The sequence below is a fragment of the Paroedura picta genome, chromosome 1, assembly GCF_049243985.1.
Source record: "Paroedura picta isolate Pp20150507F chromosome 1, Ppicta_v3.0, whole genome shotgun sequence".
Classification (NCBI taxonomy): domain Eukaryota; kingdom Metazoa; phylum Chordata; class Lepidosauria; order Squamata; family Gekkonidae; genus Paroedura; species Paroedura picta.
This window is the reverse complement of record NC_135369.1, coordinates 11,462,887-11,744,652: the sequence shown is the minus strand read 5'-3', so window position 1 is coordinate 11,744,652 and position 281,766 is coordinate 11,462,887. Positions and strand designations below refer to the sequence as shown.

At 51.3% G+C, this 281,766-nt stretch overlaps 5 protein-coding genes and 1 long non-coding RNA gene across 26 annotated transcripts; 3 read left to right on the top strand and 3 right to left on the bottom strand.

Annotated features, from left to right (window-relative positions):
• Positions 1–1,059: 1,059 nt before the first annotated feature.
• Positions 1,060–70,186, bottom strand: UBAP2L (ubiquitin associated protein 2 like). 7 transcript variants are annotated; one of them, XM_077321586.1, is made up of 29 exons: positions 70,054–70,186; positions 62,140–62,269; positions 57,966–58,043; positions 57,338–57,448; positions 55,792–55,960; positions 54,035–54,130; positions 52,955–53,000; positions 52,373–52,485; positions 49,696–49,770; positions 42,783–42,835; positions 42,595–42,680; positions 38,972–39,143; positions 36,513–36,726; positions 32,469–32,746; positions 29,040–29,212; positions 26,886–27,075; positions 25,151–25,205; positions 24,605–24,782; positions 23,103–23,175; positions 20,206–20,395; positions 18,145–18,233; positions 16,587–16,640; positions 15,004–15,085; positions 12,673–12,890; positions 12,468–12,573; positions 10,382–10,449; positions 6,027–6,209; positions 5,591–5,626; positions 1,060–1,780 (listed from the first exon to the last, which is right to left on the bottom strand). In XM_077321586.1, exons 2-29 carry the CDS (start codon positions 62,227–62,229, stop codon positions 1,685–1,687), a joined length of 3,372 nt encoding a protein of 1,123 aa, XP_077177701.1. In that variant the 5' UTR covers positions 62,230–62,269; positions 70,054–70,186; the 3' UTR covers positions 1,060–1,684. The 7 variants fall into 7 exon arrangements, with proteins under 7 accessions (XP_077177701.1, XP_077177716.1, XP_077177709.1 ...); XM_077321601.1 differs by having other exon boundaries at positions 49,711–49,770; XM_077321594.1 differs by lacking the exon at positions 70,054–70,186 and adding an exon at positions 69,716–69,867.
• Positions 70,187–71,487: 1,301 nt separating this feature from the next.
• On the top strand, positions 71,488–85,712 carry LTAP1 (lipid transport auxiliary protein 1). 2 transcript variants are annotated; one of them, XM_077321664.1, is made up of 7 exons: positions 71,488–71,658; positions 76,809–76,910; positions 79,088–79,205; positions 79,329–79,382; positions 81,761–81,899; positions 83,240–83,298; positions 84,683–85,712. In XM_077321664.1, exons 1-7 carry the CDS (start codon positions 71,590–71,592, stop codon positions 84,739–84,741), a joined length of 600 nt encoding a protein of 199 aa, XP_077177779.1. In that variant the 5' UTR covers positions 71,488–71,589; the 3' UTR covers positions 84,742–85,712. The 2 variants fall into 2 exon arrangements, with proteins under 2 accessions (XP_077177779.1, XP_077177767.1); XM_077321652.1 differs by having other exon boundaries at positions 71,491–71,658; positions 81,761–81,927.
• Positions 85,713–111,562: 25,850 nt separating this feature from the next.
• TPM3 (tropomyosin 3) lies at positions 111,563–201,183 on the top strand. 14 transcript variants are annotated; one of them, XM_077321499.1, is made up of 10 exons: positions 111,563–111,739; positions 122,787–122,912; positions 166,187–166,320; positions 170,418–170,535; positions 171,598–171,668; positions 174,924–174,999; positions 179,900–179,962; positions 180,298–180,367; positions 184,388–184,466; positions 199,665–201,183. In XM_077321499.1, exons 1-10 carry the CDS (start codon positions 111,626–111,628, stop codon positions 199,666–199,668), a joined length of 855 nt encoding a protein of 284 aa, XP_077177614.1. In that variant the 5' UTR covers positions 111,563–111,625; the 3' UTR covers positions 199,669–201,183. The 14 variants fall into 14 exon arrangements, with proteins under 14 accessions (XP_077177614.1, XP_077177575.1, XP_077177569.1 ...); XM_077321460.1 differs by lacking the exons at positions 174,924–174,999; positions 199,665–201,183 and adding exons at positions 177,398–177,473; positions 197,551–198,393; XM_077321454.1 differs by lacking the exon at positions 199,665–201,183 and adding an exon at positions 197,551–198,393.
• LOC143829943 (uncharacterized) lies at positions 118,849–122,990 on the bottom strand. Its single transcript, XR_013228293.1, has 3 exons — positions 122,765–122,990; positions 120,250–120,386; positions 118,849–118,950 (listed from the first exon to the last, which is right to left on the bottom strand). It is a non-coding gene; the product is annotated as an uncharacterized LOC143829943 (long non-coding RNA).
• A 2,744-nt stretch (positions 201,184–203,927) lies between the features above and the next one.
• NUP210L (nucleoporin 210 like) lies at positions 203,928–277,565 on the top strand. Its single transcript, XM_077321444.1, has 40 exons — positions 203,928–204,193; positions 205,403–205,539; positions 207,505–207,636; positions 210,617–210,710; positions 212,379–212,529; positions 212,912–213,044; positions 218,140–218,298; positions 218,449–218,517; positions 219,681–219,787; positions 221,688–221,828; positions 222,038–222,175; positions 224,234–224,389; positions 226,550–226,748; positions 228,448–228,593; positions 228,689–228,910; positions 229,546–229,719; positions 233,115–233,307; positions 234,658–234,746; positions 236,157–236,261; positions 239,648–239,749; positions 241,259–241,387; positions 242,878–243,005; positions 245,188–245,320; positions 245,919–245,981; positions 247,679–247,858; positions 248,817–248,897; positions 250,392–250,523; positions 251,460–251,618; positions 253,112–253,203; positions 256,280–256,454; positions 259,936–260,111; positions 261,196–261,416; positions 263,968–264,104; positions 265,891–266,017; positions 267,380–267,529; positions 268,630–268,880; positions 273,686–273,890; positions 275,288–275,392; positions 276,654–276,728; positions 277,438–277,565. The coding sequence occupies exons 1-40, from the start codon at positions 204,015–204,017 to the stop codon at positions 277,524–277,526; spliced, it is 5,634 nt and encodes a 1,877-aa protein (XP_077177559.1). The 5' UTR covers positions 203,928–204,014; the 3' UTR covers positions 277,527–277,565.
• Positions 277,566–278,245: 680 nt separating this feature from the next.
• Positions 278,246–281,442, bottom strand: RPS27 (ribosomal protein S27). Its single transcript, XM_077321430.1, has 4 exons — positions 281,278–281,442; positions 280,355–280,463; positions 279,741–279,851; positions 278,246–278,484 (listed from the first exon to the last, which is right to left on the bottom strand). The coding sequence occupies exons 1-4, from the start codon at positions 281,281–281,283 to the stop codon at positions 278,456–278,458; spliced, it is 255 nt and encodes an 84-aa protein (XP_077177545.1). The 5' UTR covers positions 281,284–281,442; the 3' UTR covers positions 278,246–278,455.
• Between the last annotated feature and the right edge of the window lie 324 nt (positions 281,443–281,766).

Below are 281,766 nucleotides of genomic sequence, written 5' to 3'. Positions count from 1 at the left end.
CTGGGCCATGCACAGCCCTTCCTCTACAAAGCTACTCTAGTCCAAGAGCAGTTCTGGAGGGAGGGGAATGGGACGAGAAAAGGGAGTTAAGTGGGCTGGGGAAGAAGCCGGACAGTTTACAGAACCAAGCCGCAGTTTCAAGAGCAGGGTTTCATGATGGCCCTGGAAGGGCCATCCAAATGGGTGGGGGTTGATTTATATATGTATATTTTAAAATTGTTATGTATCGGGCTATATGAGCATATATGGTCATGTCAACTCCCCCCCTCCAATGGCCAGTGATGAGCCTGGAGGGGAGGGGGATGGGCGTGTCCACAGCTCAGCTTCCCAACCATATTCTGCATCCTTGCGACACTTCCGGGGTTTCTCAAAGCCTGAAGGATGTTTCAAGGATTTCACGATTAAAATGTCGAAAAAGGCTCGAACATGCATTTGCAGTATGAAGGCGGCTGTAAAAATTCCAGCTAACTTAATGGAAGGGGGGGGGGGAGGAAAACAATTGCAGCCTGTAATTTTTATCGTTGCCTGCTATAACAGTGAAGTACAACAGAAATATATATTTGGATCTTGCATTCTGGGTCATTTTTACTTTTGCGCCGTTTGAAATTTCACAAACAAATATAAGTAATGAGTTTCAAGACCCTTGCCACCACCCCGCTCCTTTGAGACTGCCACCAATTTCCCCCTCCTGCTGCAAGTCCCACCCCCTTTTGATCCCAAGGCTTCACCCGCCAGCAGAAGCAGGATTTTGGGGGGAGAAGAACGGACTGCGGCAGGAAAGCGGGTGAGTTTCCTTTTAAGGGCCCAGCAGCACACTTGGAGAGCAACCAACTCGAGCCAGGAAGATTATTTTAAGGATATTTGCGGATACTCCACCTGCATTTACAACATCTTCAAAGCTGGGGTGCACCTGTCCCCCGACATGTGCAAGGACATTCGGCTCCCCACCCTCGCTTTCCAACGGAGAACAAACACGGGGGGGGCCGGCCCGCGCACGGCCTTCCCTCCCTCCACGCTGGACCGCCGTAGCCGGATGAAAGACGCGAGGCCCGGAGAACGGATTGGGGTTTTCGTTTTTATATACAAGACACATTTATCCATTAAATTTAGAACACAGTACAAAAAAAACACCTCAACTAATTAATCTTACAATGCGGTTCATATCAATTACTGCTCTTACTCCTAATAATAAAGGGGGGCATTGTAGGCGGAGGGGAGAGCCCCAGGTGTTGACTCCTTTTGGATCCGCCGGGTGGTATTTATTCTTTTTTTTTTGGTAGGGGGGGGAGTGGGGAGAGGAGCAAAGGGTGTAGAAAAACAAACCAAAAAAAAAAAAAAAAAAAAGGCCCCTACGGCTGGACAGCTCGTAATCTGAATGAATGCAGAGAGAGAAAGAGAGAGAAAAAGAGAAAAAAAGGAAAAAAAAGATACAAATTCTATATTACATACAATTGAGGGAGGAGGGAGGGGAGAGGGAGGGTGGCTGGGGCGGGGGGAGAACGCCGGGCCCAGCCGCGCAGGCTGGGCTCGCGGGGGCTTGTGAGAGCCGAGCCGAGGGTCAGGCCACTCCTCCCCCGGGGATCCTTCCTTCTTGGTTAGGTTGCTGTCCGTCGATCGTTCGCTTCTGTCTGTTCGTCCGTCCGTCTGTCTCTTGGTTGAAGTGCGGAGCCGGCCCGGGCCCCCTTCAGTTGGCGCCCCAGTTGTAGCTGTTGTAGGCGGACTTGTTGGCCTGCGATTTCTGCGGGATGGAACTTCCCTGGCTGCGCTGGCCAGTGGCGCTCTGAGGGGGAGGGAAGGAAAGGGAGAGGAGGAGACAGAAAAGGAGAGGGGGGGGTTGTTACTCAGGCCCTGCTAAAGAGGAGACAGCCCTACTGGCCGAGGATCTAGGACAGGGGGGGCAAAACTGTGGCTCTCTAAATGTCCAGGGACTACAATTCCCATGCCAGCAGGGGCTCATGGGAACGGTAGTCCGTAGACATCTGGAGAGCTACAGTTTGGTCGCCCCTGATCTCGGAAATTCTAGGCTGCTCTCTGGGGGTGCAATCAGGTCCCTAAGCCTCAAAAGGACCTCAGGGGAATTTCTCTTCCAAACTGGATGGCGTTCTAGAGCAGGGGTAGTCAAACCTGTGGTCCTCCAGATGTTCATGGACTACAATTCCCATGAGCCCCTGCCAGCGTTTGCTGGCAGGGGCTTATGGGAATTGCAGTCCATGAGCATCTGGAGGACCACAGGTTGACTACCCCTGTTCTAGAGCATTGCTTTCTACAGGGCAAATCTGCTAACAGCGCAGGAGTCTCCAGTACCAGGAGAAACAATTTTCGAGATCCAACCCGTTATCTTAAGCTGCCAGTTTCAGTTTGGGAGACTGGCCTTGAGAGATTTTGCTGCAGAGCAACAAGATTACTTGCAATGAGTAACTTTACACAAACACAACTTTTAATTCAAATGATTTACTATCACTGGAGTTCTGAACAGGCGAACAGTAGCTCGTGAAAGCTCCTCCCCTTGGCAAAACAGGGTTGGGCCTTTGAAGGAGCTACTCGACTGTTCTCTACTTCAGGTATCTGAAGAAGTGAGCCATGACTCCCAAGAAGAAGAAGAGTTGGTTCTTATATGCCGCTTTTTCCTACCCGAAGGAGGCTCAAAGCGGCTTCCAGTCGCCTTCCCTTTCCTCTCCCCACAACAGACACCCTGTGAGGGAGGGGAGGCTGAGAGAGCCCTGATATCACTGCCCGGTCAGAACAGTTTTATCAGTGCCGTGGCGAGCCCAAGGTCACCCATCTGTATGTGGGAGAGTGCAGAATCGAACCTGGCATGCCAGATTAGAAGTCCACACTCCTAACCACTACACCAAACTGGCTCCTCCCCTGTCTCCAATATTGCTAGACTTGGAAGGCGCTGCTGGACTCTGGCTCTTTTCTGCTGCTGCAGAACAGGTAAACACAGCTGACCATCTTGATCTAGCTGAAGAACTGAGCTGTGACTCCCAAAAGCTCCTCCCCTGCCACCCATTCGGTTAGTCTTGAAGGTGCGTCTGGACTCAAGACGCTTTTCTGCAGCTATGAACAGACTCACACAGCTGCCCACCTTAATCTATGACCGGGAGACCGTGACCTATCAGCAAATTCCTGCCACGATCTCCCCCACCTGACTCTCTAAGTCAGGGGTAGTCAAACTGCAGCCCTCCAGATGCCCATGGACTACAATTCCCATGAGCCCCCGCCAGTGAACACTGGCAGGGGCTCATGGGAATTGTAGCCCATGGATATCTGGAGGGCTGCAGTTTGACTAACTCTGCTTAAATGACGATTCTTGGGATTGTGGGAGGTGCGCGGACAAAGCCCCTGGCCTCGGGCGGACAAAGGCGTTTGTCCAAGCAGATTCTGAACCCCGGACATCATCGTCCAGGTGGGCGGTTGCCGGAAATGAACTGCTGTGCAGAGAAGGTGGTGGTAAGGAGCTGTATCGGCAGGGTGTCCTGATGACAGATCAATGGATCTAAGCCGGAGGTAGTCAAACAGCGGCCCTCCAGGTGTCCATGGACTACAATTCCCATGAGCCCCTGCCAGCATTCGCTGGCAGGGGCTCATGGGAATTGTAGTCCATGGACATCTGGAGGGCCGCAGTTTGACTACCCCTGATCTAAGCCCTAGCAATCCTACCAGCCCGAAAGGGGAACATGAGCTTCAGAACGTTCTGCAGAGCTCCGCCAAGTCTAGGTTTTCAAATTAGATTACTGTTGACTGGCTAGTGGTCCATCCTGGTGTGTTGGTGTAAAGCAGTCCTGACGGTGGAAAGCACTAGACTCATGGGTTTGGGAGACAGAGGTAGTTTGCCATGGCCTGCCTTGGTGCAGTGACCCCGGTCTCCCACCTCAGTCCTAATCAGGGCCAGTTCTGCTTAGCTTACAAGACAGGGCCTCAGACCCACTCAGCTCAGACCCAGGCAGTCCTAACTCTGCATCTACCATATTCTTCTATTGCCAAGGACCTTCCTCTCTTGCTAACTGCTGCCCTAGAGTAGGGGTAGTCAAACTGCAGCCGTCCAGATGTCCATGGACTACAATTCCCATGAGCCCCTGCCAGCATTTGCTGGCAGGGGTTCATGGGAATTGTAGTCCATGGACATCTGGACCGCCGCAGTTTGACTACCCCTGCCCTAGAGGCACGGCCCCAAGACCTCAACAATCCCAGGACCACAAGAGGCAGAGAATTCATACGGCAGAGGCACATCTGTGCCACAATGTTGGTTTCAAATCACTGCAAAACCAAAAAGGGAACAGAAACCCAACCTGGACTCAAAGTCAGGAACTCAAAAGTTGAGTTGCAAAACAATGTTACAACAAGATTTAGAAATAAATTACAAATATTTATTAAAGTGCAACAATAATATATTAAAAACAAAGTAAAAACCATACCGAACAGTACATGAAGAACAGACCAAACATGTTTCAACCCACAGGGGTCTTCCTCAGTGGTCAATATATACTGTATATATATATATATATTTAGACAAGGCTCTCTTGCCTAAAAACAAATTCTAAAGTTTTGCTGGGTGGGCGAGAGAAATCTGTTTGGTGTAGCCCCAACCAATGTTTTCTGACACACGTGAAATGCACTCTTGACACAGAATAAGACTCTAGCTGAGAGTGGTGGACCTAGACAATATATATCTTAGAAGAAGAAGAAGAGTTGGTTCTTATATGCCGCTTTTCCCTACCTGAAAGAGGCTCAAAGCGGCTTACAGTCGCCTTCCCATTCCTCTTAGAAGGTGGGCTCCAAAAAGAAACACTTTAGAAACATATACAGATATATACATTTATATATTGACCACGGAGGAAGACCCCTGTGGGTCAAAACGCATATGGTCTGTTCTTCATGTGCAGTTAAGATATGTATAGTTTATACTTTGTTTTTAATATATTATTGATGCACTAATAATTTTAAATAATTTTAAATAATTCTTGTAATAATTTTTAAAATATTGACATTGCTTTGCAGCTCAGCTTTTGAGTTCCTGGTTTCAATTCATTGTTAACGCTTAACTGTATTATGTACACTGCTCTGAGCCATTTGGGGCGGGCACTACAGAAATGTAAGAAGCAACAACGATAGAATCATAGAGTTGGAAGGGGCCACACTCTGGATATCAGTCCAGCTGCTGCTTAGAGAATCAGAACCATAGAGGTGGAAGGGGCCAGACAGGCCATCTAGTCCAACTTCCCATTCAAGGCCGGAACACCCTGAAGCATCCAGGATATCAGTCCAGCTGCTGCTTATAGAATTGTAGAATCACAGAGTTGGAAGGGGCCAGACAGACCGTCTAATCCAACCCCCTGCTCAACGCAGGATCACCCTGAAGCATCCAGGAGAAATCTGCCCAGCTGATGCTTAAAGGCTGTAAGCGAGGGGGAGCTCCCCAACTCCTCAGACAGCTACTCGGGCTGAGAATTCTACGCACAGTTTAAAGCCACTGCTACCAGCCCTATCCTCTTCCTTCCCACCCGCATCTCTGTCTGGGCCCGGGGCCGACCGCTATCGGGTGCCAGGCTGGGCGAAAGGCAGGAGATCGTCTGAGAGGTTTCTTTACCTGGTCTTCTTGCTGGCGTTGGAAGTACAGAATCGGCTGCACAATTTTAGGAAGGTGGAGGCAGGCCGAGGATATGGAAGATACAAGGACACATTATGACAAAGCTCCCTGGGCCGGAGCGTGCGAGGGTGGGCGTCGGGACGCGACCTACCAAGGACGCTGGAAGAGAAAGTCTATCCAGGCGGACTTGGTCTGACCAAGCGGCAAGGGGGGGGGGGGAAAGGTTGGGGGGGGGAGAGAGGAGGAACATAGGACCACCTCAACAATTAACCCTGAGGTCTTCCTCTCACGTGCCAAGCCTGGTGTGGTGATCTCCGCACTACGGGATACAAGCCCATGTTTGGAAGGGGAGGAGGCAGGGAGGGAGGGAGGAGAGGGGAACCTGGAGACCGCCGGCTTCTGCCAATGAGAGGGAGGGACGGGGGTGCCTGCTTACCTGCCCGTCCTGCTGCAGGTGGTGGTGCAAGATCTGAGAATGCGGCTGCTGATGCGGCGTCAGGATGTGCATGAACGGGGCCGGTGGGTACGCCGCGGCCGTGGCGGGGTTGCCCAGCGCAGACGGCAGGTTGAAGGAGGCCGCTGGGGTTCCGGTGTGAAATCCCTGCTTCTCAAAGGATTGCTGCAGGGGGGAGACAGAGAGGAATTCAAAGCCCTTGAGCCGATCCTCCTCCTTTGCGGAACGTGATGAAGCCAACGCCCTATATCCCCCGCAGGGCTTAATGCTCTACAGAGGCTAACCTATAGGTCGTTCTCAGCCCCAAGGAAGCCCGCCTGGCCTCGACCAGGGCCAGGGCCTTCTCGGTCCTGGCCCCAACCTGGTGGAATGCGCTCCCGGAAGAGCTGAGGGCCCTGCGGGAATTGCCAGCATTCCGCAGGGCCTGTAAGACGGAGCTCTTCCGCCAGGCTTATAACTGAGGCCGGGCGGAAAGAAGATCAGCCCCCCCCTCTCACAAACTGGCGGTAGAGAGTGTCACCCCCCCTCCCGTAGTTGAGGATGCAGAGACTAAATGAGTAAGATTAAGCCATCTTTGTTGCCACTGTGACCAATTGGTTACCAGCTATTGAAAATTTACTGGAACTTATTGTTATTTTATGGTTTTAGGGGATGGGGTTATGTAAGCCGCCTCGAGCCTTCGGGGGGAGGCGGGGTATAAATACAACAACAACAACAACAACAACAACAACAACAATAATGTGGACTTGCTGAAGCTGGCAGCGGGCCAGAAACTGCACCAGGAGAGCAGCCCTGCAGAGGCTCTTTATACTCCACTTTTCACTGCCTGAAGGAGTTTCAAAGCAGCTGACAATGGCCTTCCCTTCCTCTGCCCACAACAGACTCCCTGTGAAGGAGCTGAGGTTGAGAGAGCTCTGCTAGGACAGCCCTGTAAGAACAGCACTATCAGGGCTGTGACAAGCGAGGAATCAAACCCAGCTTGCCAGATCAGAAGCTGCCTCTTTTAGCCACGGCACAACGCTGGTGAAGAATTGAAGAAGTCTGGGATGGATGCACCACACCCAGGTCTCAGGTTAAATGTCCTTTTGAGTCCATGGGCTCTCCAAAGTAGCCACCACAGACCCCCCCTCCCCCCTATTCTGGAATAAGCAGACTTCAGTCACACACATAATTTTTCTTAAAACCTAGAATCCTCCTTGGCCCACTGGCGTGCTTTAACTGTACAAAGCAAGCGATCAGACTCAGGAGCCCTTAACAGAAGGACAAGATCTGGGTTTCCGTATCCTGCGTTTACAACCTGAAGAAATTTCTAAGCAGCTTCAAACCACCTGCCCTTCCTCTTCCCTGCGAGGCTGGTGAGGCAGAGAGTGCTCTGAGAGAACTGTGACTGGCCCAAGGTCACCCAGCTGGCTGCCTGGAGAGGAGTGGGGGAACCAAACCAGGTTCTCCAGAATAGAAGTCGCCCCTCTTAACCACAACGCCAGGGGTGGCCAAAACTGGGGCTGTCAAAGAGGTGGGCAGTGACTTGCAAAAGCTTCAGCAGACCACGAAAGCGTCTTGGGTTGGAGTCTGCAAATTTGGGTTAAGGATCTGAGAGGAGCTTTGCTGTCCTCATGCAAAACCCAGCCAAAAGTCTGAGCAACCAGCTGGCATGAGGCAGCCATCCAAACAGAAGCTGGCCAATAAGTTATCAAGAGAGTGGTCCTTCTCTTGCCTAGCCACCAAATCTAGCCGATCGTCAGTTAGCTAACACTACAGCATATGAGCCAAATGGCTACAAGAGGGCCAGGAACACTGACTGGAAAATCACAGAGCCAGAAAAACACTTCAAAGGAAAACTACAACATGAAAATACTGGATGGGAACTCATCCATAACTTGAGGTCAACCTGGCTTAAAGGCAGATCTTTTTCTCAGTGTTTCGAATCTCCAGTAGCTCGACAGGACCCTCTTTTTAATGGGCTGTTCTGAATGTTTTAACGGACTGAGAGGCAACAGATTCAGGATGGCCAAGAAGAAATACTTCTTAAGCAAGGAGTAACTGGACTTCTCTACCAGAGGATGTAGTGAGGGCCACGGACATAGATAGCTTTATGGAAGATAGGTCTGTCAGTTGCTACTGGCTATGGTAACTGAGGGGAACCTCCACGTTCAGAGGCAGTGAACCTCTGGATCCTAGTGCTCGGAGGCAAGATTGAGGGATGGCGTCGGGCTCTATGCCTTGTTGCTGATCCTCTTGGGCAACTGGTTGATGCCACTGTGTGAGACAGGACGCTGGACGAGATGAACCACTGGTTTGATCCAACAGGACTCTTCTTATGGTTAGGTTAATTGTACTATTATCAGCTAACTTCCCCTTAATTCTTTACTTATCTGTTTGAACCTCGCTCGCCGTACAGTATATAACTGCTAGCTTGGTGTAGTGGTTAAGAGGGGCAGCTTCTAATCTGGCGAGCCGGGTTTGATTCCCCGCTCCTTCACGTGCAGCCAGCTGGAGGATCCGGGGCTCTTTACAGCACTTATAGAGCTGTTCTCACAGTCCTGTCAGGGCTCTCTCAGCCCCACCTCCCTCACAGGGCGTCCATTATGGGGAGAGGAAGGGAAGGCGAATGTAAGCCGCTTTGAGATTCCTTCAGGTAGAGAAAAGAGGCATCTAAGAATCAACTCTTCTTCTTCTTCAGTAATCTCAGGGCTCTCTCAGCCTCACCTCCCTCACAGAGTGTCCGTTATGGGGAGAGGAAGGGAAGGCAATAGCAAGCCACTGAGACTCCTTCAGGCAGTGAAAAGTGGGGCATAAAAATCAACTAGTCTTCTTCCTGTTTATATCTAGCCCCACCCCCCCATATTAATCTGAAGAAAACAGCTGTGGTTTATAGAAGCTCATATGGAAACAGATGTTATTCGCTTTAGTTTCTAAGGGGCTACTGGACTTCTTATTTCATAAACATGGTGATTTTTCCAGATCAGATTTGTGAGTCATTATGGTGGTCTAAAAATTCTCCTGTTCTCTCCTTGGGATCCTTTGGACCAAAAGAGGTGGATCAAAGATTGTGGAAGTCTCATTTTATTATTTTGGTGGCAGAGTTCTCCCTCCCCTCTTAAGATTTGATATCAACTTCTTATCTTCCCCGCTGAACCTAAGAGACACAGAATGCTACAGAACCTTTCAAGAGTGAAGAAGGAATTCTCATCTCAGGTCAAGTAAATATCCAGAGAAATATACAAGGCCATATGATGCTGCCTTATGTTGAATCTGACCCTCAGTCCATCAGTCTTGTCTACTCTGACCGGCAGCTGCTCACCAGGGTCTCAGGCGAAGGTCTTTCCCATCGCCTACTGCCTGGTCCTTTTAGCTGGAGATGTCAGGGATTGACATCTGCATGCGAAGCAGACATTCTACCACTGAGTCACTCTCCTTGAAACATGTAAAAATTCCTGCAGATTCTAAACTTGCAACAACTCTGAAGGGTAGGACTGCCTGTACTGCAGGGGTAGTCAACCTGTGGTCCTCCAGATGTTCATGAACTACAATTCCCAGGAGCCCCTGCCAGCATTCGCTGGCAGGGGCTCCTGGGAATTGTAGTTCATGAACATCTGGAGGACCACAGGTTGACTACCCCTGCTGTACTGCAGACAGGCAGAGGAGCAGAGGCTGGGGGGGGGGGGGAACTGGCATAGACAAGGCCACCTAGCAGTTCTGCGGCGGAGATCAAGTTAAGACCTGAGAATTTTCAACTTGTAGGTCACAATGTTCACCCTCATGCTATGGCCAGGAAGAGCAACAAAACTCCAACATGTGGCCAAGATGCTTGTAGGAGAAAGGATGATGTCTGATTCAGGATGGACAAAAGGAAATGCTTCCTCACACAGTGAATGGTTAAAATGGCTGGCCCCTGTGTGAGGCAGGAGGCTGGACTGGAGGGACCCTCCCTGGTCTGACCCAGCAAGGCTCTCCTGTGTCCTTATGAGGGGTAGGCCTCGGCCTCCCTGCCCTGTGGCTGGCCCTGCAGAGGGACTGGCTGGCCCCTGGGTGAGGCAGGAGGCTGGACTGGAGGGAACATCCCTGGTCTAACCAGCAGGGCTCTCCTGTGTCCTTATGAGGGGAAGGCCTCGGCCTCCCTGCCCTGTTGCTGGCCCTGCAGAGGGACTGGCTGGCCACTGAGTGAGACGGGATACTGGAGTAGGCGGACCACTGGTCTAATCCAGCACAGATCTCATTATGTTCTTATGAGGGGAAGGCCTGACGCCAATAGCCTTTCTTTGCGCCTCATCTCCAGTTGCAAATGAGGCAGGTGCACAGCCTTTATATGGTGTAACAGCCATTGCCCCAAGACTCACCTGTGTTTTGGAGTAGACCGAGCCAGAGATGTCCGGCACGCCTGTATTACTGGATGTTACTGACACGCCTGAAGAAAAAAAACACACCCAGAGATAGAAAGTGGATCAGCAAAACCACACAGAGGCATGCCTGGCTCCCTTCACTTGCCAAACTCCTGCTTGCCATTACAGAAGGACACCCGCTCTCCGGCCCTGGCATCCGCACTCGGTTATGGGGTCTGAACTCTCAATACAAGTCAGTCCAGGGATTCTGGTGTTTTTTTTGGGGGGGGGCATCATCTGGGCAAGGAAGTGGGGTCCCTGTGGGTAGGCAGGTAGTTGTGAATTTCTTGCATAGTGCAGGGGGTTGGACTAGATGACCCTGGAGGTCCCTTCCCACGCTATGATTCTAACCAGAATTGGGGTCTTTTTGGCCTTGGCTTCTAGCCAGGTGGAAAGAGCTGTCAGCTGAGATCTGGTCCCCTGATGGAGCTGTCAAAGTTATGTGGGGCCCGTAAAACTGCACTCTTTCACCAGGCCTAAGTGGGCCTCCCCCCCTTCTAATTCTTCTGGGGGCATCTATGTTTTATTATGCTGTGAGCCACCACAAGCCAGCTTGTCTGGGAGTGGCGGGATAAAAATCTAATAATAATAATAAAAATAAAAATACATTGGTGGGCAGGAGTGGTGGGTGGGGGGGATTCAGTGCTTTCCTGTATTGGATCTTCTTGTTTCTAATGTGTTTTATTGCCTGTTATATAAACCACCCTGAGCCCACGTGCAGGGAAGGGCAGCATGAAAGTCAAATTATGAATAAGAAATAAATAAATGTACGAGGAGGAAGAACACAAACCGAGCTGAGAACAGCTCAAAGGGGTCCAGAAAATGTTTTCCCCCCAGCCTGAGGGTAGCAGGTGGGTTTCCTCCTGCTTTGAGAGACCTGCTCTTGCTTGTTGCTGGTGCAGCAAACATGACAAAGGGTCATCCAGCTCCGGTGCCCTCTAAGAGGGATAGACACCCTCCCCCCCCCCATTCTGCTGTTCTCAGTGCCTCTGAATCTGTTTAGCAACACTCATTTATTGTATTTATTCTAGTGATTTATACACAGCCCCTCTCGGACTTGCTGTCTTGGGGTGGTGGACAGCAACAATTACCATATAATGAAACAGTTGGCAGTAAAATCAACCACAGACTACAAAATCACTTTTAATACCGTTAGCACCAGTAATTGACACTGAGATTGACAGTAAAACTGATCACTGATGATGTTAACTAGGCAGAGCGAGTAGGAGGGAGGGAGGCCCAGTATTTAGATGGCAGAACTTCCTAGATGGCCTCAACCGTAGAACCGGCGGAAGATGCCGGGAATATGGGGAGCAAGTTTTAAAATTCGGCCATCTTGTATCTGCATGTATCTATATATTTTATATTGTTTTACAGTTTTTTGGGAGAATTTTTGCTGATATTGTTTGCGAACCGCCGTGAGCAAGTTTCTGGAAGCTGCGGTATAGAAACACAACAATAATAATAATTTTAAAAAGCAGGGTTGAGTGAAACCCTGGGGGGGTCCGTTACAGCTCTGGAAGGGCTTGCCGAATGAGTGGGAATTCATTTTTAGATATTTTTTTAAGTTCAATATTTATCGTGGGAGGACCATATATGATCATGTTGACATCACCCACTAATGGCCAATGATGGGCCCGGAGGGGGCAGAAAGGGGAGGGGCCCCAGGTGGGCGTGTCCACAGCTCTGCTTCCCAACCATACTCTGCACGATCGCGCCACTCCCAGGGTGAAGAATGTTTCGGGGGTTTCTCAACGGTAAAGAAAACTGAGAAAGGCTGCTTTAAGGTCTTGCTGAACTCATGTTCTCTTCCAACTGCTTAGTCCACCAGATTCAGTATTGCTTACTCAGACCGGTAGTTGCTCTCCAGCTCCCACACAGAAGCCTTTCAACATCACCTACTGGGTGATCCTTAGCAAGAGGTGCTGGAGAACAAACCTCGGACCTTCTGCATGCCAAGAAGACGATCTGCCACTGAGCCATGGCCCTTCCCTGACACCAACCCGACGTGTCATTCCCGCCCCTCCGCCAAATTCCCACTCACCGGTGCTGTAACCGTGGGAGCCGTAGCCACTGGGCTGCTGAAATGGAGTGGCCGAGGCGTTCACGCTGACATTCACGCTATGCTGTTTAGAAGAGGTAGGCGCAACCTGGGGAAAGCAGAGGGCTGGCGTGTCAACAGCATGGGGGCCGGCGGCAAGGCCTGGCTCCACCCCCACCCTGCAGCTCCACAGCAGGCCCCCACTCACGGGGAACACGGCAGGCCCATACTGGAAGGTGCTGGGCAGCCCCGGGACTCCGGTGTAGTACGGCAGGCTGGTGTAGCTGTAGCCGGGGGGCAAGGCCGGGTTCAGGAAGGTCTGCTGGGTGGTGTGGTGCGTCTGCGTCTGGTTCTGCTGGGGCTGCGCCAGGGTCGTCGCCGGTGCGGGGGAAGAGGCGTCGCCTCGGCCGAACTTCGTGAGGTCACCTGCACAGCAGAGAAAGTGGGGGCTGCGGTCAGAAGTGGTCAAGCGCACCAACTTGGGCCTCCGGAAGGACTGGCTGCCTCCAGGCGCATAGTAAGCCAAACATATAACTCTGGGACACGCTTTTTCCACCGGGTTTTTTTTTTTTTTTTTGACAGGCCTGGAAGGGTTTCCTGAAAGTGAGTTAATTAATTTTATATGGTTTTTTTTTCAAATTAGCAGTGATATCAGGGCTCTTTCAGTCTCACCTCCCTCACAGGGTGTCTGTTGTGGGGAGAGGAAAGGGAAGGAGAATGTAAGCCGCTTTGAGTCTCTTTTGAGCAGAGAAAAGCGGCATATAAGAACCAACTCTTCTTCTTCTTCAGTAATGTCAGGGCTCTCTCAGCCTCACCCACCTCACAGGGTGTCTGTTGTGGGGAGAGGAAAGGGAAGGTGAATGGAAGCTGCTTTGAGACTCCTTCGGGTAGAGAAAAGCGGCATAGAAGAACCAACTCTTCTTCTCCTAGGTAAGTCCCCACCCACCTGTAGTTAATTCTGCAATAGCTGAAGCCAGTCTCTCATTCACGCAGGGTGTTCTCAATTTAAAATGAACGGTAGAGGGCAAAATCAGTTCTATAGAAGGACATGCGCACCCAAAAATGTATGGTACAATTTTGATGTGTCCCGAATTGAGCCGGGCCGCGGCTCCTTCTTCCCTCCCCCCGCCCCCGAAGCGAGAAGCTCGCCAGGCCGGAGGGGCCAGGAGGGGGAGCCGCGGCCGCCAACATGGCGGCAGCACAAACGCACATGCGCGGACTGTTGCAAACAGTCGCGGCAGTCTCCGCCCACTACGCCGCAGCGGTCCGCAGCAAGCGGAAGATTGCGGACCGCTGGATCCGGGTATATCCAAATAACTGACTTGGTTCAGGTTCTCCGTTGCACCTTGACCAACGGCTGACAGAGTCCTCTGGAGAGACATTTAAAGGCTGCGCCAAATGGCTGTTCCTCTGAGGATTTTCCGCAGTCCCAGATAAGTTTGCCAGGGAGACATTTAAAGACACCCATTCCCCCAAATATGTGATCCTCAGAATCAGCTGTTTGCCGGGGTCCTTCTCAATCAACCAAATCAAGCCTGGATTGATTCAGACTTCTATGATTCAGACCATTTAAACACAGAGGGATTGCGATTTGGTTCAGATAAGCCTGGGGAAAAACTGAATCAGGATTGATTGAAGCTTTTTTTCTGGACATCTACAATCCAAATTGAACATCCCTGTAAAGTCGGAAGGGGCCATAATGCCATTTCAGGACACCGTCCTGCACCACGGGAGGATAATGATTCCAGTAAAGAAGGGAAAAATATTCATTCTCCGTCTCACACAGACTCTGGGATCTGAGGAACAGCAATGGCGCCATCCGTTGTGGGTTGCATCTGGTGGAGTGGTTTCTGTGGGTTCTCAGTGGAACAGGCTTCCTCGGGAGTTGGTGGGTTCTCCATCTTTGGAGATTTCTAAACAGAGGCTGGAGAGCCATCTGACGGAGAGGCTGATTCTGTGGAGGCTCAAGGGGGTGGCAGGTGACAGTGGATGAGCGATTGGGATGTGAGTGTCCTGCATAGTGCAGGGGGTTGGACTAGATGACCCAGGAGATCCCTTGCAACTCTATTAGTCTATGAGTGTTGGAAATGCTTATAACTTTGAATTTGCAAGTTGCTTTCTAACATGCAATCTGAAGGCTACAATAAGCTCTAGCAGTTCTGTGTATTTCAGGGTGGGTTTTTAACTTTTAAGATAATCCATGTTGTATGATTGGAACCATAACTGTATAAATTCAGCAATGTGCCTTTTGTCTGACACAATGCAGTTTCTCCTGAAGAAGTCTTTTTACGGGGTGGGGTGAAAAAAGCTGGGAATTTTTTGGATAGTTTTTAAAACACTTGAGTAGGAAGGTTTAATACGACAGTGACCTACCTGCCTATCATTGCTACCTATCATTCTCTGATGCAAAAGAGGGAGAGAGGGAGAAAAGACAAGAGAGAGATGGAGAGAGAGAGAAAATGGAAAGAGAGGGAGGGAGAAAGGAGAGATGAGCAGATTAATTCCACCTCTTCAACTAAGGCAATGCCATCTCTCCTACCAGAGTAAGGGTTGCTACTCAGGCTGGCGTCCCTTCCAGTCAATGGGGTGGTCGGCGTGGGGAACGGGATGCTGTAGTAGTCCTGCCAGAGAAGGGAGAAGAAAAGAAGTGATCCTCATCCAGCTATGCAAATAAGGAAAGGTGGGGGAGAACCAAACATCGATTGTGGGATGCATTTATTTTGACAGCTGACGGCTGCGCAGATTTGGGTCAAGAAAGCCAGGTACTGAACAATGAATGACAGCGCGAGCGTCTATAGTCTGGATCGCATCATACAGTGGCGCTATTATGGCCAAACAAACCAGCTGTACTTGAACAATAAAATAAATTTTAAAAAAGACTTAGAGTCCAGTGGCACCTTAGAGACCAAACAGATTTTTTTTGGGGGGGGAGAGGGGGGTATACACTTTCAAAAATCAAAACTCTCTTCGTCAGATAACAAAAGGACCTCTTGACTCTCCCTGTAAATCGTGTTGGTCTCTAAGTTCCTGGACAGGAATCGAGCAGTTCTATCATCACACAGGGTTATTTCAAGTAGGCAGAGGTGTTGGTCTCCAGTAAAACAGCTACAGAGGAGTCCAATGGCACTAATCAAATTTTTACAGTATATACCAGGGGTGGCTAAACTGTGGCTCTCCATGGACTACAACTGTCCACGGACTACAACTGGCTCATGGCAGTTTACAATCAAACCACAATACAAATATAACTTTAAGCAGCATACGCCCATCTATTCCCTCCCAACCTACCACTCCACACCACCCACCAACCTCAGGAGAGGCATCTCCTGCCCTAGATAGTTGGGCATCTGGAGGGCCCTCTACAGAGTGACATTCCCTAGCCTGCCCTCAACCAAACGCCTGGTGGAAGAGCTCTGTGTTGCAGGCCCTGCGGAACTTTGGTAGCTACATCAGGGCCCTCTGCTCTTCCGGGAGCTCATTCCACCAGGTTGGGGCCGAGACTGAAAAAGCCCTGGCCCTGGTTGAGGCCAGGAGTACCTTCCGTGGGCCAGAGACCACCAGCACCCTGGAATATACCTTGTTACTCTCTAAGATGCTACTGGACTCAGTCTAGCTCTTCTACTGTAAACCAACCCAGCTATCCTCTGAAACAACAGGGCAAAAAGCGACATGGCTTTATTGTAAAGCTGGCTTCCTTTCATTAGCTACTGGCCAAGAAAAGATCGTTCCTTTGTAAAAGTATCATGATAAGTCACTGTGTTGGTACACTCAGTTAAACTTCCCCCTTTTCTTTAAATACTTCCACACATCATCATCATGATATTATTATTATTTCAATATATTACCCACCTCTCCCAAATGGCTCATGGTGGGTTACAACAGTCTGGATAAAATCCCCAATAAAACTCCCATTAAAACCCCAGGCATAAAAGCCACATAAATGCAATAATCACAAAACAAAAGGAGAGAAAAACAATTCAAAAACACTATCCATTCCCCCAATATCACATTGCCATATTAACAGGCATTTGCAAACTGCGTCACAGCAAGGATAGGTCCGCTTCGGCACCCAAGACGAGAAAGCACGCACGACCCGGAAAAGGAGGGATCGTGTTGACTCACCAACGGAAATCTCGTCTGAAGCATCTGCAGGTCGTCGTAGCCGTAAACTTGGGGCTGTGGGAGAAGAACAACGCCGAGTTAAAGGGACGCCAAGTCCTTTCCCTCTTCAGAAGGGGTAGGAGCTACTTGCCAGAAGCCAGTGCTTCTAGGGGCCAGGAGGTGGTAACAAAAACAGATCAGGTGCTGTTGAATGTGGTTCATGTGGAACCATAAAAACCCAACTTGGTAACTGTTAGGACCTGCAAAGGTTGCATGTTATATTACTTTTACTATTGTGCGCAATTTTTAAAAACTACTATACGAGTTAAAAACATATATATCCAGCCCACAGGCTATTGCAAACCAGTATGCTATGCACTACGCTAGGGGTAGTCAAACTGCGGCCCTCCAGATGTCCATGGACTACAATTCCCATGAGCCTCTACTAGCAAATGCTGGCAGGGGCTCATGGGAATTGTAGTCCACGGACATTTGGAGGGCCGCAGTTTGACTACCCCTGCACTATGCAAGCCACCAGACCGACGCATCCCTTCTTCAAAGGGCTGGTTTTCACACACCCCAGTTTTCAACACATATGAAATATGTCCAGCAGCCAATAAAAGCTCCAAAGTAAGAGGCATAAAGTATCAGAGTCAGTTAATGAAAAAGATGTCGAGTTTTCACTCATTAGCTCTCTTTCCAAAGGCTGCCCCAAATCTTCAACAGTGTGTTTCCTTATTAGTGCATGCATTGCAATGAGTACAGGAGCACCTTGGAGACTAACAAAATTTGTGGCAGGGGAGGTGCTTTTGTGAGTCACGGTCTCGCTTCTTCCCGCTGCACCACTGTTTCTTTTTCGGCTCCCTGCTTAGAGAGCGACAAATGCCTGAAGTGGTCGATCGTCTCTCTGCGCTCGTGTGAATCAGAACTGCGTTCCCCTTCTTGGCCTGAAATCTGGCAGGATGCCTTGGGCCACCAGACAGCCCATGGAAGCGTCATCCCAAATTGGGTGAGGAACGGAGAAAAAAAAAAAAAAAAGAACTGGATTTCGGCAATGGGAGCTGCGGAACAGAACAAAAAGGGCCTGAAATGTCAAGCTTCCTGCCCCTTTCCCCCTGTGACGGGGTCTTTGAGAAGCAAGGGATCGAGCTGAACCAGGTCAGGCAGCAGATGTCATGGCGAGGGGAGCTATATATAAATTAAATGAAAAGAATAAGCCAATGAATAAAAGGGCTGTCTAGTCACAGCCCACTTATGGTGACCCCCTGTGGGGTTTTCAAGGCGAGAGATGAACGGTGGTGGTTTGCCTTGGCCTTCCTCATCGGCCTCCCATCCAAGCAGTAGCCAGGACCAACTGCACCGAGCAGCAAGGTGGGGGGGGGGGGGCACTCTCAAGGCTTCTGTCCAAGTCGGATGTTGCAGTCACAAGCAGGTTGAGGGGGGGCTGCTTCGACCGCATCTGGTGCCGACTCCAAATCGCTGTCTCATGCTCTGTCCCTCCCGCCACGACACTGTCGGGAGCCGGGCGGGATCTACTGGCATGAGTTCTTCCCTGCAGCCAGCGACAAGCGGTACTCACTGGATATGCGTGCAACAGGCCCGGAGCCATGATGTAGGGGTTCGGCAGCAACGGCGGAACTCCAGGAGGCAAGTTAGGGGGAGCTTTGCCTAGGGAGAGACAGGACAAAGTTACAGTGGGGGGTCTCGCATTGTACCCCACTCCCCAGCAGTGTAAACTCCAGAGCAGAGGGTCTCCAATGTGGTGCCCATGGGAGCAATGGCGCCTGCCAGCCTCTTTCTTGTTGCCTGACAGGTGCTTTCTGATATGGAACACATCTACTGCCATGTTCCTTGCAACGGAAATGATAACGGACGTGACGTCCACTGTCCTGCCTGTCCAGTACATGGCGACTGTGCCAACTCCGCCTCGGTCAGGAAAGTGAAGATGGCCTCACAACACGGGCGGCGGGACACCACTGCTGCCACCTGGCTCCCACATTTACTCCCACCCTCAGGAGAGTGGGGACCGCCTCGCAAGATGGATGGCGGCGCGGCAAGCGGTTCCCAGCGTCCAGCCAGCCCCACTCCCCGTCACGCCAATTATTAGTATTGATTTATTTGGATTTTTATACCACCCATTCTTTACGGTTCTGAGTGGTTTACATGGAACATTGTTATAGTGTTCCGTGTAAATTTATGCAATCTATAACATTATACAAAATTATACAATGTGGAATGTGTTCCACGTAAAGAGCGAGAATCCTTGTCGCTAGAATTTTTTTTAATGAAATGGGTCAGGCAGATTCTGCCCGGCAAAGCTTCCAGTGAACTGTGAAGATGGTTAAGAGTTTTGCTTTGGCAGCAGCCGCCAATCGCAGCCCAAGCACCTCCCCCCGTGTGACTCAAGGTGACCTGCGTCAGACTGCTCTGCTTCCCAATCTTATGGACTATATTAGAGATTATTTTTTCTAGATTTTAAATTGATTTTAAAATTCTGTGCAATTTAAATGTGTTGCAACCAGCCCCGATTCAGTCGACACAGGAACTAATAGAAACCTAATTGATAACAATAACAACTAGATGGCCTCTATAGACCCTTCCAATTCTATGATTCTTTCCCCACAATACACACCCTATGATGCAGGTGGGACTGAGAGAGCCCTGCAAGAACAGCACTAAAAGAACTGTGAGTAGCTCAAGTTCACCCAGCCATGGCTCCATGCAGAGGACTGAGAATCAAACCCCATTCTCCAGATTAGAGTCCGCTGCTCTTTAACCACCACCCAGCTCTGCCTCTCAAAAAGCCACGTGCCAACTGTATAGGAGTTAAAAAAAACCTTTTCCATTTCCTTCTGCATCACTGGCATGTTGCCCCCCTTCCTCTTAGCAACTGAGGCAGACCTTGAATTTAAGAACAGGGACGTCAACCTCACAAGCCACCAGAAGGAGCAAGGATTTAGAAGAAAAAGGAGGAGGAGTTGGTTCTTATATACCGCTTTTCTCTACCCGAAGGAGGCTTAAAGCGGCTTACAATCACCTTCCCTTTCCTCTCCCCACAACAGACACCCTGTGAGGGAGGGGAGGCTGAGAGAGCCCTGAGATTACTGAAGAAGAAGAATTGGTTCTTATATGCCGCTTTTCCCTACCCGAAGGAGGCTCAAAGCGGCTTTCAGTCGCCTTCCCTTTCCTCTCCCCACAACAGACACCCTGTGAGGGAGGGGAGGCTGAGAGAGCCCTGAGATTACTGAAGAAGAAGAAGAGTTGGTTCTTATATGCTGCTTTTCTCTACCCGAAGGAGTCTCAAAGCGGCTTACAGTCACCTTCCCTTTCCTCTCCCCACCACAGACACCCTGTGAGGGAGGTGAGGCTGAGAGAGCCCTGACATCACTGCTCCGTCAGAACAGTTTTATCAGTGCCGTGGGGGACCCCAAGGTCACCCAGCTGGCTGCACGTAGGGGAGTGGGAAATCAAACCCGGAGTGCAAGATTAGAGGTCCGCACTCCTAACCACTACACCAAGCTACACAAGAAACAACAGGATCAGAATGGCAACTCTCATGAGGCCCAGAGCCCCGTGCTCGAGAGGTCCAGAACCCATCCCACGCAAGTGTTGCCGGCCCCGGCCGAGCGTGGGAACGCACCTGATGTCGTGGCCACCGAACTGCGGGTGGTGGCGGTCGCCGTGGAGTTGCTGCTGAGCCCCACGCTGCTGATGCTGCTCAGACTGGAGGGGGCGCTGACCACGGGCGGCGCGGCTGAGACGGTGCTGGAGGAGGTGGAGAAAGTGCTAGCGGAAGAATGGAGGCCGGCTTCGCTCTCTACGCTGGTGTGCTGCAAAGGGGAGAGGGGCGGAGGGAGAAAAGAGAGCATGAGGGGCGACTGGGAAGGATGGGCCACGAGAGCTCGCTGGAAGGACGGTGACACACGTGTCAGAGCGCTGCAGTTCAGCCAGCCACCAGGATGGCCTTGGCCGCATCTGGTTGCCGCTCTGCGCTTGCTCTCGCACACCCGCCGCCCTGTGTAGCTACGAGCCCAGCTAGGCAGGAAGCAGGAGGGTATGCGCGCCATGAACCTCAAGGGTGAGGAACAGGAACAGGGAGAGGGCGACTGCGGCAAAACAAACTGCACAGATCGAGGTGGGTCGACAGGTTAGTGTGGCCGTCACACGAGGAAAGAGCAAGCATCTAGCTCAGTGGTTCTCAATCTTTTTTTTTATTATTATTATTACTATTACTATTACTATTACTATTACTATTACTATTACTATTACTATTACTATTACTATTACTATTACTATTACTATTACTATTACTATTATTATTTAATTTTTAGACCGCCCTTCTCCAAATAGGTCTCAGGGCGGTTTACAACATAAATAAAAACACAATAAGAATCCCCATAAAAACCCCAATTAACATCAGCAAAAGTTACATATAACATATAGCGGCAGTGGTCACAATTCTGATCTTAGTCCAGCCTGGTGGAGAGAATAATATTCAGGAGAGGGTGGCACCAAGACAATAGATCTAACAATGATCTCGATTTTAGAGATTTCAATATTGGGGGTCAGGACCCCTTTGGAGGTCGAACGGCCCTTTCACAGGGGTCGCGGCACGGAAATCAGCTTGGCCGGGGGGAGGGGGGGTGCCATCCACACAACAGCCTTATGGGGTAGATCGAGATAGAGCGTTCGTCTGTCTGGAGCAGCGGAAAAGAGCTAGGTGGGCTTGGTGGGACAAGAGGCAGAACTGAATTGAGAAACCCCGGGAAAAAACCAATTTATATGCAATCATGAAAAATGGATCTTCACGCCATGGGTCGGTTTCGGTTTCATTTCTGTGAAAGGACGCTTGCATCATTTTACGATTGGGGGGAGGGGTCACCACAACAGGAGGAACTGTATTGAAGGGTCGCGGCATTAGGAAGGTTGAGAACCACTGATCTAGTCTAGTTAATATAATAAGTAAATTTAAAAAAAAATAGTTGCTCCTAAAAGACTAATACAACTGGTGACCGGGGAGGAACTTTCATGAGTCACTCCTCACTTTGTCAGGAGAGCAAGAGCCCAGGAGCACCTTAAAGAGCAATGACCCACAAAAGCTCGTCTTCTGCCACAGTTTTGTAACAGATCTCACCCTCTTCCTCTCTAACCCCCCACCCCAATCATCAATTTGTGGCTTCCCTGAAACGCAGCCTGCTTTTTGTGTGACGCAGGAAACCCACATCCCCGCAAGCAGACAGAGGGACTCCTCCTCTCCTGACCCAATTGTCCATGAGAATACCAAACTACAGCCCTCCCCCCACCTGCTCCCCACCTCCCATATTTCCCAGGGCACTTCTATCCAGCAAAGACAGAGCTACTCCCTCTTTATCACGTTGAGAGTTATATTAAGCCCGCTGTACCCAAAATACAGCAGGCGCTAGTGGGGTGGGCGAATGGATGGGCAGAAAGAAGGAGGAAAAGGAGAAAGAAAGGAAGTAAGACAGAGAGCAAGCAAGAGGGAGAGAAAGAGGCAGAGAGAGACAGATAGGAGAGAGAGAAATTGAAGAAGGGAGAGAGGGAGGAAAGGATAAGGGGCAGGGGTGGGAGGAAGGGGGGAAGGATCCGTAGGGGAAGGGGCGCAGAGAAGCGGCAGCGGAGGTGATTTGCGATGGGGGGCCAATAGTCAGTCCGGAGACAGGGGGCCGACTGTTGCCCCCCCCCATCCTGGACTGAGCCCTCCCCCAGACTCCTCAGCCTTTTATTTATACTGCTCCCGCAGAGCGGTGTAAAGATGTAAAGATACTTTTACAGAAAACGAGGCGTTTTGCATTTATTTATTTGTGTCCTTCTTCGCTCCACGTTTTGGACTCGAAGTGGGAGCAGCCGTCAAGATGGCGGGCAGATAGAAACGCCGGCCGCACCGTTCTGCAAGTAATATTTCACTATGCTTTCTCTTTGATCTCCTGCTGCTATCTGAAGCCACCTTCCTCTTGAAGGTCAGAGACTGTGTGTTATCTTAAGCTTATTTAGCTTGAAAGCAGATTCCTGAACTCATCCTGCTAGCTAAAAGAAGCTTTCATCTCTCCCCGATGGGCATTTACAAACCGCACCCCAGCTTCAAGCATTAAACGGGCCACCTCTGCTTAGAGAGGAATATTTGCCAACTCACAGTACTGTAAAACGACAAAACGATACATCTCGTGGTGTCTGATTAACTGATATTTTTCCTTCTCCATTTCCCCACAACACCAGCCCTGCAAGGTAGGTCAGGCCAAGCAAGAGCCAATGGAGGGACTCAAACCAGGGTGAGCCAGGCCCAGGGTCCTAGTCCTCCATTCCATCCGTCTGAAAGCAACTTCTCCCAGTGCGGAAACGGAAGGGATATTCCTTGAGCACAAGAGAAGGGCTGACTAGGAAGACGTAGCCCTTTTCGGAAGGATCCCTAGGAGAGCGACTCACGCAGACCATAAGGGAACACGGCCCTAGATGGCCAAGCAGCGGAACTCTGCTAACCCGCACCAAAACGCCAAACCCTCTGTGTCGTCCCCCACTCACCAAGAGGGTTGAAGTCGACGTGCGGCCGGAGGAAGTCGAGGAGGAGAGGCTGTTCTGCTGGGCGGGCAACGTGCTACGGAGAGGGAGAAGAGAGCGGGTCAAGGCAAGGCTGCCGTTTGGGATGTCATGCACAGCCCCCGATCTGGTCACGCCATGCACACGGCCCTTCCTTACGCAAAACAGCATCAAATTAATGCGTAGAGGCTTCACTTGCCCAGTCTGGATGGATTAACTGCCTGCTTGTCTCCCTCCTCTGTGATTCTTAACTTTTGTCCCATCTGCCTCCTGATGGGCTCGCTATTCAGAAGAAGAGTTGGTTTTTACACTCTGCTTTAAACTATCGGAAGGAGTCTCAAAGCGGCTTACAATCTCCTTCCCTCTCCCCACAACAGATACCCTGTAAAGTAGGTGGGGCCGAGAGACCCCCAAGAGAACTGCTCGGTTAAAACAACTCTATCAGAGCTGCGATGAGCCCAAGGTCACCCGGCTGTTTGCATGCAGAGGAGCTGGGAATCAAAGCCGGCTCACGAGATTAGAAGAAGAGTTGGTTCTTAGATGCCGCTTTTCTCTACCCAAAGGAGTCTCAATGCGACTTACACTCGCCTTCCCTTTCCTCTCCCCACAACAGACACCCTGTGAGGGAGGTGAGGCTGAGAGAGCCCTGAGATTACTGGAGAAGAGGAAGAGTTGGTTCTTATGTGCTGCTTTTCTCTACCTGAAGGAGTCTCAAAGTGGTTTACATTCGCCTTCCCTTTCCTCTCCCCACAACAGAGACCCGGTGAGGTGGGTGAGGCTAAGAGAGCCCTGATATCATTGCTCAGTCAGAACAGCTTTATCAGTGCCGTGGCGAGCCCAAGGTCACCCAGCTGGCTGCATGTGGGGGAGCGGGGAATCAAACCCGGCTCTCCAGATTAGAAGTCCGCACTCCTAACCACTACACCAAACTGGCTCTCTCCTTCATTTGCATCCCACTTTCCTCCCCAGTAAACGGTAATGACTGGGGAAGGCACTGGCAAACCACCCCGTATTGAGTCTGCCATGAAACCGCTAGAGGGCGTCACCCCAAGGGTCAGACATGACCCGGTGCTTGCACAGGAGATACCTTTGCTTCCTCCCCAGTGGGGACTCCCAAGAGGCTTACATCATTCTCATCTCCCTCCACTTTATCCTCACAACAACCACGAGAGGGAATTTAGGCAGAGTATGACTGGCCCGTGCTCAACCGGTAAGTGAAGTGAAGATTCGAACCCAGGGCCTCCCCCCAGATCCTCGTCCGTCACTCTGGGGCCACTACACCTGGTTGGCTCTCTATGGTTATAGACAGCTGGAATGCGCACATGAGGTTCTGCGTCACACGGGTTGGCTGCGGTATTTTTGTTTCCTGTTCCACAGAACACCTCCCCCCCCCGCCTGCCCGACAGCATCTGCCAGGCTCCACCCACTGTGGCTGAAAGAGGCGCCCTGTGGCTTTCTGGGAGCCCCCTGTCCGGCTCTGCCGCTACCTGCTGTGTTGCGTGGTGGCCGTGCTGGGGAGCTCCTCGGCATGGTTCAGGCTGCTGAGCACCGAGGAGTGCTGGGTGGCCGTGGTGAGCAGGGAGGCCGCGGAGACCGTGTCGTTGAGGGGGGCTGCGATGCTTGGGGCAGAGGGGGAGTCCGATTTCACGGTGGGGCCTGCGGGACCTGTGTGGAGACAGACGGACGGGGCGTGAAGGGGCGGGCGATAAGCTCTGGAGAAGGACCCGGACCTGGTGAGGCTCAGCAGCTAACGTGCAGGGCTGGCACAGCACGTCTGACAAACACTGACTCCTGGAGTCGTCACAACAGCCCTGCACGGTAGGCCACTGCCATCAACCCACAGCGAAAGAGGGCTGAGACTGAAATAACAGGCGCTTCCCCTAGGGGGCGTAATTTGCATTGCCGGCAACGGTCAAGCCTGGCGCCTTCCTGCCCAGCCCGTTGCTCTTGACGGGACGCGGCATCTGCTGCATCGCAGCTTGTAGAAATTCACGCCGGAATGCAACGCTCGCTACTGCCTGGGCAGTGCTTACCTTCAGCGGTCTGCGTGGTTTGCAACTGTGTGGGCGGCACAGAGCTGAAGCCGTTCTACGAGAGAGAGAGAGAGAAGGGGCGGAAGGCAGGGAGTCAGCTCCTGCAGAAACGCACTTTGCTTCAACCCAGCCGGCCACACTAAATAGCTGCTCAACCCATATCCCGCTCCCGGCAAAGATTCCGCTCCGCAGTAGTTAACTTTCAGCTTAGAGTTCATAGTTATGTGCTCTCAGGGGGACACTCAAGGACCATGACTGGATGCCCTACACAGGGAATAATGACTGATTTGGGGCATTACAACGTGAATTTCTAATGTTCTTATACTGAGCATCAAGAACCACTATCGCGTTCGTTTTACAAAATGTTTGTTCTCTTTCCCTGCCTCGGCAGCTGGCATATTAAAATCACATAAAACCTCCCATCAAAAGCAATAAAAAGGAACATCATTAAAGGAATTAAAACCAGAGCAAAAATAAATAGAAATAGCAAATAAAGGCAAAACAAAGAAATCTATAGGTAGTATCACATAGGTGTTTTTATATGCAATTGTCGTTTTTCTGTTGTCGTCTGCCCTGAGCCTTTGGGAAAGGGTAGGGGGGGGGGGGGGGAGAGAGAGAGAGAGAGAGAGAGAGAGAGAGAGAGAGAGAGAGAGAGAGAGAGAGAGAGAGAGAGAGAGAGAGAGGAGAGAGAGAGAGAGAGAGAGAGAGAGAGAGAGAGAGAGAGAGAGAGAGAGAGAGAGAGAGAGAGAGAGAGAGAGAGAGAGAGAACTGGTTTGTTGTTGTACCCCACTTTTTACCAGCTAAGGGAGTCTCAAAACAGCTTACAATCGCCCCACCCTTCCCCTTCCTGAAAGTTAGAGTGGTTCCTCAGTGGAACAGGCTTCCTCGGGAGGTGGTGGGTTCTCCATCCTTGGAGATTCTTAAACAGAGGCTGGAGAGCCATCTGATGGAGAGGCTGATTCTGTGAAGGCTCAAGGGGGTGGCAGGTGACAGTGGGTGAGCGAGAGGGTGGTGAGTGTCCTGCACAGTGCAGGGGGTTGGACTAGATCAAAGGTCTTCAACCCCCGGGCCGTGGCCCGGTACCGGGCCGCTAAGGCCATGGTACTGGGCCGCCAGCGGCCGCGCCTGCCTTCCCCCCCCCCCGCAGTGAGAGGGGGGGAAGAGGCAGGCGCGGCCGCTGGCACGCCAGCGACGCAAACGCGCATGCGCGGGGCCGCTGCACATGCGTGTTTGCGCCCCCTGCTGGCAAAAACGTGCACGTGCAGCTGTTCTGCGCATGCACATTAGCGCCACCTAGTGGCAGAAGCGCCCATGCGCGGCAACTGCGCGTTTACGTGCAGCTGCTGTGGCCGGGCCGCCGGCTCTCTTCCACCCTTGGAGGCGGTCCCCGACTACAAGAAGGTTGGGGACCGCTGGACTAGATGACCCAGGAGGTCCCTTCCCACTCTAGGATTCTAGGATTCTATGGAAACCGCCACTCTTACCTCCAACACCACTACAACATGAAACTACTACCGATGGTGGCAGTGTTCCAAAGCCCGACCAGCATCTCAAAAAGATATGCATTAATAAGTGGCCCTCTCAAGCCTCAATACAATTAAGTCAGATCTGCTTCTCTCTGGAAGGGGAAGAGATAACTGGCCAGGAGCGTACCTCTGAGCATGCGCCAAGTGCTTCTGCTCTTAACCAAGACAGGGGGAGAATCATCGTGAAGCCCTGCAGAGCAACTACCTACCTTGGCCTGGGTCAAGTCTTTCTGGGGTGAGGAGGAGATGGAGTTTGGGTATCGCCGGGTCTGGGTGGATCTCTGCTCGTACAGTGGTCCCTGAGCGCTGTTCTGGGAGGTATATGTTGCTGTAGGCATGGTGCTGCTCTGGTAACCAGACTCCTGGGTCTTGTTGGACGAAATCGTGGACAGAGACTCGCTGGAGGAGAAGAGAGACGCACACACGGCTGACGTTAAGGTGCCCGCTGCTGATCGTGGACGATCAGCAGAAGGGCTGCTAAGCAAGACGATGAGATCCTTGCTCTGATTGTGGAGTGGTTTCCATGATCGGAGCCTCCCTTTTGCTCCACTAAGTTTTACACCCTTTGTAAACCGTACCCAGGACGTCTGGAGCGAGAAAAACGGCTGTCTGAGCACCGCAGGAAGCGGGCAGGCCAGTGAATTTGGCATGACCAAATCTGTCAGCGGACCCAGGACTTGCTTTGGCATACGTTGTCCCCCCTTTACGGCTATGAGGGAGCCAGAAAAGGGTCTACTGGTATGCAGGTGAACCCAAGGTCCCCTCTCATTCCCCCACTACCACCACTGAGCTGAGCTGAGCAGTTTGCATCCTGAACAGAACAGAACCGCTGGGATCTTGAAATGAGCCAGTCATTAACACGTGAAATCCCCTACTGCAGGAAGTGGTGGACAGATTCAAGAAGGGATTGCATAAGTATATGAGAGCCAGTTTGGTGTAGTGGTTAGGAGTGCGGACTTCTAATTTGGCAAGCGGGGTTTGATTCTGCACTCGCCCACATGCAACGAGCTGGGTGACCTTGGGCTCGACACAGCACTGATAAAGCTGTTCTGAGTCTGAGTCTGAGCAGGAATATCAGGGCTCTCTCAGCCTCACTCACTTCACAGGGTGTCTATTGTGGGGAGAGGAAAGGGAAGGTGACTGTAAGACGCTTTGAGCCACCTTCGGGTAGAGAAAAGCAGCATATAAGAACCAACTCTTCTTCTTCTCCTATATAGAGCAGAGGTCCATCAGTGGCCCTGAGCCACAGGGTAGGCAGGGATGCTCTGTCTTCTTGGTGGTTGATGGGGAGGGGGGAGCACAGCGGGAGGGCTTCTGGAGTTCTGGCCTCATTTGTGGATCTCCTGACAGCACCTGGGTTTTGGCCCCTGTGTGACACGGGAGTGTTGGACCAAGTGGGTCACTGGCCTGATCCAACATGGCTTCTCTCACATATGTCTGGGGATCTGTATTCTTGGTGTTTGGGGGAGCAACAGTGGGATGGCTTCTAGAGTTCTGGCCCCGCTGGTGGATCTCCTGGTGGCACATGTGCTTTGGCCAATACATGACACTGAGTATTGGACTGGATGGGCCATTGGCCTGATCCAACATGGCTCTTCTTATGCTTTTATTAGGGGATTGGAGAAACACATAGGGCAAAGGTCCATGAGTAGCTACAAGACATAGAAGAGTTGCTTCTTATATGCCGCTTTTCTCTACCAGAAGGAGTCTCAAAGCGGCTTACCTTGCCTTTCCTCTCCCCACAACAGACACCCTGTGAGGGAGGGGAGGCTGAGAGAGCCCTGAGATTACCGAAGAAGAGCTGATACTTATATGTCACTTTTCTCTACCCAAAGGAGGCTCAAAGCGGTTTACAGTCACCTTCCCTTTCCTCTCCCCACAACAGACACCCTGTGGGGTGGGTGAGGCTGAGAGAGCCCTGATATTCCTGCTCGGTCAGAATAGCTTTATCAGTGCTGTGGCGAGCCCAAGGTCACCCAGCTGGCTGCATGTGCCAGGAGTGCAGAATCGAACCCGGCATGACAGATTAGAAGTCCGCACTCCTAACCACTACCCCAAGCTGGAGCCTGATGTCTGGAGCAGGGAAACTCCATATTCTTGGTGCTTGGGGGACAACAGCGGGAGGGCTTCTCGAGTTCTCGCCCCGCCGGTGGGCCTCCTGATAGCACCTGGGTTTGGATCACTGCGTAACACAGTGTTGGACTGGATGGGCCACTGGCCTGATCCAACATAGCTTCTCCCATGTTCTTAATTCCGCACGCCCATCCGCATCCTACAGCAGCTGCAGGCGGAGCTGCCTTGGTTCTTGTGTGAGAGAAACCTCGGCTTTGTCGTGGCGCAAGAGGGCACCCGCGGGGACTCACCTTGCCGTGCTTGTGTAGAGGCTGCTCGGAGGCTGGCTCGCGGAGGCACTCGTGGCCGGGGTGGGTTCGTACTCCGAGAGGACAGGCTCCGAACCAAACTGCAACGCCCCGAACTGCAAGTTGAGTCCTGAAATATCCGCGGAGCCGGGCATCTCCACCGCCAAAGCAGGAATCTGAGGAGGACAGGGAGGGCTGTTACGGGATGCAGGAGTGGACGGACCTCTGGCCTGGCACGGCGAGGCTCTTCTGACGCTCTTATGCAGGGGTAGTCAAACCTGTGGTCCTCCAGATGTCCATGGACTACAATCCCATGAGCCCCTGCCAGCGTTTGCTGGCAGGGGCTCATGGGAATTGTAGTCCATGGACATCTGGAGGACCACAGGTTGACTACCCCTGCTCTTATGTATGACAAGCGCATGGTGCTGCTCTGAGCCTGAGATTTCCTGCTTTGCAGTTCTCTTAGAAACCCACTGGGGCTCTCAGACCAAAGGGAAGCCTTCCGACAAGGCTACTACCTCTGCCACGCAGGCCACAGGAGGACCCAGCGATAGTTACTGCAAGGGCGAGAGAAAGACCAGCTCGGGGGAAGAAGGAGGGTATTTATATACCACCCCTCTCAGAATACTGTCTCGGGGAGGCTTACAGGGCTTAAAACGCAATAAATAAAAAACAATAAGTAATGCACAGTAGGAACAAGTTAAAAATTATACAGTTAACAAACTGCAGTTGGTCACTATTCATCCCCACACCGGCCCACCTGAGGTTGAAAATAAGGAGGAAACAAGGGGGGAAACAGTGGGGGCAGAAGGGAGGCCTGAGATTTCATGGGAATCAGTCAACCGGCCTCAAGAGCTCCCTCTTGCAGGCCTGATGGAACTCTGAGAGCTCCAACATGGCCCTGCTGCCTCCTGGGAGCTTGTTCTACCAGGCAGGAACCAGGACCAACAAGGTCCTGGCTCCGGTTGAGGTCAGACTTCCTTGGGGCCAGGGATCCTCAGCGGATTAGCATTGCTCATTCGAAGAGCTCTCTGCAGGAGCAGAGCTTGGGATCTCCGACCTAGGCAGTAGGGCCATCTAAATTGGAAGGTCAGGCTCTGCTCACCAGCTAAGTGGCTGCAAGAAATTTGCATTACAATTACCCTACCTAGGCAAGCAGGTAGGCCTCTTGAGCCTCTTGTGGCGCAGAGTGGTAAGGCAGCCGTCTGAAAGCTTTGCCCATGAGGCTGGGAGTTCAATCCCAGCAGCCGGCTCAAGGTTGACTCAGCCTTCCATCCTTCTGAGGTCGGTAAAATGAGTACCCAGATTGCTGGGGGGTAAAGGGTAATGACTGGGGAAGGCACTGGCAAACCACCCCGTATTGAGTCTGCCATGAAAACGCTGGAGGGCGTCACCCCAAGGGTCAGACATGACCTGGTGCTTGCACAGGGGATACCTTTACCTTTACCTTTAGGCAAGCAGAGGCTCGGCCCCACTGTAGGAGAAGAGCTCTCTGTGGGACATATATTCAGAGAGTTGGCCCCTCAGATTCTTAGCAGCCAGCTTAGGGCAGAGGGTTTCCAAGGCAAGGGACACAAAACAGAGGTGGTTTGCCATTCCCAGCCTCTGCAGAGTGGCTGCTGGCAGTCAAATACAAACAAGGGCCTGGCTTCGCTTCCAAGATCGGACTAGCCGATATAGACTAGATATTCCTGGACTGGTGTCACGTGAACAAAGGGCCCCTTTGCATAAGCCGGCTCTTTTTTCCGTCTCCAGAAAGCCATGCAGGTGTTTGAATGGTTACCTGGACACTAATGCTACAGTCGTCTCCTCTGCAGGTATGCAAACCGCCACTCCTCCCTTGCCTGGAGGAAACAGATTTCCCTTTGCGGCACCTGCAGAGCAACCTCAGCTGCGTGGGCAGCTTGCCCAGAGCGCTGGCAGCTAGCGGCTGAGCATTTGGCAAACCTTAGCCCTTCGGAAAACAGCTGGGTCTCTGAGGCATTCCTGGACTTGAATCTAGCTCTTCTTCTGCAGATGCACACAGCTGGCCCTTGAAATTCCGCTAAGCCCAGGGCCCCTGTCTGGAGCAGATGCATGCAAGCCAGAGGGGGCTGGTGCCAGGCTGCGATAACTACAGCCAGAGCGCAGAGGTTTTGCCCGGCTCTCTGTGCTTCCTGGGCACAGAGCAAACAGGGGCAGCTACCATGCATGGCCTCATATCTGAAACATCACCCCTAATGCCCAGCACACAGATCCTGGGAGGGGTGGGAGTGTGGAACTCAAGGAGCAACCTCTACACCAGGGGTAGTCAACCTGTGGTCCTCCAGATGTTCGTGGACTACAACTCCCATGAGCCCCTGCCAGTGTTTGCTGGCAGGGGCTCAAGGGAATTGTAGTCCATGAACATCTGGAGGACCACAGGTTGACTACCCCTGCTCTACACCATACCCAGTTCCTAAATTTCACTGCCACGAGGTGGCAGGAGGATTCCTCATGGTCAAGATGGCAGAGCGTGAGAGGGAGTGAGGAAAGCAATGAGCCAGCCCCTGGCTCTTGTGGCCTTTCCTTATACACCCAAGGTTATGCTGGTTGCGACCTCTGAGGCCAGGAAGGAATTTTCTTCCTGGTCCAACTGGCCCATTCATCTTGGAGGGTTTTTTTTTTTTTTGAGAAGTGGGGAGGTAGCTGTCAAATTCCTACACAGTGAGGGGGGTTGGAGTAGCTAGATAGAATCATAGAGTTGGAAGGGGCCATACAGGCCATCTAGCCCAACCCCCTGCTCAACGCAGGATCATAGAATCATAGAGTTGGAAGGGGCCATACAGGCCATCTAGTCCAACCCCCTGCTCAACACAGGATCATAGAATCATAGAGTTGGAAGGGCCCATACAGGCCATCTAGTCCAACCCCCTGCTCAACGCAGGATCATAGAATCATAGAGTTGGAAGGGGCCACACAGGCCATCTAGGGTTGGAGTAGCTAGATGACCTTTGAGGTCCCCTTCCAGCTTCATGTCTCTATGGCCTGCCTCTGGACGCCACTAGCCGGGGAAGGCAAACAACAGGGGAAAATTTGTTGCCAGCAAGCTCTGATGGAGAGTTTCCTGGACGAATCTGACTAGCTCAGGGGTGGCCGAACTATGACTCTCCAGATGTCCTGGACTACAACTCCCATGAGCCCCTGCTGGCATGGAATTGTAGTCCATGGACATCTGAAGAGCCACAATGTGTCCTTTTGGGGCGCAGAATACTGGACTAGTCAGGCTTTTGGCCTGACTCCACCGGTCTGTTTTCACTGTCCTGGAAGATATAACGCTAGTGAAAGGAGCAAAATAAAACTACAGAGGATCGATGCCCCGTCCCACTTTGGCACCCTCTGCGGCTAAGCCTCCCGTCTTCCCCCTGCCCAAGTATCTGCCGCGTCTCTTCAGCTCCTCAGTCCCCTCCCTACCTTTGATGTCAAGGACGCCTTCTTCTTCTGTTGCTTCAACTTCTGCTGGGCCGGTTGGGGGCTGGAGGACTGGTTGTCCGAGGAGCTCGGGGACATCTGAGGAACGGGGTTGGTCTTGCTAGCCAGGGGGGACGAGGAGGGCGGTGGGGCCGCGACGGAGGCCGTCACCACGGGCGCCTTGTCCTGCAGGAACACATCCATCATGGCCGAGGTGGGCGGGAAGGTCTGGCGCTTGGCAAACGGGCTGTGCACGGCGGAATCCGAGGGGTTCTTCAGATCTGTTGGGTCGGGAGGGAAAAGTCAGCTCCGCTTTACCTGGGGGTTTCCAGTATAGGGAACACACGTGCAATTTTTTAAAATTCAAATTGTGAATCTCTAGGCTGCCCTGTAAAACGGAGCTTTTCTGCCAGGTCTATGGTTGAGGCCGGGATAGTGCAGGAAGATCTATTGGGGTACCCCCTCCTTGATGTTAAACAACAAATGCCACTTCTGATCTTGTCTCTCCCTTCTCCTCGCCCTCGTAGATGGGTAAAGGGGGGGGGGGGTTGAGGGTTCCACCATGCTTTTGCTGTTATGTTTTTTCTGATGTTGTGATCGTCCAATTCTAACGGGGTTTTAATGGGGTTTTGGTTGGACTTTTGTAAACCACCATGAGCCTCTGGAAAATGGTGGTTAATAAATTAAACAACAACAGCAGCAGCAGCAGCAAAAACAACAAGAAAGGTTCAGGATGGCTCCAAACATTTAATTTGAGAGTGCTTCATCCTGATGGCCTTGTAGGTAATTTGATTGGGAGGGGGGTGGATTTCTGGCACCTCAAGTTGATTTCTGGCACCCCTCAAGATTTTCAAGGCAAGTGACGGCCAGAGGTGGTTTGCCGTTCCCTGCTTCTGCGTCACAACCCTGGTACCCCTCGGGGGTCCAAGTACTAGACAGGGGCAACAAGAGCTCACGAGATCGGACTGCCCAGGGCTACATAAGCCAGGGTTTGCTATAATACAGTGCAACATACTTCATGGTAGCCCCTTCTCCTGACTCCTGTTCAAAAAGCCGACAATTAACACCACCCACGGACCGACTGACTAGAGAACAGTGCAAGCAGTCTCCTAGCTCACCCAAGGAGAAACCTATTTATTTTATTCCTTTATACCCAGCCTTCTTCCCCAATGGGGACCCATAGTGGCTTACATCAGGGGTAGTCAAACTGCGGCCCTCCAGATGTCCATGGACTACAATTCCCATGAGCCCTGCCAGCGTTTGCATTGAAGTCCATGAACAACTGGAGGGCCACAGGTTGACTACCCCCGGCTTACATGATTCTCTTCTCCTGCATTTTATACTCACAGCATCCCTGTGAGGTAGGTTAAGCTGAGAGTGAGGGACTGGCCCAAGATCAATCAGGGAGCTTCCATGAACCTACCCAGTCTACATACAACAGAGAAGAGTTGGTCTTTATACAAAGGAGTCTCAAAGGGGCTTACAGTCGCCTTCCCTTCCTTTCCCCACAGCAGACACCCTGTGACATAGGTGGGGCTGAGAGTCTTGACAGGACTGCTCTACGAGAACAGCTCTAAGAGAACTGGCTGCATGTGGAGGAGGAGTGGGGAATCAAGCCCAGTTCTCCAGATTAGAATGTGCCGCTCTTTACCAATACACCATGATGGCACCAGTTGTTCTGGATCCAAAACCAGGGCAAGCGGTGCTCAATAACAGAGGGCCAGTGTGGACCCGGAACCTATGGTCTTAGAAGTGGGTGACCTGCACATGAGAAGTGCAGTCAAGTCTCTTTTGACTCACGACACCCTAGCCGCCTTGGTGTCGAGGTTAAGAGCGGCAACTTCTAATCTGGCAAGCCAGGTGTGGTTCCCGGCTCCTCCACATGCAGCTATTCAGGTGACCTTTGGCTCAGCCTCACCTTCCTCACACGGTATCTCTTGTGGGGTGAAGATAGGAAGGCGACTGTAAGCCCTTTTGAGACTCCTTCGGCACAGTGGAGTATAAAAACCAACTCTTCTTCGAAACTTTGCATTGACATCTGCTGCCAGCAAGCTCTGACACTGGTCTGGGAACAGTGCAAGTGGCCACCTAGCACATCCTGGAGGAACCTATTTATTTTATTCAAGTATAGCCTGCCTTTTGTATACAGGGGAGAGGAAAGGGAAGGCGACTTGTGGGGAGAGGAAAGGGAAAGGGAAGGGAGGAAAGGGAAGGCGACTGTAAGTCGCTTTGAGACTCCTTCAGGAAGACAAGTGGCATATAAGATCCAACTCTTCTTCTTCTTCAGTAATCTCAGGGCTCTCTCAGCCTCCCCTCCCTCACAGGGTGTCTGTTGTGGGGAGAGGAAAGGGAAGGCGACTGTAAGCCGCTTTGAGACTCCTTCGTGTAGAGATAAGCCGCATATAAGAACCAACTCTTCTTCTTCTTCTTCAGTAATCTCAGGGCTCTCTCAGCCTCACCTCCCTCACAGGGTGTCTGTTGTGGGGAGAGGAAAGGGAAGGCGAATGTAAGCCGCTTTAAGCCTCCTTCGGGTAGAGAAAAGCGGCATATAAGAACCAACTCCTCCTCCTTCTAAATCCTTGCTCCGTCTGGTGGCTTGTGAGGTTGACGTCCCTGTTCTTAAATTCAAGGGCTGCCTCAGTTGCTAAGAGGAAAGGAGGAAGCATGCCAGTGATGCAGAAGGAAATGGAAAAGGTTTTTCTTTAACTCCTGTGCATTTGGCGCGTGGCTTTTTGAGAGGCAGAGCTGGGTGGTGGTTAAAGGGCAGCGGACTCTAATCTGGAGAATGGGGTTTGATTCTCCAGTCCTCTGCATGGAGTCAGCTGGGTGAACTTGAGCTACACACAGTTCTTTTAGTGCTGTTCTTGCAGGGCCCTCTCAGCCCCACCTGCATCATAGGGTGTGTATTGTGGGGAAAGAATCATAGAATTTGAGACTCCTTCGGGAAGACAAAAGTGGCATATAAGATCCAACTCTTCTTCTTTAGTAAGATCAGGGCTCTCTCAGCCTCCCCTCCCTCACAGGGTGTCTGTCGTGGGGAGAGGAAAGGGAAGGCGATTGGAAGCCACTTTGAGCCTCCTTCAGGAAGACAAAAGTGGCATCTAAGAACCAACTCTTCTTCTTCCTCCCCAATGTGGTCTCAAAAAGAGCTGGTTTGTCACGAGAGTCCCAGATGGATTGCCAGCTATGAACCAGCTGGGCCCGCTCTGGGGGCAAACTCGACACTTGCTGTGGCATACACTGTCCCCCCTTTAGGGCTATGAGCGAGCCAGAAAGGGTCTACTGGCATGCAGCTAGGGTTGTGTGGTATTAAAGAGCGGCAGCATCTAACCTAGCGAGCCGGGTTCGATTCCCCGCTCCTCCACATGCAGCCAGCCGGGTGACCTCGGGCTAGTCACAGTTTTCTTGGAGCTGTTCTGGCTGAGCACTCCTGTCAGAGCTCTCTCCCTAATGGCTAGGGTGATGAGAGCCACCTTGGTGCAGTGGTTAAGAGCAGCAATTTCTAATCTGGCAAGCCAGGTGTGATTCTCAGCTGGGTAACCCTGCGCTAGTGACCGTCCTGATAAAGCTGTCTCAATCAACTGTTCTGTGAGAGCTCTCTCAGACCAACCGCCTTCACAGAGTGTCTGTTGTGGAGAGAGGACGGGAAGATGATTGTCAGCTCCTTTGAGACTCCTTCGGGGCAGTGAAAAGTAGGGCATAAAACCCAACTCTTCTTCTGCCTATGGAAGCCGGAAGGAGCAGCCAGCATCCCTTCTGCTGAAGAGGAACCAACAGCTCCTCACCTATTAAGAACATTCATGCCCGTCTCACAAAGGCATGCTAACTGGAAGAAATGAAGCCGTCGCTAGCCAATAAAATGCCTGGGTCCAATTCAGGCCTCTGGGGCAAAGGGAGAGAATCCCGGAGAACAGAGTCTTGATGCACAGATGCTGATACAGAGTCGGGATATCAGTGATGCTGCCAATATGAAAATCCCTCTGTGCCGTGACCCCACTAGGCGTGAAGCCTGCTGCATTCTGGCCACCCCTGAGCCGAGCCCCTTACCGTACTGCACGAGAGAGGAGGACTGGGTGGTGGCACCGATGTCCCAGGAGGCGGCTGCGGTGCTGCTCCCGGCGGGCTGGGGGTGCTGAGCTGCCAGCTGGGCCAGAGCCTGAGCCGTCTTGAACTGCTCGAGGAACTGCGAGCCCGTGGTGGGGGTGGCGGGGGTGCCTTTCGCCTCGCCGACGTCGCTGAACCCCTTCCCCAGCATGCTCACCTGAAACCGCACAAACGGGAGAGAGGGGGCTTCAGAAGGGCGCAGGAGCGGAAGCCCGGAGCACGCCCCATGGATGACTTGGCAGAGAGACATGGACTCTGCTAAAAGCCTCCGTCGGAAGCCTGCGACTCTCACAGAACCCTAGAGGTGGAAGGGACCTCCAGGGTCATCTAGTCCAACCCCCCTGCAGAATGCAGGAAATCCACAACTACCTGCCCAGCCACAGTGACCCCCACTCCATGCCCAGACGATGCTCCCCCCACCCCCCAAAAAACACCCAGAATCCCTGGCCAGTCTGGCCTGGTGGAAATTCGCCTCCCAATCCCAAAGTGGTGATTGGGATTTCCCTGGGCATGAAAGAAAGAGGCACAAGAGCCAAGCACAAAGACAGTCCCCTCCCCCCCCCCAAAAAAAAATCACAATCTGCCTAATCTTCTAGGCAGGAGACAAAGTGAGCAACACGTTTCCCCGCTTCCCCCAGAGACAGGAAGTTTGCAATTGAGACCTGCCTCTCTAGTGGGAATCACTCGTGCTAAGATGCCCAGCCGGCTCAGAGCAAGAAAATACAACAAACTGTCGAAGGTTTTCACGGCTGGAATCTGGTGGCTGTTGGGTGTTTTCCGGGTCGCGTGGCCTTCTTCTGGTAGTTTTTGTCCCTGACATTCCGCCGGTAACTGTATTTGGTATCTTAGAGGTAAGACACGGCAAGACGGCCATCTCCCCGTGCCAAAGTGGGTCAGTCTCTGAAAATGCCAGCTACAGTTCCTGGAGAAATGTCAGGGATTAAAAGTACCAGTCTGTTGCCACACAGCCTGGAAAACCCAGACCAGCCACAAGAACATATAGTTCCCTTTGGTGGATTAAGGCGGGTGGCTCGTTTTTCAGAATTTAATTGGATTTCTCCTCGGCTGCCCCAAAAGCAGAAAGGCAGGGTATGAATAGTCTATATGCACACGCAGCGTGTTACCCAAGAATCCCCATGACAAAAGGCAGAAGTGGAAACAGAGCAAGGAATCTCACTCCCCACCCGAATTTGAAAAAGGGCACAGATCTCCAACCGCAGCAGTAGCCAAACTGTGGCTCTCCAAAGGTCCATGAACTACAATTCCCATGACCTCTAGAGAGCCAGTTTGGCCATTCCTGTCCAACTATGGCATCTGTCTAATACTGGATGATTCCAGCAGCCCCTTTGGCAAAGAATGACAGCTTTTAAGTGCCCAGAATTGGATTCCAACCACCATTCCTTTTGCTCCACAAGTGAGTGGTGCCCCCGTGGATTAGTCAGACATGGCATCGTAATCGTAATTTATTATATTTCGTATTATAATTTATCTGTTCCATCTGTCCAACATAAAATATTTCTGGTAAGGTCTTGGAGGAGGAGTGTGTCTCATGGCTTAAGTGCTACTCATGGTGGCTGCCCCGCCCCTGAGTGCCTCCTCCTCCTCCAATCAGCTTGCCTGTCAGTCCAGCAGCCAGCCAATCGCTTTCCATCCCCCACCCCTGACCACCCCCTCCTCCTTCCACTTCCCTCCCATGCTTGGAGGCTACAGATCCCTGTTGAAGCCCCTGCCGGTAAGTTCCCTGCAGCTTTTCTAAGTCCTGGGGGGGGGGGGGGGCGCCCATCTGCAGAATTCTCCCACTCTACCCCCCCTCTCAATCTAGCACAAGCTGCATTCCTGAATGCAACAGGCTTGGCCCCTAGTTTATTATAATGCACTGTGAAAAGCAAGCCCACAGCTTAGAGCAGCCTCTCCCAACTTTTTGTCCGTGGAGGTACCACTGAAATGTTTTCCAGGCTTTACAGTGCCAGGAAGTGATGTCAGCTGGCCACACCTTCCTGCCACATCCCCTGAAACTCAGAGCATCCTCAGTCGGCAAAGGTTAAGATGCCCCACCCCTTCCCAGACTCTCCAGGCCCCTCACTGGCTACTTTGGGAGGGGGCAGGTCGACCTCCCCAAACATGGGTAGAATTTAAAAAAAGGGGGGGGGAGCGTGTTTCCCATTTCTCTTTCCTTTTCGCTTGGAGTTGGAAGTGGCAGGCATGGAGGGCGGCACTCCCCAGCTTCCATTCTGAACGCCTCCAAGCCACGGCACCATTGAGGGATCTCAGTGGCATCGTACGGTTACTGCGGTTGGGAAACCCTGGCTTACAGCAAAAGCCAGGCCCTACGCGGTCCTGGCCAGTCACGGCTTCAGCCTCCCCAGCCGAGTAACCCGGCGGAACAGGGCACGCTTCCTTACCATGCCGTGGTGAGAGAAGGTGTTCCCCGACGTAGGCTGGGAGATGGTGCTCTGCTTGGAGTTGCTGAACACCAGCGGCTGGCTGAGAGTCGGGGCCTGCGTGGCGTCCAGGCTGGGAGACTCGTTCTCCAGAGAAGAAGGGGTCTTCCCTAACAGCACTGCCAGGTCGATTCTAGGCGGAGGCAAGAAGAACCAGAGAGGTGAGCAAAGGCTGCAATAGTCGTCCGTCTTCCCCCATCCCCACCGCCGATAAGCTCGCTCTGCCTTCTACCTGGCCTCTGTGAGGAGGCCACTTTATTGTTATTGATTTTATTTTCCTGCTTGTACGCTGCCCTTCCCCCAGAGGGCTCAGGGGGGGCTCACGGTGATCATAAAATAATGCAAAATCAATAAAATAATCAGTCTTGAAAATTACTAACGTTAAAAGCAATCTCAACGCTTCAGACAAGCCGCCTCTTCCTTTTGAGAGAGAAAGGGGCATGTAGTGTTGGAGGCAGGTGTTAACTTGTAAGTTGAGGACTTTAAAAAGGGACTCCTGGCTGAACAAGCTCCGTCTTACAGGCTCTTCCGGAATCATTTAAGGTCCCGCAGGGCCTGGTCCTCGTTCAGCGGAGAGTTCCACCACGGCAGGGCCAAAAAAAGACGTGGCCGTGGTTGAGGCCAATTTGACCTCTTTGGAGCCTGACGGTGGCTGGCAACCAGGATTTGTCACGGAAGATTTTTCCCACTGCCCAGTCTGCTGTTTATCATGCTGTGATGCTGGCTGGTTTTTTCCCTTTTATAATAAACGAATAATAATAAAAGGCCTTTGGTAGGATCTTCCTGGCCCATATTGTGATTTTTATCAGATTCCAGGCTGCCTGCCTTTTCAAAACGCAGGCCATGCTTGAAGCGAGCATCAAAACACTCCAAACCGAGGCCTCTGGATGCGTCAGGCGTCTCATGTATGAAGCTGCCTTATGCTGAATCAGTCCCTGCGTCCACCAAGGTCAGTATGACCTACTCAAACTACCAGCGGCTCTCCAGAGTCTCAGCCGTATCACTTATTCCGGAGCTTTTCGACTGGAGATGCTGCAGAGGGTTGAACCTGGGACCTTCTGTATGCCAAGCACCATTCTGCCGCTGAACTACAGCTGGCCCCTTAATTAATTGACTGATTTCTTAACCGCCATCCCTGGACCAAGCCGGCTCCTGGCGGTTTATAATGAAATCCCCAGTAAAATGCAGATAAAACAGCAACAACCTCCTGGCAGCATGAAATCTTCCCACACCCCCTCCCAACTCACCGGTACAGCATGGGCCGATTTGGTCCTCCCTCTACCCTACCCCGCAGAGACAGCTCCGTGATGCCCAGATTGTGAGTGATGCGGCACAGAGATGAAGCTGCCTGACCCTGAACCGGACCCTTGGTCCATCAAGGTCTGTGTTATCTAACTCAGACCGGAAGCAGTTCTCCAGGGTCTAGGCAGAGGTCTTTCCCATCATCTCCTGCCTGGTCCTTTAACAGGAGGTACCAGGAATCGTAGAATCATAGAACCATAGAGTTGGAAGGGGCCATACAGGCCATCTAGTCCAACCCCCTGCTCAACGCAGGATCAGCCCAAAGCATCCTAAAGCAGCCAAGAAAAGTGTGTATCCAACCTTTGCTTGAAGACTGCCAGTGAGGGGGAGCTCACCACCTCCTTAGGCAGCCTATTCCACTGCTGAACTTGACTGTGAAGATTTTTTTCTGATATCTAGCCTATATCGTTGTACTTGAAGTTTAAACCCATTACTGCGTGTCCTCTCCTCTGCAGCCAGCAGAAACAGCATCCTGCCCTCCTCCAAGTGACAACCTTTCAAATACTTAAAGAGGGCTATCATGTCCCCTCTCAACCTCCTTTTCTCCAGGCTGAACATTCCCAAGTCCCTCAACCTATCTTCATAGGGCTTGGTCCCCATCTTCATAGGGCTTGGTCAAACCAGGGACCTTCTGCGTACCAAGCTCAGGCACAAGCAAGTAGTACACGCTGTGACATGACCCCAGAATCCACATACACAGTCATGTCTCAACAAGAGAGGCTGCAGAAAACGAAGGGGAAACAAACAAACCCAACCTGGGGAAAAAACTGGGAATGTTTATTTAATGGCAGAATGAGGAGGGGGTCTCCAGCTCTTGTTGGGGGGCGGGGCAAGGCAGTGCTAGCTACATTTCTGGGTACAAACAAGAAATGTGCTCCGCGACAAGAGAATTGAGCGCTTTTGACCTGCAGATCCCTTCTTGGTTGACATACCCTGGCTTAAACAGACAATGCCTAGTGAGTCTTCGAACTCCTCCACCTGCCCCCCCCCCCCAATCACAGACTGGAAACCACTACTCTCCCTTTTCCCTTGCTTTGTGAATACCTGCCAGGTGTGAGCCATTCATGGGCAGGTGCTCAAGTGCATCTTTCAGCGCTTATTGTGAGACTTGTGGGAGCCGCTTCCTAATAAAGGAGTCACAACAGCCAAAGGAAAATGCCTGCGTAAACCGATCCCAAGGTGCACCAGATGCAGAGTTACCCCGCAAGAGGTTTCCAGTCAAGAGAAGAGCAGAGGGGCTTTGCCATGGACTTCTTCAGTGGTCTCCCACTGAATTAACCGGGGATAAACCTGCTGTGCTCCCGAGACCTGACCAGCCTGGGTCATCCAGGGCAGGGTCCGAGGGAAATTGTCAGATTATCAATCCCGAGGAGGGGGAGGAGGAGAAGAGTTGGTTCTTTTATGCTGCTTTTCTCTACCCAAAGGAGTCTCAAAGCGGCTTACAGTCGGCCTTCCCTTTCCTCTCCCTACAACAGACACCCTGTGAGGTGGGGGAGGCTGAGGGAGCCCTAATATCACCTGATCTGACCCAGCAAACCTCCGCTGATGTTTCTAAGAGGGGAAGGCCTCGGCCTCCCTGCCCTGTTGCTGGCCCTGCAGAGGGACTGGCTGGCCCTTGTGTGAGGCAGGAGGCTGGACTGGAGGGACCCTCCCTGGTCTGACCCAGCAGGGCTTTCCTGTGTCCTTATGAGGGGAAGGCCTCGGCCTCCCTGCCCTGTTGCTGGCCCTGCAGAGGGACTGGCTGGCCCCTGGGTGAGGCAGGAGGCTGGACTGGAGGGACCCTCCCTGGTCTGACCCAGCAGGGCTCTTCTGTGTCCTTATGAGGGGAAGGCCTCGGCCTCCCTGCCCTGTTGCTGGCCCTGCAGAGGGACTGGCTGGCCCCTGGGTGAGGCAGGAGGCTGGACTGGAGGGACCCTCCCTGGTCTGACCCAGCAGGGCTCTCCTGATGTCCTTATGAGGGGAAGGCCTCGGCCTCCCTGCCCTGTTGCTGGCCCTGCAGAGGGACTGGCTGGCCCTTGTGTGAGGCAGGAGGCTGGACTGGATGTACCCTCCCTGGTCTGACCTAGCAGGGCACTTCTAATGTTCTAATTCTTATGAATCATGTCTGTTTGCATAAATCTAAAGCTATAAAGCATTCACATTCACTATAAAGCATTCACTGTTTGCATAAATCTAAAGCTATAAAGCATTCACATTCGTCTTGGCTATGATGCTCCCCCAAGAGATTGAGGGATTCTAACGCAAGACTCCTACACCACAGTTACAAGGGACTAAGGTACCACCTCTGTCCAGCCGTGATGGTCACGTTTTCCGCGGGCAGAGGCACTGAAGAAACGTTGGATGCAGTGAAGATCTTGGTTTCCGACAGCTGGAAGAGAGAGGGAGAGAGAGAGAGAGTCAGGGGGAGAGGCCGAGGAGGTGCACACATGGAGAAAGGAGGAAGCGGAGTAGGAGGGGAGGGTGTACCTACATCTTCATTCCAGTCCTCGGTCCCCCACTCCTCCGTCGCTGTCCTCCACGCACCTGCCGGAAAAAGCAAGTAGCTGCATATGAGCGAGTCCCGGGAGGCTTGTGGGAAAAGCGGGAGGTTGTCAAAGGAGCAGTTGCAAGCAGCTAAGCAGAGTTTGTGCCCCTCGCCCAGACAGACACAAGCTTAGAGGGGGGGAAACCGGCACACCACACAAGCTCCCCCCGCCCCGCCCCCCAGCCAACACCAAAGCAAAAAGGCTGGACCCTGGAATCACCTTGGAGGCGGAATTGGGTTTGCCCTCCTGGGCCCTGGCAAGAAGCTTGGGGCCCCGGAAGGGATTGCCGAGGCCGCTGGACTATTTTACGTCCTCGCTCTTGCTCTCGCCCTGTCAATCGGCTCTGCCACCTCCAGTTTGGTACCTGTCCTTGCAAAATGGCACCCCAATGGCTCCCTTGCTTGCTTGAAGTCTTTAGTGAGCCTGCTAGGCTTTAGTCTTTAGTGAGCCTGCAAGTGCTCTGCCCTTGTCATGGGGTACGTGGGACGTAAGAGGGGGAGTCGGTTTTCATACCCTGCTTTTCACTACCCGAAGGGAGTCCCAAAGCGACTTACGATCGTCTTTCCCTTCCTCTCCCCACGGCAAACACCCTGTGAGGTTGGTGAGGCCGAGCTCTAACAGAACTGTGACTAGCCCAAGGTCGCCCAGCCGGCTGCACGTGGAAGAGCCGGGAATCAAACCTGGCTCTCCGGATTAGCGGCCGCCGCTCTTAACAGCGGCACCATGCTGGCAAGAGCTGCCTGCTGCTTAACTTTGACTTTCAAGGCCTCCGCGACCAGGAGAACAGGGAACCTCTGTGTGGCAGAAGATGTTAAGAAGGTGAAACCGGAGGGCGGTCGCTTCCTCTCTCACTACATAAAGGTGCTTCTTTAAGAACAAAGTTTCAGAGCACCACTAAAAGCCCACGTCCCAACTTGGCGACCCTGCCTTGTTCCTCGGCTGAGCAAAGGAATTTCGGGGCATGGCAAGCTCATTTCAGGGTCCAGGGGGGAGGCGGAAAGGTAGAGGCAGGCAGAGAGGTCACGTCACATGACCATGGGCACAAAAACCACCTGCCGGTTCCTGCAAGTCATTTTTTAAGCCCACGTCTAGGGTCAAACCAACAGACGGGAAGGGGAGGAGACACACGCGGCCGGTGAGGGGTTAAGACTTCACCGGCTTTTACCAAGCAAGGAACATTGCTCCGCCTGTCACCTCGATACCCTGCCAGACTCAAAAGCCTTTCACTGGGGGGGTATCGGCAGCCCTGTTCCTCTCGCAAGACGTCCGCCCGCATCTCAGCAAGATGGGGAGGGAGAGAAGACTTTAAGAAGCAAGCAGATGCCGCCTGCTTCGACCCTCTGGGGCAGGAGTAGTCAAGCTGTGGGTCCTCCAGATGTCCATGGACTACCATTCCCATGAGCCCCTGCCAGCAAACGCTGGCAGGGGCTCATGGGAATGGTAGTCCATGGACATCTGGAGGACCCACAGCTTGACTACTCCTGCTCTGTGGCACAAGCCGGCCCCCATTCACATGCACATACAGATATTGGTGTCCGTGAAGCTTTGGGATCCTCTACGTATCAGGAAAAGGTTATGCTCGGGGGGTCTTGCAAAAGTTATTAAAAAGTTATGACACATTAAAGGTAAAGGTATCCCCTGTGCAAGCACCGAGTCATGTCTGACCCTTGGGGTGACACCTTCTAGCGTTTTCATGGCAGACTCAATACGGGGTGGTTTGCCAGTGCCTTCCCCAGTCATTACCGTTTACCCCCCAGCAAGCTGGGTACTCATTTCACCGACCTCGGAAGGATGGAAGGCTGAGTCAACCTTGAGCCGGCTGCTGGGATCGAACTCCCAGCCTCATGGGCAGAGCTTTCAGACTGCATGTCTGCTGGCTTACCACTCTGCGCCACAAGAGGCCCTATGACACTTTAGTCTACTTTAAAATTTAAGTTTCCTTCAGACCTGAAAAATACCTTGCTGCATGGCTTGCCCTCAGATCTACCAAAACAAGCAAGAGGACCTCCCCCCCCCCCATGCAACCACTGCTGCTAGTCTTCAAGTCGCATCGCGGTGGAAGCAACAAGCGTCTCCCAATGGCGACTCAGAGATTGGGAAGATTCGAGAACTTGCTGTCCCATTGGGGTCTCAATGTTTTTAGCACCGCGAAAACCTCACTGTCCTAATAAATCATCATTCGATCGTGAGCGTCCCTCGTCAAATGCTATGCAGGCTTCTTCTGTTTACTATACAATTTGTGCTTCCCCGTTTTTAAAGTTTTTCTCCTAAATCTCAGATGGAAAAATTAAGAGACGCGTGATAACGCAGCAGAGGGCGCCGCAGGTGGCACCCTCTTTAAAGGTAAAGGTATCCCCTGTGCAAGCACCGGGTCATGTCTGACCCTTGGGGTGACGCCCTCCAGCGTTTTCATGGCAGACTCAAGACGGGACGGTTTGCCAGTGCCTTCCCCAGTCATTACCATTAGCACCCTCTTTAGCACTGGGTATATTTGCAGTGTTCCTATCAACCAAGCTCCCTGATCCTTCAGTTGCAGATACAAGGTCAGAGGTTCCCGACCAGGACTCCCTGGGACCTCCCTATATCCCACCTTAATGCATTCAGCCACCAGCTATTCCCGGCACTGCCATGAAAGCAAGGAACTGGTCACTTTTGTTGACCCGGGGGTGGCATTCCCGTATGCTCACTGCATCTGGGAAAGGGGTGGAGCCTGGATGCCTACTCCTGCCTCAAACCACCTCCTTCCTCTCCCCCCCCCCCCGTCCTCCTCCAACATGGCAAGGAGGTGTGAGCAGCTGGCATCACTTCTGGGGCTCCCCAAAACCTGAAAAATATTTCAGGGCCTCCTCCATGGTCAAACGGTTGAAAAAGGCTGTAAAAGGGACTGAAATGAAGACCATCTGCACTCAAAGCAGGGCTTTCTATAGTCTTGAGCTATGGCTCCCTCTTCGAATACGCCAGGTGACATAACTTAGGCGCTAATCAAGACTTTTTGGTGCTGTTTCAGTCATGAAATAAGGGCCCATTGGCTAAGTACTGCGTGGTATCCCCCAACATTTTAGAAAATAAACATTCCTTTCTCCCAGTGTTTTCAGAAATGCTACACTTCCAAATTAGAAACCTTGATTTTGACATCAGTCTCCTCGGCTGTAACTCGGGACAACGGCCTTTTTCAAGAATGCAGACACAAAATGATCTGCCCATCGCCACTCACCGCTAGGGCTGCCTACTCCGGTGAGCACCGAATCCTGAGGCGGCCAGCGCTGCGGAGGGGAAGGGCAGTGCCAGCACCACCACCACCACCACCCCTCCCCTCTGTGCCATAAAGCTCACCACCTTGGGCTTAGGAGCTTACAGGAGTGCACCACCCTACTCACCACCCCAGTCTTCTAGGATGCCAGATTTCAGCAGATCTTAATTATACAGGCACCAAGTCACCACCATGAGGGAGGTGGGGCTGAGAGAGCCCTGACTCTATTGCTCTGTGAGAACGGCTGAAACAGGCTCACCAGGTTAGAAGTCCCCGCGCTTAACCGCTACACCAAGCTGGCGTCTTCTCTTAGAGCAGGCTTGTTTTCACGACAAATGAAAAAAAAATCAATCTGCCTAAATGTTTAGGGGCGACAACCAGCTCCTGGACAGGGTCCTCTGACACGTCACTCATGCACTGCTAGGTTGCGCAGTGCATCTGGGGCCCCACCAGCCTTAGACGAAACACCAGCCAAGAAGCCGCTTCCCCCCCCCCTTGCTCAGGGAGTTGCGCAGAGGGGCAGCTAGGAGCACTGAGCAGCAAGGTGTGTGTGTGTGTGTGGGGGGGGGCGCTCTCAAGGATTCTGTCCGAGTCGGATGTTGCAATCATAAGCAGGTTGGGGGGGCTGCTTCGACTGCATCTGGTGCCGACTCCGAATTGCTGTCCCATGCTCTGTCCCTCCCGCCACGACACTGCCGGGAGCCGGGCGGGATCTACTGGCATGAGTGAGGCTGAGAGGTGAGGTGGGTGAGGCTGAGAGAGCCCTGAGATTACTGAAGAATAAGAAGAGTTGGTTCTTAGATGCCGCTTTTCTCTACCTGAAGGAGTCTCAAAGCGGCTTACAATCGCCTTCCCTTTCCTCTCCCCACAACAGACACCCTGTGAGGGGGGTGAGGCTGAGAGAGCCCTGAGATTACTGAAGAATAAGAAGAGTTGGTTCTTAGATGCCGCTTTTCTCTACCCGAAGGAGTCTCAAAGCGGCTTACAATCGCCTTCCCTTTCCTCTCCCCACAACAGACACCCTGTGAGGTGAGTGAGGCTAAGAGAGCCCTGAGATTACTGAAGAAGAAGAGTTGGTTCTTATATGCCGCTTTTCTCTACCTGAAGGAGTCTCAAAGCGGTTTACATACGCCTTCCCTTTCCTCTCCCCACAACAGACACCCTGTGAGGTGAGTGAGGCTAAGAGAGCCCTGAGATTACTGAAGAAGAAGAGTTGGTTCTTATATGCCGCTTTTCTCTACCTGAAGGAGTCTCAAAGCGGCTTACAATCGCCTTCCCTTTCCTCTCCCCACAACAGACACCCTGTGAGGTGAGTGAGGCTAAGAGAGCCCTGAGATTACTGAAGAAGAAGAGTTGGTTCTTATATGCCGCTTTTCTCTACCTGAAGGAGTCTCAAAGCGGTTTACATACGCCTTCCCTTTCCTCTCCCCACAACAGACACCCTGTGAGGTGAGTGAGGCTAAGAGAGCCCTGAGATTACTGAAGAAGAAGAGTTGGTTCTTATATGCTGCTTTTCTCTACCAGAAGGAGTCTCAAAGTGGCTGAACATGACAAATGACAAATGACAAATTGAAACAAAACCTCTCTATCTGGATACCCCTCACTCTTGAAACCAAAACCCGAGGTACTTAATGTCTGATGGTGAATCAGTCGGTATGTCCATTCAACCAGCTGACTAACTAAAGGGAGGTTAAGAGTGGCCAACCTTCAGCCTCACATGGTCATCTTTGATCCTGGCATCCCTGTGGTGTCAGACGTTGGCTCCACTCACAGTGCTGAAGGGGGCAACTAGAGGTCTCAAAACGTCGGATTCTGGAAGGACCTTTAAGACCAACCAAGTCCAAGTCAAGGTAAAAGCTTTCTTTTTTTTGGCCAAACGGCGTGTATGTGCACACAAAATCTTATCCCCAGAATGAAGCTCTGTTGATCTTAAAGGGGCCCCGGGACGCCAACTTGGTTTTGCTGCTTCAGACCAACAAGGCCACCGACCTGAACTGATGACAAAGTAAGTCAAGAATGTGCTCTACCCAGCACCGCAGCCTGACAGGGCCAACGCCGTGGCATGGAGGGACGCCATCCCTGGCGCTGCCCCTCCCCTCTGAGCCACTGGCCGCCTTGGGCTACGGTCCTGGAACATGCCCTCCTGCTCAGAAGGTCAGCAGCAGCTTCTGGGAAGTCTTTCTCCAGAACTTTCTGCCACAGCCTCAGCACCCAGTAGCCTAAGAACATCTGGGATGCACCTATCGGGGTGCACCCCTGGGCTGAGTTTTTGAGCTGCAAGTGCAATTAAGGGAAACCAAGTGGCATTCTTTCATTTTTATTTTTTACAGCCTGCCTTTCTTCCCTGTATTGTTCTCCTCTCCTCCGTTTCAACCTCACCAACAGCCCTGTGGGGCGGGCGAGGCTGAGTGGGGATTTGAAGCCGGGTCTTAGCCCAAATCTCTAACCGCTACCCTCACGCTGACGTACGACTGGCCCTGCTTATTGCAGCTGCCTGGGGCCTGGATATAAAGAGGCAGGGCATCTACCGTGAGCCACTTGGAATCTCTGCCGTAAGGGAAGGGGTTTTATAAATATTTCAACAAAGGAATCTATGAACACCAGATGCTGGGTTGGATCCAAAATGCTCTGAGAGGCGCATGGAAAGGAATTTTCCTCCCCACCCCATGGGTGCATCTGACAGAGAGGTGGCCAAGACTGTGGCTCTCCAGATGTCCATGCACTACAATTATCATGAGCTGGAACTCATCCTCAGACACCTGGAGAGTCATAGTTTGACACCCCCCCCTCGGGGGGTTAAGAAATACCTGAAAAGACCGGTAGGAGTCCAAAAATGGGAGCCTACAGCAGGGGAGAGGATTCCACACACCCCTCTGGATCCAACCCACTGGGGACAAAAAGTGGGGCAAGGGGTCATTGCTCCTTGTGAACTCCTTAGAAACCATGGGACTGGCCACTACCAACAAGAGAAAGATGCCTCAAAGCCAGGCCAAGTTCTTCCATCTTATGCTTGAAAGTCAAAAAAGAAGAGTTGGTTCTTATATGCTGCTTTTTTCCACCCGAAGGAGAAAAGTTTACAGTGACCTTCCCTTTCCTCTCCCTACAACAGGAACCCTGTGGGGTGGGTGAGGCTGAGAGAGCCCTGAGATTCCTGCTCGGTCAGAACAGCTTTATCAGTGCTGTGGCAAGGCCAAGGTCACCCAGCTGGCTGCATGAGGAGGAGGAGCAGGGAATCAAACCCGGCTCGCCAGATGAAGCTGCTAACCACTATACCAAGCTGGCTCACCAAGAGGGATGGCAAACCGCAGGACAGCAAAACTATCCTTCTGCTTCTCCTTCAAAACCCAACCGACTCCACCCTTCCAGCTCTCTTCCCTTAAAAAGGCGGGGGGTCGGGGTGGAAGAAGGGGGAGGGACCACAGCATTAGTAAAAGCACAAGCAAGAACGCACGAATATTCATTAACAACGATGGAAAGAGATGGAAAAGGAAAGGAACAATGACATATCCACAGATATATTCCAAGTTCGTTTTTTTTTTTTTTTTTTTAAAGGGAAACAAAATTTTTAAAGGAGACACAAAGAAGAGATCCTGGGGCAGTTAGTGCACCTGGATTTCTCGTACCAGGAGCAGTGTCAAATTTTCGGGGATAATTTGACCCCTCACCCCTAATGTAATCAACTCCTGAAATGAAAACAGAAATAAGAAAAAGAAAAAAAAAAGGGGAAAAAAAGGCAACAGTGAAATTTCATACATGGAGAAACAAGGAGGTGCCATCGCCGCCCCCACCCCTACCCCTTCCCCATCACCCGCAGTACCTGTGGATATTGTTAAAATTAAACGGGGAGAAAATACATACTTAAAACATTGCTAAAACTAAATAATGAGAATGTGAAAATGAGGTGCACATTTCGTAAAGCTGCAAATGAGTAAACCAGTTCTGTGGGCGGAGGGGAAGGACATGAAACGGGGAGAAATATATGTTCCCTCCAACAGAGGTTCTAGCTGGCTCTGGGCCAAGGGATGGGGGGGGGGATCTACAGCTCAGAGATGCTCGGACAGTAACGCTTCCCTGTTCGTTTCAGATTTCCACATGCGGCACCCAAATTCCGCTCCGCGCTCAGAATGCCCTTTCCGATGGGCAGATCCAACTTCCACGAGGCACTTCCTGTTGTGGAACGCAAGCCGTAGTTTGCTACTGCAGATCCCGTGCAAACTCTGGCTTGCGTGCAAAAGGGAAGGAACTCGTGGGAGCGGAGCACTAGAGAGGAAGGAGGAAGCCTGGGAGCTTTTTTCCTGTTTCACCACAGCACCAAATCAAAGCTGGGTGTTCCACGAGAGCCGACCATCTCTACTGTGCCCCAAGGCACCTTTCTGCACCCCACCAACCACGTAAGTGGAAGTCATCCGTCAAAGCTTGCTTTTCTGCACAGATTGCATTTTTTTTCAGTTAAAGGAAGAGCAGAGGTGTACGTCTCTTTGGAGAAAAGTGCCTCCTTCCAGCAGTGTTAGGGAAATGCGCCCTGGAGTGAGGCTGGGGGATTCTTTCCTCACCGCGCCCCACAAGCTGTTGAGGGCTAAGGGGAAGAACCGTGATCACAAACTCTGGGGAAGAGTCATTAATGAACTAGATGATGGGTGGAAAGGGAAGAGGTGGCACCGTTGTGACCAAGGAACGGAGGCCAGGCTATGGCTTGCATGTTTCGTACAGGATACCTCAATTCTCGCCCCTTACAGGGAAGAGGCGGGGGTGCTCCGAAATCCTTGACTCATCCCAGAAAGGTATCGCTCCCAATCTGGGGCATAATTTTTTCCCTTGGCAATTAAACGTCAAAGGCTTTCGCAGACTGAGTCAACTGGCCGTTGGGGGTATTCCTGGCTGCGTGGCCGTTTGATAGTGTCTGATAGTGAGAACTACCAGTGAGTGTCGTGCATAGTGCAGCGGGTTGGACTAGGTGACCCAAGAGGTCCCTTCCAATTCTATGATTCGGTCCACAGCCACACCAGACCACGGCCACGCAGCCCGGAGTGCCCACAAGAGCCAGTTTCCCTTCTTGGGAGTCGAACTGGGGCTCAGTGCTTCCAATGGGCCATGGTCAACCCCTAGCTAAACGGCCTTGCCGTCTTGTGTGTCTTCAGCACACCTGATCTTAAGTAAAAGAGGATACGCTCCTGTACTCTCCTGTGAATGTCACCCGTAGTGCCCCTCTCCTGAATGAGGACTGCAGACGTCCTAAACGCCACTGCTTAATGTCTAGGATGCTGAAAAGATTATTCAGGCTTCTAAGGGAGAAAAGGAACTGCTAAACGGATACGGGAAGACAAAGAAACTCAGGCCAGTCGCCCACTTCTGGGCCCGGGGACTGCTCCTGAACCTTTCGCTGCAGCGTTTACAAATGCAATTATTTGTTTGTTTTTAAAGGCAACATCTAACCAGAAAGGACTAGCAGGCAGTTGACTTTTCCTCATTCCCACACATTGAAAAGAGTTCAGAACATCAATTCAGGGGGGGAAAGCAAGCCGAGGAAACAGGGCGCCGGCCTTTAAGTTTTCCAAAAACGTAACGCCAGGACGACAAAGTTGACCAAGCGTTGCTGCAGGAGGCAAAGCGCTAACCCCCGCAGCTGGCCCTCCAAGCCGCTCTGCCTCTAGCCATTCCTCCAGGATTTGTCTCCTGCAAGACAGTCGCCGGAATTGCATCCGGCAGTGCTGCTGGCGGCCTGGGCAAGGGCCACTCCCCCAAACGCAAACCAGGACCACCCAACCCCCAAGTGACTTTGAGGGCTACGGCTGCAATACTCGGCTGCCGTCCAATCCGTTCTCCTGGCCCCTAACTGGAAGACACAAAACCTTCCTAGTACGCTTTGGTCTCAGGCTGACCGAGGCTCAGTGGCGAGTTTGAACTAACAGCCGGGAAGCAAGGGAGATGGAACCCTTGGTTCCTGCCTCAAGGCATGTCTGGGTGAAACTGGATTCACAGAACAAGTGGGCGGACTTTCCAGCCTTGCCTGAGACCCGTCCCGCCAGGCTCCAGGCTCACGGTCCTTAATGTGGACTGGAGACCCAGCCCCTTCAAGCATTCTGGGCGTGGACACGGTTCATGAACATGAAGAGGCAGCCAGTCTGCATTAGGCTGGCATGGGCCGGAGTGGGAATGGAGGGACGGCTGCCGTACAAGGAACGGCAGACTACGGGTGCAAGGGAACCCCGCTGCCTTGGCAAAACTGGGGCCTTCTCTAAATTAGGGCCACCCGGGGGTGGTGGGGAGAGAATCCAAGTTACTTACTCGTCCCATCATCCGGCTCAAAGCTCCCAGTATTGTTCCATGTGTTGTTGTTACTATTCCCGTAGCCTTCTTCCGTGCTGGTGGGCTCTGCATAGTCGGCTGGGTTGAAAGTTCTGAAATATGGAGGAAGGTTAGACTGTCGCCACAGCAAGGGCTCGCTCGGCTGCCCCGCTACGTAGAATCACGGAGCTGGAAGTGACCACGGGGGCCATCTAGTCCCCGTTCAATGCAGGATTGGCCTAAAGCATCCTTGAAAAGTATCAGTCCAGCTGCTGCTTGAAGGCTGCCAGTGAGGAGGAGCTCACCACCTCCTTAGGCAGCCCATTCCACTGCTGAACTACTCTGACTGTGAATTCCCCCCCCCCTGATATCGCGCCAGTAGTGTTCTGTATGTAAACCCAATACTGCGAGTTCTCTTCTCTGCTGCCAGCAGGAATCACTCCCTGCCCTCTTCTAAGTGACAACCTTTCAAAGACATCAAGAGAGCCATCCTGACCCCTCTCAACCTCCTCCAGGCGGAACCTTCCCAAGACCCTCAACCTTTCCTCACAGGGCTTGGAACCATGTTTTGGGGAAACTTACCCCATGCCTTGAGCTGAGAACCTTCCTCCCCGTCTTCCGGATCCACCTGTAAAAAACCAACCAATACACGATGGCTTCCAGCAGCGAAACCTCTGTGTATAAAGAGGCGGTGTAAATGACAGCGAGTTCCTCTCGGCGTATCAGCAGCCGAGAGCTTTTCTGTCTCAAAGATGGCAGAACGACCTCTCACAAGAGATCAGCACATGCAGCTACAGAAGCATAGAATCCTGGAGTTGGAAGGGGCCATCTTAGAATCATAGAGTTGGAAGGGGCCACACAGGCCATCTAGTCCAACCCCCTGCTCAACGCAGGATTAGCCCAAAGCATCCTAAAGCATCCAAGAAAAGTGTGTATCCAACCTTTGCTTGAAGACTGCCAGTGAGGGGGAGCTCACCACCTCCTTAGGCAGCCTATTCCACTGCTGAACTACTCTGACTGTGAAAATTTTTTTCCTGATATCTAGCCTATATCGTTGTGCTTGAAGTTTAAACCCATTACTGTGTGTCCTCTCCTCTGCAGCCAACGGAAACAGCATCCTGCCCTCCTCCAAGTGACAACCTTTCAAATACTTAAAGAAGGCTATCATGTCCCCTTCTCAACCTCCTTTTCTCCAGGCTGAACATTCCCAAGTCCCTCAACCTATCTTCATAGGGCTTGGTCCCTTGGCACCAGATCATCTTCGTCGCTCTCCTCTGTATCTTGTCCAACCCCCGGCTCAAGGCAGGATCACCCTCAAGCATCCATGAATGTCATAGAATCATAGAGTTGGAAGGGACCATCCAGGCCATCTAGTCCAACCTCCTGCTCAAGGAAGGATCAGCCTACATTTAAGGTGTTGAAAAGTGTTTTTCTGTCCTTATTGTTGTTCCACTGACCTCTCAATGGTTATACTGGCCAGCCGGAGCTCTGATACTTGTTGCTGGGATTACTTGACTGTTTCACCAATAGCACAATTATGCGTCTGCTCCCGGCTTGGGGAACGCCACCTAAAGGCCTCCCAAGACAGCCAAGATGGCTAGTCTACTGCGTGGCTGGAAGGGTAGAGGGTGCCCTGTCTCTTTTCCGTTCGTTCTTGCTCACCTCTGCCTCGCCCACGCCCCCGTCGCCCTCTCTCTGTGCCTCTTCCAGAAGATCCACCAGTCTTGCTGCCGTCCAATCCGTTCTCCTGACCCCTAACTGGAAGACACAAAACCTTCCTAGTACGCTTCGGTCTCAGGCTGCCCGAGGCTCAGTGGTGAGTTTGAACAAACAGCCGGGAAGCAAGGGAGAGGATGGAACCCTTGGAGACACCTGGCACACTACAACCGGGCACACCATGCCCAGCCCCAAGAACATGAGCGTACCATGGAAAGAACGCGAGTGGCCGTGGAAAGAAGAGAGGGAAAGCCTCGCTAGCATCCAGCAACCCCAGGGGCCTTGATCTGAAGTGACTTGGCAAGATTCGAATGTACCGATCTGGCATGCTTAACTCTCTAAGGCAGGGGTAGTCAACCTGTGGTCCTCCAGATGTCCATGGACTACAATTCCAATGAGGGCCTGGCTCATGGGAATTGTAGTCCATGGACATCTGGAGGGCCACAGGTTGACTACCCCTGCTCTAAGGCTCCTAATACGAGCCAGCAATGCTGCCTTTTAAAAGACTATGCTAGAAGGGCCATAAATTGCAGGACAGACAGCACAAGATTGGGGGGGGGATCTTTGTGATAAGTAATTGAAGTGGCTACAAGCACTTGAGCAAAAGATGCCTAACTCTCTACTTGGGCTACTGTATTTAAACCTGCGGGGCTAGAAATATCCAGATGCTTCAGGCAAGTTGGTGCCTTGGAGAAAACCGTTTCTTTCCCTACCCCGCGGGACTGGCTCAAAAAAGTAAATATAGATTATAGATACTTGGTGTTGGTCCCTGGGGATTCAAACTTTTCCCCCAGACCTGCACACTGCATTGCCTTTTAGACTCTGTGCATGTGTAAGACCACCTGAAGATTTAGCACAGCCATTCTCCAGGTTTTTCTTTTTTTTTTTTTACTGTTGAGAACCCCATGAAGCATTTGCTATGTTATCTACGCTCCCTCCCCCCAATCCTGTACTAGATTTCTGGAGGGGATAGCGGGTTGAAAACTGCCATGGCTTTTAAAAAGCTTTTAGGAGTCTGGGTGTCGGGGATTGTTTTAATGGGGTTTTAAGGGGGCTTTTAATACGGACAGTTGTAAGCCGCCACGAGCCAATTTGGGCGTGGTGGGCAATAAGTCTAAATAAATAAACAATTAATAAATATTCTTCAGGCTTCAAGAAACCCCAGAAGTGGTGCGACCGTGCAGAATATAGTTGGGAAGCAGAGCTGTGGACACGCCCACTCGGGGCCCCTCCCCTTCCCACCCCCTCCAGGCCCATCACTGGCCGTTTTGGGAGGGGTGGGTGGGTTGATAGGACCATATACGGTCATATCATCTGATAAATGTTTAACCAATTTTAAAAAATGTACACAAAATTAATTTACTCCAAGCCATTAAGGCAGGGGTAGTCAAACTGCGGCCCTCCAGATGTCCATGGACTACAATTTCCAGGAACCCCCTGCCAGCGAATGCTGGCAGGGGGCTCCTGGGAATTGTAGTCCATGGACATCTGGAGGGCCGCAGTTTGACTACCCCTGCATTAGGGGAACCGTTCCAGGGCCATCAAGAAACCCCAGGGTTTCACGACCCCCGTGGTTGAGAAAGCCTGGTTTAGCAAGCCAGAAGGCTTCTGAGTCCTGCCGGTCAAGGACTTTTACCGCCGCCCGCCTCTCCTCTAATCGTCCCAGCCTGCTCAGTGGTGAAGGGCACAGTTGAGATCCGTACACTCTCTCCCGCGGCTTGCACCCCGGCCCCTTCTTGGCAATCCGCCGCGTCGTCGGCTGAAGTCTCTCTCCCTCTCTCGGTTCTCTTTGCCTTCTTCGCTGGGTTCCGTCTGCCCGCTGTCCTTTTGTCCTGAAACGCCTTTCTTCTTGCCAACCATTTCCCAGGAATGCTGATGGTGAGAAAGACCAACACTGTTCGCATGACCCTTGGTACGCATTCATTCGTTTTTATTATTCATTTATTACGGGATTTGTTTAACAACTCGCTCTGTGCAAGCCTACCCTTGTCCCTGCTCTGGAAAATTCGGCTGGTGCAGAACGCAGCAGCCAGGGTTCTCGCAGAAACACCCTGGAGGGCCCACATCTGGCTCACACTCGGCCCACACTCCAACAGCTGCACTGGCTACCAGTTGCATTCCAGATCACGCTTTTGGTAATCACCTTCAAAGCCACCATGAGCCTCCTGCCACCTTCCCTTCCCATGCCCTTACCTCCTTTCTCCCATGCCGATTTCCCCCCTACTCCTCTGGAGTCTATTATACTGCAGATTGAAGGGACATGGGGGTAGCAGAATTGGTGGCAAATGGCTAAATTTTTCAATTATCATGTTTCAAGCTGGTTTTGACCGTGATTGTATGTTGTGAGCTGCCCTGAGCACTCTCACAGGGAGAGGCGGCTCAGAAATCAAAGTATAAATAAATAAAATAAACCCCTTGTGAGGTTTTCAAGGCAAGAGATATCCAGAGTGGGCTTGCTGTAGCCTGCCTCTGCGTAGCCACTCCCGTGGCTTGATAGAAGAACATTTGCTTGGCATGCAAGAAGTTCCAGTCTTAGTCCCTGGCCTCTCCAGTTTAAAAAGGACCAGGGAGTAGACAATGTGAAAGGCCTTCTCCAGAGACTCTGGAGAGCCACTACCAGTCTGGGACAGTCTTTTCCAACCTTTTGACCATGCAGGAGCCCCAGAAATAATCTGTCAGGCTTTGAGGAGCCCAGGAAGTGATGTCCACTGGCCACGCCCCACAGAAATGACACCACCCCACGTTAACAGGCAGGCTCAAGGAGAACTGAATGGGGGAGAGACAGAAGGCGGCTTAAGCCGGAGGAGCCTTGCAGGCGCATGAACCGTGAGAGAATTCACTCAAGGGGAGGGGAGCAATGGGAGTAGCTGGTTCCATAGCTTGTGGCTGAGACCACTAAGGCAGGAGAGGAAAGGCTGTGGACACACACTCCATAGCTCCTGCAGACCCCTGGTTGGGAATGCCTGGTCTTGGGACTCATCACTGACTAGATGAATCGATAGCTGCCTTTAGCAAATCAGACTGTGTGTGTGAGAGAGAGATTGCTGCCACTCTTCTCCATGGACTGGACTGATGGAGGCACCAAGATAGAGCCAATCTCTTGGATTGCCGACATCCCAACAACAGAGAAACCACCTGTCCCCGTTCGGACACACCAACTCAGCCCAAGAAACAAACACCCCCCCATCCCCATCAGGGAAGTTTTGATAAGCTGCTTTTCTGAGCTGGGTGGCAGGCCGCCACGCTCACCGTGTCCGGATTCCCCTCCAATAGCACGTTGATGGCTCTGTTCACGTCCCCGTTACAGTCATGCAGGGCGATGACGCACTCATCCTGGTTCTTGCCTGTGATGTCAATTAGCTGCAGAGGAGGAGGAAGAATTGGTTTTTAATATACCGCTTTACTCTATCCGAAGGAGTCTCAAAGCAGCTGACAATCCCCTTTCCTCTCCCCACAACAGACACCCTGAGAGGGAGGGGAGGCTGAGAGAGCCCTGAGATTACTGAAGAATAAGAAGAGTTGGTTCTTATATGCTGCTTTTCTCTACCTGAAGGAGTCTCAAAGCGGCTTCCAGTCACCTTTCCTTTCTAAAGCACTGCTGAACTCAGACCTTGTTCTTCTACTGCCAACCAACTTGGCCGCCCACCTAAAACTCATCCCTATTTCTTAAATATAAGATGCAGTGGAAAGGCAACCACCTTAAGGCTCTCATGCCAATGACCAGGAACAGCAAATTTCTCACTACCAATAATCTTCCCGTGGAACCTTTCCCCTTATTTATTTTATTTTATTTATTATATTTCTATACCGCCCTCCCCAGAGGCCCTTGAGAACAAACCCCCTCCTCCAGAGGCCCATCGCCATCCCTGGAACTCACTTGTTTCACTTTCTCCTCAAAGTCAGCGTCGTTGTGGTCCGAGATCATCTGTGCAAGCCGGATCTGCTCTGCAGTGGCCTGGGGCAACATAGGACAAGACAGAACGGTTAAAGCCATCCTTTTGTTTCAAAAGAACTAGCGGCCCTGCGCCCCGCGTCCCACCCTCCAGCGCTGCTGCGAGCGCCTCAACGCCGACTCACCCGGACACAGAATTGCTCCGTTGCCCGCAAGGTGGCCCGCGCTGCCGGACCGCACTGCGCAGCCCGAGCAGCCCCAGCCCCAGTACGCCTCGCCAGCCCCGCTAGCGCCTGCTGCATTAAGCCTGCAACGGGTTTATTTACTAGTGACCACATATTAGGCTTTCTTAAACAGGGTTTCGTGAAACCTTCGGGTTTCTGGAATGGTTTCCTGAATAGTTGGGAGTTAATTTTTAGTATTTAAAATCTGTTAAACGTTTCTCTTGATGTGGCCATTTATGGCCCTTGCGCCCGTCTCCCAAAATGGCCAATAGTGGGCCTGGAGGAGGTGGGAATTGGAGGGACGCTGGGTGGGCATGTATTGGGTTTCCCAATGGTAAGAAGGTTGGGAAAGGCTGCCATATATGTATCACTCAATAAATGTTTAGCAAATTTTTAAAAAATATGTTAAAAACTAACTCCTACCCATTCGAGAAACCATTCGAGGGCCATCAAGAAACCCCAGGGTTTCACGAAACTCTGGTTGAGAAAGCCTGATTTACGCTCTACGTAGAGCTGCCCTTGAAGACCTTCCAGAAGCTACAGTCGGTACAGAATGCTGTGGTCAAGCCACTGACCACAGGGGCTCACAAGAACCAGGCCACTCCAGTTTGGGTCCATCTAAAACGGTTTCCAAGATGCTCAAATCAAAGAGCTGGTACTGACTTCTAAAGCTTGGGGCCAACGGACCTGAAGGATCTCTTTCACACATACAAATCTACTTATATGCCCCGGTCATCTTTGGAGGTGCTGCTTTGATTGCCCTGGCCCTCTGAGGCTAGACAGGTAGCAACCCCAGAGAGGAAGGGGTAGGAAAAGGAGGGGCCCCGGTTCAGTGTGTATACAAGCTCTGCTCCCCCACCATATTCTGCATGATTGTGCCACTTCTGGGATTTCTCAAAGTCTGAAGAGGGTTTCAGGAGTTTCTCAATGGTAAAGAAGTTGAGAAAGGCTATAAGCCGCCACCAGTCTCTGGAAAGGGGCGGGCTATAAATCCAAAAATAAAATAAAATAATAAATAAATAAACCCATTTACATTATTTTTAATGTTTTGAATGACTCGGGTATGTTACATCCACTGCCTGGAGGATCCTGACTGGATGGACAGGAGGCACAAATACGTTTTAAACAGAATAAACCAGACCGTGAAACCAAGCCATAATCTGTGCTAACCATGGCCTAGGTCCCAACCACGGTTTGGGCAGCTTGCCTCCCATTTTCTGTGCCCTAAAGCAGGGGTACCAGTGGTCCTCCAGATGGTTCATGGGGTTCATGGGAATTGTAGTCCATGAATTGCAGGGGTTCATGGGAATTGTAGTCCATGAACATCTGGAGGACCACAGATTGACTACCCCTGCCCTAAAGCATTGGTCCCCAATGGAAGCTTGCTAGCCCACCTCACAGGGTTGTGAGGACAAAATGGAGGGGAAGAGAACGATGTAAGCCACTTTGGGTGCCCATTGGGAAGAAACGCAGGACATCAAGTAAGTAAATAAATAAATGTATGGCCTTGATAGCTATTGAGGTTAGGATGCAGAAAAATAGCAGGTTCTCATACCTCACTTTTCTCTACCTTAAGGAGCCTCAGAGCGGTTTACAACTGCCTGTCTCTTCCTCTCGTGGGGCTGATTAGTCTATCTATAGGTCCCGCACTATGACATCTCATTGCCTGTTTCCATCATATGCCATTAATGGCATGTTACAGGTGGCGGCATGGGGACGGGGGGAAGGGGGGAGTTTGTTCTGTTTTTTGTCTGCCATCTCCTTTGTTTACTTATTTATGGGGTTGAGTACAACGTTTAATTGGGGGGTCAGAGGGTGTTTTAGGGTTTTTATTGTATTTACTAGATTTAAAGCCCATTTCACATGCAAATGAAATGGGCGCTAGATGGCCTGGGAGAAGGGGGCGCGGCCTACCCCCCACCCGTGGCTCTCTGGAGCCTTCCCCCAGCCGGCGGCGCAGCCCACCCCCCACCTGTGGCTCTCTCAAGCCTTCTTGAGGCCACTCCGGCAGCCGGGAGAAGGCGGCGCGGACCACCCCCCACCCGTGGCTTTCTGGAGCAGCCAGCCAGATTCCCTGGGCGGGTGAAGCAGCCAATGGGGAGCCGCGCGGTTGCTTGGGCCGGGATGGACACTCGGAGGAGCCAATCAGGAGCCGCTTCGCGGCTCCTGATTGTCCCCTCCGAGTTTTTATCCTGGACAGGGCCCGCCCTAACTCCTCCCACACAGCCCTTACTCCTTTATTCAGCTCACGGCGCTCTGCGCCACGGGGCTGTTTAAAGATGAGCCTCTTGTGGCGCAAAATGGTAATGCAGCAGACATGCAGTCTGAAAGCTCTGCCCATGAGGCTGGGAGTTTGATCCCAGCAGCCGGCTCAAGGTTGACTCAGCCTTCCATCCTTCCGAGGTCGGTAAAATGAGTACCCAGCTTGCTGGGGGGTAAACGGTAATGACTGGGGAAGGCACTGGCAAACCACCCCGTATTGAGTCTGCCAAGAAAACGCTAGAGGGCATCACCCCAAGGGTCAGACATGACCAGGTGCTTGCACAGGGGATACCTTTACCTTTACTTTATTCTGTAAAGGGTGTTGCTTTATTTGTGAGCCGCCCCAAGCCCGAGTTATCAAGAAGTTAAATAAACAAATAAACAAATAAACAAATAAATAAATAAATAAAACAGACACCCCATGAAGTAGGTGGGGCTGAGTGAGCTCTGAGAGAACTTCTGTGATAACAGTTCTAACAGGACTGTGACTAGCCCAGGGTCACTCAGCTGGCTGCGCATGGAAGAGCAGGGACTCAAATCCGGCTATTGGCTATTAGAAGCTATTAGAACCCTTACCCACTACACCAAGCTGGCTCTCAAAGCTATACTCTCTTGCCAGTCCCCAAAAGTAACTGGCTGGATACTGGACAGAGCAGCAGAGCTCTTCTCATGGCTCTTATGTTAAGAGCTGCAACCATGATGTGACTGGTGAAATTTGAGCCCTCTTAATTCCGCAACTGCAAAGCATCGGTCCTACAATCAAGGAAGAGCCGAGGCTAACGTTTTAACCTGCAACAGATGCAGAGCCTGGATTTGGAAAGAAGCGACTTTTAATCCTTCACTGGTGGTTCGTTCCAACGGAGCGGAACAAAGGAAGGTGGGGAGAGGCTCCAAGAATACGGAGACATGACAGAAGGGGGTTCAGAAGGGTCCCCCAGTTGGCTGCATGTGGAGGAGTGGGGAATCAAATCTGGCTTTCCAGATGAGAGCTCACCGCTCCTAACCACTATGCAACACTGCCTCTCTCTATATCATTGTGCTACAAGTACAACGATATAGGCTAGATATCAGGGAAAAAATTCTCATAGCCAGAGTAGTTCAGCAGTGGAATAGGCTGCCTAAGGAGGTGGTGAGCTCCCCCTCACTGGCAGTCTTCAAGCAAAGGTTGGATACACACTTTCCTTGGATGCTTTAGGATGCTTGGGGCTGATCCTGCGTTGAGCAGGGGGCTGGACTAGATGGCCTGCATGGCCCCTTCCAACTCTATGATTCTGTGATTCTATGGTGTCTGGGCAATAAATGGAGTTCCCCACTCCTCCAGCCTTCTCACAGGCTAAAAGAACTTTGGGAAACTGAGTTTTCTTTTTTAACAGAGAAACAGAGGACCGGGACATGGGATAAAGTAAGGACACTGAAATCTGCCTCTCCCACTCCCTCCCTAGAAAGCACTCTGGCCGGCCTCCAGAGCTGGCAAGTTTTGGTTGTGCGTTAGCAGAAAACACTCCAGGGTGCGGAGGACTTCCCCCACCTTCCCCCTTTGTCTCTCAGGAAGACGTTAGGGCCGGGCCTGGCTATTAGTCACGACTGAAGAGAGGAACTTTCGGAGCCAGGACTCCTCCCCCCCCCTGAGCCAGCGAGGTTTCCATGGACACCCCTCCCCGCTTTGGCCTCACCTGTGGCCGCTGCTTGTGCTGTGCCTGGTTCTGTGTCTGTGCCTGTTCCCAGCTCCCCCGGGCTCGGTTGCTGCCCACCGATGTCATCATTTACAGTATATACAAATAACAGTATTTACAAGGTAGAACGCTGCAGAAGGAAAAGAGAACAAATGGTTAGCGTTGGGGACAGAGGGTCGGTCCGGCATACTTAAACAGTACTCCGCAGCTCTTCAGCACCCAGGGGTGCATTCCATAATCGACTTCCCTCTCCGGATGAAGCCTAAGAGAATGCAGCTTTCGGGAGTAGGCCACAGGTAGGGATGCCGGCCCCCCGATGGGAGCCCCAGCATCACAGCTCACCCCCAGAAACAGAGATTAGCCCCCCCCAGAGAAAATGGATGCTCTGGAGGTGGACTCTACAGCAGGGGTAGTCAACCTGTGGTCCTCCAGATGTCCATGGACTACAGTTCCCATGAGCCCCTGCCAGCATTTGTACATCTGGAGGACCACAGGTTGACTGCCCCTGCTCTACAGCATTGTGCCCCACTGAGGTCCCTGTCTTCCCCCAAACTTCAGCCCCAAAGCGCCAGCAGTTCCTAACCTGGATCCGGCCAACCACCCACGCCATCCCCCTGCCAGTGACTGGAGTGGGTGGGTGGGGAGCCTAGCCACACATTCTCTCTACCCTGCAGAAATTTTCTCCATTCTCCTTCACCCTGGTGAATTCACAGACAACCTCTCCTAGCCTCCAGACTAAGAAAGATAAGAAAACAACTTTGGGCCTATACTTCTCTGCCATTCCCCCTGAAATAAAGGTGTCTGATGAACCGCTTCCCCAAAGAGAAAGCTTTCCCTTAATAGAAAATTACCAGGTTATGTTCCAACACAAAAGGAAGCTGAGAAGATAAAGAGCTTGGTTTTTATATCTGCTTTTCACTAAACAAAGGAGTCCTAAGGAGGCTTGCAAACACCCTTCCCTTCCTCCCACCCACCATAGGCCCCCTGTGAGATAGGTGGGGCTGAGAGAGCTCCAAATGAATTGTTCTGCAGAAGCCCTAAGAGAACTGTGACCGGACCAAGATCACCCAGCTGGCTGCCCGTGGAGGAGCGTGGAATCAAACCTGGATCTCTGCATTACAGGCCGCTGCTCTTAACCATGACACCACACTGGCTCTCAAAACTGGTCCTTGAGACTGGCGGCAAAACTTCTGTTCATTTCTTAGTTGTATCCTTCAGAATGGCCAGCGAACAATTCCCCTCAAAGATGGCTGCCACCAACTTGTTCTCTTTACAAGCAAGCTCACACAAGATCCAAGATCCAATCCACGATCTCTATGGCTCCCGCTCTCAACGTAACACCCAGAAATCCAGATCTGGTCTCGAGGTTCATAGACAGAAGCCAAGCTGGAACAGTATTCTACGCATCTGACAAAGCGTGCATGCACATGAATGCAGATAGCTTGAATAAAACTTCGTAGCTCTTAAAAGTTGCCCCCGGACTCCAACTTTGGCCTGCTGCTTCAGACCAACATGGCAACCGACCTAAATCTATTCTATGTAGAGTCATAGAAGATTATAGATTATACAGTTATAGATAGAAGATAGATTATAGATAGATTTATCCATTGTGCAAGGATGTCTGAACGGTAGCCACAAGCCAAGATGAAAAACATTGTGAGCACTGTTTAAGTACAAAGTCGGTGCCATCCGCCATACATACAAACCGGCAGATGAGTTGCCTTATCTGAAAGAACCGACCAGCCGGTGCTGCCTCTCCAACAGATGGAATCCCTGAAGCAAAACCCTTTGTGAGAGTCCTTGAAAGAGCAAGAAAATGCAAAACCTGGCAGGGGGTGGCGCAGGGATCTTCCAGAGGCCACATCCAGAAGTCTTGTGCATTATAACTGAAAGCAATCCAGACTAAATCCAGACATGACCACGAAATCCAGACATGACCATGAAAGCAGAACAAAAACCCAGGTATCTTGGTATTGACTTCTGATCCAATTGTCGTTGCAGCCGAAGCTCGCGAGTGAACTGAAAATCCCTCGGGGCAGAAGGGACACTGCGGGTTTCCAGGACTCTCCCCACAGCTCTTCTGTTATCTACTGCCAGGGATTCCTGGAATTCTCAGCAAGCAGGCATCCTCAAAAGGAGGAACTCTCCAATCCAGAACCACAGACCGCCTGAGAGGACCAGATTTTATCTTGGGAGGGGGGGAGGGGGGAGAGAGGGGCAGGGCCTGCAAAAGCAAACAATAGAGGCCTTCATTTTGCAATGGGGAGACTGCACCACCGATTCAAAGGAGGGACGCCAGAACCCCTATCACGACGACAAGAACAAGCGCTCTTATGTGGCCAATGAGAAAGCCAGTGGTTCAGAGCCTGTAATCTGGAGAACCGGGTTTGATTCCCCCCACTCCTCCGCATGCAGCCAGCTGGGTGTCCTTGGGCCAATCACAGGTCTCAGAGCTCTCTCAGTCTCACCGGGTGTCTGTTGTGGGGAGGACGGGAGGACGCGATCCACACAACAGCCTTGTGGGGTAGATCGAGATAGAGCATTCGTCTGTCTGGAGCAGCGGAAAAGAGCGAGATGGGCATGGCGGGACAAGATCAGAACTGAAGTCACTTTGAGTCACTTTGAGACTCCAGGTAGTAAAAAGGCAAGGTTCCAAAAAATAAAACAGCTTTGTCTTCTGTGGCCAGCAAAACTGCCTAGAATAGGTGGAGCTTGTTCCAGAAACTATCCTGCTCCCTCCTCTCAGAACTCCAACGATGCAGTGATGGACCCCAAATGCTGGGAGTTCTCCCATGTTCTTCTCTCAGGCCCTCAATGGAAGGAGGTGTGGATAACTGAGGAAGAGAAACTGCAAAGCCACAAAACAATCAGGTCTGAGAAGAAAAAAAAACCCTCATTATCAGCCAGGCTCAAACCCTCACTGTGCCACGTAGCTCAGTAGGAGCTAGCCACTTTCCCCAAACGTAATCTATCGGGGGAGAGAATCACGTTAACGATTCCCAGATCTTTGGAAATGGGATAAAAACAAAATGGATCGATCTACTGCAGCATCGTGCCTTGGAGCAGTAAATCTTACAAGCTACTGACAAGCAATTCATCGCCCCGGCAAAGGAGGAAAATTTCAGAAGTTGAAGATTTCTCCATTGTATTTATTTGCCATCACAAGTAGCCTCAGAGATTTCAAGCGTCTGCCCTGCAGGAAGGCTCAGTGGCCTCTTGTACCACCCACCAGTTTCAAAAACCGCAGGCCCACATTGTAGGTAAAAGGACGTCAAACCAGGAAGCTGGAAAGTAAAGGCATAGATGAACAGTGCTCCTATATTTTGGGATTTCTCCATTTAGAACTGTTTTTTTTTTTAATGAAAGCGTTTAGGACATTAGCATCAACCTACATCAAACATGGCAGGGAGGTGGTTTTCTGCTTGTTTCAAACCCAAGATTAAAAAGAAGTGTGCATGTGCACGAAACCTTATACCCCGAATTGTACTTGTTCGTCTTAAAAGATGCCAGTGGATTCAAACTGTGGTCAAAAAAGGACAAGGTTAGCTAGGGTACAGCATGCAGTTGTTGTGCATAAGGGTTCCTACACAATCCCTGGTGCCTGCAATTAGAAAGATTGTGGGTCACACATTTGGCAAAGCTCAAGTCATGTAGCAACTTAAAAACCAACAAGACCTTTGCAGCCTTCAATTGGTACCCCAGAGTTTGCTGAAGACTTTCCTCCAAAAGCTACTTGCCTGCCTAGGGCACTGACATGCTTTCACCTGTTCACACATACAACTGGAGCTTAAAAGCTGGCTCCTGTTTTCATGGTTTTGCAGAAAGAAATGGCCTGGGGATAAGTGTTTTGTTAAAACCTATCCAGAGAGGTGGCGTGAGGAAGGAGCTTCACCTCGCTTCCTGTATTAGGACGTCAGTGGTTTTCATCTCGTGGGCAGAATAAACTTCCTGATTACACATTAGGCCTCTCAGGCAAGGAGATCAATGTTTACAAGCTGTTTGTTGTTTCAAGCGGAGGCGAAATTCCCACTCTGTTCCCATTTCGTTCCAGAACCCAGTTCTGAAAATCCAGAAAGAGTTCCACCATACTTCCTGGCTCCTCCGGAGAACTCCCAACTGTAGCATCAGGAGGAAATATTAATCACTGCCTTTTGTGCCCATCCAAGTGCCAGCCTGACATTCCGAAAGCCCGAATTTGGCAACCAAAGTGCCAAATTTCAAGAGGGGTGTTGAAAAACTGGAGAGGGTTTGGCACACAAAACAGGAACAATGAAACGTGTCGCTCTGAGCAACCCTCCAGAGGAAAAAAGTGACTTAAGGAACTTTGCACTAGAGCAGTGGTTCTCAACCGGGGGGCCAGGACCCCTTTGGGGGTTGAACGACCCTTTCACGGGGGTCACAGCAGGGCAAGCAGCTTGGCCGGGGAAACGCGATCCTCACAACAGCCTTGTGGGGTAGATCAAGATAGAGCATTCGTCTGTCTGGAGCAGCGGAAAAGAGCGAGATGGGCATGGTGGGACAAGATCAGAACTGAACTGAGAGTCCCCTGGGGGGAAAAAAAACAATTTATATACAATCATGAATAATGGATCTTCACGCCATTGGTCAGTTTTGGTTTAATTTCTGTGAAAGAACACTTGCTTAATTTTATGGTTGGGGGTCATCGCAACATCAGGAACTGTATTAAAGGGCTGCGGCATTAGGAACGTTGAGAACCACTGCACTAGAGAGAAAAGGAGAAGAGGTGGAGGAGGGGAAAGGCCCATTTCAAAAACGTAGGAGGGCTCAGGTCAGGAACAAGAACTTGATACCTCCAGGTGTTTACGTTAAGCATTAGAGTGAACAGCTAATGCAAAGCACCTGTATTATCCCAACAGCCTCCGCAATAACCCTATAAGCTAGGCCAATATGACTACTCCCATAGCTTCGAAAAGAAAAGCTGCAATGCTTGCCCAAAGAGATTTTAACTAAGCAGAAATTCGAATCCAGGAGACTCCCAAGTTTTAGCCTGCACCCTGAGCCCAAAAAACAGACCTGTCATTTGAAAATGGATCAAGGTGGCCAAGAATCTCCTCCTTTAGAGGAGTCGATGGAAGACACGAAGCAGTTGAGACGGACCCTCCCTCCACACCCCTAGCCTCGAAGGAAGAAGATCTTAGACTCAGAAAGCAAAAGCTACAAAGAGGATGATTCTTCCTAGCTGCATAAATATTGACATGAGCTAAAAGATGCTGACAAGGGACTTGTAAGTGTTCTAGGGATTCCGCCAGGCGTGCTCCACAGCTGCAAATGAAAACAGCCCAGGTACACAAAGCAGGCAAACTGCTCTAGTACTTAATGAGGCTTTTTGTGCATAGAGCAGCGTCCAAGGCTGAAATTCTCTGCACATTTACACTATCAGTGGATTTGTCCCTCAAGTCAACATGCATAGGATCAGGTTGCAAGAAATAGCAATGCCAACAAGGAACTAGTTTTAGCAACGGCTGGATTATGCCATGCAATGGGAGTTCTCTGAACTGGTTCCAAAAAAGTTTTGAAGGGGGTAAAAAAGTTGAAAAGATGCAAAGTCTCATTCTGACTAATGATGGGAATCTTTTGGGGACAGTGTTGAACTTGGACATGGATGTCCAGGGATCCTCAAACACTTCACCGGGGGTTTTCTGTGAGGCTCTCTCGCTGGTCTCCTCCCCATCTATAAGACCAGCAACTGCCCATTTTGTGGATGGTCACAGCAAGGACTGAATCGCTCCAAGACTGCCCAACGCTCTGCAGCAGAAGTACAAAGTAGTTAAGAACAGCTCCTGAAAATTAAGAACCCTGGTTGAAAAACTCAACCACAGCACGGCAGAGGACCCCCGAGCAAAGAAAAGCTGAAGAAGCTGATTCTGTACACGACGCTGGCCCAAGTTTTCTTTCGCAAGGAGATGGCCTTCCCAGAATGGAATACTAAAAATATGAAAAGCAAGGAAGAGGAACAAAACAGTATAATTTTCTCACACCCACTCCATCGAAGCTGAATGTATCATAGCAATACTGACACAATGGACAGCAAAAGGCCTAAGGGGTACTTTGATTATAGGGGGCAAAAGAATAAACTATATTGGGGGGGGGGGAGTGGAGGAGAAAGAAAAGTTAAATCACAGTGAATGTCTAGCCACAGAAATCAGTTGCAAGCTCCTCCTATACAACCAGATACTATTACCAAAACTTGTTTCAGCTACAGAACTCCTGAAAGAATATAATGCTTGGCTTTTTATAATGTGAAGAAAACAGCATTACTTGGTTTTCCTTCAGAAATGCCACACCTTCTAAATTGAATTTTTGTCACGATCCAGGGAAATCCTGACTCTTTCAGTTGGCCACCAGGCACAAGTGAATCTGCATGATATGGCATCTAGCCCATGCCAACGAACATGCAGTATTTCTTCCTGTGAAAGACTTGGGCTCAAACCCGTGGAAAAAAATCTTTCAATTAAATCATGGGCGGCTCATGCTGTCTCCTAATTTTCCCTACCTCACAGGACTATCCCAGGAGAGCCACTGACTACCCTAAAGCACTGAGAGAAAGAAAAAGGGCTGAAACTTTTTAAAAGATGCAAAGCTCTCCTAAAAGTCCACCAAAATAAGACCGCGTTTTAGTCGAGAAGTGGTGTAGCCCTGGCCCAAGCCCCACCTCCACCGCATCCCTTCTGCCAAACCACTCTCTTAAAGCCTTTGCCCCAGAGGCAATACAGGGGGGTAAACACTGGCGCCTAACTTAAAGAGGGTCGCTGCAGAAGAAACAGTAAGAGCTCACCCACAGCTTCCAAAGGTGCAGATGCAGCATTCGGAGGGGGCCAAATTGTTGCTCACCAGATGTCCACGGACAACAATTACCATGAGCCCCTGCCAGCTGGCAGGGGCTCATGGTAATTGCAATCCATGGACATCTGGAGAGCCACAGTTCCTACCCCCCACCCACCTCCCGCACTATGCAAACCTTTGAGTGGTACTACTCGGGAGCAATCCTGAAGACCGCAAGGCTTACAGCAAGGAGGAGTCTGGAAGTTTTCCCTGCCTGTTTTTAAATGGGAGCTCAGGGGCTCTCCCCCCCCCCTTCCCACATGCAGTGGCTGGATGGCTTGGAAAATATTTGGGAGACGGGGGGGGGGGGGGAAGAGGGAGAAAGGAATCCGCCCCGCCTCTTTTGCCTCTCCTCTCCCCCTTCCAGAGAACCGTCGCGGGGGGCGGAGTGCAGAGAGGCGAAAAAGTCTTTGCGGGGGGGGGGGGAGGAAGGGAGAGAGACGAACAATGGGAGAGGAAAAGGCCAAGGAGGCGCCCCGCGGGAAGGCGCTGCAGGCCGGCCCGCGGCGGAGGAGGGCCGGGTGAGGAGCGTAGGGGAAATAGGGGGGGGGGGGCGCTCGGGGTTCCCCTCTCCCCCGCCGAGCCCAGGAAGCGGAAACAGCCAGCGGGGCCTCAAGGTTGGAGAAGGGGGCGGAGGAAGAGCCGGGAAATAAAGCGGCCTGCGCGAGGGAATAGGGAAATAAAAATAATCCGAGGAGAAGGGGGAAATTTTTTTAGAACCCTCCGGACTTGCCCGACTCAGGCGCCCTCTGGGCCGGCCGAGCGCGCTACGCGAGGCCCCGGCTTCGTTCCGGCCGACTAGGCCGCGCGGGCGCTCGCGACCGGAACTCGCGCCTCCTCCTCACGCCCCCCTCTTCCTCCCGAGGCCCAGCTTCTCCCTGAAATACCGGTCGGCCGAGGCGGCCCCCCCGCCGCTCGGAAGGGAAGGAGGGAGGGGGGAAATCTCCTCAGGAGAAAGGGGGGGATAGAAAGGGGGGAGGGGGGCTCTTGAGGGGGGGCAAGGAGCCGGAGGGGCGGGGCCGGCGCTTAAAGGGCCCGCGCGCTATTGCCGGGGCGGCCGCGCAACTTTACCTGAGTCTCCACCGCCGCCGCCGCCACCACACACACTGACAACTAAACCCAGCGCGGCCGCGACCGCCCCCTCCTGGGCACGTGACCGGGGTGGGGGGGAGGGGACGGGAGGGGGGAGGAGGCCGACGGGGGCTTCGGGGCGGCCGCGTCACGTGGAAGAGGCGAGGACACGCCCCCTGCCGCTTGGACCCGAGAGGGGGCGCCCGAGAGAGCAAAAGCTCGCCGCCCGGCCAGGGGACACGTGACTTACGCCGGCGTTCGAGGCTTTAGGGGTAGGGGGAAACGATCAAAGGGATGCTCATTTCCGGGTCTCGTTCGAAGTGGTGCGCGTGCGCGGGAAGAAGCTTAAGGGAAAGATTGCAGCTGCGTGGCTCTGGAGCAATTGCACCCGGGCGGCCCGATGGTCGCTCTCCAGATGTCCCTGGACTACAATTACCATGACTCCCTGCCGTCGTCGCAGGGCATCATAGTAATTGTAGTCCACGGGCACCCGGAGAGCGACCGTTTGTCCGCCCCTGCAGTAAAAGGAAATTTTAAGTGCGGCGGCAACTTTGAGATCCAACACCATTCAATTGCGGGCCTAAGACGGCTGGCCGTTTCCACCAGTTAGTCCCGTGACTTGTGCATCTCCCGGCGAATGGCTTCCAACATATGCATGAAGCTTGAGGTTATGCTCTTGCACTGCAATCGAGGAAGCGTGCATGCGCGGCACAGCTTGTATCCAAAACAAAGTTCCACTCCAGACAACCCGGAAGACTCAAAAAGTTACGTTCAAGGCGGGAGCTTCCACGAGCACAGCGCCCTAAATCAGGAACGCGCACCAGAAGCTCAAACCTTGGAGAAAATTTTCCTGGGCTTCAAGGTTCTATATTTATACAAGTCAATGGGTGCGTTTTATATATACAAATAAAAACATAAAATGCACAATTTATATTATTTTATGTCTATATGTTGTAATAATTTCAATTTATTATAGATAGAATCTATATATTATATATATAATTCAACCTATATATACAGGTAGAGCTAAATAAATATATTTAATATATAATATATAGAGCTAAATATATATATAATTTACCAGTCTTCTGAGCCTTCGGGGAAGGCGTTATACAAATCTAAGAAATAAACATATTCTGTCTATATCTGAGATAATGATCGACCCGTTTGGCCCGCGAGCCCTGTCCTGCCTTTCGAGCGATAACCCAGCAGACCCCAGGGAGGCAACACGACCAGCGCCACGGCCAACTCGGACTTGTTTTCGCGCCGGATTTCTAGCCAGACGCGCCGCCACGTTCGATCGGAAGCCGGAAGTTGGGCTGTACCCCGCTCCCCACAGACTCCTGCAATCACGTGGCCGCGGGCCTCCACTCTCATGATCACGTGACTTCCCCGTTCTTCTCCGTCTGCTTCCGGTCACCTGACCTCCCGCTTCCTTCCCCCCTCGCGCTCCGGCGTCACGTGCCGGGGGCGCAGTCCGGCTTCGGCGGCCGCCATGTTGTGTGGCCTTCTGGGCGGCTGGGCCGGGCGCCGGGGATGGCGGCGTCCGAAAGCAAGTGGCTCTCTGGGGTGAACGTGGTGCTGGTCATGGCCTACGGGAGCCTGGTGAGGACACGCGAGGGCGGAAGGGAGCCTGCCCCGGGGGGGGGGAGGGCGGGGCGTGCCGGGCCCCCTGTGTCTCCGCGCCCCCTTTGCCCAGCTGCGGGTGGGCGTGGGGCGGGAAGGGTGGGGGCGCTTCCAAAAAGGAGGTTGCTATGGAAACTGCGCCCACCCTCCTATTAATTGGGGCTCCCTCTCCACGGTGCTCCGGTGCGGATTCGTGTTCGTGCCCCCGGGTCCGCACGTGGATACCTGCATAGTTGCATTCACACGTGCGCGGGCTGGCCTTGGTCTCAGCATGCGGGTTGTCGCTCAGGCTGTCTTGGGGCAGACGCCTGCGATCTCGGTCCTAGCAGGCTCTTCTTGGAGGGTCCGTCTGATGCAGGGGTAGTCAAACTGCGGCCCTCCAGATGTCCATGGACTACAATTCCCAGAAGCCCCTGCCAGCAAATGCTGGCAGGGGCTTCTGGGAATTGTGGTCCATGGACATCTGGAGGGCCGCAGTTTGACTACCCCTGGATGGCTCGCACCGCCTTCAGTCTCGGGAAGAAAGAAGAAGAGCTGGTTCTTATATGCCGCTTTTCACTACCCAAAGGAGTCTCAAAGCGGCTGACAATGGCTTTCTCCTCCCCACAGCAGGCGTGCTGTGAGGTAGGTGGGGGTTAGGGAGCTCTGAGAGAACTGGGACTGGCCCAAGGTCACCTAGCTTGGTCGCATGTGGAGGAGGGGGAATCAAACCGGGTTTTCCAGATTAGAGGCACTCATCCAGTACGCCAGTGGTCCCCAACCTTTTTGGGGACCGGCAGGGCAACTGCCTGCTTGCGCATGCCGCGCAAGCGCGCCCGCGCATGGAGCATGTGCACATGCTCGGCCTGGCTGCGGCCCTGATTCTTTCTCCCCCCCCTCCCGCAGTAAGAAGCTTCCCGGGCTGCAAGCAGGAGAGGGAGCCGTGGGCCGGCGCCATGGCCGGGCCGTGGCCCACGGTTCGGGGACCACTGCACTAGGCCAAATTGGCTCTCAATCAGGTTGTACTACTGGGATGGCACCTGGTGAATTCCCAGTATCGGAGAATGACCCACTGGACTGAAAGCCAGCATGGCCTCATGGCTAAGAGTGGAGAGCTCTAAACTGGAGAACCAGGTTTGATTCCCCACTCCACCTACAATCTGCTAGGTGGCCCTAGGGGTAGAGGAACGGTAGACAAAAGCAGGGTATAAAAATCCAATCATCTTGGATCATCAGAGCTTAGTTCATAGTGAGCCTGCAGCAGATTTAAGGGTTCTGTATACCATATCATATGCTCTTAAGCACCTGATGCCTTAGGGCAAAGGTGGAGCGCATGGCTTTGCATGAATAACAGTTGCTTTTTATACCCCCCTTTTCATTACCCAAAGTGATTTCAGCCGCCTTCTCTCCCTCTCCCCTGTGAGCTAGGTGGGGCCAAGAGTGCTCTGACAGAACAGCTCTAACATCACTGGGACTAGCCCAAGGTCACCCAGCTGGCTGCATGTGGAGGAATGAGGAATCAAACCCGGCTCTCATCCACAACATCAAGCTGGCTGTCTGAAGCAATTCCCATGTTTGATTGACAGAAAGAATTTGGGAAAAATCTTTCTCCACCAGGGATTTGGAGAGCTGCTGGCAGTCAGACTGGCCAGCACAGTGGGAGATGGATTAGAAACAGAGTTGAAAGACACCCCAAAGGTCCTCTAGTCCAACCTGCTGTACAATGCAAGGAGTTAACTGCTACTCCCCCAGTGACCCGCGCTCTACACATGGAAAGAGGTGAAAAACCTCAAGCATCCCTGCGCAAAAATTCATGCTTGACATGGAAGTCAATGGGCTCGTCCCTACCTGCCCTCCCTTGTACCGAAGGCCTGAATTACTGCTTTGAATTGTGTATACAAAGCTGAGTTTGTTTGTTTGCTCTGTTGAATTCTTGTGGCTGAGAGAGCTTAGCATTGGTTGCTTAGGGAACACACTTTCATTTCAGCTAGAACTTTGCCGTGTTGGCGCGCTTTGGGGGTGACGTGACAGAGGTATACAACATTCAAAAAGGACGTGGACAAAATGGAGAAGGTGCAGAGGAGAGCAAGGAGGAGAATCTGGGGACCAAGCCCTGTGAGGAAAGGCACAGGGACTTGGGAAGGTTCAGCCTGGAGAAGAGGAGGTTGAGAGGGGACGGGATGGCTCTCTTGAAGTCTTTGAAAGGGTGTCCCTTGGAGGAGGGCAGGGAAAGGTTCCTGTTGGCAGCAGAGGACAGGACTCACAGTCATGTACAATGGTACCGCCGAAATATAAGGGGGGGTATCACAGTTGGAATAGTTCAGCAGTGGAATGGGCAGCCTCAGGAGAAGGTGAGCTCTCCCTCACTGGTGGTCTTCAAGCAGTGGCTGGACCAAGACTTATCCTGGATCCTTGAGGCTGATACTGCGCTGAGCAGGCAGTTGGACTCAATGGCCTGTACAGTCATTTCCAACTCTAGGATTCTATGAAAAGTATGCATGTCGTAAAGGCAGAAAATGAAGTACTTTTCTCTCACACAATACAAGAACTTTAAGCATTTGAAAGGTTGTCACTTGGAGGAGGGCAGGATGCTGTTTCTGTTGGCCGCAGAGGAGAGGACACGCAGTAATGGGTTTAAACTTCAAGTACAACGATATAGGCTAGATATCAGGAAAAGAATTTTCACAGTCAAGAGTACTTCAGCAGTGGAATAGGCTGCCTAAGGAGGTGGTGAGCTCCCCCTCACTGGCCGTCTTCAAGCAAAGGTTGGATACAAACTTTTCTTGGATGCTTTAGGATGCTTAGGGCTGATCCTGCGTTGAGCAGGGGGTTGGACTAGATGGCCTGGATGGCCCCTTCCAACTCTATGATTCTGTGAAGAACTCATGGGCAATGCACTGAAATGAATGAGCAGCAGGCTTACAGAACATACAGAAGGAAGTACCAGGGCAAATGAGCATCAGCATGCAGTAGCCGCTCTTGCCAGTCAGCACAATGGAAGCTTCAAACGGCTCTTTCCAGATGACCGTGCCATGGCAGAGCATGGCAGGGGGCGTGGTCCTGCCGGTAAATTGGTCCATTGACGGGTTTTGATAACGTGATCAGTAGCCCATGGAATGACTGCGTGAGGGGTGGGACTGTCATCCATGTTCCACTTGGCACCTGCTAGTAATCTGGCTGCAGCGTTCTATATCCCTTGGTGGTCCCAGGCTGACTTCAAGGGCAGGCCCTCGTGGATTGTATTACAGTAGTCCAGCCTTGAGGTTACCATGGCCGTGGTTCATATTGTGTTTACAGTGTTAATATTGTTCTGTGTTTCACCGCTGCTTCCTTCACGTCTTGTTAGCGTCCAGTTTGAACTGGCCGTATTTGCCAATGTATCCCATTCTCTCTCTGAAAGGGGCTACTTTTAGTTTTCGACATTCGGATGGGTAGCCATGCTGGTCTGAAGCAGCAGACCAAAGTTGGCATCCAGCAGCCCCTTTAAGACCAACCAAGTTTTCTTTGAGGTCTAAGGTTTCGTGTGCACCCATGCTCCCTTCAGATGCAATGAAATGGAAATTACCAGTCTGCACATATAGGTAGAGGGTGAGCAATCGTTAAGCATGCAGCATAATCATAGAGTTGGAAGGGACCTCCAGGGTCATCCAGTCCAACTCCCTGAAGAATGCAGGAAACTCAACAACTGCCTGCCCACCCACAGTTACCTCAGTTCCATGCCCAGAGGATGCACCCCCCCCCCAAAAGAAGAGAAAAAAAAAACCAGGATCTCTGGCCTGGATGAATTTGGCTCCCAACCCCGAAGTGACCATGGCATTTCCCTGGGCATGCAAGTAAGCGCCACAAGAGTCTAGCACGGACAATCTGCCTAGATTCTCAGAATCGGCCTTTCCGTGAGGTGGCTATCTAGCTGCTGCTTTAAAAGTTCCAAGAAAGGATTAAAAGGAACTGTGGAAGCTGGCAACTTTCTGATAATTTCTGGAAATAACTATATTTACAATTTGTTTAATATCTGTGTTTATATATCAAATGTAAAGATTCACACACACATAAAAAGAAAGAAAAACAAAGCAATACCATTGTTTTCTGTTATCTATGAGAGTCTTCTATGCTTAATTTGTGGAAAATTTGAGACTTTGAAAGGGGGAAAAAAACCTTCCAAGAAAGGAGAACCCACCATCTCATGAGGAAGCCTGTTCCACTGAGGAACCACTCTAACTGTCAGGAACTTCTTCCGGATGTTTAGCCAAAAATTCTTTTTAATTAATTTCATCTCACTAGATGAAGCTGTTTAACAGATTCTCTGGTGGAAGAAGAAGAGTTGTTTTTTATATGCCACGTTCCACTACCCGAAGGAATCTCAAAGCAGCTTACAATGGCCTTCCCTTCCTCTCCCCACAACCAACACCCTGCAAGGTTCATGAGGCTGAGAGAGTTCTGACAGGAATGCTCTGTGAGAACAGCACCATCAGAACTGTGATGAGCCTAAGAGCACCCAGCTGTCTGCATGCTGAGTGGGGAATCATACTGCTCCTAACCACTACACCGCACTGGCTCTCTGGGGACAGGAAAGATAACTCTCCACCGCCAATTGGCATACTTCAAAGAAGAAGATGCTGTAAGGGCACCTCCATGCTTGAAAGGAGATGGATGGAGCATAAGGTCTGAGTTACACTCCGCGTTCCACAATTAAGGATACATCTGCCCATCAATCTCCAATATCAACAGATTTATTTCCTCCCCTATGTTTTCCTCCAAACACAAATGGTAACCACCTACACTAAGCTTGTTGTTCCTGCTTGGTCCTTGATGTGTTAAACATCTTCATTGTGCTGTATGCTGATGTACTGCTCACTCTCCTCTAGATATGGGCTGGCAGCTCCCGTTTCATTGTATCTGAAGAAGGGCACCTGCAGGTGAAAGAATACCTTGAATCAGACTTTGTTGGTCTTAAAGCCGCCACTGGACTCTTAACTTTATTCCGCTCTTGGAAAGCGATTGCTATGGCCCCAGAATAGTATTGGCCTTTCGTGCCGCAGCATCACTTTGCAGGCTCGTGCTCTCAGCTACAGGCATAGACTTTGTGTTTTGGGGAGAGAAGGCTGTCTCAGCTTTTCCAGAAGTGAACCCTGCCTGGCTTCTCTTTTCAGGTCTTCGTGCTGCTCTTCATCTTCGTCAAGAGGCAGATCATGCGCTTCGCCATGAAGTCCCGCCGTGGCCCCCACGTTCCTGTTGGGCAGCATGCGTCTAAGGTTTGCTCACAAGCAAAATTTGGAGGATTGGTCTCCCCAGAAAAGACTTAAAGGATCAGAGCCTTGGTGGTGGGGGAGGGTTGTAAATGGGACAGCAACAGCGGGACTTGGGGAGAGCCAGTGGCTTGACTCAAACGTAACACAGAAACGTACTTTAAATTTTACATAATATCAGTACTGTGTGAAAGCGGGATTTTGCTGGCAGGTGGTAACTCAGATCCCCGTTTGTCTCCACAGAAACTGAATTTATGGCCATTGATCTGGTCGGGTGTTACTGTGTGTACGACAGTGCAGAAACAAGCCCCAGTTAAGCTGGGATGTGAGCATAGCGGGGAATGGCCATCTAGACAAACCGGTATTGATGAAGAGCAAGAGTCCTGTAGCACCTTAAGGACTACTAAAGTTTGTAGCCAGTGAGAGCTTTCATGAGTCCTGCTCATTTCTTCAGGTCCAGCCTCTAAAATCACTCCCCTCCCCATGATATAAGAGCCAACGGACTCACATTCTAGCCGTAGCTGAAGGAGTGTTTTTTTTGTTCTAAAAAGGAGAAAGACAAACAGAAAACAAATGGATTGTGTGTGTCAAATCATAACATTTAAAGATTAGAATATATATATGGAATATATCTGCTCCATTTAATCTTTCTGGTAAGGGCGAGGAGGAGGAGCTGGTCTCATGGCTTCAGTGCCACTCGGCACCACCCACTCAGGGCAGCTGTCCCGCCCCTGAGTGCCTCCTTCTCCAACCAGCTTGCCTGTCTGTCCAGCGGCCAGCCAATTGCCTTCTGTCCCCCACCCCTGATCACCCCCTCCTCCTTCCACTTTCCTTTGAGGCTCGGAGGCTGCAGATCCTTGCCGCGTAAGAGCTGCTCCTGCCGGTGAATTCCCTAACAGCTGCTTGCAGCCTTTCCAGGTCCTGGGGGGAGGGGGAGGCCATCCGCAGAGTTATTCCACACACACACACACACACACACACACACACACAGACACACACACACACCAATCTAGTGCCTGTTGTATTCCTTGATGCAGTGGTCCCCAACCCCTAGTTTGGGGACCGGTACCGGGCTGCGGCTCCTCCTCGTCCTCCTCCCCGGCTGCTGCCTCGGGGGCTGCCCTGCCACTCTGCCGCCAGCTCACCTTTGGTGCTCTCCAGCAGCCGCCATGGCTGGGGCTCCCCCTCGGCGTGGCACTGCACGGATGCTGCTGGCAACGCCACTCAGTGGATTGTGGGATGTCAGGGGCGCTGGTGGGAAAGGAGGTGGAGCAAGGGCTCAGGCGGTGGTGGCGACGTCCCTCGGCAAAAGACTACCCCCCCCCCCCCCGGGCCTCAGTAAAATTGTCAAGCGTTGACCAGTCCCCAGTGATAAAAAGTTTTGGGACCACTGCCTTAATGCATCGGGCTTGGCCATAGTGTTTGTGTGTGTGGGTATATATTATATATGAAAGAAAAAGATAAGATAAGCAGAAAAAAGTTCTCCCCATCTCCTAATTGAAATCTTAACATAAATTAAATTTTGATGGTGCTACTTGACTCTTCCTCCTGTGTCCTGTCACAGACAGACTAACATCGCTACGTGTCTTGCACTTGTCTGGCTGACCCTGGGCTAGGCTCAGTTCGCACAGAGCTGTTCTCACAGAGCTCTCTCAGCCCCATTTAACTCACAGGGTGTCCAGTGTGGGGAGAGGAAGGGGGGGAAGCCCAGGGTCATCAAGAAACCCGCATGCTTTCACAAAACCCACACACACACCCCCAAAGCTTGTTCTGAGCGCTAGCCCGCTTGATTCCCTGGGGAATTTTGTTGGCCTTTAAGCTGCCAGCAGACTCCAATGTAGGGGTACTCAACCCTGTCTCTCAGCAGTATGCGCACCAATACAATATGTTAAATAATAAGACACGAGCTGGGTTTTTTTATATACCCAAAGGAGTCCTAATGTGGCTTATAAACACCTTTCCCTTCCTCTCCCCACAACAGGCACCCTGTGAGGTTGATGGGGCCGAGAGAGCTCCAAGAGAACTGCTCTGCAAGGACAGCTCCGAGAGAACTATGTTTGGCCAGGGTCACCCAGCTGGCTGCATGTGGAGGAGGGGGAAGCAAACCCATCTTGCCAGATCAGAGGCATCAAGCAGGTCCTCCATTTCGTAATCCGTATATTCTCCTTCCTTCCCCCTCCCAGAGCTTGAAAGAAGAGACGGACATCCGGCTGTCCAGGGTCCAAGACATCAAATACGAACCCCAGCTTTTGGCCCAAGATGACGCCCGGCTCCATCAGCTGGAGACTCCCAAGAGTCCATGTACTTGTCTCTCTCATCCTTCAGCATGCTCGTGTTGTCGTTGGGGGGTGGGGTTCCCTCTGCCTCCCCCATTGCCCATGCAGGCTGCTGCACCTAGCCAAGCCTCTCTCTGTTTCCTTGCAGTTTGCTATTCCTACCTGTACAGGATGAAGGCCCTGGACGCTATCCAAGAGTCAGGTAAATTGGAAGGGGGTGGGGATTGTGTTGCTATGGGGCCATCTGCAGCGAATCAGAGTAGAAAATGCTAGAGGGCGTCACCCCAAGGGTCAGACATGACCCGGTGCTTGCACAAGGGATACCTTTACCTTTAAGAAGTGGTTATGAGCTGTCTCTCTCTGCCGTCCTGACAGAGAGAGAACAGCTGTTTTTTTACACTCCTTGTTTCATTCCCCAAAGGAGTCCCGAAGCAACTTACAAACACCTCTCCTTTCCTCTCCCCACAACAGAGATAGGTGGGGCTCAGTGAGCTCTGCAAGAACAGCTCCAAGAGAACTGCGACTAGCGCAAAGTCGCCCAGCTGGCTGCATGTGGAAGAGTGAGGAATCTAGCCCAGTTCTCCATATTAGAATCTGCCCCTCTTAATCACTACCAACACCATGGAGAAGAACTGCGTGTCAAGCAGGACAATTTTATTTATTGAATCTATTTGTATTCGTCTATTGCCTTCCCTTGCGGCTCAGGGCGGTTTACGGGAAACGTTAAATGAGCAACAGCACAGAATAAGTTTGGCAACTGGGTCGACAATCTCAACATCCAACAATTACAACATATTCTGTGCAGGCAGCCCTATGAACAGTCTTAACGTCATCCTCACTCCTGACATGACAGGACATGTTCAGATGACATTTCGCCCACAGTCCCATAGAGTAGCGGTCCCCAACCTTTCTCAGGTCAGGGACCGCCTCCAGGGTGAGGGGAGAGCCGACAGCCCGGGTGCTGCGAAAACGCGTATGCGCAGTTGCCGCACACACACGTTTTCGCCACCAGGTGGCGCTAATGCACACGCACGCAGTTGCCGCGCATGTAAGTTTTCACCACCAGGGGGCGCTAACGCGCATGCGCGGCAACTGCGTGTTTGCGTCACCGGCGGCTGCGCCTGCCTCTTCCATTCCTCCTCGCTGCGGGCGGGGGGAGGCAGGCGCGGCTGCCTGCAGCCCGGTACCGTGGCCTTTGCGGCCCGCCAGCGGGCTGCGGACCGGGGGTTGATGACCCCCGCCATAGAGCAGGCTTGTCTGGGTGATCTATTTTTATTCCAGTCCATATACCCCTAGAGCAGGGGTAGTCAAACTGCGGCCCTCCAGATGTCCATGGACTACAATTCCCATGCTGCGAATGCTGGCAGGGGCTCATGGGAATTGTAGTCCATGGACACCTGGAGGCCCGCAGTTTGACTACCCCTGCCCTAGAGAATGAATTTCAGTTGTTTTGAATAACCATGTTTGTTGCCTTGTGGTTTTTCGGTTTTCTCCTAGCAGCCTGCTAGGCCCAGGTTCCTCCTTTCTTGAACGGTAGACGCAAGATAAGGACTTAGTAATGCCACTTTACTGCAGATGTTGATGTTGCCAGCATGGCACAGATGCCAACCTGGCACCGGTCAGGAGACACTCCCTGCTTCTCTCCACTGGCTGCTAGCATGGTGTGGGGGCTACAGAGCAGCCAGCTGCGTATTTGCTTAAATCGGGAGTTCCTGCACAGGATTTCCACCAGTCAGAATGTGGCGCTTGTGGCCAGTTGTGCTCCATGCAGGAGGAGTAACAACAGGTTTTCTCAACCTTGGGTTTCTTGATGGCCCTGGAAGGCTTCCCCCAAATGGGTGAGAGTTAATTTTTCATAGATATTCTGAAATTTGTTAAATATTTATTGGATAATAGGACCATACATGCCCGTGTTGACTCAACCAACCCCTCCCAAAGTGACCAGTGGTGTGCCTGGAGGAGGTTTGGGTGGGTATGGACCCAGCTCTGCTTCCCAACCGTATTCTGCACGATCGTGCCACTACTTGAAGCCTGAAGAATGTTTCAGGGGCTTCTTCAAGTATTTAAAAGGCTGCCATATACAGGATGGAGCAGAGTTGTTCTCTCTTGCCCCAGCGGGACGGACCAGAACAAATGGGATGAAATTAATTCAAAAGAAATTCCATCTAAACCTCCGGAAGAAGTTCCTGACAGTCAGAGCGGTTCTTCAGTGGAACAGGCTTCCTCGGGAGGTGGTGGGTTCTCCATCTTTGGAGATTTTTCAGCAGAGGCTGGAGAGCCATCTGACAGAGAGGCTGATTCTGTGAGGGCTCAAGGGGGTGGCAGGTGACAGTGGAGGAGCGAGAGGGATGTGAGTGTCCTGCATAGTGCAGGGGGTTGGACTAGATGACCCAGGAGGACCCTTCCAACTCTGATTCTCAGCAGAAAAAAAGTTGAGAAAGGCCGAGTTAGAGTGTGCACATTGGCAAATCGTCTCAGTGCAGAAACCAGCCCCAGGGGAGACTCAGCCCTGCCTGCCGCTGTTCAGCCTGCAGGGGGCGCCATGTGCTCACCTCTCGCTTTCCTCCCTCCCAAACGCAGAGATCCCGTTCTCCTCGGAAGGAAGGCACCCCAGGTCTTCCACGGGGAGGACCTTCCGCAACTACCTGCTGGACCTGCGCAACTCCAGCACCCCCTTCAAAGGCGTCCGCAAGACTCTGATCGACACGCTCCTAGACGGGTACGAAAGCGCCCGCTACGGCACAGGGGTGAGTGCCTTCTAAGGGGTGGCGCAGGGAGGGCAAATTTGAAGCCCTGCATGGGTCGGCATGGCAAACGTCAGGCTAGCCTGAGTGCCCCTTGTTTGCATCGGAGCCCTTTAGCTCAGGGGTAGTCAACCTGTGGTCCTCCAGATGTTCATGGACTACAATTCCCATGAGTCCCTGCCAGCATGCTGGCAGGGCTCATGGGAATTGTAGTCCATGAACATCTGGAGGACCACAGGTTGACTACCCCTGTTGTAAAGGGCCGGGGGAGATGAAGTAAAGGGCTGGGGGGGGGAAGAAGGCGTCCTTCGTGGCCCACCTCCAATTAGTCGACGGATCATATGTGGTCCGCGGCCCACAGGTTGGGGCTCACTACCCTATGCCAACCCCCAAAACAGAGCGTTCCCTCCAAACCTTCTGGGCTGAGAGCCACGGGTGAGCCTCTACTCCAGATGTTTCTCCAGACTTCTTGAGGGGACAGAGACTCTTGCTGTAGAGCCAAAAGCACCATCTTCCTGTACTGGTTAGGAGTGCAGACTTCTAATCTGGCGAGTTGGGTTTGATTCCCCGCTCCCCACATGCAGCCATCTGGGTCACCTTGGGCTGAGAAAACCTCTCTGACCAGGCAGTGATATCTGGGCTCTCTCAGCCTAACCTCCCTCACAGGGTGTCTGTTGTGGGGAGAGGAAAGGGGAGGCGATTGGAAGCCGCTTTGAGACTCCTTCGGGTAGAGAAAAGCAGCATATAAGAACCAACTCTTCTTCTTCTTTAGTAATCTCAAGGCTCTCTCAGCCTCACCTCCCTCACAGGGTGTCTGTTGTGGGGAGAGGAAAGGGGAGGCGATTGGAAGCCGCTTTGAGACTCCTTTGGGTAGAGAAAAGCGGCATATAAGAACCAACTCTTCTTCTTCTTCAGTAATCTCAGGGCTCTCTCAGCCTCCCCTCCCTCACAGGGGGTCTGTTGTGGGGAGAGGAAAGGGAAGGCAACTGTAAGCCGCTTTGAGACTCCTTTGGGTAGAGAAAAGCGGCATATAAGAACCAGCTCTTCTTCTTCTTCTTCAGTAATCTCAGGGCTCTCTCAGCCTCACCCACCTCACAGGGTGTCTGTTGTGGGGAGAGGGAAGGGAAGGCGACTGTAAGCCGCTTTGCGACTCTGGATAGCGTAAAGCAGCATATAAGGACCAACTCTTCTTCCTCCTCCTCCATAAGACGAGGCCGTTTCCTTTGGTTTAACGCAGAGGTGGGGTGGGGTGCAGCAGGGAGACCGAGATGCGCTGCCAGGTATGCCTAACTCCCGCTTCACTTTTGCACTCCAGGTTTTCGGCCGGCCGGAGTATCTCAAGTACCAAGAAGCACTGCATGAGCTGGCAGCAATGTGAGTCGCAGGGGTGGCGACACAGAGGGTTGGTCAGCCAAGGAGAATAGAAAGGGGCCCCTTTCCCCCCTCCCCCCTCCCCAGCCTGTTCTAATATAGCAGGATGCCCAGGGAGTCCATGAAGACTGGTATGGAGGGCTAGCCCAAAATTTTTCCGTGATGGAGGCACAGGTCACAAAAGTGGCCCGGCTGGCATTTTTCCATCTGCGCCGAGCGAGGCTACTAGCGTCCTCCCTGTCCCCTGATCACTTGCCCACAGTGATCCAAACAATGGTCGCCTCCAGGCTTGACTTCTGTAACTCACTCTACATGGGGCCTGCCCTTGTCCTTGACCTGGAAATTGCGGCTGGTGCAGAATGCAGCTCTTTGGGGTCCTCACCGTCACACCTTGGAGGGCCCATATCCAGCCAGTGCTGAGGCAGCTGCACTGGTTGCCGGTTGCATTCCAGATCGGGTTCAAGGTTTTGGTGTTAACCTTCAAGGCCATCTGCAGTCTGGGCCCCACATACCTGAGCCTTGTGCTCTGCGGGTGCAAATCTGCTGGTTGTTCCCAGCCCACTAGAAGTACGTCTGGCCTCGACCAGGGCCAGGGCCTTTTCGGTCCTGGCCCCAGCCTGGTGGAACAAGCTCCCAGAAGAACCGTGGACCCCGAGGGAGCTTGTGCAGTTCCGCAAGATGGACCTCTTCCACCAAGCATTTGGTTGCAGCCAGGTGGCAATAAGATCGATTGCCCCTCCTCAGTTTGGACGGGAATCAGGCTGTCCTCCTATCGCAGTGGTCCCCAACCTGTGGGCTGCAGCCCGGTGCCGGGCTGCGAAGGCCATGGCGCCGGGCCGCGGTTCCCTCTCCCCGCCCCCCCCCCTGCAGTAAAAAACTTTCCAGGCTGCAAGCTTGCAGCCCGGGAAGCTTCTTACTGCGGGAGGGGGGGGAGAGGGAATCAGGGCCGTGCCCGCACATTGTGCATGCGCGGCCAGGCCGCGCATGCACACATGCGACATGTGCGGCCGAAATTGCGCATGCGCTGCACTTTCGCGCATTGCGCATGCGTGAAAGTGCCACGCATGTGCTATTTCGGCTGCGCGTGGCGCATGTGCGCACGCTGAGGTATCAGGCGGGGGAGTTCTCAAATAGACCACAGTGGGGGGGGGGAGGTTAGTTGGTCATAGGATTTCGAATTGTTTTAAAGTGGGAGTGCTTTATATTTTATTGTGGGGTTTTTACTGCTGTAACCCGCCACGAGCCACCTTGCTGAGAGTGGCGGGTAATAAATCTAATAATAATAGTCTGCCCCATGAGGCCACAATGGTTCTCTCCCACTGCCTGGCTGACCTTGCTTGCGCCCCCCGGTGGATTGACCTTCCCCCCTCTCTTTCTCCCGCCGCAGCATCAAGGCCCGTGGAGGCAGCAGCCAGCGGCAGCACCAGTCGGCCGCCAAGGACCTGACGCTCTCCCCCGACGTCTCCAGCCCCACCACCATCCAAGTCACCTACCTGCCCTCCAGCCAGAAGAGCAAACGGGCCAAGCATTTCCTGGAGCTCAAGAGCTTTAAGGACAACTACAACACGCTGGAGAGCACCCTGTGACCTGGGGGCGGAGCGGGGGCTGGCCTGCCCGCAGAGAGACTCAGAGGGGTTTTGCCCGCTTTGGCCGGGCGCCGTCGGGTCACCCACCCGGACCGAGAGGCGTCTTCGGCCACAGCGTCTTCGGCAGGTGCCACAGCAAAAGCAACTTTTCAAAGCAATGGCCTGACACTGAAGCATGTTGCTTCGGGGGGGGGGAGAGGGGGGGTCCTGAATTCTCCTCTCCCCCCCCCTCCCGTCACCCTTGTGGTTTTGTAAATATTGTCCTTTGATTGCCTCTTTAAGTTATTTATAAGGACTCCGTCTTGGCATGCCACACTCTTTCCCACCACCTTTAAAGGAGGAGCCCGGGGCGGCTGGGGGGACCACAGTGGTCTGTTCTTTTTAAAAACTTTGGCCGGTTTCCCCAGCCGCACCGTGGGGATAAACCTTCATTCTTCCTTCGGCACGCCTTCTCTCCTTCCTGCCCCGACCTCGGCCCCATTTTCCTTTTCCAAAAGCAGGGAGGCGAAGGCAGGCCAAGAACGCCACATTTTCAACAGCCTGTCACCGGGATCTCTGCCTTTTTATACATCGGGGTTCCTCAGCTCGGAACCGGGGCCAGACAGCCGGCCTTCCGCGGCAGGCTGACTCCACGTCTCACTCCTTCCCCTGCCAGCCCCCGCAGAGAGCTGCAATGGGCAGACGCAGCAGGTGGAACCCGCCAACTGAGACCAGCGGAGCAGGGGATGTTGGGTCTCCCCCAAGCAAGACTTTACCTTCCCTCCCCTCCTCAAGCACAGCGAAAAGCCTCCCTCCCCTCTCTGCTGTGTAATAAAAACAGACTTCTGTCCAGCCTCGCTCCTCCTTGCATCCGTCTTATTAGTCTGAAACCGTTGGAATCATCCTGGCGAGAGCTGAAGGGTTGTGGGGGGGGGGGCACATCCTTTTTATCTGGTCCCAGGACGGCGGGCCCCTACCTTGAACCAATGTGCACCAGCTGGTGGGCGTAGCCACAAAATAGCTGCCACAGAAGCGGGGCCGGCCAGAATTATTTATTTCTCGTGCGGTGTGCACGAGAGTTGGAGTGTACGCTACTCCCCTATCCTTTCCTCTTCACCTCTTTGATAATTGGGGGAGGGATGGGATTTTTAGCCGTCGTGTTAATAGATTGATGTTTTAATGGGAATTTTAATGGGGTTAGTTGTTGTGACCCGCCTCGAGCCTGTCGGGAGAGGTGGGAAATAAATCTAATAATAATAATAATAATATAATAATATAATAATAGTGCAGCCGGAAGACCCGAGGATTGTCTGGCAACCAAGCCAGGGACATTTAGAGGTGATTTAAAAAGGTAAAGATACCCCTGTGCTAGCACCGAGTCATGTCTGACCCTTGGGGTGACGCCCTCTAACGTTTTCATGGCAGACTCAATACGGGGTGGTTTGCCAGTGCCTTCCCCAGTCATTACCGTTTACCCCCCAGCAAGCTGGGTACTCATTTTACCAGCCTCGGAAGGATGGAAGGCTGAGTCAACCTTGAGCCGGCTGCTGGGATCGAACTCCCAGCCTCATGGGCAGAGCTTTCAGACGGCTGCCTTACCACTCTGCACCACAAGAGGCTCTTATAGAGGTGATTTATAGTTGCCTTTTCCCCCGAGATGCCGGGGATTGAACCTGGGGCCTTCTGCATCCCAAGCGGGAGCTCTGCCAGTCTGCCACAGAGCTGGAGCCCCTCGTTATAGTTCGTTCAAGGTTTGAGCTCGAAGCTGTAACGCTTCTGCGAGCCGTCCTGTTGAAGCCAGGCTGCTGTAGTTTTGGGCTCACTGCTCAAAAGTCCAGGAATATGAGTACGTTTTACACCGAGTCCAACCCTTGGGGAGGCCCCATTTTGACGTTGTGGTTTGTCGGTCGAGCTAACCCTGAGGCCAGAACCAGCTCACCCGGGGCTCCTGTCTGGCCCTTGAACAACTGGTTGTTATCTTTATCGAAGGGGAGAAGAAGAGTGGGCTGGTTGTTAATATCCTGTTTTTTAATTCCCCAAAGGAATTACAATTTGTACGTGGCTGGGCAGAAGGGATTGCGTCCATGATTGGCTCGCTCTTACATGCCCAGAGAAATGCCGATCACCACTTTGGGGTCGGGAGGCAAATTTCTTCCAGTCCAGACTGGCCAAGGATTCTGGATTTTTTTTTTTTTTTTTTGGAGGGGAGGACATCATCTGAGCATGGATTTGGAGTCACTGTGAGCTGTGAGTTTCATGCATTATGCAGGGGGTTGGACTAGATGACCCTGGAGGTTCTGCCCAACTCTAGGATTCTAGGATTCTAAGGAGTCCCAAAACAACTTACACCTTTCCCTTCCGCTCTCCACAACAGACACTCTGTGAGGTACATGGGGCTGAGAGAGCTCTATCTGGGCCCATTCGGCACACGTTGGATAATGCACTTTCAATGCACTTTAGAAGTAGATTATCCTGTTCTCCAGCTGCAAAAGCACACTGAAAATGCATTATCCTTTGTGTGCAGAATACGCTGAGGACCGCAACTAGCTCAAGGTCACCCAGCTGGCTGAATAATTGGATTTTTATTTTATTTGTAGGCTGACTCACACTAGCAACAATCTTGGGGCGGCTAATAGTAGTTAAGAGCTCATGCATAAAAAATATAAAAGTTTTACATGTCAACCAGTTAAAAGCAAGCAAGCTCCATCCCCAAAACCTGGGGAGAGATGGATCAAAATTTCATTCCAGGCTTAGATGCAGGGAGGCTTTCAGATGTCAAGCGTTATCCTTGGCTTTAACCTTGTGTCTGGCGGAAGAGGGCTGTTTTGCAGGCCCCAAGAACCCTTCCCAGCTTTAAAAGGGCCCAGATCTTCACTGGAAACTCATTCTACCAGGCTGGATCCAGGGCCAAAAAGGTCTGCTTGATTCCAGCCGCATTTCTCTGGGGCCAGGGATCACCCACGGGTGGGAGCTAATAGAGCAGAGCGCTCTTCATGGGGTGTGCTCGGAGAGGTGGTCCCTGAGATACACAGGTCCTGGAGCACGCAAGGCCTCGAGGACACCAACCCCTTAAACCTGACTTGGAACTTGGCCAGTGGCTGGCACAGCAGCCAGAGAACAGGTCGGACATGGGTTCTACATGGGGTCCTCATGACAAGGACCCAGGCAGCCGCATCCTGGAAACTACCTCTCTGCTACTCCCCTTGGCTCTCAGTCTTCAGCCAAGCCAGATGACCGAGGCTGCGCATCATGTCCTTAATGCGCTAATGAGTTAGCGGGCGGTAGAAGTAAGAAGGTGGGCGAAAGGGAGACACTTTCCAGATGGCAGTCTTCAAGCAAAGGTTGGATACACACTTTTCTTGGATGCTTTAGGATGCTTAGGGCTGATCCTGCGTTGAGCAGGGGGTTGGACTAGATGGCCCGTGTGGCCCCTTCCAACTCTGTGATTCTGTGAAATGCTGTAAGAATGGATTCAAATGAGTGTTGGTCTGATTTTATTGGGCTGTAAGAATGCTCATGTTTTGAGCGTGGGTGTATTTTGAGCAAAAGCAATCGTTAATTGGGTTTGTCCGTGTCCTTAATGACATGTCTCCTGTACTTGGCCTTACATTATATGGCATGTTATGCAGGCAGGAGATCCTAAGATCATCTGGCTTGCCTGGCAGGAGATGTTCAGGGGTGGTTTGCCCCTGGAGTCATGGCCCTGGTGCTCCCTTGAGGCTGCTCTTCCAAGCATTCGCTTCTGAGATCTGATGGGATCTGGCTTGCCTGGGCTGTGGCAAACAAGGTCCAGCCTAACAGAGTGGCGTTTATTTCAGATCTGATCCTCGTAACAAATGTGCTTTGTCACCTCTGCCCTAGACTATCATTATATCAACCATTGTGATTATAGAGGTGCCATTCATGTTTTAAGCCTCTTTTTGGCTCTTCAAACCTCACGGCCTGAAAATCTTGTTGGGTTCGAATCAAGCCGGCTCTCTTGTCCCCACAAATCAGTTCTGAGGACCTGGGGAGATTATCCTGTCTCATACGTAGGAGTATCTATTATTATCATTATTATTGATGTTGATCTTTATTAGATTTGTATGCCAACCTCCCAAGGCCGGCTCAGGCCAGTGAACAACATATACGATACAACAGATAAACAATAAAAATTATTTGTAGAAATTTCCATTTAACTCTAAAACCATTATTAAACACATCAAATTTAAGTTGTCTGCATCTCTCCCCAGAACTCCTTCGGCAGGTCTCAAGGGGTGTTCTGTTGAGCCCCACAACTCCGAGTTTGGAAATTCTTGGAGATTTGGAGATGTAGCTGGGGAGAGGGCAGAGTTTGGGATGACCTCTGTGATATAATACTATGGAGTCCACCCTCCAAAGCAGCCATTTCCCGCTGGAGAACTGTGCGCTGTCCTACAGAGGACAGTGGTCATTCCAGGAGATCTCCAGGCCCCACCTGGAGGTTGGCAACCCTACTTGGCCCTCAATCAACACTCCCATCTTCACTGTATCTTCCCTTCTGTGAAGCTGGACACAGAATCATGGAATCCTAGAGTTGGAAGGGACCTTCTGCGTCATCTAGTCCACCCCCCTGCACTATGCAGGACACTCCCAACCGTATCGCTCATCCACTGTCCCCCTCCACCCCCTTGAACCTTCCCAGGATCAGCCTCCCCCTCCAATGGCTATACAGCCTCACTTTAAAATCTCCAAAGATGGAGAACCCGAGGAAGCCTGTTCCACTGAGAAACCTGTCAGGAACGTTTGAATTAATTAATTCTTGTGATTTTCAGATTTTCAGAAAATTTTCAGATTTTCATGTGAGCCTGTTGTGTCTATCAGGAGCCAGTGTGCTTTCGTGGATAAGAACGACAGCCTCTGATCTGGAGAACCGGATTTGAACTCCCACTCCTCTAACGCATTCGGCCAGCTAGGTGACCTTGGGCCAGTCTCAGTTCTCTCAGAGCTCTCCTAGCCCCACCGACCTCCCGGGGTTTCTGTTGTGGAGGAGAGGCAGGGAAGGGTGTTAGTAAGTCACTTTGGGACACCTTTGGGTAGTGAAAAGCAGGGTATAAAACCCAGCTCCTCCTTTTACTGCTTCTAGACTCCACAAAATTATAATAGTGCTACTAATAGTGCTAAAATTATAATAGTGCTACTAATTCTTCTCCTTAATGCTCTTCAAGGCTTCTTCTGTTTTGTGTCTCTTGGCCGGCTGCCCTCCCTCTTCTATGATCCTTTTCCTCAAGTCAGCAACTGTTCCCCTAGATGTCTGGCTACATCGATGACACCATGACACCACCGCAGTGAAAAGTCGGCTCCTGCCCTCTGTCCCTCTGCAGGACAGCCCCTCCCCTTCCAGCTGGCCCACCCCCTGGTGCGCAAATCCCCCTGCCCCTAGTCCCCTGCTGCAGTGACCTTGGCGCCTGTCGCCTCCGGGGCCCATCACCTCCCCAGCGTGATCCAGTTATTGACCGGCTCCCTCCCTCATTAAGCAGCCTGTCACTGTGGCTCACGTCAACGCACCACGTGCCACGGGCAAGGAGCACTGTGGCACTGCGTTGGCCAGGAAGCCCGCCAGTCAGGCCCAGGGCACCCTCGTTGCTATTCAAAGCACGGGATCAGAATGAACCTGGCATAAGGACTATGAGGCACCCGCAAAATTATCATCTGATAAAAAGATTGTGTGTGTGGGGGGGGAACTTGCTGGTTTAAAGTTGCTCATCTAACATCCTGTGGCGGAGAGTTCCACAGGGAGGCTACTACCGTGGATAAGCCAGTGTTTTTTGTTGTGATTGGTAAGAGAAAGAAGTCATGGTGGGCTTTATACCCTGCTTTTCACTACTCAAGGGAGTCTCAAAGCAGCTTACACTCGCCTTACTTTTCCTCTCCCCACAACAGACACCCTGTGAGGAAGGTGAGGCTGAAAGAGCCCTGATATCGGTCAGAATAGAAGAAGAAGAGCTGGTTCTTATATGGTGCTTTTCTCTACCTGAAGGAGTCTCAAAGCGGCTTACATTCGCCTTCCCTTTCTTCTCCCCACAATAGACACCCTGTGAGGGAGGTGGGGCTGAGAGAGCTCTCTGAGAGGACAGCTCGGTCAGAACAGCACTACCAGGGCTATGACTAGCTCAAGGTCACCCAGCGGGCTGCATGTGGAGGAGCAGGGAATCAAGCCCTGCTGGCCAAATTAGAAGCTGCCGCTCTTAACCTTACGCCATGCTCACTCTCGTAAAGCACTCATGAAACCTCTTCCTAGAGAATCAAGGGTCTCCATTCTGCACTGACAAACCTCAAGGAGCTCCAATCTCAGACTTTGAATGTAGGACATATGAAAATAAGGACCCGGGAGAGTGTTCCCAAGTATGTACAGCAGGGGTAGTCAAACTGTGGCCCTCCAGATGTCCATGCATTCGCTGGCAGGGGCTTGTGGGAATTGTAGTCCATGGACATCTGGAGGGCCGCAGTTTGACTACCCCTGATGCACAGAGTGTATTTCCCAACGCATTGGGTACCCGTGGAGATACCTCCATAGTATGTAGGGTTCCCCTCAGTAGTAGATTCCTCAAGGCATTTTGAGGAACAAATTACTGGCGGATAATCTACCTCAATGGAAGCTGACTCTGAAAGGAAGACACCTCTGAAAAGTGATACACAAGATTTTGATTGTGTACATGTGTGTGTGTTAAGTGCTCTTAACATAACGATACATGAAACAGCTGGGGGTGGGCATGTCCACAGCTCTGCTTCCCAACCATGTCCTGCATGATTGGGCCGCTTCAGGGGTTCCTTGAAGACTGAAGAAAGTTTAAAGGGTCTTCTCAATGGTAAAAAAACGTTCAGAAACATTGGTCTAGGAACACCTTCCAAACAGAATTTGCGGCAACGTAGGAAGCTTCATGAAGTGAGCAGCGGCTCCTGGAAACTCCTCCCCTAAAATTGTTAGTCTTCCAGGTGCTGCTGGACTCTTTTTGACTGTTACCTGGCTGCCTATCTTGATCTATCTCCACAGGAAGCTCCTCACTTAGCCATATAGTGCGGGACTCCATCAGCTTTCAACCTTGTGATATAAGGACAGATGGACTAATACTTGCTGTATCTGAAGAAGTGAGCTGTGACTCATGATAGCTCCTCCTTTGACAACAATTTAGTTCCATGTTGAAGGTACTTCTGGAAAACTCTGGCTGTTTTCCACTGTGACTTGGCTATCCGTCTTTCTATTTATTTACTTTTTTCCCAACCTTTACCCTGCCCCTCTTGGCACAACAGCTCAGGGTGGCTTCCAACATCTTGATCGATCTCCATAGGGCGCATGATTTAGCTATATACAGTGGGAATGCATCAACCTTGTGATAAAAGGACACTCACGTTCTAGCTGTATCTCAAGAAGTGAGCCGTGTATCCTGAAAACTCCTCCCTGGACGCAGATTACGGACTCTGGCTCTTTTCTGCTTCTACGTGGCTACTCATCTTTACGTGAGGCCTCCAGGCCTTATTTAATTTTATATTTCGACTTATATGCCACCCAGCTTGGGGTGGCTTCCAAATTCTTGATCTGCCTCCATAGTAGGCACTTTATTTAGCTGTACAGAATAGGAATCCATCGACCTTGTGATATAAGGACGGACTCACATTCTCACTGTATCTGAAGAAGTGACCACAAATGTTGGCAGTCTTGAAGGAGCAGCGTGACTTTTGCTCTTTTCCACCACTGCATCCTTACATACAAGGCTCTTTCCCAGTTCCTTCATGGTGCCCTTCCCAGTCTCCATCTCCTGATTTCTCCCTTTTGGTTGAAAGTGGAGCATACATGTTGTTGTTGTTAGGTGCGAAGTCGTGTCTGACCCATCGCGACCCCATGGACAATGATCCTCCAGGCCTTCCTGTCCTCTACCATTCCCCGGAGTCCATTTAAGCTCCCACCGACTGCTTCAGTGACTCCATCCAGCCGCCTCATTCTCTGTCGTCCCCTTTTTCTTTTGCCCTCGATCGCTCCCAGCATTAGGCTCTTCTCCAGGGAGTCCTTCCTTCTCATGAGGTGGCCATATTGTTATGGGAATGTAAAATAGCTGTCCCTTAAATATAGTCCTTGTTACTCTCCATAATGCATTTTTATTAATGCTTTTAAAAAAATTACTTGTTATATTGCTATACCACCCTCCCTTATGGCTCAGGGTGGTTTACAATAAACGTTTAGTTTGTTGACATTCCCTGATGTTTCCAGGGGTTGATTCCAGGGGTTCACTAGGAAAACTTGTGCATTTCTTGGGGAGACCCAGAACTGGGTAGGAGGCCTCTCTTTTCTTCATGCTCAGGGAGGGGCGCTTGCCCCTCTGCTCTGTGACTGTTGCACATGCATGCGCCCAGCTGCTCCCTTCCCAAGGTCGCCCCAGTGCCCACCCAAGCGTGCCATCGCTGCGGGGAAATCTCCATCAGCAAATGGGCCGAGGGATCGATAGGCTCACGTAAACGAGCAGAATACAGGGGGAAGCAGGCCCATAAGTGTGCTAATAGGATGCATTAATGCTGAGGAACGCACAGTCTAAGGTTCAGTGTGGGACAAAGTGGCCTTCAGCCTGCAGTGGCACATCAGCATTTAGTCACGTACAGACATGAGCCAGCCTGGTGTCGTGGTTAAAAGCTGGGTTTGATTTCCCATTCCTCCACATCCAGCCAGCTGAGTGACCTTGGACTAGCTACAGTCCTGTTAGAACTGTTCTTACATATCAGTTCTCTCAGAACTCTCTCAGCCTCACCCACCTCGTGCTACCTTTCTCTACCTGAAGGATTCTCAAAAGCAGTTTACAATCTCCTTCCCCTGTGAAGGTGGTGAGGCTAAGAGGGCCCTGAGATTACTGCTCGGTCAGAACAGCTCTATCAGGACTGTGACAAGCTCAAGTTCACCCAGTTGGCTGCCTGTAGAAGAGCAGGGAATCAAATTGGGCTCACCAGATTAGAAGCCACCGCTCTAAAGCACTATACCAAGTTGACTATGTTGCTTTAGCAGCAGCTGCGATCACCACTGTACAAGCATCTCCATGGTGTGATTAAAGATAAGCCAAATGTGGCAACCATTTTGTGCCTGGCTCCGTCTTCTGTGGCAGCCATTTTGTGCTAGCATCCACTGCCTGAAGATCCCCTGGAATTGCAGCACATCTCCAAACTGAAGAGATCAGTTCCCCATTTGCTGGGGAATTCGCTGGCAGGGGCTTCTGGGAATTGTAGTCCATGGACATCTGGAGGGCCGCAGTTTGACTACCCCTGCCCTACAGTGATTCTAGGCCTCAGCTCCCAACCCTCGTCATGTGAAATTATTTTGCCACGTTGAGCAAAGGAGGAATTGAGCAGAAGTAGGAATGGAGCAGTGCAGCCCTCTCTTCATCACCTGTTGCAATGTGGCTTTTTTGTCCCCGAGATGGTCCTACCATGTCCCTGTTGTTTTTCTTACTTTAAATATAACTAAAGAACATTTTTGTTGTTGTTGTATATAGCATTTCTTGCTAGCTTAAGCTCATGCTGAGCTTTAGCTTTTCTAACACTCGCCCTACAAACAAACTGGAAACGGTACAATGGTGTACAAGATGGGAAGCATAGCTGGGTACCCACCCTGGCCCCCCTCCCCTTCCCACCCCCTCCAGGCCCATCATAGCCCATTTTGGGGGCAGGCGGGTCAACATGACTATATATAGTCATACCACGCAATAAATGTTTAACAATTTAAAAAATAAATCAATTCATTCATTGACTCCCACTTGTTGGGGAAACCTTTCCAGGGCCATCAAGGAACCTCAGGGTTTCACAAAACTCTGCCTGAGAAAGCCTGGTTTAGTAAGAGTCATCATCGGATAGTTTCCTTAAAGAAGGAGAGGAGAATCCAAGATCAGCACGGTGGCCAGTCCTGCCATAAAGTCTACCTGCCTAAACAGCTATTTCCTCTAGGTAAACTGATCTCTGCAGTCTGGAGACCTGTTGTAATTCTGGGAGATCTCCAAGAAGAAGAAGAAAGTTGAAGAGTTAGTTTTTATACCCCACTTTTCATGACCTGAAATGGCTTACAATCGCCTTCCCCTCTCCCCACAACAGGCACCCTATGAGGTAGGTGGGGCTGAGAGAGTTTGGAGAGAACTGCTCTGTGAGATCAGCTCTAACAAGACTGTGAGCAGCCCAAGGTCACCCAGCTGGCTGCATGTGGAGGAGGAGTGGTGAATCAAACCCGGCTCTCCAGATTAGCGACCGCCACTCTTAGCCAATATACCACGGGAAAAAGCATTCGCTGTTTATCCACACAGAAGAAGAGCTGCCTTTCTTATATCCCGCTTTTCACTACCCAATGGAATCTCCAAGCAGCTTACAAGTGCCTTCCCTTCCTGTCCCCACAACAGACACCCTGTGAGATAGTTGGAGCTGAGAGAGCCCTGCCAGAACTGCTCTGTGAGAACACCTCCAACATGACTGTGAGTGGTCCAACTTTACCCCGCTGGCTGCAAGCAGAGGAGCAGGGAATCGAACCTATCTCTCTAGATTAGAAGCCACGTCTCTTAACCACAACATCGCGCTAGCTCTCTAAATCCAGACTCCGCCTGGAGGTTGGCAACCCGATACAGCCAGCCACTCCTGGGTTCCTTAAACCCAGGGGTAACGCCAGGATCACGAGGGAGACCGTTAACATTTGAAGGTGCAAAAACAAAGGGCTTCCTTCTCAGAGTCTCCGGGGTGTGCCCTTGATCAGGGCAAAATCCCCAGGCCCCGGGGATGACCCCCTACCCACGCCTCCATCCAGTCCTCGCCCCTGATGGAGGAAGGCCACGGTTATGCAGGCCAGCGAGCACGGTATTGACAGGAAATCAGCTAGGCCTGGAGGGCTCGCAAGCCGCCTGCGAAGAAGGAGGATCGAACACTATTGATTAGGACAATTTGACTCCAAGGACATAAGGGGGAGGAAATTAATGGGAACGCGGCCACGTGTGTGGGGTCGAGGCCCCTCGACTAGGAGACTGGGCCCACCCCTCTGTGGGATCAGAAGGGGGGGCGGTATGGGGTTATAAAGTGAGCTTGAACCTCCATGGCCATCAGGATGCCAGGACGGCCGGGGCCAGCTTGATGTGCACACAGGTAAGGCCTTGGAGAGGTGCAGAGGATTTGGGCAGGAGAGACGGTTTCTCCCTAAATGGGATCCAAGAAACTAGAATCAAGGGTTGCTCCCTCCTTTTTTTCAGCCAAGACAGTCCCATAAAATGTTGAGAGTTGCCAGGATAACTTGGTGTCGCGCTTAATAACGGCAGCGTCAAATCTGGAGCCACTGCTCCTCCACATGCAGCCACCTGGGTGACCTTAGACTAGACCCAGTTCTCTCAGAACACTCTCAGCCCCAACACCCCACCCCACAGGGTGACTGTTGTGTGGAGAGGAAGGCAAAGCAATTGTAAACCCCTTTGAGATATAGGAAACCTGTTGGGTGACTTTGGGCCTATTTCAGTTCTCTCAGAGCTCTCTCTGCTTCACCTGCCTCACAGGGTGTCTGTTGTGGGGAGAGGAAGGGAAGGTGGTTGCAAGCCGCTTTGAGACTCCTTCGGGGAGTGTAACGTGGGGTACCAAAAAAAAGCTCTTCTTCTTTTCAATTAACCAAATAATCTTGTGGCATTCAGATGACTAGTTGCATTGATTGGTGGGGTCCGATATTTCATAGCCCGCGTGTGCCAATGTTGATGTAGTATATCATAGTTTCCCAAAGCTCATGATCACAGGGAATCTATGTTGGTAGGATACTTTTAACATTTATTATTTGAAATATAATCCCTCAAACCAGTGAGAGCCAGTTTGGTGTAGTGGATAGGAGTGTGGATTTCTAATCTGGCATGTCGGGTTCGATTCTGCGCTCCCTCACATGCAGCCAGCTGGGTGACCTTGGGCTCGCCACGGCACTGATAAAACTGTTCTGACCGAGCAGTGATATCTGGGCTCTCTCAGCCTCACCTCCCTCTCAGGGTGTCTGTTGTGGGGAGAGGAAAGGGAAGGTGACTGTAAGCCACTTTGAGACTCCTTCGGGTAGGGAAAAGCGGCATATAAGATCCAACTCTTCTTCTTCTTCAGTAATCTCAGGGCTCTCTCAGCCTCACCCACCTCACAGGGTGTCTGTTGTGGGGAGAAGAATGGGAAGGCGTTTTCAATAAATTCGATTTCTTTTCTAATGTTAAACATCCCAGCAGAGGAAGTTACTGGCCTATATTAGGAGTGCGGAGATTGTATTACTGCAGTTTAGTGGTTAGAGTGAGGGACAAGGATCCGGGTTCAGATATCACCACAGCTATGGAAGCTTGCCGGGCGACCTTGGACCACTCACACCCTCTCAGACTAACCTACCTCGCTGGGTTGTTGTGAGGATAAATGGGAAGAGAAGACAATGATGTCCGTTGTTCTGAGTCCCCACTGAGGAGAAAGGTGCAGCATGAATGAAGTCAATTTTTTAAAAAATGAATAAACGTCTCCCAGAATTACAGTTGAAGAAGAAGAGTTGGTTTTTATATCCCATTTTTTTCTGTCCAAAGGCGTCTCGAAGCAGCTGACAATCGCCTTTCCTTCTTCTCCCCACAACAGAGGTAGGTAGGGCTGAGAGAGCTCTGAGATAACTACTGAGTGAGAACAGCACTATCAGGACTGTGATGAGCCCAAGAGGGGAATCAAACTCAGCTCGCCAGATTGGAAGCTGCTGCTCTTCACCACCACGCCAAGCTAACGCCCCTGGAGATAATGGCTACTTTGGATGGTGAGCTCTCTGGCATTATACCCCACCCAAGTCTCTCCCTTCCCTAAACCCCACCCCAGATTGCCAGGAATTCCCCGGTCTGGAGTTGGCAGCCCTAAAGGCATTAAAAGGTCCAATCGAAGGGAAAAGAAGGAGTAATTTGGGATTGATGAGGATATAATAGAGTCCAGGCAATGGTTAGGCAACAACACTTGAAGGGGGGAAACACTCTGGACCTATTTGAAGGAAGAAGAAGAGTTGGTTCTTATATGCCGCTTTTCTCTACCCAAAGGAGTCTCAAAGCGGCTTACAGTCACCTTCCCTTTCCTCTCCCCACAACAGACACCCTGTGAGGGAGGTGAGGCTGAGAGAGCCCTGATAATACTGAAGAAGAAGAATAGTTGGTTCTTATATGCCGCTTTTCTCTACCCAAAGGAGTCTCAAAGCGGCTTACAGTCGCCTTCCCTTTCCTCTCCCCACAACAGACACCCTGTGAGGGAGGTGAGGCTGAGAGAGCCCTGATAATACTGAAGAAGAAGAATAGTTGGTTCTTATATGCCGCTTTTCTCTACCTGAAGGAGTCTCAAAGCGGCTTACAGTCGCCTTCCCTTTCCTCTCCCCACAACAGACACCCTGTGAGGGAGGAGAGGCTGAGAGAGCCCTGAGATTACTGAAGAAGAAGAAGAGCTGGTTCTTATATGCCACTTTTCCCTACCCGAAGGAGTCTCAAAGCGGTTTACAGTCGCCTTCCCTTTCCTCTCCCCCACAACAGACACCCTGTGAGGGAGGAGAGGCTGAGAGAGCCCTGAGATTCCTACTCAGTCAAAACAATTTGATCAATGCTGTGTTGAGCCCAAGGTCACCCAGCTGGCTGCATGTGGGAGAGCAGGGAATCAAACCTGGATCGTCAGATTAGAAGTCCGCACTCCTAACCACGACACCAAGCTGGGTTTGGGGGTTGGTTTGGTTTTTTTGTACGTGACAGGCATACATCAATTGGATACCCTGCCAAGACTCTCAGGTGTTTTAGTCTGAAGAAGGAACTGAGAATGATGCCATTTTGATTTGTAGTTCTTTTGCATACACCAAAGAGCAGGGACTAAAAATAACTGGCCTCCCCAACACTTTCCGGGTAGGAGCAAAATGTCAATGTATGTATATTTGGAGGAGATGGGGAGGTCCTTATAATTCCAATGCCATTCCCATGGGATTGTCTCAGTGCATATCAGCAAACCCAAAGACAGAAGCAGGCATTAAGCAGCAGCAGTTATCCTAGGCTAATTTGTCCACAGGAAGAAGGGAAATCTCAGGGTTCAGATTTCCCCTTCAGGAAAAGGAAGCTCCAGTTTTCCCAGCCGAGGTTCATCCCCCAAGTTTTGTGTTCACCTCCACTACCCAGAAGAGGTGAGATGATACAAGAGGGGTGACAATTCCCAACCGGTTCTGTTCGAAAGCCCTGACCTGGGCCGATTCTGCACACGATGGTTACTGCACTTCCAATGCGCCTTAGGAGCAGAATTTCCTGTTCTACACTGGAAAGTCCAGCTGCAAAAGCACATTGAAAGTACATTATCCTTCAGGTGCAGAAGGAGCCCTGGATAGCCCAAGATAGCTCGACCCTTTCAGGTTTTGGAAGCTTAGAAGGGTTGACCCTGATTAGTACTTGGATGGGAGAGCCAGTACCGAGGCAAGCAAGGGCAAACGACTTTGGTTTGACTCACGCCTTGGAAAAACCTGGAAGGGTCCCCATAGATTGACTGCAACTTGATGGCAAAAAATATTTTTTTCTACGTTTTTTACTACCCAAAGGAGTCTCAAAGCAGCTTACAATCGCCTCCCCTTCCTCTCCCCACAACAGACACTCTGTGAAGGAGGTGGGTCTGAGAGAGCTCTGAGAGAACTGGGACTGGCTCAAGATCACCCAACTGGCTGCATGCGGAGGAGAAGTGGGGAATCAAATCCAACTCTCCAGATTAGAGGCTGCTGCTCTTAACCACAACTCCAAGCTGGCTCTCAATGAATCATAGTATCATAGAATCATAGAATCATAGAGTTGGAAGGGGCCATAGAGGCCATCTAGTCCAACCCCCTGCTCTACGCAGGATCAGCCCTAAGCATCAATGGCTCTCATCAGTTTGCTTCCAACCTCTGCAATTGGTGATCCCTGGCCCCTAGGAAGCACGTTCGACCTTGACCACAGCCAGGGCTTTCTCTGTCCTCGCTCCCACCTGGTGGAATGAGCTCCCAGAGGACATCAGGGTCCTACCAGACCGAAAACAATTCTGTCTGTCTTTTCAGTCATCGGTCCACTCCGGTGTGACTAAGAACAAAGACGCCTGCAGCGAGCAAAGCTGACCAGGGATCCCAGTCATGCTCCCGATGTGTTTTGATGTCTTTGCCAGGGCAGATTAATCCGCGGTTAAATGGGCATGAAATTGCACCTCCTTTTAGCTTTTCATTAACTGCAGGGAGGTTAGCGGGCGGTTAGCGGGCGGTCCTTTCCCCCTTTTTTGGCTCAAGAAACGGTCGTCAAATTGGGGCTGTGCGTATAGGGACCGGCTTAATTCTCAGGAGCGTCGTTCTTTGGGACTAAGGGGCAGAGACTGAGCAAGCGGACAATACTTGCTCCTCACAGTGGATTTTGGGAGTCACCCCTGGTACGGTGGCCGACTCCACTTGGGAAATTCCTGGAGGTTGGGGTGTGGTGCCCAGGAAGACCTCGTGTTGGGGCAGGTAGAGAGCTCAGTGAGGATGTGATGTCATAGAATCTGCCCTCCGGGGGTCCACTTCCTCCTGGAGAGCAGTGTTCATTTGGAGAGAGCTCCGGGCCCTCCCTTGAGATTGGCATCCCGAGTCCCTAGGGAGTGGGCAGGAGGTTGGTACCCATCGCACCACCCAAAACAAGAGACAGGCAGTGGTTGGAGAAGAGGGGGTGTAAAGGAGTGTAGAAGGGGCCTTACAGAGTGGACTGGAGATGCCCACCTCTCTTGGTCCCATCAAAATGCACCAGGATTTCTTTACTTAACAAGAATATCAGAAGGTTCCTTACGGGAACTCCAAGTGGGAACTGGGGATTTCAGCTCATCTTCAGACTACAGAGATCCTAGAATCACAGAGTTGGAAAGGACCTCCTGGGTCATCTAGTCCAACCCCCTGCACTATGCAGGACACTCACATCCCTGTCGCTCACCCACTGCAACCTGCCACCCCCTTGAACCTTCACAGAACCAGCCTCTCCGTCAGATGACTATCTAGAATCATAGAATCATAGAGTTGGAAGGGACCTCCTGGGTCATCTAGTCCAACCCCCTGCACCATGCAGGACACTCACCACCCTCCCGCTCGTCCACTGTCACCTGCCACCCCCACTTTCTCCTGGAGAAAATGGCCTCCTTGAAAGGTGGGCTCTGTGGCATCGGACCCCACTGTGGCATCAGTCTCTATACTGACTAGGCTTCTTTCCCAGTCTGGATCTGGCAGGAAAAAAATCCCCCACAGGTGTCTGGGGAGGGGGACCAGCAACCCTGCCGCAGGATCAGGCGAAGGGAGACTTGTAGACCAGCATCCTGTTTCCCATTGGTTGACCAGATAGCTCTGGAAAGCCCACCAGTGGGACCAGAGACAGCCTCCTCCCTCATTCCTTTGTTCCCTGCAGCTGGTATGCGGAGATGCATCTTCCTATTTTCATCCCGCCTTCAACTTTTACATCCACGATATAATTCAATGTTTCTCAGCCTTCCCAATGCTGCGACCCCCTTCGGCGACCCAAAGGGGGTGACGGCATTAGGTGGTAGCCTTGGCAACCCCAAGGAAATGGGCTGATTGATCTCTAAAGGGGTCACAACTCCCAGGTTGAATACTGCTTATCTAATTGCAGAGAGGTGTGCCTAGCAGCCCATCCATAGAGGAGGCTGGTGGGAAAGAGTCAAAGCCAGAGCAAGAACTCATGCAGAGCTGCAGCAGGGAACCTCTTTTGACGGCTAGGCACTTCAGGTACCTGACAGCAGGGGTAGTCAAACTGCGGCCCTCCAGATGTCCATGGACTACAATTCCCAGGAGCCCCTGCCAGCGTTTGCTGGCAGGGGCTCATGGGAATTGTAGTCCATGGACATCTGGAGGGCTGCAGTTTGACTACCCCTGCCTGAGAGCTTAATGTGTGAAACTGATACCTTGCAGGATGCCTTCAAACCTGGTGCTCACTCCGTCTCTCTTTTTGCAGGCTTCCCACGACCACAGAGCGATTGTCCCAGCACAGCCCTTCCGGTCGGCCTCTGCTTCCCGTGGTTCTGTTTGATATGTTTGATATTAGGTTGTTCTATTGGGTATCCAACTAAATATCAAACATATTCTGACAGCGCCAGGGCTGTGTCAACGGCCACCATCCAGCTGGGGACCATCTTTGAACCAACGTTGAATGCATCCCACCACAGGAGGTGGAGCCAGCCACAAAATGGCCACCACAGGAGGTGGAGCCAGCCACAAAAATGGCTGCCCCAGGAGGTGGAGACAACAACAAAAAGGCCAACACAGGAGGTGGATCCAGCCACAGAATGGCCACCACCAGAGATGGAGTCAGCCACAAAATGGCCACTACAGGAGGTGGAGTCAGCCACAAAATGGCCACTACAGGAGGTGGAGTCAGCCACAAAATGGTCGCTATAGGAGGTGGAGCCAGCCACAAAACGGCCACCATAGGAGGTAGAGTCAGCCACAAAATGGTCGCCATAGAAGGTGGAGGAGCCACAAAACGCAGGCATACAAAATGCAGGGCAACAATCAAAATTAGGACAAGCAGGAAGGGTGATTTCCGAGGGCTGTGGACCAGAAAATAGGGACTGTCCTAGGGAAGGGATAGTTGGAGCTTATGGGTTAGATCCAAAAGATGCATTCCGCGAACTGTAGCACTTTACCTCAGTGCAAGGAGCCTTCCTCTAATGCAGCCTCTTGCACCCAAGGAAGCCTCCTTGCTTCCCAGGAAAACACCACTTAGTGGAACGGAGGGGACGGCCGTGGGTTGTGGCCACTGTGTGGCACAGAGTGTTGGACTGGATGGCCCCTGGCTGATCCACCAAGGTTTCTCTTAGGTTCTAATGAGCGATGGGATCTAGTCCTTTGGATTCATCTGCTCCACTGCTCCCTTTCAAACCAGATCCTGGGCCTGCTAGGACTTGAACTCTGAGCCCTGGGGCGCTCAGAACCTGTCTATAGCCCAGCTTGGATAACCTCCCAAATTCCCATCGTAAGGTTCCTACTTCATCTCGGAACCCTTGAAGCTGCCTTCTAGTCCGAAAGTCGGAATTGTCTGCTCTGATGGGGAGAGGCTTTCATGGTCTCTGGTACATCAAGCAGAAGAAGAAGAAGAGTTGGTTCTTATATGCTGCTTTTCCCTACCCGAAGGAGGCTCAAAGTGGCTTACAGTCGCCTTCCCATTCCTCTCCCCACAACAGACACCCTGTGGGGTGGGTGAGGCTGAGAGAGCCCTGATATCACTGCCCGGTCAGAACAGTTTTATCAGTGCCATGACGAACCCAAGGTCACCCAGCTGGCTGCATGTGGGGGAGCGCAGAATCGAACCTGGCATGCCAGATTAGAAATCCACACTCCTAACCACTACACCAAACTGGCTCTCCTTCTACTTGGGCCTTTTCCTTAACTGGAGACGCCAGATTGAACCAGGGACCTTCTGCATGCCAAGCAGAGGCTCTCCCGCTGAGTCACCCGCTCTCTCCAGGGTTTCAGGCGGAGGTCTTAAGCATCACCTCCTATCTGATCCTTTTGGGTGGACACGATGGGAATTGAACCAGGGACCTTCTGCATACAAAGCGTCTCTCTTTCCCCCTTGAGCCACAGGCCCTTTGACTTTAGTTTCCAGCCCATCATTCACCACAGGCTGGGCTCGGGCAGCATTGTCTAAGCAAAGGGGAACGCATTGGGCATGGGGGGGGGGGAGAATCAGGGCCTCACCACCTGTCCAGATTTGGGAACGGAATGCAGCCGGCCTTGGATGAATGCTCCTCTTCCCTGGCCACAGCGGGTGGGCGGAGGTGTGGAATTGTTCTGGAGCTATTTAAAGAAGCAGGCAGCGTGTCAGCAGGACAACGACCCTGGACGTCGCTTTGCAGCTTCGACAGTGGAGATAGAGACCTTAGCAGCCCAACCCTGCAGTCTTGGGCTCGATGGACACATCAGGACAAAGGTGGTACAGTCCTCCTCAGGTGTAAACTGTACCAGTTCAGACTGCAGTGTGGGGAATCATGTCAAATTCTCCCCTAGGTTGGGAAAAAAAAAAAAAAACCTTGCATGCAGAAAGTTAGAGAGGAGGCTATTATGGTCCTGTTCTCCCTGCTTTGCTAGTTTTCTACTTGCAGGGTTGTTGCTCTTTTCCAAAATTGTGCCCCCGATCTGTACACGCCTGCAGTCTGAAGCAGTTCAGCCCATCCTCAGGACTCAACCATCTGCCATATGGCAGCTACCCCGAAAAACTGGCCAGTCACCCTCTCTCAAACTGAACTACCTCACAAGGTTGTTGTAAGGATAAAATGGAAGTGAGGAGAGTAATGCAAGCTGCTTGGGGTCTCCACAGGGACGAAAGGCAGGGTGTTGCTTGTCTGTTTTGTGTTGTCCATGTATGAGTTTTTGTTGAATTATTGTATTTTAAATGTATTTTAATTGTTCAGTTTTTAAATTATGTTTATGTTGGCCACCTTGGGGACCCTGATCAGGTGGAAAGCAGCATGAAAATGTTTAAAATAAATATCTACTAGCCCCCCCAGACGCCTCCCAAAATACTAGTGCCAGGATAACTAGTTCCAGGAATCACTGAGGCATGAAATTGGGGTCCCTGTGGGTGGGCAGGTAGTTGTGAGTTCCTGCATTGTGCAGGGGGTTGGACTAGATGACCCTGGAGATCCCTTCCCACTCTATGACTCTGTGAGAACTGAAGGCAACTGAACACCGAGGTTGCTGAGGTTTGATACTGTTTTATAATGTGGCCACTTTTAAATGCTTAATCTTAATTTTTAAATTAATTGTTTGAATTGTTCCATGGATGTATGTTTTTAAATTATGTACACCGCCCTGAGCCGGCTCACCGGGAGGGCGGTATATAAATAAAAAAATAAACAAAATAATTAAACAAAAAAAACAATTGCCTGATCATAAAAGTAACAGGGAGTTTCCCAAAGCAGGGGCCACCGAGAAGAAGTCCAATGAACTCCATCTAGCAGGGGGGAAATGCTCCAAAGATTATCTCAGGATACACGCGTAGATCAATAACCTGTACAGATACACAGAGGAATGTGTTCTTGCAGAGTTGGCTAATTCCCTAAGAGGTGCTCTTTGGAGGTGTCCAAAGAGCACCTCTTAGGGAAAAAGCTCTGACTCATTGGGAGAACCTCTGCCCGGCATGCAGAAGGTCCCAGGTTCAATCCCCAGCATCTCCAGGTGAAAAGACTGTGTAGCTGGTATTATGTAAGACCTCTGCCTAAGATCAGCTGCCGGTCAGAACAAGCAATACAGCCCTTGATGGGCAAAGGGCTGACTCAGTGCCAGGCAGTTTCATATCTTTGAAGCCGTAACAGAGGACGCTGTTGCTTGTTTCAGAGAAGGACACACACTGGTCTGGTCTTCCTGAAGAACGAGGAAATGAGCGGGACCCCACCTTAAACAAAGGAATCCCTGCCTGGAAGCGCTGACAACGGTCACCAAAGAATAAAATGGGGTGCGATGCTCCTCCCCGCAGTATATGCTTTACCTTGGATCTTTCAGGTATCTCTAGAGGGCCTTCCCATTTGAAACAAAAGACTCAGGTGAGTCAGAGAGTACAAGTCCAGGCATGTTTTTGGTAACGACTGCACTTCCTGTTCTGCTGCCACCAGGTATGTAACCAGGACCTTGCAGGTTACAACAACCAGCCCTACAAGGTAGGCCTGCTCCAAATAACTTGTTGCTTGTATTCCAGCACCTCAGTTCAGTTTTGCTTCTCTGTACCTTAGAGTAGCGATCCCCAACCTGTGGGCCGCAGACCACATGTGATCCTTTGACTAATTGGAGGTTGGCCCCGAAGGACGCCTTCTTCCCCCCCCCCAGCCCTTTACTTCATCTCCCCTGGCCCTTTACAACAGGGGTAGTCAACCTGTGGTCCTCCAGATGTTCATGGACTACAATTCCCATGAGCCGCTGCCAGCAAATGCTGGCAGGGGCTCATGGGAATTGTAGTCCATGAACATCTGGAGGACCACAGGTTGACTACCCCTGCTTTACAACACACTTCGGGTGTCCTTGTCTCCCATCACTCCCAGATGGGACTATCTCGTGGCAGATAAACAAGCTCAGGGTTCCCATTGATTTGTCATTGTCATGAGTTAAAATTTCCATGAAAATAAAATGTTCCTTATGTTCATTGTTGTGGCGTGTCTGTATCTTATTTTGAAGGGATGTTTAAACATTACCATAGCGATCAGAGAGCGTTAGGGCAGTGGTTGAGAGTAGAGGAGTAAACTACCCCCCCCCCACCGGGCCTCAGTAAAAGGCACTGAGTGGTCCCCGGTGATAAAAAGTTGGGGACCACTGCCTTAGAGCTGTGCAGAGCCTCTTGTGGCGCAGAGTGGTAAGGCAGCAGATATGCAGTATGAAAGCTCTGCCCATGAGGCTGGGAGTTCGATCCCAGCAGCCGGCTCAAGGTTGACTCAGCCTTCCATCCTTCCGAGGTCGGTAAAATGAGTACCCAGCTTGCTGGGGGGTAAATGGTGATGACTGGGGAAGGCACTGGCAAACCACCCCATATTGAGTCTGCCATGAAAGCGCTAGAGGGCGTCACCCCAAGGGTGCTTGTACAGGGGATACCTTTACCTTTTACCTTAGAGCTGGGGTCAATAAGGAGCTGAAATGAACTCGCAGAGTCCTGGTTTGTGAACCCATGGGCTTAACAGATGATTTCCGGTTTTATTCCTGGGAATGGATCTGCAGCTAGGGCCCCAGTGTGCTGCTTTGCCCAGGAACCTACAATGCTGTTAAGATGGCCCTGCTCACAGGCTGAGTAAAGGCCTAGCAGTGTGCACCAGAATGCCTTGTTGCTAGCACCAAACTGCCGTAGTCAGCTTAGGCCAAGCAATTAAATTGCAATTAATGATCTAGGAGTGACTTCGAAGCCTTGTGCAAACACGCCAAAGGCTGGTCTCTCTCTCCTTTGCTGGCTTCAGCCCAAGCACGCCTTCCCTTTCTCCTGAGAGGCAGCAGGTGAAGAGCGGAGACTGGGCAGGAAGGATTTCGACATCAGCAACGGTCTTTGTGGAGAAATACTCTCCATCCCGGAATCTGTATCAACGTTTCAGTAACAGGGGCTGCGTCCAACACAGGTTCTGGAACTTTTTGCGCTGGTATAAAACAGCGGCAAAAGGAGAACTGTAGAGAACGATTGGTCCGTTCACAAAGCGTTGAGGCTTGAGGCCTCACCTCAAAAAGGACGTGGACAAAATGGGGAGGGTACAGAGGAGAGAGATGAGGATGATCCGGGGCCGGGGGATCAAGCACAGTGAGGAAAGGCTGAGGGACTTGGGAATGTCCAGCCTGGAGAAGAGGAGGCTGAGAGGGGACAGGTTGGCTCTCTTAAAGTATTTGAAAGGTTGTCACTTGGAAGAGGGCAGGGAAAGTTTCTTGTTGGCAACAGAGGAGAGGACACGCAGTAATTGGTTTAAACGTAATGGAGAGTGATATCAGCCGGGTATCAGGAGAATATTTCTCACAGTCAGAGTAGTTCGGCAGTGGAATGGGCTGCCTGGGGAGGTGGGGAGCTCCCCCTCACTGAAGGTCTTAAAGCAGCGGCTGGATTGAGACTTATCCTGGACGCTTGAGGCCGGGGGTAGTCAAACTGCGGCCCTCCAGATGTCCATGGACTACAATCCCCATGAGCCCCTGCCAGCACATGCTGGCAGGGGCTCATGGGAATTGTAGTCCATGGACATCTGGAGGGCCGCAGTTTGACTGCCCCTGCTTTAGGCTGATCCTGCACTGAGCAGGCAGTTGGACACAATGGCCTGTACGGTCATTTCCAACTCTATGGTTCTATACACAGGGCAGGGCAGCCAGGCCTGAGGGATAAGCCTCCGACGGGCCACGAGAGCAGCACCCCCGCCCCGACTCAATGAAGAAGAAAAGTTGGGTTTTATATGCCGCTTTGATCTGCCAGAAGGAGTCTCAAAGTGGCTTACAATGGCCTTCCCTTCCTCTCCCCACAACACTCACCGCGTGAGGTAGGTGAGGCTGAGAGAGCTCTGACAGAACTGCTCTGTGAAAACAGCTCTGTGACTAGCCCAAGGTCACTCAGCTGGCTGCATGTGGGGGAGTGGGGAATCAAACACAGCTCACCAGATTAAGAAACAGCCACTCTTAACCACGACACCCCGATGGCTTTCCACTGCAGCTGGTAGGAAGCTCTGTGAAGTGGCACAGGGGACTGCTAAGGTTGCCAGTTCTAAGTTGAGAGATACCTGGTGATTTTGGAAGGTGGAGCTTAAGGAGGGTGGGATTTGGGGAGAGGAGGGACTTCAATGGGGTATAATGTCAGTGTCCAAAGCGTCCATTTTTTCTCGAAGAAGAGCTGGTTTTTAATATTCTGCCTTTCTAGTCCCAAAGCGGCTTACGAACAGGTTTTCAGCACAACAGACACCCTGTGAGGTTGGGGCTGCCAAGTCTGGGTTGGAAAATACCTGGAGATTTGGGGCATGGAGGCAGAAGTGGGTGGGATTTTAGGGAGGGGGAGAACCTCAGTGTTGTATAATGCTATGGAGTCCCCCACTCCACATCCGCCATTTTCTCCAGGGTAACTGATCTCCTTAGTCTGGAGATGAGCTGTAATGCCACATCCCTATGTGATTTAGGTGGGGCTGAGACTCTAAGAGAACTGCTGTTAGAACAGTTCTAAGAAAACCGAAAGTGGTCCAGGGTCACCCAGCCGGCCGCATGTGGAGGGGGAGTAGGGAATCCAGCCTGGTTCTCCCGATTAGGGGCTATCGCTCTTTAGCCACGATGCCACGCTGGCTCTAGGTGAACTGATCTCTGTTAACTAGAGATCTGTTGTAATAGTGGGAGATCTCCAGTCACCGCCTGAAGGTTAGCAGCTTCATCCAACTGACCAAGCCACAGAGGAGACTGAGGGAAGCCAGAAAAAGGTAGTCAGTGGAGGGAAAACAGAGTTGCCAGCCCTGGCTTTGGAAATCTGGAATGAGAATGAGATCTAGGGAGGAGAAGGATCTTGCCTTGGCATGTTATAGTGCCCTGTGGTCCAAAGCAGCCATTTTCTCCAGGATAAGTCGAATCAATATTTTAAATAAATAAATATTTATGTAGTCCGGCACTCCGTTGCAATTTCGGGAGATCTCCAGCTCCCGCCTGGAGGGTGGCAACTGTAAGGATGGACAGACCCAGCTGGTGGGAAATCCGGCCCACGTTCTTCCTGGATCAGCCAATAGGAGGCTGCCCAAAGGTGACCAATCAGAGGGAAAGTGAAGAGGAACGAACCGGCTCAGCCCTGCCGTGATAGGCTGAGCCACTCGGAGGTGAGTGGATTGGGGAAGTTTTGTTTTGACACCATTCAGCCACTACTCTGGCCTTTGGAAAGAGAAGGGGGAGAGATAATTGTCTTAATTGTTCCCACTTGGCCTTTCACATTGAAAACATAAGCCCTGTGTCTGCTCTCAGGGTAAAGTCAACATATCTTGCTTTATTTCTCTAGTACGGTTATCAGCAGAGCCTCTTGTGGCACAGGGTGGTAAGGCAGCCAACATGTTGTCTGAAGCTCTGCCCATGAGGCTGGGAGTTCAATCCCAGCAGCCGGCTCAAGGTCGACTCAGCCTTCCATCCTTCCGAGGTCGGTAAAATGAGTACCCAGCTTGCTGGGGGGTAAAGGGTAATGACTGGGGAAGGCACTGGCAAACCACCCCGTATTGAGTCTGCCATGAAAACGCTGGAGAGCGTCACCCCAAGGGTCAGACATGACCCGGTGCTTGCACAGGGGATACCTTTACCTTTACCTTTACGGTTACCAGCTCCCGCTTGGGAAATGCATGCAGGTTTTGGGGTACAGTCTGGGGAGAGCTGAGACTTCCGTGGGGCATATAATGTCTTTGAGCGTCTTCCATTTTCTCCAGGGGGACATATCTCTTACTTCTGGAGATGGACTGCAATTCTGGGAGATCTCCAGGCCCCACCTTTCTTCTCTTTCAAATTCTCATTAAATTTCCCCCCCCCCATTTTTTATTTTTATTTTTTGAGAATTGTACCCACTCAGCTTCCTCTTGAAGTAGTTAGTCGAGTCCAGATAATGTATTTCAGCTGGCAGTCAGATGCTTCTGCCAGACCTAAAGGCACATGGAAGCCAGGGATGCGGTTTAGCTCCTTCCATCCAGAGCAGCCCGTTTGCTTGAAAAATGCCATCCGTATGGTGTTAGGGCCGGTTGTTTGGGCTCAAGGTTGTTTTATTGTCTCCCACACTCTTGGCTTCGGAAAGGTCATTGGAGGGGTGTGTGGATGTAGGAGATTGGGGGACCTCGTGTGACCTTCCTTGGCAGGTGCCAGGAATAGCATGAGCCTTTCCAGGGCTGCTGGGGTATTCCCACTGTGGGAACGCCATGAGAATCGAGCGGTGCACGCCCCCTGGAATCAGGCCCTACTGGTTGTTTTCCAGGGTCCTGGGACGACAGCAGAGAATCATAGAATCATAGAGTTGGAAGGGGCCATACAGGCCATCTAGTCCAACCCCCCTGCTCAACGCAGGATCAGCCCGAAGCATCCTAAAGCAGCCAAGAAAAGTGTGTATCCAACCTTTGCTTGAAGTCTGCCAGTGAGGGGGAGCTCACCACCTCCTTAGGCAGCCTATTCCACTGCTGAACTACTCTGATTGTGAAAAAATTTTTCCTGATATCTAGCCTATATCGTTGTACTTCTAGTTTAACCCCATTTCTGCACATCTTTTCCTCTGCAGCCAATGGGAACAACATCCTGCCCTCCTCCAAGTGACAACCTTTCAAATACTTAAAGAGGGCTATCATGTCCCCTCTCAACCTCCTTTTCTCCAGGCTGAACATTCCCAAGTCCCTCAGCCTATCTTCACAGGGCTTGGTCCCTCGGCCCCAGAACATGAGTCCATCTTATTCTTGGCAGTTCAGAGATGAGAGCAGAAATACGAGCAAAGGACCTGGATCGCTGTCTAGGGTCTGTTCAGTACGGTTGACTTAACCAAGTGCAAGTCCAGCCAGGCACCTTTATGACAAGCAAGCTCCTCCCCGGCCACCCGTTTGGTTGCTCTTGAAGGTGCTCGTGGACTCTGGCGCTTTTCTACGGCTGCAAACACACTAACTTGGCCACCCGTCGTGATCTATCTGAAGAAGGGAGCCGTGACTCCCGAAAGCTCCTCCCCTGCCTCAAATCTTGCTAGTCTTGAAGGACTCTTGCTCTTCTCTCCTGCAGCCAAACCGTGGAGTCCTCTGTTTTCCATCCTTTTGCATGGGACTGAGATCTATTTTGCGCACCGGTCCTCGTGGGAAAGACCGGCTGTGCATGTGTTAACAGAACCCCACGGCTTAATCCACCTGCCAGTCTGCGGAAAGATGGGAGGGGAGGCATCTCTTTGCAGGAACAAAGCAAACCCCCACCACCATCACCATGGCTTCCTCCCCCTGCCTGAGGGTTTCTATAAGTGGCTCCCAGCTGTCCCCCAGGGAGCCCAAATATGGCCATGGCCCTAGAGTCACTATGCAAGCATCCTCCACACCCGCAGTCCAGGGCTGAGACAATAGGCCTCTGAAGAGGGACATTTTGGGAGCAGAGGGAGGGGAGAAACGCCACTCCACTCCACTCCAGCCCACCCGCCCACCCCAAGTGGCCCAAGAAAGGCAAGGCCCCTGCGCCAGCTGGCAGGAAGGGGCACTATATAAAGGGCAGAGAGGGAGATGGGAGGTTGCTCCTTCTCTCCCGTGTCCCGCGCGGACGGTTCTCCTCGGCCCGGTCTCTTGCACCCGCCGCCACCATGGAGGCCATTAAGAAGAAGATGCAGATGCTCAAGCTGGACAAGGAGAACGCCCTAGACCGGGCGGAGCAGGCTGAGGCCGAACAGAAGCAAGCGGAGGAGAGGAGCAAGCAGGTAGGGGGCTGCTGGATTGGGGCCATTGGGTGGGGCTGGAATTGGACCCCCTTGGAGGGAGCTTGGTGGCAAGAGAGGTTCCCATGCAAAGGGTCTGTTTCCTTTGCAAGAGGGACCACAGCTCAGTGGCACGGCGCGCAGAAGGTCTTGGGTTCAGTCCCCCACATCTCCAGTTGTAAGGACCGGGCAGTAGCTGATGGGAGAGTCTTTGCTTGAGACCCTGGGGAGCAGCAGCTGGCCTCAGTTGGGGCCGTGGCTCAGTGGCAGAACTCCTGCTTGGCATGTAGGAGGTCCCCGGTTCAATCCCTGGCATCTCCAGCTGAAAGGGCCTGGCTGTAGGTGCAGAGGTGGTTTATCCATGTAGCATGTACTATAGACCCCGCAAAATGCCTCTCCCCCCACACCTGGATCAGGGCCATAACTTCTCTCCTCTCCCCTTTTCCCTCTTTAAGGATACCTCTTTGCACTGTGTGGGACACATCAGCCCTCAGTCTGGCTGTTCCTGCCAAAAATTATACTTTACTAGGGGCCCGCAAATCTTTAAATTGGCTCTGGTACTACGGGCTGCACAAATCCTTAAACTCCTCCAGCCTAGGAGATGGGGAAAACCTCTATCCAAGACACTGGAAAGCGGCAGCTAGTCTTAGAAGGGGCCGTAGCTTGGCGGAAAAGCCTCTGCTTGGCACGCAGAAGGTCCCCAGTTCAATCCCATCTGGCATCTCCAGGTAAAAGATCTGGTTGTGGGTGATGTGAAAGACCCCCACCTGAAAATCCCGGAGGGTTGCTACAGACTGAATAGACGCAATTCTCCAAAGGAGCTCAATGCTGCCTCTCTGTCTGGGGTAGAATGAGGTTGTTCCTCATGCAGAGATGCTGTGGTGTCACTCGGCCTCAGAGGAGAATGGCTGTTGGTTCCCTGCGTTAGTCCCCGATCTGGGCATGTCGGCTTCCAATGATCATAGCAACAGGTAACAATAATGACAAAAACAGGGATGGACAATAAATGCTTTCTAGTTCCACTAAGGGGTAGTCAAACTGCGGCCCTCCAGATGTCCATGGACTACAATTCCCATGAGCCCCTGCCAGCATTCGCTGGCAGGGGCTCATGGGAATTGTAGTCCATGGACATCTGGAGGGCCGCAATTTGACTACCCCTGCACTAACAGTTAATTCTTCCACACTCCATTTTGAGGACTGCAGCATGCCGTGAATGCTCAATTTGGTGAGGCACTTAACCATCCAGCATTGATTTCACACTCTTCGTGGCTGAAACCGGGACTGGGAAGTGGAGGCACAGAGAGCTACGGGGTGGGGTGGGCGGACGGGACTGAATCCAGGGCTGAATACCCTTTCTGTCTAGTGTTGCCAACCTCCAGGTGGTGGCTGGAGATTTCCTGGAATTACGGCTGATCTCCAGGTGACAGAAATCAGTTTCCCTGGAGAAAAAGGACAATTTCTAAGGCAGCGTCTCTGGCATTATGTACCACTGAAGCTGCTTCCCTCCTCAAACTCCGCCCTCCTCCTTAAACTCCACCCCCTATCCAGAGCTGGTTACTCCCCCCCCCCCCCCCCCGGGGACAGGATTCTTATTTATTCAGTCCAGAGATCTGGAAATGCAGAAGTAGCTTTTGTATCAGATTGTCTTGCAATGTTATAGAGAACAAAAATGCTTTATTTTGAAAACAAAAATGCTTTAAAATGCATGTGTTTATCCCTGGACCCCACTAGAAGTGACTTTTCCCCACTGTGTAGCTCCCCTTCCACTGTGTAAATGGTATAGAAAGCTTGGTTTCATTAGAGAATGCTAGAAATTGACTTTTTCAGAAAAAACATGCGCATGGGCGCACAGTTGGCATTCAGCACAGGCCCCACATTGAGATCGCCCTCCTGGTTTTCCAGCAGATCTTTTTGCCTTAATCCTAATAGACCCTGAGATATTTCCCCGATGGAAAGAGGAACAAGCTTAGAATTCTCACACCCGAGAACATGAGTCCCCACATCAGACAAGGTTGTTGCTGTGCGTGTTTCCCACCTGCTGTACAGTGCATGTGTTTACCCTTTTCAATATGGACATGCCTATGTGTCCTCAAGTTACGACTGATTTATGGCAACCCTAGCAAGGGGCTTTCAAGGCAAGCGAGAAGCAGAGGGGGTTGGCCATCAACTTCCTTCGCAGAGCCTTCCTTGGTGGTCCCTCATCCAAATGTTGACCCTGCTGAGCTTCCAACATACGATGACCCCAGCGAGGGCTTTCAAGGCAAGAGAGAAGCAGACCTGGTAGGCCATTGCCTTCCTCTGCAGAGCCTCCCTTGGTGGGCTCCCATCTAAGTGTCGGCCCTGCTTAGCTTCAAAGACATGAAGATCAGATTACACCAGTTTGAGAGCCAGTTTGGTGCAGTGGTTAAGAGTGTGGACTTCTAATCTGGCATGCTGGGTTCGATTCTGCGCACCCCCACATGCAACCAGCTGAGTGACCTTGGGCTCGCCACGGCACTGATAAAACTGTTCTGAGCAAGCAGGAAACTCAGGGCTCTCTCAGCCTCACCCACCCCACAGGGTGTCTGTTGTGAGGAGAGGAAAGGGAAGGCAAATGTCTGCCGTTTTGAGACTCCTTCGGGGAGAGAAACGCGGCCTATAAGAGCCAACTCTTCTTCTTCTTCTTCTTCTTCTTCTTCTTCTTCTTCTTCTTCTTCTTCTTCTCTTCTTCTTCTTCTTCTTCTTCTTCTTCTTCTTCTTCTTCTTCCATGCCATCTTCCCTCCCACACTCTATCCCAGGGGTGGCCAAACTGTGGCTCTCCAGATGTCCATGGACTACAGTTACCATGAGCAGGATAATGGTAGTCCATGGACATCCGAAGAGCTGCGGTTTTGCCACCCTTGCTTATTCAATAGCCCGAGTTCAAAGTCAAGAAGGTGTTTGCTCTTTGGGCAAAAGAGAAGATACCGTCAGGTACTTTCTGAAACTAGGCAGACGTTGCAGTACTTTCCCAAACAGTAAAGTTGGACTCTGTTTCTACTGCAAGTGTGTGGATTATTGTCCCTACACGGTTCTTTTTGTCTTCGCTGCGGTTCAGCATGTACTCCCCCCCACCTCGTTTGGCGATTGTTTTAGAAGCAGCAGTCCAAAACATAATTCTGCAGCTGCAGGGCCATGCACAAACATGTACCATGTGCAGGGGAGGATTCACCAGGGAGACAAGAAGTTTCCATCACAACCAGGGCCGCCTCCCCATGCTCAGAGATGTAACATTTTGAGATCCCAGGGAGGGAGTCCAGCAGCGAAGAATGGACCTCATAGGTCATCTAGTCCAACCCTCTGAACTATGCAGGACACTCACAACCCTCTCGCTCATCCACTGTCACCTGCCACCCCCTTGAGCCTTCACAGAATCAGCCTCTCTGTCAGATGTCTATCCAGCCTCTGTTTAAAAATCCCCAAAGAAGGAGAACCCACCCCCTCCCGAGGAAGCCTGTTCCTCTGAGAAACCGCTCTGACTGTCAGGAACTTCTTCCAGATGTTGAGACGGAGTTTAGAATCATAGAATCATAGAGTTGGAAGGGACCTCCTGGGTCATCTAGTCCAACCCCCTGCACTATGCAGGACACTCACAACCCAATTACTCACCCACTGTCACCTGCCACCCCCTTGAGCCTTCCCAGAATCAGCCTCTCCATCAGATGGCTCTCCAGCCTCTGTTTAAAAATCCCCAAAGACGGAGAACCCACCACCTCCCGAGGAAGCCTGTTCCACTGAGAAACTGCTCTGACTGTCAGGAACGTGAACCTTCACAGAATCAGCCTCTCCATCAGAGGGCAATGACAATACTTTAGCAACTCATGTTTCCAGGAATTTAAGAAGAGCAAGTTTCACATGGCAGAGATGAACTAGTTTAGCATCACATGAATCTGACAGCGTGGTGTGGTGGTTGAGTGGCGGCTTTTAATCTGGCGAGCCAGGTTTGATTCCCTGCTCCTCCGCATGCAGTCAGCTCGTTGACCATGAGCTACTCACAGCCCTGATAGTGCTGCTCTCACAGAGCAGTTCTCTCAGAGCTCTTTCAGACACAGCTGCCTCTCAGGGTGTCTGTTGTGGGGAGAGGAAGGGAAGGCAATTGTCAGCCTCTTGGAGACTCCTTCAGGCAGTGAAAAGTGGGGTATAAAAACCAACTCTTCTTCTTCTTCTTCCGAATGAGACCCTTGGTCCATCACGGTTCGTATTGTGAATTCAGACTGGCAGGTGTTCTTCAGTGTTTTCACATTGCTTATTGGGTGTTGTCAGTCACCCTGGGATTGAACCTGGGATCTCACATGTCTCAGTTCATTGATTTCCCCTTCCCAAGGAATTCTGGGAGTTACAGGGAGGTAGGGCAGCATTTCAGCAACATCACCAAACAGCAGTTCCCAAAACGCTTTGGTAAAAGCCATCTTAATAAAAACGACAGAACACTTTTATAAATTTTCGGCATGGCTAGGGCAAAGGAATGTTCCCTCCCACCATCGCCATGCTAAGGTAAGGCTGAGAGAGCTCTGACAGAACTGTGACAAGCCCAAGGTCACCCAGCTGGCTACATATGAAGGAAGACTGGGGGTTCAAACCCAGCTGTCTAGATTAGAGGCCACTGCTCTCAACCGCCACACCAAGCTGGTTCTTACACGTCTGAAGACATGTCCGTGCACATGAAAGGTTACACCTTGAATAAAACATTGTTGGTCTTAAAGGTGCCCCGGACTCAAACTTTGTCCTGTTGCTTCAGACCAACACGGCTGCCCACTTGCATCTAGCGCCTGAGCATAAGCAGAGTGCATTTTGTTCTTCACCGTCTCGAGGTCATACTGTATGCTACATCTATCTCAGCTGATTGAAGACGGTTCCAATTTTCTGGATTGTAAGCCGCTCTGAGACTCCTTTGGGTTGTCAAAAGCAGGGTACAAAACTCTTCTACAATTAGATGGGAGTTACAATACCACAGTCATGGATGAGTACAGAATGTAATGAAGATGTTTAAAGTAAAGGTAAAGGTATCCCCTGTGCAAGCACCGAGTCGTGTCTGACCCTTGGGGTGACGCCCTCTAGCGTTTCATGGCAGACTCAATATGGGGTGGTTTGCCAGTGCCTTCCCCAGTCATTACCGTTCTACCCCCAGCAAGCTGGGTCCTCATTTTACCGACCTCGGAAGGATGGAAGGCTGAGTCGGCCTTGAGCCGGCTGCTGGGATCAAACTCCCAGCCTCATGGGCAGAGCTTCAGACAGCATGTCAGCTGCCTTACCACCCTGTGCCACAAGAGGCTTTTACCGGATACAAAGAGGGTCTCACAAAAATAACAAGCTGAATTTATGAAAAATGATGACCTGATAAACTTATAATGATCTGTAGAAGTTAAGAGTGGCGGCCTCTAATCTGGAGAACCGGATTTGATTCCCCACTCCTCCACATGCAGCCAGCTGTGTAATGTTGGATCAGGCACAGTTCTCTCAGAGCTCTCTCAGCCTCACTTAACTCACAGGAAGTCTGTTGTGAGGAGAGGAAGGGAAAGGTGTTTGTAAGCCACTTTGAGACTCCTTCAGGTAGTGAAAAGTGGGATATTAAAAACCAGCTCCTCCTCTTTTTTTTCTTCCGTCCTTGTACTTGATAAACATCTTCATTTTGCTGTGTACTAATCCATGATCCACTCTTGACTTACATATATAGTCTTGTAAATCCCAGGTCACAGTCTGACAAAGGGTGCTGTGGAAACGAAAGCTTACAAATTGAATAGGCTAGATATCAGGAAAAAATATTTCACAGTCAGAGTAGTTCAGCAGTGGAATAGGCTGCCTAAGGAGGTGGTGAGCTCCCCCTCGCTGGCAGTCTTCAAGCAAAGGTTGGATACACACTTTTCTTGGATGCTTTAGGATGTTTTGGGCTGATCCTGTGTTGAGCAGGGGGTGGGACTAGATGGCCTGTATGGCCCCTTCCAACTCTATGATTCTATGATTCCATGATTCTATGAATAAAACTTTTTTGGGCTTAAAGGTGGCACTGAACTCAAGCTCTGTTTGGAGGCCTTCTCGATGATTCATTCGCAGCATCCAGCACTCGAACTCAGGACAGAAAGCCGATTCCGGGGCTCCTGATGGCAAACCCCGACTTAGATTCACCCGCCAAGCTCCCTTCTTTCCTGGGTGTGTGTTCGACAAGAGGTGGAGAGGGGTGGGCAGACAGCATCTGCATGCAGGCTGGGTCCCTTCTCCACTGGGTTCTGGTTTCACATTCCTTGAGCCTGACAAAGTGATGGCAAACAAAAGGGAGAAAGGCCAGCGTGGCCGTGCTCAGGATGACTCTGGGGTGACCAAACTGCTGACAATAGGACAGGAAGGGGCACTTGAGGCTCCACGTTCTGGATTTCCAGACAGGGCCGGTTTATTTCGAGCTGGGAATGCAAGAACTCAGGTCAACCCTCCCCAAACTGCACGAATGGACGGTCTGAAGCCTGTAGGAACCAAAGGAAATTTATGTCCCACTTTTTGCCCTAGGTTTTGCTCAAGTAGCTTACAAATTTTCAGAATTATATCAACTATTTGCCAGTGGTTAATCCCAAACAGGGGTCCATGGACTCCTAGGCATCTACAGGGATTCCAGAGGGGGATCCGCAGAATTTCCCTTCCTACCTAAATGGACTTGACCACAAACTAGGGAACTGGCTGCTTCACGCAGAGGGCTTGGTGGGTAGACTGTGGGTGTTAAAATCAAAGAGGGAGGGAGGGAGGGAGGGAGGGAGGGAGGGAGTCGGTTATGGCATGAGATGGGGGTCCAGGCTGTTTTCTCTTCTCCTGCCCTTTTACGAAGGGCAAAGCCACCATAGTAGTAGTAAAGGTGTGGGAGGAGAGTGAAAGAAGCGCGAAGGGTGTGTATGGTTATGCCACTTCTGGGGGCGTGGCAAGGTGGCATGGCTAGCTGACATCACTTCCGGGGGTCCTTGAATCCTGAAAATTTATTTCAGGGGCTCCTATATGATCCAAAATTTGAAAAAGGCCGTGATAGGCTTTACAAAGAATTGTATTTATTTACTTGTCCTTTTTGACCAATCAGGGAACTAAAACGAAAACAGCTCACTTTGTTCTTTCCTCCTCTTCATAACTGTGTGGGCTGGGTTCCTTATCCACCGGGTTCCAGTTTCACATTCCTTGAGTCTGACCATCAGCTTTCTGCCCTGAGTTCGAGTGCTGAATGCTGGGAATGAATCATTGTTAGGCGCTTTGAGTCTGCCAGGTAGATGGTAGCTTATAAATGTTTCAAATGTATATCCATAGCGACCCAGTGACATAGGCTAGGTTGAGATTTATATCCTCCCCAACAGGGACCCAAAGTGTCTTATAACCCTTCTCCCCTGCATTTCATCCTCATAACAACCCTGTAAAGTGGGCTAGAGTCAGGGTATGTGGCTGGCCCAAGGGCACCCAGCAAACTTCCATGGCAGAGTAGGGATTCGAACCTGGGTCTCCCAGGTCCTAGATTGACACCCAAGCCCAGCCTTTTTCAACCTCTTGACCATGGAGGAGCCCCTGAAATAAATGTTCAGTCTTCAAGGATCCCTGGAAGTGATGTCAACTGGCCACGCCTCCCTGCTATGCCCCCGGAAGTGACATATCACCACACATCAACACCCGTACCCTTTGCTTTTAGAGAGCCAGCTTGGTGTAGAGAGAGCCAGCTTGGTGTAGAGAGAGCCAGCTTGGTGTAGAGAGAGCCAGTTTGGTGTAGTGGTTAGGAGTGCAGACTTCTAATCTGGCGAGCTGGGTTTGATTCCCCGCTCCCCCACATGCAGCGGGCTGGGTGACCTTGGGTGTGCCCATCTGTAAACCGCTCCCACAGGAGCGGTCTAAATAAAGCAGTAAGCCCTAGATGGGAGGAGAAAGGGGCGGGGCGAGTTGGGATAAAAACTTAAAGGGGCCAATCGGGAGCCGCAAAGTGGCTCTCGGTTGGCCCCTCTGAGTGTCAGTCCGGGGCCAAGTGAGGGGGCCGGGTGAAAAGGCTTCACCACCAGGAAACAAACAGGGCCACTGCATCTTTGACGGCAAAGCCGGGCCCTGGGAAGGGGAAAGGCTTCAGTGTGGCGAAAGGAGCATGCCTGCCGCGTCAGAGACACAGCGGGCCTGCTGCTTTCACCGTGCCGAAGCCAGGGCATCAGGGGGGAGGGGGCAAGGGGAAATGCCGGTGCCTCGGGGGAAGACTTGGCCACCGGGGGGGGGGGGGGCAGCAGGGCTCCAAGGCTAGCACTCCTTGTATTAAAAAATACAATGGGCTTTAAATCTAGTACCACTGATAAAGCTGTTCTGACCGAGCAGTGAAATCAGGGCTCTAGCAGCCTCACCTCCCTCACAGGGTGTCTGTTGTGGGGAGAGGAAAAGTACATGTAGTTGGCATCACGCAAGAAGTGACCCAACAACACCTGGGTGACTGTCTGGCGTTTTGGCACTAATCCTATTGTAAACCTACCACATAATTTTTGCCAGAATACTAGAGCATCACCTGGACATCACTGGTGTCATCCCTTCCCATGCCATGCCAGCAAAGAGGCCTAAGCGTTCTCCTTTCTTCTGGTAAGCTTGTCCCAGCAGCCTGGGATAGGTCCTGGCAGCAAAGGGCTTGGTGCTTCCACTACAGGTCTGGAACACCATGGGACAAAAATACAGAAAGAAATTTGTGACAATTGGTCTCCTTTCCTCTTCCAACACAACTGATTTCTTGCCAGCAAATGACACGTTTTGGATTTCACCCCCATGAAAATAAGCAGTGGTCCCCAACCTTTTTATCACCGGGAACTCCCAGCCTCATGGGCACAGCTTTCAGACAGCATATCTGCTGCATTACCACTCTGCGCCACAAGAGGCTCTGCACAGCTCTAAGGCAGTGGTCCCCAACCTTTTTATCACCGGGGACCACTCAACACCGGGGACCACTCAACGCCTTTTACTGAGGCCCAGTGGGGGGGGGGGGGTAGTTTACTCCTCTACTCTCAACCACTGCCCTGACGCTCTCTGATCGCTATGGTCATGTTTAAACATCCCTTCAAAATAAGATACAGACACGCCACAACAATGAAGTGTGTTGTAAAGGGCCGGGGGGGGGGGATGAAGTAAAGGGTCGGGTGGGGGGAAGGCATCCTTCGGGGCCCACCTCCAATTAGTCGAAGGACCACATGTGGTCCGCAGCCCACAGGTTGGGGATCGCTAAAAATAAGGACAGAGTTTAGTAGAAAAGTCATGATAGTCTGCTGCAGGCCAAATAAAGATTCTTATGCCTGCTTCAAGACTGTTTATTATGCCATGTCAGCCAGAATCAGATGCAAGAAGTGTTCACAATCCATTGATGGAGATAACTATAACCCAACCTAAAAACAGAAGAAGATGGGGTTGTTGTTTCAACGTTTCCCAAGAAAAGGTGTGTGACTTTACAGTGCACACCACAAATGTAAATAAGATCCAGTCAATCCACTTAGACTGGGTGTGGGCCATCCCTAATAGCTGAGTTAATAAATTGGGATGAACAGGAAACAGCATACATATGAACTTGTAGGGAGGAACAATGTTTTTTTCTTGTGAAATAACCACTCTGGTCCCATTTGCTTTTCCCTCACTTTCATTGTGCATGTCCATCATGTTTTCTTTATTGTCTTCACTGATTATCCTCCATTTAGCACTCAGTTCCCTTTCTGGTTGCTATTTTGAGAGTGATTTTGTATCAATTTTCCCTTGTTTTGCTTCCAAGTCAAAAGTAATTAAAAAGTGTATAGATTCCCTCAGATTTCCACCACACACCTTTTTGACGCCTCACAAAGGTCATCCTTGTATCTTCATCACTGTGCAAGCTCTATTTCCCTTCATTTTTTTTTTTTTACAACTGGTATGAGTTGAGTGATATGAGACTATCGCTTGTCTCAGATTGCTGAATTGTAAAAAATTAAAAAGATGGAGGGGGGGAGTATAAAAACAGCTGCATGTGGTTTAGTTTCTGGCTGGAATTGATTTAAAAGTGGGGTCATAGAGGAGGCAACAGCAGTGTCCACAGTGCAAAAAGAAAAAAAAAAGATTTCAGTACTGCATGGAAACAAAAAAGGGGGGAATTGTCAGCATGGAATGAAATTGAGATAAAATGGGGGAGGGGAGGGAGAGAATGGGATTGTAAACCTATAGCTTTGAAAACACTGCTGAACGTACTTCAAAAGCATATAGATTCCCTTGGATTTCCTCCCCCCCACCCTTTTGACACCCCTATAAGGTTACTCCTTTACCAACACTGAGGTCATTCTGCCCTCCCAGCACCTCCTGCTGGCCTACCCGCTTCATCAATATAGAAGCTCGATTTCCCCCTTGTTTTTAAATTTTTATAATATTTTTCACAAGTGGCATGAGCCTAGTAACATGAAACTATTGCGAGTCTCGGGTCACTGAATTAAAAGAAAATAAAACAACAGGAGGGGAAGAGTTTAAAAGGAACGACATGAAGTTTAGTTCCCTGCTGATATTGTTTTAAAAGGGGGATCAGAGAGAAACAAAACAGCAGTGTCCCGAGTTCAAAAACTCCTTCCATCCTTCCTTTCTGTTCCCTTTCATTCAACAAAAACACAAAACCCAAACTACGAAGATTTCAAAGGAAGGAGTTCACTGGGCACTGCTGTGCAGCTGCGACTGAGCTATTGAATAAATGTTTTAAAAATTGGATACCTCCCCCACATGTTCTACCCTGATTTAGAAAAGTGTGTGTGTGTGTGGGGGGGGGGGTTGTTAATTCTAGCTGCAAATTAAATACGGTGGAGGGGAAAGAATGGTGTGTAAAGTGGGCATAGAATCCAAATTCAAGACTAAAGTCTTACTGCTCTGAAAATCTATGCTAAGATGTATGCTCAACAGCTTCTTGCTGGCACTTCCCCTTGAGATCTGTATGATAATAAAGGGGGATCTAAATGTTAAGAGGTGTCCAAGGAGTGTGTGGAGAGAAAGAGAACAGGTTTTCCATGCCGTGTCCAAGCAGTGACCCTTTTTACCTCTTCTTTCTTCATTCTATAGCTAGAAGATGAACTCGCTGCCATGCAGAAGAAGCTAAAGGGGACGGAGGATGAACTGGACAAATATTCCGAAGCTCTCAAAGACGCACAGGAGAAGCTGGAGTTGGCTGAGAAGAAGGCTGCAGATGTATGTATCACAGGTGTGGGTGGGGCTGACACCTCTTTCTGAGGCACACGTGATGATTCACTAATTCCTTTTTGAGGTGGGGGGGTATGTTGTGACAAACCTTCGATGGTCATCACCCCAAGAAGGCCAATCTGAAAGGGGCAGTGTATAAATAGATAAAATAAAAGCTGGTGGCAGTATTGTATAGTGCAGGGAGGTGAGTGCAACCACAAAATGGCTACCACAGGAGGTTAGGCCAAGATGGTTAGTCGGAGAGGGGCTGTATGTCAATCAAACTATAAATAAATTAAACAAAACTGGTGGTATCATTGCATAGTGGAAGGGTCCCTGATCTTTTTGACCCTGTAGACACCTTTGGAATCCGAAATAGGGGGGTGGGTGCAACCACAAAATGGCTGCCACTGGAGTTGAGGCTGGTCACAAAATGGCTGCCACTGGAGGTGGGCTGGTCACAAAATGGCTGCCACTGGAGGTGGGGCTGGTCACAAAATGGCTGCCACTGGAGGTGAGGCTGGTCACAAAATGGCTGCCACTGGAGGTGGGGCTGGTCACAGAATGGCTGCCACTGGAGATGGGGCTGGTCACAAAATGGCTGCCACTGGAGATGGGGCTGGTCACAAAACGGCTGCCACTGGAGGTGAGCCTGGTCACACAATGGGTGCCACTGGACAAACCCTTACTATGATGAATAGTACAGACTCCAGAATTTCGTGAGCCGAGAGCCAAGGTGATAACCGATATGCTGTAACCTGAAAATATTTGGAAGTCTCACAAGCACTGAAGAAGACAGGGAAAATGGGGAATTGAGTACTCCGGCAACCCGTTCTGATTGTGTTCAGATGAGAATCGACTATTAGAGGAATAATTTAATATTTGATTTGACTTTCCATACCTGTGGAATTCCATTTTGAATCATAGTTGATGTTTTAGCTGGATCCTTGTTCGCCCAGTGCAATCATTCCTGGGAAATGTTGTTTCCCTAGTCCCCTCCAACCCTGCTTTTCAATTCTTTGCTAGTAAATTAACGCAGGAAAAATAAATGCAGAGGGGAAAAAAACTTTTTTTTCAAGCCAATGTCCCAAAGTCATGGAGCAGGCAGGCCCTTCTGTACCCTGACCCCTGTGGCCAGAAAAACGGAAAGTGCCGAGAGCACCAGCCAAGGAAAAGGAAATGCTCTTGTTCTGAAAATAGCTGTATCTTTTCCAACAAACTTTGCGGTCAGGCTGGTGACTGAAGCCTCACCAAACTGCCACTAACTTTGATGCAACAAGGCTCACAGAGCCCCAGCTCCACCCAACTATTTTTAGAGGGGTTTTCCCCTTGAAAACTCTGCACTGCAAGTTCAACCTCGCACACAAACGCAGGCCGACTAACCCAGCCGGAACCGTGTTTAACACAGAACGCTCACGGATCCGGCTCTGCGTGCCAGTCACCTGTGGCACTCAGTTGCCAACTTCCAGGCGGGGCCCTGATTTCCTGGAATATCTCCAAACTCCAGAGATCCGTTCTCCTGAAGAGAATTGCAGCTTCCAAGGGTAGAGTCTACCGTCGTGTACCCTACAAAGATCCCAGGTTACCTTTCCCGGAAATGGTTTTCACTGAAGGTTTTTTTTTTTTTTTTGTGGGGGTGGGTGGGTGGGAGATAAAAATGACAACACTAAAGGGAAAAAAGGAAAGGAAAAAAGATAAATATAAGGCTATATAAAGAAAAGACTTCCAATTTTCTCTACAAATATAAGCAAAACTACCAACTGAACAAACTCTACAATTTTAAAAGGAAAAAAAAACCTCTTTCCCTCCCATTCTCTAAGGTCCATTCCGCACAAGTTTAATGTAGCAGAAGGGTTGCAGATTGTAAACGCTACAAATGTGCAGTTCCGCAAGACGTCGCACACAATCTGCAACAATCCTGCAACAGTTCAGCGAAAAGTGATTAGTTGTTGCGCTTCTAGGGAAATCGGGAAAAGTGGATTCACCCTCCGAAAAGCGCTACACTCTTGCAAGCAATTTCCCCCTCCCAATCACCCAAACCTCAAATCATCAATTCACACTGAAGTTCCTCTAGGGCAGCCATTTTTTTAACATTGAGAAACCCCTGAAACATCCGTTGGGCTTCGAGAAACCTCAGAAGTGGCACCATGATGCAGAATATAGTTGGGAAGTATAGCTGTGGACACGCCCCTCCTGGGCCTTTATCCTTCCCAATCACTGGCCATTTTGGGAGGGGTGGTGGTGGTTGACATGACCATATATGGTCATATCACCCAATACAAACCAATTTTTAATAAATGTAAAATGTAAAAATAAATAAATAACATCTTGTAGTCTGGAGATAAACTGCAATTCCAGGTAAGGATGCCAGTTCCCATTTGGGATGTGGGGATCCCCTGGAATTACAAATCACCTCCAGGCTAAAGTGGTCTGTTCCCCTGGAGGAAATGGCTGCTTGGGAGGGTGGACTCTGTAGTATTATCCTCCACTGAAGTCCCTCCCTGCCCCAAATCCCGCCCACTCCTGGCTCCACCCCCAAAATCTCCGGATATTTCTCAGCCCCGAGCTGACAGCCCAAATTCCAGGAGATTCCCCAGGCCTCACCTGGAGGCTGGCATCCCTGGGTCTGCCTGGAGCTTACAATTGCCCACCCTTCCTCTCCCCACAACAGACACCCTATAAGGGGGGGAGAGGGGGCTGAGAGAGCTCTGAGAGAACTGTGACCGCCCCAATGTTACCCAGCTGGCTGCATGCAGAGGAGGAAGGGGGAATCAAACCTGGTTCTCCAGATTAGAGTCCTCCGCTCTTAACCACAACACCAAGCTGGCTCTTTCGTGCGTACCTGCTATGTGTCTCACAGAACACCTGCTGCTACCGAAGGAAACTTTGAGTCACCCATGCCTCATACCTCAGCAAAGAAAGCACCTTGGGCCTGCTTAGAGACAGACACTCTGCAGTTCGGCCTAAGGGGACTCCAAATCAGAGCTGTCTCCTAAGGCCTGGGCCTCGGCGGGAAAGGGGTGCCGTGCTGCCGTTCCCCCCCATGTCTGCAATTCTTGCATTGATGACAGCGGTCTCTAGGAAAACAGAGGCATTGGGTTTCTCCTGGCGTGAGGACTGCCCAATCCATCAAATGGCAAAGGGCTGTCAGCACCCCATGCAGCTGCTGCCTGGCATTAGGAAGGGATTATCTGTACAGATTTATCGCCTGGAAATATTTGACGGACATCTGAGCGTTGGCCACCTCCAAAGAGCCCGCCCTTCAGGGCCGGCTTGATTGACGGGAGGGTGATGAGGGTGTTGGAGCACCGCCCCTGGGAGGATAGACCAAAAAGTCCAGGATTTATCAGTTTAGGAAATAAGACAACAGTGGGAACATGATTTAGAGGTTTATAGAATTACGCATGGAGTAGAGACAAAGGGAAATTTTTTCTCCCTTAGCCAAGATTCTAGAACTCAAGGGCATCCAGTGAAGCTCATGGGCAATCAAGAATCCACTGGACAACCAAGGGCCTGAGTTGGGCCAGTGCGGCTGTCCTCTGGAAGCAGGGATCAGCCGCACAACCAGGCAGATGCTGGCCTGGGCCTTAATCACCGTGCAGAAAAGGTCAATGTGAGTGCAGTAAGCTGAGGCAGCCCCTGTTTCATCCTCCTGGGTCAGCTCCCACCACACTGTACCAGAATAGCTAAAGTGCCCGCAGGCTCAGAAAGATTGGGGACCCCTGCTCTATGGCATTATACCCCAAAAGGTCCCTCCCCTTCTGAAATCCCACCCTCCATCCCCAATCTTCAGGTATTCCCCACTCCAGAGTTGGCGACCTTGTAAACACAGGTGAGTGGTTAATGGTGGAGTTGATGCCCGCTAGAATTTGGGTTTTTGGGATGCCACCTAGGGCTTTTGGGAGAATGGTCAGTATATTTTAACGTCAAACAGATGTAAAGGCATAAAAAAGGCGTAATCATGGAACGTGCTTCTAGTTTTTCTTCAGAAACTTTAGGCACCTGCAGCTAAGGAATCTCCCTGGGGGCACAGGGGCCACAACATATAAGGCCCTGCTTTGTAGGCCAGTGGGGCAGCACCAAAAAAAAAAAAAACCAAAGAGGACAGGGTGGTCTCTAAAGGAGATGTTACCCCTTGAGGGACAAAGGGATAGGACAATCAGTCCCTTTAAAGCAGGGGTAGTCAAACTGCGGCCCTCCAGATGTCCATGGACTACAATTCCCATGAGCCCCTGCCAGCATTCGCTGGCAGGGGCTCCTGGGAATTGTAGTCCATGAACATCTGGAGGGCCGCAGTTTGACTACCCCTGCTTTAGTGGGTCACTGCTTTCGAAAAACTTCCTTCTCACATCTTTTTCTACCCCACCTGTCAGTCTCTGTTCACCTAGCATGGCTACCCACTTGCTAGGTTAAGATTTCAGCTAGGTTTTTCAGCTAGGTTAAGATTTCCATGTATTCTTAAACTGGCCAGGAGAGGGGGTCAGAGAACACATTCCTTTCCCAGAAGACCAAATTCCTTCCCATCCTGTTAATACAACGGTTGGCTCAAGGACATAAGAAGAGCCCTGTCGGATTGGATCAACAGCTAGGGAGGTCAGACTCCAGGTGGGAGCTGGGGATCCCCTGGAGTTGCAGCTCCTCTCCAGACGACAGAGATCACTTGCTCTGGAGAACATGGATGCTTTGGAGCAGGGGTAGTCAACCTGTGGCTCTCCAGATGTCATGTTGTTGTTGTTAGGTGCGAAGTCGTGTCCGACCCATCGTGACCCCATGGACAATGATCCTCCAGGCCTTCCTGTCCTCTACCATTCCCCGGAGTCTATTTAAGTTTGCACCTACTGCTTCAGTGACTCCATCCAGCCACCTCATTCTCTGTCGTCCCCTTCTTTTTTTGCCCTCGATCGCTCCCAGCATTAGGCTCTTCTCCAGGGAGTCCTTCCTTCTCATGAGGTGGCCAAAGTATTTGAGTTTCATCTTCAGGATCTGGCCTTCTAAGGAGCAGTCAGGGCTGATCTCCTCTAGGACTGACCGGTTTGTTCGCCTTGCAGTCCAAGGGACTTGCAAGAGTCTTCTCTAGCACCAGAGTTCAAAAGCCTCAATTCTTTGATGCTCGGCCTTCCTTATGGTCCAACTTTCGCAGCCATACATTGCAACTGGGAAGACCATACCCTTGACTAAACGCACTCCAGATGTCATAGAATCATAGAATCATAGAGTTGGAAGGGGCCATACAGGCCATCTAGTCCAAAACCCCTGCTCAACACACGATCAGCCCAAAGCATCTTAAAGCAAATGCTGGCAGGCGCTCATGGGAATTGTAGTCCATGGACATCTGGAGGACCACAGGTTGACTACCCCTGCTTTGGAGGCTGCGCTCTAGGCCTGTTTCCGCAGTTGTGCAAAATACTGCTTTAGCCTTCCTGAAGTGCCACCGAATGACAAACCTTTTCAAACCCAGCTGTAGATTAGAGGCCGCTGCTTGTAACCTCTACACCAGGCTGGCTCTCAGGCCTCCCTTAGAAACTAAAAGTGACCGATTTGCTGAGTACTTCTGGCATCGTTCCTCGGGCGTTCCCCGTTAACCAAGACTCTGGCTCTGTGCAAAACGGTCTCTCTGCGGACCCAACGAGGAAGGGAGCCAGGCTAAAAAGGGGCTGTGAGGCTGTTCTATGAAGGCTTACCAACTTCCTCCTTGAGCTCTCTCACTTTTACAAACTGCCCTCCAAGCCACAAAGACCAGTTCCCCTGGAGGGAAAAAGAAAGGCTGCTCTCACAGAATCATAGAATCATAGAGTTGGAAGGGGCCACACAGGCCATCTAGTCCAACCCCCTGCTGTACTCAGGATTAGCCCTAAGCATCCTAAAGCATCCAAGAAAAGTGTGTATCCGACCTTTGCTTGAAGACTGCCAGTGAGGGGGAGCTCACCACCTCCTTAGGCAGCCTATTCCACTGCTGAACTACTCTGACTGTGAAAAACTTTTTCCTGATATCTAGCCTATATCGTTGTACTTGTAGTTTAAACCTATTACTGCGTGTCCTCTCCTCTGCAGCCAGCAGAAACAGCATCCTGCCCTCCTCCAAGTGACAACCTTTCAAATTCTTAAAGAGGGCTATCATGTCCCCTCTCAACCTCCTTTTCTCCAAGCTGAACATTCCCAAGTCCCTCAACCTATCTTCATAGGGCTTGTTCCCAGATCATCTTCGTCGCTCTCCTCTGTACCCTTTCAATTTTATCTACATCCTTCTTAGAATCATAGAATAGAATCATAGAATCATAGAGTTGGAAGGGGCCATACAGGCCATCTAGTCCAACCCCCTGCTCAACGCAGGATTAGCCCTAAGCATCCTAAAGCATCCAAGAAAAGTGTGTATCCAACCTTTGCTTGAAGACTGCCAGTGAGGGGGAGCTCACCACCTCCTTAGGCAGCCTATTCCACTGCTGAACTACTCTGACTGTGAAAAACTTTTTCCTGATATCTAGCCTATATCGTTGTACTTGAAATTTAAACCCATTACTGCGTGTCCTCTCCTCTGCAGCCAACAGAAACAGCATCCTGCCCTCCTCCAAGTGACAACCTTTCAAATACTTAAAGAGGGCTATCAGGTCCCCTCTCAACCTCCTTTTCTCCAGGCTGAACATTACCAAGTCCCTCAACCTATCTTCATAGGGCTTGGTCCCTTGGCCCCAGATCATCTTCGCTTGAAGACTGAAGGGGAGGTCACCACCTCCTTAGGCAGCCTATTCCACTGCTGAACTACTCTGACTGTGAAAAACTTTTTCCTGATATCTAGCCTATATCGTTGTACTTGAAGTTTAAACCCATTACTGCGTGTCCTCTCCTCTGCAGCCAGCAGAAACAGCATCCTGCCCTCCTCCAAATGACAACCTTTCAAATACTTAAAGAGGGCTATCAGGTCCCCTCTCAACCTCCTTTTCTCCAGGCTGAACATTACCAAGTCCCTCAACCTATCTTCATAGGGCTTGGTCCCTTGGCCCAAGGTGGACTCTCTAGTATTATAACCCTGCAAAGGTCCCTCGCCTCCCCAAACCCAGCTCTCGTAGGGATGCCAGTCCCCAGTGGAACCTTGGGATTCCCTGGAATTACAGCTGTTCTCAAGGCAGCAGAGACCAGTTCCCCTGGCATAGATGGCTGCTTTGCAGGGGAGAATCCAGAGCAGGGGTAGTCAAACTGCGGCAGCTACAGCAGGGGAGCCACTTTGGACGGCTAGGCACTTCAGGTACCTGAGAGCAGGGGTAGTCAAACTGCGGCCCTCCAGATGTCCATGGACTACAATTCCCATGAGCCCCTGCCAGCAAATGCTGGCAGGGGCTCATGGGAATTGTAGTCCATGGACATCTGGAGGGCCGCAGTTTGACTACCCCTGCTCCAGAGCATTGGCCTCCACTGAGGTCCCCGTGTCCCACCAGGTGAATGGCATCCTTTGCTTGGGGACAGGGTTCCAGGTGTTTCCTTTGGCTATGAGGAAACCCCCGCCAAGTTCCCTCCCTTGATCCATTCTGTTGTGCTATGGTCGAATATAAGTATAACAAATTAAATTGCAAATCTTTAGTACAATACATGTGCACGTATAGAACTTGAAAACATCAGCATGTATCACGCTCTGTTGCACAAAGCCAAAATGTTTTCACCAGATAACCAAATGCGTTTCAACCCCCCTCAGTCGTCCACGTTCCATGAGACATGTGAGAATACACTCAGGTACAGAGAGGGCTTCTATAAGGGTGGCATTTTGATGACTAAATATTTTAATTGGAGTGCTCCGAGAGATATATTTGGATAACTTTTCATTAGGGTGGGAGCCTCTCCATTCGTATTGTTTACTACCTTATAGTCCCCATGACATCACAGGAGTGCATTTAAATATTAGAGCACTGAAGAAGACCCCAAGGGGGTCTGAAACACATTTGGTTATCTGGTCGTTTATCCATGTGTCAAAACGTTTGGGATTTGTGCAAGAGAGCATGATATACATTGATGTTTTAAGGTTTTATTTCATATATTTCTATTTCTATTTCTATACTGTCTTCCCTCCCTGGAGGCTCAGAACAGTTTACATAAAACATAGAAAACAGTACAAGAAACAATCCATAAAATGTAGGTAAAGGTAAAGGTGAAGGTATCCCCTGTGCAAGCACCGAGTCATGTCTGACCCTTGGGGTGACGCCCTCTAACGTTTTCTTGGCAGACTCAATACGGGGTGGTTTGCCATTGCCTTCCCCAGTCATTACCGTTTACCCCCCAGCAAGCCGGGTACTCATTTTACCGACCTCGGAAGGATGGAAGGCTGAGTCAACCTTGAGCCAGCTGCTGGGATTGAACTCCCAGCCTCATGGGCAAAGCTTTCAGATGGCTGCCTTACCACTCTGCGCCACAAGAGGCTCTTTAACATGTAGATAACCATAATATTAATACTGATAATTATATAACTACTGTACATGTGTTCATGTATTGTAATAAAGATTTGCATTTTAACTTTTTCTACTTTTACCTGTTCTGCTGCTGCACAATCTTTTAGGTTCCTAACTTGTGCGCACAGTTTGTTCCCTCTTTTGTTGTTCCTAGGGTCAAACCTGACAGCACTTTTCCCAGCATGCCTTGCAAGGCAGCCATACTGAGTTTCATTTTGGAGTGCATCGTTTCTCATGCTATACTGGAGCACGGGCATTGATACTATGCTTTGAACCGCCCCGAGCCACAAGGGAGGGTGGTATCGAAACGTAAATTAATTAACGAAATAATGAAAACAAACTAACAAATACATGTAGATGACCCATGAGGTCCCTTCCAACTCTATGATTATATGATATATGATATTTCTTTGAAGGCCCACCAGGCAGTATGGCTCTCTCGCAAGGCATGCTGGGAAAACCCCTGTCAAGCCTTAGCGCAGCGGGACAGGTCAATGGAATGTTTGTTCCCCCTCCCTCCAGCATTGTCTCCCTGGTAGACTAGAATACTTGATGGGTCAGATCATTAAAAGCTTAGCGCCGCTTTAGGCCTGGGAGTCGGGAGACAGCTTTGCAGCTCTTTCCTTGAGCGTTCTTCAGTGCTGAGACAGCGGGACGCTCCTCGGCGACTCCAAGCTGGCGAGAGGCACCTTGGAATCCCTGCCCGCCATGCCAAGGGATGTGACAGGAGCTGGTGCTAATTGCCGAGTCAGGCGAAGGATTGCTTGGCTGGCCGCAGAGAGGAATGAATAAGACTTGACGGATGCAAGGGCTTTGTGGGAGGCATTCCGCCCGCTTCCTCCAGGCCCTTCCAGATGGCGACTCCGCTCTCCCCGCCCCACCTCACGCCACGGCTGCTTTTATGACTGCAGTGCTAAGTCCAAAGTCAGGGGAAGGGAGCCCAACGAAGAGATATCGGCCCAAATGCGTCACTCTGTTGGAGCAGAAAGCAGGCAAAGATTAGCGTCTCTGAGTGTTTTTAATTGGTTTGGCGTTTTGACATAGACTGCAGGGGTAGTCAAACTGCGGCCCTCCAGATGTGCATGGACTACAATTCCCAGGAGCCCTTGCCAGCATTCGCCAGCGAATGCTGGCAAGGGCTCCTGGGAATTGTAGTCCATGGACATCTGGAGGGCCGCAGTTTGACTACCACACTATAGTTTTTTTGTTGTTTGGGTCTTTTTCTTTTCCCCCACGTAACGTTCATGCTGGAGAGGTTACTTTAAATGTAATAAATAAGTATAACAACAGGTTTTTACTTCTAACCTGCCCGTCTATAATGCTCAGGGCAGGTAAAAATTATACAAACAACATACAACATTTTAAAACATTACATTCCACTCTCACTTCAGGGAAAGCCGGCTTGGTGTAGTGGTTAAGAGCAGCGGCTTCTGATCTGGTGAGGTGGATTTGATTCCCCGCTCCTCTTTCACATGCAGCCAGCTGGGTGACCTTGGGCTCACCACAGCATGGATAAAGCTGTTCTGACTGAGCAGGAATCTCAGGGCTCTCTCAGCCTCACCCACCTCACAGGGTGTCTGTTGTGGGGAGAGGAAAGGGAAGGCGACTGTAAGCTGCTTTGAGACTCCTTCGGGTAGAGAAAAGCGGCATATAAGAACCAACTCTTCTTCCTCTTCAGTAATCTCAGGGCTCTCTCAGCCTCACCCACCTCACAGGGTGTCTGTTGTGGGGAAAGGGAAGGCGACTGTAAGCCGCTTTGAAACTCATGGTAGAGAAAAGCGGCATATAAGAACTGACTCTTCTTCTTCTCCATTGGTAAATTGTACTGGCAGAGATGGCACAGCATGAAATTGCCATGAATTATGTATGATTAAGCAGGTGTTCACCACAAACATTTGTGCTATTTCCTTGCAGAGAGTTGCTTGATAAGATGATCTTGTATAAACGGCTTGCCCATTAACATACCAAAAACTATCAATACATGCACAGATAAGCACGGGGCCCTATACTTGTTGGCCCCCGGGCAATTGCCCCGCATGCCCACATGTTAAGTCGGCCCTTTCTTGAATAAAACTTTGTGGGTTTTGAAGGTGCCACTGGACTCAAACTTTGTTAAACATGAAGAAGAAGAAGAATTGGTTCTTATATGCTGCTTTTCTCTACCCGAAGGAGGCTCAAAGCGGCTTACAGTCTCCTTCCCATTCCTCTCCCCACAACAGACACCCTGTGGGGTGCGTGAGGCTGAGAGAGCCCTGATATCACTGCTCAGTCAGAACAGTTTTATCAGTGCCGTGGCGAGCCCAAGGTCACCCAGCTGGCTGCATGTGGGGGAGAGCAGAATCGAACCTGGAAGTCCGCACTTTTAACCGCTACGCCAAACTGGCTCTCATGCCAGCAATACCCTCTGACCCTTGAGAAAAGTCTCCGAAGGGAAGTGGCCCCCGGTCCAGATTTCTCGAAATGACTCATAGGAGTGGGCGTGGTTGCTAGAGGAAACGTTAACTGCTTTCTGGTTCCTGGTTTATTGACTCAGGAGCGCGGAAAAGGCGAGGGGCCACACTTGGAACAAACAGAATAAACATCCAAAAGCACATGCCAAAATATAAAATTAAAAATCGTGGAGTGTTCCCTCAGGGGAGCTGAGGGCCCTGTCAGAACTGATGGTGTTCTTCCTCCGGGCCTATGGCTTGTGACCAGCTGGATAATAAATATGATTATATCCAAATATAATGGAGGATCATTGTCCATGGCAGGGGTAGTCAAACTGCGGCCCTCCAGATGTCCATGGACTACAATTCCCAGAAGCCCCTGCCTTCTGGGAATTGTAGTCCATGGACATCTGGAGGGCCGCAGTTTGACTACCCCTGGTCCATGGGGTCGCGATGGCTCGGACATGACTTCACACCTAACAACAACAACAAATATCCAAATAATAAATAACATTATTATAATTACAATATATATTATAATCTCCGGCCTCCCTCCTGCCCTCACCTTCCCCCCTCGATTCCTCCCACTGCACATCTCATTGGCTGCATGTCATTGTTGTTTGCTGTTGTGACAATGATAATTGTGGCTTTAAACTCTCTTTAAACTAATCTGATTTGTTAAACGTACTGATTTTATCCACCCTGAGACAGTACCGCTGAGAGGGGTGGTATATAAACCCCCAAATAAATAAATAAACAAACAAATAAACAAAAACGAATTAGGATTCAAAATGTAGATTGAAATTGATGTTCATGGATGATGTCGGTAACGCTGGAAACAAACCTTTTCCTAATAATTACAGAAGATCACGCTGGCAAGTGTTTGGTTAATAGAAATAAAAACAGCTGGGCTCTCAGTTTCGACTGCGTCCGGGTTGCTAGATCCAGCCTGATACATTCGTGGAGATTTTTTTTTTTGGGTGGGGGGCAAAGCCTGGGGAAGGTTGCATTGGGGTAAGGGAGGGACCCGGACTTTTATCACCAGTTTAACATCATGGAGTCCACCTTCCTAAGGGGCCATTTCTTGCAGGAAACAGAAGAAATATCTGTAGTCTGGAGATGAGGCGTGATTTCAGGAAAGCTCCAGGCCCAACCTGGAGGTTGGCAGCCATAGCCCAGAGGGGCACAGAGCTGCTCTGGAACACCCAGCACTCTCTTTCAAGCACTCCAAGAGAAAGAGCGAGTGAATTACCGCTGGATCTTCCAGGGGTAACATAACACCACCGAAGGATTGCTCCTTAGACGAGAATCCCACACAGTAGCTCCGGCTGGAAAGGCCATAAGGGTTTGATTTCTCAGCTTTCCACCGCCGAGGGAAAAGGGACAGGCCTACGGAGGGTGTGTGTGTGTGTGTGTGTGTGCGTGCGCAGGGCAGGCAGGATCTCACTGGAATGGAATGTTACCCAGCCCGGCTCCTTCCCCCAGCAAAAAGACCCAGATGATACGCTGCAAAGGTTAATTCCAGTTCTCTTGCCCATATATGTACCTAATTGCTCTCCCAGCGCTGCACGCTTCACTTCCTATGTGAAGTCCTCCTCCTCCTCCGTCGGTTGCTGGTCACAGGCAGCCCCGCCGCTCAGAGCCAAACACTGCAAGAACGGGAAAGATCCAAGAAGCTCGAAAACTAAGATTAGCGGGGCGGGGGACTGATGTTAAAGGGAGCTGCCGTGTTAGTCTGTCTGTAGCAGCAGAAGAGAAGCCAGAGTCCGGCAGGCCGGGGAGGAGCTTTCCGGAGTCACTGCTTACTTCTTTAGAAAATCAGCAAAAGTCCAGGAGCACCTTAGTTGGAAGGGATCTCCAAGGTCATCTAGTCCAACCCCCTGCAGGCTGACCAAGCTGGTGGCCAGGGAGGAGATTTCGGGATGGGTGGGTTAGTCTGTGTGCAGCAGTAGAAAAAAGCCATTCTGCACACAATAGACAATGCACTTTCGATGCACTTTAGAAGTAGATGTTCCTGTTCTGCACAGGAAAATCCAGCTGCAAAAGCACATTGAAAGTGCATTATCCTGTGTGTGCGGAATGGAGCAATTTTCAAGACTAAACAAATTGGTGGCAGAGAGCTTTTCGGAGTCACTTTTTCAGAAAAAGAGCAACAGTCCAGGGACACACAATTGTGCCCCCCACCCCTGGTTAGGTAAAGGCTGATGCTGGGGAAAGATCCACCAGCGTTCAGAGCTTTCAGCCCACAGTTTCACAAGAGCAGTGCCCTGACTGGTTCCTTCAAGTGGCATAAGCTGCATAAGTTGACAGTGTGAAGTATTTTCCCACCCTAATGACATTCCTGCTTTAAAAAAAATACTTTTCTGTCTGCAGCAGCAGAAGCAGCAGCAAAGAGCCAAAGTCCAGCTGCACCTTCAAGACTAACAGCATTTGTGGTGGGGGGGGGGCAGCGGTAGGAAGTGAGCAGCCGCTCACAAAAGCTCAAAACCTGCCACGAATTTTGTGAGTCTTGAAGCTGCTGGAGTCTCGTGGGCTTCCAAAGCTGAGGTGACAAAACGGGGCCCAGCAGGCTATCTGAATATTTCTTTGGCTGCAGTACTGTTCACATTTCCTCAGAAGGGCCGCTGAACTCAAGCAGAACTCAAGTAAGTTCAGCGTTTGAGTAAGTTTGGCATTGTTTGACACAAATTATTCTTAAATAAATGCGCCCACGTGTACAACCAATTTCGTTCCGCTACTTCAGAACAACACGGACACCCACCTGAAGCTACCTTTATGAAAGGTAAAGGGCAGCGCAAGCCAGGGTGGAAAAGCACGAGGAATTATCTCCCTGTGTCAAAAGCCATCCTTTCTAGCAGACATTGTCTAACTCAGTAACCCAACAGCCAATTAAAACCCACCAGTCAATTTGTGTTCCAGCTGTAAAGAAAGAAAAAAATACTAGGGAGGGTAGAATCATCTCCCAGAATGGAATCTACGGAGGAAACCTACTCACAGCTGTTAATAACCAGTCCTTCAGCTAGGAAGTTAAGCCTGAAGTGAATCCTAGAATCCCAGAGTTGGAAGGGACCTCATGGGCCATCTAGTCCAGCCTCCTGCACTATGCAGGACAATCACATCCCAATCGCTCATTGACCGTAAAGTGCTGGGAGAGCTTTTGAATAATCCAGAATCCGCACAACACTTTAAAAGTCTAAACCAAGGATATTATCACCTTATAAATACTGGAGACTTAGGCTACCTAGTTCCTTACATATAGGTTTATTTTGGGCTCCATTAAGATGCTCTCCAGTGGTCCTGTTCCATGCGCTTTTCTGATGATGGCCCCCAGTCAGGGTCTTTTTTGTTCTGGCAACTCTGCTTTAGAACTGTCTCCTCACAGGCCTTTTCCTGCTGCCAAGTTAGTCTAGCTTCAGCTGTGTGTATTAAGTGGTTCCTCATTTATGGCAACCCTATGAATGAATGACCCCCTACTAGCTTAGGTGACTGAGGAGAACCTCCACATTTAGGGGCACTAATCCTCCAAATCCTAGGGCTAGGAGGCAACATCAGGCCTTGGCTTCTCTGCTCTTTTGTTGACCACCCAGAGGAATTGGTTTACCACTGTGTGAGATGCAGTGTTGGACTGGAGGGACCCTCCCTGGTCTGACCCAGCAGGGTTCTCCTGATGTTCTTATGAGGGGAAGGCCTCGGCCTCCCTGCCCTGTGGCTGGCCCTGCAGAGGGACTGGCTGGCCCCTGGGTGAGGCAGGAGGCTGGACTGGAGGGTCCTTTCCTGGTCTGACCCAGCAAGGCTCTCCTGTGTTCTTATGAGGGGAAGGCCTCGGCCTCCCTGCCCTGTTGCTGGCCCTGCAGAGGGACTGGCTGGCCCCTGGGTTAAGCAGGAGGCTGGACTGGAGGAACCCTCCCTGGTCTGACCCAGTAGGGTTCTCCTGATGTTCTTATGAGGGGAAGGCCTCGGCCTCCCTGCCCTGTTGCTGGCCCTGCAGAGGGACTGGCTGGCCCCTGGGTGAGGCAGGAGGCTGGACTGGAGGGTCCTTTCCTGGTCTGACCCAGCAAGGCTCTCCTGTGTTCTTATGAGGGGAAGGTCTTGGCCTCCCTGCCCTGTTGCTGGCCCCCGTGTGAGGCAGGAGCTGAAATTCTGGGGGATCCCCAGTTCTTCTTGCTGCCCTTTTCCTAGCATGATTGGCTTTTCCAGGGACTTGTCTTCTCATAATGTGGCCATAATACAATGGCTTCAGTTTGGGCATGGTAGCTCCTAGAGGGAGTTCAAGCTTGGTTTGATCTGGAACCCACTGATCGGCCTTTTTGGCAGTCCATGGTACCTGTAAAGCTCTCCTTGAACGCCACATTTCAAATGAATCAACTTTCTTCCTGTCAGCATTCTTCATTGTCCTACTTTCACACCCATACATAGTAATGGGGAACCTCACAGTATGAATTATCTTGATCTTGGTCGCCAACGGCCCATCCTTACACTTAATGATCTTTTCTAGCTCTTTCATGATTGCCCTTCCCACTCTGAATCTCCCTCCTGGTTGCTGTTTCCCTTTTTGTCAGTGACTTGACTGAGCCAAAATTTAGAAAATCCAAAACAATTTCAGTTTCTCCATCAACCTTAAAATTGCGTGATTTCCCAGCAGTCGACTATTTTTGTCCTCTGGGCGTTCAGCTATAATCTTGCTTTGGCACTTTGTGCTCCAACCTTCCACGGTAGTTTTTTCAAGTCCTCACTATAGGTGTCATCTGCATAAATTAATGTTCCTTCCGCTGATGTTCACTCCACCGTCATCTAAATCTAATCCAGTTTTTTCTGATCTGTTCTGCATATAGATCGAAAAGATAGCGAGCTAAAATACATCCTTATTTATTTATGTATTCATTCGTTCAGTTTACATACTGCCACTCACTGTGACGTCTCCTAGTGGTGTACATAGAACTGAGAACCAAGAAAATACATTATCTAACACCTTTGCCAACTGGAAACATTCTGTTCTTTCATATTCTGTCCGAACAGAAGCCAGAGTACAGGTTCCGCATCAAAATAATCAGATGCCACAGCACCCCCATTCCTTTTAAAACTAAGCATATCTTTTCTTGATCCATACAGCCCAAAGCGTTGCTGTAATCTATGTAATACAAGGTGATTGTTTTCTTTAATTCTCTCATGTATACCAGCAACCAATGTAAATTTGCAACTTGGTTTCTAGTGCTTTTTTCCTTTCCTGAATCTGCTTGAATATCTGTTATTTCTCATTCCATACATGGTAATAGTCTGTGTTGTAAGATTTTGGAGCATTTATATGCAAAATTAACGCAAAGGTCTGATAGTTGCTGCAGTCTTAGACAACTCCCTTTTTTTCCAGAATTAGGATGTAGACTGAGCATTTCCAATCTGTAGGTCACTATTTCCGTTTCCATATTTGAGGGCTTCTCTCAGTTGTTTTCTGTGCAGCTTCCACTTTACTAAAACTGCAGGTTCTTGTTCAAAAGAGTCTTCTTTAGAATTAGCTATCAAATATTTTTCTTTTTTCCACTTAGCTGATTTTTCCCCCTGTAGCACCCCTCTTTGGTGCTGCTGACTACAATTTCCTTGCAGATTTTAAAAATGAACTTTATTGCTCTGTGTGGCTTCCAGGCATTCTCATTTTGTTTCTGTTTAACAGAAAGAAAATGTGAGTCTAAGGATTGTTTGTACACTTCATGTACATTTACTCTGAAGTACAGCTATCTGATTTCAGGTGGGCAGCCGTGTGGGTTTGAAGCAGAACAAAATTGGTCTTAAAGGTGCCACAGGATCAGGGATGCCAGCCTCCAGGCAGGACCTAGGGATCCCCCAGAATTGCAGCTCATCTCCAGACTGCAGTGATCAGTTCCCCTGGAGAAAATTGATGTTTTGGAGGGTAGACTCTGGCATTGTAAACCACTGAGGTCCCCAGCCCCCCCCCCCAGGTCCCATCCCAGTAGTTTTCTCACCTGGATCTGGCAACCTGCCCTCCCATCCGCCTAGGGATGCCAGCCTCCAGGATAGACCTGGGGATCTCCCAGAATTTCGGCTTATCTCCAGACTGCAGAGATCTATTCCCCTGGAGGGCACGGCTGCTTGGGAGGATGGACTCCATAGCATTGCCCCCACTTTGGTCCCTGCCCTCCCTCCCCCAATCTCCCTGAGTTTCCCGACCTGGATCTGGCAACCGTGCCTTCTCCACCCCAACGGGGCCCAGGAGACCCCTGGCGACCCTACCCCGGGTTCCAGCTTTGCTCTCCCTGCTCCCAGCGCAGTGAGGCCCGTGTCAGGGGCCCCTCCTCTGAGAGCCCCATGCCTGACCCTTGGAAGCAAACCCCGCGCCTTGCAAGGGAGGCTCTTCCCAGGGAAGCCCGGCCAGGTTTGCTCCACAGAAGGAAGCCCCGGGAAGCGCATCCCAGAGGAAGGCAGAGCAGAGGGAGGATGCCACGAGCGCTGGGAGGACGGCGCCCGTCCCCATGGCAACCCCGCGCGGGCCGTCGAGCGGAGGCGGGAGGAGGAGGGGGGGGAAAGAGAGAAGCCGCCCTCATCCGGGGTTTTGCGCGCGGGGCGGCGTGACGTCGCCGGGCGGGGCGCCTTGGGGCGGTGCCGGGAAGGGGGGGAGGGGCGGGTTCCGGTATTTTAGGGCGGGGCGCGAGGGCTGTCGGGAGAGGCGGGCGGCGGCGGCGCGGTCGGAGTCGAGCAGAGCAGAGCAGGGGCCATGGCCGGGGCGACGACCATCGAGGCGGTGAAGCGCAAGATCCAGGTGCTGCAGCAGCATGCCGACGAGGCCGACGAGCGCGCCGAGAGGCTGCAGCGGGAGGCCGAGGCCGAGCGCCGCGCCCGGGAGCAGGTGAGGGGCGCCGTGGAGGGGAAGGAGAAAGCGCGGGTTGGACGGGGGGTGGGGGGGAGGACGCCGTGCCTGCTCCTGCTCCTGCTCCCACTCCCAGAATCCTTTGCGCTTGGCCTGAGGGTGGGCTTCCCCCAGAAGCCTTTGTGCTCGCTTGGCCTGCGTTTGGTTTCCCGCTCTGCCCCCACCCCAGAAGCCTTTGGCGGGGCAGCGTCGCCTCTCCCCGGTAGCTTTGTGCCTGCTCCGCATGGGGCTTCCCGCCCGGCCCCCAGAATCCCTTGTGCTTGGCCTGAGTTTCGTCTCCCTCTTTGCTCCCACAGTCCTTTGGTGGGTTCTCCTTGTCTGCTCCCAGAATCCTTTGTGCTTGGCCTGAGTTTGATTTCCCTCTTTGCTCCCACCGTCCTTAGGGGATGCTGGTCCCCAAGAAGCCCTTGTGCTTGGCTGGAGGGTGGCGTCCCTCTCTGCTCCGGAATCCTTTGGTGGAGCAGCGTTGCCTGTCCCCAGTAGCATGGCTTGCATGTGGCTTTCCTCTTTGTGCCCGTGATCCCTTGGTGGGTTATCATTGCCTGGCTGCAGCATCCTTTGCGGTTGGCCAGAGTTTCGTTTTCCTCTGTGCCCCCATTTTGCTTTGGGCGTGTCTTTGCCTGCCCCAGAATCCTGAGTTGGGTTTCCCTGCGCTTGGCTTCAGCTTTGCCCTCTGGGGTCTGATCCAGCGCGTCTTTTGTCCTCAGTCCCATGCTAGCCCTTCTGCATTCCCCTCCTCCGTGCAATGGAGGGCCTAGCCCTGTTCCGTTGGTCGAGTGCTTGTTCATGCTCGCTCATGTTTCCTTTCTCTCCCCTGCCCCAGAGGTGTTTCCATGGTACGCTGCTGTGTTCTTTCCTTGGCTGCTGCTGATTAGAACTTCTGGATGTAGCTGTTTTGCTTTCTGCTTTTTCGCCGGGTGAGGATAGACTGGTTAGGCCGGGTGGAGCATCTGATTCTCTCGGTTTCTGGTTTTCAGCAGCACGTTAGGAAGGCGTTTTGCTGTGCCCTGTTTGTTCTGGTGCGCAGAGGCAGATGTTGGCGGAATGTCATTAGTCATGATGGTTGATAGGAGTTGCCCAACTGGTTGCTGTAAATGTCACCTGATTATTAGAATTGCCCTTCCAGGTCAGGCTGAAGGGCTGCTTTGCACGCAGGAAGCTCTAAAGCAGGGGTAGTCAAACTGCGGCCCTCCAGATGTCCATGGACTACAATTCCCAGGAGCCCCTGCCAGCGAATGCTGGCAGGGGCTCCTGGGAATTGTAGTCCATGGACATCTGGAGGGCCGCAGTTTGACTACCCCTGCTCTGAAGCATTGCATGAAGGCCTGGTCAACTCCTCTGGTGGAGCCCTTTCCCCTCCCCCAAGCTCCGTTGACCAGAAATGCCCTGTGTCTGTCAGGGGCTTACCAGCATCCCTGTGCTGCTTGCAAGCAGTCCACAGAAATAACAGCATTCCCCCTCTCTATATCTGATCACAGGTACACTGCACCTGGGCATGAAGGTTCTTATTAATTATAGCTTTTTGATACTTTTCTCTGAGGGCTTGTACCATGCCTTTAAAAAAAAAAGCCACGTATGCCCAGCGGCTTTCCTTAGCATTAGCGAAATCGTGGGGTTAATTGCATGCTGTGTCAAAGTAAGGGCCTGCGAGATCTGATAGTCAAGAAGGGGAAGTGGCAGGGTGGGTGGGGCAGCCCTGAAGTGGTGAGGGGGGGCGTGCCCCTGGGTCAAAGATGGGCAGGGCAGTCTGGGAATCAAATCAGGGTTGTTCTGGGGTGGGGGGAGGTGGAGGACGCCATGCAGAAAGTGACTCAGAACCAGAAGGGTGCCCTGATGCGGAAGCGGGTCAGTGAGAAAGAACGGACTCCGCACCTTTTATTTATTTTATTTTTTAGCATTCGATTCAGTGGCGTCTGCAGCAAAAACGGCCAGTCGGTTGGGCCGAGACCTGGAAACCTTCTCGTTTCCAGACAAAGGAGGTGTCGGCCTGAGTCTGTACAAGCGACTTCCTTTTGGGGTTGAGGTTCTTTGAGAAGGGCGATGAGATGCCTGCTCTTGGCCCGTTGATGGGGTGGTGGGGAAGAGCGCCCACTTGTGAGGCATTCATCCCCTGTTAAGAGTGTCCGGCCGTTTGCGGCACAAGCCGTGAGTCAGGCCTGAGGGGTGGGGCTGCGTTCAAACTGGCTGCCTTGTCCCCGAGGGAGGGACAAAGGGCCTGCGCTTTGTTCATTAGGCTTTGGGAACGGGTCATCCCTTGCATCAGTGCGGGGAGGGGTTTCTCAGCACCGGTGTTTCCGGGAAGAGCCAGCTCCTCCAGCGGATCTGGGTTGCAGCTGGTGGCTTTCCTGCCGGCCGCTCAGGAAACACAGTGGCGGTTGAGGCTGGAAGCCGAGGAGGGGTGGGTGGAGGCAGCAGAGCCCCTGACCCCGGCTGCTCGGTTAGAAGGGAACTCTGGAGGGGGCGGGGCTGCCGGGCTGGGTTTCCTGCAGCTGCTGCTGCTGCACCCTATTTCCCATGAGCTGGAAGCCTGGTGGGTGGCCCTGGGCTCCCAGCTGAGAAATCAGGAGAACTTGTCTGACAAGGAGGCCTCTTTGCTGTTCAATGGGGAGGGGCAGCAGCTCAGTGGCAGAGCATCTGCTTGGCTTCCAGAAGGCTCCTGGTTTAGTCTGTGGCCTCCCCAGTTAAGAAAAGGACCTGGTGGTGGGTGTGTTTCCAGGAGCTTCCATCTTGGAGTGAGCCGACGAACTGGGAAAGCACCCGCAATTAATGGCTAACGTGGACAGTTTTATTTCTCCAATGTGTTTGCGAGCTACAACTGAACTCAAAAGGACTGATTAGCTGTTTTAGCAACGGATTATCGTGTGGCTTAATTAGAATATGATAAGACAGTTTATTAACTTGCCATAATTTGATTTGGCCTTATATCTCCACAGTTATGATGGTTGTTCATTTAGTCTGAGGAAGAGTGCCTGCACTCCAAAGCTCACGCCTTGAATAAATCTTTGTTGGTCTTAAAGGTACTAAAAGGTAAAGGTATCCCCTGTGCAAGCACCGGGTCATGTCTGACCCTTGGGGTGACGCCCTCCAGCGTTTTCATGGCAGACTCAATACAGGGTGGTTTGCCAGTGCCTTCCCCAGTCATTACCGTTTACCCCCCAGCAAGCAAGCTGGGTCCTCATTTTACCCACCTCGGAAGGATGGAAGGCTGAGTCAACCTTGAGCCGGCTGCTGGGATTGAACTCCCAGCCTCATGGGCAGAGCTTCAGACAACATGACTGCTGCTTTACCACTCTGGGCCACAAGAGGCTCTCTTAAAGGTGCTACTGGACTCTATTTTTGATGTCCTCCAAAGCATCCTATTTTTCGCAGCCTGGCTCTGGCCTCACAACCCAAGGGCTGTGGCTTGTGGACTCAGCCCATCTCATGCTGGGACATTCTCTTTTCAACCTGTCCGGGACTTTTCCTAGTGTCCTTGTCTTTCTCCACTGATTCTTGTATAATAACAGCGGTTGGTGAAACTGTGGCTCTCCAGATGCCCATGGACTACAATTCCCACAAGCCCCTGCCAGCATCATGTGGGCAGGGCCTCGTGGGAATTGTGGTCCATGGGCATCTGGAGAGCCACTGTTTGGCCGCCCCGTTCTATAATGTGACCAACATTTGAGAGCCTCGGTTTAGTCCAGCTGTTTTCAACCTTTTGTCCTTGGTGGCGCGGCCGAAATATTTTTTAGGCTGTGAGGTACCACAGAACTGATGCCGTCTGGCCCCACCCCATATGAAAATAAAAACTAAAATAAAAAGACACAAATAAACATGAAAAAACCAGCCCCCATCTCCTCACTATATAATATTTTGCCTCCAATGCCCTATTCGTTGTTCAACTTTCACACCCATACATAGTAATGGGGAATATCATGGCATGAGCTAACTTGGTTTTGATAGCTAGTGACACATACTTGTACATAAGCATCTTTTCTAGCTCCTTCACAACTGGCAGTAGGTGGTGATGTGAAAGGCCTGTGCTTGAGACCCTGGAGAGGCTGAGTAAATACTGAATTTAATGAGCCAACAGCCTGGCATAAGGCAGCATCGTGTGTTTGAGTTGCAGGTCCCAAACACGGAAGGAAGGCAGCAGGGGCATCCGATGGTTCAACTTTTGCCATCACTCGTGTCCAGGGAGATAGGCTGGAGTTCTGGATGAGCAAAACATGGCCTCTCTTACGTTCTTATACATATGGAGCGGAGGTCCGTCAGTGGCTGTTAACAACAACATGTAGATGGAACACTCTTTCTGTGGCAGGGATGCTCTATGTTCTTGGTGCTTGGGGGGCAACAGTGAGAGGGGCTTGTAGAGTTCTGGCCTCACTAGTGGACCTCTTGATGGCATCTGGGCTTTGGCCACTGTGTTACACAGAGTGTTGGACTGGATGTGCCATTGGCCTGATCCAACATGGCTTCCCTGGTGTTTTTGGCACTTGGAGGGTAACAACAGGAGAGCTGCTGGAGTTCTGGCCCCACTGGTGGACCTCCTGATGGCATCTGGGCTTTGGCCACTGTGTGACCCAGAGCGTTGGACTACATGGGCCATTGGCCTGATCCAACATGGCTTCTCTGATGTTCTTGGTGCTTGGAGGCCACAGTGTGAGGGCTTCTGGCGTTCTAGTCCCACAGGTGGAGCTTCTGATGGCCCCTGGATTTTGGCCACTGTGTGACACAGAGTGTTGGACTGGACATGCCATTGGCCTGATCCAACATGGCTTCCCTGATGTTTTTGGCACTTGGAGGGCAACAACAGGAGAGCTGCTGGAGTTTTGGCCCCACTGGTGGACCTCCTGATGGCATCTGGGCTTTGGCCACTGTGTGACCCAGAGTGTTGGACTGGATGGGCCATTGGCCTGATCCAACATGGTTTCTCTGATGTTCTTGGTGCTTGGAGGGCAACAACAGGAGAGCTGCTGGAGTTCTGGCCCCACAGGTGGACCTCCTGATGGAATCTGGGCTTTGGCCACTGTGTGACACAGAGCTTTGGACTACATGGGCCATTGGCCTGATCCAACAGGGCTTCTCCGATGCTCCAACTTTAAATGTGGTTCAGGTTTGGCTCCCCAGTTTAGAGCTCAACTTGGTCAGAGCATCCAAGCGGTTCAAGCCTGCGCAGCTTGGGGGAAATGGAAGGTCGTGTGGAAACTACCGGTCAGCCTTTTCCTGCCCTCTTTCCCTTCTGACGGAGCAGGGAGCCCAATATCGCCAGCCTGGCCTCCCATGGACTCCAGGTGCAGGTTTGCTTCATAGGCGCCGTTCCCAACCTGATGCTTTATCAGCTGCCAACGGGCTTTCGGCTCAGGAGCTGCTCTCAGGTAAATGGTTTCTGCTTAGCTACTGATCAGACACCTGATAACCTGCCAGGTGAAGTGCTGGGACACAAGAGCTGTATGTTGGCAGTCTCTTAGGTGTGGACCTGAAGCACCTTGCTCTTGTTCTACAGCCTCAGCCAAACTGCCTCACCTGTCCCTTTTACTGGAAGTGCCGGTTTCCTTCATGCCACCAAGTGTCTCGTCCGGGTTGCACGTGATCAGTGCTTCCTGTCAGCCAAACTGAGTGGGAAAAAAAACCAAGCATGTGAGGATAATGTTGCCGAATCTTGTTTCGGGTGGGTGGAGCACAAGGATTCTGCAGCTTTCTCTTAGAATCATAGAATTGTGGAGTTGGAAGGGACCTCCTGGGTCATCTAGTCCAACCCCCTGCACTATGCAGGACACCCACAACCCTATCGCTCATCCACTGCAACCGGCCACCCCCTTGAACCTTCACAGAATCAGCCTTTCCGTCAGACGGCTATCCAGCTTCTGTTGAAAAATCTCCAAAGATGGAGAACCCACCACCTCCCGAGGAAGCCTGTTCCACTGAGGAACAGCGATAACTGCCAGGAACTTCTTCCGGAGGTTTAGACGGAATTTCTTTTGCATTGATTTCATCCCATTCATTCTGGTCTGTCCCTCAGGAGCAAGAGAGAACAACTCTGCTCCATCCTCCATATGGCACCCTTTTAAATACTTGAAGATGGTTATTAGATCCCCTCTCAGTCGTATCCTTTCTAGGCTAACCAGACCAAGCTCCCTCAACCTTTCTTCATATGTCTTGGTCTCCAAACGCCTCACCATCTTTGTTGCCCTCCTCTGGACATGCTCCAGTTGGTCTACATTCCTCTTCGACTGGGGTGCCCAAAACTGAACACAAGACTCCAAGTGAGGCCAAACCAGAGCAGAGTAAAGTGGTACCATCACCTCCTGTGATCTGGACACAATACTCCATTTGATACAGCCCAAAACCCCATTTGCCCTTTTAGCCACCGAGTCTTCTGGGGGTGCACCTGGCGGGGCCCCTCCATTTGCAGGCCTGCCTCCTAAAGTAGCCCAATTTAGTCTAGGCTTGTCAGAGCTTCGGGCCTGGATAGCCGAGGCAACCTTGATCCTGTCAGATCTTGGAAGCCAAACAAGGCTACAGTTTGGATGGGAGAACTCCGAGGATTAAGGTGGCATTTCCTCCAAGGACCCTAGGGGTCATGATGCAGAGGCAGGCTATGGCAAACTGCCTCTGAATGACCCTTGCCCAGCTGCCGGAACATCCTTGGATCTCCTGCCTACGCCACTTATTGTTGTTAGGTGCGAAGTCGTGTCTGACCCATTGCGACCCCATGGACAATGATCCTCCAGGCCTTCCTGTCCTCTACCATTCCCCGGAGCCCATTTAAGTTTGCACACCACACATGCTGTGCAATAAAGAATAAATGGAGCTGGAAGCCGAGATCCCCAAACCCAAAACGGTTTTAAGAGATGTCACCTTGAAGCAGTCCAAATCAGCCTGGGCTCACCGGATCTTCCGAGCTCAGCGTGGTTGGATGGGAGACCACCAAGGAAGGAAATGGAAGACATCTTTGCTCCTCTCTTGCTGGAAATGCTCTGTGGTTTGGGGGCCCCGTTAGTCTCTTGTGAAGAACGCATATTGCTCTTCCACCTTCAAACTCATGAGGCTGGGGACTTGCTTCTGGTTTGAGAAGAGGGCCATCCCATTTTGGGATGGTGGCGTCATCTGCACTTGACTTCCAACTGGATTGGACCTCTTTTTTTAGAAAAAGGGCACAAAAGGATTCTCTGCTATGATCAAAATGAGTCAGCTAAGCCCCTGTCCTGGGATGCCCCACGCTAGCTCAATCAGGTCTTGGAAGTTGAGGACGGTCAGCCCTAGAATCATAGGATCATAGAGTTGGAAGGGACCTCATGGGTCATCTAGTCCAACCCCTTGCACTATGCAGGACACTCACATCCCTGATTAGTACTCAGATTGAAGACTGCCAACGGAACCACGTCTCTTCATCTCTTGCCTTGAAAACTCCTGAAAGGCCAATGTATGTTGGCTGTGAGTGGAAGGAATTTTCTGTCCCTAGCCTTAAAATGGTAGACCAGGTTTTAGATTCTGCTTTGAAAAGGGATTGGATAGATTCATGGGGGATGGGTCTGTCAGTGGCCATGATATCTCCGTGCTAAATCTCCAAATCCCAGAGCCAGGAAGCAACCTTGGAGATATGAGGCAGGATGCTGGACTGGATGGACCCTCCCTGGTCTGACCCAGCAGGGCTCTCCTGTGTCCTTATGAGAGGAAGGCCTCGGCCTCCCTGCCCTGTTGCCGGCCCTGCAGAGGGACTGGCTGGCCCCTGGGTGAGGCAGGAGGCTGGACTGGAGGGACCCTCCCTGGTCTGACCCAGCAGGGCTCTCCTCTGTCCTTATGAGGGGAAGGCCTCGGCCTCCCTGCCCTGTGGCTGGCCCTGCAGAGGGACTGGCTGTCCCCTGGGTGAGGCAGGAGGCTGGACTGGAGGGACCCTCCCTGGTCTGACCCAGCAGGGCTCTCCTGTGTCCTTATGAGGGGAAGGCCTCGGCCTCCCTGCCCTGTTGCTGGCCCTGCAGAGGAACAGGCTGTCTGAGACAGGATGCTGGTTCTTTTAACGGGAAGGTCTCGGCCTCCATGCCCTGTTGTTGAACCTCCAGAACAACCGGCTGACCCCTGTGTGAGGCAGGATGCTGTGTCAGATGGACTATTGATACAGCAGTATCTGAAGAAGTGAGCAGTGACTCCCGAAGCTCGCCTGTTGTCACAAAGTTTTTGAGTCTTGAAGGTGCTGCTGGTCTCGGGCTTTTTTCTACCGCTGCAGACAAGACGTATGCAGTTCCCTGCCAAGGAGTTTTGAAGCAGGAATGTCATGAGGGCAGCAGAATACCTCAAGCTGTCAACAGGGCTGCCGCTTATGCCACTCAGAGAAACAAGTTGGTGCACCGTTCTGGAAGCAGTGAGCACTTGTGCATCTTAATCAGCCTTTATGGGGACACTGTAGGTGGTGTTCCCACATCCCTATTTCATGGAAGCCCCCCCCTCCCAAATCCGCATTCTGGTGGGGGGAGCAGAAGGTACGGAAATATCTGCCCCTATTTTGCAGGATCCATTGCACAAAATCTGTTTGCGTCCCATCCTTCAGTAAGTGGAACAGTGCCTAGATGGATGTCTATATGGAGTTTACGATGCTTACCCAAAATGTACATAAAAGTGAGTGAGTTGCTATAGGCCTTTCAGGATAAAAAGAAAGTCATAAAACTGCGGCCCGTAAGGTCTTCACTTGTGGCATATTTAGTTGGAAGGGACGCCCAGTCGACTATTTCCCCAGAAGCAAGTGTTCAGCATTTCGAGGCAGTGGTGCGACTGATCCTGCCCGGAGAAGCGAGCAGCTGGAGGAGGCCGGGAGGAGAATCATAGAACCATAGAGTTGGAAGGGGCCATACAGGCCATCTAGTCCAACCCCCTGCTCAACGCAGGATCAGCCCTAAGCATCCTAAAGCATCCAAGAAAAGTGTGTATCCAACCTTTGCTTGAAGACTGCCAGTGAGGGGGAGCTCACCCCCTCCTTGGGCAGCCTATTCCACTGCTGAACTACTCTGACTGGGAAAAACTTTTTCCTGATATCTAGCCTATATCGTTGTACTTGAAGTTTAAACCCATTACTGCGTGTCCTTTCCTCTGCAGCCAGCAGAAACAGCCTCCTGCCCTCCTCCAAGTGACAACCTTTCAAATACTTAAAGAGGGCTATCATGTCCCCTCTCAACCTCCTCTTCTCCAGGCTGAACATTCCCAAGTCCCTCAACCTATCTTCATAGGGCTTGGTCCCTTGGCCCCAGATCATCTTCGTCGCTCTCCTCTGTACCCTTTCCATTTTATCTACGTCCTTGAAGTGAGGCCTCCAGAACTGCGCACAGAACTCCAGGTGCGGTCGCTCTGATTTGAAGATTCGCTGTGATCCAAAACTCTGTGTGGGGGTGCGAGCAGGGAGCAGTAAGAAAGTTGTGATTTTGCCTTTGCTAATAAATGACACCACTGTGGGGGCGGCGGCCACCTGTTTAGGGGCAGCCTTGGTTTGATCACAGCCGAATGCTACCTTGACATGCCAGCCTGAAATACCAGGTGAATGGGTGCCCACGGTTGTGGTTCAGCTTTGCTCCGGCCCAACGCCAACAAGAAAGAGCCACACCTGGAAAACGCTTTAACCAGGCAAACCTGGGTTTGCTGGTTCAGCCTTGCTGATGGGCAGCGAGGCGTCCATTTTGTAGCTCTAAAGATGTCAGAGATGGTGAAGCCGTCCTGGCCTAGGTTCTCCCCTCAGCCTGTCCTGCACCGGAACTCCCTGCTGGCTGTGCTGTAAATCTAGGGACGTAAGGGAAACCAGGGTGGATCAGGACAGTGGCCCATCCGGTCCAATGCAAAGGACAAAGACCAGGGGTCATCCGAAGGTCCACCTGTGGGGCCAGAACTCCAGAAGCCCTCCCCCTGTCGCCTCCCCCCCAAGCATCAGGAATGCAGAGCATCCCTGCCCTAGACAAAGATGGCTCCCGTCTTCTCATGGAGCTTTGCACGTTTACATTGTTTGGAAGTGTTTTTTGGGAAAGGGCTAGAAAGCCTCACAGAAGACCCGGTGGGCTTAAACACGTTCTCATCTTCCTCCTGGCCAGGGAGTCGCTTGCGTTGCCCTTCTGGAGTCGCAATGATGTCATTCATCTTCCCTTATTTTGGGAAGTGGGCAGAAAAGCCTATTTCTGCAGGGCGATTAGCAATTCCCTGCTTAGGGAAAGCAAACTATTGCCAAGCGGCTTGGAGGGGATTAGCAGGCGGCAAGGCTTTAATTCCCATGTCTTTCTCCCCCCCCCAAAAGCTTTTGACCTCCGCGCCCCCGATTTGCACAGGGAGGGCTGCAGGGGCCTCCCGTCTTTATCGGGTCTCAGTTCCTGCCTTTATTTTTTTTTTCTTCAAGTACAGCGAGAAGGAGGAAAGGTTTCATCACAGCCGCCAGGCCTCACTTGTACCACAAAAACCCTTAAACCCGGTAGAGAACATATCTACTCCATCTTTCTCTTCCCCCTCCCCCCCCCATGGGATAAGAAAGGCCAGCCTCTGCTCAGCTGGGGGGGGGGGTGGAAGGAGCCTGTCTAGCAGACCCTTTGGCCAAGAGGGAAGATTTATCGCAAGCTCTCTTGGGTCTGAGCAAGGGAGACAGGGAGTCTGGAGGAGGGAGGCGATCTGTCCCTCGCCTCCCCCTTCATTCCTCCCCCCCCCCCGCCAAAAAAGATAAAAATTCCCTTTCAGGCTCGCTGTAAGAGCAGGCCAGTTGCATAGGGAGATGCTTGCAGGGGTGGGTCATCTTTGGAAGAGTGCATTGGGGGGGGTGCATCTGTGGGCTACGCACAACTCCCCTGAACCACAGCTACATGAGTGTTGTCAGAGCAGAAGTCCAGCCTGGTGGCAGGCCATCTGCTCTTGGGAAGCCTTAAATGCAGCATGAAGCCAATAGAGCAGGGGTAGTCAACCTGTGGTCCTCCAGATGTCCATGGGCTACAATTCTCGTGAGCCCCTGCCAGTGTTTGCTGGCAGGGGCTCATGGGAAATGTAGTCCATGGACATCTGGAGACCACAGGTTGACTAACTCTGCAATAGAGCACCCGCCCTAGAGACCTAGAAGAGCCATAGAGGCCATCTAGTCTAACCTCCTGCTTAGTGAGGGATCCAGCTTGGAGAAATCACTCTTTTATTTCAGCCTTCCTGGTAATGGGGCTTCAGCGCCGGTCTGAATGGAGGGTCTGTTTAGCTAGCCTTGCCTTCAGGCATACATACCTTGTCTCCCCACCGAAAAAGATGTGGGCATAATTTCCGTCTTCTCCCATTGTATCCTCGCACCAGCCCTTTGAGGTAATATGGGTTGATTTGAGTTCAGTAACCCCTTGGATATCAGCAAGAGTTTATAGGGTATTAGGGTTTTCGGGGTTTGATTCACTGCTTTTTCTCCATCAGCAGCCAGCTGGGTAATCTGGGGCTCGCCACAGCCCTGATAAGGTTCTGACCCGGCAGTAATCTCAGGTCTCTCTCAGCCTCACCCACCTCACAGGGGGTCTGTTGTGGGGAGAGGAAAGGGAAGGCGACTAAGCCGCTTTGAGCCTCCTTCGGGTAGGGAAAAGCGGCATATAAGAACCAACTCTTCTTCTTCTTCAGTAATCTCAGGGCTCTCTCAGCCTCCCCTCCCTCACAGGGTGTCTGTTGTGGGGAGAGGAAAGGGAAGGTGACTGTAAGCTGCTTTGAGACTCCTTCGGGTAGAGAAAAGCGGCATATAAGAACCAACTCTTCTTCTTCAGTAATCTCAGGGCTCTCTCAGCCTCCCCTCCCTCACAGGGTGTCTGTTGTGGGGAGAGGAAAGGGAAGGCGACTGTAAGCCGCTTTGAGACTCCTAGCCCTGCCGCGACCCCTGTGACAGGGTCGTTCAACCCCCAAAGGGGTCCAGATCCCCAGGTTGAGAACCATTGTGCTAGAGTAACCCATGGCTGCCTGGGATTTCCTCCGTGATGCTTCAGCCAGGCCGAGAGAACATCCTGTGACTCATCGGTTTCCGCGCCGGCTCAGGAGGTGGCTTGTGAGCCACGTTTGGGACAGAACCGTTTGTCTCCGGCGGGTAATTCACAGGCACTTCCTTCGATTCCCCGATCACCCACATCGTGATCGTCCTTCCTCCTGCTTCTGGTGTTCTGATGGAGCCAGCTGCTGCAGAGTCTGGCTCCCAGGGGGCATCTGGTTCACAGCGCTGGAGGCCTGCGATTAGACTGACGAGGAGTCTGGTTTCTGGTTGGGGAAGGCTGCTCTCTTTACTTTCCCCCTCCCCGAGGGCTTGTGGGTTTGCATTGACTTGTGGCCCACGCTTGCCTGTTGCAACAGGAGGCAGAGAGCCCCGGGGGCAACTTTCTTCCTTCGTGCCTCATCCTGGCGCTATCTCCGGCTAACGGCGGGAGGGGCCGGTGTCAGTGCGGTTGTGCTGGGAATTGGGCAATAGCCACAGGGCTGCTTGTGTTCTCCACCCGGCGTCAAAGTCCCGTGTTCGAACAGCTCAGATCGGTAGAAAGCAGGGGTGGCCAAAGGGTGGGTCTCCAGATGTCCCTGGACTACAGTTCCCACAAGCCCCTGCCAGAACTGTAGTCCATGGACATCTGGAGACCCACCCTTTGGCCACCCCTGGTAGGAGTTGGTTTTTAGATGCCGCTTTTCTGGACCAGAAGGCAGTGATCGGACCCCCAACCCCCCATCCGGCACCAGCACCAGTACCGATCCGTGGATCAGTCATACTGGGCCACGGCTCCTCCTCGTTCTCCTCCCCGCCTGCTGCCTCGGGGGCTGCCCTACCACTCTGCCGCCGGTTCACCTTTGGTGCTCTCCAGCGGCCGCCATGGCTGGGGCTCCCCCTTGGCATGGCACTGTGCAGCTGCTGCTGGCAGAGCCCCCCAGAGGGCGGCGGGAAGTCAGGGGTGCCAGTGGGAAAGCAAGTGGAGCAGGGGCTCAGGCGGCGACGTCCCTCGGCAAAAGATTACCCCCCCCCCCGGGCCTCAGTAAAATTGTCAAGTGCTGACTGGTCCCCGATGATAAAAAGGTTGGGGACCACTACCAGAAGGAGTCTCAAAGAGGCTTACCAATCGCCTTCTGTATTAATGCCTACTCAGGGGCATTTGGGAGACCTGGGTTCGAATCCTCGTACTGCCATGGAAGCTTCCTGGGCAACCTTGGGCTGGTAGCTTGCTGGGCGACCTTGAGCTGGCCACACACTTTGGCCCAAACTACCTCACAGAGCTGTTGTGAAGTTAAAATTAGCTGGGGGGGTAGGAAAGATCTGCTTTCTAAGCAGGTTTAAGGACGGATATGAAGTTTGGTAGTTTTGCCAGTGAGGAAAAGGGTATTAGGAACCACAGAGTATTGAAACGCCACCCCACCCTGACCGCTGGACAGTTCGTTTCAGCAGGATTTGTCTGCATAATATTCAAGCATACCTTTGGGGAAAGATTCTCTGGAAACTTTAAAGCAGCGTTTCTCAACCTGGGAGTCGTGACCCCTTTAAGGGTCAATCGACCCTATCCCCAGGGGCCACAGCTGTGGCTGCCTAATGCCACAACCGCCTTTCGGCGACCAAAAGGGGGGTCGCGGCATTAGGAAGGATGAGAACCACTGCTTTAAAGCCATGAAAAAATGAAATGGATTAATGGGTTAAACCAGGGCATATAAGACAAGGAGAGGCTTGCCAACTCCAGGTAGGGCAGCAGATGTGAAGGGAAACTGAAGCCAATGCGGGTGATGCACGGGAGAAGCAGAGGCACCCCTCTCTCCCGCCCGCTCCGCTCGCCCTCTCTCGGAGACAGCGGCACCCAACCAGCTGCCGGGCTCTGCCTGGCACAGAATCCCGGCGGACAGACTGTGGGAGCCCTGTTAGAACATCTGCATCAGCCGGAGCTCTTCCATGACCTCAGCCCAAAGCTATTTGCACCAAAGCGGAGTCTCCTTGTCTTGGGCTGGGGGTGGGAGGGTGGGGGGCGTCGGCCTTCTGAGTTGAAACTCCCCGCTGCCGGGCGGAGTCCGGTTTTTCCTGGAGAAGGGCACGTCGGTGTGTTACAAAGGAAGCACTCACGCCCAGCCATGGATTGCTTTTCCCTTGCTGCCTGTGAAGTTTGTCACAAATCACAGAATGGGTCCTCAGGACTGTTCATTGGATCGGGTGTTCAGTTTAATTGGGGAGGGGTCGTGATTTTAGGTGGCCGTGTGAAAGCCCGAAGTCGGCCGTTTCCCCTCTTCCTTGAAATGGCGACCAGAAAGGTTTTCGGACCAAATTGCATTAGGTGGCGCTGGGTGTAAAATCGTCTCCCCCGAAGGATTGGAGGTTAATGGGGCACAGAAGTGGGAAAGTCTTTCCTCAGAATAGAATCATAGAGTTGGAAGGGGCCATACAGGCCATCTAGTCCAACCCCCTGCTCAACACAGAATCATAGAATCATAGAGTTGGAAGGGGCCATACAGGCCATCAAGTCCAACCCCCTGCTCAACGCAGGATCAGCCCTAACCATCCTAAAGCATCCAAGAAGAAGAAGAAAAGCCCACAGTTAGTCCCTGGCATTAATTAGAACACGCAAGTCCCTGGTGAGGAAGGAATGGCACAGCAGATAAGCCTAGTGATACATTTATTGACAAAGTTGCACACATTTGTATTTGGGGGGGGGGGGTGGGAGACTAGAAATAGCACTGAGCAAATTGTGACCCTGTGGTTCCTATAAAGGTAAAGGTATCCCCTGTGCAAGCACAGAGTCATGCCTGACCCTTGGGGTGACGCCCTCTAGCGTTTTCATGGCAGACTCAATACGGGGTGGTTTGCCAGTGCCTTCCCCAGTCATTACCGTTTACCCCCCAGCAAGCAAGCTGGGTACTCATTTTACCGACCTCAGAAGGATGGAAGGCTGAGTCAACCCTGAGCCAGCTGCTGGGATTGAACTCCCAGCCTCATGGGCAGAGCTTCAGACTGCATGTCTGCTGCCTTACCACTTCCTAGAGCCACTCAAAGCTGTCTTGTACACCTCTCAAGAGTGGAGTCCCTTAGTTACTAATCCTGCTTTGTTCAGACATGTAGGTGTTTATTGTTTATTTAACGTGTATACTGCCATGCCATGTTGGGGTCCTTTGAGGTAGACCTTAGGAATTTGTAAAGGTTGGAGAAAAAAACAAATGAAATGGCTGAACTGACAGGGATGCTGTCCAGTCAGCAGTTACGCAGATCTCACCACCCTCTGAGCTTGCTTTGATAGGCCCGCCTAACCATGAAAGCAAACCGAGTTAACCAGAAACAAGGCGGTGACCGGCTTCAGAGTTTCAAAGCTAACCGAAGGACTGTGTGGTACTTTTTGCAAGAATGAGTTAATAAGAGGAAGGACAGAGCAGTGGGTTTATCAGGACTCTTAAAGGGACAAAGGGGGTATAAATGTTAAGCGTCCCAAATGTGTGACCAAAGAGTGATGAGGGGGCACCACCTGTCCAATTCCTTTCAAGCAGCTTGCTTTTGAAAAGGTATTTGTTGGAGGGGTGGCCAAAATACGGCTCTCCGGGTGCCTGTGGACTCCAGTTACCATGATCCCCTGCTGGCATGGCCTATTGGCAAAAGTTCATAGTAATTGTAGACTTGGACATCTGGAGAGTTGCAGTTTGGCCACCCATGGGCTCGGGCCTCAAATTGCCAGCTCTCCAACTTGAGGGACAAAGTGGAAATCCCTGTGCCCGCTCTCCATTCTGCCCTTCCCTTCTTCCTTGGGGGTGCCAGATGCATCCTGCCGCCAGCCTTCCCAGGGCGCCAGGCACTTCCCTGATTCTGTTCTGCTGCTGGCCTGTAAAACCGGTTCTTTACTTTGCCTACCCATCTGAAAGGAAGGAGGGAGGAGGATTCCGCATGTGAGCAAGCACAGCGCTCTGAAAATTCTTGGGAGCACAGAAAAGCCACCCATTTGTGGTCGATAGAATCATAGAGTTGGAAGGGGCCATACAGGCCATCTAGTCCAACCCCCTGCTCAACGCAAGATTAGCCCTAAGCATCCTAAAGCAGGTTGGCTTTTCACCTCCTTCCCAGGCTGGTGGTGTTGGTTGTTGAGAACCACCGAGGTTTGTAGCCACTGAAAAGGGCTCAGGAAGTAATTCTCCTGGGCTTATTGCAGCGCGCCCAGCAGCTTGGGGAGGCCGCAGAGTGGCTCTTTCAACACTGGCTCCCTCCTGAAGTCGCTGGCTGAGGAAGTATACACACGTTCTGGCCCTTCATGGCTGAGAGATGACCGCCCGTCTCACGGGCTTGAGCAACTGCGCAGCCAGTTTATCACTTTTATTTGCACTGTTCCTCCTGGACCCAAAGCCACTTTTGCTATCTCCGCTTTATCCTCACAACATCCCAGTGAGGTAGGCTAGGCTGAGGGTGTGTGACTGGCCCAAATCTGGTTACCTGGAGGCTTTCTCTGTTCGCCATAGGCGAGTACAGATCTGAATGCTCCCATATCATTGGCTGGACCCCCAGTATAGATCAAGGATTGCCACTTTACAAGGGGGGATGTGTCCTTCCAGTTTGAACCTGGGCCAGCCAGCTACGTGCTCTAGCAGGGGACGCTCATAGTGGTGGGAAATACCTAGAGATTTTGGGGGTAGGCAGGATTTGAGACTGAGAAGGACCTCAGTGGAATATACTTCTGTGGAAACCCACCCTCTAGGTTGCCAGGTCTGGGTTAGAAAATACCTGGAGGTTTTGGGGGCGGAAGGGACTTCAGTGGAGTATAATTCCATGGCAGCCTTTCTCAACCTTTTTACGATTGAGAAACCCCTGGAACATTTTTAAGGCTTTGAGAAACCCCAGACATGGTACGGTTGTGCAGAATATGGTTGGGAAGCAGAGCTATGTATATGCCCACCCGGGGGGGGGCCCTCTTCTCCCCACCCCTTCCAGGTCCATCACTGGACAATGTGGGAGGGCGGGTTGACATGACCATATATGGTCATATCACCAAATAAATGTGCAACACATTTAAATATATATATATATATATATATATATATATATGTATGTATATATGTATATATATATGTATATATGTATATATGTATGTATATATATATATATGCTGGCAGGGGCTCCTGGAAATTGTAGTCCATGGACCTCTGGAGGGCCGCAGTTTGACTACCCCTGCTCTAGGGTTACTAACTGGAGATTTTGTGGGTCAAGCTGGGAGGGATCTCAGTGGGGCGCAATGCCATCGAGTCCCTCTTCCACTTGGCCCCCTTCTTCAGGAGGACTCTTCTCTGGCACCTGGAGATGAGCTATAATGTCAGAGGATCCCTGGGTCCCACCCGGGATACAAAGGAGTCGGTGGTTTCACAGGGCCGCAGCCCGCTCAAGAAGCAGGGGAGCGGCCTGTCCGATGTCGAAATCCTCAGCGGGGTTGCTTAACTACCGTACACACTGCCCCTGCAGAAGGTGTGTTCCGTGCCTCCAGAGCTCCCTCCTGCAGGGATTTGGAGAAGAGGCACGGGCAGGGGTGTGTGCCCCCCCACCCCAATCTCCTTATCTCTTACTGTTTCCGCGTAGCTGGGCCAGAGAGGTGGGGAGAGTGGGAGAGGCGTCTGGAGGGGCACAGCTTGCCCCAAGGCAAACAGCTCCCCTCCCCAGCTTTGCAAACAAGGCGCGGGTGAGGCCTGTGGCCTTTGTGCAGTTTGAGAATAAGGAGTTACTGCCGGCTCCCTTTCTCTCCTCCTCCTCCTCCTTTTCTTTGCTCGGCTTCAGGGAAGTCCTGTCCCCTTTCCCACGCCTGCCTGCACGAGACCCCCTCTCTCTTCCTGTGTTCTTTGTCTGCCCCTTGCTGGGAAGAGCCAACTCCCCATAGCAGGAACCGTCTCGGAATCTGGGAAGCTGGCTTTCTTTTGGGAGCTTTCCCCTGCCATGTATCTTCACTCAAAATTCAACAAACAAAACATGCACAGTCAGATTAAAATGGTCTTCCCAAACCACCAAAATCTGCCGAGCACCAATGCCCAAGACCCTCTATGATTATTATGAAGTTTTATGATTCTGCAGTATTGTTCCATTCAACCCTGAGTTTTCATAAAAGTCCAGAATGGTTTCCAAGTAATTAGATACCTGTCTCTTTTGGGCAGCAGTTTTACCACTGAGAAACCCCTGAAACATCCTTCAGGCTTCAAGAAACCCCAGAAGTGACATGATCGTGCAGAATAGGGTTGGGATGCAGAGCTGTGGACACGCCCACCTGAAGCCCCTCCCCTCCCCACCCCCTATCATCGGCCATTTTGGGAGGGGGCGGCAGGTCGGCATGATCCTATATGGCGGTATCACCCAGTAAATATTTAACACATTAAAAAAATACATGAAATTAATTCCCACCCATTTGGGAAACTCTTCCAGGGCCATGAAGAAACCCAAGGATTTCCTGAAACCCTGGTGGAGTAAGCCTGCCTTTTCCCGGGGAACAGGGGCGTGTGGGCCCTGTCTCAATGGCGACCAAACTTCAGGGAATTGCCTTGCGCCAACGTAACTGTCCCTCTTTGGAGCTTCCAAACCAATTTCAACATTTAGTTCCCTGCTGGAATTACGTCTCTCAAGCCCTGGATTCTTGCGGTTGAACAGGACGCATCTCCTCTCCCCCCTCCCTCGGTCTCCAGGAAATGGGGGGCAGGGTGGGGGGCGATCATAAGCATTTTTCTCGTGTCAGCGCTCCTAGCAAGCACGAGCATGCTTGCGGCCAGACGGCTAGAGTTCCAGCACTTGAATAAAACGCCACAAACATAGCAGCGGTACCCCAGGTATCCAAGCTGGCAGGCGACCGCTGCTTTGGCACCGTTCCCAGCCGGAGGAGATGCAGCTTGCTCATGCCGTGAAGTGCAACGAGGGCTGGCCCAGGCCAATGACCAGATCGGCAGCTGAGATCTTGGCACTCTCCGCCAAAGGCCCTAATGAGGCAGGTGTGCGCCGCACAGGTATTCAGGCTCCGTTCGGTGTGCGTCACGCCCTTAATAGCCTGCAAAGTCCCTGGGGGTGTGAGAGGAGGTTATTTCTGCACGACGGAACCCCAGAATCCGAAGTTTGCAAATTAGGCTAAAGGGGCTTTTGGCCTAAATGACTCAAGACTCCTTTATTGGCGTAACAAATCATATCAATGAAGAGAGACACAACTAAGTACTGAAAAGCGACATTATTCTGTTCCATACGCGACGAAATTTGTCCCTTCTGAATTGACAAGCAACGACTGTTTACTCTCAGCTTATTCCCAAGTGCATCAGCTGTTTTAACAAGCTTTGGGAGATCCCTTTCACCTGGCGTGGATCTTACAATGCAGAACTTAGATCTGCACCTGAAATTTAAAGCAGACAAATGATCCTGAAGTACCACTTGTTGGTTCCAGACTGGATAATCTGGTACAAGTTGGAAGAGAGTGTCCGGAACTTTACTAGAAGAAGAGTTGGTTCTTATATGCGATTGCTGGCAGGGGCTCATGGGAATTGTAGTCCATGGACATCTGGAGGTCCACAGGTTGACTACCCCTGGTTTAGCTAGATACCAAAAGTGAGAGCTGAACCCACGGTTTCTTGCAGCCACGAGTCTTTGTGAGCCAGGCAGACGGAGACCTCTCTGCTAATTTCTCCTTGCCTTTCTTTTGTCTTGCTCGGCTGCAACAGAGGCTGTGTGTGACGGAGGACGTAGCAGGCTCCCTCTGGGCATTGGTGCCCAACCGGAGCCAAGCAGACTCCCTTTTCCTTAGGCGGTCGCTCTCTGTTGGCAGTGGCCTTAGGGCACGGCTGGCAGTCACATTCCTTCCCCCTTATGATGTGGCTTTTGCTGACTCTCTTTTTCTGCTGCACAAGGGAAGGAGCGGCCGGTCGGTGCCAGGATTTGGCTGATCAGGACAGTTCAAGCTTGAAAGAATGGGGGGCAGCTTCCTAAAAGACCCATAAGCTTTTCCCATAAGCTTTCCTCCTCTTCCCTCCCCACATCTACTCTCAGAGCAGGAGTTCCCTTGGGAGCCAGAGCTGGAGGGAAGTGGAATTTTCTCTCAACCAGCCAGCCCCCTTTTCCCCGCCCTTCCCGTCCTTCCTCTTCTTTCCCGTCCCCGAGAGAAAAAGCCCCGTCCCATTTGCATTTCTCGGACCTCAGCTGCGATTCAAAGGAATGCGGGAAGTCCCAATGGCTGGGGAAGAAACAGCCTCCAGAGGTGGCAGGAAGCCCAGATGTCCAGGGTCTTGCCTTGGCCGTTGATCACTCCAGAAGGCTGTCGTGGCCACCTCTTCATGGGGCCCTGTGGCTCGAATAGCAGCCATCTTTCTGCAAGGGACTCTCTGCCAGCTTTTCAGATGCAGCCACATCAGTCAATTCATTGAGGATGAGGCAACAGAGCAGGAGTGGCCAAACTGTGGTGCTCCCGATGCAAAGGTAAAGGTAAAGGTATCCCCTGTGCAAGCACTGAGTCATGTCTGACCCTTGGGGTGACGCCCTCCAGCGTTTTCATGGCAGACTCAATACGGGGTGGTTTGCCAGTGCCTTCCCCAGTCATTACCCTTTACCCCCCAGCAAGCTGGGTCCTCATTTTACCGACCTCGGAAGGATGGAAGGCCGAGTCAACCTTGAGCCGGCTGCTGGGATCGAGCTCCCAGCCTCATGGGCAGAGCTTTCAGACGGTTGCCTTACCACTCTGCACCACAAGAGGCTCAGTTGGATTGTAATATAGGACAACAAATTGTTTTAATAGAAATGTCAAGTATTACATTTGGGTAATAAAAGTAAGCCTGATGTATTGCTGACAGGCAAAGTCATGATATCGTGTGATCCCACTCCACGGAGACGGCAGTTATGCTAGGACTGGTCAGTGGAACAAAAGAAACCTGGCCGACAAAGAATGCGGCCGTTCGATACAATCAAAACGGACCCTGGCCAGAGCATTGCACAACAGAAAAGTGAAAAGGTGCAGGGTCGGAAATTGGGGCGACAGTTGAGATTTGCCCGGAGTTGGACTCGACTGAACGGCTAACGTCCTCATCAATAACAATGCCGTCCATGAATATAAGATGGGGGATTCCTGGCTTGATAGTAGCGCCTGTGAAAGGGACTTGGTAGTCCTGGTGGACAAGAAGTTGAACGTGAGCCTACAGTGCGGCACGGCAGCCAAGAAGGCGAATGAGCTATTAGGCTGCATGGCTAGAAACATGGAATCTAGATCAAGGGCGGCCAGACTGTGGCGTTCCGGATGTCCACGGACTCCAATTCCCAGAATCCCCTGGCTGCATTATACTGGCAGGGACTTGTGGTAATTGTAGTTTGTGGACACAGTTTGGCCACGCCTGAGGTAGAGCAATTCCAATCCCAAAGAAGGGCAATGCCAAAGAATGTTCAAACTACCGCACCATTGCACTAATTTCTCATGCTAGCAAAGTTATGCTCAAAATCCTACAAGCTAGGCTCCAGCAATATGTGGACCGAGAACTTCCAGAAGTACAGGCAGGATTTCAAAGAGGCAGAGGAACTAGAGATCAAATTGCCAACATACGCTGGATCATGGAGAAAGCTAGGGAGTACCAGAAGAACGTCTACTTCTGCTTCATTGACTATGCTAAAGCCTTTGATTGTGTGGAGCACAACCAATTGTGGCAAGTTCTTAAAGAGATGGGAATACCAGAGCATCTTATTTGTCTCTTGAGAAATTTATATGCAGGTCAAGAAGCAACAGTGAGAACTGAACATGGAATCACTGACTGGTTCAAAATTGAGAAAGGAGTTCGGCAAGGCTGTATACTGTCGCCTTGCCTATTTAACTTGTATGCAGAGCACATCATGAGAAATGCTGGATTAGAGGAGTCACAAATTGGGATCAAGATTGCAGGGAGAAATATCAACAACCTCAGATATGCAGATGATACCACTCTAATGGCAGAAAGTGAAGAGGAACTAAAGAGCCTGTTGATGCGGGTGAAGGAGGAGAGTGAAAAAGTTGGCTTGAAACTCAACATCAAGAAAACAAAGATCATGGCATCCGGCCCTCTCAATTCCTGGCAAATAGATGGGGAAGAAATGGAGATAGTGACAGATTTTATTTTCCTGGGCTCCAAGATCACTGCAGATGGGGACTGCAGCAAAGAAATTAAAAGACGCTTGCTCCTGGGGAGGAAAGCTATGGCAAATCTAGACAGCATCCTAAAAAGCAGAGACATCACCCTGCCAACAAAAGTGCGTTTAGTCAAGGCTATGGTATTCCCAGTTGCAATGTATGGCTGCGAAAGTTGGACCATAAGGAAGGCCGAACGTCAAAGAATTGAGGCTTTTGGACTCTGGTGCTGGAGAAGACTCTTGCGAGTCCCTTGGACTGCAAGGCGAACAAACCGGTCAGTCCTAGAGGAGATCAACCCTGACTGCTCTTTAGAAGGCCAGATCCTGAAGATGAAACTCAAATACTTTGGCCACCTCATGAGAAGGAAGGACTCCCTGGAGAAGAGCCTAATGCTGGAAGCGATCGAGGGCAAAAGAAGAAGGGGACGACAGAGAATGAGGTGGCTGGATGGAGTCACTGAAGCAGTAGGTGCAAACTTAAATGGACTCCGGGGAATGGTAGAGGACAGGAAGGCCTGGAGGATCATTGTCCATGGGGTCGCGATGGGTCGGACACGACTTCGCACATAACAACAAGAGGTAGAGCAAGGGGAGTTATAATCCCACTCAATTCCGCATTGCTTAGACGTCGTTTGGAGTTTTGTGTCCACTTCTGGATGCCACGGGTCAAGAAAGAGATGGACATGTTGGAAGGGTGACTAGGATCAGGGGTAGTCAACCTGTGGTCCTCCAGATGTTCATGAACTACAATTCCCACGAGCCCCTGCCAGCGTTTGCTGACTAGGATGGTTGAGGGGTTGGAACCCAGGTCTTATTAGAAATTGAGAGGCACGTGTAGCTTGGAGAAGAAGAGGACCAGGAGGTGATAGGATGGCGGTATTTGACTATGTAAAAGGCAGGTATGTCGAAGAGGGGGCCAACTTGTTTCCTGGAGCTCTGGAGACAAGGACTTGGATGAATGGGTTCAAATGGTGGAAAAAGAGGTTCCACTTCAATATTAGGAAGCATTAGGGCTCTTTGTAGATCGAATAGGCTGCCGCGGAGGGTGGTGGAGTCTCCTTCCTTGGAAGCTTTGAGGAGGAATTTGGATGAGGACCTGCCAGGAGAGTGTGATTTTTTAAGTCCCCTACTTGGCCCCAGAACCTCTAGCCACAGTGACCCACGTGACAGTCACCTCTAGACTGGACTTCTGCAACTCGCTCTACACAGGCCTTCCCTTAACCTTGATCCGGAAACTGCAACTGGTCCAGAAAGCCACGGCCTGGATCCTCACAATTGCTCTGTGGAGGTTCCACATCTATCCTGCCCTTCACTGGCTCCCAGTTGAATTCCGGATCATCAGGCTTAAGGTTTTGGTAATCTCCTTCAAGGCCATGCGCAGCCTGGGCCCAGTGTGTCTGAGAGACCGCCTCTTTGCCTGTATCCCCAAAAGAGCTCTGTTGTGCATGTAGCTGCTAAGGGCCATCAGCTACTCCCTCCAGGTCTAATTCAGAAACGGGAAGGGGAGCACTAATACTTCTATCCCAGCTGTACCTGAAACTGCTTTTCAGGCAGCTGGCAAAAGGAGTCCAACCAGACTAGGAAGCCGGTTCCAGGCTGCCGAAGGCCTGGGAGGGGCTTTAGAAAGCAGCTGGTGCATCAGCTCCTAGCAGTGTTCTGTCTCATTTCATTGCTGCCTGCGACTTCTCCTGCCGTTTCCGCCTCTGAGTCTCCTGGCTGACCCCGGTCGGGCCCTGCATTTAAAATCTGCGCTCGGGTAGTTCAGATCCTGTACTTGGAGCAGCTGGACTCAGCAATTTATACTGCTAATCAGCTGCCTAAGGAGGTGGTGAGCTCCCCCTCTCTGGCAGTCTTCAAGCAGCGGCTGGACAGATCCTGATCCTGGATGCTTTGGGCTGATCCTGCAGTGAGCAGGGGGCTGGACTTAGATGGACTTATATAAATTAATTAATTCCCACCCATCCAGGAAACCCTTCCGGGGCCGTCAGAAACCCGAGTTTCATGAGGAAACCTGATCCTATTGCCTAGCCTCAAAGGGTCAGGCCAGATCAGACGGTGACCCTCCAGAACAGCAGCCCATCTGGAAATATCCTGTTAAATTTAAGGCCTTCTCTATAACCAGGCAAGCTGTCCTAACTGCCGGAGCCCCTCTGCTTTGGCAAGAAGGCTTTTAATTTAGAAATGTAGAGCAGGAAGGGATCCTCAGGGGTCATCTAGTCCAACTCCCTGGTCAGTGCAGGAAATTCAGAGCTACTCCACCCCCACCCCTGAACTCTGTGTTCTGAGGAAGGCAAAAAGCCTCCAGGATCGCTGGGCCAATCAGACCCGGAGGAAAATCCCTTCCTGACCCCCAAGTGGTGGTCAGCATTACCTTACTTCATCCAGAGTCAGGGGAGGTCAGGGTCCCGTTGGAAGTCTCTTGAGTTCCGCAGGGCCTGTAAGACGGAGCTCTTCCGCCAGGCTTATGGTTGTGGTTGGATGGCAATCAACAGCACTATGTCTAAATCTCAGCCTCCTTCCCCCCGACCCTTCCAATTCCAACATCTAGCTGGCCACTAGCTTGCTTTACTTACTGCTTCTGCTGATGCAACAGCGATAATTGTCTTTTTTAAAAACCTATTTTAAATTAATTTTATGTTTGTTATATTTATGACGTATGAATATGTATTTGTTTATTATGTTTCTTAGCAATTTGTGAACCGCCCTGAAACTATATTGCTGTAAGGAGTGGTGTATAAATTTCTAAACTGATAAATAAAATAATAAATAGGGAGAGGCACTTAAACACTGCACTGCCCCCCCCCCCCCCCCGGTCTGGCTGAACCCACAGGAATGGGGTTGCTGTCAGACGGCCATCCGGTCTCTGCTTCAAAACCTCTGAAGAATCAGTGTGCTTCAGAGATGGCAGGACTAACTTTATTGGAGGGGGGGAGTAGGGAAAGATGCCAGTGAAATAAGTAAACCACAGCGAACAATGCGTTTCACGTGGTGAAGATAAGCAGGCAACTTTGTTACAAAATTCCATCCAACTGAGCTTGCGCCATTACAAACCGGAAGTTTATGTTTCTCGGCTTTCCAGCAAACCAGTTTCCTGACATGCTAGCTTTCTGTATGCAGGGATGTATTTAATTTGCTCATTTCCTGGGCTTGGCTCCTCAGGTCTCCAGCCAACCACTTTCAAACCAGCCTGTGAATCTCGGCTGTAACTCCAAATTACCTCCTGTGGCACTCATATCTGGTTTAAGAAAAAGAAGAGTTGGTTCTTATATGCCACTTTTCCCTACCCGAAGGAGGCTCAAAGCAGTTTACAATCGCCTTCCCTTTCCTCTCCCCTTTACATTAACGCAATATAAAGGTGCCATGCCTCTGTAAAATGCAACGGTGGCATCCTGCATCCTTCCCAAAACGTCTTAACATTCTGGTGTCTTTGTTTTTGGCTTTATTTTTCAACCGGGAACATAAAAAAGGACGCTGTTTCCTAGCCAGTATGACAGGTTATCTTCTCCTCTCTTCTCCTATCCCAGGCTGAAGCCGAAGTGGCATCCCTGAACCGCCGCATCCAACTGGTAGAGGAAGAGCTGGACCGGGCTCAAGAGCGCCTTGCGACGGCCTTGCAGAAGCTGGAGGAAGCTGAGAAAGCTGCCGATGAGAGCGAGAGGTAACGGCAGGGCAGGTGTGGGTGACGGAGCTGCTCACGGCTGGTTTTTAATGGGGACGATAAATTGCTTGCTACGCCGTGCCGCCCTCCAGGTAGTGCTTCACATAATGGCAGTCTCCTCCATGCAATTAAAAAAGAATCCTTGCATGCAGAATATCGACCCGTTGGAAAGAAGGGGTTTGGCTCACTTTTCCTGACATGCTAGCTTTCTGCGTGCCGGGGTTTTGGTCCGCCTTTCCTGATCTGCTAGCTTTCTGTACACGGGAATTCGTTTAATTACCTCATTTAAACCCTCCTGTGAAGCAACAGAGCCGAAATAATAATTTTTACTAGTTAGGCTGCAGCATTCAAGGATGGTGTATATCCGGCCCTTAAGAAATCTATATCCTGTATCCTGAACAAGGGTTTACCGAAAGCCTAGTTTTGCATCTGCACTTCTGCTAGTCTCAGAGGAATGGCACACCTCTTGGAGCACTGAAGCGTTGCCCCTGCTTCCCGTAAACGCTAGAAGGAGTTTGGCTTGGTGTGCTGCCTTTTGAAAGTTACAGGCAGGCTTCTCAGAGCCCTTTAAGTTGTTATGAGGCTGTAGGACAATGTGGTACTGAACATTCAGTTGTGTTTGAAATGACAACGCTTGATTTGGGGCTGGGGAGAGGCACTGGGGGTGACTGAGGAGAACCTCCACATTCTGGGGCCTTCAGTCTTAGAGCCAGGTGGCAAAAACAGCGGAAGGCCTCGGCCTCCCTGCCCTGTTGCTGGCCCCTGGGTGAGGCAGGAGGCTGGACTGGAGGGACCCTCCCTGGTCTGACCCAGCAGGGCTCTCCTGTGTCCTTATGAGGGGAAGGCCTCGGCCTCCCTGCCCTGTTGCTGGCCCTGCAGAGGGACTGGCTGGCCCCTGGGTGAGGCAGGAGGCTGGACTGGAGGGACCCTCCCTGGTCTGACCCAGCAGGGCTCTCCTGTGTCCTTATGAGGGGAAGGCCTCGGCCTCCCTGCCCTATGGCTGGCCCTGCAGAGGGACTGGCTGGCCCCTGGGTGAAGCAGGAGGCTGGACTGGAGGGACCCTCCCTGGTCTGACCCAGCAGGGCTCTCCTGTGTCCTTATGAGGGGAAGGCCTCGGCCTCCCTGCCCTGTTGCTGGCCCTGCAGTGGGACTGGCTGGCCCCTGTGTGAGGCAGGAGGCTGGACTGGAGGGACCCTCCCTGGTCTGACCCAGCAGGGCTCTCCTGTGTCCTTATGAGGGGAAGGCCTCGGCCTCCCTGCCCTGTGGCTGGCCCTGCATAGGGACTGGCTGGCCCCTGGGTGAGGCAGGAGGCTGGACTGGAGGGACCCTCCCTGGTCTGACCCAGCAGGGCTCTCCTGTGTCCTTATGAGGGGAAGGCCTCGGCCTCCCTGCCCTGTGGCTGGCCCTGCAGAGGGACTGGCTGGCCCCCGTGTGAGGCAGGAAGCTGGACTGGAGGGACTCTCCCTGGTCTGACCCAGCAGGGCTCTCCTGTGTCCTTATGGGGGAAGGCCTCGGCCTCCCTGCCCTGTTGCTGGCCCTGCAGAGGGACTGGCTGGCCCCCGTGTGAGGCAGGAGGCTGGACTGGAGGGACCCTCCCTGATCTGACCCAGCAGGGCTCTCCTGTGTTCTTATGAGGGGAAGGCCTTGGCCTCATTGCCCTGCTGGGCCCTCCCGAGGAATGTCCACAGCATTCCCCTGATCCAGCAAGGTAGTAACTTTCTTGAAAAAAGAGGTAAGGTTGCTCTGACATAAGTTGTTTTTGTGAAACCCGTGCTGAGTATTGCGTCTCCAGGGGGACTGGCTGGCCCCTGTGTGAGGCAGGAGGCTGGACTGGAGGGACCTCCCTGGTCTGACCCAGCAGGGCTCTCCTGTGTCCTTATGAGGGGAAGGCCTCGGCCTCCCTGCCCTGTTGCTGGCCCTGCAGAGGGACTGGCTGGCCCCTGGGTGAGGCAGGAGGCTGGACTGGAGGGACCCTCCCTGGTCTGACCCAGCAGGGCTCTCCTGTGTCCTTATGAGGGGAAGGCCTCGGCCTCCCTGCCCTGTGGCTGGCCCTGCAGAGGACCTGGTTGGCCAGTGTGTGAGGCAGGAGGCTGGACTTGGAGGGACCCTCCCTGGTCTGACCCAGCAGGGCTCTCCTGTGTCCTTATGAGGGGAAGATCTCGGCCTCCCTGCCCTGTTGCTGGCCCTGCAGAGGGACTGGCTGGCCCCTGGGTGAGGCAGGAGGCTGGACTGGAGGGACCCTCCCTGGTCTGACCCAGCAGGGCTCTCCTGTGTCCTTATGGGGGAAAGGCCTCGGCCTCCCTGCCCTGTTGCTGGCCCTACAGAGGGACTGGCTGGCTTCTGTGTGAGGCAGGAGGCTGGACTGGAGGGACCCCTTGTCTAACCCAGCTGGCCTCTTCTTAGATTTTGATGAGGGCCTTTCTGCCCTGTTGTTGGCCCCCCAGAGGGACTGGCTGGACCACTGGTCCAGCAGGACTCTTCTTACGCACTGTGGTCACTCTGAGCTTCCTTTGAACTGCCTTCTCTCTTTCCATGTCTATATGTGACTTGAGATACCTGTGGGACCCTCTCCCTGCACAAAGATCCCCGACCCCAAAGAGATTACATTGGTCTCAACCAGGGACTTGAACAGTTCCGCAGGGCTTGTAAAACAGAGCTGCCCACCAGGCTTACGGTTGAGCCTGAAATGAAACATAGCCCCAATGCATACGTCAGCTGGGGTCCTCCCACCTCCTCTCCCCTCCCTTTTCCAGCAAGTAGAAGATCTAGTCAGCTGACACCGGAACGGTGTATTAGATTTCACTTAATTGTATTTAAATTAGGACTTCTCCGTATTTCATCCATGTATTATTTTATCTATGCATTTTATTATGATGTAATCCACCCTGAGTCTCAGGTGATGGGGCGGAAAATAAGTATAATTATCTGTTCCGCTTAACATTTTGGGTAAGGCCTTGGAGGAGGAGCTGGTCTTGTGGCTTAAGTGCCGCTCAGCGCTTAACACCCACTCAGGACGGCTGTCCCACCCATGAGTGCCTCCTCCTCCAACCGGCTTGCCTGTCTGTCCAGCAGCCGGCCAATCGCCTTCTGTCCCCCACTCCTGGCAACCCCCTCCTCCTTCCACTTCCCTCTGAGGCTCGGAGGCTGCAGATTCCTGCCACGTGAGAGCTGCCCCTGCGGGTGAATTCCCTAACAGCTGCCTGCAGCCTTTCCAGGTCGTGGAGGGACGGGGAGGCTGTCCCACCCCCTAATCTAGCACCCCCACCCCCTAATCTATTCATGAATGCAACAGGCTTTGTCCCTAGTAAATAAATAAATATTTATGGGGACCTCCTCTTCCATTGCTATCCCCCACACCTCCTTAGAGGTGGGACCTGTAGCTGGTGCCCAGCCCCTGGAGGGTTCAGTTAGATGTTACCAGGAGAAGGGCTTTCTCGGTGATGGCCCCCTGCCCCCGTGACATCTTGCCTTGTGGGAATTACTTAGTTTCTGCAGGGCCTGCGAGGCCAGATTGCATTCAGGTTGGACTTTTGGGGGTTAGCCGGATGTTTCAGCTAGTTGGATAGTGTTATGGTGCACATTTAAACAGTGAAATACCTTTATATCTGAACTGGACGTTGACCTTTTTTTAAAGTGTTATAAGTTGCTGTGAAGCCATTTGCATGAACGCCACCTAAAATTTTAAAAAAGAAATAGCGTTGGTTTTTATGCCCTGCTTTTCACTACCTGAAACTTTTCATTACTGAAGCGGCTTACAAACACTTTTCCCTTCCTCTCCCCCCAACAGACACCCTGTGAGCTCGGTGGGGCTGAGAGAGTTCAGATAGAATTGCTCTGTGAGAACAGCTCTGAGAGAACTGGGCTGGCCCAAGGTCACTCAGCTAGCTGCCGCTCTTAACTACTCCCCTCTTGTAATAATAGATTAGAATGAGCAGACAGCAAGATACCAGGGTTGCAGCCCAGCAGATGTCTCCAGGATGCTCTGAACACATCCAGGGTTTGCAGTATGAACCAATAGACCGGGTCACTTGAGCCCAGCCTGGGACGGCATCCCTCGCCAGGGCAGGCATTCAACAGTCTCCACTCGTTCTCTGCAGGGGCATGAAGGTCATTGAGAACAGAGCCCTGAAGGATGAGGAGAAGATGGAACTGCAGGAGATCCAGCTGAAGGAGGCCAAGCACATTGCTGAGGAGGCCGACAGGAAGTACGAGGAGGTGAGCATCCCCAGCCCTGTCAGCATCCTGTCTTGGCAGATGCAGGACCCTGCACACGCCTCTTGAGTTTGGCAGCTTGAGTTGTGCAGTTTGAGTTGCCCACGTGCTCTGGGTGGGGGTGGGGGCAGCTCCCAGGGCCCGGGACTTCTGGTGGGGCCAGCTGACCTCCCCTGGCACCTTCTCACTCCTTGCTATTAGTGTGGGAGGGCAGCTGGATAGGGCAGATTGGTGGTGCTCCTGGCAGCTATAGCAGTGCTCCCGACTTTATACACTGGCCAGGACTATTGAGGAAAAGGTGTGCTCAGAGCTTTGAGTCCTGGGCAGAGTCTGCACTTACTTTCTTTATTCCATTGTCAATCCTGTTGAATTCAGATCGCTTTGAACTCGGGTCTTCCTTCCCCCCCCTCCCCATTGAAACAGGAAAGTCTTCTGCACATGGTTAGGGTAGTTCAGAAGGGGGGGGAGCCAAGCCTCTTTCTTTATTTTCTTGAAGGGGAGGGGGAGGGGGAGAGGAGCCAGGCAGGGAGCCTCTTTCTTTTCTTGGAGGGGAGGGGGAGAGGATCGAAAAAGGCAGAGGAGGGAGGAAAAATCCAGGACCAACAGAAGTTGAGAGAAGTTAGGGGCTTCTCCTTTAAGGCAAGCATGTCACATGACCAGGTGTAGCCTATCAGAGGTTCTCTACCACAGAGCTTTCTTTATTCAGGATTTTCAGCAGTCTGAGATATCACACAATAAAGGTAGGGTCACTCCGGATCAATCCTTCTTGCTGCAGAAGGAACATTAAAATCGCCCAAAATCCAAACTGAAATCGAATTCTGTGTAGAGGGCAGGGACTGAATCGATCTGGGGTTGGAATAAAAGCTCCGTATAGGTTACACCCTGGCTGGGAGGGCTAGTTCAGAAATTTTACCGGATGCACAGCTCACGATGCCCTTCTCTAGTTCGTGGGCCCCGTGCCAGCGGCCCTGCTTGTGGCTACCAGCTTGCTCCCGCAGCTGCCGTGGCCCTCTGGCTAAGGGGACGGGGGTGTCTTTTCACTGATCTCCCCTCCGCCTCCCTCAGGTCGCCCGAAAACTGGTGATCATCGAGGGAGACCTGGAGCGTACTGAGGAGAGGGCCGAGCTGGCCGAGTCGTGAGTATCCTCGTGCGCCCGAGTCCCTTCCCTCTCGCATGAGGCGCCTCGCCTGCCCGGGAGCAAACATCGAGCGGCTGCACTTGCAAAACCCGGTGAAGCAAGGCCCGAAGGGTGGGGCGCCTGGGCTTTGGGATCTGCGCCACCCCCTCTCCTCCCACCCCTCCCCAAACGAAAAGGGTTGCAGCTTATCTTGGCGGGTTCTCCTTTCCCAGTCACTTGGCCGGGGAGCGCTTTCTCTCCGCTTGCCTTTTGGAGGCATGGAGCGCACGGCCTCCTGGCAACCTTCCTGACTTGGGGGAGTTTGGACACCCCCTTGGCTGTGTGTGTGTGTGTGTGTATGGGGAGTGTGGATTGGATTTCTGCAGCTAGCCACCAGCCCCACGCCAAGGGGCTCGAAAGCACCCCTCTGAACTCAATTCCCCCCCCCCAAAATTTATTTATTAATGATTAGACTTTTACCCCGCCACTCCCAGAAAGCTGGCTTGTGGCGACTCAACATAAAAGCCTAAAATCCCCATAAAATACAATCTAAAACAGATAAGAAGCAGCAAGAACAGCAAAAGACGGCGATCACACAATCCCTCATTAGGCCAAGATTCCTCAATTCATCTGTTCCCGCCTATGTCATAGAATCATAGAATCATAGAATCATAGAGTTGGAAGGGGCCACACAGGCCATCTAGTACAACCCCCTGCTCAACGCAGGATAGAATCATAGAATCATAGAACCATAGAGTTGGAAGGGGCCACACAGGCCATCTAGTACAACCCCCTGCTCTACGCAGTATCAGCCCTAAACATCCTAAAGCATGTCTTTGTCCTCCCTTCCTTGGCGCTAACGAAAGCCGGCTGACCGACTCGAAAAAGGCAGATGGAGTCGTTCTAGGAAGGGTGCAGAATGATGCGGTACAGCTGTGGACTGTTCCACTACTTCTGATGGGGGGGGGATAGATACAACACTCCCCAGTCTGTAGTCCACGGCGGAGACGAGGCTGGGCTTTCCTTAGGGCTGGGTTAGTTTTCCACCCGGACAGAGGCACGTCCTCCACAGGGGTGGAAAAATGCGTTCAACCATTGCTGCTCTCCAGAATTCTCCAACCTCCTGTCGAGTCACACGGCAAGTGGTTCTTCTGTCCCTTGTGTGAAGCGATTGAGCCTGCCAAGCATGAAGGAGCCAGAATGGGAGCTCCCTTTCCTAGCAGGATAGGCGCCACACACTCCCTCTCCCCGGATCTGGATTCAGTCAATTCCTTTTCCACAGTGGGGGATTAGCACACCACCCCTGCAGGGGACCGCTCTGTCCCGGGACTGGCGTTGCGATGCGGGCCTCTAGACTGGGGCTAGAAGGAGCCACAGGGAAGGGGGGAGCTGCTGCCAAGGCTGCAGGTTTTTGGGAGGAGAGGGGATTGTTTGCAGCAGGGGTGGTCCCACATTCCAGATGGCGGTGGGGCTCTTGTCCGGTTTGCTGCACATCTGGGGCCCCGATGTGGGATCTGAGGAGGAATGTCAAGCATTTCTTCGGGGGCTTTCCTGGGAGGGGGAGGGAGAGAGAACAGAAGTATAGCTTTAAAAAAATTCCCTTTGGATACCTGTCCCTTCCAAGAAGGTGCTCTCAGGTTACACAGATGCCCCTGCTTTAAACATGAGGGCCATCCATGAATGCGGCCCAAGAGGGCTAGCATTTTTTGAGGTGCTTTCCAGAGACACTAGTGGTAAAGTTGCTGAAGAAGCAATACTCAAGGTCTGGCTGTTCTCTCCCCTCTCCGTGCATCTGCCTCTCAAAAACTTTGAGGCCGAGGGCCCTTTTCTAATCTTTGTGGAATTACAGGGGCACAGTTGCTGGTAATCCATATCCCCCCTCCATACACACACCTGAGGTTCTGTCGTGGGAACCCGTCTCATGTGGGATGCCGGGTCACCCTACCGATGAGCTGTGCCTCTTTTAGGGGGGTGCCACGACGTGGCCAAACTCTATCAAGTTACATGGGGAAGTGGGAGAATTGGTAAGGAAAGGGGGTGGCTTTGGAAGAGGCCCTCCTTGCTTCGGGGGTGGGGGTGGTAGACAGCTGGTTCCTGAGGCTCTGGGATTGGCCAGCAGGAAAGAAGGTCAGATCCTCAGCAATGGCCTCTTCCGGAGTGAAAAAAGGGCCACTGAGGGAAGGGCCTCCTCACGAGCTGAACAAGAAGTAGGTGCAGCTAGAAAGGCTCATATACGAGGGAAAGGGAAGAAGGGAGGGAGGTGGAAGGACACTGAGGAAGAAGAGTGGGGGAAAGGGAGGGAGGCAGAGGTGAAAGGAGACTGAGGAGGAAGGGAAAAGACGGGAGGGAGACAGAGTGAAAGGAAACTGAGGAGGAAGAGGGGAGGGAGGGAGAGTAAAGGGAGATTGAGGGAGAGGGGGAGAAAGGGAAGGAAGCAGAGGTGAAAGGAGACTGAGGAGGAAGGGAAAAGATGGGAGGGAGGCAGAGTGAAAGGAAACTGAGGAGGAAGAGGGGAGGGAGGGAGAGTAAAGGGAGATTGAGGGAGAGGGGGAGACAGGGAGGGAGGCAGAGGTAGGACTAGGCACTTAAAGCTTGTTTCAACAGAAGAGGGGTGTTCTTCCCGTGCTTTGTCCCGTGCCCACAGAGTCACGGTACTCAGGCCCCATCCCACTCCCTCAAGGGGGGCCCAAGTCAGCCTCTGAACTCTGGTTTCTCTCCCTCCTTGGTTCTGTCCAGTCACAGTTCACCTGCCTTATAGGCAAGCCCTGTTGGGTTTTCAAGGCAAGGAACAGCATGGAGGCAGCTTGTTTTGGCCATCCTCTACACAGTGACCCTGGGTTTCCTCGGCCTCCCGACCAAGTGCTGTGACCCAGCTTAGCTGTGGAGATTTGAGCACTGGGCTAGCCGGGACTCTTAAGGTCAATACCGCCCCTCTCCCCGCACCACACAGACCTACCCCTTAAATCAGAGCGATGCCCAGGGCTTACCGCGCGCACACGCCCCTTTTGCTTTCGCACTTCTGGGCCTTGCGTAGCCAGCTCCTTACCCCGTAGCATGTGGAATTGTGCTGCTCCCCTCCCTCGCCTGCCGCAAACCTTCCCCCCGCCTCCTCCCCCTAGCACGCATGTTGTGACCGCTTTTTTCCTCCCCTTTCTCCCCCTCCCCCCACCCCCATCTCGCTCCAACGACGGCTTCGCCCCGCGCGTTCTGTGGCTCTCCGTCCTGCGGCCGCTCCCTCACCTGTTCCCCTCTCCTCGCGCTCCTCCCTAACAGTCATTGCCGGGAGCTGGAGGAGCAGATCCGGTTGATGGACCAAAACTTGAAGTTCCTTGCTCAGGCTGAAGAAAAGGTACTAATCCTTCCCTCCCTCGAGCCCTGAGCTCCCTAACCAGATTTTTTCCCCCCCTTGCCCCTCACCTCTTAACGCCTTCAGGATTTCCTCTCTCCCCCCCCCCCCTTTCCTTTCCTGCTTCTCTGCTCGCTCTCCTCTCGCTGACTCGGCTCGTTTTTTACTTCCCGTCAAGCAGGGGGCCGGGGGGCCGCCCCTTCGGCCCGGCCGGCTTCTTCCGAAAGGGCGTCGAGGTGCAACGGGTTCCTCCCGAGGCCGGATCCAGCACTACAGGCAGCTTTGCACGCCCCCGCCGTCTCTGCAGCTTGCAGGCCGTGTGGCCTTGTGCCGTCTCCCCCCCCCTCCCCTCGTGCTGAAGGCTGTGAGATTGCTTCCCTCCGGCCCTCTGCGTGCCATGCTTTCTTGAAGAGAATGACAAAGGGGAAGCTTTTACGGACGTTGGGCCTGCCCCCAGGGCTCTTTCCCCGCTATCCACGGAACAGCATCCAAAGCGGGGAGTCGTGCCCGGGAAGCACCGTTGTGGCTGCAGGAGGCATCTGACTTCAACTCCAGCTGTGCGGGAAGGGCCCACTCTGCATTGGCCCCTCGTGACCCTCAGATCACGCCACATTGGCAGAGCAGTTGCCGGTCCTTCAGAACATCCCGGGTTCAGCTCCCAGCTGCAAGGTTTAAAAGAGTTGAGTAGGAGGCGATGTCAAAGACTTCCGCCTGAGGCTCCGGAGACGACCTGCCACGGTCCGAGGGTCAGATTTAGGGTTGTGCGATTCGTGTAGCCAGCGCTACACTGCGGGGGGAGGGAGGCACGGGCGCACCAGTTGATGCACATACGCAGGTGTGGAGTTCTGCACCTGCGTGTGTGTGCCCAACGGCGCGCCCACACCTCCCCCTGCGGTGCGGTGCTGGCTGCGCCGGGTGCGAAAGGACGCTTCGGCTGCTAAATCGCACAACCCTAGTCTGATTTGATAGAAGGCGACAGCATAGGTTCTGAAGGGAGCAGCCATACCTCAGTGGTGGAGGATCTTTTTGGGATGCAGAAAGTCCCGGATTCTGTCTGGAGCATCTCCAGGTAAAAGGAGCAGGATGGACCCAAGGAAGTGCTACTTTCCCCAAGCAGCGGTTAAAATGGGGGAGTTGCTGCTAGAGGATGTAGTGATGGCCACAAGAATAAGCAGCTTGAGAAGGCGATTAAGAGAAGCACGGGGGATGTGTCTATCAGTGGCTACTGGTCAGGGTGACTGAGGGGAACTGCCACATTCAGAGGCACTTAGTCTCTGAATCCCAAAGCCAGGAGGCAATGTCATAAGAAGGCCTCCCTGCCTGTTGCTGGCCCTGCAGAGGGACTGGCTGGCCCCTGGGTGAGGCAGGAGGCTGGACTGGAGGGACCCTCCCTGGTCTGACCCAGCAGGGCTCTCCTGTGTCCTTATGAGGGGAAGGCCTCGCCCTCCCTGCCCTGTGGCTGGCCCTGCAGAGGGACTGGCTGACCCCTGTGTGAGGCAGGAGGCTGGACTGGATGGATTCCTTGTGTCGTCCATTTTTGCAACAAAGGACCCTTGGGGTGGCTGCTCACACAGCCAGTGCAGGGTTTCTTGTGCTTCTTTGGTTTTACATGGCTTCTTCCCATGCAGGACTGCTAGATAGCTAATGCCCAATGTCAGACATGTAGCCCAACTCTATGTCTTGAAAGGCTTCCTACAATTTTTAGAAGTCTTGTGCCACATTCCGTAACGGTTCCAATGGTCTAGTTGGCCACTAGATGTTAAATCCTGTGCAAAATACGGCCTAATGGCCGTTTCCTGGCGTCCTTGACTCCTGCCCCGTCAGAAACCTTCAGGCTACCTTTTTGCCTACCTCATGAGATGCATAGCAGGGCCATGTCTGCAGAATGTGGGTTCCTATACAGCAGGGGAATGGAAGGAAAGCAGATGCGTTTAGAAATAGCCCAGAAGCCACTGCGCAAGGGTTTGACCCAAATGGAGGGAAACTGGGCACTTGGCTGGTGTCCAGCCGCTCTTCTCCCTCTTGAGCTATATCTTCGCCACACACCTCCGCAGAGTTACTATCCTTGCAGTGAGGGCTAGAAGCCTAGTTGTTGTTTTTTTTTGAAGCGCTAGTCCTTGAACTCACCACCGTGGTGATGCCTCAATGGCCTGACTACACACCCGGCAAAGCAGAGCGTGGGGCCGGTGCCTGTAGCCCTGGGTCCCCCGTAGAGACGGTCCCGTTGCTGGCCTCCATCGCCCGATGTTCACTGCAGTCTCTCCATTCCATTCATTCACTCTCTTCTCTCTTTTCTCCTGTCCTCTTTGGTTCCTGCCCTTCCCTTCCCTCCCCCACCCACCCCACTCCTTTTTTTTATTGTTTTGGTCTCTCCCCCTTTCCCCTCGCAAACGTTTTGCAGTAAGTGCTCAGAGCTGGAAGAAGAGTTGAAGAATGTCACCAACAATCTCAAGTCTCTTGAGGCTCAGGCTGAAAAGGTAGGGCGTCTTCCTCACGGCCTGCCAGGGGCAGCTCTGGGGCCAGGAATTGTTCCGGAGGTTCTCCCTTGGAAACTGGCAGCGCTGTACACGGGCTGAGTGCAAGGGGAGGGGGGAACTGCCTTTGGTGCCAGAACGAAGCATCTGCTTTCCATACTGAGAATCCCCCCCTCTCCCAGCCCAGATTTTACCCATTAATATCTCCAGTTAGGGATATCTCTGGCAGCGGGAGAGCAACTCCCAGGAAATAGTTAAGAAGACCTATTAATATAAAAGGTAAAGGTATCCCTTGTGCAAGCACCGGGTCATGTGTGACCCTTGGGGTGACGCCCTCTAGTGTTTTCATGGCAGACTCAATGCGGGGTGGTTTGCCATTCCCTTCCCCAGTCATTACCGTTCACCCCCCAGCAAGCTGGGTCCTCATTTCACCGACCTCGGAAGGATGGAAGGCTGAGTCAACCTTGAGCCGGCTGCTGGGATTGAACTCCCAGCTTCATGGGCAGAGCTTTCAGACAGCATTTCTGCTGCCTTGCCACCCTGCGCCACAAGAGGCTCTATTAATATGGCTTGCTGTAAAGCAGGGGTGGCCATGCTGTGGCTTTCCTGTTGTCCGTGGACCACAATTCCCATGAACCTGTGCTAGCAGAGCCTTATGGGAATTGTCGTCCATGGAGAGCCAGAGTTTGGCCACCCCGGCTGTAAAGCAATGTTTTGTCTCTTTCGTGCCAGTGCTGTAGTTACGCCCAAAGGCGGATTTTGGGGGAGATGGCCACCTGAACGGGGAGATTTTTAATAGCTCCAGACACCTCACTGAAAGCAGGTAACTGCTAGGATGGATTTATTTCTCAATCCTACATCTCCCCTGCGGGGGAGTTCCAACTGATAGGTGAATCCAGGTGGGGCCCATCCATTTGGCGTCCCCCGGGTTCTGAAAACAAGAAGTCAGCTGAGTATCAGACAGCAATTTACCAGCATGTTTGAGCCTCCCATTTTTTAGATACCGTTTTCTCCCCCCCCCCCTTTGTTTTTGCATTTTTTCCTCTCCATTTATAAATTTAACAAGAAAGAGAAGAGTGGAAAAAAGGGGGTGGATTTGATATGCCGTGGGAAATATGCTTTACGCCTCCAGTTCCCACTAAAAGTCCTCGCAAGGCACGGCCCAGCAGTGGGGCTGCAAGGATCCATGGCTGCTTTTGATTTGATCTTCTTGCGATGGTGGAGGGCCTGGTGGCCTGAACGCCCCGCAGATGAAACCAAAGCAGAAGTGTAAGCTGGTTGCTTACACACAGGAAGTAGGTAGAACGCGCTAGGGCAAGGGTGGCCGAACGGCGACTTTCCAGATGTCCATGGACTACAATTCCCATGAGCCCCTGCCAGCATCGTGCTGGCAGGGGCTCATGGGAATTGTAGTCCGTGGACATCTGGAGAGTCACTGTTCCGCCACCCCTGCGCTAGGGTGTTTACTACTGTGACTAGGACCACTGGTGTCATGGCTAGAGTGCAGGATTGTAATCTGGGGCAACCCAGGTTCAAATCACCGAACCAACATGACTTGCATTACCCGAATTACTTGCATTTCAGCAAACATCCTGAAAATACGTTGTAAATGTTTATACTATATATTTCTGAGTTTCCTCTTGTTGATGCTGTAGTCTCTTAGGCTAATTCAGATGGCCGCTTAGGGATTCACTGCCTGGCCTGTGGGTTAGTCCCAGCCTGTTGGCCAAATCTGCTACCTAGGGCGTTTCATGTGCCAGACAGGGAGAATGAAGGCTGTGTCTCAGTGGTAAATCCTCTTCTTGGCATGCAGAAGGTCCCAGGTTCATCTCCAGTTGAAAGGATCAGGCAGCAACTGATGTGGAAGACCTCTGCTTTAGCCCAAGGAGAGCGACTGCCGGTTTGGGTGGGGGCCTTGACTCAGTGGGAGAGCCTCTGCTTGGCATGCAGAAAGTCACAGGTTCAATCCCCGGCATCTCCAGTTAAAAGGTCCGGCTGTGGGTGATGACTCTGGAGACTTCCAGGGATGGCCCGGGGCTCAGCAGCAGAGCCTCTGCTTGGCCTGCGGAAGGTCCCCGGTTCAATATCTGGCATTTCCAGGTAAAATGAACAGAGAGCAGGTGATGTGAAAGACATCCATCACCTTCCAGAGAGGAGGCCTTCCTTCGATGAAAGGAGGTTTAGCGAAAGGGAGCCCTAGGCTTCAAGGTGGGTCGAGCTTCTCCATGCTCTTTGGCCTGTGGATAGATTAGAGAGTGCTAGATTCCAAGGTCTTGGACCTTTCTGGTACGTTTGTGCTTCTCCCAAGAGACTGGCCAGATAGGACTTCCTTTCTAAAAGAAAAAGAGTAGTTTTTCTACGGGGGTTTGCTACTGTTGAATGGGCTGTGACGCTCAGGGCCTCAAGACCCATTTCTTCTCTGTCTCCAGTACTCCCAGAAAGAGGACAAGTATGAAGAGGAGATCAAGATCTTGACTGACAAGCTGAAGGAGGTAAGAGAGTGCGGGAGAAGGGTGGCAGACTCTCTGGCGGTCACCAAGAGCGTGTGTGTGCACGCTAGAGCAGGGGTAGTCAACCTGTGGTCCTCCAGATGTCCATGGACTACAATTCCCATGAGCCCCTACCAGCATTTGCTGGCAGGGGCTCATGGGAATTGTAGTCCACGGACATCTGGAGGACCACCGGTTGATTACCCCTGCGCTAGAGGGAGGAGGGGCCATTGAGGCCCGAAGTCTCCAGGTCCCAGCTCCAGCAGCGCTGTCCCTTTGCGTCATTCGTAGCCAGCCTGGTTGGTTCCCTGACTGGTTTCTCCTCCTCCTCCTCACAGGCTGAGACTCGGGCCGAGTTTGCAGAGAGATCAGTAGCCAAGCTGGAGAAGACCATCGATGACTTGGAAGGTAGGTTAAGGCAGAGAAGCCAAAGGGGTGTCTGTCGGGGGCCGCTCTGCTGGCGTTCAGAGCTGTGCTGTGAATGTCAATGAATGACTTACGTGACGGAATGGAGCAACTGACAAGTGCTTCTCTACCCTGTGACTATGAGTGGCCAAGCTAGTTCTTCCCAATACTGATTTGGCCCCGGAAAGGAACATTCTATACCCATGATGCCCTGGGCAGGGGTGGCCAAACTGTGGCTCTCCAGATGTCCACGGACTACAAGTACCATGAGCCCCTGCTGGCAGGGGCTCATGGTGATTGTAGTCCGTGGACATCTGGAGAGCCACATTTTGGCCACTCCTGCCCTATAGAATCTGAAAAAACCCCGAGAAAAGCTACCATTCCCGCCCCATATACAGGTTCTTTGTGCTGTGATCTTTTTGGTTTCTGAATGATGAGTAGTTGTAAGCTTGGGAGTGTGTGTGTGTGTGTGTGTGGAGGGGGGGTCCATCTCCAGATGTTTCCCCCTACTGTGTCAAAATCCAGGTGTGACTGAGTCCACGCTTACAGGTGCGGAAGAATGAGATGTTGTAGAATGCACTTCAGTACCTGAGCTGTAAGCAGAGGCATCAGAGTTTGAAATCTCCCCTATGTTTAAAAGAGGCCCCCTGCAAGTAGAAAACCAGCACTGCAAGCAAAGTGGAGGGGTAGCCCCTTTCTCCCTGCGGTGCTAGCTTTCTATTTGCGAGTTCTTTTGTGTGAAGGAATGTTCAAACACTGCAATCTGCCCTTACGTCCTAGACAAGACCATTGTGCTGCATCAGAAAAATTACCCATGCAAGTTATAGTCGTGACGCAAATTCTCCTCCTACCTATGCATTTCCCTTTACTACCTATACACTAGTGCCTTATTTTAGCCTTAAGCCTCTTGGGGGAGGCACAAGAGGTTGTTGAAGAATTCCACTTTAATCTGCTTGGAAAACTTCAATAAATGCCTCTTCTGTGCCAGTAGGAAATCGTATCCCAAGAGTACCGCAGGAAGAATACGTTAAGGCATTCATTGCATGTCAGGTCCTGCTCTCCTACAGTTTCATTTATATGAGGCCTTCCGGGGGATTCAGGAGTCCCCAACCTTTTTTGAGCCTGCGGACCTATCTAGAATTCTGATGCCACCTGGTTCAGCAACAAAATGGCCGTCACGGGAGGGCGGAGCCAGCTGCAAAATGGCTGCCGCACTTCAACTTCAGCAGCACAGTGCCGGTCGTTATGCTGTGGCATCAGCTGCTTCCAAAGCAGCCTTTAAAAAAATCTGCACAGCTGATCCGATCTGCCCTTGTCAGTCACAGAACCTTTGCCCGGCAAGAGCTCTTCCAGGTCCCACATCCTAACGCTCGGCGAGCCAGGTTGGGGACCCCTGAATTATAAGCTGTTGCTGTATGGCCAGATTGGCCAAACTGTGGCTTTCTAGCTGTCCGTGGACTACAGTTCCCATGAGCCCCTGCCAGCATGTGCCATTAGATTTTTTGCCCCAATGCTTGGGAGCAAAGAAATACAAGCATCCATTCAAGACAGGTCCGCTGCAAAGGGCATCTGCCTCCCTCGGCGTCCTCACCCACCCCCCTCAAATGTTTTTTTCAGAATGAGTTAAATGATAGAATTATGGCTGAGCTCTACTCTGTGGGAACGTGGAGGGCTCTACCCAGACAGCCCCTCACTAGAGATCAGAAACTCAAGGCACAAGATCTGAGTCTCGAAAAGGTGGGGTTTGCCTATTGAATCTCTAGCTCGGAACCGCATTTGTAGGGGCTCACAGGCAGGAGTTGTAGACTGGACCCCGAAGGCTGAGCCACAAACATCTGCTAAGGTTAAACTACAAATGTGTATTATTAAGCACACCTTAAAACAACAGTAAAGCAAAAGGATCACAGCCTGTGCAATTCTGCAGGTATAGTCTCAATGGTTGCAGGTGGGGTGGTCCTGCGTGGGTGGGAGCTAATTAATTTGTATTTATTTTTGAAGCTTTGATAGTAAATTTCAATTTATGGCGCTTTAAAATCAATGGGATATTCTCTAGTTTTTTATTATCCCCCCCCCCCCCGAAAAAAAAGAAATCCACCCTCAATTATTTGCAGTTCTTTATCTGAAAGGGTTTTAGAACATGGCCGGAAGTTTAGAAGTGGTAAGTGTCAAATCTGGAGCAAATACCCACAAAGTTAGATAACAAGTTTAAATCGCTTCTCACAAAGTTTTCTGAAGCCATTCATAATCAGGAGTCAATAAAACCAGAACATAATTTTCTAATTGTAGAACCTAAAAAAGGCAACTTAAAAACATTCCACCAATGATCATCATTGAACAACAGTGAGGGCATCACAAAATGCTTAAAAAAACCACATAGGACCAGTCCAGCGATCATACAACCAGAGAAGATCGAAAGGGCAGGAATTAAAGGGAATGACAAAAAGTGAGTCTTCTCAAAGGGGCCCAGGAACCTGGAGTCCCAAAACCCTAATAGAGTGATGGATGAAAGGGGTTTGGGCTGGTTACTGGAATGATGGCTGACTGGGGATATTTTCACAGTCCGAATAGTTCAGCAGTGGAATGGGCTGCCTAAGGAGGTGGGGAGCTCCCCCTCACTGGCAGTCTTCAAGCAGCAGCTGGACAGATCCTCATCCTGGATGCTCTAGGCCAGGGGTAGTCAACCTGTGGTCCTCCAGATGTCCATGGACTACAATTCCCATGAGCCCCTGCCAGCAAATGCTGGCAGGGGCTCATGGGAATTGTAGTCCATGGACATCTGGAGGACCACAGGTTTGACTACCCCTGCTCTAGGCTGATCCTGCCTTGAACAGAGGGTTGGAAGAGTTAAAGTGACCTAGTATTGTAGTCAAAACCGAATTTGTTAGCATGTTTGAAAAGGTCACGCTATCCCCATTTCCCCCCATGTTCCACTGAAGGCGAAAAGATTACATAGCAAACAACATTTCTTAAATGGAGAGAAGAAAAAGAGATCAGATCTTGGTCTCCAATACAAAGCCAATTTCCAGTAACTGTATGATCAGTTAGAACAAGGGTAGTCAAACTGCGGCCCTCCAGATGTCCATGGACTACAATTCCCAAGAGCCCTTGCCAGCATTCGCCAGCGAATGCTGGCAAGGGCTCCTGGGAATTGTAGTCCATGGACATCTGGAGGGCCGCAGTTCGACTACCCTTGAGTTAGAAGGTTGCAACTATTTCCTACACATAAACTTTTCTGAGGGGCTCCAATGGCACCCCCTGAGAACTACCAGTCTGATCTTTGCAGGGAGCTCAGCTCAATCTAGCAAGAAGCTCTGGCCTGAATACAGTTTGGGGGGAAACGACCCCTGAGATCTCAGTGTCTTGTAAACCCTCTCAAAGTACTTAGCAAAGCAGTGCATAACAAAATCATCAGTTGCAGCCGCCTGTAGGGGCCTGTTCCAAGTGGCACATAAAGCCAGGAAGAAAACAGATTATTTCCGCACAGCGAAACAACAAAGGAAGAAAAACAGCCTGGGTATCCAGAAACTCATTGAAGGCACTCAGACCTCTTTCAGAACGTGGAAGATTCCCCATCACCCGCTCCTGCATAGCAGTTCCTGTTCATTTATTCTCCAGAAAGTCTCTTTCCGTTCGTTCCACCTCTTAATCTGGGACAGGGACTCTTCTCCTCCTCCTCCCCCCCCAGCCCAAGAAACCACAGAAGGCAGAGATCTGTTTCTTCCTGACGTGAATCCTGTAATAATTTCCAGCCATGGTGAGGTACATCCCCCCCCCCCAAAGCCACACTGAATGCCACTCATAGCAACCCGACGTCCGCAGATGGAACTCGGCTGGTGGCTTTCCTGCCGTCTGGCAAATCGGGCCCAAGCTTTCCGTTGTGGTCAGCCCTCCAGCGTGCCCCAAACTCGAAAACGAAAGCCGTGCTGTGGGCGCTGTCTCTCCCCCTTTCCTCCCCTCCCCACCCCTTTGTCGCTGCTGTGCCTGACGTGCGGATCGCCCTCCCTCTCCGTTCCCTTTCTCTAGATGAGCTGTATGCTCAGAAACTGAAGTACAAAGCCATTAGCGAGGAGTTGGACCACGCCCTCAATGACATGACTTCCATGTAAATAACAGTGCCTGGGCAGCGGGGGGGGGGGGGGGCAGTGGCTTGCGTGTTGCTCTCCGCTTGCGTGTGTCTTTGTGTGCGGTGGCAAGGGGTGGGGAGTGACCGCTGAGCGGGCGCTCGGCTGAGGCTACGCTGCTGACTTGCCAGTTTTGTTTTCCCCGCTGCCTTTTGGGTCAGCATTCCTTATCGACACAAAAGGAGACTTACGATACGGAGTGAGTTTCGTCAAGGAAAGGTCCCTGGTGCATTTTGATGCCTGTGGCCCGAACCCGCCGAGAAGAAAAGAGGGTCGGTCCACTTTGCCATCTCAGTTGTCCCACGGGCCTGTATTTATTCCCATCCTTTATAAACCGCCTTTGTCCCCCCAAATGGGAGACCGGAAGTGGCTTGCCTTGTTTTTCTGTGTTATTCGCACAGCAACCCTGCGGTGCGGGCTGGGTTTGAGGAGGCTGAATTCCTGCCTTCTGCAGGGGGGTTGGACTAGATGACCCTGTAGGTCCCTTCCGACTCGGTGATTCTGTGGCTGCTTCCGAACGTACAGTTTAGATTGTAGATAATCCACATCACCGGGGCTCGAGGCAGATTGCCAAGAGCGAGTCCATACGGTCGACAAAACTAGGCCGCTCAATAAACAGGGTTGTAGCAGTCCGGCCAGAAATCAAACAGATAGAACTGAAGGGCCGAATCATCGCCTGAGCGCTAACGTGACACAGTAAATGGTGCAAAAACCACACCTCACTTGCAGTAAGGATGGCAGCTACACAGCAGGTGTTCTGATCAACATTCCCTTTGTCAGCCAGCTCCCCTGGAGAGAGGCTGCCCAGCCCAAAATGCACGGGGACTTTGATAAATCTTGGGACGTCACATTCTGGACACCAAACAGTCTTCTCGTTGTGTTGGCTTTTGAGGGACCTTTCCATCGGCACCTTCTCTTCTGAGCACCCTGACGCTGCCGCAGGCCCACCAGCGGTCTCTCGGGTTTGTTCGGAACATTTGTCCACTGCAGGGTTGGATCCCTTCTCCTGGGGCTCCCCTCCAGCCTCCCCCAAGCCCAGTTTCACAGAGACTGAGGATTTGAGCTGCGCTGTATGTATGTTTGTGGAAGGCGTTTGGTTTGAGGGCCACAGGAGGAGGTTATTTGCTTGAAATGTTTGGCTTGACATAACCAGCTGCTCGAGGCCTTGCGCTTGGTTTGTGGATTTGATCTTAACCGTCCTCCCATTCGCCGAATGCCCCTCTTCCAATCTCCTGGCTTGCTTTTTCCCCCCCTCCAAGACTTTCTGTGCCTGAGCCCTTTGGACTGCCTTAAACCTGGTATCTTTGTTGTTTTTCTTTCGTTCATACAGATAAGATTTGTGATTCCAGAATACCACTTAAATGGCTTGGCCTCTGCACCTTCTCTCTTTCTCTCTCTCTTTTCTCCACTGTGTCCACCCTTTCCCATTGGCCGAAGTCCCTCTCTTCCGGGCTGCACACGCACCCCTCTCCGGGCAGCCCGGGGAAGAACCGTCCTCCATGCCCTGGGGCCGTGCGTGACCTCACCAGTAGCCAGAGCCCTCTCCGCCCCTCCCCTTCCAGCCACCCCGCACTGTGTCCAAAACAAAGCCGTCTTTGTGACCTCCAACGTGCCGGAGTCTGCTGGGTGTGGAAGCGCTGCTGCTCCGGCAGTACAGCTGTGGAAGGCAGGGGGTGGGGCGGCGGGGAGGGTGCCGGGCTCCCGTCTACATAGCTGACAGGACCTGGACCGCCTCCCTGTCCTGCCGGCGCCGCACAGCAAGAGATGGCATCGAAGGGACACGCAGCTGGGATTGGGTGTGTCCCGGCAACGCACCGATGTAGCGTGTCTCGCCCTGTGTCACTTTTACCAACCAGTTTGTAAACACTGGTCGAATGTAATACACTCTGCACTAAAAAATGGGCAGCCCTGGTTTTGGATGTTTTTTCCCCCCTCTCCACCCACCTCTAAACAGCCTCTTTGTACTCTGGGTCCTGGTCCCCACTGTTGTGGGCGGACGCTCCCAATTGATGAAACACGGGTCTCAATGGGTGGTTCCATCTGCACCAGGGTTTCGTAAAACCCTGGCGTTTCTTGACAGCCCTGGAAGGGTTTGCCAAATGGGTGGAAGTTCATTTGTTTTTAATATATATTTTTAGAAGTGTTGAAGTGTATTTATTGGGTGATCTGACCGTATATAGTCGTGTTGACCTGCCTTCCCCTCCCGGAATGGCCAATGAGGGGGTGGGAAGGGGAGGGACCCCAGATGAGCCTTTATGCCAGGGGTAGTCAAACTGCGGCCCTCCAGATGTCCATGGACTACAATTCCCAGGAGCCCCCTGCCAGCGAATGCTGGCAGGGGGCTCCTGGGAATTGTAGTCCATGGACATCTGGAGGGCCGCAGTTTGACTATCCCTGCTTTTTGCGGCTACGTACCCCAACCACGTTCTGCACAATCGCTACACTTCTGGGCTGTTTTTGAAGCACAAAGAAAGTTTCCTGGGTTTCTCAGTGGTAAAAAAGTCAAGAAAAGCTGATCTAAACACATGATTAAAAAAATCCCCCTTGGGATTTGCCACACGGGTGCTTTGCCAAATCCAGGCCATGGAGGGGAGCTCAACAATCGGCTGTGGCTCAGTGGCACAGCAGCTGCTTGGCATCCAGGAGGTCCCCGGTTCAATCCCCGGTATCTCCCGGTGCTATGAGATGTGAAAGACTTTGGCCCCGAGGCTTAGGAGCGTCGCTGACCTTGATGGGCCGAGGATCCGATTCAGGATAAGGCAGCTTTGTAGGTTCGAAACAGAAAGAGGCATGAAGCTCGTAGGCGAATGTCGTGGACACGGGGGCCTGTGTGGACAGCTGAACAGCATTTCTGAGTGTTCAGGAGACCTGTCTCTGAATGCCTGAAGCTTGCGGGGGGGGGTAATGAGGGGTCCTGTGCAAGAACTCCCTGGAGCAGGGGTAGTCAAACTGCAGCCCTCCAGATGTCCATGGACTACACTCCCCATGAGCCCCTGCCAGCAAGCGCTGGCAGGGGCTCATGGGGAGTGTAGTCCATGGACTTCTGGACGGCCGCAGTTTGACTACCTCTGCCCTGGAACATCCCGCCATTCTTCTTGGAAGCGCGGTGCCAGTCTGCGTGAGTCCCAGCTCCATCTCAGCTGGACAGCTTGTTTTGGAAGTTAGGTGTGCTTGAAAGATGGGCTGACTGATCTCCTTGATGACTGCTGAAACGAGACTGCGCTGTGCGTTAAACCCAAAGGCGTTGCAGCCCTCCTGTCTGTCTGCTGCACAGAATGAAAGCTGGATCTCATTTCCAAAAGGACGTGGGCAAAATAGAGAGGGGGCAGGGGAGAGTGAGGATGATCCAGGGCCCTTTGAGGAATGGCTGAGGGACTTGGGCATGTTCAGCCTGGAGAAAAGGAAGCTGAGAGGGGACAGGATGGCTCTCTTGAAGGACCTGAAAGGCTGTTCCTTGGAGGAGGGCAGGGAGTGTTTCCTGTTGGCAGCAGAGGAGAAGACCTGCAGAAATGGGTTTAAACTATGTGTAGAACGGTACCAGCTGGATATTTGGGTGGGTGGGGTGGGGATTTTAGCAATGGAATGAGCTGCCTAAGGAGGTGGGGAGCTCCCCTTCTCTGAAGGTCTTCAAGCAGCAGCTGGACAGAGACTGATCCTGGGTTCTTCAGGCAGATCCTGCATTGAACAGGGGTTTGTACTCAATGGCAGGGCCCCTTCCCACTCTAGGATTCTGTTCTTTTTGACACCAACGGTGACACTTCCCGTTCAGCAAGCTAACCCCAGATGCAGGGGACTCAGGCTTTTTATGCAGGGTGGGGATTACTGTCTGCAAGCTACCTCTCCCAGATTCTGGTTTTCAGAGCAATTGCCTGGTTCTGAGATAGGCTAGCTATTTGCCTCTCTATGGCTTGCAAAAAACCTCCTGCTATTGAAAAATTGGGAAGCAGAAGGAGGGGGGGATGGCTCCCACAGCAGCAATCTAGGGATTTTCTCATGCGTCTGTGGTCTTTACTGTAGAGATAAGGGGAAATCATAGAATCATAGAGTTGGAAGGGGCCATACAGGCCATCTAGTCCAACCCCCTGCTCAACAATTTAGTGTGTCAGCCTGGAAGTGACATCACAAGGTCCGAGGGAACCACCCTCAGAACCTCCTTTCATTGGCCAATGCTGCTTCATGGTAGCCTTGATGTAAGAGGGCAGGAAGCTTTTCTGGACCTCCTTCGCCTGAACTACCTTGATTCATGCTATTAAATTAGTCCCATCCTGCAACCTGTGATGTGTCAGTCACAGGCCTGAAAAGGCAGTGAGCTTCAAACATGAGCCCGGTGCTTTTCCCCGCTGTCGGATAACCATGTTTAGCCACATGTGAGATTGGCATGGCTTCACACAGTTCTGCCTTGCACAGCCCCAGGAGACAAAATGAAGCCCTTGTGCTCTTTCCACCACACCAACCTTGTGTGCATATCACGTTCATCTGTACGTTTCAAGGTTGCAAACTGAAGCAAAAATGTCTGGAAGAGGCTGTTTACCACGCGGTCGAAGACAACTCAAGAAAGGCCTGGGGAGGTACACAGGAGCATGTACAGCTCCCATCACACAAGACTATAGTGGCCCAATGCTGTTGACTCTGTTCTAGTTCATCTCTGTGTTGGGGTCACCAAACAAAGCACAACGATGACGCACGACATCCAGAACCTGCCGTTGTCTAGCAGTTCAGTGTCTTGACCCTGCTACTGTCCAGGGGATTAAGTCCTGTGGATCATAGAATCATAGAGTTGGAAGGTACATCCTGGGTCAATCTAGTCCAACCCCCTGCACTGGCAGTCTTCAAGCAAAGGTTGGTTGCACACTTTTCTTGGATGCTTTAGGATGCTTAGGGCTGATCCTGTGTAGAGCAGGGGGTTGGACTAGATGGCCTCTATGGCCCCTTCCAACTCTATGATTCTATGACTATGCAGGACACTCACATCCCAATCGCTCATCTACTGTAATCTGCCACCCCTTTGCCTTCCCAGAATCAGCCTCTCCGTCAGATGTCTATCCAACCTCTGTTTAAAAATTTCCAAAGATGGAGAACCCACCACCTCCTGAGGAAGGATTGCCCCCCCCCCCCCGGTCTCCTTCCCGCTCCAGTTGTGTCTGAGAGGCTGGCTTCATACGCATAGGCAGTCATGTTCCAGAAACCAATTCCCCTCCCTGACATTGGGGGTCTGAATTCTGAAACTTTGAAGCTTTGGCAGGTGGAGTCCTGAGACTGTACAAGCAGCTCTCATCAGTGTGTGCTTGCGTGCATGCGTGGGGGGCATGGCCTGATGTGTTTGCTGGCTTGGCAGGAGAGGATATTACTCTAGACGTGACCTTTTTCACTAGCCCACTGCATATCTGCCCATTCTCTACGCCATTGTGGCGCCGCAGGAGGCGCCACGGTTGCCTACTTCTTGACAGAAAGTGTAACACCGCCGTTTTCAAAAGGTGGGTGGAGACACATGGGGCTTTTGCCCAGCGAGAATTTTGATTGGCTAGTGGGGATTTGATTGATGGTACAGACATATCCCCAGTGTAGCTTTGGCAGCAGCTGCTGCCGCTGCTCCAAGGTCTGTGCTACGTGACTGGAGGTAAGCTGTGGCCACTGTCCCCTCCAGGCTGCACATGTGAGCGGCCGTTCATTACCACAGGAAGCCCCCCCCTCGGAAGCAGTCTGGAGCCAGGCCAGGTCTTGCCCGTTTGGAGATCACGGCGTATATTGTTATATAGAGAAATACAATAGTCAAAATCAGATTAAAATTTTAAGTCGGCTTAAAATGAGTTAACACAGTTTAAAATAGCAGCAGGCACAATCCATATTCAGAGTATCCCTTTGGCATTCTCCCCCAGAGGCCAGGCTATGATCCGAGGCTTCTTGCACAGATCAGTAGACGGGTATAGAATCATAGAGTGGGAAGGGGCCTCCTGGGTCATCTAGTCCAACCTGCTGTACTTTGCACGACACTCACAACCCTATCGCTCACCCACTGTCACCTGCCACCCCCTTGAGACAGGTGGGACCTGGTAGATCTCAGCAGTTGTGTTCAGCCCAGGGTGTGTGTACTGCTTTGCTTGGGGGGGTGGTTAGAGGAAACTCTGGTTATGGCAGCCATTTTGTGGCTGCACAAACTGAGCGGCGTCAAAATGCCATCGGGCCCACAGACTGGAAAAAGGTCAACCAGGAAATAAGTGGGGTATTCTAAGCTGAAAGAGAGGGGAGCTTGGGCGCGTATTGTTGTGTCTCCCCCAGGATCGTCCTGAAATGTTGCCTTCATAGCAAAGATCGTTTTTGAGTGTGTGCGGCAGGACTTCCTGTCCTGGAGTTGACATTGGATGGTATCCTTGTCATCTGGTGGCTGCCCAGATGGGACAGCCCTAGATTATTTGGGGCTATCCATGCCCAGTAGAGAGAACTTGTTTTCCATAGTCCATCTTGTTGGTTTTTCACTGCTCATTCATGCTGCTATAGAACTGTAAGAAAGTGCTGTGTGCAAGGATTCTGCATTTGTATGGATCTCGTCGATACTGGAGGAGGTGGAAGGGAAGTCGATTTTTACACCCAACATTTCTCTAGTGTAAAGATTCTTGAGGAGGTTTACGATTGCTCCATCTTCCTTTCCTCGCCAAAGACACTTTGTGACGTAGGTGGGGGCCGAGAGAGCTCTGAGAGAACTGGGACTGGCCCAAGGTCACCAAGCCGGCGTCATGTGTCTCAGAGCGGCTTACAGTTGCCTTCCCTTCATCTCCCCGCCACAAGTCCCTTGTGATGTACATGGGGAGGTTGCTCTGCAGGCCTCATGCAGAGGAGCCACACTTAACTACCAAATCTCACTAGCTAGCTAGAGGTTTAAAAAAGGTAAAGGTATCCCCTGTGCAAGCACTGAGTCATGTCTGACCCTTGGGGTGACGCCCTCTAGCGTTTTCATGGCAGACTCAATACGGGGTGGTTGGCCATTCCCTTCCCCAGTCATTACCGTTTACCCCCCAGCAAGCTGGGTGCTCGTTTTACCGACCTCGGAAGGATGGAAGGCTGAGTCCTTGAGCCGGCTGCTGGGATCGAACTCCCAGCCTCATGGGCAAAGCTTTTAGACGGCTGCCTTACCACTCTGCGCCACAAGAGGTTCTTTAGCTAGAGGTTTAGGGATGTTTTAAATTAAAATAAATTGAACACCCCAAATAAAAAGAAAAAAAAACCCAAATAAACACCCCAAATAACACCCCAAATAAAAAGGAAAAAAAAGGAATTACAATGGCATCAAGTCTAGCAATAAGACTCTTTTTAGTAGATCGGTGGTCTTTTTTGGGGGGGAGGGCTGTGTCACACTCCTCCTTTCCCCACAGTAGCTGGGAGCAGTGAAATACATTTTCTGGTTGATCGTTCCTTTTTTAAAAAACCAGATATCCCAAGTGACATCCTGTTTTGTTGCCTGTGGTCATTTGAGTGGTGGCTGAGTAGACATTGGGCTGAGCTAGAGGTGGCAGCTTTCTGAAGAGAAGGGCCATTTTTTTTTTTTGAACCATGCTTTTAATTACTCAACAGAGTCGCAAGGTGGCTTACAATTGCCTTCCTTCCCTCTCCCCGCAACAGACACCATGTCAGTTTTTGGTGTATTTTTGGTGGAGGGATCACTTGGGGCATGGAATTGGGGTCCCTGTGGGTGGGAAGGTAGTTGTGAATTCCTACATTGTGCAGGACTAGATGACCCTGGACCCATTGTGTTGGACTAGATGACCCTGAGCCTCTTGTGGCGCAGGGTGGTAAGGCAGCAGAATTGCTGTCTGAAGCTGTCTGCCCATGAGGCTGGGAGTTCCATTTTTGATCCATGACATGTGCTCCATGATGTGGACCCTCATAGGTCTTATGGATATACCAATGCACAATAATTTACACAAAGTTACGATCCCATATAGACAACATTATGAGCCTCTTGTGGCGCAGAGTGGTAAGGCAGCCGTCTGAAAGCTTTGCCCATGAGGCTGGGAGTTCGATCCCAGCAGCCAGCTCAAGGTTGACTCAGCCTTCCATCCTTCCGAGGTCGGTAAAATGAGGACCCAGCTTGCTGGGGGGTAAACGGTAATGACTGGGGAAGGCACTGGCAAACCACCCCGTATTGAGTCTGCCATGAAAACACTGGAGGGTGTCACCCCAAGGGTCAGACATGACCCGGTGCTTGCACAGGGGATACCTTTACCTTTAGATGACCCTGGAGGTCCCTTCCAACTCTACTAGTCTATGATCTTTCCATGGCTAGAGTCCGTTTGTCACTCCTGGGCTGTCCAGTCTCTTCTGTTCTTCTCCTTCCTTGCTTACTTTCAGTGTCGGATTCACAGGTTTCATATTCTGGGCAGGAGCAGTTGGCATGTGTTGGCACAGCAACATGCTGTGTCACGGTGAACAAGCAGGAAGACACCCACCCAGCTGACCAGACCTTCCTTCCACCTCGCTATCTCAGGCAGCCTAACCGCTTCCCCCTTGCTGCCTTCTCCTTAGAAAGCTGCATCGAAAAATTACGGGATGGTAGAATTAAGCAAAAGGTTAGCCCGTGGGGCACGTGGCAGGTTACAATTGTCCAACAACCCCACTAAAATCCTATTTAAACAGACATAAAAACATAAAAACAGTTTACATATACAAAACCCTTCGCTGACAACCTAGTATCTGGGGGGGGGGGGGAGGAAGGAAGAGGGCGCAGATGGAATTAGCCACCACCGTTTCTATGGGAGGGGCCCAGATCTACCTGGACTCCCACCCTCAACCATAAACCTGGCGGTCCCAAATTGGCACCTGTACGGGGCAGCAGCCACTCTGCCACAGCGTTTGCTTTGGAGGGATGTAAAAGTCCTGAGTAACTAATTGCTGAGGGTGGCCACGGAGATGGGTGGCCATTTTGTTGAAGAAGAAGAGTTGGTTCTTGTATGCTGATTTTCTCTACCTGAAGGAGTCTCAAAGCGGCTTACAGTCGCCTTCCCTTCCTCTCCCCACAACAGACACCCTGTGAGGTGGGTGAGGCTGAGAGAGCCCTGAGATTACTGAAGAAGAAGAAGAGTTGGTTCTTATATGCCGCCTTTCTCTACCCAGAGGAGTCTCAAAGCTGCTTAAAGTCTCCTTCCCTTTCCTCTCCCCACAACAGTCACCCTGTGAGGGAGATGGCCCCTGATATTACTGCTGGATCAGAACAACTTTTTCAGCACTATGAACAGCCCAAGGTCACCCAGCTGGCTGCATGTTGGGGAGGAGCGGGGAATGAAACTGCCCTGAGCATTAGAGGAGAGCAGTGTATAAATGTAATAAAGAAATAAAATTAATGAACCCGGCTCTCTGATAGAAGCTGATACTCTTAACTAGTACCCTAAGCTGGTTCTTGTTGCTCTTGCCAAGAGGCCCTTCAGGGCTGACAACATACTGTAGGAAGGAGTGAGGTTTTGTGAGCCACGGTTCACTTCTTTTTCATTGTATCTGAAGAAGGGAGCTCACGTAAGGTCATACCCTGCCACAGATTTAGAGAATGGCTGTGTTCCTCTGCCGTAGAATGGCTAGGAGAAAGGAGCTTCGACTCTCAAAAGCTCCCCCTACTCGAAAACCTTGCTCCAAGGTGCTTCTTGCAGAAAGGCAGCGTGGTGTAGCGGTTAAAAGCAGCAGCTCTTAACCTGGAGAGCTAGGCTTGATTCCCTGCTGCTCCACACGCAGCCAGTTGGGTGACCTTGGGCTTGTCACAGCCCTGATAGTGCTGTTCTGACCGAGCAGGAATATCAGGGCTCTCTCAGCCTCACCTACCTCACAGGGTGTCTGTTGTGGGGAGAGGAAGGGAAGGTGACTGTGAACCGCTTTGAGACTAGGGTTATGTGCTTCGGTGCGGTTTGGCCACCTCGGTGATCACCGAAGCCTGAGGCAGCCTGTTCTGCACCTGTGTGTGTCTGCCGTCTGACATGCACCGTCCCTCCTCTCTATGCCGTGGTGCTGGCCTCCTACGCGCCACTTCAGTGATTGCGGAGGTGGCTGAATTATGCTGAAGTGCTATTTGAGACCCCTTCGGGCAGGGAAAAGTGGGTTACAAAAAAACAACTCTTAGAGTCATAGAGTTGGAAGGGACTTCCAGAGTCATCTAGTCTGCATTGCACAATGCAGGAAGTCACAACTACCTGCCCACCCACATTGACCCCAATTGGCCCAAGTGACCCCCCTCCCCTCCCACCAAAAATCTCCAGAATTCAGCTTGGCCTGGAGGAAATTCACCTACCATCCCACAGTGGTGATCAGTAATTCCCTGGTTATGCAAGGAAGGGCCACAAAAAAACTGGCACATTCCTTTGTCCACCCACTCACAATCCCCTTTGCTCAAAAGATCCTAGATCAGGGGTGGCCAAGCTGTGGCTCTCCAGATGTCCATGAACTGCAATTCCCATCAGCCCCCATGCTGGCATCTGGAGAGCCACAGACAGGTTGGCCGCCCCTGTCCTAGATTGTGGCCCGTGTCACAGGGCTGGGACTCCCACGTTGGCTTCCTAGCTGCAGCTGGAGTTGGGTTTGCCCATTGGGGGCAAGGGCAGCCACTCTGGAGTGACACGGTGTTCTTGCACTGCCTTCTTCCTTTCAACTCCTGTAGGGCATTGGCTTTCCATGGATGGGTCATGGCCTGGCCAAAGGCAGAACGAGGGTGGGGGGGATTGTTCCGTGTGAATATAAGCAGGGTCTTGGGGGAGCGTCTGTCGGTGTTTTTTGCTTTCTGGTAAACTGGATATGCCAGTATTCCCCAGGGAGGCAGTAGCTCAATGATAAATCATCTGCTTGGCATGGGGATGGCCCCAGGTTAGAATCACAGAATCCTAAAAATGGATTGGGCCATAGAAGGCACCTCGTCCAGCTGTCCTCAACCCCTGGTCCGGAGACCGGTCCCGGTCCGTGGATCAGTCGGTACCGGGTCGCGGCTCCTCCTTGTCCTCCTCCCCGGCTGCTGCCTCGGGGGCTGCCCTGCCACTCTGCCGCCGGCTCACCTTTGCTGCTCTCCAGCGGCCGCCATGGCTGGGGCTCCCCCTCGGCATGGCACTGCATAGCTGCTGCTGGCAGCGCCCCCCAGCGGAGGCAGGAAGTCAGGGGCACTGGTGGGAAAGCAAGTGGAGCAGGGGCTCAGGCGGCCGCAGTGACATCCCTCGGCAAAAGTCTACCCTCCCCAGGCCTCAGTAAAATTGACAAGCGTTCACGGGTCCCCGGTAATAAAAAGGTTGGGGACCACAGAATAGTCCAACCCCCTTCTCAATGGCAGGATCAGCCTAAAGCATCCCATGAGGGGGAGCTCACTACCTCCTTAGGCAGTCAATTCCACAGAGGTGATGAGCTCCCCCTCATTGGTGATCTTCAAGCAGCAGCTGGACACTCATCATGACACCCGCCACGAGCCGTAAGGGAGTGGCGGGCAATAAATCGAAAGATAATAATAATACTAATAAATGGCTGTATGAGGCTGATCCTGCATTGAGCAGGGGGCTGGACTAGATGGCCTGGATGGCCCCTTCCTACTGATTTTATTATTCAATCCCTGCCCTTAAAAGGATTGGGCAGCAGGTGATATGAAAGCCCTCTGAATGAGACCCTGGAGAGTCACCCTAATTTCAAGGAGAGTGCACTGACCTTGACGGACCCGTAGACTGATTTGGTATGCATATGTTTGGGTGAGGGTCTACAGCTCAACGACAGAGCATCCGCCGGGAGAGCAGAAGGCCCACGTTTCAAATCCACAGTGTCTCCAGTTAAAAGGATTGCGTTGCCTAGTGGTTCTCAACCTTCCTAATGCCGCGACCCTTTAATCCAGTTCCTCATGTGGTGGTGACCCCCAACTCTAAAATTATGCAAGGGTTCTTTCACAGAAAGTAAACCAAAACTGACCAATGACGTGAAGATCCATTGTTCATGATTGTATATTAATTGTTTTTTTCCCCCTGGGGTTTCTCAGTTCCGTTTTGCCTCTTGCCCCACCACGCCGATCTCGCTCTTTTCCGCTGCTCCAGACAGATGAACGCTCTATCTCGATCCACCCCGCAAGGCTGTTGGGTGGTTTGCCCAAGCTGCTTGCCCTGCCACGACCCCTGCGAAAGGGTCGTTCGACCCCCAAAGGGGTCCTGACCCCCAGGTTGAGAACCACTGGGGTAGCGAGTGATGGGGAAAGGCTTTGGCCAGAGAGCCTGGAGCACGGCACCCGGTTTGAGCAGTCAAGGCAGACCTCAATGTGCTGCTGGTCTGATGCGCCCCTTGAGCCCTAGACAGCTGCCCCCCGCCCTCCATAGCAGCTGCTAACTCTAAAGAACGGAGCAGGGGAACGCCACTTGTGTACAGTCACGGAGCTTACTGGCGGGCTGCAGATCTGACCGCCGTGCAGCCTTGTGGCAGGCAGGTAAGGAATTGACATCTTCTGGCTCTGTGCCCCCTGACAACACTCCTTCACTAATCTCTCAAGGCCTTCATTGTTTCCACTCGGCTTCTTCCCTTCGCGCATTTCTTTAAAACAGGGGTAGTCAAACTGCGGCCCTCCAGGTGTCCGTGGACTACAATTCCCAGGAGCCCCTGCCAGCGAATGCTGGCAGGGGCTCCTGGGAATTGTAGTCCACGGACATCTGGAGGGCCGCAGTTTGACTACCCCTGCTTTAAAACATACAGCTTCCTCTCCTCCCTTCCGTTTGGTCGATGCCGCACTTCTGGATCTCCTTCTCTCATCTCAGTCTTGATCTGGTCAAAGTGTGGCTCTCCAGATGCCCACGGACTACAATTCCCATGAGTCCCTTCCCAGCATGTTCTGGTAGGGGCACTTATGGGAATTGTGGTTCGGGGACATCTGGAGAGCCATAGTTCGGCCACTCCTGGCCTGGTCCTTCCCTATAAAGGCAGGCCTCTTTGCCTAAACCCAGCAGAGCTGGCATGGGACACCGCGGCGGGAGGAGCCGATCTCCAGTCCTCGACTAACTTCCCTTTCTCTTTTCTCTCTCTCTTTCTCTCATTTTCCCCTTAATCATCTCCTCCTCCTCCTCCTCTTCCACGCTGCCGCTGCAGAGCGCCTTTACAGCCAACTGGAGAAAAACCGCCTCCTCGCTCACGAACTGAAGTTAACGCTGCACGATCTCTGTGACTGAGAAAGGGGGGTCCAGCCAGTTCCGTTTCCAAAACCGGCTTGTTTGGGGGGGGGCTCACTGGGGGCGCGGGAAGGCCCGTCGGATGCAGTCGCTGAAAGCAGGACGCACTTTAAAAAAAAAAGTTTTCCTTTGGCCGACCCGTAGAGCAATTCTGCTGATGCTTTAACCCCAGGGCACTGGCTGCTTTTCCTTCCGTAACGTACTTCTTTTGTAAGAGCTTTTATAGACATGTATATCACCCGTTGTTTGGAGTGCAGTAAGCCACTAGGGAAAGTTCCTGTGGCCGTGATCCTGCACAGTGCAGGGGGTTTGGACTAGATCAGGGGTAGTCAACCTGTGGTCCTCCAGATGTTAATGGACTACAATTCCCATGGGCCCCTGCCAGCAAATGCTGGCAGGGGCCCATGGGAATTGTAGTCCATTAACATCTGGAGGACCACAGGTTGACTACACCTGGACTAGATGACCCATGAAGTCCCTTCCAACTCTATGATTCCAATTATTCTATGGTCTCTCCAGTAGCTCCTGCCTGTTTTGTAAGAAGCTGGAATAGCCTTAGTTTGGGGGCGGGGGTGAGCAATCGGGGGGACCCTTGTCTTTCCCGCAAGGGTCACTGCTCCTGTCGACCCTTTTCCGGTTCTCCATCAGCAGTGTCTTCTGTACTCTGTTCCAGCTATTTTCTTTCTGTAGGTTCCTTCTTGCATGGATTTGGCTCACTGGAGTTGTTATTTTCCTGTATCAATAAAACCACTGGCCCACTTTGTATGTGCTTTCGGGGTGTCTTTTCATACCTGTGCTCCATCATGTTAGCGACCGGACGGGGGAGGGGGAAGTGGTCCGTGGCCAAGGCTGTACAGGTACCTGCCCCTGACGGGGCATCTTGCGGCTGGAGGGGGTAACCCTGACAACGACGGCGATCGGAAACACACGGACAATCCGGGAGCGGCGGGCTGTGTAGGAAGCGTGTTTGGTGCATACACGTATGTGGAAGATAAGCGAAGGCACCGGGAAACGCACACCTGCCCTCCAGCTGTTCACCTGGCACGGAAGGCAGCTTCCGTTGGGAAACATGGGTGTGCACGCCGTCCTAGCTGCTCTTAATGCTGCTGCATGTTTCCGCGCATGGGAGGTTGTGTAGGAGGGCGTCTCCTGTTGCTGCTGTCGTCGAGGCACAGAGATTGTCGAGTGATCTTGCCTGTTGGGTTGTCATCTCAGTTCGAATCCTGTCCACTCGCACCTGGTGATTTCTCTTCTTCCCATCTCCCCTGCTTCTTTCGAAACTGCTGAAGTTTCCTTTTCCCCCCTGGCATGGACGAGGCATTTGGGAATATCTCCAAAGACCAGACTGCCTGATGCGACTGGGTCACAATCCCGTGCATGCCATCTGGGCTGAGAAGCCCCTCTCGAAATGCAAGCACTTGACTTCCGCAGTGGCCGATGCTTGGTGGGGTCACGTGGAGGGGGATTCAGAAATGGCACAAAAGGATTTCCCATCGAAGGGACGGGGAAGGAAGACATAAGAGGTTGGGACTGTATGTAGCAGCAAACCTGACAAAGGGCTTAGACTCCCGACAACCAGTGCTCAGCTTACCGAAAAAAGCTTCCTTCTAGCTCTGGCGGCCATGAATACACGCCGGGAAGTTCAGAATGTCTGCTGAGAGACTAGAGGGATGACAGAATCAGATTTTTTTTAAGGGTTAGGGTGGAAAAGGCAATTTCTCCTTCCTTGCAATTCGTGAGGACAGACTAACATTGGACCAAAATTGGAAACTCGAAACACAATTTCTCCCAATGCAAATTCTGGAAATCCTGGTTTCCTGCAACCAGGTTGGTCAGCTCTATACACATGTATGCAGGTAAACGATTACAGGGGGAGATATTTGTGTTTTGGGGGGAGCTGCACAACCCACGCCTTTGCAAGTTTGAGCTTCATTTGGCTGCACGGCTGTGAAGAGCACCGGAGGGGTGGGGTGTGGCACGGACGAGCCGGGGTCTCCCAGAATCCTCCACTAACCGAGCCCTTTTTCTTCCCAGATAAACTGAAATGCACCAAAGAGGAGCATCTCTGCACGCAAAGGATGTTGGACCAGACCCTGCTTGACCTGAACGACATGTAACAGAACCGCCAGCCAGCCAAGCTTCCCTTTGATCTCCCCCCCCCCCCCACCTTTGCCTCCCCTCCCACACTGCCTTTTTTTGTAGCCACTCCAACAGCAAAACCTCTGCTGGGGCCAGGCTGTTGTCTTAAAAGCTGACCTCTGCTCCTCGGAAGGAGGGGGGGTCAGGGGCTGAAGGTTAAGCTTCTTTTTAAAAAACCAAACCCACCAAACCGACGTTGCCAACTTAACCAAAATGCCAATCCTTGCCCCGCCTGCAGGGTTTACAGGCCGCCACGGCGCGTCACGCTGCCGGCCGTTCTATTAAGGGAAAAAGAAAAATATTCGCGCACAAACATGGATCTCTCTTTTTTTAAGGCAGGGTGTATCTGAGATGTACACTCTTTGTAATAAACCGGGGATGGGGTGGGGAGTTTTTAGCAAACATTCCATGTAATGTTTCCAAACATTCCCAAAGCTCTTGAAGCTGTAGGGCTTGTAAGCTTAAGCGATTAATTCTGCTCTCTCTCTCTCTCTCTCTCTCATTACCCCCTTATACTCTCTTTGAATCACCCACTTTATCTGGGGGGGGGGGGTAGGTGATCTGCTCCCTGTCCTCCCCTCTAGTTACTTGAGAAAAGGTCGTCCTAACCGGTTTTTGGAATCGGCCCGGGGAAGTCACCTCTGCGGACCCCGAGACTTTTTGACTTTTTTGGATCTCAGAATTTGTGCTTCGAGTGGGATGGGGGTTTGGGGGGGTTGGGTGTGCTTTTGCCGAAGCACAGTATGAACCGCTGTGCTTTAAAGGCTATTGCTAGTATGGAAAAACAAGCTGTATCATTAATATGAGATTTCAGGGGAAGGGGGAGGGTTAAACGAGAAAAAAAGCTTCGGTCCTCTCCCCCCCCATCAACACAGTTCTTTGGGCGCCTTCTCAAGATTCTCGCAACTGGTCAGCCAGTAAACTGCCATTTCCTGCCCCTCCTGACCCGATCCCCAGAACTCTTTTCTCTCTGCCCCCCCCCCCCCCCCCAGCTAGGCTTAGCTTTCTCTGTGCTTGTTAAAAGCTTCATGGCTGCTGTCTGGAGGCCTTTTTGGGGCGGGGGGGCTGTGCTCAAAGCAAGGGTTTCTCTCCATACAAACACACACACGCCCCATTCCCCAGGCCTGGAGCTCTCTTACTGTCTTAACCACACACTGAAACTGGATGCCAGCTACCGTGTCGCTCTCTGCTCTTCGTGACGTCTGGTCCATCGAGGTGTTTTCGCATTGGTGTCCCCCTTCCGCGGCTCATCGGAGGGAAAGCGCTTTGGCTGAGGCAGCTTTCGGGGCCAGTGTGGAGAAATGAGGAACCATATCAAGTGTTTTGATACTAAAAAAAAAACAAACCAACCAACCACCTTTGTCTTTGATTGTGTCTTATATTTTTTTGGAAATATACGGAAGCATTCCCTCTATTGTTCTGTGTTATTGTAAAGCTTTCGATCCGAAACGGTCGCTCTTTAAACCAGTGGCTCTCACCCTGGGGGTCGGGACCACTTTGGGGATCGAATGACCCTTTCACAGCGGTCACAGCAGGGTGGGTAGTTTGGTGGGGGGGGGGCGCTGCCACTGTTGTTGCTCCTTCTGAAGGCGCCCACCAATTTATATACAATTTATATACGATCATGAATGGTCGATCTTCACATTTTCGGTTTAGTTTCTGTGAAGGAACACTTGCATCATAGAATCATAGAGTTGGAAGGGGCCACAGAGGCCATCTAGTCCAACCCCCTGCTCAACGCAGGACCAGCCCTAAGCATCCTAAAGCATCCAAGAAAAGTGTGTATCCAACCTTTGCTTGAAGACTGGCAAGTGAGGGGGAGCTCACCACCTCCTTAGGCAGCCTATTCCACTGCTGAATTTTTTTTGCCTGATATCTAGCCTATATCGTTGTACTTGAAGTTTAAACCCATTACTGCGTGTCCTCTCCTCTGCAGCCAACAGAAACAGCATCCTGCCCTCCTCCAAGTGACAACCTTTCAGATACTTAAAGAGGGCTATCATGTCCCCTCTCAACCTCCTCTTCTCCAGGCTGAACATTCCCAAGCCCCTCAACCTATCTTCATAGGGCTTGGTCCCTTGGCATCATTTTATGGTTTGGAGTCACCACAACTAGATTAAAGAGTTGCGCGATTAGGAAGGTTGGGAACCACTGCCTTAAAGCAAAGTGCTACACATGGCGGGGGGGGGGGGGGGGGAGCTAGCCAACAGGCCACCAGTTTTCTAGAGGGCACCGGAGCCCCTAATGCAACGGTCCCCTACGTGGAGTCTGTGGGATCCACAGGTCCTCTTCCAGGTGTCCAAAACAAAAAGGAGACAATATCCTGGCCCCAAACAAAAGTCAAGAATCTAAGGACGACAAGGGAAATGAACAGAGGTCTATATAGGATGGAACACAATTTAAGAAATATATGATACCAGCATTTATTAATCCAGTTTAAAACTGAAGGCTTTTAGCATATAGCTTCAATAAAATCAGTACAGGCATACATACTGAAACCTCCACTGGTCCCTGATTAATAAATACTAGTATATATATTTTAATTGTGTTCCGCACAGTATAGGCTTAAATTCATTTCTATCTTCCAGGTGGCTTTGTAGAAAGAGGGTGGGCCTTTACTCTGCAAGGCTTTTAATCGGCCATTGGAGAGGAGATTGGCTTTGGAGGGTGTTTTTTTTTTTTTCATTTGGCGCCAGCTGCCATCACACCACAGAGAATCTTCACGGTGCAAATGGAGGGGAGCAGCTGCAGACAGCCCCTTTCGTACAGTGATAACACACACCTCTTTCATTTATAGGGGCTTTTTCTGAGGCTTAAAGGTGCATTACAGAATTTAAAAGCTGAATTAGACCATCCAAGACACCCAAGCAAGGCAGCAGGACTAGAATTAGAGTTGGAACACCATATAGGTTGCCAAGGCAGAAGACAATGCAGTACCACCAAGGTGACACATACAATAAATACTGCAATACAGGTCGCACTGTTCTGCCCAGAGCTATTCTATACTGCAGAAGTGCAGGGGGGAGTCTTTTCTGATCTCAAGCGATCTTTTTAGTAACCTGGGAGCCACCATGGAGAAGGCATGTAAATGGTCAGCTGTCACTCTAGCAGCCTATTTCCAGATGTGCAAAGGCTCTATACCAAGCCATTTGAACCAATCCATAGCAAATTTCTTAATTTTCAACCACAGCTTTCAAACATTTTGACTGTATGCTCTGCGGTGTCAAAAAGCTGCCAATAAATCCAGTAAGAGCTCAGCCTTTCGAAATTTAAAGCATTGGACTAGTATCTGGTTGGTCCAAATTTGGATCCCCACTGGTGCCATAGAAGCTCCACATGGGAACCAGTCAAACTTTCTAAGTCTAGCCTACCGCACAGGGTTGTTGTGAAGCTAAAATGGAAGCAAGTACAATGTAAGCTGCTTTGGGCCCTTGATAGCATGAAAAGCAAGTCTAGCCTACCGCACAGGGTTGTTGTGAAGCTAAAATGGAAGCAAGTACAACGTAAGCTGCTTTGGGCCCTTGATAGCATGAAAAGCAAGTCTAGCCTACCGCACAGGGTTGTTGTGAAGCTAAAATGGAAGCAAGTACAACGTAAGCTGCTTTGGGCCCTTGATAGCATGAAAAGCAAGGTAGAAATGAGATAAATACGTTCAGGAGGGAGTTACAGACTAAAGTCAGCAGCACCCTCCTGCAAAGAAGCACCCTCTACACCAGGGATGGCCAAAGTGGGTCTCCAGATGTCCATGAACTACAATTCCCATGAGACCCTGTATGCTGTAGATGCACAATGCCACCCCTGCCCTACAGCAAATACAAATTTAAATAAACTGCCCTAGAACAGGGGTAGTCAAACTGCGGCCCTCCAGATGTCAATGGACTACAATCCCCATGAAGGGCTGGCACGAGCTCATGGGAATTGTAGTCCACGAACATGTGTAGGGCCGCAGTTTGATTACCCCTGCCCTAGAACCAACCCACACCTCAAAGGTGTGGGCGGGATTAAAACCAGCCTCATCTGTACGGAGTGACGTAGAACGTCGACTCCAACCTATCAAAGACTCGGATGAAATACACTCTGACTACCCAAGGGGGGAGGGGGGAGAAGGCGGCCTCCTCGCATGCGCATCATCGACCTGGCGGCGCGCATGCGCACGGTCATGCCGCGCGCGCGGAAAAACCGAGAAGCGGCGAAAGGCGCCCGCTGCTCGCCGCCATTTTGTTCCCGCTCCGCCTTTCGTCGACGATGAGGCCGCGCGTCTCCCGGCTGGGCTGGGTCCCACCGGCCGGGGCGGCGCTGTTGTTGTTCGTGCTGGCGGGGCCGGCCGGTGCCTACAAGCTGAACGTGCCGAAGGTCCTGCTGCCTTTCAGCCGGGAAAAGCGCGTCCCCTTCGTGCTGGGCGCTGAGGGCGGTTGCTATTCCTGGTGAGGGGCGGGGCCGCCCAGAGCGAGCGGGTGGGGGCGTGGTCAAGGGCGGGGCCTGATCTGCTCTGTGAATGAGGAGGGCGGTGACGTGCGGGTGGAAGCCGCTCGTCACTGATCTAGTGGGTTGCCAACCTCCAGGCGGGTCCAACTGCAGAGGCTGGTTGAGCAAACGAATAAAGGTGCGACCCAGAGGCAGGGGTAGTTAAACTGCGGCCCTCCAGATGTCCATAGACTACGATTCGAATGCTGGCAGGGGCTCATGGGAATTGTAGTCCATGGACATCTGGAGAGCCGCAGCTTGACTACCCCTGCTGTATGCTTCCAGAAGAGATCAAGGCCTGCGTAAAAATAAAACAGTTCCACAGGACCTGCAAAATGTTTCAGGACAATATTCCTAGTACAGGACAGTTTTCAGCCAAAACTCATGGTTCTACATTTGTAGCCCTGAGCTTTGTTGTTGTTAGGTGCGAAGTCGTGTCCGACCCATTGCAACCCTTGGATAATGATACTCTGGGCCTTCCTGTCCTCTACCATTCCTGTCCTCTACCATTTAAGTTTGCACCGACTGCTTCAGTGACTCCATCCAGCCACCCCATTCTCTGTCGTCCCCTTCTTCTTTTGCTCTCAATCGCTCCCAGCATTAGGCTCTTCTCCAGGGAGTCCTTCCTTCTCATGAGATGACCAAAGTATTTGAGTTTCATCTTCAGGATCTGGCCTTCTAAGGAGCAGTCAGTCCTGAGCTAACAACTATTACGAACATGAGAATACCCCTGCTGGATCAAACCAGTGATAAATTTAGTACAGCTGAGGCCTTCCCCTCATAAGAGGGTCTGTCTAGTCCTGCCTCACACGGAGGTCCAGCAGCAGGGCAGGGAGGCTGAGACCTTCCCCTCATAAGAACATCAGGAGAGCCCTGCTTTGGTAAAGGGATAACTACAATTTATACTGCTGTGTACTGTCTGTTGCTGGAAGCCTGCTCCCACAGATTAATTCCTGCATCATTTAATGTGTCGTCTTTCAGTGCTTACGCTCGGTTTCCATACTGTTTCCTATTTCAGAGTCCTGCAATCCCTATCCTATTGCGTTGCTTGTTAGATGCCTCTTCTTGTTCGATGCATCGATTGACACTGTTTAATGCACTGTGAATGTCTGTGAGAGAAATAAACATAGAGATGACATAAGAGAGCAGCATTGTGTTGTGTTTCGTAGGGACTCCACTCGCCATGACACAGTCACTATTGAGCCAATGTATGAGAACGGCACCGTTTGCTCACGGAGAGCTTTGCTGACTACGCGCTCTACCCAGGCGACAAAGTTAGCCAGCGTTGTTATGGCAGAAGAGATAGGTGGGTGGCATAAAGGAAATCACAAGGAATTTAATTAGTAATGATGGGTGGGGTGGGGTCCCCAGCCTTTTTGAGCATGTGGACACTTGTTATCCTGACACAGGGTGGCGGGCACAACAATAAAATGGCTGCCGCAGGAGGTGGAGCCAACTGCAAAATGTTAGGATTTGAGGTTACGCATAACTCTGATCGTGATTCTTGAGCATTTGAGGGGAAGCTCTGCTTACAAGATGGCCTTTGGACCGCACAGACAATCGGAAGCCCTGCACAACACAAGCCCCGTCTAACCCTGCCAACTTTATGAAAACACTTGGTAGGTGCCAGAAAAGGTTCTGGTTGATGGCGTGGTACCCATGGGCATCAACCTGGAGACACTGGATCTAGTGCAAAAATGATTCCCACATATTACAGCCCGAAAATCCTCCTTTTAATGTCGCTTCTCCCTTTTGTGAGTTTTCTTATCCTTTCTTTTTCTTCCCTCGCACCAAACTTTCCCCATAAACTCATGCATCTTTCAGCATTATTTGTGCATTGGTAAATTGACATGATATACTGAATGTACTTGATATATTTATTTAAATCCAAAAGCCACATACTGGAGAGGTGTGAGCTGCATGTGTAGTTGCGGAATTAAGAAGTAGCTCACAATTCACAGTGCAAAGAAATCTACCCAAACCAAGAAGTGAAAAGCAGAACACTAAAAAAGCCCTAATGAACATGTAAACAGACATACAAAGAAATTGCTGTTGTTGCTGAATCAGTCCACCTAGCCCACTTCTTTTAATAAGGGAATCAACTTAGTGTAGTGGTTAGGAACGGCTGCTTCTAATCTGGCAAACTGGATTTGATTCCCCACTCCTCCATATGCAGCCAACTGGGTGACCTTGGGCTAGTCACAGTCCTGATAGTGCTGTTCTCCCAGAGCAGTCCTGTCAGAGCTCCCTCAGTCTCAACTACCTCCCAGGTTGCCTGTTGTGGGGAGAGGAAGGTGATTGGAAGCCATTTTGAGATTCCTTCATGTACTGAAAAGCAGAGTTTAAAAACCAGCTCTTCCAAATGTTCATAAGTCACAATAAACCAGCATAGTCCCCACCACCACCAGTAAAACATTTTAAAACAACAGGGAAACCTCAGAGGAAAAAAAATACTTCCAGTTTGTTAGTTTGCGATGGGAGGAAATCTGATAAAGGTGCCTAGGATTGTATACGACTGGAAGAGATAAAGTTTCAAAACACTTGAGCATGTGCAGAGTGCCTTTGCAGCATGTAATAAGTTTAACTGGCCCTCCCCCTTAGTGTATCAGAGCCGAGAGAAGATTAGCCGAGAGATCCATGATCCACCAAGCCAAAATGTGTCCCACCAGTCATGTACGGTAGCTCTAGGATCTCAGTGACCCTCCTGTATATGTCGCCTGCCAAAAGAATGAGCCTGTTGAATAGCAGACAGGCTACAATACTTGCTTTGCATCATCACTTGCTGGCTCAGTCCAGACATCCCTTCAGACTTCCTGCCCTTCAACCCATCAGCACTGTGAAAGCCCTGGGAGAAGCACTGACACAGCAAAGGGACTTTGTAAATCCCAAGGCACTGCTTTAATCGGTTGGTTGCGCCAGTTCTTAATTGACCACGATGGTGGCTCCAGCGACTAGAAATTCAAACTTAAGTATTCGGCAGTTTCCCCTGGAAAAATGGACATCATGGCTTGCTTCAGCACTCAACAAATGGGAGGAGTGAAGCGGGACCACAGCAAACGCAGTGCCAGTGATTCATAGTCTCAGAATGTGCTTATCGCGAATTTCCATTGACTTGTGATTTGCAGTTTCCTTTTCGTTCCCATCCGCCCCACCAACCTAGTAGTGTTTTGGGGTTTTTTTTTTGCTAAGCGTTCAGGAAAGCCACGTGAGGCTCATATGGTGCGTTGTGTCAAGAATGGCCAGCACACTTTTATTCTCTCTCACTTTCCAGTGACGGGCCACTTGCTGCGTTGCGACATCATCGTGGACCTCATCGACCACGTGGAGATCATTTCCCGAACCCGAGAGATTTACGTTGAGGATTCGCCACTGGAGCTCAGTGTGAGGGCTCTGGATTTGGAAGGTACCATAAAGGCTGCTCGCCTCCCGCGGAACTGTGCTAATGACCGGGCTGCTTTCTGCAGGCGCAAAGAGCCTTCCCCCGATACAAGAGATGCTGTGAGCCCCTCCTGAGGGGGCAAAGCTCCATGCACTGGCAGAGACGCTACTGTTTGAGGAACAGAGGTGGGGATATATCACAGAAATGTGATAGACCAGTGGTCCCCAACCCCCGGTCCGCGGCCCGATACCGGGCCGCAAAGGCTATCATACTGGGCCGCCAGCAGCCGTGCCTGCCTCTCCCCCCCGCCACGAGAGGGGGGAAAGAGGCCGGTGCGGCAACTGGCGCGGCAGCCGGCGCACCAGCTACATAAACGCGCATGCGCGTTTGCGCCCCTTCGTGGCCAAAACGCGCATGCGCGGCAACTCTGCACATGCGTGTTGGCGCCATCTGGTGGCCAAAATGTGCATGCGCAGCAATTGGGCATGCGTGTTTATGAGCAACTGCGGCAGCCGGGCCGCTGGCTCTCCCCCACCCCCGGAGGCGGTCCCCGACCAGAAGAAGGTTGGGGACCGCTATGATAGACGATACACCTTCTGTTTTTACTGAACGTTGTAATGTAGCTCCTTTGGTGTAGCTCCTTTGGAGAGCCAGTTTGGTGTAGTGGTTAGGAGTGCAGACTTCTAATCTGGCATGCCAGGTTCGATTCTGCACTCCCCCACATGCAACCAGCTGGGTGACCTTGGGCTCGCCACGGCACTGATAAAACTGTTCTGACTGAGCAGTGATATCAGGGCTCTCTCAGCCTCACCCACCCCACAGGGTGTCTGTTGTGGGGAGAGGAATGGGAAGGTGACTGTAAGCAGCTTTGAGCCTCCTTCGGGTAGGGAAAAGCGGCATATAAGAACCAACTCTTCTTCTTCTTCTTTCCTATACCATAAATCAAGGGTGGCCAAACTGTGGCTTTTCAGATGTCCATGGACTACCCTGCTGGCAGGGGCTCGTGGGAATTGTAGTCCATGGATATCTGAAGAGCCACAGTTTGCCCACCCCCGCCATAAATGATGCTGTCATGTTACCACTAACTCCTCGACAAAACAGTCCTGGCATAGCAGCAAAAGGCAGTTTATTGAAAGAGCGAGGCAGAATACATGAGACTTCATGTTGAAACTGATTAGCTAGCTACATACAGATCAATATGTTTCCCAGTCATCCCCTCCCCTCATGACTAACATGCCTTAAAGCTAAAGGTAAAGGTATCCCCTGTGCAAGCACCCTTGGGGTGATGCCTCTAGCGTATTCTTGGCAGACTCAATACAGGGTGGTTTGCCAGTGCTTTCCCCAGTCATTACCGTTTACCCCCCAGCAAGCTGGGTACTCATTTTACCGACCTCGGAAGGATGGAAGGCTGTGCTGGAATCGAAATCCCAGCCTCATGGACAGAGCTCCAGACAGCATGTTGGCTGCTTTACCACCCTGCACCACAAGAGGCTCATTTAACATGCCTTAGAATTTAGAAAAAGCAGGCTTGCTACTTTCCAAAGAGAACAGCAGCCCAGGCTACCCTCAGGTGTTCGACCTCTAGGTCAAACAGCACATAACTGCCAGTTCCCTTCTTCTCCTGGCGCCATGCTGTTAACATAACACTGCCAATTAGTCTACACAACAGTTCAAAGGAATAGCAGAGAGGAGATAACACAGAGGGTGCATCTGGTCCTAGAGCAGAGCAAGGAAGATCCCCTCCCCACTGAAAGCACAGCAGCATGCTGCAGAATCAGATACTGATAGATGCTTTCTTTCCCTCTACTTGCAAGAATGTTTGGATATATATTCGTTGTTGTAGACATGAAGAGCATCTAATCGGGATTGATTCCCACTGATGAAACTCCAAGCAAAATCCTATTATTAAAGATTCCTTCTGCACCATTTATTTCTTCATCATCACCAGTAGGGCTAGCCATGCCTTCTGCAATTTCTCTCCCATCCTAGCTCAGATAGAGCTTTATCTTTCCTGTCTAGCATGGAGTTCTCTTACACTAAAGCAGTGGTTCTCAACCTGGGAGTCGGGACCCCTTTGGGGGCCGAAAGACCCTTTCACAGGGGTCGCAGCAGGGCAAGCAGCTTGGTCAGGGGTGGGCGTCATCTACACCAGTGGTCCCCAACCTTTTTATCACTGGGGACCAGTCAACACTTGACAGTTTTCCTGAGGCCCGGGAGGGAGGTAGTATTTTGCCGAGGGATGTTGCCATCGCCTGAGCCCCTGCTCCACTTGTTTTCCCACCGGCGCCCCTGACTACCTGCCGCCCGCTGGGGGGCGCTGCTAGAAGCAACTGCACAGTGCCACGCTGAGGGGGAGCCCCAGCCATGGCGGCCGCTGGAGAGCACCGAACGTGAGCCAGTGGCAAGGTGGCAGGGCAGCCCCCGAGGCAGCAGCCAGGGAGGAGAAGGAGGAGGAGCCATGGCCCAGTACCAACTGATCCATGGACCAATCCCGGTCCACGGACCAGGGATTGGAGACCGCTGATCTACACAACAGCCTTGCGGGGTACATCGAGATAGAGCGTTTGTCTGTCTGGAGCAGCGGAAAAGGGCGAGATCGGCATGGTGGGGCAAGAGGCAGAGCTGAACTGAGAAACCCCAGGGGAAAAAACAATTTATATGCAATCATGAACAATGGATCTTTACGCCATTGGTCAGTTTTAGTTTAATTTCTGTGAAAGAACACTTGCATAATTTTATGGTTGGGGTCACCATAAGATAAGGAATTGTATTAAAGGGTCACAGCATTAGGAAGGTTGAGAACCACTGCACTAAAGAGCTTCTTTTTCTTTTTGAAAGTAAAGGCAGCTCAGGCATAATTCTGCCATGCAAGCCTCAGCCCTGCTTAGAAAGTTCTGCAGTCTAGAAATCTAAGGAAGGAAGGAAACAAACAAAAAGACATTTTATCTACTATGTCTTCCATAGTTCAACTTAAGCCAGTGCTTGTTTGTCGTTCCATCCACAGGGAACACCTTCAGTAGCTTGGAAGGGATGGAGTTTGAGTGGAGCATCGCCAAGGACGACGAGATGGAAAACTTGGAGCTGTCCAGCAAGATTAGGTAAAAAGAGCCTTCCTAAATAATATGGAAAAAAGATACAGACAGCTAGGTGTGATCTAGTAGGTGGAGGGACGTGGCCATATCCTCTGCTTTGGACTCCTTGAGCATCTCTGGACTACCTCGCCGTATGGTTCCTCACCTATGAAGGATGACGTGGAACCTGAGGACCAAGCCCTCTGAGGAAATGCTGAGGGACTAGGGAATGTCCAGCCTGGAGAAGAGGAGGCTTAGAGGGGGCAGGATGGCTCTCTGGAAGTATTTGAAAGGCTGCTAGAGGAGGGCAAGGAAAGGTTCCCAGTTTTGCAGAGCCTGCAAGATGCAGCTGTTCTGCCAGGCCTATGGTTGAGGCTCACAGAACACCAACAGTGACGGCCCTCCCTATACAGATCATAACATCTGCACAGTGTATCGTCCACATCAGCTTAGATCTTTATTCTTCCTTACTAGAATCAGAATCACAGAGTTGGAAGGGACCTCCTGGGTCATCTAGTCTAACCCCCCTCACACACAGTGCAGGACACTCACAACCCTATCACTCATCCGCTGTAATCTGCCACCCCCTTGAGTCTTCACAGAGAGATGGTGGGAGCTCCTGGGTTTTAATATCAATCAGCTTTAACAATGTAAATGTTTTAATTTGAATGTATTCACATGTTGCAAGCTGTCCGGAGCTCCTGGGGAAGGCCAATGTAGAAATGACAGCCTGTGAGTTAGAGTGGTTTCCTGATAGAGCGGTTCCTCAGTGGAACAGGCTTCCTCGGGAGGCGGTGGTGATTCTGTGAAGGCTCAAGGGGGTGGCAGGTGACAGTGGATGAGCAAAAGGGTTGTGAGTGTCCTGCATAGTTCAGAGGGTTGGACTAGATGACCTATGAGGTCCCTTCCAACTCTATGATTCTAGTTGGGAGGTGGGTAGAGAGGCAATAAATGCAAGGACACATGCGCTCCTCTGCTGGACACTACTAGGGAGACATGGGAGAATCAAGGGTAGGCAGTGCACCCCCTGTATCTAGCTAAGCCCACACAGGCATTTTATTTGTTTTATTTATATAAAAATTTATATCCCGCACCTTCACCCAAAGGTTCCAGGGTGGCTCACAATAATGCCGAATAATCTATAATCCATTCAAAGCATATCCCCACCCTGTCAGAGCCTGGCAGGACCCTGACCATAGGAAACTAGATATCCCAAGCCTGGTGACGAAATCCATATAATGAAGGCACCTGCTGAATCACCATGGGGAGGCTGTTCCACAATCTAGGGGCCACCACTGGAAAGACCCTCCTATGTATCACTACCCGTTACGCCACTAAGGCAGAAGTGTAAGAAGACTCTGTCGGGGAGAACTCAGTGCTCAGGCAGGTCTCTGTGAAGGCTCCTGAGTTCTGTCCTGACCACTTTCATTTTAGGTCCACCCCAATCCCTTCCCCCAGTCTGAATTTTGCTGTTTAACTCCAGATGTATGTTTAATCCAGCAGCGGTGAAAGAGTAAGACACAAGTCCACGAGCACCTTAAAGACCAACTAGATTTCCAGAGTCTGAGTTTTTCGAGAGGCAAAGCTACTGCAAACTGCCCCCCACCCCACCCCTCTCCAAAGCTAACGTACAGCGAAACGATCCTGAAGACAGACCTCACTCCTTTCTCTAAATACCCAGTCTGGTCTCTTTAGGATTTTAAAATATTCCGAGGCAGAATATTCTCCGCCGGACTACATTGTCGAGATGGAAAGAGAGGAGAAACAAGGAGACAGGATTCTGGTCTCGGGGATCAAAACGGGTGCAGCGGTCATAAAAGTCCGGATACAGGAGCCTACGTACAAGGTGGGTTCTCACCGTGCCTGCTGAGCTTTGTACTCAGAGGGGGTTGGACTAGATGACCCAGGAGATCCCTTCCAACTCTATGATTCTAGTTGGGCCTGATACTCAGAGGATGACCCAGGGGGAGACCTAGGGAGGCCAGAGACAGGAAATCCCTTTCAAAGTTTTTTTTTTTAACTCTTAAGAGTTGGAACCTCCTCTGCCAAGCTAGGTGTGGAACCTCCCCCCAGCAGAAGGAGCCTTTAGCGTTTGGGAGGAGAGCAAATAAGAAGCAGCGATTCGGAAAGAGTGAAATAATTCTGATGAGTGAAACCACCATAAGCAGAAAATAACAACCACGCGTATTCCTCTCTGTTTGCTCAGTCTCTGACCTCTTTTTCCTCAGAAAGTAGCGGCCGCCCTGGTGCGACTCTTGGTTCTGGAGAACATCTTCTTAATACCCTCCTACGATGTTTCCCTGTTGGTTGGTGCCTACATTAGGTACAAAGTTGGCAAAGTAGTTCAGGGGAAGATCACAGGTATGTTCTTTGGCCACTTCTGCACTTTCACATACTTGTGGACAGTCTGTTCCCAGTGAGACTTACAGGGCAGCCTTCAGATAGATTCAGGAGGGTTGCTGCGTTGGTCTGTAGCCGCAGAACAAAGTTTGAATCCAGGGGCATCTTGAAGTCCCACAAGGTTTGATTCAAAGTAGAAATGTTCCTGTGCACGCCCACTTCCTCAGATGCAATGGAATGGGAATTAGCAGTCCATACGGACAGGCTGAGCATGAACAGTAAACTAACATACAGGAAGGGCGCCAAAATAGTAGTAAATTGGACTTGAGCTGTGAGGCATCTGTGAGATTTTTTGCGGATAAAGTCTTGTGACTCCGCCAGGACCTTCCTGCCACAATTGATAGAGATGGAAACTGGAAACTCCAAGGCCGTCACATGAGGACAAAATTGCTGGGGTCGGTGAGGGCGACTGCTTGCCATTTGAATCCCTGTTTGTCCCGGCTGCCTAAATTGGGCGATTGATATATAGGAGGCCCTTTGAGGGATATTCTCAACCTCTCTCTGACATTGGGAGAGTTCCCCAAAGGGCTAAAGGAGGCAGTGGTTCACCCTTTCCTGAAAAAGCTATCGCTGGATCCACAGGACCCTGCCAGCTACCACCTGGTCTCGCACCTTGCATCTCTGGGTAAGGTGGTTGAGAGGGTCGCTGCAGACCAGCTCCTGCCTTTCTTGGAGGAAACTTCGGCCCTTGACCGATACCGTCTTGGCCATCGGGTGGAGACTGTACTGGTCACACTGACGGATGATTTCCGGCGCCCGCTGGATTGAGGCGGTTGGGCTATCCTTGTACTTTTAGACCTGTCAGCCACATTTGATATGGTTGATTACAAGCTGCTAGCCCACCGACTCGCCAGGGCTGGGATTAGAGGGGCAACCTTACGGTGGCTGGTCTGCTTTCTCCAGAGAGAGTGGCAGTGGGGGAAGAGTTGTTGGGCCCCTTTGCGCCACCCTGTGGTGTGCTGCAGGGGGCAATACTCTCCCCCACGTTTTTTACATCTTTGTGCACCCTCTGACACAGCTGGTCCGGGGCTTTGAGCTGGGTTGTCATCAGTATGCCAATGACACCCAGCTGGACGCCCCCCTGGAAAAATTTGCCAGTTGTATGGGAGCAGTGCCTGGATGGCTCAGGCAGAGTCTCCTGAAACTCAGAGTCTCCAAGATGGAGGTCCTGTGGCTGGGTAGAAAGGGGCAGGATCAGGAAGTGCACCTCCCCTTCCTGGATGGGGTGCAGCTTACAGATGTGCCTGCAGCCAGGAATTTGGGGGTGATCTTTGATGCTTCCCTGTCCATGGAGGCTCAGATCATGACGATAGCCCAAATGGCATTTTACAACCTGCGCCAAGCCAGGCTACTAGCGCCCTACCTGTCCCCAGAACACTTGGGCCCATTCCGCACCAGGATCAATGTGGCAAATTGAAAACGGAAAGAAAAAAACGGAATTTAAAATAGTGGAATTCGGCATAATGCATACCTGCCTTTGTAGTGGAATCCAGTTGCGTTTCAATCGTTTCCTACAGGTCTCCGGTCTCGGCAAAAATCGCTAGAAAGGAAGCGATATTTGCCGTGCTTTGTCCCGCCCCTGGCCGTCAATCAAACGAGCAGCCAATGGGCGGTTGTTACCATGCTCCAGAAAAACCCCTTTGCCTTTAAGAACATGTTTAAAAAAGAAAACACACATTGCAAGAAAAACACACGTTGCAACGAATATGCCTTGATTCCTTGATTCCTTGCTTCCTCCTAACGTAGAGACCCATCTAGCTGGCAGCTGGCGTGTGAGCTGCTGTTTCATCGTTGCCACGCTCCCCCGAGTGAAACCCCCCCCCCCCCATGCACGAGCGTGATTTTCAGCCGAAAATAAAGGGAACTTGCAAATGAGGCTGTGTTGGGCTTGGTGACTTGAGGGGAGCTTTAAAGCAGTTCTGTGGAGGGACTGCAGCCGGAGAAGCCTCGCTGGGTGAATGAAGGCTCGCCAGTTCGTTGCTCTCCGCTTGCTCCGAGAAAAAAAAATGGCGATCGCTTCGCCGGAAGATCAGAGGAGAGAGCCAGGGGGAGGGACTTTGCTGAAACCTCAACAATGGTAACGCACAGAACTTTTTCGCTAGTGTTGCAGATTGGTTGCAAGAGTGTAGCGCTTTCCAGAGGGTGAATCCACTTTTGGGGATTTCCCTGGAAGCACTACAACGAAGCGCTTCTAGTGGGACTGTTTCAGGAGTGTGGCAGATTGTGTACGACGTTGTGCATAATTGCATTTTAGTAGCGATTACAATTTGCCACACTCCTGCTACATTAGACTTGTGCGGAATGGGCCTTGGTCACAGTGATCCATGCAGGTCCGTTTGCCTCCTTATGCCCCCCACAGGGCTCTTCGCTCTGCCTGTATGAATTTGCTGGTTATCCCCGGTCCACAGGAGGCATGCCTGGCCTCAGCCAGGGCCAGGGCCTTTTCGGTCCTGGCCCCGACCTGATGGAATGAGTTCCCAGAAGAGCTGAGGACCCTGATGGAACTGTCAGCCTTCCACAGGGCCTGTAAGACACAGCTCTTCCGCCCGCCCTTTGGTTGAGGCTGGGCCAAGAAGATCGGGTCCCTCCCTATATAGGCCCCTGTAGAGGTATTGCCCTCGGTCAGCTGGGCACAGGCACCTCTTTCGAGGACAATGGCGGATTTTTGGGGACCGGCATTATTGCCTATGGTCAGGGTTGGGGGAGGGAAATAGATTTGCTTTACCCACCATTGAGGACTATTGTTGTTGCTGTTTTTATGGGGGGGAGTTATTGTTTTATTGTAAACTGCCATGAGCCAGCTGGGTTCGGGAGTTTTCTTTCTTCTTCTTTTTATCCTTTAGCTGGCAATTTATGGAGCAGGTTGTCCTCTCAGCCAATACACTGCTGTAGGTGCTGCTGTTTTTTTTGCCTTGTTTATTATACATTTCCACTCTTGGCAATTGGTGGCAGTAGTTTTGGCCGTGTGGATAGTCAATCGCTGGTTTCTAAGATCTTCCAGGATCTGTTTCAGCCATGTTTTCTTTGGCGCCAGTCGTTGGATCTTCCGTTCAGTTGGTCGTTCTCGCCAGAGGAGATGATGAGGCAGTCTGCTGGTGTCTCCAGGCATGGCCAAGCCATTGCAGGCTGCGCTTTTGGATTTGTTCTTTGATTTACGGCTGATTGTCACATCTTGTCCAAATTGTCCGCATGGGTTCAGAAGAGGTGTTGGGAAAATGCAAATATAAATAAATAAATAATAGATTCAAGGGCCAGACAAGAAGAAAAAGCTTAATTCATAAAGTTACTATTTGTTTGGGTTAACCTTGAATAAAATTTTGCTGGCCTTAAAGTTGTCACTGGACACAAACTTTGCAGTGCAGTCCTCAGTAGACTTACACCCTCCTTAAGTCTATTGCTTTCAGTGCCCTTAGAAAGGTATAAGCCTGCTTAGGATTTCGCATTTAGTCTGTACCTTTAGTCTTTCTACCTTTAGGCAGTGATATTCAACCTTTCTAGACTTGGGACCCATTTATTTGCTACACAGTTTAGTTTCTACATCTATTATTTTCTTTCAGTGTTATTTATCCTTATCCATCCATTGTTCCTCTTAATATTTGTGAAACAGCCCTGGGAGTGGAGAGTGTCCTCGCTGTCCAAGTTGGAATAGGGCCATTCAGGGTGCAGCCAGCAAAACTGGCCACACCCTGATTGGCCCTGCACCTACAGCTCCTGCCCTCTCTCCCTGGACGCTTGCCACTTTGCTGCAGGAGCCAGCACGTGAGAGAGACACACAGAGACACAGAGAGCCCTGCCAAACCGCCAATGAGCCCTCATTCCCTGCTACAAACAGCCCTGATTACCTCCTATGGCTCCTGCTGCAACGGGGGGGGGGGGGGGGGGGGGAGAGAGATCTGCGCCTGCCAGTGTCCCCTGGGTCCTAGCGCCCATTGTATTCCTGGTTGCAATGGGCTTTCTTTGTTGTTGTTAGGTGCGAAGTCGTGTCTGTCCCATCGCGACCCCATGGACAATGATCCTCCAGGCCTTCCTGCCCTCTACCATTCCCTGGAGTCCATTTAAGTTTGCACCTACTGCTTCAGTATGGGCTTTCTTGCTAGTATTTAAAATATGTTTGCATGATCATTCCATCTAATCAGGGTTCCCAAGGCAGTTAACAATTAACAACAACACTTAAAATTACCCAACAATCCCACAAAAAGAAGATAATTGTTTTTTATATCCCACTTTTCACTATTAGAAGGAGTCACAAAGCTTACCTTCTCTTTCCTCTCCCCACAACAGACACCTTATGAGGTCGGTGGGGCTGAGAGAGCTCTGACAGGACTGCTCTGTGAGAACAGCTCTAACAGAATTGTGACTAGCCCAAGATCACCCCACTGGCTGCATGTGGAGGAGCAGGGAATCAAACCCAGCTCCTCAGAAGTCACCACTCTTAACCATTATGCAAAACAGGTTCTTGGGCCTATTATCATTGTTGGGCATATGACAAACAAAGCAAAAAATGTCTTTACCCACTGATGGGAGACACCGAGAGAGGGAGACAGAGAAATCTCCCTAGGGACGGAGTTGCAGAGCTTTGGTGCCGTGACACAGAAGACCCTTTCCTGGGTTACCACCCATCTAGTCTCAGATGGCCGAGCACTCAAAACGGGACCTCTGCAGATGACCGGACTGAACAGCTAGATTCATAACGGGAGAAGCAAATGGTTGTGTCCATTTGTTTCCCCGACTACCACAAAATCATTTTGTGAGCAATTCAATGCCAAAAAGCCAATTCAATGCCAAAAAGTGCTTTAGGATGCTTAGGGCTGATCCTGCGTTGAGCAGGGGGTTGGACTAGATGGCCTGTATGGCCCCTTCCAACTCTATGATTCTGTGATTCTATAATCCACGTAAGAATGCTTTGATCAGTAAGGAAGCCGAGGGTGTTGCCCCTGTGCTCTTCTTCTGAGAAGCTGCATTTTTGGGAGGGAGGCTTTCCATAAGGAACGTGCTTGCCGTAGCCGCTCAGTCGGCAAAGAATCCATTGAGCTTGCCTGACCGCTTTCTCCTGCAGAGGCAGAGCTGCCCCTGGAGCATTACGAGCTCCAACTGCGGGATGAAGTGAAGGCACCCGGCGGATCCGACCTCCTCCCCGTCGCCAGACTGGACGCGGACACGGCCACCGTCACCGCCATGGAGCTGGGACAGGTTAACCTCGTCTTTGTCCACAAAAGTATCCTTACAAATTCGCTCTACCTAAGCATCCTTGTTCCACCAGAAGGGCCAAGGACGCCTGGCTGTTAAGAGGATTCCAGTCCCCCCCTTTGTTTTCTACTCTCCTGCTTTAACACACGAGGCTGAATTCCTTAAGAGAAAAAATAAGATGTCCACATGCGAGCGGCCTCCGGACTTCCAAACTGCAGCATATACGTTGTAGAGGCCGGATTTTTGGGTAATGGATTCCCCCTCAACACACTTATTCCATACTCAGCTTGAGTAGGCACGTGTTTGTTTTGCAGAGGAGAGGGCGATGTGGGTATCTGTTGTGTCTGTAGTTCTGCCGAGAGCCAAGCTTGAGGTCCAAGGCAGTATTGTAGGAGGTTGAGAGGGGACATGATAGCCCTCTAAGTATTTGAAAGGTTGTCACTTGGAGGAGGGCAGGACGCTGTTTCTGCTGGCTGCAGAGGAGAGGACACGTAGTAATGGATTTAAACTACAAGTACAACGATATAGGCTAGATATCAGGAAAAAATTTTCACAGTCAGAGTAGTTCAGCTGTGGAATAGGCTGCCTAAGGAGGTGGTGAGCTCCCCCTCACTGGCAGTCTTCAAGCAAAGGTTGGATACACACTTTTCTTGGATGCTTTAGGATGCTTAGGGCTGATCCTGCGTTGAGCAGGGGGTTGGACTAGATGGCCTGTATGGCCCCTTCCAACTCTATGATTCTATGATTCTATCTATTGTGGGGCTTTTGTATATAAGTTGGGGTTGGTGGTGGGTTTATTTGGTTCTGTTTTGATTCTTTTTCTGAGGTCACAATAAGGAGCTGAAATGAATCAAGTCTATTACTATCACCCATTGCATTAAAAATATATTTATATATATATATATATATATATATATATATATACTGTGTGCTATTAGCAGAAGAAGAGCCTCTTGTGGCACAGAGTGGTAAGGCAGCCGTCTGAAAGCTTTGCCCATGAGGCTGGGAGTTCAATCCCAGCAGCCGGCTCAAGGTTGACTCAGCCTTCCATCCTTCCGAGGTCGGTAAAATGAGTACCCAGCTTGCTGGGGGGGTAAACGGTAATGACTGGGGAAGGCACTAGCAAACCACCCTGTATTGAGTCTGCCATGAAAACGCTGGAGGGCGTCACCCCAAGGGGGTGACTCGGTGCTTGCACAGGGGATACCTTTACCTTTACCTTTATTAGCAGAGGAGCTGTCTGTGGCCTGAGGAAGCCCTGAAAGTGATGCAGAGGAAGAATCAAGTGAGCCATGGCCAGTTTAAGTTTTGACCAAGCAACCATCAGCATGGATGATGCATGAGCTCACTGCCAGTATTTTTAAGGGTATTTTTTTGTGTGCTTGCTTCCCTTTGGACCACTGCTTGTAGGTTTCTCAGTCCAGCCCGGAAACAGGTGGATCCTAGAAGTGAAACGGGCCTACACCATCACCATTGAGATATACGATAAATCAAGCTCCAAGATCTACCCGTCCGATGTGAGTAGGCCTTGGTCGGGAAGGAGTTCCTGACGGTCAAAAGTGAATTTACAGTACAAATTTGGAGGACGAATTTGCAGTAGCTACTTTGCAGAAGCAACTAACATGTTCCCTGCCTGAGCTTCCCACTGGCATCGACTTGCAGAAATCTTCCACTATTGTGACTGATCTCTCGACAACCGAGATCAGTTTCTCTGGAGAAGATGGCTGCTTTGAAGAGTGGACTCTATTTGGAAAGTGTACTCTACGGCAGCTGGACCCAACCCCTGGTCCGGAGACCGGTCCCGGTTCATGGATCATTCGGTACTGGGCCACGGCTCCTACTCGTCCTCCTCCCTGGCTGCTGCCTCAGGGGCTGCCCTGCCACTCTTCCGCCGGCTCACCTTTGGTGCTCTCCAGTGGCCGCCATGTCTGGGGCTTCCCCTTGGTGTGGCAGTGCGCAGTTGCTGCTGGCAGCGCTCCCCAGTGGGCAGTGGGAAGTCAGGGGCGCCGGTGGGAAAGCAAGTGGAGACAGGGCTCAGGTGGCCACAGTGACATCCCTCGGCAAAAGACTACCCCCCCCCCGGACCTCAGTAAAATTGTCAAGCGTTGACCGGTCCCCGGTGATAAAAAGGTTGAGGACCACTGCTCTATTGGTTTTTGACCCTGCTGAGATCCCATCCCACCCTCCCCAGGTGCCATCCCCAAAATCTCGAGGCATTTCCCAACCTTGTACTTGCAAAATGAAAGGGCCCAATCATGATGTTGTGCCTGTAGTTCTTCCTGACCCCCCGGTTGAAAACCCAGGGCTTTAACACATTGAATGCATGCTTTCAGGAATCTGGAACGGTATTTTGACCCCTCGAGCTTCCCTTCCAAACTTAGGGCCAGGGTACTCATTCCAAATTTTGTTGTCATGCTGGCTTTCACACGGGAGCTGCAGGGAAAGGAATTGTACAAAGTGATGGCCTGGTAGTCAAGAAAATGATTGCAACCTTCTGATTGATCATGTAATTATTGGAGATTGGCTATAGTTCTACATCCTGTCCCGGTTCAAGTCTTTGGTTCTGACCAGGCAGAGAAAACTGCCTGTTCCTCTCTGGAATGTAGTTTTTGATAAGCTCTCTCACAAGACGAAAGTTTATTTTATAGCTGGGATAGTCCTTCTCAAGGCTGGAGAAATGGAAGAAGAGTGTCATTAATGTTTATGTAAACCATTGGAAGTTGGGGGGGGGGGAGAGTATGCGAGCAGCTTTTTGGACCTGTCAGCAGTTCCTGGACGGCTGGCGTAAGGGCTGTAGGGTGTTCCCGGGAGGTGGAGTGGGGAGGTCGAGACCCCGGGCTATTGGCTCATCCTGCAAGGCCAACCTCCAAGGGAAGGGTATTTAATATGATGTAATCCTATTGTTCTCCACCCAGATTGGGGAACTCCCCTGTGTCTATATTTCTTCTGCAGTAAAAATATTTTAAAAAGTTTTTCTCCCAGACCATTTATGTACTGGAGGTTTCATGCCAGGCTGCAGGGTGGAGTTTTAGTCGTGGCAGGTTGCCCCACCTCTTCCTGCACACACATGGGGGAGCATTTGGCCTGGTGCACTTCATCCGCCCCTGATTTGTGCTCCTGCACGGGAGCTGGGGCAGTGAAGTTCCCAGTGCATAAACGTTCTCCGCGTGATTCATTGGGGCTGGGCGAAAGAACCCTAATTTGGCCATTTGGCTATCAAAAGGAAACCCAAACCTGACTTGCCAAAATTTGTAACTCATAGTTTGGCTCTTAGAACCAAGCTGCCAGACACCAGGGCCAAAACATACCACGGTTCTATTCATCTGTGTCCTTTTTGCCGCACATCTGAGAAAAGGGATTGAGGGGCCGCTAAGCTTTTCATTTTTCTGACCGTGTAATTTTTCTCCATTTTTGCAGAATCTTAGAATAACACACGACTTTCCCGTGAAACATTTTGAGGAGGTCACGTCCTCAGTCAATGGTACCTACCACATCGTTCGGATTCTGGAGGACGGTATCAGCATAATAAAAGCCACTCTGCAGTCTGTTCTCCTTCAGGTAAAGAAAAATAATCTCTGACCCTACAGAGAAAAAGAGAAGGAATGTTCCCCTTGTTCGGGCAGGAAGAAAGAAGAGCTTTAAAAATGCATTCTGGGACCTAGGAATGTGATGTACTTGCTAGACCCTGCAGGCTGGGATGTTTCTGGTTTGCACAAAGCTGTTCTCTGGACATCCAGGTCATAACCGCCCTTGTTCTTCTGCTTCAGAACGGCCTGGAAGATTTCTTACTGGCTCCAATCAGCCACGAACAAGAAGTGAAGATTTATCTCCCCATCAAGCTGACGCCTTCCTTCCTGGCTTTCCCACACCACCCTCTGGATGTCTTGTATCGATACAGAGTGCAGGTGAAGCTGGCCAAGGCGTGGAGAAACAGATCTAGGAACGCACGGCATTTAGATCCAACCGTGGACAGCAGTACCAGTTTAGAGGCGGACTTGGGGCCATTTTGAAACGAAGCAAAGGCTGGAATCCGATTGGGCCTGCAGCATGGCAGGGCCAGGCAGCCTTCTTCCCACAAATTAAAATTGCCCGGTTCTGCCTTGCCACAAGCCTGATCAGGATGTGGCCCTCACAGCATTTTTAAACGGCCCGCCTTCAGCCCTCAAATTGCACTGGCATCCACAGGTCAGACACTAACATCTACTTTGGCTCTTAGAATCATAGAATCATAGAGTTGGAAAGGACCTCCTGGGTCATCTAGTCTAACCCTCTGCACTATGCAGGATACCCACAACCCTATCGCTCATCCACTGCCACCTGCCACCCCCTTGAACCTTCACAGAATCAGCCTCTCCGTCAGATGGCCTCTGTTTAAAAATCTCCAAAGATGGAGAACCCACCACCTCCCCAGGAAGCCTGTTCCACTGAACTTCTTATTTGAAGTTATTATACTGACACGGCATCTGCCAGTACGTTTCTTTGGTTCCCACCAAGTGTTTTTAGAATGTGGGCAGGTCCACAAGGAGCATTTTAGGTTTTTGATGTCTATGGTGTAATGTAGGCAATAGCTTTATGTCAAGTACTAATAACGGGGAAATTCTGAAATTACAACAGGTCTCCGTTCCGAAGAGACACAATCACCCATTTGGGTAAAATGTTTCATGCACCTAACTGGAACTTCTGTTGTGGTCCTCGGATTCTCCAAGTTTTAACATGTTTTTATAATCCAGCTGGAAGTTGATAACCATGTCATTACATCCACATGTTTTTCACTTTTGAAAAATAATGAGAGCCAGTTTGGTGTAGTGGTTAGGAGTACGGACTTCTAATCTGGCGAGCTGGGTTCGATTCTGCACTCCCCCACATGCAGCCAGCTGGGTGACCTTGGGCTCACCACAGCACTGATAAAGCTGTTTTGAGCAGGAATATCAGGGCTCTCTCAGCCTCACCTCCCTCCCAGGGTGTCTGTTGTGGGGAGAGGAAAGGGAAGGTGACTGTAAGCCGCTTTGAGACTCCTTCGGGTAGAGAAAAGCGGCATATAAGAACCAACTCTTTTTCTTCATTAATATCAGAGCTCTCTCAGCCTCACCCACCTCACAGGGTGTCTGTTGTGGGGAGAGGAAAGGGAAGGCGACTATAAGCCGTTTTGAGCCTCCTTCGGGTAAAGAAAAGCGGCATATAAGAACCAACTCTTCTTCATCTTCTAATCTACATTCTTATCAGAATTGGGCCTAACCACATTGTTAAAAATATAGCAGAATAACAATAAAAACAGTAATTGAAATTTAAACATCCAGCAACAGATCAAAGCCAATAGGCTCCAAACTTATTAGCCCTGATTGTGAGCATCCAGGTTGACTTGAGGAGCAACTCAAGATGCTAGGATGGAAAAAAGAAGGTAGAAGAAGAAGAAGAGTTGGTTCTTATATGCCGCTTTTCCCTACCCGAAGGAGGCTCAAAGCGGCTTACAGTCGCCTTCCCTTTCCTCTCCCCACAACAGACCCCCCGTAAGGTGAGTGAGGCTGAGAAAGCCCTGATATCACTGCCCAGTCAGAAGAGTTTTATCAGTGCCGTGGCGAGCCCAAGGTCACCCAGCTGGCTGCATGTGGGGGAGTGCAGAATTGAACCTGGGATGCCAGATTAGAAGTCCACACTCCTAAACTACACCAAACCACTACACCAAACTAGAGAATGGAAATGAAAAAATGCAGGGGTGGGCACATGTATGGCGGGGAGGCCTGTCAATATTTGCTATGCTACAGCATGCAGCGGTTGCACTAGCCTCAATCAAAGGCCTGGCGGAAAAGCTGAATTTTACTGGCCCTGCAGAACTGCTGGAGTTTTGTCAGGGCCCTGATCTCGCTTGGGAGCTGGAGCACAAGGCTTTTCTGGGGGCATATTCTGAGAGGCAGTCCCATAGGTATGTGTGGTTATTTTGTTTCTGTCTTCTCACCTTGTCGCAGGTAACAGGAGGCAGCGGCAACTTCACGTGGACCTCTTCCAACCAGACAGTGGCCACCGTCACTGTGAAAGGGGTGGTCACAGCAGGGCTAGTCCAGGGACAGAGCGCAGTGCAGGCTCGAGACGTCCAGAACCCTTTCCACTTTGGAGAGATACAGGCAAGTCTCCAGCGGAATCGCTGCCACTGCTTTAGTGTAAATGGAATTCAGCGCCCGGTCAGATCTACACAAACCTGACCTAATTCCGCACATGTAGGATAATGCGCTTTCAGTGTGCTTTTGCGGCTGGATTGTCACGTGCAGAAGATGAAAATCTGCTTCTAAAGGGCATTGAAAGTACCTCAGCCCTTGTGTGCAGAATGGACCCTGGTTTAACGTAAAGTTCCTCTTTGGGAGAATTCTGGGGATTATAGTTTGGGGAATCTTTTCCAGAGAACCCTCAGCAATATCACCAAACTACAATTCCCAAAAATCTTTTCGTGTAAGCCAGCCTTCCTCTACTTTTTTTTACCACTGAGAAACCCCTGAAACATTCTTCATGCTTCAAGAAGCCCAAGGAATGGTGCAATTGGGCAGAATAGGGTTGGGAAGCAGAGCTGTGTAAACGCCCACCCGGGGCCCTCCCTTCCCACCCCTTCCAGGTCCAGCATTGGCCATTATGGGAGGGGGTTTTGACATGACCATATATGATCATAAGATAAAAAAGGTATCCCCTGTTCAAGCACTGGGTCATGTCTGACCCTTGGGGTGACGCCTCTAGCGTCTTCATGGCAGATTCAAGATGGTTTGCCAGTGCCTTCCCTAGTCATTACCATTTACCCCCCAGCAAGCTGGGTACTCATTTTACCGACCTCGGAAGGATGGAAGGCTGAGTCAACCTTGAGCCGGCTGCCGGGATCAAACTCCCAGCCTCATGGGCAGAGCTTTCAGACTGCATGTCAGCTGCCTTACCACTCTACGCCACAAGAGGCTCATGATATGATCATATCACCCAATAAAAGTTTAACACATTTTTAAAATGTATTAAACATTAGCTCCCAGAAACCCCAGGGATTCCATGAAACCCTGGTTGAGAAAGCCTGATGTAAGCTGTGATAGTTAAAGTGTCTTAAAACCACTATACATTTGCAGTGTGGATAGGGCTCCTGAGGACAAATAACATCCTTTGTGTTCCCTGTACAAAGAGCTGTAACGTGGAAAGGTTACCTTCTGCTCAGATTCCCCACCCACCCAAGCTGCTGGTTATGCTTTCAGAACTTCAGACTTTATGTAAGCAAACATCTGTGTATGCTCAGTGGTCCCTGACCTTTTTCAGACCGGAGGGGGGGGGAGGCCTGGGGACAGGGGGGGGGAGGAAGAGGGAGAGTGCTGCTCACTGTGTGGCGCTCACTGGCGGGCGCAAACGTGCAGGCGTCTAACTGCCGCACCTGCGCGTTTGCGCCCGTCATTGAGCGCCACACAGCGCTGCTCTCCCCCCCTCCCCCCGGTCCTCAGGCCTTCGTCTCCCCTAGGCTTGAGTAATTCGGCCACCAAAGTAGCTGATCGCTCCCGGCGCAGCAGGTGCTGCGCTACGGGGGGGGGGGGGGTGTGGCGCGCTCGGTGGCACACCGGTGCCCACACCTCCCTCCCCTCCTATGCGGCCCGGTACCAAGGGCTCCACAGCGCGGTACCGGACCGTAGCCCTGGGGTTAGGGAACACTGCATGGTATGAACCTCTGGGGCTAAGTTTACCGAATTCTCAATTCAAGATAAGCTGCGTTCTGCCAGACAATGCTGCTTTGTTGCTTAATCTGCACCTAGAGTCAGACTGTGAAGGAATTGGATGAAGAGCTCCTACTCCATGATAGCTAGAAGGCCCATCTAGGCCCTCTTTCAGTAGGAAGTCCTTAACATACATTGAGAGGCAGGATGGCATAGGGCAGGGGTAGTCAACCTGTGGCCCTCCAGAGGTCCAAGGACTACAATTCCCATGAGCCCCTGCCAGCGTTTGCTGACAGGGGCTCATGGGAATTGTAGTCCATGGACCTCTGGAGGACCACAGGTTGACTACCCCTGGCATAGGGGATAAAGTGGGACTAGGATCCTGGGCAACCCAAGTTTAAATCCCCACTGCTACCAGAGAAGCGTGTTGAGTGACCTTGGTCCCATCAGAAATGCCCTCAAAGTGTCGTTGTGAGAAATAATGCCATTTCATTTCAGTTCAGCAGGTGGTTTGGGGATATCAGGAAGAGGGTGGATATTAAGGGCCATTCCGCACGAATTATGAAGAGCACTGATCCCTCCTTTCCCCGGGTTTTTGGCTGCTCCCTGGTCTCTCAGGTGCGTGTGCTAAAGCTCTCCAAGATGGAGTTGCTGCCGTTCCATGCCGACGTCGAGATTGGACAGACCTTGGAGGCTCCGCTCATGATGTATCACACGGAAAAGGAGACTGGGGAGACCATCGCCTTCACCGACTGCTCCCTCTTGGCCCTGGACGTCAGCATGGACAAGCAAGGGGTGTTTGCCTTGGACGAAGAGGGTAAAAGGGTAGCTTTCTTTGCTCCTCACCCCCACCCTCTCGTGCAAACACAGCCGTTCCCACTTCACAAACACGGCTCTGGGCACCACTGTTCAGAAAACCCTGAACCTGTGGCTGCAGCCACCCTTCTGGCTTTGGAAGGGGGAAATTAGGACCGGAGCGTGGAGACGAGGGCTGCAGCAAAGCGGCAGAGTGCAGCGCACTTGCTTTGCACGCAAACAGTCCCAGCTTGATCAGCGTCTCCCACTGAGCAGGCAAAGACCGGCAGGACTGGCAAAGAGCCTCTTCCAAAGACCCTGAAGAGCCACTCCTAGCTGGAGTCTGAACAGTTAGAATCATAGAATAGAATCATAGAACCATAGAGTTGGAAGGGGCCATACAGGCCATCTAGTCCAACCCCCTGCTCAACGCAGGATCAGCCCAGAGCACCCTAAAGCATCCAAGAAAAGTGTGTATCCAACCTTTGCTTGAAGACTGCCAGTGAGGGGGAGCTCACCACCCCCTTAGGCAGCCTATTCCACTGCTGAACTACTCTGACTGTGAAAAACTTTTTCCTGATATCTAGCCTACATCGTTGTAGTTTAAACCCATTACTGCGTGTCCTTTCCTCTGCAGCCAATGGGAACAGCATCCTGCCCTCCTCCTAGTGACAACCTTTCAACCTTAGTTAGTTCTGGGGTAGTTAGCCAGGGTGCCAAAGTGATTAAGAGTGGTGGCTTCTAAACTGGCAAGCCAGGTTTTATTGCCTTCTCTGCCACGTGCAGCCAGCCGGATGACCTGGAGCTTGTCACAGGCCTGATAGTGCTGTTCTCACAGGGCTCTCTCGGCCCCACTGACCTCAAAGGTTGCCTGTTGTGGGGAGAAGAAGAGAAGACAACTGGAAGCTGCTTTGAGACTCCTTTGGGCACTGAAAAGCAGAGTATAAAAACCAACCCTTCTTATTCTGCCACCAATTGGGACAGCAGGCCAGTTGCCCAAAAGTCATTTATTGTTATCTTTATTATTTTCTCCACTGGTTCAGGGTGGGTTGCATCACACAACGTATGATAATATGAAAATATAACCTACAACACAGAATTAAAACCTTAACGGCTGAAACAATTCTGCCCTTCACTGCCTGTTTCTGATCTTTCAGAGGCAGGAGAGTGAGAGAACAGAGACATTTATTAATCAGTCCCAGATGGAATTAGTGGGGCTTTGATAGGGAGGCCACTTTTGTTTGTTGGGCCTCAGCTCGATTTTACAAGACCTTCTAGAACCCTGCAAGCCAGTGGCTCGATAATCTTGATTTTATGTACTTAGGCTGATTGTGAGTGTGTGAGTGTGGGATGGTAGGTTAATTTCCTCCAGGCCAACCCTGATCCTGCGTTGAGCAGGGGGTTGGACTAGATGGCCTGTATGGCCCCTTCCAACTCTATGATTCTAACCCTGATCCCCCTGAGGTCATGATCGTCTCAGCCCTGTCCACCCCATCTTAATGGCCACAGGCATGAAGTTAACTGATGGTCATTGTTGAACGGCTGACGTTCCTCACTCTCCCTGCTTGTGGATCACTCCTCCGAGGGGGAGGAGCCAAGCACCACAGTGGGGGGGGCACCCATGAGCCAATGAGCTATGGCCATCCATCTCCATGGGGAGAAAGAGACAAGGACCCCATGAGCCCCTGCAGGCTTCTGAATCTTCTGCTGTGTTTTTGCAGGCAAGCAGAAAGCCAGCCCGACGTCCTGCTCCAGCATCCAGCTGGTGGCAAAGGCCCTGGGACACACCCTGGTGACGGCCAGCGCCACCGTCTACGAGGAGTATTTTGAAACCAGCGCCACTTTTGCTGCTTATGAACCTCTCAAGGTGAGGAGGGGTGCCCTTGCCTCGAGAAAGCAAAGCGGAAATCAGCGGAAAGTGGAACTTATCGGAAAATGCACTTTTGTGTGTGTGACAACCAGGCGGTGAACCCCGTGGAACTGGCTTTGGTGACCTGGCATTCCGTGAAGGAAACCGTGTTTGAGGGAGGCCCGGGCCCGTGGGTTTTGGAACCCTCCCGCTTCTTCGTGGAGCTCAGAGTGGAGCAGGAAGACAGAGTCAGCGTGACGGAGGTCCGGTTGGCAGCCAAGAGGAAGCCGAACCAGTATATTTACCGGATCATGTGCCTGGAGCTGGGGGAGCAGGTAGGAGGAAGGTGGGCACGCTTCCTTCCCTCCAAAACAGTGTCCCCCCATGAGAATACAACCAGCCTGGTGTCGTGGTTAAGAGCAGCAGCCTCTGATCTGGAGAGCCAAGTTTGATTCCCCGCTCTTCCTCTACATGGAGCCAGCTGGGTGACCTTGGGCCAGTCTCGGTTCTCTTAGAGCTCTCTCAGCCTCACCTCCTTCACAGGGCGTCTGTTATAGGGAGAGGAAGGGAAGGCGATTGTAAACTGCTTTGAGACTCCTTCAGGTAGTAAAAAGCAGGGTACAAAAAAAAGCAGCTCTCTCTCTCAGCTTGATGTTGCTACAAAGTCACTCTAATAGTTACATGGTATGTGCAGGGTTTAGCTGGCTTAGCTGGCTTCTCTCTTTGTGGCCTTAAAGCCTCAGTGAAACCTGGAAGGAGGTGAAAAGAACTGCGACTGTAGCCTCCATAGCACTTGCTTGGGTTCTTGCTATCTCTTTGCAGCCTTCAGAGAACCCACTGCTCAGTAATCTGGAGGTTTCACTTCTCCCTTCTCCTGCTTGCTGCAAAACAAACGGACCGTGCAGGAGGACTTTGCCACGTTTAAAACTCTGCTGCCTGACAACCCCCTCCTTCTCTCGCTTCCCGAAAGGTATTGACGTTCCAGGTGGGCAACCATCCTGGAGTGCTGAACCCCAGCCCTGCCGTGGAGATGGTGCAGGTGAGGTTCGTATGTGCCCACCCCGCCAGCATGGCCGTGATGCCCGTGTACAAGCTGGCAGCCGGCACCCTGCCTTGTCCCTTGCCGCAGCACCACAAGCAGCTGGTAAGCCTTGTTCCCCAGCAGTGCCGTTACATTTCAGTTCAGCAGGTGGTTTCGGGATATCAGGAAGAGGGTGGATATTAAGGGCCATTCCGCACGACTTTAATGTAGCGGAAGTCTTACCTTTGGTAAACGCTATTCATTCAAGGTTCTGCAAGGTGTCGCACCCAATCTGCAACACTCCCGCAAAAAGCGCTTCGTTGTAGCGCTTTTCGGGAAATCGGGAAAAGTGGATTCCCCCTGAGAAAACCGCTACACTTCTGCGCACAAGCTGCAACACATCAGCGAAAGACATGTGCGTTCTCAATGTAGCGGTAGAAAGAAAGTCCCTCCCCCACTCTTGCCGCCGAACATCCGGCGAAGCGATCACCATTTTTTTTCCTTAGACGGGGAAAGCAACGAATGAGCGAGGCATCTCAGAGGCTTCTCCGGCTAAAGTCCCTCCACAGAAGTGATTATAAGTTAAACAAAGCTCCCTACTGCAAGTGTCTTTAAAGTTCCCAAGTGCAATACAGCCCCTTGTTTGACACTGCCCACAAATCTCGCCCATGGGGGGGGGGATATATTTTTTTTTACTTGAGGAGCCTGTAAACGATTAAGCGGAAGCTCCTGCGCCTGCAGAAAAGGTGTTTCTGATACACTGAATATGCGTTGCTATGGGTGTTTTTGGGTTTTTAAAAGAGTTCTTAAAGGGAAACACAAACTCAACAGTTAATTGGCTGTTAAGGGGCAGGAGGAAGCATGGAAAAATATCGCCTCTCCTATTATGATTTTGGCGAGACCGGAAACTTGTGCGTTACGAGAACAGCGCTAGTGGGAGAGCTGTTTTTCGCTAGAAACGGCTGTGTGCGTTACCGCGATCTGCCGCTTTTGCCTGCAGCGCTTTTCAATAGCGCTCAGATTTAGCCACATTGCCCTTTGTGCGGAATGGCCCAAAGTCTGCACTTTCAGTGATCACAGACTCCAATTCTTCAGAACAGCTGTTTTTATTTAGCAACTCCAGCAACAGACTACAGCTACTGAACAGGTTAAAACAGGCAAACTCATGCACTTTTATACCTTTCAGGCAGCCAGCTGCTGCCTCCGATTGGCTCTAAGCAGAGCAGTCTGATGGCCCTAGGCAGAGCAATCCGATTGGCCTCTAAGCGGAGCAATCTGATTTGCCCAAAGTAGAGCAATCCGATTGGTCCTAAGCAGAGCAATCCGATTGGCTCTAGCAGAGCAATCAGGTTCCTTTGATTGGTTAGTTCCTTGGCTGGCAGAAGTCTTCATTTGCATCAGTGTCCAAATGCCCACAGACATAACAGTGGACACGTATCAATTAGGGAGGGACTGTGGAAGAGCTTCTGCTTGGCATGCCAAAGGTCCCTGGTTCAGTCCCCGGCATTTCCAGTTGAAAGGACCAGGCAGTGGGTAGCGTGAAAGACCTCCACCTGAGACCCCTGGGAAGCAGCCGCCTGTCTGAGTAGACAATAACTTGATGGACTGAGGGTCTCATTCAGCATAAGGCAGCTTCATGTGTGTATTCTGCTTGGGGAGGGGAAACGGCTCAATACTTGGCATGTAGAAGGTCCCAGGTTCATTCCCCAGCATCTCCAGTGAAAAGGATTGGGCAGGACGTAAGGAAAGACCTCTGCTTGAGATCCTGGAAAGCTGTTACCAGTCTCAGTAGAGAATACTGTTCTTGAGGGGCCAACCGTTTGTTTATTGTAAGGAAGCTTCATGTGTGTTCTAAAAGGAAGGGCTGTGGCTCTGAGGCAGAGCCTCTGTTTGGCACACAGAAATTCCCCGGTTCAATCCCCGGCATCTGCAGGTGAACGGTCCAGGCAGTAGGTGCAATGAAAGAACTCTGCCTGCAATCTTTGAGACCTGAGTAGACGATTCTGAGTAGGTAATACTGACCTACATGGGGACCCTCAAGGGACTGATTCAATATAAGGCAGTTTTTACATGTGATACTAATTCATATTTAAACTGGTGGGATGGAAGGGCTAGATTGGCAAATCACAGAAGAGCTGCCATGGGGGATCTGGCCTGATAGGCTGTCTGGAAGAATATACATAGCTGCATTCCAGAGCCCTCTTCAGGCCAAGAACGGAACAGAGTTTCCAGCCTCACTGACAGGGAAGCTCAGTAAAAATCTGAGCCCAGTAGCACCTTTAAAATCAACAAAGATTTATTCAAGGCGTGAGCCTTCAAGTGCAAGCATCAGACTATGAACTGACCATCACGACAGCGGGAATATATAAGCAAAAGTTAATCCTGTTAAATTAGTAAACTGTGTCACAGCATCCAAATACAGCCACATGATAATTCTTTGCTAAACCAGCCAATCAGACCCCTCGAATTCAGTTGTAGTTCACAAAAACATATGAGAAATAAAACTGTCAGTGCCAGTGATCAACGGCTTCCACCCTACCATTTACTGCTGGCCCCATCTGTCTCCATACTTTGGGGGTTGTTCCAGGACAGAGATGAATACTCCCCAAAGTGAGCAGAGCGGAATCCTTCCCTCTTGTCCCTGGTTTAGGATTCCAGCTCCCTGTCCTGCTTGTAACTCTTAACCCCAGGCTTCTGTTCCCGGCGTGGCTCCAGCCTCTGCCCTAGGGCTTGGTGTCTCTCATCCTGCCTCACAGTCGCCCAGTTTGGCTGAGAAAAACGAGCCCGTCGCCTGGTTTAGCTTTGGCAACAACACAAAAATCACTTTGTCAGGAGGGTGTTTTCCCTGGTGTTGACCTGGTTTGTACGAAGGTGCCCTCTGAGGAAGCACACCCCTCACTGGAATCCCTCTCAGTATGTTGTGTGTGCACCTCATCAGGCAGATCAGGGCAGTGTGGTGTTTGCGTGTGAAAGGGCATCAGTATAAAATACAGGGTTTAAGATAACCAAATACAGCTCCACCCACCCACACCCACACCTCCCCCTTCCTGTAGCTGGGTGGACTGACCGCATCACCTCACAACTCAAGGCAAAGTGTTCGGAGGAGGGACCCAACCTGGACTCAACCAAACACCTGGTGGAAGAGCTCCGTTTTACAGGCGCTGTCGAACTGCACGACTTCCATCTGGGCCCTTTGCTCTCCCAGGAGCTCATTCCACCAAGTCAGGGCCAGGACCGAAAAGGCCCTGGCCACGGTTGAGGCCAGGTGTACCTATGGGCCGGGAAACCCCAGCCTGTTTAAACCTGCAGAGCAGAGTGCTCTGCGAGGGGTGTAAGGAGTCAGATACGCTGGGCCCAGACCTTAAAGGCCAAAGCCAAAACCTTAAAAATGATTTGGAACACAACTGGCAATCAATGCAGCTGCCACAGCACGGGCTGTATGTCAGAGAGCGATTTCCCGTTGGAATCCCGGTTCTTGACGCTAAGTGTCTGTTTGTGGGCTGCCGGTATTCTCGTAGGTCCCCGTGTCCAGCTTGCGCAACACGGTCTTGGAGCTCGCGCTGTTTGACCAGCACCGGAGGAAGTTCGACAACTTCAGCTCCCTGGTCCTGGAATGGCTGTCGGCCAACCAAACCCTCGCGCACTTCACTCACCCGCGGACCATGCAGGTGGTGCCGAAGGACGACGGGACCGGGCAAACCAGGCTGCACGGTATGGTTTTCTCCCCACGCCCTGAACCGTTTAGGCCAGGGGTAGCCAACCTGTGGTCCTCCAGATGTTCCTGGACTGCAATTCCCATGAGCCCCTGCCAGCAAACGCTGGCAGGGGCTCATGGGGATTGTAGTCCAGGGACATCTGGAGGACCACAGGTTGACTACCCCTGGTTTAGGCCACTACCCATTTGTGAAAAATGGAGGGAGGGAGAAATAATGGCGTCTCATCTCTAATTCTTAGACTCATGGATTCCAGGGGGTAGCCGTGTTGGTCTGAAGCAGCACAACAAAACAAAATCAGAGTCCAGCGGCACCTTTAAGACCAACCGAGATTTATTCAAGGCGTGAGCTTTCGAGTGCAAATCTGAGGAAGAGCGCTTGCACTTGAAAGCTCACGCCTTGAGCGAATCTTTGCTGGTCTTAAAGGTGCCGCCGGATTCTTAAAATCGTAGAATCTCAGAGTTGGAAGATCCCATAGAGGTCATCTAGTCCAACTCCCCCCTCCCCCACTCAATGCAGGATCAGCCTAAAGCAATGCTGACAAGTATTTGTCCAGTCACTGCTTAAAGACTGCCAAGGAAAGGGAGCTCACTCCCCTGGCAGCCGATTCCGCTCGTCCTGACAAGAAATGTTTCCTAATATCCAGTCAGTACCGTTCCATCCATAATTTAAACCAGGGGTAGTCAAACTGCGGCCCTCCAGATGTCCATGGACTACAATTCCCAGGAGCCCCCTGCCAGCGTTCGCTGGCAGGGGGCTCCTGGGAATTGTAGTCCATGGACATCTGGAGGGCCGCAGTTTGACTACCCCTGATTTAAACCCATTATTCTGAATCGTATCCTCTGCTAGCAACAGGAACAGTTCCCTGCGGTCCTCTAAGTGGCAGCCTTTCAGATGTGTAAGAGAGAGCCATCTTGTCCCCCCCCCCTTTAACTTCCTCTTCTCCAGACTGAACAATGTCTGGAGAACCCTAAAGCCCCAATGTGACAGAGCAAAAGCCCAATCCTGGGCGTATTTCCTCGTGTTTCCTGGACTGTTTCCCCAGTCCCTCAGCCTTTCCTCATAGGGCTGGTCAGCCTCTTCGCTCTCTTCCACACCCACTCCATTTTGTCTGCATCTGTTTTGAAGTGAGGACACCAGAACTGCACACAGTGCTCCAGGTGCGACCTGGCCACTGCCGTGTACAGAGGGACCGAAACATCTTGTGATTCGGATGTGATGCTTACAGCAATCCTCCGTGAATCTCATGTGGCCCTTAATTCTGATGCTCCCTCTTAAAAGCTGGCATCGCCTGCTCCATTTCAAACTCTACCTTTTCCTCCTTCTCTGTCTCTGTCCCCAACGCCAGGGCATCAACTCCTAGAGGTGCATCAGATCAAAGGGACCGTTCTGATCGCAGTCAACTTCGTGAAGTATTCAGAAAGAGGCAGCCCCAAAGTGAGTCTCGGAGAAAAGTTCCCAGTGGAACGGTTATGTTTGTGTCTGTTCTGTTTTAAAAGGACTTGTGCAGTGCTCAATTAAGGGGAGTTGGCTCACCCAGGATGCATGGATAGGAATTATTATTATTATTATTATTACTACTACTACTAGTACTAGTACTACTATTACTACTACTACTAGTACTAAAGGTAAAGGTATCCCCTGTGCAAGCACCGGGTCATGTCTGACCCTTGGGGTGACGCCCTCTAGCGTTTTCATGGCAGACTCAATACGGGGTGGTTTGCCAGTGCCTTCCCCAGTCATCACCATTTACCCCCCAGCAAGCTGGGTCCTCGTTTTACCGACCTCGGAAGGATGGAAGGCTGAGTCAACTTTGAGCCGGCTGCTGGGATCGAACTCCCAGCCTCGTGGGCAGAGCTTTCAGACTGCGTGTCTGCTGCCTTACCACCCTGCGCCACAAGAGGCTCCTATTAGTAGAGACTACTGCTAGTACTACTACTATTATTATTGCTGCTGCTGCTGCTACTACTATTACTACTACTACTATATTTAGATTTCTAGCCCGCCACTCCCAATGGCTCATGGCGGGTTACAACATATATAAACCCCCCCAAAAAATACCCCAATAAAATTCCCCTAAAACCAAAAACTACTACAATTCCCAGGATATCCAGAAGCAGCGGACTAAATATAATTAAACTCGCCCACTATCCACCAAGGGGGGGGGCATGGGGTCAATGACCATAACCCACCTAAGAGTAACTTGTGGGGGGGTTGGCTTCCCTGGCGAGCCGTCCTCAACCATAGACCTGGCGAAAGAGCTCCGTCTTACCGGCCCTGCAGAACGCCGAAAGCTCCCATGCCAGCACCCTTCCTTCATAAGGAAAAGGAGTCCCCTGGTGGATAAAGCTCCAGGGCACAGACAAACTGGAGATGCAGGAATTAGTTCCTGTAGGGTTGGGATTACCAAACTCTGGATCTCCAGATGTCCGTGGACTAGAATTCCCATGAGCCCTTGCCAGTTGGCCATCCCTACTGTAGGGAACTGTACTTTGGCCACCTCATGAGAAGGAAGGACTCCTTGGAGAAGAGCCTAATGCTGGGAGCGACTGAGGGCAAAAGAAGAAGGGGATGACAGAGAATGAGGTGGCTGGATGGAGTCACTGAAGCAGCCGGTGCAAACTTAAATGGACTCCGGGGAATGGTAGAGGACAGGAAGGCCTGGAGGATCATTGTCCATGGGGTCGCAGTGGGTCAGACACGACTTCGCACCTAACAACAACAACAACTGTAGGGAAACAAATCACTTGGCTGGGAGCAGGGAGGGCGTTTTCCCTGGTGTTGACCCGGCTGGTGTGAGAGCACCCTCTGAGGAAGTGTTTCTCTGGCTTGCGTTTGTGAACTTAGGAGGTCTCTAACTCTCCTGCCTCCGCAGCTGTGGAGCTGTTACTGGTCGAGGATGTGACGGTGGTTCCCGATAACGTCACCATGTACAACCACCCGGACGTAAAGGTAGGAGCAAAGTAGCACTGGAGATGGGACATGTTCTCTGTCAGCAGAGGAGGAAAATTTCCGCTTGGGGACTCCCGCCCACATGCTCTGCGGGGTGGGACTGCACTCACTGGCCAAGGCTTTAGTTTACCCAGTGCAGGGAGTAACTGCCTCTGAAGTCCATTCTTTGCAAACGTTCTAGAATAGTCTGTCTCTCTTCTTAGTCTTTTCTGCCTCCCATTACATGCATGGCCCAGGCTACAATCATAGAACTGGAAGGGATCTCCAGTCATCTAGTTCAGGGGTAGTCAACCTGTGGTCCTCCAGATGTCCATGTACTACAATTCCCATGAATCCCTGCCAGTGTTTGGTGGCAGGGGCTGTTGGGAATTGTAGTCCATGAACATCTGGAGGACCTCAGGTTGACTACCCCTGGGCTAGATGACCCAGGAGGTCCCTTCGAACTCTATGATTCTATGATCATACTTCTGTTATCATATTCTATGATCACACTTCGTATTCCATGATTCTAAATTCCGTCTAAACATCTGGAAGAAGTTCCTGACAAAGCGGTTCCTCAGTGGAACAGGCTTCCTTGGGAGGTGGTGGGTTCTCCATCTTTAGAGATTTTTACACAGCTGGATAGCCATCTGACGGAGAGGCTGATTCTGTGAAGGCTCAAGGGGGTGGCAGGTGACAGTGGATGAGCGAGAGGGTTGTGAGTATCCTGCACAGTGCAGGGGGTTGGACTAGATGACCCAGGAGGTCCCTTCCAACTCTCTGGAGATTTTTAAATAGAGGCTGGAGAGCCATCTGACGGAGATGCTGATTCTGGGAAGGTTCAAGGGGGTGGCAGGTGACAGTGGATGAGCGATAGGGTTGTGAGTGTCCTGCACAGTGCAGGGGGTTGGACTAGATGACCCAGGAGGTCCCTTCCAACTCTCTGGAGATTTTTAAATAGAGGCTGGAGAGCCATCTGACGGAGATGCTGATTCTGGGAAGGTTCAAGGGGGTGGCAGGTGACAGTGGATGAGCGATAGGGTTGTGAGTGTCCTGCACAGTGCAGGGGGTTGGACTAGATGACCCAGGAGGTCCCTTCCAACTCTCTGGAGATTTTTAAATAGAGGCTGGAGAGCCATCTGACGGAGATGCTGATTATGGGAAGGTTCAAGGGGGTGGCAGGTGACAGTGGATGAGAGATAGAGTTGTGAGTGTCCTGCAGAGTGCAGGGGGTTGGACTAGATGACCCAGGAGGTCCCTTCCATCTCTATGATTCTATGATTCTAAGTCAGCTGCTGTTTGACGGCGCTTCCCATCACCAGTTTCTGTTGAAATTTCTCTCACTGTGGAAGGCCCTGGGATAAATAGATTCCTCCTCCTACTCCGTCCTCTCACCCACAGAAGCGGAAGGGGTGCGGAGAAACCACATGACAAATAGGCACAAGCAGTGGCCAGCTGTAAGGAGGATGGGGGTGCAGGCAGTCCACTGTGGACTGGCATTAGCTTTCATAGTTCTTCAGAGTTCCCAAAGCCAAGAGAGATTTAAAAGGCTTAGAGTTGTTTCAGTCAGGACTCCAGAAATCTGTCAAAGCTCAATATTCCAGTCCAAGGGTCAAGGTTCTCAGAAGCAGACCAAGAGAGTGTCAGCGTCTGTTCTTTACATGATGTCCATGCCCTACAGCAAGGGTAGTCAAACTGCGGCCCTCCAGCTGTCCATGGACTACAATTCCCATGAGCCCCTGCCAGCAAATGCGACTGTAGCTTCACCCCAGCTTTTCAGGCTCAATCCTGCAACAACTCTTCGTTGCCATCAGCAAGTATCTGGCGTCGAGCCAGGAGATGTGCTCTTCTTCTTTTTGCTTGGAGCGCTATTCACAGTGTCCTCCTGTATTGCTCTAAAGGTACAGATGAGGGAGGGCTGGAAACAGGCAGCTGGCTTTCACGTGTTGGATCAAAGCTGGGGGGTGGAGGTGAGAAGGACATAGTCTGCTTGTGGAATTGCCCCTGTCAGCAGAATTCTCTATTGTAGCGATTCCTAACCTGTGGGACGCGGACCACATGTGGTCCGTCGACTAATTGGAGGTGGACCGCGAAGAACGCCTCCCCCCCCCCCCCCCCGGCCCTTTAGAACACACTTTGGGTGTCCTTGTCTCCCATCACTCCCAGATGGGACTGTCTCCTTGCAGAGAAACAAGCTCAGGGTTCCCATTGATTCGTCATTGTCATGAGTTAAAATTTCCATGAAAATAAAATGTTCCTTATGTTCATTGTTGTGGCGTGTCTGTATCTTATTTTGAAGGGATGTTTAAACCAGTGGTCCCCAACCTTTATTAGGCTGGGGACCGGCAGGGCATCGGGCCGCGGCCGCAGGGACCGCGCGGGCCACGCCCACGAGCCGCGCCCGGCCGCGCCCGCGAGCCGCGCCCGCGAATCGGGCCGCGCCCGCGAGCCGCGCCCGGCCGCACCCGCGGATCGGGCCGCGCCCGCGAGCCGCGCCCGGCCGCGCCCGCGGGCCGCACCCGTGGATCGGGCCGCGCCCAGCCGCGCCCGCGGGCCGCACCCTCTCCCCGCCCTCCCCGCAGTAAGAAGCTTCCCGGGCCGCAAGCTTGCGGCCTGGGAAGTTTTTTACTGCGGGGGGGGGGGGCGGGGAGAGGGAGCCGCGGCCCGGCGCCATGGCCTTTGCGGCCCGGCGCCGGGCCGCGGCCCGCAGGTTGGGGACCACTGGTTTAAACATTACCATAGCGATCAGAGAGCGTTAGGGGAGTGGTTGAGAGTAGAGGAGTAAACTACCCCCCCCACCGGGCCTCAGTAAAATTGTCAAGCGTTGAGTGGTCCCCGGTGATAAAAAGGTTGGGGACCACTGCTCTATTGGATCCAAGCTCTTGGCAGCACCTGCATCCACCCAGGTATAAAGATGACTATGCTGGACCCGTCATTTATAATAATGCGATATCTTAGTCATGTGCCTATCCCAGTTAGCAACTAGACTCAAATAAACCCCCTAGCTCCACCTTTACTTTAGGTGAGAACAAGACATGCGTCTATAAATGAAGGTGGATCTTATTTTCTCTAGTTTGACCCTCAGGTGTACCGAGACTTCCTGGGGTGGTTCCAGCCATCCACCAAAGAGCCTTCCTCCAAATCTAAGTGGCTCTTCCTCCGACGGAAGATTTCCTAGGCTGGCGGAAGGCCTCAAACTTTCCCCAGGGGCGAAGCAGAATTCTCCCCTCTGTCTTTGCTCTCTTGCCTGAAAGTAACTTCTAGGAATCAGTTTATGCTCAGGGTCGCTTTACTTGAGGACAAGAGCAACAGCCCTGGATAAGCTAGTGGCCTTATAGCAGCATGATCTGAGAAAGGGTCAGGCTCGAAAATGCTCTGAAATCTTGCCTACATTTGTGCCTGCCCAGGAAGTCTTTGCGTTGGTGGAAGGTTCCGGCTACTTCCTCGTCAACAGCAGCGCGGAAGAGTTGGTGAACATCACTTACCTGGAGACGGAGAGTGCGATCTATGTGAGTGACTTACACCAAAAAAGAGCAGGGAGTCACAGGGCCTCAACCTCTAGAATTCCTCTGTGTTCTTTTGTGCACCAGGACAGAGCCTTCTGTGTAGATAAAACTGAAAGGGTACAGAGGAGAGCGACGAAGATGATCTGGGGCCAAGGGACCAAGCCCTATGAAGATAGGTTGAGGGACTTGGGAATGTTCAGCCTGGAGAAAAGGAGGTTGAGAGGGGACATGATAGCCCTCTTTAAGTATTTGAAAAGTTGTCACTTGGAGGAGGGCAGGATGCTGTTTCCGTTGGCTGCAGAGGAAAGGACACGCAGTAATGGGTTTAAACTTCAAGTACAACGATATAGGCTAGATATCAGGAAAAAAACGTTCACAGTCAGAGTAGTTCAGCAGTGGAATAGGCTGCCTAAGGAGGTGGTGAGCGCCCCCTGACTGGCAGTCTTCAAGCAAAGGTTGGATACACACTTTTCTTGGATGCTTTATAAGATGCTTTGGGCTGATCCTGCGTTGAGCAGGGGGTTGGACTAGATCGCCTGTATGGCCCCTTCCAACTCTATGATTCTAGGATTCTAGTGGCCCCGTGTCTTTGAAATGCCCGGCCGAGTGGCTGCCAAGGTGCCTGCCCTGAAGACATTCACGCTCCAGACAACTTTCATTCCAGCAAGCTTCTAAATGTCTCTTAAATTTGGGGATCTCAGATTGCCCAGAGAAGTTCCAGCTTTGGAGAGCTTGGAGGCCAAGCAGGGTTGCACCTGATAGGTATTGGACAGGAAACCCCTCAAAAGGAAGACCAGGGTTGCTGTGCAGAGGCAGGCAGGGGCAAACCATCTCTGACTGCCTCTTGAAAACCCCAAGAGCAGCCTTTCTCAGATTTTTTTACTCTTTATAAACCCCTGAAACAGTCTTCAGGCTTCAAGAAACCCCAGAAGTGGGGTCATTGTGCGGAACATGGTTGGGAAGCGTAGCTGTGGACACGCCCACTTTGGGCCCTTCCCACCCCCTCCAGGCCCATCCTTGGCCATTTGGGGAGGAGTGGATGTGTTGACATGACTATATATGGTCATATTGCCCAATAGATGTTTAACAAATATACAAGATTTTAAAAATTCCCAGCTATTTGGAGAACCCTTCCAGGGCTGTCAAGAAACCTCAGGGTTCCAGGAAGTATACCCAGGATACCCTCATTGAGAAAGCCTGCTCAAGAGGCATCACCTGGCTTGGAGGCACAGCAAGATTTATGAATTCTTCCATTGCAACTTGAGGGCACTTGATTGTTATATTCTCTTTTGTTTTGCTGCACTTTATGAATGCTCTGCTTGTTGGTGTGTTGTTTATTTTTCTTTTGGTTTTGTTTTACCTTGCAGTTTTTAATTGGATTAATTTTCTTGCCAGTGTTTTTTTTTTAACTGAATTTGTTTTAGAAAAGCAGGGTAGTTAGATGTAAAAAAGGCATGAATGATGATCATGACCGGTTTAATTTACTCTGTCAACTATTGCTTTTCCTTGAAGGTTATTCCTGTCCTCCCTGGTTCCCTGACCTTGGAAGTCTATGATCTCTGTCTGGCCTTCCTGGGACCAGCTACCGCTTATCTACGGGTATCTAATATGTTTGAACTGGAAATAGATCTCATTGACAAGGTGAGCCCAGCGTCAGGCTAGCCAGAACTTCAGAACAGCCCTGTTGGATCAAACCGGTGAAGGTCCATCTAGCCCAACATGCTGCGTCACACAATGTCCAACCAGGTTTTCTGGAGAGCCAATAATAAGGCAGAGAGGCCAAGGCCATCCCTCGTAAAAACATCAGAAGAGCTCTCCCGGGTCAGACCATTCCAGCCTCCTGCCTTCCCCTCATAAGGACACAGGAGAGCCCTGCTGGGTCAGACCAGGGAGGGTCCCTCCAGTCCAGCCTCCTGCCTCACACAGGGGCCAGCCAGTCCCTCTGCAGGGCCACCAACAGGGCAGGGAGGCCGAGGCCTTCCCCTCATAAGGACACAGGAGAGCCCTGCTGGGTCAGACCAGGGAGGGTCCCTCCAGTCCAGCCTCCTGCCTCACACAGGGTCCAGCCAGTCCCTCTGCAGGTCCAGCAACAGGGCAGGGAGGCCGAGGCCTTCCCCTCATAAGGACACAGGAGAGCCCTGCTGGGTCAGACCAGGGAGGGTCCCTCCAGTCCAGCCTCCTGCCTCACCCAGGGGCCAGCCAGTCCCTCTGCAGGGCCAGCCACAGGGCAGGGAGGCCGAGGCCTTCCCCTCATAAGGACACAAGAGAGCCCTGCTGGGTCAGACCAGGGAGGGTCCCTCCAGTCCAGCCTCCTGCCTCACCCAGGGGCCAGCCAGTCCCTCTACAGGGCCAGCCACAGGGCAGGGAGGCCGAGGCCTTCCCCTCATAAGGACACAGGAGAGCCCTGCTGGGTCAGACCAGGGAGGGTCCCTCCAGTCCAGCCTCCTGCCTCACCCAGGGGCCAGCCAGTCCCTCTGCAGGGCCAGCAACAGGGCAGGGAGGCCAAGGCCTTCCCATCATACGAACATCAGGAGAGCCTGGCTGGATCACACTAGTGGTCCATTCATTCCAGCCTCCTGTCTCACAGGGGCCTCAACTAGTTCCTCTGGAGAGCCAATAACGGTATAGAGGTCAAGGCCTTTCGAAGTTGGTTTCCTCTAACTGTGGAGGTTCCTTTTAGTCACCATAGTTAGTAGCCACTGATAGATGTTGCTGGTCAGCTACAGAATGATACCAGCTAGATATCAGGAAAAACATTTTCACATTCAGAGTAGTTCAGCAGTGGAATCGGCTGCCTAGGGTGAGCTCCCCATTACTGGGAGTTTTCAAGCAGCAGCTGGACAGATGCTTCTTCTGGATGCTGGAGTCTGATCCTGCTTTGAGCAGGGTGCTGGACTAGGCCTGTGTGGCCCCTTCCAACTCTAGGATTCTAATATTCCGTATTTACAGGTAGCCCTTTTCGGAAGGCACACAGAGACATGGGGGAAGAAAAGGAGAAAGAATATGACCTTTGGTGCAAGTTTGAGTGTCTGGGTGGCTGAATCTTAGATCCGCTGCTTCCTAATGGAGTTTTTACTCTGAAAAGTGTGTGTGTTTTTAAGGCCCCCCTCCCCCCCCCTCTCCTTTTCAAGATCGAGGTTGGTAAATCGGTGCTGGTCTCCGTCAGAGTCCTGGGATATCATCGACACCCCTTCAAGAGTAAATACTTCATGTACATGCGACTACAGTTGAAGGCTGCCTCTCCTATTGTCACTATGGCGTAAGTTCTTCCCGATAGCTTCTTAGCCCCTACGCTGCCCTTTTTCTGCAGAGATTGACTCATTGCTCCATCTACAGACAGCAGTGCTGCAACTCTGCCAGCACATAACCGCATCGTGACTCGCTGTCAGTCGCTTTTCTTAGCGGAATAAAGGAATGCCAGAGGAGACCAAGCTCTCGGGAGCTGCAAACCTAGCAACGGCACTAGAAGCCAGAGTGACACCACCAACGCAGGAGTCACAGGCTTTCGTGTAGTGGTTAGGAGTGCGAGCTTCTCATCTGGCGAGCCGGGTTTGTTTCCCTACTCCTCCACATGCAGCCAGCTTGGTGACCTTGGGCTCGCCACAGCACTGATAAAGCTGTGTACCGGTACGGGGGGGGGGGGGGGGGCTGAGATTTTTACCACCATGCGTTCTTAAGTAATTGTTTTTAGAATGATTTATTGGTATTTTAATGGGATTTTATCAATTGTTACCCACCACAAGCCAGTTACTGGGAGTGGCAGGATATAAATTTAATGAATAAATAGAATACAAAATAAATGAAACTCTGGCTCACTTACTTTATATTTATCTTTAAACCACATCTAAAAGGGTAAGGGCTGTTGGGGAGGAGTTAGGGTGGGACCTGTCCGGGATAAAAACTGAGTGCAACTGAGTGCCGGGATAAAAACTGAATGGTCAGCTACAATTAGGGCTCACATCATCAAGAACGGTTGGATGGGTGCCATCAGGACCAGGAGACTTCCTGGCTGTTCATTTCAATTAGTATAGTTTTAAATAGCTTCCAAGCATCTTCCAGGGCAGAGGTTCGCAACTGGCGGTCCTTAGGAGCTCCTGAGGGGGTCCTTGGCCTTTCCTTGCCTGCCTTTAGTGGGTTCAGTCACAAGCTTGGGAACTGGCCATCCGCATTGCTCCCCCTCCTCCCCTCCCAAGCATGAGTTCTCTTTTAGTTTCTGTGCCTGGGAGGGGGGCGGAGTCTGCATGCCTTCTCCCCCCCCTTAAACTGTCTCCTGTCTCCCCCACCCCAGTCCTCCTTGAGTGATGTCACTCCCGGCGACATAAAACCAAAACAAAAACCCACTATGTATGCAAGGCCAGTAATCTACTCAGAGATGCTTACAGTATCGATGCAAATGTATACGTCAGAAGCCATCCCTTCATGTTCAACATACAAATTCAGTCAACAGTGATTAAAGCGGCAGGTGCAAAGACAATCCAAAGGGCTCTTTCTTTTTTCCGGCACAGTGTCTAAAAACGTGGCACCATGCCCAGCTTGCAATAAATAGCTTCACTGGCTTTTACAAACCTGCAGGTGCTGGATATTAGAGTAAGCGAGGGGAGTATGATTTGTTTAATACTGTGAGTGAAAGGTAAACAAAGCGCAAGTACAGTGTACAACTAACTAACAGAAGCTTTAGGAAACACGAGGGGTGTGAGTAAAGTGTCATCATGTTGCAGCGGACTTACAGTGACCCCAGTCTTTCCAGGCCGGGGAGGGGGGAGGGGGGGCAGAGTTTGCTGTAGACGTCCTCTGCAGAGCCTTCCTTGGTGGTCCCTCATCCAAGTACCAACCCGGCTTAGACAAGCAAGAAGCAGAGTGGGTTGGCCACAGCCTTCTTCTGCAGAGTCTTCCTTGGTGGTCTCCCCTCCAAGTACTGACCCTGCTTAGCTTCCAGCATATAACAACCCCAGCAAGCGCCTTCCAAGGCAAGCGAGAAGCAGAGGGGTTAGCCCTGGCCTTCCTCTGCAGAGCCTTCCTTGGTGGCCTCCCCTCTAAGTTCTGACCCTGCTTAGCTTCCAACATATAACAACCCCAGCAAGCGCCTTCCAAGGCAAGCGAGAAGCAGAGGGGGTTGGCCCTGGCCTTCCTCTACAGAGCCTTCCTTGGTGGTCTCCCCTTCCAAGTAGTGACTCTGGATTTGCTTCCAGGATTTGCTGAGATAAGGCTATCCCATGCCCCCTTTCCTCCCAGCAAACACCGTAGCATCTTTAAAGAATGTGACAGGGTTAGCAAAAGATGTCTCAGTGCAAAATACTTGACTCACTAAACACACAGAGAGATATCTGACAAAGGGAGCTTAGACTCTTGAAAGCTTACACCCTGGAAATGTGGTTGGTCTTCACTATGCTGTCAGCATCGAATCTTGCTATTCAAAAACCCAACTCGTGTTTTCCTTGCAGGCTGATGGAGGAAGTGGGCGAATATTCTGAAGTCTACTTGCTCAAAGCCGTGGCTGTGGGACAGACAACTTTGGTGGCCACAGCCTGGGATAAGACAGGAGCCAAGTTCACATCTGCCCCTCGGAAAGTGGAGGTGAGGCATCCCAGCTTTCTGTGCATGCTCATTGTGGCCTCTTCGGAAAGCTTTTCCCACTCAGAAATGCCGTCCAAAAAGAGCTTGGGGGAAATGTTGTAAAAGTAACAAAGATGTCCTCTGCAGAGGAGAGGACACGCAGTAATGGGTTTAAACTTCAAGTACAACGATATAGGCTAGATATCAGGAAAAAGTTTTTCACAGTCAGAGTAGTTCAGCAGTGGAATAGGCTGCCTAAGGAGGTGGTGAGCTCCCCCTCACTGGCAGTCTTCAAGCAAAGGTTGGATACACACTTTTCTTAGATGCTTTAGGATGCTTAGGGCTGATCCTGCATAGAGCAGGGGGTTGGACTAGATGGCCTGTATGGCCCCTTCCAACTCTATGATTCTATGAGAACTTTTGGGTGAAAGGACCAAGCTCCCAGAAGGCTTCCTGGGGTCATGTAAAGCTGGAAGCTGACCTTGGTTTTTCAAAGGTGCTGCTGAATCAAAAGGCACCACGTTCCAGTGGGGGGGCCTCTTTTATGTTTTGTCGTTATTGTCTCGCTTCGGTCACGACCACCGCGAATCACACACTTTGCTTCTTCTGTCCCTGGCAGGTCTTCCCACCCTTCAGACTCATCCCAAAGAAAATGACCCTCATTCCGCATAACATGATGCAGGTGAGTTTAAAATCCCAGATTGGTTAAAACTGCCTGTTGCCTGTCAATTTATCTCCCACCTCCCTGGCCTTGCTCTCTCTCTGTCTGTCTCTGTCTCTAATACTCCATAGGTTGGAGCCTGTGCAAAGTGGCTGCCAAAACCAGGGGCCCAAGTCTCAGAGTCCAGCTCTAGCTCCTGCTGCCTGCTTTCGCTCTCTTCCTAACATCGAAAAGCACGAGCATCCTGGTAGAAGCGGTACCCATTCAAAGGTTCATGGAGAGCTTTTGCAATTGCCCTCAACCAAATAAGTCACATTGACTTCCATCCCTGTTGTGGGGCTTGTATTTCTGGGAAGGTCATCGCTTACCCATTCCTCTGGCTGCCAGTCACAAGCCCCACCAGCAGGGGCTAGGCCACTTTCACATAACATGGGGTTGCCGCCACGTTAGGAAACTGCTCACAAGAGCCACAGGTGGCGTGCCAAAGAGACTTATGGGACTCCTGGCTGGAAAAAACAGAGTGCTGGCTTAGGCTTACCATCTGGCAAAGGGAAACGTGTCCAGGAACCCCTCCCTAGCAGAGTCAACTGTGACCTTTGCATCCCATTTGTGTCTGTGAAGATGTCCTTTCCTGGGATGCTTTGTGTCTTCGAAAATGCAGGATCCCGACTGCTGTCGGGGTTACAGGGATTGTTATCACCCCTGCACTGAAAGGTCCAGAGTAGTTACCTGTCTCATTCCTGAGCACAATTCAAACTGTCGGTTCTTACCTTTAAGGCCCAGAACTCCCTTATTATCCAGCCCAGCAGTGAAGATCTACCCTCAAGCCCTGCTCTCTGTGCGGGTGAGGTGGCTGGCACTTAGGAACAGGGCATTTGCAGTCTGGGCCCCACACATCTGCAGGACAGCTGTCTCCTTATGTTCCCCACAGGGCACTCCGCTCTACAGGTGTGAATCTATCTATTGGAGATTTCTGGCCTAAGGGAGCTTCACCTGGCTTCGGCCAGGGCCAGGACCTTTTTGGTCCTGGCCCCAACCTGGTGGAATGAGCTCCTGGGAGAGCTGAGGGCCCCAACGGAACTTTCCCCGTTCCACAGGGCCTGTAAAACACAGCTCTTCTGCCAGGACTTCGGTTGAAGCCAGGATGGTTAAGATCCGGGCCCCTTCCTGAGCCAGCCAGGTCATCGGGCCACCCCAGTTGCTGTCCCCCTGAGGCATTAGCCAAGAAGCCTGTAGAGCCAAGGGAAGGAGTCTATTTTATCACCGCCAAGGGAGGGTTTTATCCAGTTATGATTGTTTTACAGGGATTTTGTTGTAGGGCACTGAAGATATTACCCACCACTAGCCACCATGTGGGAGTGGCAGTATACAAATTGAATAATAGAATAATCATAGAATTGGAAGGGACCTCTTGGGTCATCTGGTCCATAATAAATAAATAAATATTCTCTGTATACCACCTTGCCTGTGGTACCCTTTTTCTCCTCAAGGCCCGCCTGGCACCTGCATTGCTTTCTTTCAGGCACATTATCCAGGCTTTACATGAGAGGCTTTATCGGTCTGCTTCTGTTTTACGGGTTGTTACTCGGCTTGCTCCACAACTTGTATTTTTAACTGTGAGCCACTTTGAGCGGGACTCAGAAGAGGCGATACAGAAACGCTAAAACTAAATCAACCCACATTAAGCTTCCGGTCTGTGCATTTGCATCCCACGGCAGGTGATGTCCGAAGGCGGCCCACAGCCCCAGTCCCTCATTCACTTCTCGATCAGTAACCAGACGGTGGCCTCGGTGAACGGACTCGGCCAGGTCACCGCCAGCGCCGTCGGCACCGCCACCATACAGGGGACCATTCGGGCCGTGAACGAAGACACGGGGAAAGTCATCGTCTTCTCCCAGGTACTTTCTGTTGGGGCCGTTGGTTACCGTAGCAGAGTTTTGCCCAGTGATATAAGTGGGGTACTGATTGTGGTAAATAAAACTTCCCAGAGAATGTATTGTAAAAAAGGTGAACCTGCATTTATTCAAGCGGATCCTGTTCACATTGAGGTTGCGGTCAAAGGAAGAGAGAGAAGCCTAATTTTCAGGATTCGTTTCCCTGTCGCAAATGGCCAACTTGCCCGGGATCCTGTCCGTGGGAATCTGAAGGCATTGTCTCTACAGGAGAGACCTGCAGAAACATGTGTCTCCACGTGCCTTTGTTGACTCTTGAAAGCTCCTGCCCTGGAAATCGTGTTGGTCGCCAGGGTTCTACCGGACTCCAGCCTTGCTCTTCTGCTGCACATCAGCACAGCCACCCTCCGGAAATGACCAAGTCCTGCAGGCTTTCTCAGTTTTCTTCATGAAACCCTGGGGCTTTTTGAGGGCCCTGGAAGGGTTTCCCAAATGGATTGGAGTTAAATAATTTTTGAAATACATTTTAAAATTTGTTAAACATTTGTTGGGTGATGGGCCTAGAGGGGTAGGAAAAGGAAGGGCCCCAGGTGGGCGTGCACACAGCTCGGCTTCCCAACTTCCCAACATGCCACTTCTGGGGGTTTTCCGAAGCCTCAGGAATGTCTCAGAGGATTCTCAGTGGTAAAAAAGTGGAGAAAGGCTGACCTAGGCTGAATCTGCACGGAGCTTTTATTCCAATCCCAGGTCAATTCAATCCCTGCTGTCTCCACTGAAATGCAATTTCCATTTTGATTTCGGGTGATTTAAATGTTTCATCTGCAGCAAACATGATTGGAAGGGGCAGTTGACTCTCTAGTGGGGGCTGTCCATCATCCAGGGCAATTTACAAGAGGCAGGGTCCTTCCCTCCTGCTGCTCATGCCTTTTGCTCCAGTTGTGGTGCCTTTGCTTTGCCTCCACAGGATCAAGTAGAACTAGAAGTGGTTCAGCTGAGAGCAATAAGAATTTACGCCCCTGCCACGAGGCTTGTCACAGGCACCGAGGTGAGTCTCTTACATCAGTGGTCCCTGACCTTTTTATCCCCGGGGACCACTCAATGCTTGACAATTTTACTGAGGCCCGGTGGGGGGGGGGGTAGTTTACTCTCAACCACTGCCCTGACGCTCTCTGATCGCTATGGTCATGTTTAAACATCCCTTCAAAATAAGATACAGACACGCCACAACAATGAACATAAGGAACATTTTATTTTCATGGAAATTTTAGCTCATGACAATGACAAATCAATGGGAACCCTGAGCTTGTTTCTCTGCAACGAGACAGTCCCATCTGGGAGTGATGGGAGACAAGGACACCCGAAGTGTGTTGTGAAGGGCCGGGGGGGGGGGTGAAGTAAAGAGCCGGGGGGGGTGAAGTAAAGAGCCAGCGGGGGGGAGAAGGGGTCCTTAGCGGCCCACCTCCAATTAGTCGAATTAGTCGACATGTGGTCTGCGGCCCACAGATTGGGGATCACTATCTTACGTAACATCTGACTCAAGCCACCCTCGCCTTCAGCCCAGTCTAATTTCTCAACATCCTGAGAAATCTCTGGTGACTAGCCACTGATGCACGTATGTGTGGAGAAGTGCCATCTAGTCACAGCCAACTTCCAGTGACCCCATAGGGGATGACCAAACTGCGGTTCTCCAGATATCCATGGACTCCAATGACCATGAGCCCCTGCTGGCTGCATGTTGGCAGGGGCTCATGGTAACTGTAGTCCATGGACATCTGGATAGCCACAGTTTGGCCACTCCTGCCATAGGGTTTTCAAAGCAAGAGTTGAACAGAGGTGGTTTGCCATTGCACAGCAACCCTGGAGGTCACCCACCCACGTATTAATCGGGGCTGACCCTGCTTAGCTTTCGAAATCCAGAAAGATGGGGCTAGTTTGGGCCATCCAGGTCATGGCAAAACGGTCAAGTCACAGCCAGCTTATGGTGACCCGTCATGGGATGTTTCAAGGCTGGAGACCTTTAGAGGTGGTTTGCCATCGCCTGACGCTGTGGGCTTCTTTGGAGTCCTCCCATCCAAGATCCAACGAGATCAGGCTTTGTTGGGTCATCCAGTTCCAGCCACTGATAAAGGTCCCAGAAACTGCTCAGATTGTGGATGGTGCTCACCTTCCCTCTGGCATCAGCCCCTGCCGAGGTTCCCGCCCCAACACAGGGCATCCCTCCTGCCCTCCGGTGACACTGAGAAGGCAAGACTCACTGGGAAAGACAGCAATGCTAGGAAAAGTTAATAGCAGCAGTGAAAGAGGAAGACCCTACAGATGATGATGGACAGACTCAATCAAGGATGCCGCAGCCCTCACTTAGCCAGACCCACGTAAGACAGTTAGGGATGGGATGTATTGGAGGCCATCAATTCATAGAGTCGCCATGTCAGAAGCAACTTGATGGCACTTAGCACATGCACCTCTCCCCCAACTGCACCGAGGACTAAGCCCCCGAATGCTGATACCACAAGAACTTGAGGGAAACTTCCCTTTACAGATGCCAGTGTACGTCGTGGGACTGACAAGTACGTTGACGCCATTCTCCTTCGGGAACGCCAACCCAGGGCTGCTGTTCCACTGGGCTATGAACAAACGCGATGTCCTGGACCTTCTCCCCAGACACTCCGAGGTACTGAGCCGTCCCTGGCGGAACATCCTAGCTTCAACAAAAGAAGGTTTAGAGGGAAGCTTCGGCGTGAAGCTGCTGAGGACTGATGATTAAATTTGGGGCTGCAAAACCTGGACTCAACCCCAGGTCAGGAGTGGCTTTTCTGGACAGAATGTAACTTGCTTCTGTCCAGGTGTTTTACACTCAAGGCCTGATTAGACGAGACACTGGGAGCTCTGTGGTGAAATCTTTCCAGTTGAATGTGAAGCTGAACTGCATCTCTCTGTGGGTATAAACCCGGCCTAAAACCGGGGAGCCAGTGTGGTGCAGTGCTCAGATCAGGCTTTCTCAACCAGGGTTTCTTGACGGCCCTGGAAGGGTTTCCCGAATAGGTGGGGGTTAATTTTGTACATATTATTTAAATTCGTCAAACTTTTTTTTGGTGTAATGACCATATATGGTCACATTGAACCCCCCAAAACGGCCAATGATGGGCGTGGAGGAGGTAGGAAGGGGTGGGTGTGTCCACAGCTCTGCTTCCTGACCGTATTCTGCACGATTGTGTCACTTCTGGGGCTTCTCAAAGCCTGAAGGATGTTTCAGGGGAGCACTCCTTTCGATGTAACTTTTCCCCAGTTTTCCAGGTAGCGAGCCTAAAAGGAATCCTGTGCGACTGCCTTTTACAGGCAGGAAGGTAAACATCACAATCTCACTGAATACAAACCAGGCAGGAAAAAGTCAGGTGGGGGGTGGGGGGTGCTTTCTTAAACAATCAGAAACAGGACAAAAGGGTCAGCAGCCTCAATCATAGAATCATACAACCATAAAGTTGGAAGGGGCCACACAGGCAATCTAGTCCAACCCCCTGCTCAACGCAGGATCAGCCCAGAGCATCCTAAAGCATCCAAGAAAAGTGTGTATCCAACCTTTGCTTGAAGATTTCCCCTTCTCTGCCAGGTTTCCTTGAAGCTGGGCCCAGAAAGCAACTTTGCGATGGTTGTGCACACAAGGACTGCAGGGAGAACAAGCATCAAAGTGATGGTGCAGACTCTGCATGCAAACACCGGGCAGTTCGAAGGGAACCTGGCCGAGCTCTCAGATGAAGTGCAAGTCCTGGTAAGGGCCCACAGGTCTGTTAATTCATCATAGCCATAGTCTGTTCTGTCCAAGGTTTTATCATCATTACAACCCAGTGAAGGAGATTAGGACGAGTGACTATTGCTGCTGAGCGGGAAATTAAATCCCTATGTTGTTCTAGCACTGTGATTTGGCCACACTCGGCCCACTTTTCAGAAGACAGGACCAGGCTCCGCAACTTTTGAGCCAGCCTCCCACCTGAGTTTTTAACAGTGATTTTATGTCTGGACATAAGATCATGATTGCACTGATTTTCATTCCATCAAAGCATAAAAAGAGCACTGCTAGATCAGACCAGAGGTCCACCTAGTCCAGCATCCTCTCTCACACAGTGGCCAATTAGTTCCTCTGGACAGCCTACAACAAGGCATAGAAGCCAAGGCCTTCCCCTCATGTTGGCTTTTGGCACTGGGATTTAGAGATTTGGGTCCATTCCGCACAGCGCTAATGTTGCCGAAGTGTTACCATTGTGTAACGCTATTTATTGTTCATTACTCATGACGTCGTACACAATCTGCAACACTCCTGCAACTATCCTGCAAAAATCGCTTTGTTGTAGCCTAAAAAAACCGCTAGACTCTTGAGAACAACCTGCAACACATCCGAAAAAGACATCTGCATTCTCAATACAGCGATAGCAAGCATGTCCCTCCCTAATCTCTTGCACCCGAGCTTCCAGCATCGTGATCGCCATTTTTTCCCCCTTAAACCGGCCAAAGCAACAAATAGGCGATGCTTCTTTGGCTGAAATCCCTCCACAAGCAATTGTCCGTAAAGTTTCCGAGCACAATACAGCCTCCTGTTTGACACTGCCTGTAATTTCAGCCAGAAATAGCAATGGTGGGGAGTTTACTTTCAGAGCATTTAAACGAGTAAGCACCAGCTCCTAAGTCAGTGAAAAATTTCTTTCTGATACATCAAATGAACGAATATGCGTTGCTACTGGTGTTTTCATGTTTTTAAAAAACAGTTTTTAAAGGGAAACACGAACACAACAGTTAGTTGGCTGCTCTCTTTGATTGACGGCAAGGGGAGGGAGGAAGCGCGGAAAAAAATCGCCTCCTTTGTTGTGATTTCGGCGAGACCGGAAACTTGTGCATTAGGAGAGCAGCGCTAGTGGGAGAGCCTTTTTTTCGATTGAACCAGCTGTGTGCGTTGCCGAGACCTGCCGCTTTTGCTACCAGCTCTTTTCAATTTGGCTCAGACTTAGCGAAATTGCCCGTTGTGCGGAATTGCCCTTAGTGTCTCTGAATGTGGAGATTCCCCACAACCGTCATGGCTAATAGCCATTGATAGACATCTTGACTGACTGGCTAGCTCCCGCATCTTAGTTCTGCCCCTGCTTCTCTGTGCCCACTTCCGGGGTTCCTCAAAGCCTGAAAGATATTTCAGAGGTTCCTCCATGGTCAAAAGGTTGAAAAAGGCTAAGAAGTTAATGGGGGGGGTCCCTACTCTTCCCTGTGTCCTTACAGGTGTTTGACAAGCTTCGGCTCCTCTCCCCTGAGTGCCCCACAGAACAAATCCTGATGTCCATGAACTCACAGCTCAGACTGCTCTCTAACAGGTACTGGGGTGGATAGAGGTGGGAGAGGGGAGGGAGGAGGGCAAAGATCAGAAAGAGCAAGGGCATCCCTCCCCCAAGAAAGATGCTGCTGGACAAAGAAGCCAGTTTGCTGTAAAGAGTCCCTCTAGTCGGTTACTACTGATGTGAAGGAACAGACTTGTAAGCCTTCCCTGTGTCTCTATTTTGCTCCCCAAGAAGTCAGGGAAGGTCCTGTGGCTAACTAGAGTGTGCATGCAACAATTGTGCTCCTTTCCCTGACAACCCCTGGGTTGCCAAAAACAAACTAAGTAACAGCTGCTGCCAACAGGGACTCGGACGGTGTTACACATCTAGCACTCTACGCTTTCCCACCTCATTCCGACAACCTAGCACAGGGGCAATCTATCACAGTGTCACAATTCCAAGCTATTACACTCTAGGGCAGGGGTAGTCAAACTGCGGCCCTGCAGATGTCCGTGGACTACAATTCCCATGAGCCCCTGCCAGCATTCGCTGGCAGGGGCTCATGGGAATTGTAGTCCATGGACATCTGCAGGGCCGCAGTTTGACTACCCCTGCTGTAAGGATACCAAGCATACCCTCTGTCCCACTCCATTCCCTCACTCCACATAGCAAGGCCGTAGGCGTGGGGTATAGCCGGAGATAAAGCTTCAAGCATTCAAAATATAACAGTGTTTTATAAAAGAACCAAAAGAATACACGTAGTCTGTTCGAGCATTCAGGTTGAGCAAGGATACAAAGAAAAGGTGAAAACATTTCCCCAACTGTCTGACCTATCTTAATGGCTTATGCTGACCCACCGAAAAGCGACAGAAAAACAAGGAACCTATCCAAGGAAATATTATTGTTCTAACAATATATATATATTCAATTTTAATACAGTTTTTATATGCATGAAAACATTTATATTTATGTCTGGACATAAGAACATGATTGCACTGATTGCACTGATTTGCATAGAAAACATTCCCCGATACATAGAATCATAGAGTTGGAAGGGGCCATACAGGCCATCTAGTCCAACCCCCTGCTCAACGCAGGATCAGCCCTAAGCATCCTAAAGCATCCAAGAAAAGTGTGTCTCCAACCTTTGCTTGAAGACTGCCAGTGAGGGGGAGCTCACCACCTCCTTAGGCAGCCTATTCCACTGCTGAACTACTCTGACTGTGAAAAACTTTTTCCTGATATCTAGCCTATATCGTTGTACTTGTAGTTTAAACCCATTACTGCATGTCCTTTCCTCTGGAGCCAACGGAAACATTCCATCTAAACATCCGGAAGAAGTTCCTGACAGAGCGGTTTCTCAGTGGAACAGGCTTCCTCGGGAGGTGGTGGGTTCTCCATCTTTGGAGATTTTTAAACAGAGGCTGGAGAGGCTAATTCTGTGAAGGTTCAAGGGCGTGGCAGGTGACAGTAGATGAGCGACTGGGATGTGAGTGTCCTGTAGAGTGCAGGGGGTTGGACTAGATGACCCAGGAGGTCCCTTCCAACTCTATGATTCTATGAATATATAAAGGTAAAGGTAAAGGTATCCCCTGTGCAAGCACTGAGTCATGTCTGACCCTTGGGGTGACGCCCTCTAGTGTTTTCATGGCAGACTCAATACGGGGTGGTTTACCAGTGCCTTCCCCAGTCATTACCGTTTACCCTCCATCAGCAAGCTGGGTACTCATTTTACCGACCTCGGAAGGATGGAAGGCTGAGTCAACCTTGAGCCGGCTGCTTGGATAGGTTCCTTGTTTTTCTGTTGGCTTTCTATTGTGAACCTTCCCTTTTTTCATGTCATGATCCAGAGAAAAGAACAAGATGGAAGAGTAAGAGAATCTCCTCTGTGTATCCAGATAATTAATCTCTCTCCCCCCCCCCCTGTCATTTAGCCTTTCCTGCTTCAAGGGGCAGGGTTAAGTGTTTAGCCATTCGGCTTTTAGAGATCTCTGTCTCTTTAGATTCAAATGGGTAGCCCTGTTGGTCTGAAGTAGCTCAATAAAATCAGAGTCCAGGAGCACCTTTAAGACCCACAAAGATATATTCAAGGCGTGAGCTTTCGAGTGCAAGCAAGGTCTGACGAAGAGTGCTTGCACTCGAAAGCTCACGCCTTGAATAAATCTTTGCTGGTCTTAAAGGTGCTGCTGGACTCTGATTTTATTCTGTCTCTTTAGGTGCAACCTTCTAGTGACACCATAAACCATTATCCTACTTCAGCCAAAGACATTTGCGTATGTAAGTTCTAAAGTACTCTGCGTTTGGCCCCTGATGGCTCAGTCCCCCCAGCCTCAGTTCATATCTGGCCCCCATTAAGCTGCTTTAGGAGATTCAGTTACAAATTCACTTCATCCTGGATAGGTTAAGAGAGCCATTTGAACAGCTGCCAATCCACTGCCGTGTTTATCCCCCTCCATTTTCCAAAGATTTTCTTTGTAATTCCAACTGGCTAGCTTTTTCACAGGAGTCATCTGTTTCACAGGAGTCGTCTGCTTCCTGGCGTGCTCCATCCGTTCTGCCAGCACCATTTCACAATGTGTCGTCTCTGATGCTTCAATGATCATTTCTGTGCCAAGTTGAGCAAAGAGGAGAGGCAGGGTACACTGATTTCAGGAAAAAATAAATCAAACCATCTCAGCTCTTCCTCCTCACAGGGGCCGCTCGATAAACAGCCCTGCCTCCTGATTGGACGATATGCTGGTTTGTTCCGAAACCAAAATATATAACTGACTAAAAGCATGGAGACACTCCATACCTTGAGCGTAGCAGTAGAAAAGAGCCAACGTCCAGTAGCACCGTAAAGCACCTAACAAAATTTGTGGCAGGGGAGGAGCTTCCGTGAGCCACGGAATCTGACGAGCTGAGCAGCGGCTCACAAAAGCTCATCCCCTTCCGCAAATTTTGCTAGTTTTTTTTCCTGCCGCTACAGACAGACCCACCTTGATCTGCTTCTTTGAGTTGGGAAAGGTCCCAGGACTTCCTGCGTCCCTTGACTTACCTCCCCAACAAGGGCCACCAAGTGTGCCGCCCCATCTGCCCCAGTTCATAGCAGGGAGGGGACACACACTCACACTTCCTTCTTTCCTTGCTTCAGGGACGGGGCGGCCTTCGTGACCTCCCAGCTCCTCCAGTGCTACCCCAACTCCTCCGTCATCGAGGAGGACAGGCACGGCCTCCTCAAGGCGGGAGCCGTCACAGGGACGGCTGTGTTGGAGCTGACCTCCTTGGAGCCTTTTGGGGTCAACCAGACTGTCATCACCGGAGTGCGGGTAAGGACACTATGTGTGTGGATCAATAGTCACATGGGGAAAGTGTCGGAGAGCCTGATTCAAATCCCCACTCTGCCACAGAAGGTTACTGGGTGGCCTTGGGCTAGTCATACCCTCTCTGGTTAACCTACCTCACAAGGTCGTTGGGAGGATAACGCGGAGAAGAAGACAAGGACGTGAGCTGTTTGGGAGAAGGGCAGGGGTAATTGACACCAAATTGGGAGGATTGGCAAATACTCCGGAAGATAGAGACAGAGTTCAACGAGATCTGAACACAATGGAAAAATGGGCCAATGAGAACAAGATGCAATTTAATAAAGATAAGTGTAAAGTTCTGCATCTGGGTCAGAAAAATGAAAGGCATGCCTACTGGATGGGGGATACGCTTCTAGGTAGTACTATGTGTGAACGAGACCTTGGGGTACTTGTGGATTGTAAACTAAACATGAGCAGGCAGTGTGATGCAGCGGTAAAAAAGGCGAATGCCATTTTGGGCTGTATCAACAGGGGCATCACATCAAAGTCACAAGATGTCATAGTCCCATTGTATACGGCACTGGTCAGACCACACCTGGAGTACTGTGTGCAGTTCTGGAGGCCTCACTTCAAGAAGGACATCGATAAAATTGAAAGGGTACAGAGGAGAGCGACGAGGATGATCTGGGGCCAAGGGACCAAGCCCTATGAAGATAGGTTGAGGGACTTGGGAATGTTCAGCCTGGAGAAAAGGAGGTTGAGAGGGGACATGATAGCCCTCTTTAAGTATTTGAAAGGTTGTCACTTGGAGGAGGGCAGAATGCTGTTTCTGCTGGCTGCAGAGCAGAGGACACGCAGTAATGGGTTTAAACTTCAAGTACAACGATACAGGCTAGATATCAGGAAAAAATGTCACAGTCAGAGTAGTTCAGCAGTGGAATAGGCTGCCTAAAGAGGTGGTGAGCTCCCCCTCACTGGCAGTCTTCAAGCAAAGGTTGGAGACACACTTTTCTTGGATGCTTTAGGATGCTTAGGGCTGATCCTGCGTTGAGCAGGGGGTTGGACTAGATGGCCTGTATGGCCCCTTCCAACTCTATGATTCTATGAATTGAGTGAGTAAATCTTGGTCACGGTTGATGGGGCTGCAGGACAGATAGGAACATGGGATGGTGGGTGAGGGAAAGGAAGGCCAGCAACTGCTGCTGAATGCTGTGGCTCAGACTGCTGGGTGAGGCCAGCCACCAGGAACATGTGACCTTAGATTCTTTGTTATTACACTGGCTGCCCATATGGCCTTGAGCCCCCATTCAAGGTGTTGCCTTTTGCGTTTAAAGCCCTGCCTGGCTTGGGATAGGATAGCTGAAGGACCGTCTTCTCCCACATGTTCCTGTCTAGGAATCAAGATCCCAGGGGTGAGGCCCCTTCATTCAAAGTAGCGGATTTGGTGGGGGTGGTAGGAGGGGCCTCCTCTGGCCTGCAGGCCCATCCCCCCCCCCCCCGCCCGTAAAGATTTTCCCAACACCTGGAGACGCTTTTCTGTCTCTCTCGGGTAACCTGCTGCCACCACCAGACCATTGTGAGGAATTGCGTGCTGGGAGAGTCAGAACACCCAGCTTCCCTTCCACATTTTGAAGCCTTGCCTCTGTGTTGAAGGAGAGGACCTTTTTAGTTGGAAGACAGAGGAGGTTCTCGAGAAAATGAGAAAGTATCGCTTACAAGCAAGATCTTTGGGGATAGGGGCTTCCTCATCTGGTCAATCGAAACCCAAATGTTGGGGTCGCCCTTTTTATTGTTCTCGCTCATTCAGGCCTTTTAGGCAATTAGAGTACACCACAGGAATTCATAGAATCCTAGAATCATAGAGTTGGAAGGGGCCATAGAGGCCATCTAGTCCAACCCCCTGCTCAACGCAGGATCAGCCCTAAGCATCCTAAAGCATCTAAGAAAAGTGTGTATCCAACCTTTGCTTGAAGACTTCCAGTGAGGGGGAGCTCACCACCTCCTTAGGCAGCCTATTCCACTGCTGAACTACTCTGACTGTGAAATTTTGTTTTCCTGATATCTAGCCTATAGCGTTGTACTTGTAGTTGAAACCCATTACTGCACATCCTCTCCTCTGCAGCCAACGGAAACAGCATCCTGCCCTCCTCCAAGTGACAACCTTTCAAATAATTAAAGAGGGCTATCATGTCCCCTCTCAACCTCCTTTTCTCCAGGCTGAACATTCCTCCTCTCCTCAGTTGCAGCAAAACCGTAGAAGAGGTGGTGGGCGTACCCGTCAGAACACATCTGACAGGGATAATAGGGTTCGCCAGACCCAGTCACAATGACTGCTAAAGCAATCCATCACAGTTGGCGGGCTTTTTGGTAATTTACACAGTTGGTGTGCTATATCCCCAAATGCTTGGGTTCTTTCAATAATAAAAAAATGACCTTCCTGAAGTCTCTTTAGTATTCTCCAGATTTCTGTTCCCTTCTTGGAGGGGTTGGGGAAGCTTGAACATGCCATTGTCTTGTCCTGTTAGCATTTGTACGAGAGTGGGTTGAGGTAAGTCTGGAAAGCAGTCGAACTGATAGCCCCCTCCCCCCGGCCTTCCTGCATTTTCTCTTCCCAAAGGAAAAGGAAAACAAAACTTCTAAAACCCAAGAGTTAAAACTTTGCTCCTTTCAAACCTCCAAAGGGGGGGGGGGCGGAATGAATTGCTTCATAGTGGGTACATAGAATCACAGAACAATAGAGTTGGAAGGGACCTCCTGGGTCATCTAGTCCAACCCCCTGCAGTATGCAGGACACTCACAATTAGGGTTGGGTGCTTTGGCGTCCAAAGCAGCCATTAGCGCCTGAAGCAGCCAGCACTGCAGGATGGGGGGAGGTGAACTGGCCAGCCCACACACACAAACACAGAGCTCTGCGTCTGCGTGTGTGCAGTTGCCAGCATGCCAGCACCCGCACCTCCCCCCCCCCCCCGCGCCGTGGAGAACGGCCACTTCGGATGCCGAAGCACCCAGCCCTGCTCAAAACCCTATTGCTGACCCATTGTAACCTGCCACCCCCTTGAACCTTCACAGAATCAACATGATAGGTCGTTTTCGGCGGCAGCCCCAAAGTTAGAGAATATCCCCCCTAGCGAGGTGCATCTGACCCCATCACTTTTAATTTTTAGGAGGCAATTAGAGGTAGCTTTATTTAGGACTGCACTTGCTTAAGTTTAATAGTCATCCTGAGTATTGATTTTCAATCTCAGATCTTTGTTTTCAATGTCTCTTATTCACCTACATTTGTAGGCCACCATGAGCTCCATGAGGAAGAAAGGCAGGCTAGTAAATAAATCAGTAACAAAATAAAAATAATTCCTGTGCCGTTCTGGTGCTGAAAAACGGTGAGCCATTTGCCAGGGAGAACCGTTGGATTTGGAGAGGCAGTCTTTATCCATAATCTCCCCCAGTGCCTGGTAGCAGCCGAACAGCATCAGATGCAGAAGATAAGACATCCTTTCCTTTCCAGGTAGCCCCAGTGTCTTACCTGCGACTCAGCAGCTTTCCCAAGCTCTACACGGTCAACAGGACCCCCCTGCCCGCCTTCCCCTTGGGCATGACCTTGACCTTCACCGTCCAGTTCTATGACAGCACCGGGGAGAAATTCCACACGCAGAACACTCAGCTTTACCTCGCCTTGAACAGGTACAGTGGCATTTCCTTGTGTCCGTCCTGAACTTACCGCCCATCTTTGGATGCCCTCAGAATGTAGTATTGCTGACCAGCGGAGGCCAAAACGGTGATGCTCACGTTGAACTTTAATGCTTCCACAGCATGTATCAGCATGTGGAGGAACCAATAAAGCTGTCCCATCTCTGCAGGAGAAAAAAGGTTGTCCAGTGGCATCCTTAAGACCAGGGCTGGATCTGCCCGGAGCTTTTATTCCAATCCCAGGTTGATTTAATCCCTGCCGTCTACACAGAATGCAATTTCCATTTTGATTTGGGGCGATTTAAATTTTTCATCCGCAACAAGCATTGATTGATCCAGAGTGACCCTACCTTTCCCCTGCGATATCCTGGAGTGGATATAACCCTCGATATTTGAAAAATCGGCGTGAGTAAAGGTGCAGCTGTCTGCTTTTCCTCAAACTAACTTGCTGCCTCTAGCCTCCAACGCTGTAGAAAAGCCCTGATTGGCCAGGGCATTAGTTCAAAGGCTTCCTCATTCCCAGGTTGCAAGGCTTCCCTTAAAGGGGAAGCCCTAACTTCTCTCAGCAGAGGCTCCAGAAGTCCTAACCTCTCGGCAGAGATTTTCCTCTTGGATTTGTTCCCCGTCCTTTGCTGTCTTCAATTTTCTCTCCCCCCCCCCCCCCCCCGCTCAGGAAAATAAAGAGGCTCCTGCTACGCTTGGTTACCCACCCCCTTCTGAGCTTCCCTAATCACTTGCAGAACACTTTGTGTTTCTATGGGGGGGGAATAGAGGAAGACCTATGTTCAAATCAATCTGAATTCAGCAGGATCCACAACAGAGTAAACAAAGTAAGTGCAGATTCAGCCCCACAAAGTATAAGCTTTCATGTCCATGTCTCGAAGGAGTGTCCATGCACACAAAACCTAATACCCAGAATTAAATTTGGTTGGTCTCAAAGGTGCCCCCAGACTCAAACTTTGGCCTGTCGCTTCAGACCAACCCACCCAGCTACCCACCTGAATCTCCCATCTCTGTGGCGACACCGTTGGGAAAAGAGCCCTTCTCGTTTTTATGGACTCTCCTTTTCCGTCTCCAGAGACGACTTGCTCCTCATCCGTCCCAGCAACAAGAACTACACCTACGTCGCCCAAGCTGTGAACAGGGGCGTGACCCTGGTGGGCGTATGGGACGAGAAGCACCCCGGCATGGCGGATTACGTCCCTGTCCCCGTGGAGCACGCCATTGAGCCAAACCTCTTGGAGCCACTTGCTCTGGGGGACGTGGTGTGTTTCAACACACCCCTCGTCAACCAGGAAGGTCAGTGAAGTTGTCTTTGGCCAACATTTCCCCGGTTTGGCAGCGGCGGGTAAATGAGCCGTTCTGCCCAGCGGCTGAAACTTAGCTGTTTGGGGGGGGGGGGGGGTGCTCTGCTAATTCAGAGCCCTAGCTGTTGTCCCAGCAAGGCAGGCCTACTTATTTATTTATTTAACTTATTTATTACATTTATATATATGCCGCCCTCCCCGAAGGCTCAGGACCGTTCAAATAAAACAGAACAGAGACCATACAGATAACTTAAGATGAACAATAATGATTGAAGTGAAACGACAAGCAACATGGAACAGTAGAAAAATGTGGGAAACATTAAATTAACTCCAACGGATAGCCCAGAGGGTTGGGCGAAATTGTAGGGGGTGCCATAGGAGAGGGCTCAGGAGGAGGCCCCTTGGGAAGTGATGGCACAGGTCGACCTCAACCAAATGCCTGGCGGAGGAGCTCCCTTTTGCAGGCCCGGCGGAACTGTCCAAGTCCCACCAGGGTCCTGACCTCCTCTGGGAGTTCGTTCCGCCAAGTGGGGGCCTGGATGGAGAAAGCTCTGGCCCTGGCTGAGGCCACGTGAGCTTCCCTGGGGCCAGGGATCACCAGGAAGTTGGAAGTGCTGGAGCGTAAGGTTCTTTGGGGGGTGTAAGCAGAGAGACGATCCCTCAGGTACACTGGGCCCAGACCACGTATGGCCTTAAAGGTGATAACCAAAACCTTGAGCCTGATCTGGATTTATGATAGACACAGGTACGCACATGAAGCTGCCTTGTGCTGAAGCAGACCCTCAGTCCACCAAGGTTAGTACTGTCTACTCTGACCGGCAGCAGCTCTCCAGGGTCTCACGCAGAGGTCTTTCCCATCGCCTTTGAGGTGCCTGCACGGTGTAGCGGTTAAGAGTGGCGGCCTGTAATCTGGGTTTGAGCCCCCATTCCTCCACCTGCAGCCAGCTGGTTGGACCTTGGGCTAGTCACAGTCCTGTAATAGAACTGTTCTCACAGCTCTCTCGACCCCACCTAGCTCACAGGGCGTCTGTTCCGGGGAGAGGAAAGGAATGGGATGGTAAGCCGCTTTGAGACTCCTTCGGGGAGTGAGAAGCGGGGTATTTTGGCTACTTGATCCTTTAACAGGACGTACCAGGGGTCGACCATGGGACCCTCTGCATGACAAGCAAATGCTTGGCCACTCAGCTACAGTCCCTTACCCTAAACTACCTCTTCACATCTGCAAGGCCTTTCAGAGATTTTGTGTGCGCTTCTCCCATAAAGCATTGTCTCAGATAAAACTTCCTCTCCTCTCTCCCCTGGGGCTCCTGATGCCACCTCCTCCCTCCCCCCCCCCCCGCTAGCACAGCTGTTTTGTTGTCTCCACAGCCCTGACTTATGATGGTAATTAAGAAGCCCTCCTTGCATGGTGCCTGTTAAAAAGTTCTCACCCTTTATGGCAGTGGTTCTCAACCTGGGGGTCGGGACCCCTTTGGGAGTCAAATGACCCTTTCACAGGATTCATGGCAGGGCAAGCAGTTTGATGGGGGGAGGGCGCTATCCACACCACAGCCTTGCAAGGTAGACCGAGATAGAGCGTTTGTCTGTCTGGAGCAGCGGAAAAGAGCGAGATCGGCATGGTGGGACAAGAGGCAGAACTGAACTGAGAAACCCTGGGAAAAAAAACAATTTCTATACAATCATGAACAAGGGATCTTCACGCCATGGGTCAGTTTTGGTTTAATTTCTGTGAAAGAACCCTTGCCTAATTGTATGGTTGGGGGTCACCCCAACATGAGGAACTGGATTAAAGAGTCGTGGCATTGAGAACCACTGTTTTATGGAGTCCACCTCTGGTTCGTCAGCCTGTTTTGCAGCCTCCACGTCTTGAACCTATCAAATTAGGCCCAGGTTGCGTCTTTGGAACAAAAGAACATCCCAGAGTGCATCTGCTGGAATGCCAAGCGTTTTCCTGAACTCCCCCCACCTCCCAAGAACCTTTCTCTGTAATCACCCAGCGTTAAAATTACCCTGCGTGAACTCCGGGGTGGGGGTGGGGGTCTCAGTTGTAGCAATAGAAGCCATAGTCTTCGGGCTTCGAAAGAGAGAGGATTCTTTTGCTCTGATAAACTGCAAAACACACCACTTTTCGATTCTATACTGGGAGTCACCAGGGAGCTCGCAGGGCCATCCAAAGCCCCAACCAAGAGCCAGCGTGGTATAATGGTTAAAAAGCGGCAGACTCTAATCTGGTGAGCCGTGTTTGATTCCCCACTGCTCCACATGCAGCCTGTGGGTGACCTTGGGCCAGTCACTGTTCTTGCAGAGCAGTTCTCTCAGAGGGTTCTTATCTGAGCTCTCTCAGCTCCACCTCCCTCACGGGGTGTCTGTTGTGGGGAGAGGAAGGGAAAGGCGTTTTCCTCTGGAGAGGGATTTGATCTGACTGAATCCCTCTCTACAGTCCCGTCTACTAACTAGACCACGTGGTTCCTTATGTCCACGGGATCCTTGGAAAACAATGGAGAAAGAACGAAACCTGTTCTTCGTTTGCCTTCGTTTTTCAGGGGAAGCTGGGACATGGCAGATCTCACCCAACGAAGTCCTTGAGTTGGATACGATGACCGGAGCGGCGTTTGCAAAGAATGCTGGGAAAGCGACCGTCTTCCACGATATCCCAGGGATAGTGAAAACTTACCGAGAGGTACGCTCTGCTGCAATGAGAGGTCAACTATTGCTCTGTGTGGATCACAGAAAGTATGGTGCTTCAATGTCAGGGCATGGATTGGCCTTGTCCACACAGGCTTGTTAGGGGGGAAAAGGCTGAGAACTAAAGATGGATGGTGTATCAGGGGGATGCAACTTACAGCAACTCTGTAGAGTTTTCAAGAGGTGTTCAGAGTTAGTTTGCCACTGCCTACCTCTGCGTAGCAACCCAGGGCTGCCTTGGCGGCCTCTCGTTCCAGGGCTAACCAGGGTTGACCTTGCTTATCTTCTAAGATCTGATGAAATTGGTCTTGTCTGGGCCATTCAGATCAGGGCAAGAGACAAGCAGAGGTAATATGCCCTTGCCTGTCTCTGCGTAGCAACCCTGGCCTTTCTTGGTGGTCTCCCATCCATGTGCTAACCGTGACCCTGCTTAGCTTCTGAAATCTGATGAAATTGAGCTGCCCTGAGCAGTCAGGTCGGGCCAAGAATGCTATCCCACCTAGAGTAATAATAATAATTAAAAAAATGTTTTTGGGGGCAGAAGGATTTCTATTCCCTTAACACTATTCCCCCTCTCCCGCAGCAGCCCCAAATGATCCCAAAATGGAACCAGATTTTGGGTGTGTTTTTGGCTGCCCCTTGAATGGTGAGGGGGGGGGGGTCGGTTTGGGAAACTTCATTCTGTGAGTATGAATTTGCTGTCGATCGCGGGGCCCCAGGAGGCGCACCTGGCCTCGACCGGGGCCAGGGCCTTTTCAGTCCATTGACGTTCGTCCGGCATTACTCCATAGACATCTTGCATAGGAAGGAGGCTGCTGTGGGAAGAGCAGCCTTGCAGTCATTATTTGGCTAAGCATGCCCACACCCTCCTCCGTGGTGAGTGATCTTGCTAATCTCCCATGTGGGAATGCACAGATGGGTTGCAGTTACCTGCAGCTGTTGTTCATCAAGTGGTCTTCTATGCAGTCACACATCCCTCCCTCCAGTCTCCGCTGTGGGCATGCCATCTGTCACATATACAGTGGCGGCAATGGAGGAGGAGGAGTGCTAGCCCCTCCTAGGTCATGTGACACTTGGGCGGGGAAAGTCTTCTCACTCTCTGAGATGGGAGGGGGATAGCACTCCCGGGAGTTATTCTTTCCTGAGTAAACTTGCTCGCTCCTCTCCATGGCAGGCTCTGTGAACTGCGGATCCCGTGTCGAAATGCACAGAACACCACTCGATGAACAAGTGCAACCCTGTTTTTAATTTAATAAATGGACATCCTCTGTCCGTTCTGGTTTCATTGGTCCTGTTATTCATAGAGAATAATGTGTGTTCAGGAAGACCCCCTTTGGGGTCAAAATGTCTAGCATTGTATGGTGTGGATTTGTTATTTCAATGATTAGCCTAAGGGCTTTGCCTATGCTTTTAACTAGTGCGCAATAGATGTCAGTATTATTTGAATATTTATGTTTTGTGGACAGCTAGCCTTTTGCTTCCTAACTGGCTCAGGCATCTTCTGTTTCTAGGGGGTGGATATAAATGGGTGGGTTCAGGTGGGGAGGCCAGCCGATGTTAACCGTAGTCCTCAGCCTCAACTATAGGCCTGGCGGAACAGCCATGTCTTGCTTTAAGGTCTCGCAGGGCTCTGATCTCATCAGGCAGAACATTCCACCAGGCTGGGTGGCTCCTGTCCCCTGGTTGTGGTTGTGGTCCCCTGGTTGTGGTCCATCGGCTCCCACATAGCTACGCGCCGTAATCCTTCTGTGTGCCAAAACAGCTGACTTAACTTTATTCAGGTTGTCGTTGGCAGCGCCTCAAGATTAAGCCTTCACCTTGGTCCCAAAAGCTACCTCACCAATACTCCAAACTCTTCCGAATTCCAGGTTTTCATCACCACAGGCAACACAGGAACAACCCTTCGAGGTAGGAGCTGGCCCAGCCGGTCTTCCCCACCCCCTACCCCTTTCCTGCTGTGAATGATTATGCTGGGGAGATGTCCCTCCTTCTTGACCGGCAGAATTCAGAATTTATTCTCTTGCGCTCCAAGAACAGTCATAAAAAGGCATAGCATACCGAATATAAAATGCAGCACAGAGCGTTACGTAAATTGATATAACAATCAGTACAATATATGACCCGGTATGGGGTGTATAGCAGTATTTTAGCCATTGTTTCCGAAGCTGCTCTGCCAGGCAATCAAACTCAGCCATTTTAAAAGTAGCCTCTGGGATCTTATGCTCTACAGTTCTAGCTGAATAAGACATTCTATCATTCCCGGGTGTTTCTAGGCAGACAGGATCTATGGATTTGTTTATACAGGTGACATTCAAAAATGATGTGTTCTGCAGTCTTTAATGTTTCCATCTCCATATATGCCTAAGTGTTCCTCCCAGGGCAGCATCCTTCTATATTTACCCTCTAGTACAGTGGAGGGTAGAGCCTCTTGTGGCCCAGAGTGGTAAGGCAGCAGACATGCAGTCGGAAGCTCTGACAATGAGGCTGGGAGTTCAATCCCAGCAGCTGGCTCAAGGTTGACTCAGCCTTCCATCCTTCCAAGGTCAGTAAAATGAGTACCCAGCTTGCTGGGGGGTAAACGGTAATGACTGGGGAAGGCACTGGCAAACCACCCCATATTGAGTCTGCCACGAAAACGCTAGAGGGCGTCACCCCAAGGGTCAGACATGACCCAGTGCTTGCCCAGGGGATACCTTAACCTTTACCTTACAGAGGAGGGTAAGGCATCTTCTTGAACTGCAGTTTGCCAGCCCTTTATTCCACCTGGGGAAAGGGAACCTCACTACAGAACAAAGCCAAACAAAGAATAGAGGTGCCCACTCAAGGAAACGAATGTCTCCCCAAAAAATTTTGAAACCGTATCAAATATGAGAAAAGCATACATAAACAAACATAAAGAAATCATACAGAGATTGTAAACAAACTAAAAAGTGAAAAATTGAAGAAGAGTTGGTTCTTAAATGCTGCTTTTCTCTACTGGAAGGAGTCTTGCTTCGAATCACCTACCCTTTCCTCTCCCCACAACAGCCTCACCTCCCTCACAGGGTGAGCCCTGATACCACTGCTCTGTGAGAACAGCTCTATAAGGACTGTGACTGGCCCAAGGTCAGCCAAGCTGGCTGCATGTAGAGGAGCAGGGAATCATACTCGGCTTTCCAAATTAGAAGCTGCCGCTCTTAAACCACTCCACCAAGCTGGTTCTCAGAAAAGAGAGAGTGCTCTTAAGGCAGCCATTGAGTTCAGGGTCTCTGTCTCTTTCCCTCCTCCCAGGTCCTTGTACTCCACTTCAGCTTCATGCGATCGCCGACAGGCTTTCCCCAGAATCTCATCTGATTTGCCAACTGGAGTTCAGTGAGAACATCCCAGACATTGCGGCAAGCAAAATCTTTCACGTTCAGCCTGAGTTCTATGCTGACAAAGGTGGGCACACGATATATAGATCATAGAATCATAGAGTTGGAAGGGGCCATACAGGCCATCTAGTCCAACCCCCTGCTCAACGCAGGATCAGCCCAAAGCATTCTAAAGCATCCAAGAAGGTCCGCTCAGCCAACCAGGTCCGCTCAGCCAGTAGTGGCGATCTCCACTGAGAGAAGAGCTTCTGGCCTCAGGGGTAGGTGTTGCTGGGAGCAGGGTCCATCCCCCTGCTTCTCCTGTGTAGAGCCCCTGCCAGCATGGGAATTGTAGTCCATGGATATCTGGAGAGCCACAGTTTGGCCACCCCTGCCCTCCCTATGGGATTGCTGTGAGTCGATGGCAAGGGAAAGCGAAAAACCTGCATTCAGACACCAAAAATAGTAAAGGTCTACCTTTTCCTGGGCTCCAAGCTCACTGCAGATGGGGACTGCAGCAAAGAAATTAAAAGACGCTTGCTCCTGGGGAGGAAAGCTATGGCAAATCTAGACAGCATCCTAAAAAGCAGAGACATCACCCTGCCAACAAAAGTGCGTTTAGTCAAGGCTATGGTATTCCCAGATGCAATGTATGGCTGCAAACGTTGGACCATAAGGAAGGCCGAGCGTCAAAGAATTGAGGCTTTTGAACTCTGGTGCTGGAGAAGACTCTTGCAAGTCCCTTGGACTGCAAGGCGAACAAACCGGTCAGTCCTAGAGGAGATCAGCCCTGATTGCTCCTTAGAAGGCCAGATCCTGAAGATGAAACTCAAATACTTTGGCCACCTCATGAGAAGGAAGGACTCCCTGGAGAAGAGCCTAATGCTGGGAGCGATCGAGGGCAAAAGAAGAAGGGGACGACAGAGAATGAGGTGGCTGGATGGAGTCCCTGAAGCAGTCGGTGCAAACTTAAATGGACTCCGGGGAATGTTAGAGGACAGGAAGGCCTGGAGGATCATTGTCCATGGGGTCGCGATGGGTCGGACACGACTTCGCACCTAGCAACAACACCTTTTGTAGTCTTAACTGTAGCTATCATAATTGGCCACTGCTGCTTCACGATAGGTATTTTCAACGATCCCCACCCTGTTAACAATCTCTTTTGGGTTTCCCTTCTCCCCATCCAAGGTCTCTACGGCTGCAGTGTAACGGCTAAACCCCAGTCAGAGGAGGACCTGCTGGCTCTGAGCACCGCCGAAGCCTCAGTATACATCAGGGCCACGCTCCGCAGCGAGCAGAGCCAAGAGGGGGTGCCAGAAGTCTTGGTCCCCTTCTTCCCTGCCTTTTACGTCAACCAGTCAGAAGTCATCTTCAACAGCCGGCAGCTAAGCAACGAGATCCTCGTGCTGGGCGCAAGGAGGGTGACGGAAAAAATAGAGGTACGTCGAAAGCCTGCAGGACAAAACATGCTTACACACGCTACAGATTTTGGGAATGAAATGCTCGATCCAAGGCCCGTCCTCTCCCGTTTTCAGAATCCTCCTGTGTTTAAATAAAGTATAATTGAGGTCAGTGTGACTGGGAAGGGCTGGAGAAACGGGGAGAAGGCCCTCCTTGCAAGATAATGCAGTCAAAACCACAGGAGACCAGTTCCTCCCTTCCCTTGCTGGTTGTTATCAAGGTTACTCCTTCTCCCAGATGCCGCAGCCACAGGAAGGAGGCGTTAAGGTCTTCAGGACAATTCCCAGAAGTGACAGGTGGGACCCAGTTCCTGGCTGATTGACCTCCGGCTTGTTAATTTGATCCATAACCCCACTATTTGGTTCAAAGCCCCAGTCCGCACTATTTGCAAAATGCAAATTCCGCTTTTTGAATAAAGCACACTTCAAGCGGGGTGTGGTGAGATGTCAAACACGTGCCAGGACCAAGCTATGATGACGTTGTCTGCAACCTATCGCTCCTGGTATAGGAATCTTAGTCTGGGTTGGGGAAGGCAGGAGAAAAAGGCATTGAGATGCTTAGAGCTGGACAATGAGCTGGTTTTGATTTAAGGTTTCCCCAAGCCGGAGCTTTGGAGCACCATAAGAGGGTAAGAAAATTTGTTCCTATCTAAGTTTTCATGCTAAAGAGCCTCTTGTGGCTCAGAGTGGTAAGGCAGCAGACATGCAGTCTGAAGCTCTGCCCATGAGGCTGGGAGTTCGATTCCAGCAGCCAGCTCAAGGTTGACTCAGCCTTCCATCCTTCCGAGGTCGGTAAAATGAGCACCCAGCTTGCTGGGGGGTAAACGGTAATGACTGGGGAAGGCACTGGCAAACCACCCCGTATTGAGTCTGCCAAGAAAACGCTGGAGGGCGTCACCCCAAGGGGCAGACATGACCCGGTGCTTGCACCTTTACCTTTTTAAGTTTTCATGTATCACAGGATTACTTCAGCGGGAGCTTTCATGTTAACGGCTACGACTAACCAAAGGAGGAAGGGAGATTAAAAAGAGGAAATTGCCTAAATGAGATCTGAACAAGAATAACCGATCAGTTTGGAGTAGGCGAGAATTACTCATGGTGGGGAGTAGACTGATTATCTTGTTGATTGAATACTTTTAAAAACTGGCCACCCTTCATAGCTTCTCTCCTATCCATCCCCCCAGATATCTGCAAACTTTCACATGGATTAACATACTGGCTGAAGATCATTTGAGACCCGAGCCTGCAATAAACTAAAATGCCACAGATTTTTATACTTTCTGATGGTTCATGCTTGATCTGTGCCCGTGCCATAGTTCATATGGCATCTTTCTGCCAACTTTGGTGGGTAACCTATCCTATCGGTAGGGAGCAGTGTTAATCGCTTCTCGGTATTTTTAGGTAGGCTGTGCTTCTAGGAGCTTGCACCTGCGTGTCTTGGTTAAGGAGCAGTTCTTTCTGCTATGCCATTTGTTTGGCGAGTAGTCCTTCATGTCACGTTCCAGTGGTTTTCTCTGAAACCTGTTGCATACAATTGCAACATATGCCTTGAGCCTCTCCAGTACTTGGCTTTTCAACTTGATTAAGTAGGTAACTGTGTACTTTGAGCCAGTTTGGTGTAGTGGTTAGGAGTGTTGACTTCTAATCTGGCATGCCAGGTTCGATTCTGCACTCCCCTGGGCTCGCCATGGCACTGATAAAACTGTTCTGACCGAGCAGTGATATCAGGGCTCTCTCAGCCTCACCCACCTCACAGGATGTCTGTTGTGGGGAGAAGAAAGGGAAGGCGACGTAAGCTGCTTTGAGACTCCTTTGAGTAGAGAAAAGTGGCATATAAGAACCAACTCTTCTTCTTCTTTGAGAAACTGTCAATGAAGGTTAGAATATATTTGTTCCCACTAGAGGTCTTTGTCTTAATTTGGCCACATACATCACTGTGAATCAGCTCCAGAGAGCACTATGTTTGGCTCATTTCATGGCTGTTACTGAAGCTTGAATGCATTGCATACAGACTGTGAGAATTCAGCCGATTGCTCCCAGTAAGCAGACCTTGTTGAAGAAAATCCCTTTATTGAGGATACAGCGATGCTAACATCTCTAAACCTTTGCTAAGACTAAACACGTAGGATCTATTGCTGTAATTAACCTCCAGCTCCCCTACCTGCCCATTTGGCCCTGAAGCACTCCAGATGCCATCCTTCGTAGCCAGGCGAGGGAGACAGAACTGGCACCTATGGCTGCAAGGTCAGGAAGAGGTAACACACTCCCATACACCAAACATCTTAATAGCCGGAATGCCTGGTGCAAACTTTCCTACCCTAAAACAGCTACATTCGCACTTCGGACAGTTAATTATACAGATTGAAAGACAGATATAAACAAATGGCAAAAGCATGGATACATGGTTCTGATACAGACTCTTTTGATATTGCATTTGGTTATCTGTATGCCCTTGATCAGGTTCTCAAGTTGGCCAACCGCATTATTGTCTATATCAGTGGTCCCCAACCTTTATCAGGCTGGGGACCGGCAGGGCATCGGGCCGCGCCCGCAGGGCCCGCAGGGCCCGCGCGGGCCACGCCCACGCTTCGGGCCGCGCCCGCGAGCCGCACCCGGCCGCACCCGCGGGCCGCACCCGCGGATCGGGCCGCGCCCGCGAGCCGCGCCCGGCCGCGCCCCGCACCCGCGGGCCGCGTGGGCGTGGCGTGCACGGGCGCGGCCCGGCCCTGATTCCCTCTCCCCGCCCTCCCGCAGTAAGTAGCTTCCCAGGCCGCAGACTTGCGGCCTGGGAAGTTTTTTACTGCAAGGGGGGGGGGGCGGAGAGAGGGAGCCGCGGCCCGGCGCCATGGCCTTTGCGGCCCGGCGCCGGGCCGCGGCCCGCAGGTTGGGGACCACTGGTCTATATGACCAAGCCATCCATGCCATAGCCAGGAACATTTCTTGTGATCGTAATATTAAGTTAGGTTTGCATTTTCCACACATATATAAAGCACGTAAGTCCTCCTGCACTCTCCCAGTTGCAATCGATTCCCCTCCTTGCTAGATGAAAGATCTTTCTCCAAATCCCTCTTTTAGCAAGTAATGAAATCAGGTTGTTTGCAAGTTGTGGCATATATAATCAGTCTATAATTAGAACCTAATTGGACCATTTGGAAGCTTGCACTTTACAAACCCTCCTGCAAACACAGATCTTCCACTTGCTATACTTTTCGATCTTCATTTAGGCTTTCAAGACGTGTGTCTGTACGCCCACTGTCCAAATAACTATGTTTTATTTGTGGCTGTACCTTGATTCAATATGCAGCATTTTTTCAAGGGTGACTGATTAAAATTCTCCTTTTTCATATGTTTTGGAAAGGCACCCTTCTGCTGGGGAGCACTGCTGTCCTTTTTGAAGTGCCCTTTTTCATATGAGTGGCAAATCATCTTGCTTTTGGCTTTTGTTGCTTATATTTAAAGCTAATTGCTCAATATTTGGTCCTATTCTATGCTAAATACACATCTTATCTAATGCCCCCTGCAGTGGACACTCTTCATATCCTTTTGAGTGGTCCCCAACCTTTTCATCACCAGGGACCGGTCGCTTGACAATTTTACTGAGGCCGGAGGGGGGGTAGTCTTTTGCCAAGGGACGCCGCCTGAGCCCCTGGCTCCAGTTGCTTTCCCACCGGCGCCCCTGACTTCCCGCCACCCGCTGGGGGTCGCTGCCAGCAGCAGCTGTGCAGTGTCATGCTGAGAGGGAGCCCCAGCCATGGCGGCTGCTGGAGAGCACCAAAGGGGAGCCAGTGGCAGGGCAGCCCCCAAGGCAGTGGCCGGAGAGGAGGACGAGGAAGAGCCGCAGCCTGCTACCGACTGATCCATGGACTGGTACCGGTCCCCGGCCCGGGGGTTGGGGACCACTGAAGATCTTGCATATTCCAACATATTCCCTCTGACAATACAATCATCAGCATAACGTCAAACAGACCGATAAATTCAAGTAAGTTGCCATGTTGATCTGAAGCAGCACAACCAAATTTGGGTCCAATAGCACCTTTAAAAGTGTGCATACCCACAAATGTTCTTGCCTTCAATAAATCTTCCTTGGTCTTAAAGGTGCTATAGGACTCAGATTTTGTTGACCAAATACACTGTTCATGTTTGTTCCCTTGTTCATCTTCCAACATTGTGTATCTCATCAAGTGTCAGCAATGGGCATAAATCTGATATCAAAAAGCACAACGCTCAAAAAAGCAATGGCAGAATGCATTAATGTCATTGCATTGCTGACCTAAGGGTGGCAGTTGTAAAAAAAAAAAGAAGAAGAAGCTTCAGGGGGAAATTATAGTGTGAAATTGCAGAATTTTAGTTCATTCACAAATTCAGAACAATGGATTCCCCCTCCCCAGGGTTGAATAGTGGCATGGGAGTCTCATCTCACTGATTTTTTTGGCCACTAAGCATTATTCTTATTGTAGCTAGCTGCAATTTGCATTTAACCTCTGCATCCTGACAAACCTCTGCTTGTTCTGACAACTAAATGCAACTGATTTCTTCTCCTGGCTATGCATTTTGGAGGGGGAGGAGGTGTGAAAGATCCACAAAAAAGCAAGTCTAACATTTCTGCAAACCTCAAAATGTATTCAGCGTGGATAATTAGTCTGAGACCATCATATGCACCTATCAAGGTGGCGTCTCCCTCCAGACCAGCTCCAACCCCTTCCTGGATTTCTTCTTTGCTGAGCTTTGGTGCTTCCCCGTTCAGACTCCCACTCCCTGACTCAGTTTGCTCTCTGCTTGCCAAGGTCCAGCCCAGTTCCCCGGTGATCGAAGTGGAGCCGCCCTTCCACCTGCCGGACAAGCCCGGGCATGTCGTGTTCTTCGTCAACGTGGTCAACCTGACCTCTCTCCAGCAGATGGCAGCACCCATCTTCATCAACCTCTCCTGTACCCTGACAAGCCAGAAGGCCGCAGTGCCGGTGCTGGTGCCTCCGGAGAAGTATTTGCTGGGTAAGCGGAACCTGATGCAGTGCTGCATGATGCCATGATGCAGTGCTGTAGAATTCCCAGGCAAGGAGGACACACTTCAGATGGTCTTCTGGGGACAAAACCCTCCCTTTACACCTTTTGCCAGGCAGAGCATAAGACACTGGGGGGGGGGGATATTGTTGACCAGAATATTATGCACGTTTGTCATTAGGTCACATCAAATAGAAGAAGAAGAGCTGGTTCTTATATGCCGCTTTTCTCTACCCAAAGTAGTCTCAAAGCGCCTTCCCCTTCCTCTTCCCACAACAGAAACCCTGAGAGCCCTCAGATTACTGAAGAAGAAGAGTTGGTTCTTATATGTCGCTTTTCTCTACCCAAAGTAGTCTCAAAGCGCCTTCCCCTTCCTCTTCCCACAACAGAAACCCTGAGAGCCCTCAGATTACTGAAGAAGAAGAGTTGGCTCTTATATGCCGCTTTTCTCTACCCAAAGGAGTCTCAAAGCGGCTTCCCTTTCCTCTCCCCACAACAGACACCCTGTGAGGTGGGTGAGACTGAGAGAACCCTGAGATTACTGAAGATGAGTTGGTTCTTATATGCCGCTTTTCTCTACCCGAAGGAGTCTCAAAGTGGCTTAGAGTCACCTTCCCTTTCCTCTCCCCACAACAGACCCCCTGTGAGGTGGGTGAGGCTGAGAGGGCCCTGATATTCCTTCTCGGTCAAAACAGTTTTATCAGTGCTGTGGGGAGCCCAAGGTCACCCAGCTGGCTGCATGTGTGGGAGCACAGAATCAAACCCAGCTCACCGGATTAGAAGTCTGCGCTCCTAACCACTACACCAAGCTGGCTCTTTCAGCTTTTCTCAGCTCACTTCTTCAGCAAGCAGTGTCTCACAAAAGCTCATCCCCTGCCTCAAATTTCAGCCCTTTCGCTCTTTTCTGCTGCTGCAGGCTGACTAATATGGTGTCGAGTGCCTGTCAAGGCCTCGATAAGCAGACTTGCTGTGGAAAAACAAAATCTCTTTATTGTAAACAGGGTTCAAGGCTTTTTCCTTGCCAGAACTGACACACCAAGCCACAAGCTTATTTTAATGCCCCTCACAGCCCCTCTCCCATAATTTCAATCTGGGGGACGCTCTTAGAGTTCCAGACCCTCTTTTTCCTAGACCCGTTTTCCAAGCTCAAAAGTGCGTTAGCTCCTGGACACTACCTGGCATTCTTAGCACAGATCAGCCTCACACGAGTGTGATAAAACACCTGCAGAGAAAGCACTGCTTAATTAGACAAAGGGTAAAGACAGGTCAAAGGTAACATCTTTCAGGCAAGACAGAAGGCTCCCCAACTCGATCCATCTTTAGCCTGTGTTGGTTGCATCACCCCAGGGTTAGAAAAACCCCATTACCTCTCTCTGTGGCCCATCTAGGTCAGTGCGCCGAAGCCGGAATTGTCAGCCATCTGGTCGGTTCCTATCAGGTCCTCCTCTTCACCCTGTTTGCTATCCTAGCATCTACCTCTGTCATCTTTCTCAGTAAGTAGCAGAGATATGAACACTCTTCAGGCAGGTGAGCAAGAACCAGGTGGGGTGGGGGTGTCGTTGCTTTGAGGGATTTCTCAGCCAGCTCGGGAACCAGAAACTACGTATCTGTTATGGACAGATTTGCTGCAATATGCGGGTGGATGCCGCTCTTACAGGATACTTGTCAAGGAGTCCTGAGATAACTGGGAGGGTGGGTTTCTCTAACCTTCTCAAATACTAGAACTCGAGGGCATCCAGTGAAGCAGATGGGCAGTAGGTTCAGGACAGACCAAAGGAAATACTGCTTTGCAAAGAGTGATTTAGAACAGGGGTAGTGAACCTGTGGTTCTCCAGATGTTCATGGACTACAATTCCCATGAGCCCCTGCCAGCGTTTGCTGGCAGGGGCTCATGGGAATTGTGGTCCATGGACATCTGGAGGACCACAGGTTGACCACCCCTGATTTAGAAGGTGGAATTCGTTGCCAGAGGATGTAGTGATGGTCACAGGAATGAACAGCTTGCAAAGTTGTTTTAAAGTTGTAATTCCAGATTGTTTAAAGCGTATAAAGACAGCCATGCCCCGGGGTGATTCAAAATCAAATATATAAATAGTGGGGATTCAATAGATTCATGGAGGACTAATGACAGCTAGCTATGGTGACTGAAGGAAACTTCCACATTCAGAGACAATAAACGGGATGACGTCAGGGGAAGGCCTCAGCCTCTCTGCTCTGGGATCTTCAGAGGAACTGGCTGGCCACTGTGTGAGAGAGGATGCTGGGCTAAACAGACCACTTGTCTGTTCCAGCAGGGTCCTCATATTCTTGGGAATATTAATATATCATAAAGAACGTTCAACTCCTTATCAGAGAAGCTGGACGTAACCAATACACGATGATGTACCTATAGCACATTTTTTGCCACCACTGAGTGTATCATAGCTTTGCTGCAGCTTCATTTCTAACAAACCTATCTAGTATTTTAAAAAATTAGATACCTGCCCTGGATAGCCTGAGGTACTGTCAAATCTTGGGAGCTAAGCCGGGTCAGCCCTGGATGGGAGACGGCAGAGGAATACCAGGGGCACAAAGCAGAGGAAGGCAAGGGTGAACAACCTCTGAATGATCTCTGCCTTGAAAACCTTTAAAGGGAGTCACCGCTAAGTAGGCTGCAACCTGACTGCCCCCCCCCATGATTAGGTCCCTGCTGCCATGTACCAGAAAGGTTCAAGAGTGGGCCTAATCCTGATGCAATGATTTCTTCCCTTGCAGCTTACAATGCTTTCCTGACCAGAATACAAACCGTCCCGCTGGTGTATGTTCCCACCTCATCTCCGCTACAGACAGGTGAGTGCAGCCAAGGCCTTCCTGAAGCCACAGGAGCATCCTCAGCCCAATTGCCAAAGAACAAGTCCCATCAGGGAATGTACCGACCGTAGCAGGATCAGCACCAGATGACCCAGTGGTGGCCTTTCTCAAGGAGGTTTGTGTCAGGGGTAGTCCGCCTGTGGTCCTCCAGATGTCCACGGACTACAGTTCCCATGAGCCCCTGCCAGCATTTGCTGGCAGCTCATGGGAATTGTAGTCCGTGAACATCTGGAGGACCACAGGTGGACTACCCCTGGTCTAAGTAATCCCAAGGGAAAGCCAAAAAGTTTAAACCTTCAACACCTGAATTTTCCTCCTGAAACCTGGGAACTGTCTTGGGCACATCCAAAACAGAGCAGCTTCAAAGGTTTGGCATCCACCCTGTAACTTCTTGGGCCTTTCCCTCTGCCAACAGCCACAGAAAGCAGCTCTGGAATACATGGTTTAAACCAGGGGTAGTCAAACTGCGGCCCTCCAGATGTCCATGGACTACAATTCCCAGAAGCCCCTGCCAGCATTTTCTGGCAGGGGCTTCTGGGAATTGTGGTCCATGGACATCTGGAGGGCCGCAGTTTGACTACCCCTGGTTTAAACTAAAGCCAGCTCAAGTTACCGTTTGGCCTCCATTGGCTTTCCTGTAGTGAAGCTGCACTCAAGGTCGTACAAACCTCTCTCCCTTTTCTTCCAGCGTACGGCTATTCTCCATCTCTCGGGCATCCTCAGCACCCTAGCGCAAGGAACAGGACCCAGGCATGGCTGTGGAACATGAGGAGATAAAGTACCTCCGGCACTGTAAACAGTAAAGCGATGAAGCTAGTGGCTGGCCTTGTTTTTAAGTCAAGAAATTGGTCGTTATAATCCTGCGTTTTACCTGAACGCATCTTACAGTGAACGCTTACAGCGGCCTACCTTTCCTCACCCCACAACAGACCCCTTGTGAAGTAGGTGGAGCTGAGAGAGCTCTGAGTTGTGACTAGCCCAAGGCCACGCTGGCAGCATGCGGAGGAGTAGGGGGAATCAAGGCCGATGCTCCAGATCAGAGGCCACCGCTATTAACCACATCACCACGCTGGCTCAAGGGCAGCCCCCTTTCTTGACATTCAGAAAGGGAATGCAGCACACTCTGCTGAGGAGGCCTGTGGTATTTTTACGTGCAAGGAGGACAGAAAAATCTCCTTTTTTACCCATAAACTGCACAGAGGGTGTTCTCTGTCCATCGTTTAGAGCAGGGGTAGTCAACCTGTGGTCCTCCAGATGTCCATGGACTACAATTCCCATGAGCCACTGCCAGCAACCGCTGGCAGGGGCTCATGGGAATTGTAGTCCATGGACATCTGGAGGACCACAGATTGACTACCCCTGGTTTAGAGGAGCAAAGGCTCTCAAAAACCCACCCCAGCAGCTTCCAGTACTTTTGTTTGCTACTGAGAATCCACCCTTGCAGCTCTCAGGCGACTCCCAGGGAATACTAAAAACACACTCAATGCCAGACAGTGTATTTTTATCCAAAATTTATTGAGTCAAATGGGTGAGGCTACAAGGACAGTGCGCATCTCCTCCTCGTACGCCATGGCGAGTGGCTGAAGCCCCCGGAGCTGCAGCCCTGCGTTCCTCGCATCCCCTGACCGGCACGCTTGAGCCTTCAGCACTTGAGCCGGCGACTGTGCGCGTAGCCCCACCCATCCGGGACAACCAGCTGCTGAAATTTAATGCTGCTTTCGCCTGAAGGAGCACCCTGGGAAGAGAAAAGGACAAGCTGTGAGCCAGAGGGAGTCCAGACTGCCTGCGCGTGCATTGAGCGGTCGCTTCTGGAGTACACACAGCCTCTTGCGCAAACAGTGATACCAGACTGCCTTTTAAGCCAGAGCTGAGAGCACAACAGCCATCCCCACCCACCCAGCACACTACAGCTGCCTTCCGCTCAGGCCGTTGGTCAGCCAACACCAGCCTTGTCTATTCAGACCGGTACTTTTAACTAAACATGCTGGGAATTGAACCGGGGACCTTCTGCAGATGCTCTGTCACTGAGCCACAGCCCCTACTTAGATTGGCTCCTCCAGGGTCTTTACCCAGAATTACCTCCCTAGTCCTCTTTAACTAGAGAGGCCGGGAACTGAACCGGGAACCTTCTGCATGCCAAGCAGAGTCACATAGGCCGCAAATATCCATCTAGTCACATATGTTGCAAAGACTGGCAACAGCTCTCCAGGGTCTGACATGGAGATCTTTCACACAACCTACTTCCTGGTCCTTTTAAACTAGAGATGCTGGGATCTGTACTGGGGACCTTCTGCATGGCAAGCAGGGGCTCTGGCACTGAGCCACAGGCCTCACGCAGAGACACAAACTACCGACAGCAGCCTAGCGTTCAAGAATAAATTATCGGCATGTTTTTTTTGTGCTTCCTTTGTTGAGAAGCAGGCCCACAAAACAGCTGCTTCTCTTGCGAAAGCAAAACTGGGCTCACGCCCTGTCTAGCAGCAGGTAACGGAAAAACAACCACCACGGCACTTCCCCAGGGGAGGAAGGAGACCTTTGTGGGTTCCTGCCCCCACCTGCTCAGGAAACAGGGCGAGAGCATTGAAAGCAAGAGGCTGTGTATTCCCAGCGGCACCCATAAATCCCTCCCAGTTCCAGGGCTACACGGCCACCGGCTTCAACACTCCTGTCATCTTTCCCCAATATGAGCCTTTGCAACTGAAAAAAGAGGAAGGCGGGAGTGTTGTTGTCTCACATATCTCTTTCCACATTGTCTCATCCAGACTTTTAAAGAAGAGTAATCCCCCCTCCCTCTTATACCATCAATACATTTGGGCAAAAGTGCTTGCTTCCCAAAAAGCCACAGCTTGGAGAAGGGCGAGATATCCACATAAAAGCATTCACTGGACTTGAATGCTTCACTGGACATCACACATTGGAATGCCCCTTCAAGGTATCGTCATATAATAGAACAAGACTGAGGCGTGCTGCTCATGACCTGTCCCCCCTTACCTTCTGTCAACCTGGCCTTTCCTCCAGTGGGCTGGCACAGGACAGTCGAGCAGCCGACACAGAGAACCACCGTCTGAGCGTGACTGAACACGGTGGTGATTTTGTAGCATCCTACGAAGAGAAGGGAGGGGGAGAGACCATCCAGCTCAGGTCTGCTTAGTCAGAACGGAGGGGGAGGCCCTGTTCAGCTGCCAAGGGCAGTCCAACACAGCACCAACATATCCTCTAGAACTAGACGGCAGTCCTGTACATCTCTATGCCCACTCTTGCGAGCCCATTTCTTCAAATATCTGCTTGGGCTTACATAACTATCAAAACTGAACATATTTCCTAGAAAGGGAGTAATAAGCATAAATGCCTCTTTCTCTCTGCCCCCAGGTTAAGAGGCTTTCTCAAATCCCTCCCAGCACTGCTCTCCAGAACTCCCAAGTGAGCTGCCACACACACACACCCCTTTCTCATAACTCCAGCACAGCAACAACTTGGCATGGAATTAAAACACAAATTTCTGCCCCCAAAGACCTTCACAGGGTCTTCCCTTTATAAGACCATAAAGTTGGAAGGGTTCTCCAGGGTCATCTAGTCCAACCCTCCTGCCAAATGCAGCAACTCACCTGGGCATTTCACATCCATGAAGTAAGAGTTAGGACTCTGAACCAAACGCTTCTTCTTATGCTTCCTCTTCTCCTCCTCGGGGGAGGGATGCAGGAGATCCTTTGCCAGCTGCAAGGACAAAGGGTAAGTAAACATACGGAAGGGCAGGTTGCCAAGAAAGCAGGTGGCGTGTGACCAGAAGGCACTGGACCTCGGTTAAGAGCAGCCGCAGGAGCCCTGCCCACCCGATTCCAGACTGCTAGCAGGATGCAGCATGTGGAAAAGCCAAGCCCAGCTCCAAAGGTGCTCAAAAGCCCCCGTGACGTGAATTCCCATCGCCCCCTTCCAGCTTCTGAACATCAGCATCTGTCCTTCCTTTCCCCATAAATCCTTTTTACCCACTGTCAGGTTAAATAACACAACGCTTGCTGGCTTTTGACCATATTAATAAATCTGACCTCCCCTTCCCCGTTTGCAAGACTAGGGGCTGCCCCTGCCGCCAGCCTACCTCACAGGGCAGTTGCACCAAGACCGAGGTCTGCAAAGACTGCGCAACAGCCCTTCCCTCGCGCCAGGCCGGCACCCTTCCCAAAAGACGCGCCCCTCACCCAACCCTAAAATCAGCCCATAAGCCCCGGAGTGCTCTGGCCGCGGGATTCCTCCCTTTCCCCGCGAGAGTCACGGTCCCTGCAACCCCCACCCCGAGAGGGCAGCGGGGCCTGGGGGAGGAATCCATCCTGGGGGGTGGGGCAAGCGGCCTCCCCCCCTCCCGTCCGCCATTTTGAGCCTCGCGTCCCCAGCTCAGAGCGGGGGGGGGGGAGCCCAGCCGGGCCCCGGGCGGTCCAGAGCGGCCCCTCCCCGTCCGGCGGGGCCCGGAGGCGGGGGCGGCCGGCGCTCTCCCCTCCCCGCGCGGCCCTCGGCCCGTCCCCGCCGGCGGACTCACAGGCATGTTCGCGTGGAGGCAGCTGCGGCCGAAAAGGAGCCAGACCGGAAAGAGAGGGCACTATATCCGCTCCGGGGTTTCCCGCACGGGCGGAAGGCGCGCCGAAGGGGGCGGGGCCCGAGACGAGGCTGCGGGACAGGCGACGTCGGGCCGCCATCTTGGGAAGGGAGGCGTCCGGCGCGAAAGAGCGCCGCCATCTTGGGCGCGCCTAGGAGGCCATATTGGGAAGGGAAGCCCGTTCGCCTCCGGGCCGCCTCCAGCTGATGACGAACTACAATTCCCATGAGCCCATAACAATTGGCCATGCTGGCAGGGGCTTATGGGAATTGCAGTCCTTGCCAATCTGTGGCGTTACAGTTTAGCCACCCCCCCCCCCGCTTTTCTTCAGTCTTCCTGGGCAGTTCAGTTCAGTGCAGTGCACCTGACAGGACTCTTCAGCAGGGCAAGATGGCGATGGCTTCTCTCTCTCTCACTCTCCAGATTCCCAGC

What these genes read in the sequence shown, in the direction of transcription:
- UBAP2L (XM_077321586.1), bottom strand. Translation starts at nt 62,229, where the DNA reads ATGATGACATCGGTGGGCAGCAACCGAGCCCGGGGGAGCTGGGAACAG. An exon ending in GGGGCGTGGGCGAGGCAGAG is followed by an intron (nt 53,001 to 54,034) that starts GTGAGCAAGAAC and finishes GGTTTTTTACAG; the next exon opens with GTGGATCCGGAAGACGGGGA. An exon ending in TCCTGGTACGAGAAATCCAG is followed by an intron (nt 42,836 to 49,695) that starts GTGCACTAACTG and finishes TTTTTCCGGCAG; the next exon opens with GTGCGTGGAGGACAGCGACG.
- LTAP1 (XM_077321652.1), top strand. Translation starts at nt 71,590, where the DNA reads ATGGCGGCGTCCGAAAGCAAGTGGCTCTCTGGGGTGAACGTGGTGCTG. An exon ending in GGAGACTCCCAAGAGTCCAT is followed by an intron (nt 79,206 to 79,328) that starts GTACTTGTCTCT and finishes GTTTCCTTGCAG; the next exon opens with TTTGCTATTCCTACCTGTAC. An exon ending in CTGCATGAGCTGGCAGCAAT is followed by an intron (nt 83,299 to 84,682) that starts GTGAGTCGCAGG and finishes CTCCCGCCGCAG; the next exon opens with CATCAAGGCCCGTGGAGGCA.
- TPM3 (XM_077321460.1), top strand. Translation starts at nt 111,626, where the DNA reads ATGGAGGCCATTAAGAAGAAGATGCAGATGCTCAAGCTGGACAAGGAG. An exon ending in TTGAGGCTCAGGCTGAAAAG is followed by an intron (nt 177,474 to 179,899) that starts GTAGGGCGTCTT and finishes CTCTGTCTCCAG; the next exon opens with TACTCCCAGAAAGAGGACAA. An exon ending in TGACTGACAAGCTGAAGGAG is followed by an intron (nt 179,963 to 180,297) that starts GTAAGAGAGTGC and finishes TCCTCCTCACAG; the next exon opens with GCTGAGACTCGGGCCGAGTT.
- NUP210L (XM_077321444.1), top strand. Translation starts at nt 204,015, where the DNA reads ATGAGGCCGCGCGTCTCCCGGCTGGGCTGGGTCCCACCGGCCGGGGCG. An exon ending in GTTTGCCTTGGACGAAGAGG is followed by an intron (nt 226,749 to 228,447) that starts GTAAAAGGGTAG and finishes GTGTTTTTGCAG; the next exon opens with GCAAGCAGAAAGCCAGCCCG. An exon ending in GGCTTGTCACAGGCACCGAG is followed by an intron (nt 248,898 to 250,391) that starts GTGAGTCTCTTA and finishes TTCCCTTTACAG; the next exon opens with ATGCCAGTGTACGTCGTGGG.
- RPS27 (XM_077321430.1), bottom strand. An exon ending in CATGGATGTGAAATGCCCAG is followed by an intron (nt 279,852 to 280,354) that starts GTGAGTTGCTGC and finishes TTCTCTTCGTAG; the next exon opens with GATGCTACAAAATCACCACC. An exon ending in AAAGGCCAGGTTGACAGAAG is followed by an intron (nt 278,485 to 279,740) that starts GTAAGGGGGGAC and finishes TTCTCTTCCCAG; the next exon opens with GGTGCTCCTTCAGGCGAAAG.